We start from the raw sequence: 220,181 nt of genomic DNA, 5'->3' as shown, positions 1-220,181 counted from the left end.
TATCTAGTCATCTATTTTGTCTCGAAAAAAATTGTTTCATGTAAACGAAGGAAAGCTACATCCGTCCATGTAGTTAGTTTCTCATTACAACTTATACTTTGCGTGTAAAAAATTAAAAACCACTGTTTTGGAATTCGTCTGTGTTCTGCGCTACGCAATCTCTCTCATTCGATTGTGAGGAAACTATTCGACGAAAAAAAAATATTTTTACACATGTTATAGCCTGATATCACAGCTTGATAATGAACCGGTTTTCTTTTCGCTGCTGCCCATGGTTATCGTAATACTTCATAATTAAGTAAAATACAGCGCATATTTTGAAAACTTTGGAGTAAAAAATGTCGTCAATGGCTAATTTGCGTTTGGTGCATTTGAGGTCTTATAACGCTGCGTACGAATTATAGCTAAGATATCGAAATTGCTTTTAACACTGGAATGAGAGCCATATCTCTTTCCAGTCTCTAGTAATCGAGTGATATATATTGGAGCTTGGCCGCAGCTGCCTACGGCGCGCCACGCTCGAGGCTGTTCTCGCTCACAATGCAGAGTTGTGCCGTGTTTATTTTCCGCATGTCGTGTATGAAGGCATTTACAGTCACACTTTATGTTAACGTTGCATCTTTAAGAGGTGCATCATACTTAAAGTAGTAAAAGACATTTGCAGATTCAGGTGCAGAGTTAGCTATTTGCTGTATGTGTCATTTTTTCTTGTCTACACTGTTTCTTTCATGAAACATTAAATAACTATTATCAACACAATTTTTTAAAAAGTAAGTGAAGTCGACCTGGTAACTGTTTACCTTGCGATTAAATGACAATAGAGACGAGAAAAAAAATACACTTTTCATTCTAGTACAGCGCAAAATGTTCCTAGAATGAAGATAGTTCGCTTCGTAGCCGCGAAGAGGCCAAGCAAATAGACGGAATTATTCTCTCCTTCTATTTTTTAAGCTGGTAGTCGCGATGGATGCTCGACATTGTGCAGTAGTGGCATACGTAGGGTTAAAAATACTGAAAAAGAGAAAAATACACCGAACGTACTGGGTGCATCCAGTAGTGAGTAGTCGGTTGTTGCAAGAAGCGTTTTACGTTATATTTAACGAGCTACGAGAGGATGAAATGAAAATTTTCAACTATTTCCGAATGTCTTTCTCAAGCTTCAATGAATTATACCACATGTTTAGAAACGCTTTACAGAAGCAAGACACGAAAATGAGACTCGCTATAGCTTCCATGGAAATGCTGGCTATAACTTTAAGGTAAGTGAATTCTAATGTGTAAGTATCCTGTCTCAGCCAAAAATTATCTCAGCTAAAATTAAAGACACCCAGTAATGTCTATCATTAGTTTTAACAACACTTTCATTTCAATTTTTTTAAAAAAGATAATGATTAGGTCAATAAACAAACAAGTTCAATTCTCTTTTCTTTATTGATATTGAATGAAATGTTACATGTAAATCTGTCTTTTGAGGATAAGAAACATCAATTAACTGTAAATGAAATTAACAGAATGGACATGCAAAAAGGGAAAGTAACTCCTTTTAATTCACTTTTCTGCAAAAACCCTCTACTCAAGAGTCAGACTCAATAAACTCTGGTGAAATAGAAGGCGATTGGTCTCTAGACGTCAGAATTCTTTCAGCTCGATACTGTTGAGACTGCATCTGCACTAATTGAGGAGCTGCACGCTGGTTGTACATATTTCTTCGTGTATGTAATGTTTGGAAAGGTCCTGGGCTTACTGCATGCGTTGGTGCATGTTGCATAGGTTGCTGACACGCTGCATAACAGCCATGAAATGGTTGCGATTTTGCGTTTCGGATGCGCTGAAGTAGGCGTAAAACTTCCATACGGAATTCTAGTTTTTGATCTAAATCAAACTTACGCAGCGTGGGCAACATGGAATCAAAAAACGATTTGTCTTCGTCCTCAGCGGACGGAGAACGAATTGGAGGACTATCCAGAAATTTGCATAATTTAGCTTCAAGATCTGTTTTCACGCTTCTCACTTTCGTTTTCTTTTTTGGAACTGATGAGCCTACTGAAATCTGCTCAGGTGTTGAGGCGTCAACTGATGTTACTGGATTGCCGGTGTCTTCTTCTGCCACGGAAAATTCCAAAGGATGTTCCAAGTGCTGAATTTCGTCTTCCTGTGGACTTGAAACTGAATCTCTTGTTTCTAAAACAGGTGCCAAGAACCCCAGCTGGTCAGCGTACACGTATTTTAATATTCTTACTGCTTCTGAACCAGATTTCTTCACTTTCCTTACATATTTCCGATAATAGTCCCTAATGTAACGCCACTTTTGTTGTGCCTTCTGGCCTACAAAGGAGAAAAAAATAAACGGAAATTTGATGTAACTTTAAAATCTTTAACATCTTTAAATAGTGACTAAATATTGAACGTAATTTTTATACATTTATATCTTCGGTTTTAGGTATTCGGCTACTGGTTGTCACTTAGTTGATCTGCACTATACATACAGAATAGGCAAGGCAACAGCCACTAACATAGTGAGGAAAGTGTGCTGTGCTGTGCGACAACTACCGTTTGTCACGGGCTCGTAGGTACGTTGAATGTTCCTTCGGCATATTGTCGAACAAATGGCGAGTGTTCCAGCGACCCATGAATGTGAAATTGGATTTTGCTGTTGACATAACAAAAGCATGTTGTGTTCTGCATAATTATGTGCGCGAGAGAGATGGACACCAAATTGAAGACACATTTATTGTGAATGGATTTAAGACTGCAACAAACTTGGATGAAAGAAGAAGAAACGTGTCAGCAATAAGAAACAGAGATCTAATGGCAAATTATTTTGTAAGTGAGGCTGGTAAAGTGCCTTGGCAGGACAGCAAAATCTGAGGTGTTACATAGAGCAGAAAATGAACTTTATTATGCATTTTTCTTAATATTTACAGTTTTATTGATCTAGCTTGTTATTATCGGTAATTACACCTGTAAATTCACCTGAGACTTAATAAAACTAACTAATCAGCTATTGTTGACTCTTTCATACACTATCCAGAAACTCGTTTGAGAGCACTGCTTACTGAATCTGGTTTGTTATATTTTTAGTGATTTATCACTCTATCCGATACTGTAATTTTCCAAGGCGATCATGTGGCTTAATTCATGCGATGCAAAAGAATCGATACCATTATTGCCACTTCTTATATATTACTGCCCAAATATGCTGTTCTGTTCTATTGTTATATTTCTGCATTGTTGTTACATTATCATTGTGTAACATGTCAACAATAATAGAAATAAAGGGCTTTCTCAACACTTATCATTGTTCAGCAATCTCTAAACAAAAATACTTAACGAGTTCCAGAAAACTAATTCGCTAACTATGTTGCAATTCAGAGTGATCTTTTAACCAATTGTATTATTCTAATAGTGGACGAAAAACTTACCAACGGATTTTTTCTCTGTGCTTGAATGATCTGCGAAATCATCGAATAATGCACAGCAGATTTCATGCCATGCTGCATCCTTCTTATTTCTGTGCTTCTATTCCTTGGTCCTTACATCTCAAATACAAGGCCTTTTTTCCACTTCCATTATCAGAATCTCCATATCTATTTTCTCAATGTCTAGTGGGCACATGGTGGAAGTCACTTTGTAGTCACACGGAACGGAGCACGCAACTGCCTGCTGCAAATGGCCACTCTACTCCGCTCCCAGCACTGACTGCTGTCAGGTGTCCCTTCTCCGCACACCTTTCGCACCGCCCGTGTGAAATGCCCAATTGATTCTCACGACCCATAGCGCTGCGCGTGCCGCAGCGGGTTTTCCGTCTCGCTATGGGCGATGCGGCTGGCAAGCGGCAAAATTCCGCGGCCGCAGACGTTCCGCCCCGTGTGGACTGCAGCGTATACCCCATGCGCCATAGCGGTGTGGTCATTTACCGCGCGTCTGACGTAGTCGTGTGAAGTTGGCACCCCTTTTTCGAGAAATATACATTTTTTTCACAGTTCTTGATAGATGTAGCGTAGTTCTAGAGTTCTTCGTACAAAATTTCAATAGTTCTGCAGAATTTAGCAACGAAAACACTACTCGAAAAAATATTCGTATCCAAAACGTTCTTTGGCAATTTCCGCAAAATGTAAATAAGTACAAGAGTTCTGAGCACAGTTCTGAACAAAGCTCCAAGAGTTCTTTCGAAAATACAAGTTACATTTTTTTGTGCAGCTAATAGTTTACGAGATAATTGCAGTTTAATGAGAAAATCTTTTCACTTACTGTGAAGTTGGCACCCTTTTTTTCAGAAATATATATATTTTTTTCAGAGCTCTTGATAGATAAATCATAGTTATAGAGTTCTCTGTACAAAATTTCAATAGTTCTGCAGAATTTAGCGATGAAAACAACAATACTCGAAAAATTTTCGTATCGAAAACATTCTTTGGCAATTTCCGCAAAATGTAAATAAGTACAAGAGTTCTGAGCACAGTTCTGAACAGAGCCTCAAGAGTTCTTTCGAAAATCCCAGTAACATTTATTACTGCAGCTAATATTTTACGAGATAATTGCATTTTAATGAGAAAATCTTTTCACTTACTGTGAAGTTGGCACCATTTTTTTCAGAAATATATATTTTTTGCAGAGTTCTTGATAGATATGCCATAGTTCTACAGTTCTTTGTACAAAATTTGAATAGTTCTGCAGAATTTAACGAAGAAAACAACAATACTCGAAAAAAAATTCGTATAGCAAACATTCGTTATTAATTTTCGCAAAAAGTAAATTCGGACAACAGTTCTGAGGGCAGTTCTGAACAGAACCCCAATAATTCTATCGAATATCCTAATTACAATTTTTTGTGCAGCTAACACGTTACGAGATAATTGCAATTTAAGGAGGGAACCTCTTCACTTACTGTGAAGTTGGAATCCTTTTCTTCAGAAATATATATTTTTTTAGAGTTATTGATAGAAATGTCATAGTTCTAGAGTTATTTGTACAAAATTTGAATAGTCCTGCAGAATTTAGCGAAAAAAACAACAATACTCGAAAATTTTTTCGTATCGAATACATTCTTTGTCAATTTTCGCAAAAAGTAAATTCGTACAACAGTTCTGAACAGAACACCAAGAGCTCTATCGAAAATCCTAATAATATCTTTTTGTGGCGATGATAGTTTATACGGTAACTGCTTTGATGTTAGACCCACTTTCTCCATAGAAACAGTAAATTCGTTCAACAGTTTTGATGAACAGTTCTGGTTAACACCTCAAGACTTCTATCGATAATCATAATAACATTTTTTGTGGTTATAATAGTTTGTATGGTAATTGATTAATTGTGGGGCACACTTACTCAAAAAAAAAAAAAATATGTCTGTTCGTATGCTCTGATGCCAGCTCTGGATAGCATTGTAAGAGTTCTATCGAAAATACTAGTAACATATTCTGTGCAGGTAATTGCTTACGTAGTAACTGCCTTTATTAAGGAATGCTTACGAGCGTTTCCCGTGAAGTTTGAACCCCTTTTACGATAAATATAAATTTTTTTCACAGTTCTTGATATATATGCAATAGTTCTAGATTTCCCTGCTCAAAACACGAATAGTTCTACAGAATTTCGGGAAGAAAACAATAACTCGGCAAAATTTTGGTATGGTAAAAAATTATTTGTCAGTTTGGAAAAAATAAATTTGTATAACAGTTCTGTTGGCAGTTCTGGATAGCACCGGAAGAGTTGCATTGAAAATGATAAGAACATTTTTGTGGCGATAATAGTTTATACAATAATTGTTTTAATCTGATACTCACTTTATTTAATATAGCAAAATTCGTAGAATAGTTCTGATGACAGTTCTGAATATCACCCACAGAGTTCTACCAAAAACTGTAATAACATTATTTGTGACGATGACATTATATGAGATAATTAATGTGGGACTCACTTTTGTCATGTAAAAGTAATAAATTCGTACAAAAGATCTGATGGCATTTCTTAATACGACCCCAAGAGTTCTACCGACAACTGCAATAACATTTTTTGTGGGGATAACAGTTAATGAGATAGTAGCATTTTCGAGAGACCCACTTGGTCTACATTATAATAAATTGGCAAAACCCTATTGCTGACAGTTCTGGATAGCACCGAAAGAGTTCTTTTAAAAACCCTCATAACATTTTTATGGTGACAGTAGATTATGAAATAGATTGTGTGTTCACTCTGCAGTGGGTGTGCGCCGATGTGAAACTTACTGGCAGATAAAAACTGTGTGCCGGGCCGGGTCTCTAACCCCAGGCTGTGACGAAAGAATATCTTCACAATATCCTTTCGTCCAGGAGTGCTTCTTCTGCAATTTTCGTAGGACAACTTCTACGAAATTGGGAACGCAGGAGATGAAGTACTGCTGGAAGTACAGCTATGAGTACGATCGTAAACTCTCACTTTTATTTTGGAAAACCGAAAATCGAAAACCCGGATGCATATTCTACTAAATACAAAAAGTCTAAATGTTCAGCACTGTACAAATGCCAGTATACCTTCTTAAGACTGACTGTAGTAACTGTAGGTGGAAGCGTGGGATGTGCACGCTTAGATGTTTCAAGGAGAGAAGGCTCGTCAGTGCAAAACAAACAGATGGCTGAGAGAGCAGATACATCCACACGCGCCACTAACCAGATGGTGTCACACCTGTCGAGAAGCGCACCAGAGGTACAATGAGCTGTGGTGGAGTGCTGTTGGCGTGGTTACTATGCAACTTACTTGATGGGCATCAATACACCGTTATATTAATGTACAATACTTGAGAAACAATGTCATTCACACACTCCGAGTTCCTTATCACTCAATATTAGACTAAATTACCGGCCTAGTGATAAGCAGCCTATGTACCTCACCGACTACACATCTTCGTGTTATAAGAAAAAATGAGAAAAATACCAAGGGACACAAAATATGAATCCGGATAAACCGGAAATCCGGATTACTGAAGACCAAATAAACGAGGTTCTTACTTACAAATTTCGAACTTCTTATTAACTTTAATACTGTATCCCCTCAACATTATAACACCTCTATCAGTCATGTATTGAATTAGGATTTAAACATACTACTTAGTTCGTTTGTACGATATATTCAGTAAATATACTTACATTTCTATACATTGTAAAGACTTTTAACTCTCGCTGTAGTGTAACTCATCAAACTTCCACACTTCCTTTCTAACTAGAACAAATGTTTGCAACAATATTAACGACAGCAATTTCAAATTTATTCGTTACACACAGCACATGTCTTTATGTATCCTAGCGCCTGGTGATGTTGCCACATAACTTTCATCCATGAGGGTCCTGGGCATATTTTTAGCTGTTAGTGGGTCCTGGATGTCATGAGAGCTCAAAACAATTACTTTTTTACGTAATAAAATTCATCTGGTTCTTCCTGATTGTAAAAATATACACTTCATGTGTGCCTTTCATTGTTGTATGATTCAGTATCGACGCTAATGCTCTCTTGATGAGATATGAGCCGATTGCTCGTTTTTATCCACTGTGCCCTTTCGTATTTCATTTCAGCGATTAATTTATTTGTTTATCAACGTAGTAAGTAGTACAAAGCTAATCCAGAATGTAAACTGCACTTAAATTCTGTTTGAACTGTTTAATAGTCAGTGTCCGCTGTCTGAATGTCAAATTTCAGATTAATACATTGCGCCTGGTTGCGTTATGTTATAGGAATTTTATTATTGTAAGTGGGAAGTACTAGATAATGTTGAAGAAATCCAAAGCATATTGTTCGAAGAGCATAATATTATTCGAAATTTACCTGTACCAATAGGTGCAGCCAAAGCAGCATTTGTGATGCTGTAATTACCTCATAGATAATGATATTTGTCTATTGTAGTTTTGTATTCCAATCAGAATTTTGAGAGCATCAATAAATGATATTGAATTGAAAGCCTTCATCAGTCTCTTGTTTTTAATTGTTGTTAACAAAAGTAACAGATAAAGCCTGGACGATCTGTGTGGAACTGATGGTGATGGCATTGAAAAATTTCACCTCGCAAATGAACATAAAACGTTTCAAATTTACTCTGAACAGCCTTAGATTTTACAGTCGCGCTATTCGTGATGAAAGGAGACAATTAGACAAGATAACAGCTATTCGGGAAATATTTACTGTGTTTGTACGCAACTACCACAAATCTTACACCCTTGGAGAAAATGTTACAGTAGACAAGAAGCTGGAAGGATTCTGTGGAAGGTACAGTTTTCGCCAATATGTATCAATCAAAACAAACGAGTGTGGATTCTTAAGTGTGGATTCTTAAGTATTTTACCTGTACTATTTGGAAATATACGCTGTGTTGCAACCAGAAGGATTTACCAACTGAGCAATAAACATTTTGATGTTGTTCTGTGACTGTGTAAACCCATATATCAGTCAGGTCGAAATGTGAAAGCGGACAACTGGTTTACTAGTACTGGAATGATAATAGAGCTATGAAGGGAGAATTTTTCTTTTGTTGGCATGATGAAGAAAAACAAGCGTGGAGATTTCTCTAGAGTTTGCTATCAGTAAAAGAAGGGCTGCCCACATTTGCTTTTTTGGCATCCACAAGACTGAACTCTAGTTTCCCCCGTACCTAAAAAGGGGAAGTGAGTGATCCAGGCATCACGTTTGCATGAAGATAATTCGATAGATGCTGACATTGTAGATAAACGGAAGCCATCCACCGTAAATTTTAAAATAACGTTAAGTGTGGTATTTTCACAGTGGATAAGCCGAATGCTTTGTACAACGCTGCAAGAAATGTGCGCCGCTGGTCAATGGTTGTATTTTTGTAATGATCAGTACAGTTGGAATCTATGCACAAGTGATTTATTGTGGCAACAGTAAGAATTGTATCAGAAGGAAAGGGTTCCTGAATCAGCTATGTTATACAATGTTGTTTTCTTCGCTAAATTCTGCATAACTACTGACATTTTGTACAGATAACTCTATAACTATGACTTATCTATCAAGAACTCTGAAAACAATATATATTTCTGAAAAAAAGGGTGCCAGCTTCACAGTAGGAGCACTTACGGGGTTCTTAATTAAGCTGCAATTACCTCTTAAACTATTACCTTCACTAAAAAATTCTACTAGGAATTTCGATAGAACTCTTCACGTGGTGTCCAGAACTGTCATCAGAACTGTTGTACGAATATATTTATATTTTCTATAGAGAAAGTGTGTCCCACATTAAATCAATTTATCACAAACTATTATCGCCATAGAAAAATGTTATTAGGATTTTCGATAGAGCTCTTGGGGTTTGGTTCAGAACTGTCCTCAGAACTGTTGTACAAGTTTAATTTTTGCGAAAATTGACAAAAAATGTTTTCGATAGAAAATTTTTTTCGAGTATTGTTATTTTCTTCGCTAAATTCTGCAGAACTATTGAAATTTTGTACAAAGAACTCTAGAACTATGGCACATCTATCAAGAAATCTGAAGAAAGTATACATTTCTGAAAAAAAAGGTGCCAACTTCACAGTAAGTGAAAAGGTTTTCTCCTTAAATTGCAATTATCTCGTAAACTATTAGCTGCACAAAAAAATGTTACTTGGATTTTCGAAAGAACTCTTGGCGCTCTGTTCAGAACTGTGCTCAGAACTCTTGTACTTATTTTCATTTTGCGGAAATTGTCAGAGAATGTTTACGATACGAAAATTTTTTCGAGTATTGTTGTTTTCTTCGTTACATTTTGCAGAACTATTGAAATTTTATGCAAAGAACTCTAGAACTATGGCACATCTAACAAGAACTGTGAAAAAAATGTATATTTCTCGAGAAAGGGGTGCTAACTTCACACGACTGTCTGACGTTCCGCAGCTATTCCGCTCGTGTGACCTCGGCCTAACGGGGCGGAGGGTTTCCGTCGAGCAGTGCGGCGGCAGTTAGACCGTTGGTGCTACCTAACCGCTGTATAATCGCTTCTCTACAACAATGCCGTTCATTGTGTTCACAGAGGAACAAACTCTTTTTCGGGCGATTCTGAACGGTTTAAACTACCTCATTATTCCGTAACTTGTAGCTTTGTACTGACACTTGACTTTGGACTGGTTACTGTTGTTGTGTGTTCAGTCTGAAGCGAGATTCGACGCAGCTCTCCCAGGCTAATCTTTCTGTCCAAGCTTCTTCATTACTGTGTATCTACTACAACCTACATCTATTTGAATGAACATGGGTAATGTAATCTAACCTTCTTCTTCCTCTGCAGATTTAACTGACCACACTTGCTTTCATTAACAAACAGACTGTACCTTAAAGCATTAAGTGCCATAATCCCAGTTTTGAGATTTGTGTTTCTAACCGAAATTCTTTTATTTGTAATTATGTTGGCAGCAATTGTTACTATTCTGCATTGTTATGTAGATCTTTTTCAAGCTTGTTCATTAATTGTTAGTCAGTGGTTGTTAAATTAGTGTACTTTACACGGCTACTTGTGTGAAGAAGCAACATTTTTCAGAGTTACAGAAATTGAACATTTTAAAAGTAGCATAGTTATGTTGTTATGTAAATAACTTCTAGTAGCTGTGTACTGGAATCTTCTGTAATGGTTTTAGAAGATGTTTATAGTTTGCTTATTTCCAAGACTTTTTTATTTCCACATGAGGGCTCTCTGAATTTCTATCTCCATTCGGGGCGCATAGCAGATTCTGCTTAAAATCGTATTTTGTTTTTCTTTCTCGCTAGGCACAATGAATCGCTGAAAAACACTTTATATAAAGGAAACTGAAGAGACTGTAAATTACCCCAATTTAGTGCAGTCTTCTGGTGATGAGGTGAAGTGAATAAGCCCACTGACATCATCAAGGTCCTTCCACATCGCGTGGATGAGATGCCTGTCTGTCATGGTCTCGAAGAAAATATATTGGGCGAAACTCTTCCAGTCGATGTTCCAGATGTCTTCGAAGTTCGTACCAATGAATAAAGGGAGGACGAGGAAAATGCACACCATCGCAAGAAGAGAATGAAAACTAATGTCACTTCTAATTTAACAGCTGAGGAAACAAGTTATAGTGAAACTTATGCTGACCTAGCAGAAACTGAACAGCGCTAAAAGGAAAGCCTGCAATTGATTGCTTTGAAGAACTTTTTGATGAACAAGTACCGAATTTGACTGCCAGTGAAAGTGTTCAATATGTTACACACAACAATGATCACAACATTGTTCCAATGAGTGCTTAAAAACATTCTTAGATATATTGCTCTTCAGTGGATACTAGGCTCTCCCAAAGGTACAGTTACATTGGAATGAAAATGAGGATTTTGATATACGGTGCTACGATAGTGTATGAGCCGCAGTAGATATCTGGAAATCTAGCGCCATATTCACTTCAATGATAATACACATCTGAACAGATTCCCAGCTAACGACAGGGATAAACTTCTCAAAATTCTCCCTGTGACAAACGCCCTGAATAAGAAATTCACGAAATTTAAAGTTTTTTATGATTGCCTAGGCATTGACGAGTAAATGGTTCGATATTATGGACACCATTATCTAAAACACTTCATTCGCGGGAAACCGGTGAGATTAGGATTCAACCAGCGGGCGATCATAAGCTGTTCCTGTCACACACTGTCTCACGAATGAAAATATCCCACTGTTCCAATTCAGAAGAATGGTGGCAACGTGATATCGTGCACAGTCATCCGCTACTTCTGATCCAAAAATGGAAGGACGTCCATCATACCCGAAGGCATCCACCTCTTGTGTTCCATTTGAACTCAAGACTTCTTTAACCCTACACGTGATTGAACTCATAAGATTGAGAGAAGAAATAAAGTGAGGAATTTGCAAGAAAAATACAAGAAAGCAGTGCTCCGTGCACAATGTGGGCACCATATCGAATGCTTTGTTGTCTTCCTCAGAAAATAAAAGGAAATATAAAAAGATTGTAGCAAGTGCCACGATCCCCATTTGGGGATCCACTAAAATATAGTGTTTACTTCAAGACTATTTCAGTTTTTATTTTACATTGCTTTTCCCAGTCTCTCAATTAGGCAACACAGAAACAAATGCAGACTGAAGAAAAAAAAATTGACAGTTAATTGGTTAAAGGCTTAAGATGTGTTCTGTCATTCGACCTCTTCTTACATTTAACTCACCAGCATTCTTCTGTAGCATCACATTTCAAAAGCTGCAATCCCCTTCTTGTCTAAACTGTTTACAATCCACATTTAACATGTAATCAAGGCTACATTTCACGAAAACATCCTTCAGAAAAGACTTCCTAACACTTAAATTTACATTCAGTGTTAGGAAACTTTCTACTACTAGTCTGCATTTTATATCCTCTCATCTGTCGTCATCTTGAGTTACTTTGCTACCTAAATAGGTAAACTCATCTACCACCTTTAGTGTCTCGATTTCTAATCTAATTCTTCCACCTTCGCCTGATTTGATTCAACTGCATTACAATAGACATGTTTTGCTTTTGTTGTTCCTCCTGCAACGTCTTTTCAGGACATGATTCATTGCTCTCGCAATTTCTTTGCCATTTCTGATAGAACTGCAATGTCAGCCGGACACTGTGGCCGAGCGGTTCTAGGGGCTTCGGTCCGACCCCGCACTACTGCTACGGTCGCAAGTTCGAATCCTGCCTCGTGCATGGATGTGTCTTATGTCCTTAGGACTGTTAGGTTTAAGTAGTTCTAAGTCTAGGGGACTGATGACCTCAGATGTTAAGTCCCATAGTGTTTAGAGCCATTTGAGGCACTACAATGTCATCGGCGAAACTTCTCAGTTTCCGTTCAATGAACTTTAATACCGTTTCAAAGTTTCCCGTTGGTTTACTCTTTACCCAATGTACAGATTTAATAACATCGGGGAATGGCTACATCCAGACAGTAGTTATAGGTGTTATACCCTTTGACCCTCAGCAGTCTGGTTTCTGAACACACTGAAGATAACTTTTCGCGCACTGTATTTTATCCTTGCTACCTCCAGAATTTTAGAGTGTAGACCAGTGAAAATCAGTAAAAATTTCTCTAAATCTAAAAATGATGTAAACGTCTTTTTGCCTTTCTCCAACATATCTTGTAAGGTACGTCGTCCGACCAGTATTACCTTGCATGTTACTACATTTCCCCAAAACCTAAAATGATCTTCCGCGTCGTTGTCTACTACCAGTTTTTCCATTCTTTTGTAAATAGTCCGTGGCAGTATTTTGCAACCATTACTTATGAAACTGATGGATCAATGGTCATAGTTAGTAGTACTGTGTTTCAAATTTAAGTAATCAATTCATGTATATTTTACTGAAGAATGTCGTTCTGGTATATTATGCCAGATGTATTTTATGCCTCAGAGTGCTGAGTAAGAAATATTCCCTCCCCCCTCACATCCCCCTTCCAACGTGCGTATCTTAGCGCTGTCCCAACCCCCTTTACTGGGATGTCTGTTAAACCTGTATGTGCTGTGTTCTATAATAGTATGTAATGATTAAGTACGAGAAAAATGTCGGTTTAACGAACTATTGCCATTTCTTCTCAGCTACTGCTGTAACTTTTGCACGTTAGGGGTTTCGCATGCGTCTGCACTAACCACACGTTTTCACTTGGTCCCTATACCGACGCACGCTGGGGATGGAAGCTTACGATCGGTTCGTAGGGCATTGGCTGCCCGGACAAACTCCCCAGCCAGAGACACAAATATTTAATGGGTTAATGCGTCACTGCAGTGATATGAAAGTTCATGACGAGTCGCCAGAACGACCAGGTACCGGTAATCATTACTTAATCATTTTTCCAAATAATGTTGACAATCACTATGTACAACACAACACACGAATCAACACTAATCACACAAAGGCTAATTACTGCTGCGGTGCACAATAGTGTTAGATGGCTGATGTTGCCAGCGTGTAGTATCACCCTTCTTCTCTCAAATGGTTCACATGGCTCTGAGCACTATGGGACTGAGGTCATTAGTCCCCTAGAACTTAGAACTACTTAAACCTAACTAACCTAAGGACATCTCACACATCCATGCCCGAGGCAGGATTCGAACCTGCGACCATAGCGGTCGCGCGGTTCCAGACTGTAGCGCCTAGAGCCGGTCGTCCATCCCGGCCAGCGTAAAAATCAGATCCTGCACTAAAATAAGAATCGAATGACTGGCCTACTATGATATCTTTTTCATTCAAAGTGTGGGACAGGCACATCACATTTCTACAAACAATTTTTCGTTGAGCACACGAATAGGTACTGTACACAAGCATCTTTCTGCTTCCGAAGTTTTCCTCACTGATTCGTGACTACTGATGGTGTGCTAATGACAGTTCTTAATCGCCATTATTATTCACGACGGTTCTCACAGTTTTCATACCAATGAAAAGAAATTTAAGAAATAATGGTTGCAAATGGAATGAAAGTTTATGTTTAAGCTGTGGAAACTCGTAGGTAACAAGTTTGTTAACAAAACGATTCAAATGGCTCTGAGTACTATAAGACTTAACTTCTGAGGTCATCAGTCCCCTAGAACTTAGAACTACTTAAACCTAACTAACCTAAGGACATCACATACATTCATGCCCGAGGCAGAATTCGAGCCTGCGACCGTAGCGGTCGCGCGGTTCCAGACTGTAGCGCCTAGAACCTCTCGGCCACTCCAGCCGGCTTTTCTCTCACTTTTTCTCTTCTAGTGCAAATGTTTATGTACAACTGCGCCAGTGATCTATGTGGATCAAGGACTAATCATGACTGCGATAGAGACAGAGATTATCTCCATCTCGTGATGTAGAAGCTCTGTGGATAAAATGTGGAACATTATGTGTACTGCGGATTTCTTTACTTCTGATTTACAATTGCGGGGAGTAGGATCGCAATGGAACTATAATTAGCGGCATTGTTGTAAGCAGGCATTTTGAATACTGAATGTAATTGGATTAATTATGCCAACGTTTCATCTCATACAATAGGATGATGTATCCTGAAATGTGGTTATGAAGATCATTTATGGAAAAATATACTTTCATGAATGGAAAAGTTACGTTTGATTCTTTGGTTATTTTAACTTGTCCCTTGTCTGTGGCTCTGGACATTATTTGGTGTTTCTTCGGGAAATCAGTAGAGGCTGCACCACGGTCGTTTATCCTCTGAGAGATTAATTTTTCGACTTTTATACAGATTAATACAGAACTTGGACACTGATTCCCATGCTGGAAAGTGAGTACGTCGTAGGATCCAAAGACAGCCTCCCCACGGCGTACGGCTGGGCCTCTGCCTATTTTAAGAATTTCCAGAGTCGACGAACGCCGAAATTCTGCAGAGCCACTGGAATTTTATTCCAGGTGCTGACTTAGACATCCAGAGGCAGACACATTAAGATTATAAAATATAACTGTCTAATCATTTTGTTTTATAGTCTTGAGAATTCCATTAGGAATTATATATATACCTGGATCGTGGGAGACATTTGTGTTAAAATGCCGGCCGGGGTGGCCGTGCGGTTCCAGGCGCTACAGTCTGGAGACGAGCGACCGCTATGGTCGCAGGTTCGAATCCTGCCTCGGGCATGGATGTGTGTGATGTCCTTAGGTTAGTTAGGTTTAATTAGTTCTAAGTTCTAAGCGACTGATGACCTCAGAAGTTAAGCCGCATAGTGCTCAGAGCCATTTTTTGTGTTAAAATATTGGGGACGTGACTTCTCTCGTCCAGAAGTTTCCATTCATGAAACTAGATTTCATTCAGTCACGATAATTTAACTTCAGTTTCATAGGGGGATAAGTTAAACGCGGCCGTAAACATTCTGAAGCAGCGCGAAGTTAGCCAACTTTCAGCAGTCGGAGGGGAACAAAGTGGAAGTGTCCGATTAGTAGTTCATCTCCAAACCTCTTATCGTCTGGGCCGTGTGCACTAACGCCCCGCACAGTGGCCAGCGTCACTCGTAAGTTAGTGTCACTGTGAGCCGGCCGAATTATTAACCAGTCTTTCTTCAGGGGCCGCTGATAGGAGTTTCTCCGCTCTGGGCGGGAATTGAAACGTGACGATTTTAACAACCTCGGTCTCCCCGATGTCCCCCAACGCCCCTTCGTCAACATCCAACGATAGACCGGTGCAGGTCTCCTGTTATACTTCTAAACATTAGGCAGGTTGGTTGGTTGGTTGGTTGGTTGACTTGGGAGGAGGGGACCAAAAAGCGAGGTCATCGGTCCCATCGAGTTAGGGAGGGATGATGAAGGAAGGCTGTGCCCTTGCAAAGGAGCCATCCTTGCATTTGCCTGAAGCGATTTAGGGAAATCACGAAAAACCTAAGTGAAGATGTCTGCACGCGGGTTTGAACTGTCGTCCTCCCGAATGCGAGTCCAGTGTGCTAACCACTGCCTCACCTCGCTCGGTTTTTAAACATTGCAAATGTGACCACATGTCCTCATTTTTGGAGACAGTCCTCAAATTTCGTGCTTTGCCTTCAGTTCCCCAAAAAGTGTTTCAGGACAGCAAATGTTCTCAATTTATTATTTTTGTCTTCAATTTTTGAAATTTCTTAATATAATTTAAATAAGTAGAATGTGGTGAACATTATAAACTATAAACCAACTGAATAAACCTGTGCAACCAAAGTTGGCATCAATTATTTATTTTATTTAATTGCGAGATAATACACTAATACCGGTGTGGAACTATTTTGTGGTGCAAATTAATTTTTTCTTGAATTAATAAATAGTGCCATACTGATGAGAGACATGTTATAGCATCGAAATAGATCTAGATAATCGTGGTGTTAGTCCGTCTCTGTTTTAATTGAAATATTTCTAGAATGAGGACTAAATTTCATCTTTTTCAGGATGCACATTCTTCCGATTAAATAAATAAATGCCGCCATGTTTGTATTTTCTATTGAGGGTTCTAAAATACTTTATTAGTCGTCCCGGCGACGGAATGGTCCAAGCGATTGGCGTCTGGTCATTTGTCAGAGATGGGTCCGCATTCGAATCCTGGCGAGGTATGGATGTTGTGTTTGTCTAAATGCACTGGTTCTTTCCCTTCCCTGGAGTCATTGGTCCCAAATTAGGGACAGGCGACTGCTTATAGCCCATGCAGTCGTTAACGATGGTCGTTAAACCCTGAGTTGTTGTTGTTGTTGTGGTCTTCAGTCCTGAGACTGGTTTGATGCAGCTCTCCATGCTACTCTATCCTGTGCAAGCTTCTTCATCTCCCAGTACCTACTGCAACATACATCCCTCTGAATCTGCTTAGTGTATTCATCTCTTGGTCTCCCTCTACGATTTTTACCCTCCACGCTGCCCTCCAATGCTAAATTTGTAATCCCTTCATGGCTCAAAACATGTCCTACCAACCGATCCTTTCTTCTAGTCAAGTTGTGCCACAATCTTTTCTTCTCCCCAATCCTATTCAATACCTCCTCATTAGTTACGTGATCTACCCACCTAATCTTCAACATTCTTCTGTAGCACCACATTTCGAAAGCTTTTATTCTCTTCTTGTCCAAGCTATTTATTGTCCATGTTTCACTTCCATACATGGCTACACTCCATACAAATACTTGCAGAAACGACTTCCTGACACTTAAATCTATACTCGATGTTAACAAATTTCTCTTCTTCAGAAACGCTTTCCTTGCCATTGCCAGTCTACATTTTATATCCTCTCTACTTCGACCATCATCAGTTATTTTACTCCCCAAATAGCAAAACTCCTTTCCTACTTTAAGTGTCTCATTTCCTGATCTAATTCCCTCAGCATCACCCGACTTAATTTGACTACATTCCATTATCCTCGTTTTGCTTTTGTTGATGTTCATCTTATATCCTCCTTTCAAGACACTGTCCATTCCGTTCAACTTCTCTTCCATGTCCTTTGCTGTCTCTGACAGATTTACAATGTCATCGGTGAACCTCAAAGTTTTTACTTCTTCTCCATGAATTTTACTACCTACTCCGAATTTTTCTTTTGTTTCCTTTACTGCTTGCTCAATATACAGATTGAATAACATCGGGGAGAGGCTACAACCCTGTCTCACTCCTTTCCCAACCACTGCTTCCCTTTCATGCCCCTCGACTCTTATAACTGCCATCTGGTTTCTGTACAAATTGTAAACAGCCTTTCGCTCTGTTGTGTCACTGCCAGACACCACACTTGCTAGGTGGTAGCCTTTAAATCGGCCGCGGTCCGTTAGTATACGTCGGACCCGCGTGTCGCCACTGTCAGTGATTGCAGACCGAGCGCCGCCACACGGCAGGTCTAGAGAGACTTCCTAGCACTCGCCCTAGTTGTACAGCCGACTTTGCTAGTGATGCTACACTGACAAATACGCTCTCATTTGCCGTGACGATAGTTAGCATAGCCTTCAGCTACGTCATTGGCTACGACCTAGCAAGGCGCCATTACCAGTTTATATTGAGATTGTACTTCATGTATAAACAAGAGCGATGTTCTCCAATTATGGATTAAAGTTAAGTATTCCAGCATTTACGTTCTTTTCTTGATAGAATAACTCCTTTAACTGTTCCAGACCTCACGTCAGTCTGCGTGAGCTTAAACGCGTGCATTTCGGCCTCCTCTAGCAACACGGTGTTGGCTCTTCTGCCAACACAGCACGCTCCCTGTATTTTACCCCTGCCACCTTCAGAATTTGAAATAGAGTATTCCAGTTAACATTGTCAAAAGCTTTCTCTAAGTCTACAAATGCTAGAAACGTAGGTTTGCCTTTTCTTAATCTTTCTTCTAAGATAAGTCGTAAGGTTAGTATTGCCTCACGTGTTCCAACACTTCTACGGAATCCAAACTGATCTTCCCAGAGGTCCGCTTCTACCAGTTTTTCCATTCGTCTGTAAAGAATTCGCGTTAGTATTTTGCAGCTGTGACTTATTAAACTGATAGTTTGGTAATTTTGACATCTGTCAACACCAGATTTCTTTGGGATAGGAATTATTATATTCTTCTTGAAGTCTGAGGGTATTTCGCCTGTCTCATACATCTTGCTCACCAGATGGTAGAGTTTTGTCATGACTGGCTCTCCCAAGGCCATCAGTAGTTCTAATGGAATGTTGTCTACTCCCGGGGCCTCGTTTCGACTCAGGTCTTTCAGTGCTCTGTCAAACTCTTCACGCAGTATCTTATCTCCCACTTCGTCTTCGTCTACATCCTCTTCCATTTCCATAATATTGTCCTCAAGTACATCGCTCTTGTATAAACCCTCTATATACTCCTTCCACCTTTCTGCCTTCCCTTCTTTGCTTAGAACTGGGTTGCCATATGAGCTCTTTATATTCATACAAGTGGTTCTCTTTTCTCCAAAGGTCTCTTTAATTTTCCTGTAGGCAGTATCTATCTTACCCCTAGTGAGACAAGCCTCTACATCCTTACATTTGTCCTCTAGCCATCCCTGCTTAGCCATTTTGCACTTCCTGTCGATTTCATTTTTGAGACGTTTGTATTCCTTTTTGCCTGCTTCATTTACTGCATTTTTATATTTTCTACTTTCATCAATTAAATTCAATATTTCTTCTGTTACCCAAGGATTTCTATTAGCCCTCGTCTTTTTACCTACTTGATCGTCTGCTGCCTTCACTATTTCATCTCTCAGAGCTACCCATTCTTCTTCTACTGTATTTCTTTCCCCCATTCCTGTCAATTGTTCCCTTATGCTCTCCCTGAAACTCTCTACAACCTCTGGTTCTTTCAGTTTATCCAGGCCCATCTCCTTAAATTCCCACCTTTTTGCAGTTTCTTGACTTTCAATCTGCAGTTCATAACCAATAGATTGTGGTCATAATCTACATCTGCCTCTGGAAATGTCTTACAATTTAAAACCTCGTTCCTAAATCTCTGTCTTACCATTATATAATCTATCTGATACCTTTTAGTATCTCCATGATTCTTCCAGGTATAAAACCTTCTTTTATGATTCTTGAACCAAGTGTTAGCTATGATTAAGTTATGCTTTGTGCAAAATTCTACAAGGCGGCTTCCTCTTTCATTTCTTCCCCCCAATCCATATTCACCTACTATGTTTCCTTCTCTCCCTTTTCCTACTGACGAATTCCAATCACCCATAACTATTAAATTTTCGTCTCCCTTCACTACCTGAATAATTTCTTTTATCTGGTCATACATTTCATCTATTTCTTCATCATCTGCAGAGCTAGTTGGCATGTAAACTTGTACTACTGTAGTAGGCATGGGCTTTGTGTCTATCTTGGCCACAATAATGCGTTCACTATGCTGTTTGTAGTAGCTATTCCGCACTCCTATCTTTTTATTCATTATTAAACCTACTCCTGCATTACCCCTATTTGATTTTGTATTTATAACCCTGTAATCACCTGACAAAAAGTCTTGTTCCTCCTGCCACTGTACCCTGAGTAACAATAAATGGTTCAAATGGCTCTGAGCACTATGGGCTCAACTGCTGCGGTCATTAGTCCCCTAGAACTTAGAACTAGTTAAACCTAACTAACCTAAGGACATCACAAACATCCATGCCCGAGGCAGGATTCGAACCTGCGACCGTAGCGGTCTTGCGGTTCCAGAGTAACAATAAAGAAAGACTTCTGTTAACTACAGTGTTTTCATTAAACTGTTGCTTCAAACTAAGTTACTGGACTTGGAATATTCCTTCTTCTGTGCAGCAAATGTTTGGCTTCAGATTTTTTTCTTGTACAGAACCACAATCAAATTTCAAAATGCACCTTTCTTTTTATGTGCTACAAACAAGAAGTGACAGTTAAAATTTATCAGAAGTAATACTGTGAATTACAGTACCTTATTTTATGCTTATTTCACATGATTCATCACACGTGTACTGGACAATCATGATGAAGTCCATAAATTCTTTGTTAACGCACGTGTCCCACAGCAGCGCTCGACGGACATCAGTCTAGGTCATGTTTGCTTCTGCTTGGTACTCACAAGGGACACTCCCTCTTGCACGCCCCTCAGAGTTAGTGGTAAGATGACCCAGTGGACAGCCCGCCAGAAAGTGAACACGGATCAAGCATGGAAACAGGAAGAAGCTGTACTGAACTGTGAAGAAAAAATAACTAAGTGTAAACAGTGAACGGTCCAAGCTTAATAAGTGCCACACTGAGCAACAGTCAAATAGCCGTGGCGCTGTGGTTCAGTGGCGATCTTGGTTCGATCCTGCCTACCTGCTGGTACGGTTTTATTTTATTTTATTTTTTTAATTGTTTCGAAAATTGTAACAACTGTTAAATAAAGTTAATGACCTAAAGTACTATCAATTAAATTATAAATAATTTTATTTTGTTTGTGAAACTGCTGTCACAGCTACGTAAACTGTGAATTACACTCATCAATATTTTCTTCTTAAATGTTGAATAATTTCAAATCCATTTTTAATGCAGGTAGATAAATGGTCAGTCTACATTCAGTTTCCTGATTTAAAAAAAGAGAAAAAAAGAATAAAAGTGGTCATAGTGTTGGACTGTGGAGCGGACGAGCCGAGTTCAATACTCAAGCGTGCCATTTTTTTTTCGCAACATTATGAACTGTCCGTCCGGTTATTGGAATGTTTATTCTTTTTCTGTAGTCTTGGCAGTTGACATACTACATAATGCTTATAGAATATGACTCACGTGGTAGCAGTACGTTACCGTCGCAAGTAAACGTGATGAACAATGAGAGCAGGCGAGATAGCACATAGACGGCTCACAAAAATGAAAACAAGAAACGGGTGTGATTTATATTACAACAAAGCAATTAAAGAGTCAAAACTTCCAAAACGGGAAACAACTCCAAGAACATTATAAACATCTTGTCATGTCCTGACATAGGTGGGAGAGGGAGAAAAGGGGTTACTGGTCAGTCTGCGGTCCTGAACGGTACAGAGCAAAAGGCAGTAGGACAATTCACAGTGAAGGCATTTGTTTTCTTCTATCTGGGCTAACACTGGTACAGGCGTTTACTAGAAATGCAGGTGGTGAGACTTGGTAGGGAACTCGTTGTGGAGACTCTTGGACAAACATGGTTTTCAAATCGTTTTTTATTCCAGACAGGACTAACTAATACACTGGAGGCTAGTTCTAGGGTTATAAAAAGCATGAATAACACTGTTACAACAGAAGCCAGTGCAGAAGTCCCAGGAGTGGATGCTAACCGCAGTAGCAAACACTAGCACCTCTTAAGGCAACAACTTAGTTGCAAAACAAAACATACGAATGTGACACTGTTCAATGAGGCACTCCAAGTGAGAGAGCAGACTTACGCGGAGCTGGACCGAGGCTGGAGTCGTCGGACGCGGATTCGACGCCCAGATCGTCTGACTGAGAACTCCGCCAAAATGCGGAATCTAGGGGTTTTAAAGAGTCGCGTGGGGGCACTGTTTTTCCCAGCTAATCCCGTAGGTTTCTTGCAGGTGCCTACCAATCGAGGTTTAGTTAGGTCCCCTCTACTGCTCCTAAGGCGGGCATGTTAATGCAGTTCCACTAAGTCCGTATTTGGTATCAACATTGTTCAGCTGAAAGTTAAACGTAACTGCTCTGCCAAATAAGGCTTGCAACATTATTGCTATACGTCATTTAGCCCCGCCCCTCGGGCGGCCCGGTTTTTGGCGTTTTCACTCTCTTTCTAACCCTTGTGAGTCTACTGACGTTGCTGTTCTCGGGGCTGGTATCAAGATGGCTTTATACGCTAGTACGTGCCTGTTGGTTACAAAGTTCTACGGTGGCAACCTACCACCGCGTACAGACGACATATGATGTTACATGTTAAATCCTTGAAGAGTAACAGACGCCATGGGACCGCGTCTGGGGGAGTCTGCATTTTCGCAAGGCTCTCCTCTTACTGTTTTTTTCATGTAACAATATATCTCCTAGTTTCGTCTGCCCTCAGCATCGTCTCTGCTTCCGCGCCTTGGAACGCCTGTCCTCCTTTCTCACAGCTTCAAGATAACACTACAGTAGCAAGGAATAATCAGTATATTTGTTTTGATAGAGCACAAAGAAATTATGTGATAGAGAAACTTGCGTTCATTTGGTGCAGCCTCTGTAACAAATTACTATGTTTTCATCATTTCCTTCAGTGTGATCACATTCACATTCATGCGAACACCTGCAAGGAGGCATATCTCACTCACTCACCAGGCGTACAAATTAGATGGGTCGGTAAGAGACACACGCACTGTCTCTAATGCCGTGTATGGCTTACCAGAGGTGTTTTCCGTTGGAGGAGTCGATTGACTTGTCGCCTTGTCATCAAACGTTTGCGGTTTCCATTCCAAATCCAAATCCTTTTGGCAGCTAATAGAGTAGTTGGGCAGAATCAACGGTCATAATAGGTCCCTTCCTTCAACTCGCTGTTGCAAACAGACGTTTCACCACGACACAGATACAAATCTGAATACAAAGAACAGCGAAAAAAAGAAAAGTAATACACCAGGGCGGTTTGCTCATGACTCGCCCGCGATGCATCCAACAAGCGAACACTTATCCACGATGCCACTTCTGTTCATGGCTGCGCTGTATTGCACTTCTTGGACCGTTCAGTGTTTCGATTTTAATTTTTTCACAGTTCAGTGCACCTTCTTCATGCTTGATCTGTGATCACTTCTTGACAGGCTATCGACTTGGCCTCTTAGGGCCATGCCGTACTGGGATACCACGGCATCTGTGCTGCCCGCCGTGGTGGCCGAGCGGTTCTAGGCTCTTCAGTCCGGAACCGCGCGACTGCTACGGTCGCAGGTTCGAATCCTGCCTCGGGCATGGATGTGTGTGATGTCCTTAGGTTACTTAGGTTTAAGTAGTTCTAAGTTCTAGGGGACTGATTACCTCAGATGTTAAGTCCCATAGTGCTCAGAGCCATTTGAACCATTTTTGAGCATCTGTGCTGGCAGCACGCGGACGCGGTCTGCCGGTGCGGCCTCAGCAGGGACGCCACAGGGGGGACTCCTTCAGTCTGCGCTCGGTGTCGGAATGGACGTAGGGGAGCTAGTAGCTGTGCTTTGTGTGCGTCGTCGACAGAGAAAGAGGATGCAGAGAAAGTAGAATTTCTGGACACACCCCTTCATTGCTGATCGTGATGTAAACGGATTATTTCATACACTAGACAATGATTTAAGAAATTACAGTGATAAATTTTTTAATTACGTGAGAATGTCAGTACGTGCATTCTACAAATTAGTGGAGATCTGCCGAGATGAACTGAAGAAAAAGGACACTGTTTTAAGGAAAGCCATCTCACCAGAAGAAAAGGTTTCGTGACATTAAGGTACCTAACTACCTTTCTACTCAGTAGCTAATTATTTGTTTTATGCAGTGATACTTCCAATTTCAGTTGTAACTGTATCATATACATAGAAGCGTTTATCAGTTTTAATCTGAAAAGTACTTTATTACAAAATAAAATTCAATATTACAAATAAAACTTGAAACAATATTACAATTAAACTTAAACCAATACTACAAATGAGACAAAGCAATATCAGAAAAAAAAACTTAAAACAAATCACCAACGTCTGCCGACTCTGACCCATTAACATCACTTGCTTCAGCTGGAGACGTAACTGTGTAATTTTGTTCTGGAGGTGCGTGTTGTGGATAGTAATTTACTGTGTTAGTAGTTTGCGGCTGCAGTGGAGCATCAAGTACAGGGTGACAGGAAACTGTAGGACGATAATTTCCTATTGGCCAGTGTCCTGAATGAACATTACTCTGTAAATAGCGTGGTCCGTACTAAGCTTCATTTATCACACTCATTATTTTAATTTTCGTCTCCATTTTCCTTTCCTTGTGAATACCACGAAGGGGTTTTAACAGAGACAACAAAAACATTCTGTCTTCATCATCTTCTGCTTGCCGCTCCCGTAATTCTCTTTGCTGAATACTCGCATTAAGCAGCTTAATCAGTTGGTCTTCGTCATTTTCTTTCCTCCTTTTTCTATTTCTTCTTAAAGGAACCGCACCTGCACGAGATGCAGCTTCTTCTTCTTCATTTTCGTGCGGATCCTCAGCTTGTTCAGATTCCCTTATGCTGACAACGGTCTGAAGGAACGACAGTTGGTTAAAGTAAATGTATAGGCTCTTCCTTGTGGCACCCGATGCTGACTTTAAGGATTTCCTGCGTTGTAGCTCACGCGCAAAAGAGCCTCTGAGATTCTTCCACCTCTTCTGCAACGCCAAGCCTGCAACAAAATATATGCACGTTTTGTCACCATTACTAATAATTGATTTAAAAAAAGGGGAGAAACTGGTCTTGAGTTAGTCGATAAGTACGATGTACAGTAGGTACTTTTCTACGATAAGCGACACTAAGATGAATACCTATTCAATTTTGATGTACACATGCAAACTTGATAATGTAGACGCGAGTAAAGATCGAAAAGTGATGAATACAGAAAAATTAACTTTTGCAAGAGGCTTTGTATTGTTGGTTTTTGCGTCCATTATAGCACAGCTTTTAATATTTCACAGAAAAGTCGTTTACTTTAATGTGGCATTTTGCCTTATATAAAAAGAAAACTAGTCATACGAATCACTTGTCGCACTCATTGTTGCCTAATTTATTACAGGTATCTGGCGACTGGCTGTTCTTTCGTGGAACTGCATTACGGATACCGTCTCGGGCACACAACAAACACAGAAATTTTTCAAGAAGTGTGTATCCTGTTATGGCAGAAACTGTATGCAAGTAAAGCTATGCCGACCACAGAAGAATGGTTAAAAATAGCAAATACCTTCGAAAAGAATGCCAACTTTCCTCACTGCATTGGAGGAATTGATGGCAAACATGTACGAGTGATTAAGCCCGCTCACTCAGGTTCCTTGTACTACAACTACAAAAATTACATTTCCATTGTTTTGCTCGCTGTGTGCAATGCTAACTATAACTTTACTTTCGTAGACGTCGGAGCTTATGGAAAAAGTAATGACTTGGCAATTTTCAAAGACAGTTTGTTTTACAAGAAACTAATGAACAATTCCCTAAAGATACCTAAAGCTTCACCAATGACAGAAAACACATTCAGCTGTTTTTCCTTATGTGTTGGTAGGAGATCAGGTTTTTGGCACGAGTGAAAATTTGATGCGTCCATACGGTGGAAATAATCTTAGTTACGAGAAGAAGATCTTCAATTACAGATTATCCAGGGCTAGGCGTTATGTGGAATGTGCCTTTGGTATCCTCTCCAACAAGTGGAGAATCTTTCATCGTCCACTAAATGTGGGCATTGATTTTGCGCAAGATATAGTTAAAGCTTGTTGTGCTTTGCATAATTTTGTACGTGCAAGAGATGGATTCGTCCATGAAGACTCGCTTGAAGTAACTGGTTTTGATAACAATGAATGTGCAGGCCATTCAGGCAGAAGCGGTCCATCTGCACTTGCAGTGAGAGACAAATTTTCAGAGTATTTTGTTAATCATGATCCCCTCAAGTGGCAAAGTACTTCGGTTCAGAAAACCTCAGTAATGAAACATAAAATGTTTTTGAAGCACTTATCGGGTTCATCCTTCACTTGCAAAGACGATTCTTTTCCTCCGAAAATCTCAACAACTTGTTGCCAACACGTTCCTTTCAGTTCGCGGTTCGAATAATCGACGGATGATGTGTCCCAAATTACTGGTCTAGCCTGAATTTCACATATAAAAGCTTCCGTATCGAAAGTATCCGTGGTGGCTCACATGCAAAACTGCAACAAAACTGAGCACAGGTGAGCGGCAGGTAGCACGTGGCAGGTCTGCTGGCGGGGGCTCCCATAAGCCGCCTTGTGTTTCATTGGCAGAGGCTTGTAGCGGCGGGTTTGCTGGCAGCGCTGCCAGCGTCACGTGGATATCAGGTGCGGGAGGCCCCACTGAGCCCAGTGTATTGTATCGGGCGTCTCTGCCAGCAGAGATGCCGTGGCATCCCAGTGCGGCAGGACCCTTACCACCAAATCTGAGCGGCGTGCAACGGGGAGTTTCCATTGTCAGTGACGGCTGATTTAGTTTTCAGGTAGATGTGCTTAAGTTCTGCAAAGTAAGTAAAGACATATTAAGCAACTGTTCCGTATGCGTTTCAATTTTTCCTCTTTTCCATTTTTCTTTCTCTTCATTTGCTTAATTTTTCTGCTGTCTGATTTGAAATTAATGTTTCCGTTTCTTGCCACCCCTAAAATTTTGTCGCCTTAGGCGGCCGCCTAGTCTTGCTTAATGCTAGAAACTGACCAGTTCAAAGTGGACAAATGAGAAAAAAAATTGCTAGTCGACAGTTGTTAGTGACAATGAACCTACACGTAGTGTCAGTGGTACTGTGTGTGAAAGGATAAAAGTATTGACGAAAGTGTGGCAGTAACAAAAGAACATTGTTCCAGGAAAAAAACAACGCAGTTGTCAGCTACCATGAAACCAGGAATTTGCATGGATTGATTACAATAAGGTAAAAGATATTTTTTCTGCAAAATTGGAAAAAATTTCGTGGGAGCTGGTTTTTCGAAGAAAGAGTCAGAAAAGTTGAACGTCCATGAAACATCAGGCTGGCACAGAGAAGATGTACTGAAATTCAAAACCTTAAAATTGAATGTCAATGTCCTTACAGAGATTTTTAAAAAAGCTGATACAAATGAAAGGAAACAGAGCTTATCAGTACATAGGCTTGCAATACGAAATACTGATGAAACAAATTCCTTTTCCTATGTATTATGCCTTCAGTGAGAAGATTGCCAACAAGTTTTAATGTGGCTACAGCGCAAAACTTATAAATCGACATCACAAAATGCACAAAATGAAATTTTGCCTCTTTTAAATCATTTGCTTCCTAGAAATTTGTTGGATGTTGTCAAAAGTGAATAGTATTTTGCAATCACAGCAGGCGAAGCAATTGACGTAGCCACCAAAGAACAATTGGTATATAGTATTTGTTAATTCTGTGTTCCTCATACAGGAATGTTCTTCAGCGATATACTGTACACAAACTACTACAGTTAAGGCTTGCTATTTTAAGACAGTTTGATATTCCTGCGTCTAATTGTACAGGTCAATGCTATGACGGTTCTGCTAACATGGCCAGATTATATAATGGTGTCCAGGCTAAGTTTGTGGAAACTGAGAAGAGAGCTGCATTTGTGAACAACCTTGCACACTCCTTAACTTTAACCCTACAAGAAACTGTGAAAGCAATCCTGGAACGCCATAATGCATTGAATGCTATGAAGGATTTAATAAATTTTGTTAGAGATTGACCGAAAAGGTTAGATCTTTTTGTTCACTTAAAGGCAGATGCCTCTACAAATTTGCAACCATATTGTCCTACAAGGTGGTCCGTATGGTACTTGACAAAGTCTTCATTTTGTCAAACTACACACAACTTGAAGAACTTTTTCTAAGTGTTCCAGAAAATGACAGTTCAATCACTGGGATTTTTAATTAATATGCAGACTTTTGGTATCTTTTTAGTGTTATCAGTTCTTATAAAACTGCTTGGTCACATTCATACGATCAACATAGCACTACAGAGGAAGTCCCTGGCCAATAAGATGATGTGCACCCTTGTAACTTGGATTAAATTTATGAGAAATTGTTTTGAATCATTCTGGGCTGAAACGACTTAAAAATGTAAGGACGTAGATGTTGATTCTCCAAAATTACCATTAAAGAAAAATCCCTAACAAACACGGTGACTCTGACAAATCATCTGCAGGTACATCCACTGAAGTGTGTGGTAAATATGGAAGATTTTATTGTCAAACAATGGATTCGTCCATCAACTTGTTGGAATCAGGCTTTGACACTCAATCATTTATGTTTGAAATCAATCTGAACATGTTTTCTTCCTCATAACAAACATTCATATCACCTTTTATCTTTCTACGAATTAGTTACAGTAGAACCTCACTAATCGGAACTCAGATGGTCCGACTCTCCGCTTAGTCCGGCCATCCCATTTACCTCGTTTGTATACGTGCACAGGCCGCTGCTACAGTCAGGACTGGACTTTTATCGGCAACTCATCGTCTACGATCTGGATCAGTAGGCAGTTGACCGTTGTTAGTTGCGAAAGTCCGATCAGTTTTCGTATGAAATATTTTGTTTCTGACTCTACCAGTAAGTGTTATTGTCCATGTATTTGTGTTATAAATTAGAGGTAATGTACTTCTTACATATTAAAGTGTGTAAAACTAAACGTAAACATATATTCACAACCGAAGTTAAGCGCAATGGCGTGAGTGACTGGATCAGCTTAACTGTCGTTGACTGCACAACGAAAGCATAATTAACTGGTCACCAAACTGTTGACGCTGTAATTCGAACAACTGATAAGAACAGCAAAGATGACGAAGACAATCACACTATCGAATACAGGGGTTAAAAATGCATTTGATATAGGCACTCAGTACATCGAACAAAGCTCTACTTCTACCCCAATAGACATTGATCCTTGCCCAATACTGCCGCATCCTCTGCCGACGTAACTCCTTCCTTTCTTCTGTCCAGGGGGTACCTTTCCTTCGGGGCTTTTCCCGAAATCCTCAGACTTCCTTCGAAGTGTGTCTCACAGACTGTCTTTTCCGGAGATCAGTTATTCCCCGCTCTTTAATGTCCTTTTCAGTTTCTGTCAGAACCTTCTTGTTTTGGCAGAAGGTGAACAGACAGTTTATCAATTTGGTTGGAGGCAATCTTGCAACATAGGTATAGAAAGCTACACTTATTTCTCTTACACACTCAGATAACCTCTGTATATGTTCGTAGTGCTCCGAGGTATGTCACTAGTGCTCCGAGTTACGTCACCTTCTGAATTCCCCTCTTCTTCTAACGGGCCTAGGATCTTCCTGAGGATTCTCCTCTCTCTGACTTCCAGTTTCTCCATCAGACCTCTCCGATTCATGGAAAAACGCAGGGCTTCTGGTCGTACGACTAATGTGTAGTGCTTGAGTTTCAGGTTACGTGACAGGCATTTCTTGTTGTAGGTGTTCATAGTCAGTCGGTAGGCTAGTTCCAGTTTGTTGTCTCTCACGGATAATGACGTTTTTTCTGATAAGTTGGGTTTAATCCATTCGACGAGATACTTAAACTTCTCAGTACTTTTGATGTTTCCCTGGTCTAGTAACATCTCTCTGTTCGCTTCTTTGATGCTAATGAATATCTCTGATTTCTCCAGCGACACTTGAAGATCTGCTTTGGCTGCCTATTTTCTGAGGCAGTTTACCTGCATTATTGCCATTTCAATAAAATCAGCAATTAGTGTCCTGTCATCTGCAAAAGCCAGGCAATCTACAATCAGTCCTTCGTTCTTTGGCCCAGGTAGACACCACTCTGAACACCCAAATAGGTCAGTTCCTTGCGCCATTCTCTCACAACATTTTCAAGAACACAGTTGAAGGCAAGTGGGGAGCGTCCATCACCTTGCCTCACTCCACTTTTTTTTATCTCGAAGTTTTCTGAGATCTCACCTCTAAATTTGACCATGGAATGGATGTTGGTCAAGCTTTCTAGAATAAGTCTGCGGGCTTTGTTGTGTAGTCCTAGTTCCTGGAGTACATTGCTAAGCATTTATCTGTCAACAGAATCATAGACTTTCCTGAAATCAACAAAGGTGACGAACATCTTGCAGTTTATCGGAGTATGCCTGTACAGTTTTAAGGCTGAGGATCTGTTCATCACAGGATCGGGTCTTTCTGAAGTCTCCCTGATATTCTCCCAGTTGACTGTCCAGCTGATGTTCTGCCCTTGTTAGTAACGCCTTGGAGAGAATCTTGTATGTTACCGGGACAAGAGAAATTCCACAGTAGTTGTTCAGATCAGCAAAATCTCCCTTTTCATGAAGCGGATGGATCAGAGCCGTATTCCAATCAGGTGGTAATTTCTCTGTTTCCCAGATTTCCTGGATGATCTTGATTAACTTGCCCACATCATTGCTTCCAGCACATTTCCAGAGTTCCAAGCTGTCTTATTAGTCCTTAGAAGTTGAATGATTTGTCCAACTTCTTCCAATAACGGAGACAGTGAGTCCAGGTTTGGTGTGGTTTGTTTGTAGTTGAACTCTTCGTTGGGTGTATCACAGTTCAGTAGGTTTTTAAAGTACTGAGCTAAGAGGTGTCATTGTCGTTAAGAAAGTTTGCCTTGTGAGTCTATGAAGTGGAGGCTTGGAGGATTGCATTTTCTGAGTGTCTACTTGAAGGTTATGTAGAAATCTGTGGAGTTAGTGAAGTTCTCTTAGATTTGAGTTAGTTGGTTTTGTGTGAAGGTCCATTTAGTTCCTCGAATTATCTTCACTGTAAGCCTTTTTTGTTCCAAAAAGTTCGCCCAATTTTTTTTGGTTTTCTTACAGTTCCATTTCACACAGTGTCTGCCTTTGGGCTATTGCATTGTCACAGTCTTCATTCCACCACCGATACTTCCTTCTTCTCGTGAAGAGACGAGTTCATTGGCTGTCTTCACAAGTCTCCTTCAGTTGGTTCCAGTTGTTGAAATCTGTACTGTACAGTCTCTGGCTTACTTCTTGTTTGTTCTTAAGTCGTCCAACGTCAAATATTACCATCTTGGAGGTTCTGTGTACTCTAGTGTTTCCCAGGCTGCGGTCTCATTTTGATCTTAGAGAGGTAGTGGTCTGAGTCCAGATTGGTACTTCTTAATACCTTCACATTTTGTATTTCCTTTTGAGATTTTCTTGAAATGGCCACGTGATCTATCTAGAATTCACTCAAGTTGGTGTTAGGTGAAATCCAAGTCTTCTGTTTCCTTGGCAGGTGTTTGATTGCTGTAGACTTCATAACCAACCAAAAAGTCCTGCACAGATCCACCAATCGTTCCCCATTGCGGTTGGTTCTCAAATGTGCCCACTATATTTCTGTACTTTTTCTCTCTTCCCAGTTGGGCATTGAAGTCACCAAGTAGTATGACAGTGCGTGCCTCTCGAACTTTAGAGAGAATATCTTCTTAGTTTTCCCAGAATTTCTCAGTTCTCTCTGTCGTCCTGGTTCATTGGAGCATGTACGTTGACTACATTGTAGCCTTTCTTAGTAATACGACTTCTTGGAGAGGTGAAGCCAATCACTGAATCCAGTATCTTGTGACTGATTATAAATCCCGTAGCTAAGTGTACGTTCTTCATTAGCCGCTGACCCACTTTTCCTTTGAGGATTCTGTATCCTTGGGTCTCGAAGGCACGATCATCCGTGAATCTGGTTTTCTGTACTGCTGTCAGTACTATGTTGTGTTGTGTTAGGGAATCTGTCAGATGTTTCAATTTACACTGAGCAGTGAATTAGTCTTAAATGTTGCGAAGAAGCTTTGCGTCTCGGTCTGAGTTTACATCCGGTGATTTGAGGATGCTCTGACTAATCTCAAAGCATGTTGATTCGGAGTCCTCAGAATCCGAAGCTCCTCTAACGAAATCTTGGGTGACAGTGAACTCGCTATCACCTGGGGTAGTGCATTCAACGCCTCCATGCTCAGTTGAAGATAATTCTTCGTGGGACAGATACTGCCCAACTTGTTAGTCTGACTTATTTTTCGGGGTTGTCACCACTGGACAGGTTTTCTTCACTATGGCTAAGGAGCACTGTCCACCCCAGTCTTTACTTATGACAAGGGATGGTAGGAAACAGGACAAGGCAGGTACAGGATGAGAATAGGAAAATGGGGACAGGTAGGCCGTTGTGTGACACACTTTGTCCGGCTCCTCCCCTTCGACCTGTTCGGCTAGGGTGATCCTCCTGGTAGCTAAGCTACCGCAGGCATAACCCTTCGCATAAAGAGCATGCAAACCTTCTCGCCCGGATGGACAGGACTTCGTTAAGGCAGTGTCCCCTGAGGAGGACTTTTTTCGTTCTGCTTAAGAACAGAATATATTTTACCGTGTGATTACTCATACTTCAAACTGTTAAGTGCAAGTCAGTTGTGTGTCAATTCAGTACTGTAGTAAGGTATGTACAAAAGTTAGAACTTTCACTCACAGTAACAATATCGCTCTGTACAATAAAGATGTATTTTACAGTACCGGCACTACTGCACATAACGCTTCGTTTTGTTACTGTTTCAAAATGGAACAATTTTTCAGACAGTATTTCCAACTGAAAATTTAAGTTACTCTGTGCTGTGTCAATAAAAGTATTCCTCTTATAATCCGATCTTTTTTGCGTTTCGACCATGCTCCTGGTGCAACAGCAGACGGATTAGCGAGGTTCCACTGTACAGGCAAGGAATGCTTGCTTGCTTCTCCACCAGAGCATGAGAAATTCTGCAAAACATTACATCATTGGATGAAATAGTGAAATTCCTAAAAATGGAAAGACCCATACTTTATTTACTGCCAGAGATAGCTGCCAGAGATTGTGAAATAGTGCTGATGATTCCAGTATCGTTCTGTACCACAGAACGATCGTTACTTGCTTGCAAAGTGTGGAAACATATCTTCGGGCCGTAATGAGGCAGGATTCTCTTAACACCATTACTCAGCTCAACATCCATAGAGATGAATCGATGAACCTTGACCCTGATGCCATACATGACGTGCTCATATACAGGCATGAGAGGTGTACATTTGCCGCCAAAAAATAAGGTATGTTTCTTCTAATTAATTTATTTATTTGACTTGTAGAAAACTGCTGGCCTACTTCATGGGACAGAAATAATAGCTAACGTCTTTACATGCAGCTGGCTGGTTGGGAAAGCCAAACCGATAGCTGCGGTACCACATCTCGTCTTGATGTAGCTATGTTGTGTGACGTCATGGTGACACGGGACTTTTGAGTCGGATCTTGTTTGTGTATGGCGTTTTGTAGTATTCAGCAGCCCTCTCTTGTGTTGGTTGTTAATGTTGGTAAGTGGTGGTTAGTCGTTTCATGTTGTTAGCTCGGTATGTAAGGATGTGGTAGGGATTGTTTTCGCGGGCTCGCTAGTGAATTACGTTGATTCTACATACAATCACTCCAGGCAAATGCCTGGTTGGTTCCTTTGAAAGGGCACGGCCGACTTCCTTCCCCGTCTTTCATTAATCCGATGAGACCGATGACCTCGCAGTTTGGTCTCTTCCCCCAAACAATCCAATCCAATCCATACTGTGGCTAGTGGATTTGTGCTTGCTTTCGGAATTATTAGCGCCATGTTCTTCTTTTTTGCCGGTGATTTAATATAATTTTCCTTTTTTGTCTGTTACGAATATGATAAATACATTTATTAGGAGGTCATTACACACCGAGGTGACAGAAATCATAGGGTACCTCCTAACACCGTATGGGACTTTTGCCTAACATAGCAACAGTTGACGTCGAGTAGACTCAACACGTCATTGGAAGTCCCCAGCAGAAACATCGAGTGAAGCTGCCTCTATAGCTTTGGCCATTGCAGCGGCGTCTCCTCGGCATTAGTCAGCCTATCTGGGCGTGACCAGCAAGCGACCGGCGCCATGCAAACGTGTTTGCACAACGAGACCGTGGAACTCAGGAGTCCGGAAATGTTTTCATCCAGGTTCCGCAGAAAAAACGCGCTTCCCTCAGAGCTCAGTTGCCGTAAGCTTTCACTGCTGTCGTTTAAATCGGCACTAGAGCACACAAGCAAGAGCGTTAACTACTTCCCACCATTTCATCATGATGTATGAAGTCAGATCGTAATAAAGATCATCATAGAACATTAAGTGGCATGACAGCAAATTGGAAGTGAGAGTGCCCTGCAGTCTCTCAAATAACTTTCTTCAGGATAGCGACATCGCTTGTCTAGAGTGTCCAGCATGTTCTCCAGACATGAACCCTATCAAAAATGCCTGAGATAGAGTGAAAAGGGCTGCTTATGGACGATGTAACCCAGCAATCACTCTGAGGGATCAACACTGAATTGCCATTGAGGAGTGGAAAAATGTGGACCAACAGTGCCTTGATGAACTTGTGGATAGTATGCCACGACGAATACAGGTATGCATCAATGCAAGAAGACATGCTACTGGGTATAAGAGGTCCTGGTGTGTACAGCAATCTGGACCACCACCTCTGAAGGTCTCGCTGTATGGTGGTACAACACGCAATGTGTGATTTTCAGGAGCAATAAAAAGTGCAGAAATGATGATATGTTCATTTGTATTCCAATTTTCTGTACAGGTTCCAGAACTCTCGAAACCGAGGTGATGCAAAACTTTTTTTAATGTGTGTATATGGATTTAGTCCCTTTTGCTTTTTCCTGAGCATACTGCGTAATAGTTCGCTTTATTTGGGACTCTACATATCCTGTCCACCAATATGAATGGTTCTGATAACGTGTTTGCTTGATGAGATACTTTTTGCAAACTCCTAAAATTCCCATTTCAGCAGTGGTTCATACAGATTGGGGATGTTCATATTGCAATTACTACGCCCTCTAAAGGTTGTTTGGAGAGAAAATTTGACCAAAATGTGATCTGTCTAATCTACTTGCGCTGTTGTTCGCTACAAAGGTGCAGATCATGACGTTTCTCACTGGTGTCGTCCAAGTGTGTAGAGTGTATTCTATTGCACTCTTTAAAGTTTGCAGTTCTTGACAGTAACTTCTTTATGTAACCTGACTCCGCTTATGCGGTACACATTTGAAACGAGCACTGTGCGGTACAATCCAGCTAACAGCGTTGCTATCTCGTCACTACGAAAACTGACTTCTGTGCGCTCTGTTATTCGCTCCCGATAGAGCATAAGCACTGACCAGTACATGTCTTGTAGCTGAACAGTTATGCCCCTTCCGTTACTCAGAAGTGCCTTTATCGTATACTTAATACCTTCCTTCAATAAAGCGGCAGTGCCGCAGGAAGCGTCAACATTAATAACTGGCTGAAGATTATGTATATGTTTTATTTTATTAGTTGTGACTTCATGGAGTAAAATATGAGGGTCCTTCAGTAAGTGATGGAACACATTTTTTTTTTTTCTGAAAGTAGGTTGCTTTTCTTCAGGGTTGGGGTTAGGTATGTTTGGGGGAAGAGACCAAACAGCGAGGTCATCGGTCTCATCGGATTAAGGAAGGACGGGGAAGGAAGTCGGCCGTGCCCTTTCAAAGGAACCATCCCGGCATTTACCTGGAGCGATTTAGGGAAATCACGGAAAACCTAAATCAGGATGGCCGGACGCGAGGTTGAACCGTCGTCCTCCCGAATGCGAGTCCAGTGTGTTAACCACTGCGCCACCTCGCTCGGTCTTCAGGATTCCAGTAAACCGTATTATTCCCTATTCCTCTGGCTACAAAACCCTATTTCTCAGCATAATATCCGTTCAATGCGACGGCCTTGCGCCACCTTACAGGCAGGGCGTGTTCGCCTGCACAGTGCAGCTCTGCTGGTCAGCGTCGTAGCCGACGTCTCACTGGATCAATATAGCCTCCCCATCATCCACGCACTGCTTCCCACGGAGTGCATTCATCACTGGGCCAAATAGATCGCAGTCGAAACATGCGAGGTCCAGGTTGTAGGGTGGAAGAGCAAAAGCAGCCCAATGACGTTTCGTGAGCTTCCTCAGGTGTGCAGATTTGTTTGAGGCTTTGCTTTGCCATGGAGAAGGAGATGTTCATTTGCATTTTTGTGCGACGAACGCGCTGAAGTCGTTTGTTCAGTTACCTGGTGGTAGCACAATACGTTTAATAGCTCATAATGGCACCATAGGTGGGACACCAAACGGAATAACCCCTTCAGAGTCCCAGAAAACCATCGCCATGACCTTACTGGCTGAGGGTTCGTCTTTGATCTTTTTCTCCGAAGGATAAGTGGTGTGGCGCCACTCCATGGCTTGCCGTTTCGTTTCTGGGTCGAAGTGATGAACCAATTTTTTATCGCCTGTCATGATGTTTGATAAAAAAATTTTCACCATCACCCTAGTAATGAGCACGTGATTCCGCACAGAGGGTCCTTTGTTGCTCTTTACGGTCGTCTGTTCGGCGGCGAGGAACCCAACTGGTGGACGAGTGCGTCATCGCTAGGAACAGAGACGTCCGGTTGAGCAACGATGTGTGTGACTGTGATCCGTCCATCGTCTCGAATGAGAGTGTCTCCAAGTTCCATTTCAGGAGTCAGAACTGTGTGCCACCAGCCGGCACACAGGAGATCAGAAAAGTTTTGTTACGATGATGACAGACACCTCCCCCAGCGACTCACCGAGCTTTTGTTCAAAGCCAGGTCCTCACATTCTGCAAGTACATAGGAATATCTGCGACGTTCTGCTTTTCCGCCGAAACAAACTCAATGACAGCTCTCTTCTTGGAACGCACCTTGGTTACAGACGCCATTTTGAAGGCTACGTACAGTCCCGCCAACTGCCGGAACTTCGTGATACTATGGAAGCTGAAGCGGGTGTAAGGCGCTGCAGTCATGGACTGTGCAGCTGGTCCCGGTGGGGGTTCGAGTCCTCCCTCGGGCATGGGTGTGTGTGTTTGACCTTAGGGTAATTTAGGTTAAGTAGTGTGTAAGATTAGGGACTGATGACCTTAGCAGTTAAGTCCCATAAGATTTCACACACATTTGAACATTTTTTTTTTTAGTCCGTGTATGTATTACTTCGAGAGAGGTTTGTCTCCTCATGAGACCGCGCCAGCTGTTTACGAGAACTGAGGCAGCATATGTTAGGCCGACGATCATCAGGTGAGGGGCTTCACATTCGCGCCCTTTAGTTCAAATGGTTAAAATGGCTCTGAGCACTATGATACTTAACATCTGAGGTCATCAGTCCTCTAGAACTTTGAACTACTTAAACCTAACTAACCTAAGGACATCACACACGTCCATGCCCGAGGCAGGATTCGAACCTGCGACCGTAGCGGTCGCGCGGTTCCAGACTGAAGCACCTAGAACCGCTCGTCCACACCGGCTTGCCCCGCGCTCTTTAGTGCCGCCGTCTTACCACCAAGGTTGATTTGCGTTCTGGGTGACTCCTGGTCCGTTTCCATATCTACGTCATTAGTATCTAAAGCTTGCGATTGCACATCAGCTTTTTCTTCACCTTCTCAGCTTTCGGTTTCAATATCTTTTTTTTCCGACGACAATGCTCTCTTGGGGATATCCATTTGCTCTTTGTGGCAGTTTTTGACTTTCTGGGAGTTTTGTGTATGTTATTCCCGTTTCATTTTCAGTTGAGGCTCGTCGTGTGGGAAGGCCATTTTCAGTATATGTTTATTCTGTGATTGTAGTGGGGGCGATGCTGTGCTAACAGCAGCCACAGGCTGCGGAGCAATGTTATCATTCTCGGCGACTGGAGACAACAGAATATCTGTACACAGTTGAGGTGCTTGCCAACAACACCAGACGGAAGTTGCGCTGGCCGCCTGCGTGTACATACTGCCCTGAGGCGATCGGGGGAATTACAGACTGAATACGTTCTGAGTCGTCCTTCGTACACTGTTTGAGTTATGAAAGCTCTCACAGTAATGAATGAGCAGATTTGTCAGTTCGGACGCCACGAACACCATTACCCACTTTATCATGCGTATACCCCGACGGTCGTATTCAGGTACTTGAAGTTTGATATGCAGGGTGATTATAATTGAAGTTACTTTCAAACCGCTGTAGAAATAGCACCACTGGGCACAATGTTGCCTTGTCACGGTCCGCGTGGCTCCCTCCGTCGGAGGTTGGAGTCCTCCCTCAGGCATGGGTGTGTGTGTTGTTCTTAGGGTAAGTTAGTTTACGTTTGATTAAATGGTGTGTAAGCTTAGGGACCGATGACCTCAGCAGTTTGGTCCCATAAGACCTTACCGCAAATTTCCAATTTCCACAATAACGTCAAATTGCAACGGAATATTTTCGGAGAGGGGGAAAACGTATGGCAGAAGAAAAATAAATAGTTACAAAATGTAGCAAGAGATGGCGCTGTAAGCATCATAATTTAATAGTAGTCGACTACAAATGAAGTATGAATCAAACAACAATGCCTAAGTTGTACGTTTGACGTTAAACAAATTGTACCAGTCAGTGTGCATGGGTGTACAGGTGTTAGTTACGTAAGCCCGTTCACCAAGGCAAGGTCATATCACATCGAATGGAAAAAATCGGTTTATAATTGTCCTGAGGCCAAAAACCGCATAAAAAGCATCAATTAAAATCAAATCGGATTCTTAATTTCAGTGTGACTGGCGCAAAACATGTTCAATATGCTGTCCACCGTTTTCTGCAACAAGTTCAAATTGAGGCACAGCATATTCCACAACTGATCGAAGTGTTTCCGGGGTCACGTTCAGAATGTCTTACGCAATGCGTACCTTCAATGCAGCGAAGTTTACAATCGGAACACTGGACAGAACATCATTCAGATAGCCCCACAGCCTGAAGTTACACGGATTAAGATCAGATGATCGGGACTGCCAGTCTGTAGGAAATGTCGGGTGATAATTCTAGCATTTCCGAAATGGCGCCTCAGCAGCTGCTTAACCTGATTTTCAATGTGCGTAGGTACGCCATCTTGCATAAAAATTATCACATTCACGCTGTTGGAGAGCTATAATGACGTGGTTGCGCAAAAGACACTTATAGCGCTTACCAGGTAACAGGACCGGAAGCACCTGTCTCTTCGAAAATATATGGCCCTGTGATAAATGCTGCCGTAAACCTGCACCACACAGTGACCCTTTCAGGATGAAGTGGTACTGGTTGACTTGCGTGTGGATTTTCCGTTGCCCATATTCGACAATACTGTGTATTGACATATCCTGTCGCACTGTAGTTTACACCTGGGACAAGAAGTCGACACAGCAGTAGGTGCAAGCGCAGAGGCGCGTCTGCTCGATACGGCCATCAAGCCACCACTCCCACACTAAGTAAGCTGCATAGGGACGAAATATTAGCTTTCCTTGATGACGTTTTCTACTGAATAACGGATGGGGCGATATTTTGCCAGACAGCTTTTTAATCGGTCCGCGCACGACAGAGGACGGTACCAATATGTTCCAATAAGCCCCGAGAGAAAACGCGAATTTTCGGAAAGTCGTATCTCGGGTTTTGTTGATCACAATCAAATATTACGGATAGCCCTTGGCCTAAGCACCATTTGTACACCTACTGGAAGAATGGTACCCTACAGCACAGCATCAAAATTTACATATTACACGCTTCTTCTAGCTCAGGAAAATTGAGTACATCTTTGGTTCTTTTGCGTTTGATGTGGTCCAGGGTGTACTTTAGAGGCGGTTTATAACAGCAACATTTCTTCATTGTCGGTTCCTCAGAAAACTCCGAAAAACCATTATTTTTCGGTTCGAAAACTACCAGTTGTCCAGAGGACATCTATAATTTATATTCACGGCCGACCGTCGAAATGTTTACCATATGTTCTTAAGATTCGTGGAACATCGAAATTTTTTTCGCTTTCATGTGCCGTTTCCGAGATCTAGAGATTCAGATTTACCATACTTACGCAAAAACCATTTTTCCGTTTTCGAAAATCTGCATCCATTATCAAAGTACACAGGAAAAACTAATCTTTGTGTACAAATTGCGCCATTTGGGGACTTAGACACTTCAATGATTTCTGTTCGTGACATATCGTAAAAATTTTGATCTTCCTACGGTTATGTTCTCGGGGAATCTTGAAACATTTTTGATATCTCCAGAATGAGATTTTCACTGTGCAGCGGAGTGTGCGCTGGTATGAAACTTCTTGGCAGATTAAAACTGTGTACCGCCCCGAGACTCGAACTCGGGACCTTTGCCTTTCACAGGCAAGTGCTCTTGCCCGCGAAAGGCAAAGGTCCCGAGTTCCAGTCTCGGTCCGGCAAGCAGTTTTCCTCTGCCAGGAAGTATCATTTTTGATATCGTTATCTGTTACCGAGATCAAGAGGTTCAGAGTTACCGCACTAATTCATGTAAATGGGCATATAGTGTCCGGTCCGAGGTTAAAATGTAGTTTCAACTGACGTAGTGAAAACACGGCAAGGATTCTAGGGTTATCGCAAGGGTTCTGGTGCCACCAGATTGTGGTTTTAGTCAGCATTGTTTCGCCAATAAAACTTTATGACGCGCTGCCCAATGGACTCTTCACGCCAATACAAATATGCCCAAATTGGTACCGCAGCGGCAAAAAATTAGCTAAAAATGGTCTTAACACGCCTGAAATGCGAAATGTTATATAAATCTGGAAAGATTAAAATTGCAGTAAAATATTTCGAAAAGCAATTTTAGCTTTTTAAGATTAAAATGCAGTTCGGTGAATCGCGATAGACGAACAAAAATCCAGAAAAAATGTAAAGCATAAGATTTTGTGTTAACCTTTAATTATGTGCACTTATTTGTTGTGTATTCATGCAGTGGCGGGTATGGTGTAAGAGCGTGTAAACACCCCAGATTTTGACAGCATTCGGAATTACTGGTTATTTCTCTTTGAACGCCGTTAAACGTAATGTAGTTGCAGTAATCTGAAACGAAAGACACTAAATCTACTGCGCTTTGCTACATTGCTCCTCTAGATTCGGTGAAACTTGGCATCAGCTTAGCGAGCACACCTTTATTTGCGCACGTTTTAAGGAGCTCTTGCGCATGCGAAGCTGGCGTGACGTAATCGCCTTATGGGCCAAATACATAGCGATTTGAAAAACAATGTGCACAGTTCATGGCGTGCACTGCGATCCCTTAGCACTCAGCCAGCTACAAGTATACATCAATGCCAGCAGGTGGTAGCACACTGCAGCAGACTTTTATCCAGATTCGCTTGGCATAAATCCTACTACGCGATAGCACACTCCACAGCTATGCCAAATCACTCACTATGTAGTAAAGTTAGATAAGTCATAAGTATATGTTATCATTTGATAGAAACAGCTGTTTTGTTGGGTTCTGAATGAGATATAGTACATTAAGTTTTGGATTTTATCATGCAGTAATCCATTTGAGGGGCCAAGAACCATAAAGCACATCATCGTCGATTCTGAGACTATAGCATTCATTGATGCTTCTGACATCTGTTGATATTCTGGTGGGTCATGTTTACCTGTACTGTAGGCCCACATTGTACGTATATCTAAACATTCATGAAAATGCTGTCTCACTGGTTTCTCTGATATTCACTTAAATGTAGGTGTCGAAGACGGAGTGCCTTTGGCAAACGGCAATATGTGTTTGGAATTAGCTGTTTACTGTGCAGGTATCGGCTTTCCTGTGCAGTGTCGACATGAGCTCTATTGAAACTATATTCAGCGCTAACAGAAAAGAAAACTAAAAGGAAAAGTTAGCCACCAAGGAAATAGGGCCTCCAAGACTAGATCCGTTGTCTGAGGAAGTGACGAAAGCAAATAGGCGTGACTACAAGCGAACATTTAACGTTGTGTGGGTGCAACGTAAGAATGCCTGATTTTAAGCCCGGAAGTTAATTCGTTAACTAATTCCAGCTTACTCAAAAATGCGAAACGCAGAGTAGCGAAAGCTTAAACATTATTTCGTCCTAGCCATAAACTGTACTTAATTATGTACAAAACAACAAAATTCCACAAAACCAATTCTCCTTTTTTCAGACACGTTAGCATATGATTATTATTATTATTATTATTATTTCTTTCCTTTGTCAGACGTTATGTCTGGTTAAAAATGGAAAGTGACGCGGACCTTGATCAAGCGTGACTTCCTTTTAACTGTATGGTATATGTTACATTGCATTTAGGAACTTTTGGGTAATTGAACAAGTGTCAATAATTACAGATTTCTGTAGCTGTATTGCACTGATGTACTGGTGGATATTGTGCGGTATGACTCCTGTAGTTGATAGTATAATTGGTATAATGTCAACTTTATCCTGATGCCACATGTCCTTGACTTCCGCAGCCAGTTGGATGCATTTTTTAATTTTTTCTCCTGCTTTCTTCTGTATATTTGTTGTATTGGGTATGGATATTTCGATTAGTTGTGTTAATTTCTTCTTTTTATTGGTGAGTATGATGTCAGGTTTGTTATGTGGTGTTGTTTTATCTGTTATAATGGTTCTGTTCCAGTATAATATGTATTCATCATTCTCCAGTACATTTTGTGGTGCATACTTGTTTGTGGGAATGTGTTGTTTTATTAGTTTATGTTGTATGGCAAGTTGTTGATGTATTATTTTTGCTACATTGTCATGTCTTCTGCAGTATTCTGTATTTGCTAGTATTGTACATCCGCCTATGATGTGATTTACTGTTTCTATTTGTTGTTTGCAAAGTCTGCATTTATCTGTTGTGGTATTGGATCTTTAATAATATACTTGCTGTAATATCTGGTGTTTATTGTTTGATCCTGTATTGCAATCACGAATCCTTCCGTCTCACCGTATATATTGCCTTTTCTTAGCCATGTGTCTTGATCGTTTTGTGGCTGTGTTAGATGATACGGGTGCTTGCCAAGTAGTATTTTCTTTTTCCAATTTACTTTCTTCGTATCTGTTGATGTTATGTGATCTAAAGGGTTGTAGAAGTGGTTATGAAATTGCAATGGTGTAGCTGATGTATTTATATGAGTGACTGCTTTGTGTATTTTGCTAGTTTCTGCTCGTTCTAGAAAGAATTTTCTTAAATTGTCTACCTGTCCATAATGTAGGTTTTTTATGTCAATAAATCCCCTTCCTCCTTCCTTTCTGTGAAAGGAATCTTTCTGTTGCTGAATGTATGTGATGTATTCTATATTTGTGGCATTGTGATCATGTAAGTGTACTGAGTGCTTCTAGGTCTGTGTTACTCCATTTCACTACTCCAAATGAGTAGGTCAATATTGGTGTGGCATAGGTATTTATAGCTTTTGTCTTGTTTCTTGCTGTCAATTCTGTTTTCAGTATTTTTGTTAGTCTTTGTCTATATTTTTCTTTTAGTTCTTCTTTAATATTTGTATTATCTATGCCTATTTTTTGTCTGTATCCAAGATATTTATAGGCATCTGTTCTTTCCATCGCTTCTATGCAGTCACTGTGGTTATCCAATATGTAATCTTCTTGTTTAGTGTGTTTTCCCTTGACAATGCTATTTTTCTTACATTTGTCTGTTCCAGAAGCCATATTTATATCATTGCTGAATACTTCTGTTATCTTTAGTAATTGGTTGAGTTGTTGATTTGTTGCTGCCAGTAGTTTTAGATCATCCATGTATAGCAAATGTGTGATTTTGTGTGGGTATGTTTCAGTAATATTATATCCATAATTTGTATTATTTAGCATGTTGGATAGTGGGTTCAGAGCAAGGCAGAACCAGAAAGGACTTAATGAGTCTCCTTGGTATATTCCACGCTTAATCTGTATTGGCTGTGATGTGATATTATTTGAATTTGTTTGGATATTAAGTGTGGTTTTCAAAAAATGGTTCAAATGGCTCTGAGCACTATGGGACTGAACATCTTAGGTCATAAGTCCCCTAGAACTTAGAACTACTTAAACCTAACTAACCTAAGGACATCACACACACCCATGCCCGAGGCAGGATTCGAACCTGCGACCGTAGCAATCCCGCGGTTCCGGACTGCAGCGCCAGAACCGCTAGACCACCGCGGCCGGCTGTGGTTTTCCAATGATTCATTATTATGTTTAGGAACTGCATCAATTTAGGATATACTTTGTGTATTTCCAATATCTGTAGTAACCATGAGTGGGGTACACTATCAAAAGCTTTTTGGTAATCGATGTATGCGTAGTGTAGCGACCTTTGTTTAGTTTTAGGTTTATATGTCACCTCTGTATCTACTATCAGTTGCTCTTTACATCCTCGTGCTCCTTTGCAGCAGCCTTTTTGTTCTCCAATTATAATTTTGTTCTGTGTTGTATGTGTCATTAATTTCTGTGTAATGACTGAAGTTAATATTTTTGTGTATTGTTGGTAGGCATGTTATGGGGCGATATTTTGCTGGGTTTGCTATGTCTGCTATATGTTTAGATTTCAGAAAAGTTGTTCCTTGTGTAAGTGTATCATGGAATGTGTATGGCTCTGCAATGTAACTGTTAAATCATTTAGTTTGATGTGAATGAGTTGAGGTGAACTTCTTTAGGCAGAAATTTGCTATTTTATCTTTTCCAGGGGCTTTCCAATTGTGCGTAGAATTAATTGCTCGGGTGACTTCATGTTGCAAAATTATCACTTTAGGCATTTGTGGTATCATCTCGTATGTGTCTGTTTCTGCTTGCATCCACCGTGCATGTCTGTTATGTCGTGCCGGGTTTGACCATATGTTGCTCCAGAAGAGTTCCATGTCTGTTATGTTTGGTCGATTGTCTATTTTAATGTGTGTGTTATCTATTGTCTGGTAAAATTTCTTTTGGTTTGTGTTGAATGTTTGGTTTTGTTTCCTTCTGTTTTCACTTTTTTTTGTATCTTCTAAGTCGTTTGGCCAATGCTTGTAATTTCTGCTTCTTTTCATCTTAGTGCTCTATCGCTTCTTGTTGTGAGATTTTACCTAACGTTTTTCGTTTTTTGTCTGATATTTCATTTCTTATAAATTGTGTTAGCTGTCCAATGTCTTTTTTCAGTTTTTCTATTCTGATCTGTAGCCTGTCCTGTCATGCTGGTTTGTGGGTTTCTTCTGTGTGTTGGCTGGTTCTGATCTCTGCCTAGTGTGTATATTTAGTGTAGTGAGTGCTCCTATATATACCAGTAGTTGTTACTCTTCCATAGTTGTATTTTCATTTATTTTGTTGTGTATCATTGTGTTGATAGTTGTTATTGTTGTTTCGACTTCTGAGTTATTTGGTGGTCTATGCAAGAATGGTGTAATGTCTGTATTTGTGTCTTTGTATTCTATATATGTCAGCTGAAATTTTTCTTCTATATCTAACATGTGTGTCACTTCGTGTTCTATTTGTGCTTGTTCTGGTGGCTATCTTAAGATTTCGTTTTCCTCTGATTGTTTAATTGATGCGTGTTGTTCTTTGTTTATTTGCGCTGGGATGTTTCAGTCCATTACTGTATTTTCTTCTTTTGATTGCACATTATTTTGTTCCAGTATTTGTTGTACTTGTTGTCTGATGTTTTCTAATTCTGACTGGGGTATCCTATTATTTTTGATTATTACACGTATCTGATCAGCTAGTCGTTGTTGTGTTAAAAATTTTAATTCTGAGTATCTGGTAATAAATGTTGTGTATACTTGTGATCTGTATCCAGTTGTGTTGGTTCCTAAGTTTGTTGCTTGGTAATAACAGAACATGAGGTGTCGGTTAACTTCCTCTGACCATCTCATCCTCTGTCTTTGTTTTCCTTCTAGAATGGTTGCAGGAAGCATATCCTGCAAAACACCTCTATTTGGATTTAAATAATTTTCCGTGTGGCTAGCAGTGGTGTTACCATTGTGGACAGGCATAGGGTTGAAGCCTCGTCCTCGACCATGACAGTGCTTGTCCGAGGCTTCATTAGTTCTGTTCTGAACCAACTGATCACACTAAAAGGGGGGTTAGCCCTACTATTGGCTTGATCTTTTCGTCGCCTTTTACGACTGGCAGAACATACCGGAGGCCTATTTTTTTCCCGGGCCTCCACGGGGTTTATTATTATTATTACTATTGACAGCAGCTGAAGTTGTATAAATATGTTGATAAGCGTAACTGTTATACAGCAGATCCTATCAATTTCGCACGGTGATATTTATATGAATTTAATAATTTGGGAACACCCAGATTGTATACCTGGGAGCCGCCACTGTATCTATATCAAATTATAAAACTAAGAAAGTAAACTGTCAAAACGTTACTGACTTCAGAATTCGTTATATATAAAGGGTGGACCAGCGAATAAATGCTCTTGTCAGAGCTCAAAAGAGGCGAATATGTTCCTTTGTGCTAGAAAATCGGGGAATCAGCTGGCAGACTCTTTATCACACCTTTCTCACCAAAAATGTTGGCATGCGAACGTATTAGCGCTTTTCTTGTGTTGAAAAGAGACAGTGACAATGGGACACGAAGAGGGAGAAAGGGAGGTGGATGAAGGCAGTGCCAGTGGGAGCCAAAAAGAGGGAAAATACTAATGGTCACAGAGACTGTGGCAGTAAAAGATAAAGAGAATGGATTGAAGTAGAAGCAGTGGCAGCAATGGAGAGAGTACAAATGAAAATCAAAGGGGAATGTGGAACATATATAGGCTTGGAGGCTCTGATGCCTCCCAGACCAGCGAACTTTAACACCTAGGTGTAGGGAAGGGTGCATTTTGAATGGGAATTTTAAACATGTGGGTGTAGGGGAAAGAGTTGACATGTGTGAGTATTATCGCACAATCGCCCATGCATCCAAGTTGCTAACAAGAATAGTATACAGAAGAATGGAAAATAAAATTGAGAAAGTGTTAGGTTATTATCAGTTTGTCTTTAGGAAATTCTGACGTTGTGGTTGATAATGGAAGGTAGACTAAAGAAAAATCAAGACACGTTCATAGGATTTGTCGACCTGGAAAAAGCGTTCGACAGTTTAAAATGGTGCAACATGTTCGGATTTCTGAGAAAAATAGGGGTAAGCTACGGGGAGAGATTGGTAATGTACAATACGTACACGAGCCAAGAGGAGTAATAAGAGTGCTCGGATTAAAAAGGGTGTGAGACAGGGATGTAGTCTTCCTGTTCAATCTTTTCATCGAAGAAGCAATGATGGAAATAAAAGGAAGATTCAAGAGTGGGATTAACATACAAGGTGAAAAGATACCAATGATGACATTGTTATTCTGAGTGAAAGTGAAGACGAATTGCATTATCTACCAAATGGAATGAACTGTCTGCCGGCCGAAGTGGCCGTGCGGTTAAAGGCGCTGCAGTCTGGAACTGCAAGACCGCTACGGTCGCAGGTTCGAATCCTGCCTCGGGCATGGATGTTTGTGATGTCCTTAGGTTAGTTATGTTTAACTAGTTCTAAGTTCTAGGGGACTAATGACCTCAGCAGTTGAGTCGCATAGTGCTCAGAGCCATTTTTGAATGAACTGCCTAATGAGTACACAATATGGATTGAGAGTAAATCGAAGAAAGACGAAAGTAATGAGAAGTAGCAGAAATGAGAACAGCGAGAAACTTATCATCAAGATTGATGGTTACAAAGTAGAAGAAGTTAAAGAATTCTGTTATCTAGGCAGCAAAATAACCAGTGACAGACGGATCAAAGAGGACATCAAAAGCGGACCACCACTGGCGAAAAGGGCATTCCTGGCCAAGAGAAGTCTACTAGTATCGAACATAGCCCTTAATTTGAGGAAGAAATTTATGAGAATGTACATCTAGAGCACAGCATTCTATCTTAGTGAAACATGGACTGTCAGATAACTGGAACAGAAGACTATCCAAGTATTTGAGAAGTGCTGCTATAGACTAATGTTGAAAATTTGGTGGACTGAGAAGGTGAGGAATGAGGAGGTTCTGCACAGAATTAGAGAGGGAAGGAATATGTGGAAAACACTGATAGGGAGAAGGGAGAGGAGGATAGGGCATCTGTTAAGACATAACTTTCGTGGTACTAGAAGAAGCTGTAGAGAGCAAAAATTCCAGATGAAGACTGAGACTGAAATGCATCCAGCAAATAATTGAGGATGAAGGTTGCAAGTGCTGCCCTGAAATGAAGAGGTTGGCACATTTTTTTTCTTTTATTGAATTTTAGTTCTCCATCTGGGGCAGTCCAGCAACAGCATAGGCGCCACTCTTCAGTTGAGAGACAGTAAGTGCATAACAGGGAGACATTTAAAACAACATAAAGGAGAAAATATGGCAAAACAGAGATACAAAAAAGGAGAAACATAATGGAAGAAAGCATTCCAAAAGGGGAGATTGTAAAAAAAGAGATAAGAATCTAAAAAAAGTAGTGCACACAAAAAACCACACACTGTGATGATTAAAAGAACACTAGGTGAAGTACGGCCAGAGCAATAAAGTTGAGACCGGTGGCGTATCACAGAACAGTCATGGACAGCAACACTATGTACAAGTCCAGCACACAGTGAAAATCACAGCAGTTGACGTCACTGTAGCACATCACAACACTGATAACGAAGAACAAACTGGGAGGATGTGGCAGCGGTACGAATACCAGGGAGGAGGGAAGAAAGGGGGCAATTGGAGGTACTAGCGAGGGGGGGAGGGAAGGAGTGGGGGGCACGCCGAAAGGAGCTGGGGAGGGAAGGACGGGAGAGGGAAACAGCGGAGGATGGGGTGCAGATGTGGGGGGGGGGGGGGGTGGCACAAAAAAAAGAAAGGGAGAGAAGTATGTTGGAGCCTTCAGAATTTTTGAGCGACTGAGGTATGGTGGCAGTATGAGAGAAAGACAAAAGGATATAGTGTGAGGGGGAAACAGTGGCCGTGGGATATACTGTAAATGGGTGGGAGAGAAAGGAGGTGGTGGAAAAGAGATGTACAGGTTGAACATTAATAAAACCACAGGAACGGATTCCTGACTGGAAGTGTAGGAAAGAATGTCCTATGAAAATGTGTTCAGAAATGCTTCATTGTCACAGTAGATGGTGCCGAAAAATGACAGTTCCTCTATGTGCTGTGTGTTCGTTCTGACTTGCAAGCTGTTTTGTTATCGCAACATACTGTAAGCAGTAGAATGGTTCAATATTCGCGCCGGGACAAGTTGAGATGGTGTTTGTGTTTGACGAAGCAGATAGAAACGTCAGAGAGGCAGCATGGCTATACCAAAACAAGTACACCGTATCCTCACAGATACCTACCACATCACACAACATTTTAAGCCGCTTTTGGGCGGTTATATGATCATGATTCCTTTCAGACAGACGGACATGAAGGATGTTGAAACGTTCTACAAACGTACATCAGAATTTTGACACCAAACCACGCAGAAATGCGCATCTCTCTTCTAGGAGGTGGATGGTGGATGAACTCCTCGGTGATAGTATCATATTCACTGACGAATTCGAGACTAAAGGGACTGCCCTTCTTCCGGTACTCTCTATGTCCTTCATCGATCCCAACCAGCAAAGTTCCTAAACCGAGAAGCAGTATTCAGGAACTGATTGGAAAAGGGTTTGGTAAGCTGCAATCTTTGTAAATGGACTACACTTCCAGAGGATTCTTCCACTATTGTATTTTTTTTCCTACAGATGTAATCTACATCTAAATATTTCTCCCTCCCCGTCAGCCAAGGGCCTTGTGCAGTGCTAAAACCGGTTCCTGTCAGATCACCAAGTTAAGCGCTGCTGGGCATGGTTAGCACTTCGATGGGTGACTGTCCGGTCTGCAGAGCACTGTTGGCAAGTGGGCTGATCTCAGACATTGTTAGACGTATTGAGGAGCTATTTGACTGGGAAGTGGCGGCCCTGGTCCAAAAAACTGACATGCGGCTGGGAGAGCAGTGTGCTGACCACATGACCCTCCATATCCACATCCAGTGACGCCTGTGGGCTGAAGGTGACATGGCGCTCGGTCGTTACCGTTGGGCCTTCAAGGCGTTTTCGGTTAGGGTTATTTCCCTCCAATGAGAACGAAAATCTATGTTGCATTTGCTAGAAATTATGACTCAGATCCCACTGCTGGTCTGCACTTCCATACACCAGTATTTTGTCCTTTAGGCGACAGTGAGTAAGTGCGTGCAACGGCTTCCGTACGCCAAGGTACACGGCATCGACATAATGGCGCCGGCATTTACCGTTTTCCATCGAGTAAAATGGCGAAGTGGTTAACGAATTGGATTCGCATTCGGGAGGACGGCGATTCAAATCTCACGCAGCTTTAGGTTTTCTGTCATTTCCCTAAATCGCTCCAGGCAAATGCCGCCATGGTTAATTTGTAAAAGGCACAGCCTGTTTCCTTCTGCACCTGTACATAGTCAGACGTTGTGCTCCGTTTCTAATGATCGCACCATCAACTTCCTTCCTTTTCCTTCTACTGCTTTCTCTGTCTTGCAAACGAATAGAGCGAGATGGTCTTCACTAAACTATGAATCTATGTTCATTTCTACAAAAAATTTATATTTTTTGACACAGTCACTAGCAGAGGGCTCAGTACATACCATTAACTTGATCTGTATTATTATTATAACTTTTCCTTTTTTATTTATCTATTTTTTAACAGTGATTTAGAGACTACACAGTAGAGGAAAAATCATAGGTACAACTTTTCGGTAAAGAAGAAAAAACATCATCTTTATACGTGAAATGAAGACGATTATGATACGAAGTTGGAGTTCATAAAACGAAGATGACTTTACAAAATGATTCAAATGGCTCTGAGCACTATGGGACTTAACATCTATGGTCATCAGTCCCCTAGAACTTAGAACTACTTAAATCTAACTAACCTAAGGACATCATACAACACCCAGTCATCACGAGGCACAGAAAATCCCTGACCCCGCTGGGAATCGAACCCGGGAACACGGGCGCGGGAAGCGAGAACGCTACCGCACGACCACGAGCTGCGGACCCTTACAAAAAGTAGTGAAGTTATGGGATGGATGAGTGTACAGAAGGAAAGAGTTGTGAAAGTCTGTCTTAAGTGAGAACCGCAACTGTTTGATTAGTAAACATGATGTGGTGAATACGTGGCAGAGCGAGTAAGGTGCAAGCAATGGATGGCTTGTCAGATCTGGGGCTCTCGACCTCTCGTGGCATATCTCTCGCTCATATCCGTTTGGTGTCGTGCTAGCAAATTCCCGCGATGTTATCTCACAAGGGGAGGCCATGACGTTGAGTTCACAGATTAACTTCAAACTTTGTCCATCTTTAGTAGGCAGTTAAAATAACATAATGGGAAAACAGTCAGGTGCACTAATCTGGCAACTCCGAGAAAATTGCAAGATAAGTTTCATCTTATGTTATGTACCAGATGTGTCTGCGCGTAGTACCAGCTATCGGAGTTCATGGTGGTCAAGTGGAATGTCGCCATGGTAGCTAAGCGTGTTTGGTCATACAGTAAGCTGCCCTGTGTAATAAAAAAACTGATTGACTGGATCAACGATGAACTTGAATGAGTGCCATGGGACGTCCGCGACGAATAAATGCAAGGAACAAAATAAGACCAACAAAACAAAAAGTGGTTAGTGTTCGAGTTACAGAAGAGAAAAGCGCATAGGGCGACGGTTCGATTCCCAATCGAAAATAATTTTAAATCTACATTTTTTCATCACTGGTCATATTATTTAATTTATATGACAACTGAGAGGTAGTATAATCAAAAACACCAATTCTATTTGCATGAAGTTTTAGTTAATTTCATGGTATTTGGCTATTTACTATTTTTAATTAAACTTAACTTAAAAAATTAACTCCGCCAAAGCTGGTCCCAAGCCCAGTTGAAAAAGGAGGAGGGGGAGGAGTAATAAAAATCCTTGGTTTACCTGGTCCGGGTGCTAGTACCTCGCGAGAGTCTCTTGCCAGGGGAACGGAGAATACCTCAACGGCAGTGAAGGCTACGATGAAGATCATCAGAACGGCGGAACTAGTGGAGGAGACAGACTTTTGTATAAAAACACAAGACTGTGGCGTCTGTTCCCGCAGTGGGCCGCTACAAAAGGCGTCTGTCCCACATGTTAGTGGCGGCCTCACTTGTAATTCTAAGCTAACAAAAATTTACGGAATCAATAACTAATTTTAGCTCCCCATCAGAGCGATTTGCATATCTGATGTTCAAGTCAGGCAATAAACGTTACACCATTATAAATGCACATGCACCTATCAGCCAACATAACAGAACAAATACTGACAAAGTGGAAGATTTTTTGGAAAATGCTAGAAAACAAAATATCCAGATTACCAAAAGAACATATCAAAATTTTAGTAGGCTACTTTAATGCACAATTGGCAAAGAAATAAAATTTAAATCAGTATTTGGAGATTATCCAGCACATGAAAGGACCAACAGAAATGGGGAAAGACTCATAGATTTTTGTAAACAGTTTAACCTAAAACTAATATCGACATTTTTCAGGAAACTTGCAAGAAAGAAAAAAAGGTGGATATCACCTAATACAAATCAAGGTATCAATTAGACCATGTGGCAGTAACGACTCGTAACTACAAGGAAATCTTGGATGCCAGAGTGAGGAAGTGCCTAAACATAGGCTCAGACCATTATCTGACTGAAATAAAGACCATGTTCCAACCGAATAAACATAAATCAAAACTAAAAAAGTTTCGAAGAGTAAACATCAAATTTCTCGTGCAAAATCAGGACAAATTCTGTGACATATTAAACACAAGAAAAATGGATGATTGGGAAGAAATTAAAGAAGCAATGCTAGAGTCAGTTAAAGAAATAGGACAACAACGAAAAATACCAAGAAATATATGGTGGAACGAGCTGTGCGATGAAGCAATTGGCAATCGATTAAAGGCATGGAAAAATGGAACAGTAATAAGAAACATGAATACTGAGAAGAGTTTAAAGAAGAAAGGAAAAAGACAGCAAAAATCATCAGATCACTGAAAATAAAATATGACAAAGACAGGTTAGAAGAAATGGATTCAGACTTTAAAAGGAACAACACTTGAGACATCTATAAGATTTTCAAAGACGTTTTAACAGGATTCCAGCCACCAAGTTTACATTTTAAAGATAAAAATTGGAAAAATGGTTTTAAGCAGTAAAAATAATGCATTGAGAAGCTATTAAATTGTGAAGAGCCTACTGACAGGTTACAATTTCAAAAGCCAAAACATGAAAATTCACCATCGGAATCACCTACAGCAAAAGAAACAGAAAAGATTATCAAAGCATTGAAGAATAACAAAGCACCAGGAGAGGATGGGATGGTAGCAGAAATGTGGAAACTAGGGGTCTTATCCATATGGCAGAAAATTCACAAAGTAATTAAAGACATTTGGACAAAAGGAAGCATACTCAGTAACTGGAAACAAGCATTGATCCATCCTCTCCATAAAGTAGGAGATAAAAAGGACACCAACAACTACAGGGGTATATCCTTGTTACCAGTAACATACAAAATACTAAAGCACTTTTAAATAGAATAGAGGAACAAGCAGGATCTAATATAGGAGATTATCAAGCAGGATTTAGAAAAGGTAGATCATGTGCAGAACAGATCCTTAATTTAAAAACAATTTTGAGAGTGAGAGCTATACAAAATAAAAATACAGTAGTTTCTTTCGTATACTTCAAGAAGGCCTATCTCAGTTGACAGACAAACACTATTCTAGATACTTTATGAATCAGGGATAGACGAAATCACCAGAAGACTTGTTGAACAAACGCTCACAGATACAACATCAAGGATTAAGTTCCAAGGCGAAATTTCTGAACCATTCAGAATCAGAACAGGAGTTCGACAAGGAGATAGACTATCCCCAATTCTCTTTAACGTGGTTTTAGATAAAATAGTAAAAACATTGGAAAGCACATTAAAAAACAGAGGCACAAAGGGTATAAGCATGGGACAAGAAAAGAACAAATCTGAAACCTTCAGGGATGATATAGTGTTGATAACCTATAACCGAACAGACGCAACAGTTATGCTTGATCTGTTGCTGAAAAGACTGGGATAAAAATATCCCATGAAAAAGGAGTATATATAACACAAACATAATAGAGAAAAGTTTCTGAAAACAAAGTGTGGAAAAATTAAAAGAGAGGGAGTGGACCCAAGCCAAAGGACTGGATAACACAACAAATAAAGAAAGAATAAAAAAGTTAGAACTTGCATGTAAATGAACACAAAACTACTACGATAAGAAATCAGTATCCATACAAGCGAAGATTAGACATTATAATTCAGTTATTAGGACACAAGCAACATATGGATCAGAGTGCATAACACGAATAAGAAACGTGAATTAAGAGAACTAGAAAAAAGAGAGAAAAATACTAACAAAAATTCTGGGTCCTGAGAAAAACAATAAAAAAGTCGGATTAAAAGAGAAATGAAGACTTATGAAAAAAAGCAGAAAAGATCACAGATACAATGAGGAAGAGATGGCTAAAATTTTATGGAAATTTAAAAAGAATGGAAGAAACACGGATTACAAAGAAAATTTTTAATTACGTTAGTAAGCTGAAAAAACTCTAGGATGGATAGAAGCAGTAAAGAAAGATGCCAACAAAACAGGTGTTACAGAACAAATAATACGTGACAGGAATCACTTCAGGCTTCTGATAGCTTCTGATAGAAAATGCAAACTATGAAGAAGACGAGGTAAAACCTCGACCCAAGAGAGTGTGGACATATGAGCAGAGACGAACAGTTGGAGAGAAAATGAAGAAGTACTGGGAAGAGAGGATGAAAAAGAAACACCATATGTCTTAAGTTGTATGCGGTCCATAGCTGGTCAAATTCATAAACAAAAAATATTAAATTTAATTATTTGGACACATAGTGTGACGTTTATGTGTAAAGCAGGGTGTGATGTTTATATCCAACAAAGAACAGTTTTATCGAGTGGTGTGTTGACTGCGTATCTGATTACGTGTGTATGTATGTGTACCTGACCCTGTTTTAAACAATCTCTCTACTAGTAAGAAAGCAATACCAGTAAACACAAACTAATTAAAACCTGTGCGTGATAATTACACATTAGAAGTAAGTACATTCAAGTACAAAAGTGGTCAATAAACCATAAACTGAGTGAAATAAATTTCTTACCTCGTGTTGGTGTCGCCTTGGATAGCGCGTTGTTCTCCTCTCAGCTCTACTAAACTAACTACAGTTACAAAAGCCAAAGTGAAAGATATTTGACTGAGACACATTTAGAATTTGTTTAAATAAAGACTTGGAATTGGGATGCGGAACATGACTGAGGAGAATTACTGTAATATCTTACTTCAAAATCTTACTATATTGTGAAACTGACTTGAAACTCTTAAGCCATATCATAAAAATTACATTTACGCAAAGAAATAAACTTCACAAAAAATACAGTAAGCAAAGTTGAGGCTACATACAAAACAGGTCTCATTCAAATTCGTTCTACACCAAAAGCGCACAAATGCATGAATACTGATTACCTTATTGTAGATCGATGTAACGATATATAGAAAGGTTCTTCATCAAAATTTCATAATATTGGAAGCATTTTCTTAATTAACTTTAGTTCAAATCTTAATTCTTTCATAAATCATTAATACACAACGCTGAATTATTACACTGAATACTTAACACTAAGCGACTGCCCACTCCGAAGCATCGAAACAGGCACTGCTAGGCTCTCGCGCGCTACACCTGTTACACCCGAGCAACAACTGCCTATTACTGTGCAACCCAACATAAGCTCTTTGTTACACATACTCTGCCCAGCGATTACTGCCTCGCAGCGTTCTCTCACATGTACAGCTTTGTAACCGATATATTGCTTATGCTCTTGAATAATATGCTAAAATTTACAGTTTTCGTTATTTATATGAGAAAATGAACAGCTTACATCAGGACGTTGGCTTGATTAAGAATTTCGCGACGTTCAGTCAAAGGAACAGTAACCCACAGCCAGTTCAAAATGTTTATAACTATCAACAAGTAAATGAAAAAACGTATAGAGTTTTTCTGAAAATGTATGGCTGTCGTGATTTGCGAAATTCCTCATTCATGCAATCTGGTAAGGTACCCGGAACTACTTTGCACCTCAACGCTTCGATCTGCAGACACAGTGGCAGGCCCCATTTGGCAGTAAACCTTCGTAGCGGTGAGATACTGCTAATGTAGGTAGTATGGTAGTGAGAGGCGCAGATTTTTTGAATATCACAGGATTTACACTTGTTCTACAAAAATTAAGTTGTGGGGAGGAGTGAAACCGTCCCCTCATACATGTTCGTCTCATGAAGATCGCTAACCACTTGATCACCATGAGCTCTTACGTGCAGCATCTACGCATAGATACATAGGCACAAAATAGGCGCGTAAAACTTCTCTTGCGATTTTCTCGGAATTGCCAGAGTAGTACACCTTACTACTTGCACACCATGTTCTTTTAATGGCCTGGTGATTTGAAGTAAATCCGTGATCCCAACACCGTGGCTTCCCTTGTCAGTAGAAGACAGCAGATCAGGGGCGGCTGTTATGTAAGAACGGAGTAGCACACCCTTTGACACCTTGCGGATTAATTGGTCATTTTTCTCTGGATGCTTTTAAACGAAATATACATATGGTAATCTGAAATACACGGCTCTTAGTCTACCGCGATGTGCTACATTGCTCCCCTAGACTAGGTGAAACTTGGCATCAGGGTTCAGGGTTGTGAGCACAGCTTCACTTGCACACGTTTTAAGGAGCTCCTGCGGCCGGCCGCTTTGGCCGTACGGTTCTAGGCGCGTCAGTCTGGAACCGCGCGACCGCTACGGTCGCAGGTTCGAATCCTGCCTCGGGCATGGATGTGTGTGGTGTCCTTAGGTTAGTTAGGTTTAAGTAGATCTAAGTTCTAGGGGACTGATGACCTCAGATGTTAAGTCCCATAGTGCTCAAAGCCATTTGAAACATTTTTTGAGCTCCTGCGCATGCGGAACTTGCGTGAAGTAATCGCCTTACAGGGCAAATACATAGGTATTTGATAAACAATGTGCAAGGTCCATAGTGTGTACTGCTAACCTTTACCACTCAGCTACAAGTTTATGTCATGCCACCAGGTGGTAGCACACTGCAGCTGACTTTTGTTTATGTTCGGTTGGCATAAATACCCCTAGGCGGTAGCATTCACGCACTATATAGTAAAATAGGATCGGACACATCAGTATATGTTGTAGTTATACTGGCAAAAAAACCTATTTTGTGGGATTCTAAATGAGATATAGTACTTTAAGTTATGGATTTTGTCTTAGGGTAATCCATTTGAGGCACTGGGAACCATAAAGCACATTATCTTCGACTGTGAGACTGTAGCATTTATTCATGCTTCTGGCATCTTGACCTTACGGTGCGTCAGGTTTAACTGTACTCTAGGTCCACGTTGTACGTATATCTGAACATTCATGAAAAGCTGTCTCGCTGGTTTCTCTAATATCACTTAAAAATGGGCAGTCGAAGAGGGTATGCTTTTGTCCCTTATGGCTCTCAGCACCTCATTTGTATTCTAGTCATGTGATCTTGTTAGTAGACAGTACTATGTAAGTTTAATAATTGCCACAAACAGCTGTTTGGAGCTGGTTGTCTTCTGTGCAGGTATCGGCTTTCCTGTGGAGTGTCAACGTAAACTCGGTTGAACCTGAAGTAAGTGCTAACAGAAAGGAATACCAGGCAAACTGAGGCACAAAGAAACTAGGGCATTCCAGACCATTTCCGTTGTCTGAGAAAGTGATGAAACCATATAAGCGTGACTACAAGCGAACATTTAACAAAGAGCCAGCCGCGGTTGTCTCGCGGTTCTAGGCGCTCAGTCCGGAGCCGCGCGACTGCTACGGTCGCAGGTTCGAATCCTGCCACAGGCATGGATGTGTGTGATGTCCTTAGGTTAGTTAGGTTTAATTAGTTCTAAGTTCTAGCGGACTGATGACCACAGATGTTAAGCCCCATAGTGCTCAGAGCCATTTGAACCATTTAACAAAGAGGTATATAATAAGTGTTAGTAGTTGTGAGTGTGTGAGAATGCCTGATTTCGAGCCCAGAAGTTAATTCGTTAATTAATACATGAAAATGTTCAAATGTGTGTGAAGTCTTAAGGGACCAAACTGCTGAGGTCATCGGTCCCTAACCCTATACACTACTGTTGTGTACATAGTTCCGCGTAGTCAGCGCGTACACAACTTTCCCACTACAGCGCGCCCCGCTAAGGACAACAGCGCAGGCGCAGCGCTCGTCCGTCTCCGCACTACGAGATGGCGCTGTCTTAGAGACAGACCAAATTCTGCTTCCGCCGATCCGCGTATAAATATGTAACGTAGCCAATGAGTTTGCTGCTAACGTAGAACCTTTTCTCCTCGTGGATCACACTCGCGCAGTGATACCTGAACGCATGAGGTATTATAACGAGTGTACAGACCTCCACATCAAATGGTTCAAATGGCTCTGAGCACTAGGGGACTTAACATCTGAGGTCATCAGTCCCCTAGAACTTAGAACTAATTGAACCTAACTAACCTAAGGACATCACACACAGTCATACCCGAGGCAGGATTCGAACCTGCGACCGTAGCAGTCGCTCAGCTCCAGACTGTAGCGCCTAGAACTGCACGGCCACTCCAGGCGGCTTACCCTCTGCATTAGTCTGCACCAGTCTATAGTCAAGTTTCAGTATGCGCCTAATAAGATTATCATATTCCTGTACATAGCCATGAAGAGAAATGTATAGACACTTTGTCAAGTATCAGAGATATGTGAGAATAAGATTAATGTACCAAGACCAAAGGAACTTCAGATTGTCAATTGTAAATAGCATCCAGAATCAAGTTATGTAATGTCTATGATTTTTATTATTTTAATAAATGTGTGTGAAAATTAATCAAGTTCTGTTTAAAGTTGGTCAATCTGCTACTCTGAGCGTGCAAGTGGCATTTCTATCGTTTGACCTAACGGCAGAAGATAAACACGCCACGATAAGACCACGAGACATATTGCTGACACTCGCCTACTTCGTTAGAGCGACAAGTCAAATAATCCAATTTAAACCAACTTAGGCTAAGGACAACACACACGGCAGAGGGAGGACTCGAACCTCAGACGGGGGCAGCGGCCCGGACCGTGGCAAGACGCCCAAGACCGCGCGGCTACACCGCGCGGTAATTAATACTTGAATTAGGAATGTTGTACATTTGTCCGAAAAAATGATAAGCACGAAACCTCCCACTTACACAAAAAACGGGAAACGGAGAGTAGCGAAATCTTAAACATTATTTCGTTGTTGCCATAAACTGTACTGAATTATGTGCAAAACAACAAAATTCCACAAAACCAATTCTTCCTTTTTTCAGAGAAGTTATGCATATTATGATTATTATTATTATTATTTATTATTGCTACTGCCAGCAACTGAAGTTGTATAAGTATGCTGATAAGCATATCTGTTATATAGCAGATGGTATTAATTTCGCGCTCGCAATTTATTTGAATTAAAAAATTTGTGAACACCCAAAATTTATACCTACGATCCCCCACTGCAACAGATTTCCGTGCTTGAGGGTACACGGCAAGGTATCGACTTCCAACGGTCTCCCCTAGTATTAATTTTACGTCATCGTCCCATTTCATATCGCTTGTTGGTATTATTTCTACGTGCTTATACGATGCGACGTGCTCAAAATGTTTTATGAATAAAACCGTCTAGACTGTTCAAGGTGGCGCTTCTGGTGGAGAGGCACAAAGATAAGCTGACGTTTAGAACTTTTTTTCATACCAGAATCGCTTTTATTAAAATGTGAGTTTTACCACTTTACCATACATGCATCTAGGTATGAATTTTTTTTATCACATAGCAAAATAAAAGTAGTGGCTGCAGCCCTTGTCAAAGTTTGCGCCTAAGCGGCGCCTCTTGGTTTGTGCAAAGGTTTTGTTTTTAAAACCCATAAAAATATAAATTAGGGTGAATTTGAAGGCCAACACGATGGAGTTTGGTAAAATACATCAAAAAATACAGCTATTTGAAAACCTTGTCAAATCCTTGGATGTTTTTCTAAGTTCTAACGTTTAAAAAAGTATTTAAAATTGGAATAACGCTCTCTGTGAGGCCTCCAAAATTTAAATATCTTTCATTTAAGAAAAAATCGTATAAATCGGTTAATCTGTTAAAGCTCCAGATCGTTCCCCAATCTGAAATACACGGTTTCGAGAAAAACGCGTTTAAAGTGTGAAGGAACAAAAAATAAAGTTGTTTCAAAACTTACGGTTAATTTCGATCCCGGTACCAAAGAGGCAACTTTCCTCTACCTCAGACATGTTCTGGATCTGAATTTGGCGATTTATTTTTTCAATCTGGGCACTTATCACAAAATGAGACTTTCTTCGCTTCACGGTGGTTACGCATTAGATATGAGATAAATCTACGAAGTGTTTGCTGTTCGTCCCTATGATTCCCAATGCGTTCGCAGCGTTCAGAGTAGATGAATAACCTTTGTCAATATGCCTGGAGCTGTATCCTCGTTCGACAGAAATTCGTGTATTGGTCGAATCTATTCTTGAACTTATTCGTCTAGAGCCTACAGATGCCTAAATTTCGATCGGTACAATGTTCCATTCAGCACACACTAACTTCTACTTTTACAATCAAAAAGTTCTATTGCAGGCATAATATACAGGGTGATAATTATAGAACTATACGAAAAAAACATAAATTAGTTATAAACTACGGCGTGCACACACTTTATTCAACATGTAAACATCACTACAGATATTCGAATTCAGGTTATGACATATATGCCAGCCATAATTGGCGATGATGTGCCGCAAACGAATAACGGAAGGCGGCATGACCCGCTGAAGTGTCGGAACATCGATGCTGTCGATCACCTCCTGAGTGGGTGTTTTCAGCTCAGCAATGGTTTTGGGGTTATTGCTTTACACTTTAATATAGCCCCACAAGAAGGATTCCCTTGTCTTCAGGTCCACAGAATATGGTGGCCAAGCGAGACCCATGCCAGGTGCCTCTGTGAATCACAGAGCCAGAATGTGGCCCTCAAAGTGCTCCTCCAGGACATCAAACACTCTCCTACTTCGATGAGGTGGAGCCACACCTTGTCGAAATCAGTGTCACTTTGGAGCATGGGGATGAAATCATCTTCCAAAACCTTCACGTACCTTTCGGTAGTCACCGTGCCATCAAGGAATATCGCACCGATTATTCCGTGAGTGGACAATGCACACCACACAGTCAATCGTTAAGTGTGAAGAGATTTCTCGATCTTGAAACACGGCTTTTCTTTTCCTCGAACGCGCCAATTTTGCTTATTGACGAACCCAACGAAATGAAAGAGGGCTGCGTCGCTAAACCATATCAAGCATGCGCATACTAATTACCATCACGATCCGCGACCAACCGTGCAGTTTGAACGTCGTAACACAAACCGTTCAGGAATTATCACAATTTTATTTCATATAGTTCAATAATTGTCACCCTGTATATACTTCAGAGATATAAGTTGCGTAAAAAAAAAGGTGATATACTCATTGTCGGTCTCGACCAGAACCTTCCCTTTAATTACGATATCGTTTTTGGCCACAGTCGTAATCAGATACGTAATTAACATTAAAGGGAAGTAAAAGTGAGAGATTCTTGTTATCCATTACTAAGACACAAAACAAGAATATTTGTTGTCCTTTTTTCACGTACTATACACCAACGTTCGATTTAAATGAAGCGCCTAAGGGGGGCGGCCAGTTGACAGTGGTTACCTCGTTATGGATATAGCCGAAACGACTTCACAAACATTGTTATATATTACGTGATCTAGACACCTTCAACCCCAAATATCAACACTGATCACAGACATCCAGGAATTTTATTTCCTTTATGACCATTAGTCTTGTAACCTCTTAGTTACCGTATTTACTTCACAATTACCCACATGTAAAGACAGTTACCATTTATTGCACTATGTCGTAGTCTATGAGTATTTCCTTGCGATCGTCGAACTACGGTACTTTGCTGAACGCAACAGCTTCATCGGCGAACATTGTAACAGCAGTGCAGATCCTAATTAATAAATCTTTTACTTATACTGTCAAAGGGGCCATCAAACCAGTTAACCACAGATCTTGGTCAGTCTCATGTATGTTGTACAGACAAGTCACCTGAGAATCTGGTGAGCGGCTTATAATGCGATGACCACCAGATTCCTAGAAAATAGATGTTGTAGTTTTATACATACCTCCCATATCCGTAACATTATGTACGTTAGCCAGAAGCTGTCTGAAAGGTTGTAACGGTTCGCAGGTGCTGCGGCCACATGTAGTAAGCGTTGCTTCATGCAGTGGAGAATGGCAAAACAGAGGCACGCCGCCGACCGAGGTGTTGCGAAGTAAGCACGCACAGATAGCCTTGCTGACAGCAGCAGTCTACCAACAGGCTGATGCAAGGACACACACAGACCGAGCGCCGAGCGAAGCCTGTGGTAAGCTGAGTAAGGTGACGATTCCGGAAGTCTGTTCCAGCTCGCAGGAGTCATCCGTTCGCCGCCAGATGTCAACCTCAGCTCTGGAGGTCGGCCTGAGTTCAGTCGGCACCATGGCTGACTAAATACAGTGAGAACTTCGAGCAGGACCGGCCGCAGCGCGGTCTCGGTCACAGGCGCCGCCGGGGACTGACGAACGGACTTCACGGTAATCCGGCCCCACGGCGCGTGGCAGCTGACCTCATGGCGACGCGGCTCCGTGGGCGTGCCCATACTGGGGCGCAGAGCGGCGACGAGTTCATCTCAACCACAGGGCACCCTGGCTTCAGGAGAGCACTGGTGGCCTGAGGCTCCCCAGTGCGATCAGGGGCGGCCGTTTCACGCATTGTCGGAGAATCTACACAGCAGCAGCCAGGCAGAGGGATCCGCAGGGCTGGGCAGCGACGACGAGGGAGAAATTGTAAAGAAACTTCAATAAATAATTGTAAAACTCCACGCCGTCTCAGTCTCTGGCGCAGCCACTGTGGCTGTTGTAACAAGTGGTGCAGAAGTCATAATACAGGTTAGGCTGTATTGAGGAATAATTCTTAAGGAAAAAATTGATACCTTGTGCCGTTTCGGAGTCGATTGGCACTGAAGTTAGCCAATCACGCAATTGTGCGCACAAATTCAAACGGCCCGCTAGATGGAGTTGCTGCCAGTTGTTCTCATACGGGAGACGACAGCGCAGAAGACAGCTGAGCCTTTGCCGCGGGTTCGACCCTCACTACCGTCCCGTGTCCAATTTTTCCATCACTTTCTTTTTCTGTTTTACGAAACTAAATGAAGTTCACGTGTGGCGGCAACATCTATGGCGGGCCGTTTTAATTTACAAACGTAACATCCTGATTGGTTGATTGGTGAATTTCAAAGCTAATTTACTTGGGAAAGGCGCAAAATATCGAATGTTTGTCTCAATAATTTCTCTCGAGCACGCTTGCCTGCAACACGTTTATTAGCTCTCCAGATCGTTTCTGACCACCTTGTTCATGATCTAACTGAGCGAGTGAAGTGCAGGAACCAAGTTCCTCGACTACAATGCTGGCGGTACAGGTTCAAACTCTGTCCATTTACTATTATTTGTTTTTCAGTTTCATTGTACAGAATATCGTTAAATAGTACACGTAACGCTAAGTTACTCAAAAGTAGTCATTGTCGCCATATTAATTTCATTGATATATCAATCATTACAGCTAGCTGTCTCCAAATGCGTCTTCCATTAATTATAGAACAGATTACCTTTTTTTGCTTACGAGTCAAGTCGTCAACTGATGTTTGAACTATCCGACAAAATCGAGGGACGGTTTTTGCATACATGGAAAATGTAAGGTAAGTACTGTGAAGGAATGACTAATCTACTTGAAATAGCTTTTCGGCCCTTTTTCCACAAGCGACATATTGGACGTCGATTGGTACCGGTAGCTGGTTTGAATCAGTGATAATTACATAATTGATGTCGGCAGAAATCATACCTGCATTTGGATCGGACTTCCTAAACTATTGTCAAGAAAGGTGTGCAGTATAATGCCGCATCCATTTTCAATAAGTTACCACTAGAATTCAAAAATCTTATCAGTAATCCACGTGCTTTCAAATCGAAACTGAAGAGTTTCCTCATGGGTCACTCCTATTCTGTCGAGGAGTTCCTTGAAAAATTAAGCTGATTCTTGTTGTATTCTTGATTGCGCGTACTTATACTTATGGCTTGACTTTTTTCCGGTTCACAAATATTTTTATCTGTTATTACCTTTATGTTGTAATATCATCTACTGACACATTACATACTCTTGAGATTTGCTCCTAAATTTGGTCCTACAGAACATGACGTGTAAGTAAAATTGCTATACCAAGAAGAAATGCAGATGATAAACGTGTATTCATTGGACAAATATATTATACTAGAACTGACATGTGAATACATTTTCACGAATTTGGGTGCATAGATCCTGAGAAATCAGTACACAGAACAACCAACTCTGGCCGTAATAACGGCCATGATACGCCTGGGCATTGAGTCAAGCAGAGCTTGGATTGCGTATAAAGGTACAGCTGCCCAAGCAGCTTCAACACGATACCACAGTTCATCAAGATTAGTGACTGGCGTATTGTGAAGAGCCAATTGCTCTGCCACCATTGATCAGACGTTTTCAATTGGTGAGAGATCTGGAGAACGTGCTGGCCAGGGCAGCAGTCGAACATTTTCTGTATCCAGAAAGGCCCGTACAGGACCTGAAACATGCGGCCGTGCATTATCCTGATGGAATGTAGGGTATCGCAGGGATCGAATGAAAGGTATAGCCACGGGTCGTAACACATCTGAAATGTAACGTCCACTGTTCAAAGTGCTGTCATCACAAAAGGTGACCGAGACGTGTAACCAATGGCACCCCATACTATCACGCCGGGTGATACGCCAGTATGGAGATGACGAATACACGCTTCCAATGTGCGTTCACCGCGATGTCGCCAAACACGGATGCGACCATAATGTTGCTGCAAACAGAACCTGGATTCATCCGAAAAAAATACGTTTTCCCATTCGTGCACCCAGGTTCGTCGTTGAGTACACAATCGCAGGCGCTTCTGTCTGTGATGCAGCGTCAAGGGTAACTGCAGCCTCGGGCTCCGAGCTGATAGTCCATGCTGCTGCAAACGTCGTCGATCTGTTTGTTGTTGTCTTGCAAACGACCCCATCTGTTGGCTTAGGGATCGAGACATGGCTGCACAATCCGTTACAGCCGTGCGGATAAGATGCCTGTCATTTCGACTGCTAGTGATACGAAGCCGTTGCGATCCAGCACGGCGCTCCTTATTACCCTCCTGAACCCACCGATTCCATATTCTGCTAACAGTCATTGAATCTCGACCAACGCGAGCAGCAATGTCGCGATACGATAAACCGCAATCGCGATAGGCTACAATCCGACCTTTATCAAAGTCGGAAACGTGATGGTACGCATTTCTCCTCCTCACAAGAGGCATCACAACAACGTTTCAGCAGGCAACGCTGGTCAACTGCTGTTTGTGTATGAGAAATCTGTTGGAAACTTTCTTCATGTCAGCACGTTGTAGATGTCGCCACCGTCGCCAACCTTGTGTGAATGCTCTGAAAAGCTGATCATTTGCATATCACAGCATCTTCTTTCTGTCGGTTAAATTTCGCTTCTGTAGCAAGTCATCTTCGTGGTTTAGCAAATTTTAATGACCAGTAGTGTAACTTCACGATGTCCCGCAACAAATTTCGCAGATTTTCAAGCGAAAATGGCCGAGAAAGGAATGTATTGTATTACTTAGTGAACAACCCATCGTATTTGGACTGACAGAGAAACATGTAATTATTGCAGCCTTCGAACTCTCCATGATAAATCAACACATCTGTATAACGTGGGCGAAACAATGTTGCCATTGTAAAACAGACCTCCGAAGGTCGTTGCTGAGTAAGTAACAAAACAGATCCTTTCTTTGACCAGCGTTAAAAGAGTTGAGAACTTTACTGCTTTCGTTAGTTTCAAAGCAGCAGGAGCATATCTGCTACCGCTTCTTATCTTTAAGGGAAAAAGACACACGTCGGAAATGACTGTTAACTTGCCCAGTAGACCTATTTCATCCATAAGTAAAACTGATGGGTAAATGAAGAACTATTTTGAAATGGATGAGAGTCTTTAAGAAAATAGAGTGCCAGAAAAATTACTTCTTATTTTGGATGGGCACCTCTCACATTTTTCACTTGCAGCGTTGGCATTTTTCCAGGAGAGTAAGATCCAAATGTTCTGACACACACTACCCATATACTACAGCCCTTAGACAGATCTATTTTCAAGACACAATACTCTGAGACAACAATCATTTCAGTCGCCTTTTCGGCGAAGTATGGATGTAAACTGCGTCATATTGGCTGTAAGTGATTTTCCTGTACAGGGATGTGAGAAGGAAACTGACAATCCTCAGTTGTATCTGCGTTAGGATGCATCTGAGGATTGTCGGTTTTCTCCTTGTGAAGCCCTTACGTAACCACTGAAAACAACCACAGAATATGGCGCAACAGCGGTAAGCCGACAACAGCTACCCCAGGATTCTCCTCTCCGGACGTCCTTCCTTCTCCACAGAAGCAGTCTGTAAGGCAAATCTCCAAAGTTGTACCAAACACTCGCCACATATCTCCAGAAACGTTTGCTCTAATAAGGGAAAAACAAGAGTTATCGATGCAGAAAGAAGCAGAAAAGAGAGCTTCTGAGCCAAATGGTGACGGGAAAGAAAGGTATTGGTACTAGAAAGAGAGCCAGTGTAAGCCTATTCAACAAACCTGCTACCGAAATTAAAAGAAAAAAAAATAGACACCGATTTATATATTTTCGACAATGCTGTACCCATAAATGATTCTGAAGGAGTGGCGATGGAATGTAAATGTGGATTGGACTATAGAAAATTGTCAAGTGTTGTAGATGTATATACCACGCCAAAAGTGTGCCACATGGTACTATGAACACTGTATCGGTGCGAGGAGCCACAAGTAATTACTCTGTGGTCACTGCATGTGATTTATACAAGAACAGGAGCATTATGTGAAGGTAAATTTCTATTAATGTAAATTATTACTGTGCCGTAATATGTATTAAACTGAAATTACAATTGTTTTCAGCTAAATATGAATGTAATTTAATTGCATATCTCCCCATATTTAATCTTACTGAAATAGCTCCAAGCTCTATCCGAATAGCCCCACTCCATTGCATATTTGCCCAATGGACAGGGTAAATAGAATAACAGCATAACGCAAATGTCTGAAGTTCTGTACAATCACATTACATAGACAGAACAGGTATAGTTACACATATATTAGGTGTGTACTGCCGGAATTTCACATTACCGTTGTTGATAAAATACTCATTGCATTTCCTAGAGATAGGTGTATTTCAACCAGAAGCTTCTGTCGTTACAAACGAAACGTGGGTAATGTCCATGCCATGAGAAGGTTTCCGCGGTTTCTTCTGATGCAGCTGGATTGTAAACTGCTGCTAGCTGTCGTATCGGTCGTATAGTTTGTCCCAGAAGGCCACCCGCTCCTCGAACGGCCGCCTAGCTATGTTCAGCCCGTCGCTGGTGATGTGCAGGAAGCATTGATCCTTCTCTGTGAAAGGCGGCCATGACACCTCCTCCTCGGGGTCTGCTACTTGGCTGCACAAACAGAATGAAAGGTACCTCAGAAACAGCAAATAACATATAGGTAGGTAGGTGGTTAGTGTTTAACGACCCGTCGACAACGAGGTCATTAGAGACGGAGCTCAAGCTCGGGTTAGGGAAGGATTGGGAAGGAAATCAGCCGTGCCCTTTCAAAGGAACCATCCCGGCATTTGCCTGAAACGATTTAGGGAAATCACAATAACATATAACTCTACAAAATATAGTTATATAGTTAAAATGTGAAAGTGCTTCAAGAGATACACTATGTGATCAAAAGTTCAAGACACCCCAAAAAACATACGTTTCTCATATTACGTGCACTGTGCTGCCACTTACTGCCAGGTACTCCATATGGGCGAGAGAGCAGAAAGGGGCATTCTGCGGAACTCACAGACTTCGAACGTGGTCAGGTGATTGGATGTCACTTGTGTCATACGTCTGTATGCGAGATTTGCACACTCCTAAACATCGCTATGTCCACTGTTTACGAAGTGATAGTGAAGCGGAAACGTGAAGGGACATATACATCACAAGAGCGTACAGGCCCACATCGTCTGTTGACTGACAGAGACCGCCGACAGTTGAAGAGGGTCGTAATGTGTAATACGCAGACATCTATCCAGACCGTTGTTGTTGTTGTGGTCTTCAGTCCTGAGACTGGTTTGATGCAGCTCTCCATGCTACTCTATCCCGTGCAAGCTTCTTCATCTCCCAGTACCTACCGCAACCTACATCCTTCTGAATCTGCTTAGTGTATTCATCTCTTCGTCTCCCTCTCCGATTTTTACCCTCCACGCTGCCCTCCAATACTAAATTGGTGATCCCTTGATGCCTCCACATTTCAAAAGCTTCTATTCTTTTCTTGTCCAAACTATTTATAGCCCATGTTTCACTTCCATACATAGCTACACTCCATACAAATGCTTTCAAAAATGACTTCCTGACACTTAAATCTATACTCTTTTCTTCAGAAACGCTTTCCTTGCCATTGCCAGTCTACATTTTATTTCCTCTCTACTTCGACCATCATCAGTTATTTTGCTCCCCAAATAGCAAAACTCCTTTACTACTTTAAGTGTCTCATTAACTAATCTAATTCCCTCAGCATCACCCGACTTAATTCGACTACGTTCCATTATCCTCGTTTTGCTTTTGTTGATGTTCATCTTATATCCTCCTTTCAAGACACTATCCATTCCGTTCAACTGCTCTTCCAAGTCCTTTGCTGTCTCTGACAGAATTACAATGTCACCTCAAAGTTTTTATTTCTTCTCCATGGATTTTAATACCTACTCCGAATTTTTCTTTTGTTTCCTTCACTGCTTGCTCAATATACAGATTGAATAACATCGGGGAGAGGCCACAACTCTGTCTCACTCCCTTCCCAACCACTGCTTCCCTTTCATGCCCCTCAACTCTTATAACTGCCATCTGGTTTCTGTACAAATTGTACATAGCCTTTCGCTCCCTGTATTTTACCCCTGCCACCTTCAGAATTTGAAAGAGAGTATTCCAGTCAACATTGTCAAAAGCTTCCTCTAAGTCTGCAAATGCTAGAAACGTAGATTTGCCCTTCCTTAATCTAGCTTCTAAGATAAGTCGTAGGGTCAGTATTGCCTCACGTGTTCCAACATTTCTACGGAATCCAAACTGACCTTCCCCGAGATCGGCTTCTACTAGTTTTTCCATTCGTCTGTAAATAATTCGCGTTAGTATTTTGCAGCTGTGTCTTATGAAACTGATAGTTCGGTAATTTTCACATCTGTCAACACCTGTTTTCTTTGGGATTGGAATTATTACATTCTTCTTGAAGTCTGAGGGTATTTTGCCTGTTTCATACATCATGCTCACCAGATGGTAGAGTTTTGTCAGGATTGGCACTTCCAAGGCCGTCAGTAGTTCTAATGGAATGTTGCCTACTCCGGGGGCCTTGTTTCGACTCAGGTCTTTCAGTGCTCTGTCAAACTCTTCACGCAGTATCGTATCTCCCATTTCATCTTCATCTACATCCTCTTCCATTTCCATAATACTGTCCTCAAGTACATCGCCCTTGTATTGACCCTCTATATACCCCTTCCACCCTTCTGCTTTCCATTCTTTGCTTAGAACTGGGTTTCCATCTGAGCTCTTGATGTTCATGCAAGTGGTTCTCTTATCTCCAAAGGTCTCTTTAATTTTCCTGTAGGCAGTATCTATCTTACCCCTAGTGAGATAAGCCTCTACATCCTTACATTTGTCCTCTAGCCATCCCTGCTTAGCAATTTTGCACTTCCTGTCGATCTCCTTTTTGAGACGTTTGTATTCCTTTTTGCCTGCTTCATTTACTGCATTTTTATATTTTCTCCGTTCATCAATTAAATTCAATATATCTTCTGTTACCCAAGGATTTCTACTAGCCCTCGTCTTTTTACCTACTTGATCCTCTGCTGCCTTCACTACTTCATCCCTCAGAGCTACACATTCTTCTTCTATTGTATTTCTTTCCCACATTCCTGTGAATTGTTCCCTTATGCTCTCCCTGAAACTCTGTACAACCTCTGGTTTAGTCAGTTTATCCCGGTCCCATCTCCTTAGATTCCCACCTTTTTGCAGTTTCTTCAGTTTTAATCTACAGATCATAACCAATAGATTGTGGTGAGAGTCCACATCTGCTCCTGGAAATGTCTTACAATTTAAAACCTGGGTCCTAAATCTCTGTCTTACCATTATGTAATCTATCTGATACCTTTTAGTATCTCCAGGATTCTTCCATATATATATAACCGAGCGAGGTGGCGCAGTGGTTAGCACACTGGACTCGCATTCGGGAGGACGACGGTTCAATCCCGTCTCCGGCCATCCTGATTTAGGTTTTCCGTGATTTCCCTAAATCGCTTCAGGCAAATGCCGAGATGGTTCCTTTGAAAGGGCACGGCCGATTTCCTTCCCCATCCTTCCCTCACCCGAGCTTGCGCTCCGTCTCAAATGACCTCGTTGTCGACGGGACGTTAAACACTAATCTCCTTCCTTCTTCCATATATACAACCTTCTTTTATGATTCTTGAACCAAGTGTTAGCTATGATTAACTTATGCTCTGTGCAAAATTCTACCAGGCGGCTTCCTACTGCATTTCCTTCTCTCCCTTTTCCTACTACCGAATTCCAGTCACCCATGACTATTAAATTTTCGTCACCCTTCACTATCTGAATAATTTCTTTTATTTCATCATACATTTCTTCAATTTCTTCGCCATCTGCAGAGCTAGTTGGCATATAAACTTGTATTACTGTAGTAGGCGTGGGCTTCGTATCTATCTTTGCCACAATAATGCGTTCACTATGCTTTTTGTAGTAGTTTACCCGCATTCCTATTTTCCTATTCATTATTAAACCTACTCCTGCAGTACCCCTTTTTGATTTTGTGTTTATAACCCTGTAGTCACCTGACCAGAAGTCTTGTTCCTCCTGCCACCGAACTTCACTAATTCCCACTATATCTAACTTTAACCTATCTATTTCCGTTTTTAAATTTTCTAACCTACCTGCTCGATTAAGGGATCTGACATTCCACGCTCCGATCCGTAGAACGCCAGTTTTCTTTCTCCTGATAACGACATCCTCTTGAGTAGTCCCCGCCCGGAGATCCGCAGACCATCACACAGGAATTCCAGACTGCAACAGGATGCACTGCAAGTATTATGACATTTAGGCGGGAGGGGAGAAAATTTGGATTTCATGGTCGAGAGGCTGCTCATAAGCCACTCATCACGCCGGTAAATGCCAAACGACGCTTCGCTTGGTGTAAGGAGCGTAAACACAGGACGATTGAAAAGTGGAGAAACGTTGCGTGGAGTGGCGAATCACGGTACAATGAGGCGATCCGATGGCGAATGCCCAGTGAACGTCATCTTCCAGCGTGTGCAGTGCCAAAAGTAAAATTTGGAGACGGTGGCGTTATAGTGTGGTGGTGGTTTTCACGGAGGGGGCTTGAACACCTTGTTGTTTTGTGTGGCACTATCACAGCATTGGCCTTCATTAATGTTTTAAGCACCTTCTTGCTTCCCACTCTTAAAGAGCAATTTGGACATGGTGATTGCGTCTTTCAACACGATCGAGCACCTGTTCATAATGCAAGGCCTGTGTCGGAGTGGTTACACGGTAATAACAACCCTGTAATGGACTGACCTGCACAGAGACCTGACCTGAATCCTGTAGAAACCTTTGGGATGTTTTGGAACGCCGACTTCGTGCCAGTCCTCACCGACTTACTTCGATACCTCTCCTAATTGCAGCACTCGGTGAAGAATGGGCTGTCACTCACCGATTCACATCCTTACCTCTCCTCATTGCAGCACTCGGTGAAGAATGGGCTGTCATTCCTCAAGAAACCTTCCAGCACCTGACTGAACGTATGCCTGCGAGAGTGGAAGCTGTCATCGAGGCTAAGGGTGGGCCAACACCATATTCCAGCGTTACCGATGGAGGGCGCCACGAACTAGTAAGTCATTTTCAGCCAGGTATCCGGATACTTTTGATCACATAGTGTACGTCTGGACAAATCTCCTATTTAGCTTCAAGACTACATTTTTCTTCACAGGGCTACCACAGGGAAATTCCAGGGTATTAGTACACAGTCACTTTGACAGAGTGACAGTGAAACTGTTTCTACATTCCGTCACCACCACCTACTTACATTGTGGTGGATAGCTCTGCGAACAAATAATGAAATCGGCATGGGATTCTCTCTAGCGCCAGACATCACTAACATATACAAGGCGAAGAAAACATGGCGTACTTGGAGGTCAGCAAGCGAAATGTCATGAAGTCTCAAGAAAAAAGCTTATCACGCAAAATTAGATGGGGAGTATTTTGAGAAATCATGTATGAAAACGGGGAGCTGGCAACACTGTCTCATCGTGCAGCACATTGGAATGTAGAGGGGGCACAATCCTCGGAGCTACAGGTTCATACCGAGCGAGGTGGCGCAGTGGTTAGCACACTGGACTCGCATTCGGGAGGACGACGGTTCAATCCCGCGTCCGGCCATCCTGATTTAGGTTTTCCGTGATTTCCCTAAATCGCTCTAGGCAAATACCGGGATGGTTCCTTTGAAAGGGCACGGCCGGCTTCCTTCCAAGTCCTTCCCTAATCCGATGAGACCGATGACCTCGCTGTCTGGTCTCTTCCCTCAAACAACCCAACCGAACCTACAGGTTCAGCGGTGAGGTGTGGTAGCTCAACCCCTTGCCGCCTACTCGTGGTTTCATCGTCCTTCAGCCACCTTCCACAGATGCTCACGAGAGTAGCATGCGAACAGCCGACCGACATCGCCATCTCTAAACTGTCCTCTACAGGACGAAATCATAAGAAGCTCATTCTGACTCGAGAAGTGGGTAATCCATACTCATATGACTGACGTTCGTTCAAAGTTTTCCCACGTGCCCCGTGTAAATCAGCTATTATTAATAGACCAAAGAATACCTGTAGTTCTTTGGAGTCACGTTCTATCCAACATTCAAGATACGGGTGTGGAGCTTTTCTGTTTTCTGCATGATTATTGGTATGCATTATTATTACACTTTGCATGTGATTGGTGATAGAAAATATGAGACACTCTGTCCTTGTCTGTATTTGTGGTCAAAGGAGAGGGGGAATATGTGCAGTTTCATGTGTTACAATACTGGTAGCCTACTTACACACATCATGTGGTATTGCCATATGTTATCTATCCACTTGTAGATAAAAGAGTAGTCGCACTAGTCTCCCAATACCATTATCATCTTCTTCGCATTCATTAACATTCCTCTCGTTTCCCGCCTGTCTCTCCTCCTCTATCATATCTACACCAGTGTCACTCTCATCCCCATTTCCAAAAATTGATTCATTATTAGTATCACTCTTATGCCCATCTACTGCAACTTGCCAGAGTCTGTAAGCCCTTTCAAAAGCGTATATCATAATCCACTATCAATAAAGTGTAATAGCACCTCTTACTTCTACAAAATGTAATTTCTGATGATGCAACTGTTCCAGTTATGCACATGTGTGTATTTTCTACGAGTTGGTTACAATAAAGGTGGTATAAATGTTGGTTGATAAGGTCCATTGATTCCAAGCTTTTATTTTCATAATGGAATTGAAATATAGCATTGAAAATCACATATCATGTACCTGGGGTATTTTCTGGCCCCGTTGGAAAAATTTCAAATTATTGTACAACCGTAAGTACAAATGGCGTTCAAAAAGTTTGGCACAGTCGTCTCTAGATTTTTATTTTTCGCGGGAGGAGAATGAAACTTTTGTGAACATACTTGGAACATTTAGCTATAAGTTGGTATATAAAAGTATTTTCTTTTATTTACAGGCGAGCCATAATGGACCGTGAAGTAGAAGTCAGGTTGCGAAAACGGTGATGGAGTTCCTCTACAAGACCGGCGATGACTCTGCCACATAGATTCACAGGAAGTTGCTCCCTGTTTATGGGGAGGACACAGTGGATCGCAGCAGTATCCAGCAGTGGTTGCAGAGGTTTAAAGATGGTGATTTATCTCTACTGGACAATCCACGATGCGGTAGACCATCGACGGCAGTGAGTGATGTGAATAAGGAGACCATTGATCAAATCATCCAAAATGACAGACGTGTGACGATATGCACCTTGCTGAAATGTCACTGGACAAGCAGCGACATACCATCAAGATCCACAGACCACAGTTTCAGGGGCAGCTCATCATACTACACCATGACAATGCCAAACCCAATACAGCACTTATGACGCAGGAGAAAATCAGGAAAATGCGTTGGAAAAATTTTTCCTCATCCTCCCTACAGTACGGACTTGGCACCGTCTGATTTTTACCTCTTTGGTCGTCTGAAGGGCCATCTGCGCGGTAAATATTTGGTGGTGAGAAAGACCTTGACTCTAAGCACTATGGGACTTAACATCTGAGGCCATCAGTTCCCTAGACTTAGAACTATTTAAACCTAACCAACCTAAGGACATCACACATCCATGCCCGAGGCAGGTTTCGAACCTACGACCGTAGCAGCAGCGCGGTTCCGGACTGGAAAAAGACCTTATTTCCTGTGTCAAGCGATGGTGTAAAGTCTACCCCAGAATTTTACGAAAGTGCATTTACATCATGGAAAGAACGATGGGCCAGATGCGTCACAGATGACGGAGGCTATATTGAGGACGCTCAATGCATAGCTAAATGTTCAAAGTATGTTCACAAGAAATTTCATTCTCCTCCTGCAAAAAATAAAAAAATTTAGAGAGAACTGTGCGAAACTTTTTGAACGCCCTTTGTATTTTAGCCAGTTGTAATAAAAAGGCCATAAAAACGACATCTATAGGGAACCTTTAACATTGCAGCCCTCAGCAATCGTGAATTATTTAATGATTATAAAGAATGCGCCTCAATTACAAATCGAGGCGGATTCTTTATAATCATCATATCTATAGAACTCTTCGTCCACTTTAAAACTATTTCTTTGTAGCTAAGAGAGCCTTGGAGTCTCAAAAATTCCAGACATTAAGCAACAGGAATCTCTTTTGTTACATATGATACTACGTTTCTCATTTTGTGAAATGCATAATTTTGCATATCGGGTCAGTTAAAGCTAGTTGCTAATAATTGAGAAATGTCTGAGGTTACTATTAAAATGTGTTCAAGATCATTGACATATAGTGTGAGCAGCAATAAACCCAACACATTTCAATGAGGCACACTCACATATACTTCTACATCTGTCGATGAATCTCCAGCCGCGAGATTCTGCGTCCTCCCTGTCAAGAAATCCTCGATCAAGTCACAAATTTCGCTTGAAGTTCCATACAGTCGCACTTTCCATAATAAGCATAGGTGGGATACGGATTCAAACAATTGTCGGAAATCAACAAATAGTACACATACCTGACTGCACTGAACCTTCGCTTTCAGGACGTCACTTGAGAAATGTGTGAATTCAGCTTCACATGATCAGTGTTTTCGGAATTCATGCTGGTTGGCATGATGGATGTTATTCTGCTCGAGATACCTCATTGCTATGTATATATGAAGACTGAAGCGACGAATGGAAATTTTTACGAAGAGCAGTATTCGAACCAGGGTCTCCTTCTCAATAGAAAGGTGCGCTAACCACTACGCCACCCTGGCACAGTGGCTTTGCACAACTGCACCGACTACCCCAGTACGCCTCCTTCCTCAATCCAGATTCCCATCCACCCCTCAGCCCACTGGTATTCTCCCTAAATTCTGACAACAATGCTGGAGCTCTCCAGCTGTATTGGAAAGGCACTTCATCTGATGAAAGCACTTATTTCTGGGTTTCAGGCGGGCTCTGTCGTTTTATTCCATGCTGAAGTGCTATTCCAGTACAGTTGGAGAGCCTCTGCAATGATGTTCCAGTTTCGAGGGAACACCAGTGTGCTGAGGTGCGAACAGAAATTTGGACTGCGAAGGGGTGTGTGATAAAGTTGTTTGCACAATTGTGCAAAGCCAATTTGTCAGGTTGAAACAATGGTAGCCTAGGACACCCGGGTTCGAATCCCAATCCGGCATTTGCTTTAATCGATTTAGGAAAATCACCAACTTTTGGTACAAATTTTTATTTTTCACTTCCATCTGCATATATGCAAACGTTGTTTGAGACGTTGAAAGGTCTCTGGAACCAGTTTCACACCTTATTACTTTGAACTCAGAATATGTTGTAAAATTCAGCAACAAGCGGGTGACAAGGACACTGCACAGTACTTTTGTGTATCATTTCTGCCAGCTTTCTTGTAGACATGTGCGTCCAGCCCTTTCTTCCACAGACCGCGCAGTTTTGTTCGGGGCCTCTTTGGTACATTATGGTTAAAATAGGGACCAGCCCATCCACAAATTTGACACAGAATCTTATAGGGACTCAGAACTTGATTTCGTCATATCGCTGTACGAGCCCCGTACATCACACGTTGGAGAATACACGGCACTCACCCTGTTTTGGCGAAGTTGGTCCAGAGGCGCGTCAGTTGATCGGCGAGTTTCCCTTCGAAGGTATCTTTTGGCGGTGGATCTCCGTAAATGGTGCCGCGGCAGAAATACGGGAAGTCTTGTCCATGACCAGCGCCTGAAACATGGTACAGCAACATCACTTGGCATTGCAACGCGCACGGTTCTCCTTAAAGTGCTGCATATCACGGTAGAAAAGTCGCAATCGAGGGGAAGCGTTCTGGAAGCTGAAACTGTCAGTCTGGAATAGTGGTGCCAGGTCCAGGTTGCAGAAAATCGGGAATTATCGACCGATATTTTATTTTAAAAACTACACGAGAGTAGGATCCAGCAGTCGGACATGACAAGAAAAGAATTTATGAAAAAAACTCCTTTGAAGAGTAAAAAGTAAGAGAAAGGTTCTGTATAAAGAATTGTATGGTTTGTGTTTGTAAGAATGCTAACGAAAGCTTAAAACGTAAGACGGACTGGTATTTGCTGTAGATAACAGTCTGTGTCACGATTTATTCAATCGTTATTATCAATTTTGGTGGAATTATGCAACAGCAAGAGAATAAAATCTGAGATATTTGTACTATGCTACGACAAGACAGAAATAAGGGGACGTACTGAAAAGTAATACCTCCGAATTTCTTATGTGAAAGCAGTAAAAGATTTTTAAATAAAACATACATTACTAACATTTTACATCCTTTATTTTTCATATCTACACTACTGGACATTCAAATTCCTACACCACGAAGATGACGTGCTATAGACGCGAAATTTAACCGACAGGAACAAGATGCTGTGATATGCAAATGATTAGCTTTTCAGAGCATTCACACAAGGTTGGCGCCAGTGGCGACACCTACAACGTGCTGACATGAAGAAAGTTTCCAACCGATTTCTCATACACAAACAGCAGTTGACCGGCATTGCCTGTTGAAACGTTGTTGTGATGCTTCGTGTAAGGAGGAGAAATGCGTACCTTCACATTTCCGACTTTGATAAAGGTCGGATAGTAGCCTATCGCGATTGCGGTTTATCGTATCGCGACATTGCCGCTCGCGTTGGTCGAGATCCAATGACTGTAAGCAGAATATGGAATCGGTGGGTTCAGGAGGGTAATACGCAACGCCGTGCTGGATCCCAACGGCCTCGTATCACTAGCAGTCGTGATGACAGGTATTTTATCCGCATGGCTGTAACGGACCGTGCAGCCACGTCTCGATCCCTGAGTCAACGGTTGGGGACGTTTGCAAGACAACAACCATCTGCACGAACAGTTCGACAACGTTTGCTTCAGCATGAACTATCAGCTCGGAGACCGTGGCTGCGGTTACCCTTGACACTGCATCACTGACAGGAGCGCCTGTGATGGTGTACACAACGACGAACGTGGGTGCACGAATGGCAAAACGTAATTTTTTCGGATGAATCCAGGTTCTGTTTACAGCATCATGATGGTCGCATCTGTGTTTGGCGACATCGCGGTGAACGCACATCGGAAGCGCCATACTGGCGTATCACCCGGCGTGATAGTATGGGATGCCATTGGTTACACGTCTCCGTCACATCATTTTCGCATTGACGGCACTTTGAACCGGAGACGTAACATTTGAGATGTGTTACGACCCGTGGCTCTACCCTTCATTCGATCCCAGCGAAACCTTACATTCTTGCAGGTTAATGCACGAGCGCATATTGCAGGTTATGTACGGCCTTTCTGGATACAGAAAATGTTCGACTGCTGCCCTGGCCAGAATATTCTCCAGATCTCTCACCAATTGAAAACGTCTGGTCAATGGTGGCCGAGCAACTGGCTTATCACAATACGCCAGTCACTACTCTTGATGAACTGTGGTATCGTGTTGAAGCTACTGTACCTGTACACGCCATCTCTGTTTGACTCAATGCCCACCAGGGAAGACGAATGGAATATTCCAGAATTTGAAACACGAACAGCTGCTAGCGTGAGTTTCCTAGAAGTAGGTACCTTAGGGGTTGCGAAGCAACTCAAATCGCTTGATACGGGCAAGTCTTCAGGTCGAGATTGTATACCGATTAGGCTCCTTTCAGATTACGTTGATACAATAGCTCCCTACTTAGGAATCATACACAACCGCTCGCTCACTGATAGATCTGTACCTGCAGGTTGGAAAATTGCGCAGGTCGCACCAGTGTTTAGTGGGTAGTAGGAGTAATCCATCGAACTACAGACCTATATCATTGCCGTTGGTTTGCAGTAGGATTTTGGAGCATATAATGTATTCAAACATTATGAATTACCTCGAAGGGAACGATCTATTGATACGTAATCAGCATGGTTTCAGAAAACATCGTTCTTGTGCAACGCAGCTAGCTCTTTATTCGCACGAAGTAATGGCCGCTATCGACAGGGGATCTCAAGTTGATTCCGTATTTCTAGATTTCCGGAAAGCTTTTGACACCGTTCCTCACAAGCGACTTCTAATCAAGCTGCGGGCCTATGGGGTATCGTCTCAGTTGTGCGGCTGGATTCGTGATTTCCTGTCAGGAAGGTCGCAGTTCGTAATAATAGACGGGAAATCATCGAGTAAAACTGAAGTGATATCAGGTGTTCCCCAGGGAAGCGTCCTGGGACCTCTGCTGTTCCTGATCTATATAAATGACCTGGGTGACAATCTGAGCAATTCTCTTAGGTTGTTCGCAGATGATGCTGTAATTTACCGTCTAGTAAGGTCATCCGAAGACCAGTACCAGTTGCAACGCGATTTAGAAAAGATTGCTGAATGGTGTGGCAGGTGGCACTTGACGCTAAATAACGAAAAGTGTGAGGTGATCCACATGGTTTCCAAAAGAAATCCGTTGGAATTCGATTACTCGATAAATAGTACAATTCTCAAGGCTGTCAATTCAACTAAGTACCTGGATGTAAAAATTAGCAACAACTTCAGTTGGAAAGACCACATAGATAATATTGTGGGGAAGGCGAGCCAAAGGTTGCGTTTCATTGGCAGGACACTTAAAAGATGCAACAAGTCCACTAAAGAGACAGCTTACACTCGTTAGTCCTCTGTTAGAATATTACTGCGCGGTGTGGGATCCTTACCAGGTGGGATTGACGGAGGACATCGAAAGGGTCCAAAAAAAAGGGCAGCTCGTTTTGCATTATCACGTAATAGGGGAGAGAGTGTGGCAGATATGATACGCGATTTGGGATGGATGTCATTAAAGCAAAGACGTTTTTCGCCGCGGCGAGATCTATTTACGAAATTTCAGTCACCAAATTTCTCTTCCGAATGCGAAAATATTTTGTTGAGCCCAACCTACATAGGTAGGGATGATCATCAAAATAAAATAAGAGAAATCAGAGCTCGAACAGAAAGGTTTAGGTGATCGTTTTTCCCGCGCGCTGTTCTGGAGTGGAATGGTAGAGAGATAGTATGATTGTGGTTCGATGAACCCACTGCCAAGCACTTAAATGTGAATTGCAAAGTAATAATGTAGATGTAGATGTAGGTTTAAGTAGTTCTAAGTTCTAGGGGACTGATGACCTCTGATGTTAAGTCCCATAGTGCTCAGAGCCATTTGAACCATAAGAATGCTAACGAAAGTTTAAAACGTAAGACGTACTGTTATTTGCTGAAGATAACAGTCTGTGTCACGATTTATTCAATCGTTATTATCGGTTTCGGTCGAATTATGCAACAGCAAGAGAACAAAATCTGAGTTATTTGTACTATGCTACGACAAGACAGAAATAAGAGGGCGTACTGAAAAGTAATACCTCCGAATTTCTTATGTGGAAGCTATTAAAGATTTTTAAATAAAACATACATTATTAACATTTTACATCCTTTATTTTTCATGTCTACATATCTGCAGCCGTCTGCAGCTAGAGGGATACGAACTGTTGTGTGTAACATAGCGGCACGTAACGATACTATGTCGGCGAGTGACGCACAGCGTGCTGTAATCGAGTTACGAATCCGAAGATTTCGTCGACACGCGCAGCATGGGGATGCCAGACCACACACGAGCGCTGCAACTATCCGGCGTCTTGGGTTCACTGTCATCGATCGTCCTCCACGCAGCACCGGCTTGGCCCCATCTGACTTTCATCTGTACCAAAAACTTAAAAAACACGCTCGAGGTCTTCATTTTGAGAGTGATGACTGCGTGCAAAGCAGAGGTGAGGTTTTGGCTGTCTGAACAGAATCAAACATTCTGCAGTGACATTATTAACAAACTGGTCTCTCGTTGGGAGAAATGTGTCCGTCATATTGACTATGTTCAGTAATAAATATGTAGAATGAGAAGTACAGATGTAAATGTTAATAAAGTTTGATTTGTTTGGAAAGCTTCAAAAAACTCGGAGGGATTAGTTTTCAGCACGTTGTCGAAAATAAGACCCATAATTGCAGACGCTGTTGGTATCAACAGTCCTCGTGCATATTAGATATCCTGATACATTTGCGAAAGTATTTTTGTCGCGAATTGTTAGAAATAGTTTACCTATAAAATTAATTTCTTTTGATCTCACATTTGTAAAACAGTTCCGACTTACATTGGAACGATCACATGCGCAGAGCTGCAGGGATGGTAGTGCATAGTCTGAGGGGCAGTTGCAAGATGCTTAGGGACTACCTAAAACCATGTTGGAATTTTACTACAGCAGATAGGTTCGAGAAAGGTGACTCGTTTCGAGATATGAGAGGCTAGAAATGTGATTCACTTGTGGCTGTAACCATTAAAGGACTTCTCCATCGGATACAATACGGGTATGTAGCTGAACGGTAAGACTTTATTCAAAATCATAGACATCATTTCTACCAAAAGCGTAGCACTAGAGATCTGAAACGCTAGTGTACATTTATTATGACCTCAATCAGCACACCATCGACTACTGTTTGTGATCCTTGTCAATCAACCATCGCCTATAACTCAGTGGATGTATCGCAGAATCTCTGAGATGGCATCGAGACAGAATGCGCTACAAGTACTGTAGAAATGTCTAGCGGCGGCATGAAGGTGTTGTAAATACCAGTTTCATACCACGCTTCTCAGCCGAATCACTTTCAAAGTTCGGTAATTTTATTATGAGGGTGCACCGTCGGTGACGTGTAACTGCGCGATTGGTCTGATAATATACACGCCTACGATCACCGTCTATATCCAGTGTCGCAGTATTTGTCTGGAAAAAACACATCATATGAAGGTAATGCCATATCTCGATTTATAAAGCCAGTATAGCTTTTAACATGGATACTTGTGTGCACCTGTAGAACCAAGACTGCTTGTGATAGTAACATACAGTAGTTAATGCGATCGGGTTTTTTAAGATCTGGCGGTTTGTAAGACGATTACACCTCTCTTTCTAACAAGGGAACCTCCCCATCGCACCCCGCTCAGATTTAGTTATAAGTTAGCACAGTGGATAGGCCTTGAAAAACTGAACACAGATCAATCAAGAAAACAGGAAGAAGTTGTGTGGAACTATGAAAAAATAAGCAAAATATACAAACTGAGTAGTCCATGTGCAAGATAGGCAACATCAAGGATACTGTAAGCATAGGTGCGCCGTGGTCTCGTGGTTAGCGTGAGCAGCTGCGGAGCGAGAGATCCTTGGTTCAAGTCTGCCGTCGAGTGGTAAGTTTACTTTCTTTATTTTCTTAAAGTTATGATGTCCGTTCGTTCATTGACGTCTCTGTTCACTGTAATAAGTTTAGTGTCTGTGCTTTGCGACCGCGCCGCAAAACCGTGCGATTAGTCGACGAAAGGACGTGCCTCTTCAATGGGGACCGAAAACATTTGATCGCAAGGTCATAGGTCAACCGATTCCTCCACAGGAAAACACGTCTGATATATTCTATACGACACTGGTCACGGCATGTGCGTCACATGACAGGAATATGTTGTCGACCCACCTAACTTGTACACTTGGCGAGTGGGTAAAAACATTCTTCTATCTTTCTCGATTTAGGTTTTCTTGTGGATGTGATAATCACTCCCAAAAAGTGATGAAAACATAAGAGTTTGTGACATAAACTGAAAACAAAAAATCAAAATTTCCACTCGAAGGAAGACTTGAACCAAGGACCTCTCGTACAGCATCTGCTCACGCTAACCACAGGACCACGGCGCTTCTGAGTTCGCTCTGTCCTTGATTTTGCTTATGCTGCGCATGGACTACTAAGTTTGTATATTTTGCTTATTTTTTCATAGTTCCACACAACTTCTTCCTGATTTCTCGATTGATCTGTGTACAGTTTTTCAAGGTCTATCCACTGTACCAACTTAGAATGAAATCTGAGGGGGGTGCGATGGGGAGGTTCCCTTGTAAGACACAGTGGTAGCACTGGCAAGAAAAACTTATGAGACATGTCCACCCATCGCTGATTTTCTCTCAGTATTATTTCGTATCGTCAGTAATCATTTATTGGCAAAGTGTTATACTTAGTACTAGGGGATGCGTGATACGTGTGACTTGAGCATCAGGCAGTATGTGTTTGTGTTCTGACATGTACAAAGGAAATGACTATGTCCAGTTGTAAGGAAGGTATGGATTTGACGTGGAATACTGTGATAGCGAAGGGAAGAATATCTCAGGTCATAAGAATGGTACAGATATTTCCAGAGCCACAGCTGTCAGCAGGGTGTATTTCCGATAGTTCGCTCATTGTCGACTGTCGTTCAACTGAGGCCATGATCGTAACATTTAATTGCAAGTATAGCGATCAAATGTGTTTGTGACCGATTTCCTAGGATAATTCTGTATAGGGGTGTGTGGCATGCCGGCAGTGGCCTGTGGTGGGAATGATTCACGTTTCCTATTAACGGCAGGATCCGTCGAAAGGAAAGGCCTGTTGGGATGCAGGAATGTGGCTGACTTAACCGTGTCGTCCTCTAGATGGCTGAATAGTGAACTAATACTTAGCATGTGTTAGACAGATTTCATGATCGCGTGGAAATTTGAGAAGATTCAAAATGGGCGTGTGTTTGCACTGGACCATTATTCCCTTCCATGTAAATTGTGTGGTTGACTGCTTCTGCACATTTCACACGTTTATTTAGCTGAGGGAACAGCCATTCTGGTGTATGTATCTAGCAGGTCAAGGACAAGTGGATGATATGTTTGCTGATTCTCTAGACATGAGAAACATCGTAGTTGACTTCATAAATTATAGGGATAATCTGGAATTTGTTACATCGCTGTCATCGGTATTCACGAGTAGAATTATCTGTTTCCTGTAATTTTTTTTTCTAGTTTTGACGTAAAGGTCTTCCCAGACGGGCTAACTTCGTAGTTACTCAGTGGTTTACAGCACGCTGCACATCGCCAAAGCTTCAGATTTCTTGAGAAATAATTTCCAGTCTATATCTACGGAATTACATTGCACTGGTGATACTGTTATGCATGTGATATTGGTATTTGTTTGATATCGAGAAGTATCGACAAAATGGTATGATATTGTGGCAAACCATGCGAAAATACGTATGTTCTTGTAACACCATAGTCTGGAGATGGGTGTAGAAAAGCAAGCAAGCAGGCAGGTTAGGACCAGAAAGAGTAATGTCTTTGTTCCGAGATGGGGCTTGCCCATCCTTTGTACATTGGATCAGAGAATTCGAGAAAGCTTATGGCTTATGACAATTTGGCTCATGGCTGCCCCCTGTGTGGGTGAATTGTGAACTAATACGCAGTGTGCATTGAGCTGCCTCTGAGACCGCATGGGTCACATGTACACTCTGTGGAAATTTGAGAAGATTCAGTACAACAAATATTTGTACTGGGCATATTGATAGCATTCTCCAGGGATGTGGGGTCGTCCATGGCCGGCTGGTCTCACTCCCTGGTTGACACGCTCTTCCGCATCTGCTGTCATGGGCGACGTTTACGGTGGTAGTTTCCTCTGTCACGCATTGCACAGCATGACGTGCGTTGTATTTGACGATCTGTAGATCACTTTTGCAGAGTTTAACTGTCAGTGCAATATGGCGATTTGTACAAAATAGTTTTTTGCTGCTGAAAGTCTCGTCTGCATAAAAAAAGGCGGGCAGTGCTTCCACACCGGCAGCATCAGTAATTTGGTGGGTTGCATTCACAAGACATCCTTTGTGAGGGGGCAAAAGAGCCTCTACATAGCAGTGAGAGCGTTTGCGTTTTGGAGGTGTTTGTTGAAAGCAGGATTTTCCGGGAAGGGTAACACGTGATTGGATGGGGTGACTTGTTAGGATCATCAGGAAGAATGCAATGGGTGTTATTGTGGGCTATTTTCGTGAACAGGCCCTGTTAGGACAAGAGTTTCCACTCAGACAAGATGGGACATCACAAAGCTTCAACAAAAGCGATTGTTATCTATTTCTGCTGTACTTTACAATTTTTGAGAGGTTAGCTTGGCTCTTAATTTACATAGGCATGTGACGTCCATATAACATAACCTTTTAAATGGTGAGCCACCACTCAAACATCTCACAGTGATGCATCAGTCACGCTGTGCAGATATACATGCGTGCACGGCTAGACACAGCTCACATGTCCCATTAGACTCTCTAGGAACAATGCAGCCTGTGCTATTCTTGGAAGCACTGGAACAGATTTCCATAGTGCGACCTGTGATGTCAGTATCCACAGGTTTTGCACCAGCAATGGCAAACATCTGCACGCAGCCCAGAGGGTTTGGCTCTCATTTACTTGGATATGTGACTTTAGTATAACACCAGAAGAATGTTAACTGTATACCTGAAAATAGATGCGACTTTCACCTGCTGGCTGTAGGCGATAGCAGTGTGAGGGCAGATACTCGCACCCCAGCATTTGCCACTTTGTGGGGGCTGCTGTTGCTTCCCAACTCCTGGTAGTGTGTGCGGAGCCAGCACCATCAGTGTCCGGCATCGAGTGGCGGGATGTGCTTTTTTATTAGGCATCTTTTGTTAAAACTATATTCCATCGATTTCTCCTATCAATACGCTGCTGGTAATTAAAAAAAATCCCCATACATGTGAGGGATATCGATTTAATTAATTTCCATAATTTTTTTATATCAAGATGGTGTTAGTGGTACAATAGTCAAGGGGAGGGTGTGGGTGGGTGGGTGACATGGAGCAGAGCAGCAGGTTAAGTGCACAACACTAGGTTAATTTGCATAATTTTTATGTAAAACGCGGTACCTACAATAGTTTAAGAGGGTGGGGGTGGGTGGCAATGAAGAGTGCGACAGAAATGGCGTTGAAAATCGTGTGGAATTCGAAAAGTGTCCCAGAAAATGGTGGGAGAACATAACTAATAGCTTAATATGGTTTCAAAAGCGGTACAAAAGTTTAAGGTGATGGAGGTGACATGGAAACCCGCTTAACAGAACAATAGGTTAAGTGCTGACAGAGGGCGAAACATTTGATTAAGACATCCAGAGTGCAAACTTTAGGTTATGCAACATGTTCACCCCATGTAATTACTTCTTAAAAGACCTACATCTTTCAAACAGCTGAGGATGATGAGCGAGAGATTTCCAGCCCCTGCAAACTAATTTTTTTATAAATAAACAATAGACCCTTGAATTTCTTGCTATGAGTTCCTTCCTCTCCACCATAGACCCACCAGTTTCCATATATTCCATACATTGCCTTGAATCCCATAAATGTTTAAATAAACAATATGCCACACATTGCCTAAATTGCTTAAACAATATTCCATACACTACAATCGAATTCCCTCCAATGACCGATCAACTGAGTCTTTTTCCCACCAGTTTCTGGGAGGGAGTGTGGGAGACAAGGGAGTTTACCAGAAGGGGAGACGTTAATTAACTGATGAATTTAATTAAACATTCGATCAAATTGATAAGAGTGAGGCTATTCCAATAACTCAGACCTGAAAATGTACCTGTAGCAGCGAGGGGGGGGGGGGGGGAGGTTTCAGAGGTGGGAGGGAAGTGGGGGGAGGGTGGTGGGGAACAATAGGTTAAGTGCCTGTCAATCAAAAGGAAGGAATCTTTTAGCAGAACAATAGTTTAAGGACCTGTCAATCACAGGAGAATAATAGGTTAAGTATCTGTCAATCAAAGGAGAACAATAGGTTTGCCCCTGAGTGCATACCTGCCCCTGACAGAGGCAACCCGCACTAATAAAATGTGCTCATACATTGTTCCACTACTGATAACTATTCTGTAGATTATGCAGCCTCTTATACAATACACCCTCACTCAGTTTCCAGACGGTTCACCACTTTCAGTTTCTGGGGTAATTTAGTGACACATTGATCACGTACATAAACAAAGCTACCGATATGAGGAAAACACTGATATGTATGCAACTCACACCTAACATACAGGTAACGTGGGTATGGTCTTAACTGACAAAGGGTACCAGGAAAACTACTGTAGTTGTAGTAATCTACAACAAGCCTATCGTAGTTTTACAACTCTGTCAACAAGAGATGAGCATCTGTAGACAACAAGAAGTTATAGCACACCTGAGGGAAACGACCGAATCAAGTACTTGGCTGTCAAACATTTCGTCTCTGGTCTTTTATACCTTTCATTTATTTGTGAAATTACTTCGTATTTTACGATTATCAGTTGTGGAGTTCTTTTACTACCCTCAGTTAAACATTCTTTGCCTGTGTGCTTTGTTAATTTTGTTGTTACATGATAAATTTAACCACGTAATTGCGCACGTGGTCGTGCTCTCTACCAGGTGTACATTTGAATCTCCAAACTTCACAATAGTTCTCCTACACACCTCACGAAAAGTTTGAAAGATAGAATAGTATGTACTGCCATAATTGGAGATGTGATTAGCGGCTCGCATGTCATGCTGGGTAGCTCAGTCGGTTCATCACTTTTCAGCGAAAGGCGAAAGTCCGACGTTCAGGTACCAGTTCCGCCCACAGTTTTCATCTGGCAGGCAGTTTCACCTTTCAAAACCTCTGTGAACCTATTTGTCTCAAGGGAATTAATTTGAAACTGAAAATTTCGTCATTTCTCAGTCGACATTATTAACGGTAGAGATAACATATTTTCGAATTTGACTACCTTTCAGACCTTTGTGAAACTATTACTTCCGAATGGATGAAGATACTCACGAAAAAATGCGCCGTTTTCGATCTGACACATCATTCTTTCAGAAAAATCATCAAATTAATAATCAGTGACATCAAAACCACTACATACCAAATTTTTGTTTCAATCTGAGTTATTTATTTTTTATTTTCGTTCGCCCATTTAACAAAATGGGTCACTTTGTTACATCCTGTGTCTCACTAATGCCGTAAGCACCTTGCTCGATTGAAAAAGAGATATCATATTAACGCTACATATATGCTTATGGGTTACGAAATCCTCCATAAAAGTTTTTGTCTTTAATGTAGCACCGTATAGAAGTAAAATGTCGACAAGAAACAATACAGACCAGATAAGAACACAAGCTTTTCAAATATGGGGCTACAGCAGAACGCTGAAGACTAAATGGATAGATCAGTTTTCCGATGAACACGTACTCCATCGAACTGTAGAAGAAAGAACTTCGTGGCAAACGGCCACTAACAGAAGAGATGGATTGATAGAACGTAAAGGAATAGCTAACTGATGTCTGAAGGAAGTTGAAGGACTTAAAAAGCAGTAGCTGAGAAGGGTATAAGATGGGCTGCACCCTATCCCCAGGCCCGGATCTCGGGGAGGACAAACTGCGGTATCTGCTCCGCCAAGGGGCGCGAAATTCACACTCTTGAAGAGAAGCACCTTGTTTCACAAAGCGCTTAGCATGCAGTGTACAGTGGTCTATCGATTATTCATACTATTTTGAAACCCATCCCTTTTTGTTTTTGACTATTTTTCAACACATTCTAAGTTGGTTTCTTAACGAATCGTAAGTTGATTTTTGAATGCTTGCATATAGTACGTCCTGTCTCTGCCAGGGGAATCTCCGTCTCATCTGGAAATAAAAAACTTTCGTGCAGACAAAACGGGATTGGACTGTACGAACTGAGCAGAATAAACCGGAATGGATGGATGCCAATCGGACAGTTTATGCGGTTGACTGTGTGTGCGAATAATAAGCGTTGTTATAATTATTTGCGAAATCCGTCGTTGCAGAATACCACCCTAGAAGTAAACGACCAACAGGAACAACGGGTAAGAATGATTAGATATTATGTTCTCCGTGTATCCAAGAATATCAAATTTTGACAGAAAATTTTTGCCATGTCGCTACACTACAAGGGGCCAGTTGTACAGTCCCGGGTTAGCAGCCGCTTAATTCTACTCTCGGAACAGCGCGGAGAACGGGTTGTGCGAATACGTAACAACACGTAACCGGAGAATAAACGCGAGATAACTAAACCAGTGATTCGGGCAGGGTAAGTGAAGTTAACCGGGGAATAAGTTTTAAGAATGGCAGTGATAGTTGAGGAGTTAGTGACAACAACGTTGTTTTCTTGGAACGAGTAAGCATAAAAAACGAGGACATCGCACAAATTATGTGGAAGAATATGACGATTCCAAATTTATATAACAATTTCTTGTTACTACATCTACTTTTGGATCTAATGCTTGAGAAACTGGACAATACGAGTGAAATGGAAAACTATTTCCTAACCTAAAACTTTTTGCTCATAGTAGGCGTAATACGCATTTGATATTGGTACTTCATGAATTACATTCTTTCGTGTAATTTATGTAAATGAGGTAGATAAAAATGACCATTTGTGCTAAAGGGAGTTCCGCTTATTTCACATGTGTTGCAATTGTTGCAATATTAGAAACCGCTACTTCGTTTTATCTATCGGACAGTGACAAAACAGACGTAATCAAATCGAGAAATTACACCAGTCTTTCAGTATTAGACAAATATATTTCGATTTTTCATGTTGCAAAACGTTTGACGAACTATTATGAGGTAATAGATTCTTTCGCAGAAAGGAAATTACTTCGTGTAAAGGAGTAGCATGATTAGAGAGGGAAAAACTCTCGGACCTCAGGATTAAAAAAATGTGTACTGTCTAGCTTGCCTCTGTCTTTACTGGTTCTACGGTTTCTATATAGAATTTTTGTCAGGCAAAAGATATACTAGCTAATAATCAATAAGAAGAGCATATTTTTTGAAGAGTTCTTATTGTCCCGGTCACAAATAATCACACGCAGTACAAATTGTGAGTCTGTTTAAGGGGGATTGGGTGTCAAACCGGCCGATTGGGAGCAGCAGAGACAACGCAGGACATAAGGCTGTTGGCTTCTCTTATAAAATACACACGCTCGAATTTCACAGAGCCAAATACAGTGACGTATGGTAGAGAATTCTGTGAGAAGAGGCGTGGCACTACAATTTGGCATCCTTAAAACCAAATAACGTCTTACATTTTCTCGAACATGGAAGTTTTGTATATCAAACTCTTCAGAAAGATGTGCGCTACAAAATGAACACTTTTTAAAAAATCGATTTTTTTTAAAATTTTTACGTCCCATCTCAAACGCTCAAGGGTAAGGGGGGCGGGTCGCCACTATCAAGTTTTTGCCCCGATTGGGAAACATCGTAGATCCGGGGCTGCCTATCCCCGATGATATTCAGTGTCTGTGAAGGAAACCAAGGATAGTTTTGTGAGGGGAATTAAATGACAGCGAGAAGAAATAAAAATCTTGAGTTTTTATGAGTATAGACTGGGACGATCGTGAGGATTTGGATCGAGGAGGGAAGAGTGCCAGGGTAATCCGTGCAGTTGCGTGAAGCGCTGTTTCAAGGTGGCGTAGAGGCTAACGCACCTGCCTGATAGGCAGAAGACCTGGGTTGGAGTCCCAGCCTTGGGAAAAATTTTCGCTCGCTGCTTCAGACTGTATACATAAAGTCATATCTGTATGAGACCAGTAAAATCTCTGAAATTGTGTCAGTTCATTTGAAGAACCTTGTGTGTGTATTAATAGTTACCTGTCTTCACAGCACTTGGTTCAATTACAATTCACAATGCTACCAGTTTCCCGTTCTTCCATCATTAGATCTCGTAAAACAAAAGGATTATATAATAAAGTGCGAATAAGACGGAAAATTACTAATGAGGTGCTGAAGCTGATCTGCGACTCGTATAAAGACTTCATGTCTTCGATTTTAAATTTGTGTGGTTTGTAGGTGGAATTGTAATTCCGTTTCAGATGTCAAAGTACTTGGAAGAACAGCTGAACGGAATGAACAGTCTCTTGAAAATAGATTGTAAGTGATGAGACACTACATAAAAGTATTTTATGTGTTATTTGGGCATCAAGATAAATGACCAGGTGCGGTTGCGCGGTTCCTTTTGTCCTTTTACCTGCACCTACCTGTGAACTCGTAGCAGCGGATCGCCGGTAGGAAAGCCGAGCAGGAACCTACCGTACTGCTACTCGCACCAGGCTGCACACAACGGAACTATTCTAAGATTCGGGAAAAGGTCTTAATTTTGAACGAAAGGTGGAAATAGTGGCAAAAATTCGGTATATTCTGAACTCGAGAATTACAGGTTCACTGCCAAGCCCGTGCTAATCCTAACACAGTCATGCACAAACCCTTTCATCCACGTTAGCAAGTTTGTGGTAACGTATTTCCCGAAATCTAAACAGCTACTAAGCACGGATTGTTGTTAAAGAAAAATGCTCGCCATACTATTACGTTTATCAGTGCCTAATGCACTCAAGTTTTTAGTCACCGATCTGATTAAAATGCCAAGCGACTATACTGTCTTTTCTCACATACAAAACTACTTAAAAAATTCGTACTTTCTAAAAAACACACCGGAATAAATATGCCTTCGCTTTAAAGCAATTTTGGAATATGTAGCACAACTAAAACTGGCAAGTTATAACTTCCTTCGGAGCTCATACTACACACGACCGTACCATTGAAAGACTGGTATCCGACTCCCTTAGACTGCTGTAAGCATTCTGTATCTCCAAGAGATAGACGCGCGAAGAACACTCCTTTCTGATTGGTCGGTTTCCTTTACGGCTAATAGAAAAACGTTAGTCTCCCGCGTTAATTCGCGCTTTTCATGACTAACCAACCAACAAATAACACACTTTCGAACTGTACTTTCTCCCGAAGTAAATATTTAACATTCTGATATTTTGTTTACACTTTACGTTATTAATTGTTTTCGTTTGCAATCGAATTAGCTTTCCTTTTACCAAAAACTTACTTAGCATATTATGATACAAAGTTTCTCGCGGTAGTTCGTACAGCGTTTATCAATAGAACAACGATCTACATATTTACCTTACACCACATTCACTAATCATTCACACGACTAAAAGCATACACAAAACTGTACAAACATAAATAAAGAAAAAATCCTTCCAAAAATAAACAGAACAATCCACAAAAACGTTCTCTTGACCTGTTTTCTGTATGTCTCTGTGCACTACTGTACTCTGGTAGATGAAAATTAGAACTACGTACTCGATTGAACCTGCTTCAGGCCACCTGTCACTGTGCACGCATGGGTCACTCTGCTGATACACAGGCTCTACACAGGAGCGATATAAGGCACCACGCCTCACAGGGCCAAATTCGAGATGACATAAAATGTAGATTGGTTACAAGACGGAAAATATTTATGAAGAAAGGAGAATTGTGAACATGTTAAATTATATCACAGGATGATAGGTATTTCTGTTAAAGAAAAACGAAACATGAACGATAAAAACCGGAGACAAGAACAGAGTACAAACTTTTGAAATGTGGCGCTGGAGGAGTTTGCTGAAGACTGGATGGGTAGATCTGATTATCAGTAAGCAATTATTGAATCGAATTTGGGAGCAAAAGTTGACTAAAATGTGAGATCTGCTGATAGGATACGTCGCGTGGCGTCACGGAATCCTCAGTTTTGTAACGGAGGGAAGTGTATGGGGTGACATTTCTAGAGGGGGACCAGTGTCGCTGTGAAGAAATTTGCAAAGAACTATCTATTATGGAGAGCGACCGCTTCGTTGTGCAGACCACAACAACATAGTAGAACTAAACTTAGGAAAAACTGGCGACAGTTACACACGCTAACGTCAGAGTAGAGGTTACTGTGAGAGCAATGAAGATAACAAATATGACTAGAGACACAGTACCGTTAAATTTCTCCCTGAGCTTTCGGGCCACCTCTCCTAGTGGCCCTTCGGGAAGATGCTCATTCGTGTAGTGGAAAACGAAGAAGTGGGCTGGGGCTGTCGGCTTGGAGCTGTGTATTTTGGCCACTCGCACAGCGTGGTATATGAACATCAGGTCCCCTAGAAGCTGAAAAAAAGAAACCTTAAATTAACATGAAGCTGAAAGCGAGAGAAAATGTTCTATTGACCGTTTTGAACAATTATGATCTGTAAAAACAGCTTAGTTCTCGAAGAAATTTGGATTCTACCGCCAGAAGCTTTAGGATAGCTGATGCCGCTACTACGGTTGCAATTTACCATCGGCGGTTCCCCAGGTATCAGCTCTAGGTCCACCACTCTTCTCATTGTACCTTACTGATTTGCCTAGAGTCTTTTCCCGCTCTGACGATCACTGTTTATTTCTTAAAGCTCAGTGGCTGAGTGTTCAAGTACCAGGCTATGGATCCAAAGACACGTTCATTCCCTGCCAATCCTTATCACTTCTTTCTCCTCTGGAACTGTTTGTTGAAGTGAAAAATGCCCAGGTACATTCTGATTCAGAGTCGACTGCAAACAAGAGATTCACCTACAGCTCGCTGGGTAAGTCAGTTCACTGGTCGGAGTAAGATAATGGCATAACACCTCCAATAGAATCGTACCTAGTAACACACTGTGGTATTCGTTATGCCCAGGCGAAGTTACTTTCATCCAGATACAACTATGGGTTCATTGATTGCTCTGGGAGAAGAATCATCAAACTAGAACACATCAAATATTAGCTCACTTAGTAACATTAATGAACAAACGATTTACTAAATTTAAAGATTGCAGGAGCAGAGGATAATTTACAACTGTCATGGACCAGCAAGCTTTTCTCTACAAGTTTCTCGGAAACTTAAACTACTGTTCGGTCCTAGACAAAGCTGTATACTGCTGTAGCTGAGGTCTCCAACTGGGCAGAGTTCTGCACAGCTCGGTTCCATGTTAGCCTAAGTGCAAGAGCGCTGCAGTTCTGAGGAAGAGGCGTGACCTCCAGGAGCGCATCCTATAGGTCGGTGTGGGTTGCAATGAGCCCTCGCTAATGTCTACGGTATCGACTCATGTTGCTCACTTTAGTGTGGCACCAGTAAAAGCAAATAAAGACATTTTACTTCTTGCGGGTATGTAGTTCAGTAGTAGGTACACATAATAAAATTATTCGCTGATATAGAGGTGTACAGGATGTGTGATTCAGTACACAGAGCAGCAACCTCTCTTGGAAATAATGGCTCTAACTCGTCGGAAGAAGTTTGGATGATGAGTAGGGGTACGTCATTTTTTGCTGATCCTGTGGTGTCACCGCCAGACACCACACTTGCTAGGTGGTAGCCTTTAAATCGGCCGCGGCCCGTTAGTATACGTCGGACCCGCGTGTCGCCACTATCAGTGATTGCAGACCGAGCGCCGCCACACGGCAGGTCTAGAGAGACTTCCTAGCACTCGCCCCAGTTGTACAGCCGACTTTGCTAGCGATGGTTCACTGACAAAATACGCTCTCATTTGCCGAGACAGTTTAGCATAGCCTTCAGCTACGTCATTTGCTACGACCTAGCAAGACGCCATATTCAGTCACCATTGATATTGTGAATCATGTACCGTCAAGAGCGACGTTCATCATTAATGGATTAAAGTTAAGTATTCCACCAGCTACGTCCGTTTTTCTAAATTCCAATTTCCTTGTCATGTTACAGACCTCACGCCAGCCTGCGTGAGCTAACGCGTGCATTTCGGCCTCCTTTCGTAAAACGGTGTTGGCTCTCTTGCCAACCACAACAGATCCAACTCTATGCCTGAGTTCAGACATCGTTGTGACTGGCTATTACCGTGCCAGACTCACAGCGCCACACGACCAGATGTTTTCAAAGGTTGGCGGATTTGCAGAACATGCTGGCCAATGTGATAATCCAAATCCTCTATTTCGATGAAGGTCAGGGTAGCACAACCAGCAAGCAGTCTTCCTATGAGACAGAGGACATCTCCAAAACGGAGCACAGTTACCAGGCTTCACACATCAGGAATGTATGCACTTTTTCCCGAATCACTCTCTAACAAACTGGTGGTGATCCTGTTTAGTACCAGTAGCACCACATACCATTATATCCAGGTGTTGGGCCCCTATGACGATGACTAGTGTAACATGGTATTGTTCATGCTCCTCGCAGCCTGCACCTGTGGATCTGTGTATCATGATGCTGTACGTAGATGCACGGCGCTCCAGACAGCGTCACACTGTCTGTGCGGAGACTTGTCTTATTGGCAGCAAGCCAATTTCGTGACTCATGGTCACTCTAATCCTGTATGACCGAGTGAACATCATGCCCGCCCTCTCAGGTGCCAGTCGCGTGGGGCCACTGACGTCCTGCGTCAAGTTGAGTAGGGTCTTTCTGAACCCAGTGATCCCATATCTCCTGTCATGGATTCACAGTCAACATGAACACCAATACTGTGAAATGATAAATTTCTGGGTGTGACTATTCGAAATGATCTCAAATGGAACGATCAGATTTCACAAGTAACGGGCAAGGCGAACTCAAAACTGCGGTTTACTGGTAGAATCCTGAAGCAATCCAGTCCTTCAACAAAGAAAATTGCTTACAATAGTTCGTCCACTCTTAGAGTATTGTTTGTCTGTATGGGACTCTTACCAGTTGGGTCTGATTCAAGAGATTGAGAAGATCCAAAGAAGAGCCGCAAGATTCGTGACTGGTTCATTTAGCCATCGCGAGAGCGTTACAAATCTCATAGAAAGTTTGAAGTGGGACACAATTAGGCGACGCGGTAAGCGGAAGGGGCTGCTCACTAAATTCCAAAATCCGATCTTCGCCGAGAATGCAGAGCATATATTATTACCACCAACTATCAAATCACGCAATGATTACCATTCAAAGATAAGGGAAATTAGAACTCGCACTGAGGCGTTCAGTTGTTTTTCCCTCGTGCGACCCGTGAGTGGAACAGAAGGGGGGGTGGGGGGAATATGACTTGGCGCGAATAGTGCACTCCGCCACACACCGATTGGTGGCTAGCGAAGTATATATGTAGATAAATTTCAATCACAATAGGTTACAATAATGCTGCTGTCGAATTGGAATACGTGCTAGTAGACATTTTTCCCTTGTGCATGAGGCATACCACAATCTGCTCCAAAAGAATCAACATTCAAATAAAGATTCTGAAGAAAAGTCCATTGGGTACTGTTACCTTATACAAGTGGCATTCAATGAGTAATGCAACACAATTACTCCTGAATGCAGGGTGGTTTGGTTGAGGATTCCTACACACTACATTATTTATTACTCTTCTAGTTAAAAAATCTCCATTCAGCGTGACGGCGTCACGACACCTTACTGGGCCTCTATGGCCGCATGGTAACACTCTACGGGTCGACGCAGAAGCCAATGTCTTCCTGCATCAGTGACGTCCCCATCATTCACGTAGTGCATTCCGTGGAGTGCATTCTTCATTGAGCCAGACAGATGGAAGTCGAAAGTAGCGAGATCTGGGTAGGAGGTTGGATGAGGAAGAAGAGTCCAATAAAGTTTTGTGAGCACTAGTAACAGAGACATCTAGTTGAGCAGCGAGATGTTTGATTATGATTGCAGGAGTTACAGCTGTGTGTGTGACAGGCCAGCACGAGGAAGATCGCTACCTTGCTGCGATGATGACAGACGCTTCGCCCAACAACTCACCATGGTTTCGTTCACTGCCAGGTCTCCATAGACATTCTGCGAGCGCCTCTGTGTATCTGCCCAATGACAGTTCCTGCTTGGGACGCTCCTTTGTTACAGACGTCATTTTGAAGGCTACGTATGGCGCCGCCACCAGTCACCACTTCTTGAACCTATAAGGGCTGAAGCGGGAATATTCCACGATGTGGCACAAAAAATTCCGCATTTTATTCAATCGGAATTGGACGAGAAAAAAAGTGTTGCATTACGTATTGATCGCTCCTCGAACATACAGTCTAGATGGCATTAGTTCCATCTATTTTGTGCAGTCGCGTAGAAGTGCTAATTCTTTGCAAGCGTGTATTCCATTTCCTGCAGTTTGAGGCCTGTTGCATCTCACCTTAATAATGTTGCAAAGCTAATGGTCAGCAGTGGACTTAGCACGGCACTAAATCAAGCCATGTAAAAATAGTAAAACCTGGAGCTTCTCTAATCTCTAATGATACACGTCATACTGTTACATTATCCGAGGTACACTTGATTATAATAGTGGGTGATCTCTTGATGGCTCAGATGCCTCTAAGCACTATGGGACTTAACATCTGAGGTCATCAGTCCCCTAGACTTAGAACTACTTAAACCTAACCTAAGGACATCACACACCTCCATGCCCGAGGCAGGATTCGAAACTGCGACCGCAGCAACCGCGTGTTTCCTGACTGAGGCGCCTAGAACCGCTCGGTTACAAAGGCCGGCAATCTCTTGAAAATTATATAAATGCAGCTTGTAACAAATTGTCAGTGTATCTCGATACAGAACAGAAATCTTTACAATTGTGGAACTCTCCTGCCCCTAATTCTCTCCAGTGAGTGGAAAAGAGGGAGATGGCATACCACGCACTGTTGGAGACATCTCACCTGAGCCTACTTACAATTATGCATCATGAGACATCGATTAAACAAAGCTCATCATGCAGCTGTAGAACAGGATGGGCTATACTACAAACATTACAACAGGAGGCAAATTTTAACACATAAACTGAATTAACACATTCTGCATTTAAGATTATAACGCAACAGGGTGTTAATATTAACAGCTGGTTCACATGAGATCAAGTATAAATTAAAAATAAAAGTTACAAACTGCTAACAAGAAGCTACCATGGTGTAGAGACGAGCTAGAGAGTGTGCCATCCCTGCCACAAACTTTTCTTCATAAGTGGCGGAATAAAGACTGCAAATAAGTTAAAGAGACTGTCAAAGGCAGTATTGACAAACAAAATTGAAATATAAGTGTGGTGAAACATTAGTCGTTAAAAGAACCAACGTGTTTATATGTAATTGAAATAAAAGCACTGACAGTGTAAAATTATTATTGTGATTGTTCTTGTCCGTCTGATGAAGAAGTACACTTCTTTTGTCTCGTTTCATGGAAGTAGGTCTCAATCGCCGCCATTGGTGACGAAATCTGTATAAACGCTGCCTGTGTGCTCTCGTCTGAGAATGTAAGTGCAATTCTGCGGAATATAGATTATAAAATTTATGTTACCTTTCATTTACCCACAAAGTCATTTTCTGCTTTCCCATCCCATCATATCAATTGATTATCGGATTGGCCGTTTGCTTGCAGTATTGATTAGTCAGTGGTGGTTAGACGCCTAACAGTAAATATAAATTCGTATTAAACTGCCGTAATAACCTTGAGAGCTGAGTATAAATATTTTTTATATCTGCAAGATTAAAGTGTACGTAATTAAAAGTATTCTTTTGTTCAGAGAGAGAAAACTAGAGCATTGCTCGAAGTCACTGACAAGGATTAACTTTCTTGGCGGCCTACGGTCGCATTTCCATTCATTACGTAAAGCTTATCATTAGCAAATGCAAATTAGTGACCGTGAATGTTTATATCAGCCACTGCCAAAGATACGTTCAAAATAGCCGGGACACAAAAATTAATATCATATCCAAGTGTGCTTGCTTGTGATTTATCTTTTCGCTTCGTTAGAAGCCACTTCGAGCTCACGGTCGATTACTGCCTTATCGCAAGCGCAGCGACTGCCAAATTATCAGCAATAACAATTTCTATCGCGATCGCCATAATTTGAAGCGAGCGCGAATTTCAGTTCTGCTAATGCGCTACACGCACAAAAAATCAAATACACTACTGGCCATTAAAATTGCTGTAACACGAAGAAGCTGTGATATGCAAATGATTCGCTTTTCAGAACTTTCACACAAGGTTGGCGCCGGTGGCGACACCTAAAACGTGCTGACATGAGGAAAGCTTCCAACCGATTTCTCATAAACAGCAGTTGACCGGCGTTGCCTGGTGAAACGTTGTTGTGATGCCTCGTGTAAGGAGGAGAAATGCGTACCATCACGTTTCCGACTTTGATAAAGGTCGAATTGTAGCCTATCGCAATTGTGGTTTCTCGTATCGCGACATTGCTGCTCGCGTTGGTCGAGATCCAATGACTGTTAGCAGAATATGGAATCGGTGGGTTCAAGAGGGTAATACGGAACGCCGTGCTGGATACCAACGGCCTCGTATCTCTAGCAGTCGAGAAGACAGGCATCTTATCGGCATGGCTCTAACGGACCGTGCAGCCACGTCTCGACCCCTGAGTCAACAGATGGGGACATTCGCAAGACAACAACCATCTGCACGAACAGTTGGACGACGTTTGCAGCAGCATGGAATATCAGCTCGGAGACCATGGCTGCGGTTACCCTTGACGCTGCATTACAGACACGAGAGCCTGCGATTGTGCACTCAACGACGAACCTGGGTGCACGAATGGCAAAACGTCAGTTTTACGGATGAATCCAGGTTCTGTTTACTGCATCATGATGGTCGCATCCGAGTTTGGCGACAACACGGTGAACGCACATTAGAAGCGTGTATTCGTCATCGCCATACTGGCGTATCACCCGGCGTGATGGTATAGGGTGGCATTGGTTACACGTCTCGCTCACCTCTTGTTCGCATTGACGGCACTCTGAACAGCGGACGTTACATTTCAGATGTGTTACGACCCGTGGCTCTACCCTTCATTCGATCCCTGCGAAACCATACATTTCAGCAGGATAATGCGCGACCGCATGTTGCAGGTCCTGTACGGGCCTTTCTGGATTCAGAAAATGTTCGACTGCTGCCCTGGCCAGCAGATTCTCCAGATCTCTCACCAACTGAAAACGTCTGATCAATGGTGTCCGAGCAACTGGCTCGTCACAATACGCCAGTCACTACTCTTGTTCTCGCTTCCAACGCCCGGGTTCCCGGGTTCGATTCCCGGTGGGGTCAGGGATATTCTCTGCCTCGTGATGACTGGGTGTTGTGTGATGTCCTTAGGTTAGTTAGGTTTAAGTAGTTCTAAGTTCTAGGGGACTGATGACCATAGATGTTAAGTCCCATAGTGCTCAGAGCCATTTGAACCATTTGAACTTTTCTTGTGGTATCTTGTTGAAACTGCATGGGCAGCTGTTCCTGTACACGCCATCCAAGCTCTGTTTGACTCAATGCCCGGCAAATCATAGCCGTTATTACGGCCAGAGGTGGTTGTTCTGGGTACTGATTTCTCAGGTTGTGGTATCGTGTTGAAACTGCATGGGCAGCTGTTCCTGTACACGCCATCCAAGCTCTGTTTGACTCAATGCCCGGCAAATCATAGCCGTTATTACGGCCAGAGGTGATTGTTCTGGGTACTGATTTCTCAGGATCTGTGCACCCAAATTGCGTGAAAATGTAATCACATGTCATTTTTAGTATAATATATTTGTCCAATGAATACCCGTTTATCATCTGCATTTCTTCTTGGTGCAGCAATTTTAATGGCCAGTAGTGTAAAAGGTAGGGAGAGGCTGGTGTAAGAGAGAGAGGGAAATACTAGCGATGTGGAGCAACAGTGGAGCGTGAAGGTGTGTTATCAATCAACCACAATATTATTGCATCTAGAAGGGAGAGCGCATTGGTCGTCTTATCATGACTTTTTATCGCGATAGGAAACACTTGATAGTGTATGCACCGTTGTCTTGATATCTTCCACACTGTGATTCGTTTTCCTTAACCATCGCTGTATTTGTTTGCTGTATCGTCACGGCATGTTTCTGCTAACCGCCACGCCAGACCAAGTGCAGTAATATCGTGGTCGGGCAGTACGTACAGCCAGGGCCGGTCATGGCATGCCGTAATTCGCACGTGCAGTGTGTGCGGGCGGCGTTCGGGCAAAGATCTGGCGTGCCACTCGGCTTTGCTCGGTCTTTCTCGGAAGTAACTAGGACGTTTCAGTTATCATTGTGGTGTGGCATTTCTCGATTGACATAGCTCTCCAAGGTCGAGAGAATCGTAGTATCAGCGCTGTTCATCCTTCACTATTTATTAGTGGTATGAAGCACATTCACAGGTCCAGTGGCCGTTTGCACCAAAAGAGGCAATGAAGTTATCTGTCGTCTCAATCCTGTAAAATGAATGGGCCTGACAGAAGAGAGGAATGAAAATTCTCAATTATCATAATTGACAGGTACTACATATTTGCTATCTAAAACACTATAATATCATGCAGAAGAAAGATGTAGTTGAAAATGAAATGCCAAAAAATTACAAAGATCGAGAGACGGGTTTCATTGTTCTGTACATCAAGAAGCACTTTAGCTAAATTTTAAGGCTTGGATCAAATGAAGAAATTGATGGTACGCACAGTAAAATTTCTGAAGTCGGATACATGATTCCATTGTCAGTTGCAATAATTTTCAGTGGAACGAGTTTCCGATTTCGAACTCGCTGTTGTTCAATTTATGAAGGAAGGTAGACTGCAGGAATGGTTCAAATGGCTCTGAGCACTATGGCACTTAACATGTATGGTCATCAGTCCCCTAGAACTTAGAACTGCTTAAACCTATTACGGTATATTGTTAATTTTTACTTATGGACCGTCTGACAGCAACTGATTGCAAAACATTGCATTAAAACAAGCGTTCAGTTCACAGTGCTGTCGAATGTGGAAAAAAACCGCAAATTGGCGTTCATAAGAAGAAGAACAACACATAAAATGCAACAGGAGCGTAATATGTAAGAAATTGTCCACGCAACCTGTAAGTACAATTCAAAACATTACTACTTAATAGGAAATACCAACCACCAGAACTGTTTATAAACTATAGGCACAGTGACAAAAACGCAAATTAAACAGCTAACATATGTACATTTTCCAGGCCACTGATGATGCCTTGCAGAAAATAAAGGCGAAACGCGTATGGCACTAAAATTGTGTTTTATTCAGTTGCTGTCGGACGGTCCATAAGTAAAAATTATCAATATACCGTAACATTACATGCAACTGAGGAAGACAGAACTACAAAAAGTTGAAGATACTTAAACCTAACTAACCAAAGGACATCACACAACACCCAGTCATCACGAGGCAGAGAAAATCCCTGACCCCGCCGGGAATCGAACCCGGGAACCCGGGCGCAGGAGAGACTGCAGGAATGAAAATTACAACATCCCGAATGGATTGCACAGACTTCGCATCTTATGTGGAGTTGAGTGCACACTACCCACAGTAAGACACTTAAAGGTAATTTGTTTCTGATTTGATGAGGATGCATTTAAAAAGAAAATCGCGTTGTAGGAGAGACACGTCTGACAAAGGCAGTTAAGTCTAGTTCCCTAACTTCAGTGGGGTTAAAGGAAAGGTGATGTTTGAGGAATTCACTATGACCTTGAAAGAAATATAAGGATAGGTTTCTAAACATTTTGAAGACACTGTCAATCTGCTTTCAAGATGTTTTCGGGACGGTTTGCCATTTCAGTTGAAAGCGGCCCTGTGCATGTGCAAATGTACCTGTTTGATGTGCAAGTAATTCCTATTTAAAAGACAAATATCTTTAAGGTTAAAACTGTCTAGGATGTGTACACTTCTTTCCTCAGGTAGAATTTCTGCGTTTCCATAATGAGGTTGCAAAAATGCTACAATATTTTGATCAACGTTTGTGTGGGAAAGATGTTTCTTCGATTGTGGAACTAAATAAGTCACGATTGCGTGGCAACATTAGTGTGACAATCTTTGAAATTGTTTGTGTATGTTCGTATGCCGACATTTTCTATCAGAAAATTATTTTATGTCTAGTAACTAAATAACACTGAAAATTTGTTTTGTTTTTGAATATGTTGTTGAGAAATGTGAAATATGAAACCAAGTACTGTGCAGTGCAACTGCACTGCTATACAAATGTAAAGGATGTTGTGTGCAACATTGGCTCGGTTTCAGATAGTGCTGTCATGACCTAAGTTCATAACTTGCACATAATAAACTAAAGCTAAATCACAGTAAGACTCAGTTTTTACAGTTTCTAACACACAATTCAACAAAACCTGACGCTTTCAAAATGGTTCAAATGGCTCTGAGCACTATGGTCATCAGTCCCCTAGAACTTAGAACTACTTAAACCTAACTAACCTACGGACATCACACCCAGTCATCACGAGGCAGGGACCTGACGTTTTAATTTCACAGAATGGGCATATGATTAGTGAAACTGAACAGTTCCAATTTTGTATGTGTAATCGCCCGACACAAAAATTAGTGTACTTTGCTTATTTTCATTCGCTTATGTCGTGTGGTTTTATGTTTTGGGGTAACTCTTCCCATTCTAAAAGGATATATTTGGTTCAGAAATGGGCGGTTCAGAGAATAAGTGGTGTAAGTTCATGAACTTCTTGTCGAAGTCTGTTCAAGAGTCTGGGTATTTTCACATTGGCCTCTCACTATATATATATTCCTTACTGCCATTTCTTGTTAACAGTATTACCTTATTCCCAAGAATAAGCAGCTTTCACTTTGTTAATACTTTGCAGAAATCAAATATGCATTTGGATCGAACTTCCTTAACTCTTGTGCTGAAATATGTGCAATATACTGCTGCATCCATTTTCAATAAGCTACCACTAGAATTTAAATCGAAACTGAAGTGTTTACTCATGGGTCACTCCTTCTATTCTATCGAGGAGTTCCTTCAAAAATTAAGCTGATTCCTATTGATTGCGTTTACTTAAGCTTATGGCTCGACTTTTTTTTGGGTTCATAAAAATTTTATTTTTATTTGTTATTACTTTAATGTTGTAATTTCATGTACTGACACGTTCCATGACCTTGGAGATTTTCTTCTCAATTTGGTCTACGGAACTTGACGTGTAAATAAACAAATAAATAAAAGAACAGACGTCAGGGTCTGCCTAAGTTCAAACATCGATGTACAGTCCCCATTTTTGGGTCTCTGCCATTTATTAAGATTTACAGACTTTCATAGCGGTCAGGGCCCGTCGTCTACAAAATAGTCGCTGTACAAACTCGAGCGATCGATCGATGAGAGGATATGGAACAAAACAGTCTAGTGAACTTATGTCCGGAAATGCATAGTTTCCATGCTAAAGACCATTTTTTAATCTTACTTCGCTAGAGAGACTGCCGTCTAATACATGCTGTACCATGCAGCCACAGTTACGGTATGCATGTTTTCATCCTACAGGGTTGTACTGTTCCTCATACGTCATGCCATAGCGCCCTCTCCTGGCATAGTAATTGCTAATGTTGTGTCCGATTCACATCTCTTGCTGACTCACCTTGTAGTGGATGTGATACAGCGTTGTACACTGTGCTCCTTATTCGAAATGAGAGCTTGCCGATATGGTGTTTACTTATGGAAATGGTCGGCGGGTAGCAAGGTTGTATCAGGAGACCTATGCCCGCCGACAACAACCACAGCGTTCTGAATTTGCAACAGTGTTTCGCTGTTTGTCCGGGTCAGGGTCGTTTCGGGAAGAAGGAAATCACGAAGGACATACCAGAAATGTTGGACAGCAGACTTGGAGGAAAGTTTGATTAACACTGTGGAAGGCGACCGCCATATAAGTACCAGACAGTTGGCTCGCCAGTACAGGGTAAGCCAGGCGACCGTGTCCAACACTCCATGACAATTGTTGCTACCTTCATCATTAGTAAGGTGTGCAGGGTTTACTAAGAACAGACTTTCCACATTCTGTAACTGGTTTCTTCACCAGGCAATCGCGATTCCGGGACTTGCGTCATCCATCCTATTCACAGATGAGGGTACTTTTACGTGGAGTGCTATCGTCAACTTTCATAATAGCCATCTGTGGGATAGTATGCAGAGTCTCCATGGTATGATGACAGCGAATCATCAACATAGGTGGAGTCTTAATGATAACTGGTGACCTTATTTTGGGGCTAGCCTGCCTCAAAATGGTTCAAATAGCTCTGAGCAAATGGCTCTGAGCACTATGGGACTTAACTTCTGAGGTCATCAGTCCCTTAGAACTTAGAATTACTTAAACGTAGCTAACCTAAGGACATCACACACATCCATGCCCGAGGCAGGATTCGAACCTGCGACCGTAGCGGTCGCGCGGCTCCAGACTGTAGCGCCTAGAATCGCTCGGTCACCTCGGCCGGCCCAGCCTTCCTTTCATGTCGCCTAACATCCCGGAACTATCAGCGTTTCTTGCGGGTGCCTTAACTGCTGGAAGAAGTGCCATTGATGATACGAAGGGATATATGGCTGGTATAAGATGATGCTGCAGCCCACTTCGCCGTTAACGTCCGGACGCATCTCAATCGTGTCTTCACTGGTCGCTGTATCAGACGAGGGGGTCCAGTTGCATGCCCTGCTCGTTCATCTACATCTACATCCATACTCCGCAAGCCACCTGACGGCGTGTGGCGGAGGGTACCTTGAGTACCTCTATCGGTTCTCCCTTCTATTCCATTCTCGTATTGTTCGTGGAAAGAAGGATTGTCGGTATGCCTCTGTGTGGGCTCTAATCTCTCTGATTTTATCCTCATGGTCTCTTCGCAAGATATACGTAGGAGGGAGCAATATACTGCTTGACTCTTCGGTGAAGGTATGTTCTCGAAACTTTGACAAAAGCCCGTACCGAGCTACTGAGCGTCTCTCCTGAAGAGTCTTCCACTGGAATTTATCAATCATCTCCGTAACGCTTTCGCGATTACTAAATGATCCTGTAACGAAGCGCGCTGCTCTCCGTTGGATCTTCTCTATATCTTCTATCAACCCTATCTGGTACGGATCCCACACTGCTGAGCAGTATTCAAGCAGTGGGCGAACAAGCGTACTGTAACCTACTTCCTTTGTTTTCGGATTGCATTTCCTTAGGATTCTTCCAATGAATCTCAGTCTGGCATCTGCTTTACCGACGATCAACATTATATGATCATTCCATTTTAAATCACTCCTAATGCGTACTCCCAGATAATTTATGGTATTAACTGCTTCCAGTTGCTGACCTGCTATTTTGTAGCTAAATGATAAAGGATCTATCTTTCTGTGTATTCGCAGCACATTACACTTGTCTACATTGAGATTCAATTGCCATTCCCTGCACCATGCGTCAATTCGCTGCAGATCCTCCTGCATTTCAGTACAATTTTCCATTGTTACAACCTCTCGATACACCACAGCATCATCCGCAAAAAGCCTCAGTGAACTTCCGATGTCATCCACAAGGTCATTTATGTATATTGTGAATAGCAACGGTCCTATGACACTCCCCTGCGGCACACCTGAAATCACTCTTACTTCGGAAGACTTCTCTCCATTGAGAATGACATGCTGCGTCCTGTTATCTAGGAACTCCTCAATCCAATCACACAATTTGTCTGATAGTCCATATGCTCTTACTTTGTTCATTAAATGACTGTGGGGAACTGTATCGAACGCCTTGCGGAAGTCAAGAAACACGGCATCTACCTGTGAACCCGCATCTATGGCCCTCTGAGTCTCGTGGACGAATAGCGCGAGCTGGGTTTCACATGACCGTCTTTTTCGAAACCCATACTGATTCCTACAGAGTAGATTTCTTGTCTCCAGAAAAGTCATTATACTCGAACACAATACGTGTTCCAAAATTCTACAACGGATCAACGTTAGAGATATAGGTCTATAGTTCTGCACATCTGCTCGACGTCCCTTCTTGAAAACGGGGATGACCTGTGCCCTCTTCCAATCCTTTGGAACGCTACGCTCTTCTAGAGACCTACGGTACACCGCTGCAAGAAGGGGGGCAAGTTCCTTCGCGTTCTCTGTGTAAAATTGAACTGGTTTTTGAGCGATTTTAATTGTTTCTCTATCCCTCTGTCGTCTATTTCGATATCTACCATTTTATCATCTGTGCGACAATCCAGAGAAGGAGCTACAGTGCAATCTTCCTCTGTGAAACAACTTTGGAAAAAGACATTTAGTATTTCGGCCTTTAGTCTGCCATCCTCTGTTTCAGTACCATTGGATCTCAACCCGTGCGATTTCTGCTTATGGGGCCATCTCATGAGTACCGTGTATGCAGAGCCCATTGCAGATGTGGACACACTGGAGCAGCGTATTCATGCTACTTTTGACACTGTTCGGATGCAGCCTGGCGGATGTGAAGGTGCGAGACAGAACACGCTGCGGCGCACACACGCATGACTTGAGGCACATGGAAACAATTTTCAACACGTACTGTAAGTATGGCTGCACGGTACAGCGCGCGTTAGACCGCGAGCGCAGTCTCTGTAACGATGAATCAATGGTCTCTAGCATGGACACGATGCATTTCCGGACATAAGTTCATTAGAGCTTTTTTGTTGTGTATCCTCTTATCATGGATCAATTCCTAGAGTTTGTACACAGTGGAAAAAAAAATCACCCTGTCTATTTCAACATTCTAATCTATTGTTAGTATCTAATGATGCACCTACAGGAAACATAGTTATGTAGTACTTCTACTATTTGATATTAGATGTATTACAAATTAAAATATGAATTCTCCGTCCACGAACGGCACCTGTTCCTCGTTCCTCTATCCACTAAAGAACCATAAAGAATGCAAAGGAAGTTACAACAGCCGGTAGATTCAGTCAATAAGCGTGTGAAATGAAGGTAGTTCCTGAACACAAATGGAAATTCCTGGTGGGAGGGGGGAATGGTACATCATTTCCGCGAAACACTATTGTGGATATTTAGAGAAATGACATTTTCAGCTTACTGCAGAATGATCCTACTGCCGCCAATGTTCATTTCGTATAACGGTCGTGGATACAAGATAAGAGAAATTAGGGCTCATGGGGACATAAGGACAGTCGTTTTCTAAGACGCTCCATTTTCAGATGGAACAGGAAAGGAAATAACTAGTTATGACACAGGGTACATTCTGCCATACACCATTTCGTAGATGTAGAATAATTAGTGTTGGAAAGGCATCATATGATAATTAATCTGGCTCAAAGTTACTCCTGTACTGAGGGGCTTATGATATTTAATTGATATCTCATTGTTGCCTCGTGGGGTCATAGAAAGTATATATGTGTGTGTGTGTGAAATTTTATGGGACTTAACTGCAAAGGCCATCAGTCCCTAAGCTTACACACTACTTAACCTAAATTATCCTAAGGACAAACACACACACACCCATGCCCGAGGATGGACTCGAACCTCCGCCGGGACCAGCCTCACAGTCCATGACTGCAGCGCCCCAGACAGCTCGGCTAATCCCGCGCGGTAAGGAAAGTTTATTTGTTTTAATACCAGCGAACGTGACAATGTTTTGCAATTGCTAAATATAAACTTCTCCCCCTCCGTTTGTCCATATCTCTTCCTCCTCCTTCTCCCTGTCCCTATCGCCTGTCATCACCCTCCACCCACTCCCTGTACAACCCACACTCTCTCTATTCATCTCCTCCTCATTTTTCTGTCCATACGCTCCTTTCCTTTCCTTAAATTCATTGCCTCACTCCTTCACTGTCCATCTCCCGTATGCATTCTTCTAGACTTATAAATGACAGTAATTGAGAAATTCTTATTCGTTTTACTTCCAAACGCTGTTTACACTCGTCGAGTATGTAGCTGGCCTACAATACGCTTACGCCGACGCCTCACTGGTGGCATTTTTTTTGCCAAAGAAGTGTAACACACCGTATTATCACGAACTGACATCAATTCAGTCTTTGCAACATACGAAAGATATGATCAGCGCTGATAACACATTGAAATATCGCTTTCAATATTCAACGTGGAACTTGGTGTTGTTATGAAACCATGCGACAGTAGAACTGGAACCAGAACGTGACCTGTTTTTTGAAGACATGCGATAGCAGAACTGTCAACTCGACCGTCACATTCATTGAGATTTTCATAGAAAAATATCTTCCAGATTTACGACTTTTCAGATGGCTTTTACAAAACAAAAAAAAAAAAAAAAAAAAGGAAAAATCAAATCGGTGGAGCCATTCTCAAGTTATGATCTTTCATAAACGCGGCAACTGATTTTTGCACAGTTATGGTGACTTTATTCCTTAAGGACGTTCACATGTGAGCTAACGTTAGCTTGAGCTGGTAATGAAAGTTAGAGTGCAAGAGGTACTTGACGTTCATATTTCGTAACACATAGCTCCATCTTACATGTGGCCACATAGGCTGCCATACTCTTGTATACATTACGATTCGCCGTCATCGTCTGTTCCCAATCTTATTACTTCTGTCTGAATAGTACTGAAAAAATACCGGTTCCCGTGGAAGGAAAATCCTCTCTGTTACGCGCACTACTACATAATCTTTTTCTACATCGGGAACGCTTCCGCGCAACCAACTCGTTAATGCTACACCTCCTATAATAAACAGTAATGTTCTTCATGGACTTGTTTGCAGCACTGAAGCAACCATCGACTATGACTCAGAACTCACTCCTAGTTCAGCAATCTTTTCTCTGTTATTATCCGATATTTCACTACTATTAATGCCGTATCAAAACTGTTTTCCATGGCGCAGTTACTGTACAGGGTTATTACAAATGATTGAAGCGATTTCACAGCTCTACAATAACTTTATTATTTGAGATATTTTCACAATGCTTTGCACACACATGCAAAAACTCAAAAAGTTTTTTTAGGCATTCACAAATGTTCGATATGTACCCCTTTAGTGATTCGGCAGACATCAAGTCGATAATCAAGTTCCTCCCACACTCGGCGCAGCATGTCCCCATCAATGAGCTCGAAAGCATCGTTGATGCGAGCTCGCAGTTCTGGCACGTTTCTTGGTAGAGGAGGTTTAAACACTTCACCATTAAGAAAAAATGTTGCTTCATCACTGAAAACAAGTTTCGCACTGAACGCATCCTCTTCCATGAGCTGTTGCAACCGCGCCGAAAATTCAAAGCGTTTGACTTTGTCATCGGGTGTCAGGGCTTGTAGCAATTGTAAACGGTAAGGCTTCTGCTTTAGCCTTTTCCGCAAGATTTTCCAAACCGTCGGCTGTGGTACGTTTAGCTCCCTGCTTGCTTTATTCGTCGACCTCCGCGGGCTACGCGTGAAACTTGCCCGCACGCGTTCAACCGTTTCTTCGCTCACTGCAGGCCGACCCGTTGATTTCCCCTTACAGAGGCATCCAGAAGCTTTAAACTGCGCATACCATCGCCGAATGGAGTTAGCAGTTGGTGGATCTTTGTTGAACTTCGTCCTGAAGTGTCGTTGCACTGTTATGACTGACTGATGTGAGTGAATTTCAAGCACGACATACGCTTTCTCGGCTCCTGTCGCCATTTTGTCTCACTGCACTCTCGAGCGCTCTGGCAGCAGAAACCTGAAGTGCGGCTTCAGCCGAACAAAACTTTATGAGTTTTTCTACGTATCTGTAGTGTGTCGTGACCATATGTCAATGGATGGAGCTACAGTGAATTTATGAAATCGCTTCAATCATTTGTAATAGCCCTGTACTTCTTGCTAAGCATTATTGTTGGTATTATTATTGTCTCATTGAGATACTGTAAGGAGCACGTGCTAATTACAGTACTTCGCTTCCTGTCCTTTCTCTACTTCTTCCTCCAGTGTATTCTACACCCTCATCTACATCTTTAATCTGCAAGCCACCTTACGGTGTTTAGCGGAGGGTACTTTGTGAACCACTGTCATTGCCCTAACCCTGATCCAGTCGCGGACGGTTCGTGGGATGAACGGTTGCTGGTAAGCCCCGGCGTAAGCTGGGATTCTTCTTTAGGTTCACGTTCATCGTCTTTGCTCGGAATATACGAGCACTAGATGCGTATGATAAGTAATACCACAAATTTTTTTCTGATAACAGGCTGGTTTTGTTCTGGACTCCGAAACATCATTTATATCTCACTCTTCTGGCTACGAAACCTAGCATACTCTCCGTTGTATTCGTCGGCGCTACGTCTTATTACTGATAGGGAGCCCGCCCCGATAGCCGTGAGGTCTAACGCACTGCTTTCTGGGCGGGAAGGAGCGCCTGGTCCCCGGCACGAATCCGCCCGGCAGATTAGTGTCGAGGTCCGGTGTGCCGGCCAGTCTGTGGATGGTTTCTAAGGCGGTTTTCCATCTGCCTCGGCGAATGCGGGCTGGTTCTCCTTATTCCGCCTTGGTTGCACTATGTCGGCGATTGCTGCCCAAACACTAGCCCCACGTACTCGTTCACCATAATTGCTCTACCACGCAAACATTGGGGTTACACTCGTCTGGTGTGAGACGTTCCCGGGGGCTGGGAGGGGGGGGGAGGGGGGTGTCCACTGGGGACCGAACCGCTCAATAACCCTGGGTTCGGTGTGGGGTGGCGGGGATAGGAGGGGTGGGTGGACTGCTGTGTCCTGTTGTGGGATTGTGAACCACTGAGGGCTACAGCGGGGACGAAGCCTCTCTGTAGTTTCTAGGTCCCCACTTCCATACAATACAATACTGGTAAGGCTTATATGCTAGCAGTGTATTACTCTACCGGTCGACGTTGTAGCCAGTTACTTGCTGGATCAATAACCTCCCCATCATCTACGGAGCGCAGCTTTCATTGCACCAAACAGATGGAAGTCAGAAGGGAGATCCGGGCTGTAGTTGTGAATGAGGAAGACCAGTGCAATGGAGTTTTGTGACCGTCTCTCGGGGGGACAGACTTGTGCGAGGCCCCACGTTGTCATGGAGCAGGAGAAGTTCGTTTGCATTTTCTGGCGACGAACACGCTAAAATAGTTTGTACAGTTTCCTGAGCGTAGCACAATACACATGTTGATCGTTGCACCACGAGGGAGGGCCTCAAACAGAGTAACCCCTACAGAGTCCCAGAATGCCGTCACGATGATTTTACTCACTGAGGCTGTGCCTTTGAACTTTTTCTTCGAAGGAGAGGTGGTGAGGCACCATATCACGAACTGCCGTTTCTTACCGGCTTGATGTGATGAACCCGTTTCATCGACTGTCAATATGTACGATGTTCCAGTCTTCTGCCAAAAGATACCCAGTGACAGCTGTCTGGTTGTAGCTCACGTCTGTTACAGATGCATTTTGAAGGCCACATATAGAATCGACACATACCGGACGTTTAAAAAGTCTGAAGCAAGAATTTTTCACCATTTTCCATTGTAAATTCCGCATTTCTCCAAACGAGACTGGCTGAAAGAATGTGTGGTGTCACCGCCAGACACCACACTTGCTAGGTGGTAGCCTTTAAATCGGCCGCGGTCCGCTAGTATACGACGGACCCGCGTGTCGCCACTGTCAGTGATTGCAGACCGAGCGCCGCCACACGGCAGGTCTAGAGAGACGTCCTAGCACTCGCCCCAGTTGTACAGCCGACTTTGCTAGCGAAGCTACACTGACAAATGCGCTCTCGTTTGCCGAGACGATAGTTAGCATAGCCTTCAGCTACGTCATTTGCTACGACCTAGCAAGGCGCCATTACCAGTTTATATTGAGATTATAAATCATGTATCACCAAGAGCGATGTTCTCCAATTATGGATTAAAGTTAAGTATTATATCAACTACGTACTTTATTTGCTACTATACATTCCCTTAACTGTTCCAGAGCTCACGCCAGTCTGCGTGAGCTTTAACGCGGGCATTTCGGCCTCCTCTAGCAACACGGTGTTGGCTCTTCTGCCAACACATCAGAATGTGTTGCATTACTTATTGAATGGCGGTCGTATATCTGCAGCACCTGAGGGTATATAATGATAACGTTTCAAATCAATGCACTAGACGATGAAATACTGTCGTACGAGACATCCGTTAAGAGCAGGATGCAAAGTACACATTCGTCGTGGAATGAGGCGATTACACGTGAGATAGCACCCCGTTTTCAGGCCATAAGTGGCCCATCGGGGCCATCCGACTGCCGTCTCATCCACAGTTGAGGATGCGGTGAGCACACCGCTCTCCCGGTCCTTATGACGGTTTTCTTTGACCGGAGCCGCTATTATTCGGTCGAGTAGCTCCTCAATTGGCATCACGAGGCTGAGTGCATCCCGAAAAATGGCAACAGCGCATGGCAGCTGGATGGTCACCCATCCAAGTGCCGGCCACGCCCGACAGCGCTTAACTTCGATGATCTCACGGGAACCGGTGCAGCCACTGTGGCAACGCCGTTGCCACATGTGAGATAGGTTACCTATAATCTTAGTCTGCCATCTGCGTCACGGTGATTAGTTTCGTTTGGTCGTTCCACACTAAATCATTCCGTCTGCACATTCGCTGTGTATCGTGGATGGGACTGCTACCAATCGCTTACTCATGCAATAATGGATGTGTCTGCCTCGTTATGGATTAATACGGTACACCTGTTTACGTTGGACGTCAACAGTCGGTTCCTGGACTAGGCGTGGATCTTCTGCACGTCTTCTTGTAATTCACTACAAATTTTCTAGCATTGCAACTTCACTGTATTAGTCATCCGAATATCTCCAACGCTCGTATTTCCTTCAGTAAGTGACACAACGAGTCTGTGCCTACCGCCTTCTGGAAGTCAAGTGAGGAGGCGTCAACCTGGGTACAGCTGGACGAACGGAGTGAGGTTCGTACCACGCGATCGTCGTGTTTGGAATCCACGTTGATTCCTGCAAACGAGATTACGCATTCATAACATGTGTTGCAAAATCTTACAGCAGAGTGACGTCAGCGATATAGGCCTACAGTTGCGTGTGGCCGTTCCACGACCTTCCGTGAAAACAAGAATGAGCTGCGCATTTATGTAGTCACTCCCCTTCTTCCCCTTGCTCGAACACGTTGACAGATGTGTAGGTGGTGCACATATGTTTTGGGTAGTGAGCCATTTATCGACTCGTGCTACACCTTGTGTTTGGATTGCATTGGTTTTCCTTTTCTTCCCCTGACATGTTTGTTTGATATGTTGTCTGTCATTAAGTGGCTGCTTGGTTGTCTTTTCCCTCTGCTATCGATATCTGCCTTTTTGCTTCCGGGCAACTGCTATGGAGGAAGTGAGATCTTTGACCGGTTGTAACCTCGTGTGGTGGCGCGGAAGTAGGGGCGTTGCGGGCAGAGAGTGTGGTGGACACGGGAGAGTGTGTGTGGCTCTCCAGCGCGAAGCAGGCGTGGTCGGTTGTACCGAGTCGCCACGTGATGTATGTCGGTTGTGTGTAACGAGCGGATCGAGTTGACGGAAGACCTCCCCGCGTGTTGGTTGTATACGGAGTCGCCCCACGAGTAGTTGCTGTTCATTTCGCCTTGGTGGGACGTTAACAAGCTTCTTTAAGTCCTACGTTTCAACACTGGGGTTTAAAAGGAGACACCTAACATGAAGGAGCGGTCACTACCCGTCAACGTTGCAGAGAAGACGTGAACTCCGGTGACAGAGCGTGTTGTCACGTCACCGTGGCGTGTTGGGTACGCTGGCGACGCGTGCGCGGTCGGATGTGTGGATCCTTGCCATCGGAGGTCGTGTACTGCCTGTTCGAGCATAATTGCAAGTTAAGTTCGTGGAAGGTTTAATCATTAAGTAATAAATTTGTGTAACCAGCGTCTTGTCTGCCTTGTGGCCTCCGGCGACCGCGTGTCCTCTCCCTGGCACCAGTATAAGTGAAGACAGTGATCTTTCCTCCTCCTCTCGTTACTGGCCGATGGGAGGCTTAGTTTTGGCAGTTTAATTGTTTCGCTATTCTGTCGTGGGTTATGAGTAAATTCATGCTTCTTGTTGGTTGATCATGTGGTCGCTCATTCAGGACTGTGTGGTGTAATGTTTCCTTGCACGAGGTTATCTCTAATTCTGTCAGCAAGTTAAGCCATCTTATAACAAGTTTTCGCTGGCTAAGAGTCGGTGCAGTGACCAGCCTGAGAGTGGCAATTGTGTTTACGGGCGTATGTAAATTGATCAGTATTCTGTCTAGCCTGAGCATCCCTGAGTGGGTGATTTGTGGCCGCCTTACACGGGTCCGTCTTGTCTGTTACGTTCCGATGATATTCCAGGACATTTTTGTTTCAATTTTCTTTAAATTCCTCCAAGTTTGTAAATTCCTTTTATTGCCATTAATCATGTGTTTGCTGAGACCTATTTAATTTTTTTTTAATGGCGGTGTTGGTAGTTTCACTACTTCACCGTACTTTATTAACAAAGTTCTGTATTTACTTGGGTAGCCTGTTTACTAATGTTATTTAAATTTTTTTAATTGTTGTATTGCTATACATTACTTTGATTGCCATAAGGGGCGTGTTTTAAGAGGTTGTTTATTGCCGTACTGCTAGCTTCTGTGTGTTTTTTTTTTTAATTTTAAATTGTTGTATTGCTATAAATTACTTGATTGCCGTTAGCGGCGTGTTTAAAAGGCTGTTTATTGCCGTACTGCTAGTTTCTGTAAGATACGAATAAAACATTTGTGAAAGTCGCAACTCGACACTAAACTACTAGAAATTTAGCCCCGTTTCCCAAATTGTGGTATGGCTTTTAGTAACCGTAACTACTGTGTGTGTCAGGTAGTTGATGAGGTTACTCACTGTGAAGAGCTCCAGTTGCGTGTCGGGTCCGATGTCGCGGTCTCCAAAGTAGAAGCACTGAATCTCCTCGGCCACGTCGTCCCTGTCCGCTTCAGGACAGCGCAGGTTGGTGGGGATCAGCAGGCGGGGGTTCTTAGCGTAGCTGGATTCGCGGACCGTGTCAGGTACGACCTCTGTACGCAGAAACGCATGTTAATCGGAGCAGAAACAACACTTACTCGTCAGACAGAAGGGCATTTTTCAGTACTGCCGATAGACGTACAGCGGGTGGAGAAAAATATGAAAATACAAAAGCAAGACACATTACCGTTTCTAATAAGGTATGGTCACGCCAAAAATTTTGAAACCACTTATAAACTGTTCTAATAAAAGGTGCAGAGCCACGGTAATGTTTATCAAGCTTCTCTTTAGTCTCCTGAGGCGTTTTGCCTTTCATAAAGTAATGTTTAACCACCACACGAAATTATTTTTCGTCAATTTTTTGACAGTCACTCGACTTCCTTGATTCACACGAATCCCAAACACAAAGAAATAGACCAATATGGCTGAAACTTGGTGTGCGTTCTTTCCAAAGATGCTACTAACTAAACATTACTTTGCACGGACTTTTCAAACGCCCCTCGTAGTTATATTCTTACTTCATTGTGCTTACAGTGTCGGACCATACGGCCTAGAAGAAAATTGTACTTACAGAGGAAATGTGTGTTGACATCCCCGAGCAAGGACGTAACCAAACGGGGGTTCAGGGGGTCCAGACCCCCTATCACCTAAATGAAATTACACACAATCTAGTTGGTATGTGTGGTGTCACCGCCAGACACCACACTTGCTAGGTGGTAGCCTTTAAATCGGCCGCGGTCCGTTAGTATACGTCGGACCCGCGTGTCGCCACTATCAGTGATTGCAGACAGAGCACCGCCACACGGCAGGTCTAGAGAGACTTCCTAGCACTCGCCCCAGTTGTACAGCCGACTTTGCTAGCGATGGTTCACTGACAAAGTACGCTCTCATTTGCCGAGACGATAGTTAGCATAGCCTTCAGCTACGTCATTTGCTACGACCTAGCAAGGCACCATTACCAGTTACTATTGATATTATGAATAATGTACCGTCAAGAGCGACGTTCACCATTTATGGATTAAAGTTAAGTATTCCAACAGCTATGATCTTTTTTGCTAAAGTCTAACTTACTTGTCCAGTTCCAGACCTGACGCCAGCCTGCGTGCCTTTCAGCGTGCCTTTCAGCTTCCTGTCGTAGTGGGTTGGCTGTCCTGCCAATCCACAACAGTTGGCGACGAGGCCAATTCACATTCGTAACTATACTGCCCTGATTTACTTGTGTAATGGCTTCGCCACAATGTCCAGAAGTACTGTCCGAATTTTATCGCTTACAGAACCAGCAGACGCAGGCCTTACTGGATGCCCTTGGACAGCTCGTCCAGGGTCAACGTGCAATGCAAAACGATGCGGCAGCGGCCGCTCCACTGCTCACGCAGCCACAACACGCAGTTGCACCAACTTTTCGTCCTTTTGATGATGCACTGGAAAGCTGGACAGAGAGGTCACGCCAATTTGGATTCCATCTCACCGCCTACAGAATTCAAGGTAAGAAGCGGCAGCCTTTCTTATTATGTTCTGTCGGCGTGTACATGTACCGTGTGATAGTCAAATTGTTTCCCCGACGCGACGTAGCAAATCTGTCCTACAAAGAAATTTTGTCTGCATTAGATGCGTATTTCAAAGAATCAGTCAATGTAGTTGCAAAACGGTATACCTTCTTTCGTACAAAACGTACAGCCGGACAGACTAATCGGGAGTGGGTTTCAACCATGAAAGGCCTTGCTCGGGATTGTGCTTTTGAGTGTCAATGTGGACTCCCTTATTCAGATACTATGGTACGTGATGCAATTGCACAGAACGTTTCTGATGTTCGTATACGGGAACAGATTTTGAAACTAGTCAATCCCTCCCTTCAACAAGTGATGGACATATTGGATCGGCAGAACACGCTTGACTTTGCTCAGGAATCATTTGAAACTTCGCCACCCGTGTGTCAGGTTAACCGGCCCGCCGGGCGAGCTGCACGGAACAGTAAACAGTCCTCGCACCCGGCCACGCCAAAGCCGCCTGGCTCTCAGCCACGTGTACTGCACCAGCAAGCAACTGCAGTGAAATCATGCCTGCGGTGTGCTACTAGACATTCGCTTGAGAATTGCCCGTCACACCAAGCTATTTGCTTTTTCTATAATAAAAAAGGACATGTTCAAAGTGTTCGCCAGAAAAAGCTCCGATCGGAAGCTCAAAACCATTCCAGGCCCTTTGCTTCATGCCGGAATCGGAATCGAACCAAGGATACTCAGGCTCGTGATGCTTTGCCCATTGACATTCATATAGTTCATGCCACTCCGCTCAGTGCCACTCTCTCTAACAGTGACAGTGTTCGTCCCACAAATAGTGTGCGTCGACGTCGCCGGAAATCCCGTCAATCGCAAGTGATTCTGTACCAGTCTCAGTTCACGTTGCACGAGACAGTCGCTCTTGTCGTCAGCAGGACAATAAACTTTTTGTGGAGTTGGACATTAACGGCAAAGTGATACCATTCCAGCTCGATACCGGACCTGCAGTCTCACTGATCAATCACGACACGTACAAACAGTTGGGCAGCCCTCCGTTGCGTGCCGCAAATGTTAAGTTAAGCAGTTATTCAGGACAAGCGATCCCTGTGTTAGGACAGTGCAGCCTTCTTGCAACATACAAGGGACAAACAAAACTTGTGTAATTTTACGTCCTTCATTCTTCTTCTGCAGTGAACTTGTTTGGTTTCGATTTATTTCAGTTGTTTAACTTGTCTATCGTAAATGAGGTCCTATCAGTGAACCAGACTGTGCCTTCAGCCAGTGTTTCTCGTCTATGTGAAGATTTTGCAGACAGTTTTGCACCGGGCCTCGGTTGCGCTAAGAACTATAAAGCACGTTTGGAACTGCAAGTAAACGCTCAACCGAAATTTTTCAAAGCGTGCAATGTTCCCCACGCATTGCGTGATGAGGTCGCAAAAACATTACACGATTTGGAATCCCAAGGTGTAATTGAACGTGTGCAGGCTTCTCTCTGGGCATCACCCTTAGCAATTTTGTACAAACCTTCCGGACAATAGAGACTTTGCATGGACATCAAGGCAACAGTGAATCCACAATTAGTGACTGCAACTTTTCCTTTACCCAGCCCGGAATATCTTTTTGAAAAACTGTGCCCGGGTAAATATTTTTCGAAGTTGGACCTAGCAGATGCGTATTTTCAAATACCGGTGGATGTAGAATCCCAGCGCGTTTTGGTGGTTAACACGCATCTTGGTTTGTATCGATTCAAACGACTGCCATTCGGGTGTGCATCCGCCCCTGCATTGTTTCAGCAATATCTGCAAACTGTTTGTGCGTCGGGCCCTACTGCAGCAAACTATCTGGACGATATTGTGATCTCCGGAAAGACGGAAGAAGAACATTTAGCCCATCTCCGAACATTATTTCAGGTCTTGCGACACACTAGTCTTCGCTTGCGGAAGGACAAATGTGTGTTTTTTGCTCGTGATTTGCCATATCTGGGACATGTACTCAATGCCCAAGGCATACATCCCAGTCCCGAGCACCTCCGTGCCATACAAGACTTGCCTTCGCCGCAGAATTTGAAGCACCTACAGAGAGTGCTGGGAAAAATTAATTATTATCGTCGCTATGTGCACCACGCCTCTTCCATTTCAGCTCCGCTTCATCGCTTACGCCGTAAAGGTGTTCAGTTCGTCTGGACGACGGAATGCGAACGCGCTTTTCGCCAGTTGAAATCGGCGTTGCTTTCCAATACTTGCCTTACGCCATTCGATCCCCAGAAACCCCTTTTGTTGATGGTGGATGCATCGGATTTCGGTATCGGTGCTGTGCTTGCGCACAAAGATGGATCGCACGATCGACCTATTGCCTTTGCGTCCAAATTGCTCTCGTCTGCGCAAAGACATTATTCACAGATCGAGAAAGAAGCTTTGGCTCTCGTATTTGGTGTTACAAAGTTTCATGATTTCTTGTATGGTCGTCACTTTACCATCATCACAGACCACAACCCTTTGACATCGCTTTTTCATCCGACCAAGCCTGTACCTCCACGTACAGCGCAGAAATTCATTCGCTGGTCTATTTTCCTCTCGCAGTACCGCTACGATATCTTGTATCGGTCCGCTGCTTAGCACAGAAACGCCGATGCATTGTCCCGTTTGCCTGTTGCTGAGGATAGAGCATTCGATTCCTCCGAACTTGCTTGCATATTTATTGATTCGGAAACCGATGACGTGGTCGAATCGTTTCCGATTGATTTTCGTCGTGTAGCTACAGCCACAGCTGCCGACCCTTTCCTTGCTACCATTCTGCGTTTTGTTGCTACGCAATGGCCCTTGTCAAAGTCACGGATCGGGGATCCGTTGGTTCGCCGATTTTTTACTTTTTGTATGACGTGGTGTTTTGCTGTTGCGTTCTGATAATGATCAGTCCAGGGTCGTGGTCCCACGTTCGTTACAGTCCTCTGTCTTACAGCTTCTCCACCAAGGACATTGGGGTATAGTGATAAGGAAACAACTTGCTCGGCAGCACTGTACTTGGTTCGGAAACGGTGCCGCTGAACGATTGGTCAGGATTTTCAAGTCACAGATGTTGAAGTTGAAAGAGTCGCATTCTCGGGAGGACGCGTTATTGCTCTTTTTGTCCTCGTATCGCTCTCAGCCCCGAGATGGTCGCTCGCCGGCTGAGTTGCTCCACGGTCGTCCTCATCGAACCTTGATGTCTTTGCTCTATCCGCCGCATCAGGTTCCTGTGCAGCGGCAGACACCTGCTTTTGCCCCAGGCGACGTTGTCTACTACCGCAACTATCGAGGTTCACGGCGTTGGCTCGCAGGGCGCATTCTTCGCTGCCTCGGCCGCGCGATGTATCTGGTTTTGGGGGCCTCTGGTGAGGTGCGTCGGCATCTCAATCAGCTGTGCCTCTGTCGTCGCACGGGATCTGCCGCTCCCCGTCTGCTTTCAGCGACGGTGCCGTCCAGTCTGCGCCCTGGGGACCCATCTACCGGCTCGCCTCAGCCCCAGGTGTTACCGACGCTGCTTTCCATTTTGCCGCCGCCGCCTTTTCTCCCACCGGCGACGCCCGCAGTGGACGCGTCGCTGCAACCGCCGGGCGCCTCCCTGGGTCACGCGCCGCCGATCGCTTCCCGTGACCAGTTGTCCTCCGCCATGGAACTCTTGCCCGCTCCGGACCATATGTCGTCTTCGCCCGTCGGGTGCCCTGGCCCGATGGATGTCGACCCTTCGGCCCCTCCTGTCTCTCTACGCATGTTGGCGTGCACCCTGAAGCAGGTTTTCAGGCGTTCCTAGCTCCCCTCGGGCCGAATGGCACGGTGCGGGTGGCACAGCCTCGCCTGTTGTTAGGCTCCCCACCTCGTCGCATACACCAACATGGGGTCCTCTCCACGGGGGGCGGAAGCCTTATGCCACAACCGTCCGCCGATTTGCGGGGGAGGAATGTGGTGTCACCGCCAGACACCACACTTGCTAGGCGGTAGCCTTTAAATCGGCCGCGCTCCGTTAGTATACTTCAGACCCGCGTGTCGCCACTATCAGCGATTGCAGACCGAGCGCCGCCACAAGGCAGGTCTAGAGAGACTTCCTAGCACTCGTCCCCAGTTGTACAGCCGACTTTGCTAGCGATGGTTCACTGACAAAGTACGCTCTCATTTGCCGAGACGATAGTTAGCATAGCCTTCAGCTACGTCATTTGCTACGACCTAGCAAGGCGCCATTATCAGTTACTATTGATGCTGTAAAACATGTACCGTCAAGAGCTATGTTCACCAATTATGGATTAAAGTTAAGTATTCCAACAGCTACGATCTTTTTTGCTAAAGTCTAACTCCCTTGTCCAGTTCCAGACCTCACGCCAGCCTGCGTGAGCTTAAACGCATGCCTTTCGGCTTCCTGTCACAGTGAGTTGGCTGTCTTGCCAATCCACAACAGTATGTAGAGAAATTAAAAGATATTTTAACTTTTAATCACACGACAGAAAAGAGATACACACTATCGACAGTCAGCAAGGCCATCGACAGATTTAAACTATCCATGTATCGATACCACTATCGACTATCACCCACGCCCATCCCTACTTTAGCTTAGACCAACTACTCTACATCGTTGGCCTTATCTGAGCTTAGTTGTTGTTTTGTTGATCAGTTCATTTCTTATTTGCAGTTGAATTTAATGAACCGCCGTTCACGGTTTTTGTGCTGAGCGCTGTTGTCACAGTTTCTAATTATTGATACGTTTGTAACGAAGAGGAAAATCTCTACTAGCGTCATGGTATGTTAAAAATAAAAAGCCTAATTACCTATCTACATCAGTTTGATGTTAGCGATGGAATCATTATTTGGAAGCTAACAGAATTTTAGGGTTGTAATATTTCACAAGGTAAATATGATTAAGAATTATATTAAACTACAGGATGTTACAAAAAGGTACGGCTAAACTTTCAGGAAACATTCCTCACACACAAAGAAAGAAAATATGTTATGTGGGCATGTGTCCGGAAACGCTTACTTTCCATGTTAGAGCTCATTTTATTACTTCTCTTCAAATCACATTAATCATGGAATGGAAACACACAGCAACAGAACGTACCAGCGTGACTTCAAACACTTTCTTACAGGAAATGTTCAAAATGTCCTCCGTTAGCGAGGATACATGCATCCACCCTCCATCGCATAGAATCCCTGATGCGCTGATGAAGCCCTGGAGAATGGCGTATTGTATCACAGCCGTCCACAATACGAGCACGAAGAGTCTCTACATTTGGTACCGGGGTTGCGTAGACATGAGCTTTCAAATGCCCCCATAAATGAAAGTCAAGAGGGTTGAGGTCAGGAGAGCGTGGAGGCCATGGAATTGGTCCGCCTCTACCAATCCATCGGTCACCGAATCTGTTGTTGAGAAGCGTACGAACACTTCGACTGAAAAGTGCAGGAGCTCCATCGTGCATGAACCACATGTTGTGCCGTACTTGTAAAGGCACATGTTCTAGCAGCACAGGTGGAGTATCCCGTATGAAATCATGGTGGTGAATCGAGGAAGTACAGTACATACTGACGAAACTAAAATGAGCTCTAACATGGAAATTAAGCGTTTCTGGGCACATGTCCACATAACATCTTTCCTTTATTCGTGTGTGAGGAATATTTCCTGAAAGATTGGCCGTACCTTTTTGTAACACCCTGTACAACCAGTGCACAAAAATACATTTGGATTTGCCATTGTCGCCGAAATTCGTACTGACCATTAAAAAATTGTTCAATATTATCTCATTAGTAGCCCAAATGGCAAAATTTTTCTCAATCTGATCATCCATACAGCGTTCAATTATGAAAACCACATACGGAGCGATGTTCAGGGGTTTGTGGATAGTGGAAGAGGTATGTCATGGCAGCACAGCCTATAGCACATTCTAAAACATTTTTTTAACGGGTGATTTGAATTCGTCCCCAAGCCGACTGCACCCTGCCCTCACCCCCTCAGTCCCAGCCTCACTTCTGTCAAAAATCTATTTACGTTCTTGTAATACTATAACAACTGAAGATAGCAATTATATGCACAAATAAATCTTAAAATTTACATGCATTTGTGCACTGCCAAATGACCACACAAGCAAAGTTAAAAACTTCCGTCTTTTGTTCTGATGCATTTTATTTTTCAAAGCAAAATACAACAACCACTGTTTCCAAATTCGCACCGATTGGGGTAGCTCTGTGCGTTGAGCTGCTAACCTACAAATCCCTGGATTCAGAAAGCAAGGTGGTACGAATCCATCTTCTGGCAACCTTGTAAATGGTTTCATGTAGTTTCCCAGTTTTGGACACAGCCAGTTTCTTACTTTCCTGACAGATTCTAATTTCCCTAAAGATGCAGCCTCTGTTCTTAAATCAGATTAGTTGCATCGAAGGCGGGCCAAAGATTTCTTAACTACCTGCAGTAAAAGCTATAAGATGAATAAATAATAATCTACGTTCTCCTCATTTAGGCTCATACGTAAGTCTGCCAGGACATTCTTTTACTCAGAAAATGATCCTTCTACATTGCAAGAAGTAGACAGTGGAAAACTGTAGTGTTTAATAATTCCAGATTCCTTCGCATTTTCACCACTATAAATTATTTCGGCTTCTATGTGGAACAGATATCTCTTAATTACAACAGCTCTGGCTGCTTCTTAGTGGTTTGGCAAAATACAGCAGTCCTAAGTAACGATATTATGCATATGCGTGGAGGAAACTCTGGGATCATTGTCCATTTGGAAAATTTGTCCATTTGTGGAAAATTTCAGAATAAATGACAAAATCCTGGCTACACTTTGCCCCGAGGCTGTCTAAAAAGTGACATAGTGAGACCTACTGTTCTCCTTGTGTGCTATTTAAAACTGCGGTTCTCAATGGAAACAGTTAACTGTCCAAACTGGCACTGTGTCTTTTGCAGCAGTTCTCGGAGAACCACACTGGGACGCAAAGTTTCCAGGAAATGATGTTTCCCACCGACCAGCTTCACTGTGCAGCCGTATATCTGCAGGTAAAAGCGCTCAAACTCTGACGAAAGACCCATCTTGGTGACCATTAGCACATTTCAATTAAATAATTTATCGATTCGCAAAAATCAGGGTAAATGGCATTTTGGCTGCAGGGTTTGTCACAGAACATTCGAGAAAAAATTTTTCCAAACGAAAAGAAGGACTAGAGCGATGCAGGTTCGATGGTGGACGGTCTTGGCTAACAAACGCTCAGTCGCATCTGAGTGGTGACGCAGTGAGAAGAGCGTTTCACCTGTTGCGTGTTTTGGTAACCCATCGAGATTCGAGATGCAGCGGTTAATCGAGCAGAGAAACATAGTAAAAATTTTGCGCCAAATTAAAAAAGAGTTCTCTGAGACGGTGGACCTGATTTGAGAAGCCATCAGGGAGGTAGCCATGTCCCAACCGAGAGTTGGCGAGTGGCATAACGTGGCCTGAAACGGCTCAGAAAATGCTGATGACAACCAGCGCTTTGAGCATCTGTCAATGAACCAAATGCACGAGAACTGGGAGAAAGTGCGAAAAGTTTGAACAGAGATCTACGCCTGAATATATGAATGAGTATACGAGATGATTGAAATTTGCCAAATAGAATGTTATCGCTATTTGAGGGATGAGAAAGGTGTGTGGAAAGATGGCCCCAGAAAGTAGTGACTGACGAACATAAGTGAGTGTTTCGAGTTGTTTGAATGCAATGAAAGTGACCTTACTTTTTGGACATTACAAATCCAAATCTAAAAGACAAAGCAGCGAGCAGTTACAAAAAATTCGTCTCACCCAAAGAAGGCCCACATGAGAAAATCCTATGCTAAGAGAATGTTAATCGTCTTTTTCCTTTTACTCCAAAGGAGTGATTCACAGTGAATTTGCGCATCAAGGACAACCAATGATTGGCCAGTTTTACAGTAAAGTTCTCACTCGATTGCGAAATATGGCGAAAAGTGCCAGGAAAGACGACGCGAACAACTCGATTTTGCATTGTAACAACACATTGGTGCAGACTACCTTCCTTGTGCAAGTATTTCTCACTATAAATGGTGTGGCAACGCTGCCTCATACACTGCTCAGCCCTTACTTGGCATAACCGCCACTTTTCTTGCTTCTTAGTACAAAGAGAAGCTCGAAAGATCATCACAGGCCGTTGCAGCCAGTAAAAGGGCTTCGACACACTGCCTTAAGAATGTTCCCAATTACAACTTCCAGGATGCCTATGTGGTCTGGATGAGGGAGTGGCAGTGTTGCGTGGATGCAGAAGGAATGTAAACTCCTGTTCAGAAGAAAAACACACCACCCTTGAACGACTACAGATAGGACATTCATATTAACAGTATGTGTATATTAATGTGTTCTGGAGAAATTATCAGCATTTGAACCATGTCGGTGAATGGGTTTATGGAAAACAGCAGTATTGAGGCGCAACACCACCTACCAGTAAAATGAGCCTGCGGCTCTTGTTGTCGCTATGAACCGAAAATAATGGATCATCGTTACTTACGCAGACATGCAGGTTGCCTTGCAGACGTATGCACAAATCACACTGTCAAGTCAGTGACTTTAAAAGAGGGCGCATTATTGGCATGAATGAATGTGATGCATCCATCTGGGAAATTGCTGCTCATGTGGGATGAAGTGTTGCGACATTGCAACAGGTGTGTGTAGAATGGGTCACGCAAGGCTGTAGAACACGATGAGGTGGGTCAGGTCGCATCACCCAGGTCAACCCTCCACCCCTGTCCCACTGCGAAGATTGACACCTCATCCTAATGGCATTCCAGAACAGATCTGCGTTGTCATAGGCTCTAGCGCAACAGTGGGACAGTGTAAAACATCATAAACTGTCACAGATGGCTTGGTACACGTCTATGTTGCCCACTTCTCCTCCTACCTTTGACGAATGTGCATAAACATGCTAGATGGCAGTGGCTTACGGCACGATGTCATTGGAGACGGAAATAAACCAATACACGTTCTGTTTGTTTCAAAATAATGGCCATATTTTGGTTCGCCACAGACAAGTAGGGTGGTATCACAGTGACTGCATTCATACAAGACATACAGCTCCATCTCAAAGCCTTATGGTGTGGTGTGCTATTGGGTACAAGCACATATCACAGTTGGTGTTTGTCCAGGGCATTATGACCAGTGAGACCTACGTGAATGACTTCCTGCTACTCATAGCCATACCCTTTCTGCACAACCCCCTGACGTCATTTTTCAGCATGACATGTTGCTGGACGACATGTACCTTCTTGCGGTGTCATAGTATGTCAGCCTTTTGGCATGGCCTCCCAGATCACCAGACTTGTCACCATTCGAAAAAGTGTGGGATATGCAGAAACGACAGGTGCAGCGCTGTAACCCAGTGCTAACCGACCCAGATGAACTTTGGAACCAGGTGAATGCAGGATGGACGCTTATAACACAGTATGCCACTCCCATCTTATACGTGTCGACGCCATCATAGATGGAACAAGTTATCAGGGCCAATGGCGGACTCTGTGCCTACTAGGCGGCAGGACAATTTCTGCAGAACATACTGATGTATATGTCCTGTGAATATGAGCGTCCTATCTCTAGTTGTTCAAGGTGTTCTGATTTTTCTGAACATGAGTGTAGTTCGAAGAATTGTAAGGTTCCGTACATTGGAAAGGAATAAATCTCTTGAAAATAATTATTCTTGAAACTCTTGGGACAGTCCCTCTATTTATCACCTCTGGGCCCTGATTCATACAGGATACTGGTATTCAAATTTGTTAGTCATTAAAGTATATGAATTACTTAACATTATTACTTTCTTTCATCTAAGCAATTATAAATTTGTATTTTTTAACTGTAATAACATCAAGGTATGGAATTACAGTACTACATTTGTACATTGTGAGCAATCGGCTGGTGGTAGGTTAGCATATAACAGAACAAACGCTAAGGTAAAAATGCAGGTTACCACACAGAAATCTTTACAGGGGTCAAATAGTGGAACTGCATCATGCTTATTTTTACTTTTGCTAGAGATTTCCAGGGCAATTCTAATACAAAAAAAGTCTTACAGCTTATCACATATCTGGGAACATATTCCTTATGCTTCAACCTTTGTTAAAAGAGTTTCAGCTTCGATGCACAAGTTAAAATTCTCCCCAAGTTTCTAAAAAATGGCTCTAATCACTATGGGATTTCACATCTGAGGCCATCAGTCTGCTAGAACTTAGAAATACTCAAACCTACCTAAGGACATCACAAACATCCATGCCTGAGTCAGGATTCGAACCTGCGACAGTAGCAGTCACGCGGTTCCGGACTGAAGTGCCTAGAACCATTCAGCCACAACGGCTGGCCCCACGTTTCTACAGCAATAGATGTAGGAGATGTACTTTCATGAAACGAGGTGAATGTTTATGAAAAACGATGTAAATTCATCACGTTGCACCACAGCCAAGCCGGCTGGTGTGGCCGAGCGGTTCTAGGCGCTTCAGTCTGGAACGGTGCTAGTGCGACGGTCGCAGGTTCGAATCCTGCCTCAGGTATGGATGTGTGTGATGTCCTTGGGTTAGTTAGGTTTAAGTAGTTCTAAGTTCTAGGGGACTGTTGGCCTCAGATGTTAAGTCCCACAGTGCTCAGAGCCATTTGAACCATTTTTTGAACCACAGCCAATGCAGTACTTTTCTCATAGAATGAGAACTCAACTGTAAGAGATAGACATTTTTGGTTCTGGTTGGTTTACTGATGCACAGTGCGTCATTAGTCTGGCTCAGTAGGTTGTGGGTCACCACTCCAGGCACTGACCTGCAGCAAAGACGGAGCCCTCATTGGTGCAGACACCCGTGATCAGTGGCACATGCTGGAAGTCCCCAGAGCGCAGCAGCTGCGTGGGGTCCCGCGGGAAGAAGGCCCCGCCCTCAGCATCAGCTGGTTCCACTGTGCCCACGAACGGGAACAGCACACCGCGGGCCTTATCCTATAACGATAGATATGTCTCAGGCAATGTAAGTGTTCCAAATGTCTCAAAACCTCCATCTCTGGAGAAAGTAATCCGTGATCAGAGCAGGACATACCTCTTCAGTGCGGCCGAACATGGCGTTCTCAACGAGCAGCTGCGGCGGCTGTTTCCTCAGGAAGTCCACCAGCTGCTTGGCGTCGCCTGTCTTGAGGCCCAGGTGGGCGCCAAGCGCGAAGGAGCGATCCCGCATGCGGTCAGAGCACACACCGTCCCCCACAGCCACGCCACTGTGCGCAATGGCCCTCCGAAAAAGGCCTGCCGGAATGGATAACACATAAAACTGCGCCATTTGATTATATTACTTCTCATAAGCTCTACATCTGCATGTACGTCCATAAAGTGCATGGCTGATGATGCTTCCTATTGTTCCAGTTACAGTATAGAGTGCAGGAAGAATAACTGCTTGAATTGCTGTCTGCACACTGTAATTAGTCGTATGTGAGCGATATGTAGAGAGCTCATCTACATCTATGTGGATACTCTGAAAATCTCATTCAAGTGCCTGGCAGAGGGTTCATGGAACTACCTTCACAATTGTCTATTATTCCAATCTCGTATAGATGCGGAAAGAACGAACACCTACATTTTTCCGTACGAGATCTGATTTCCCTTATTTTATCGTGGCGATTGTTCCTATCTAAGTAGGTCGGTGTCAACAAAATATTTTCGCATTCGGAGCAGAAAGTTGATGATTAGAATCTCGTGAAAAGATCCCGTCGCAACGGAAAACGCCTTTCTTTTAATAGTGTCCAGCCAAATTCCTGTATCATTTCTGTGACACTCTCTTCCATATACAAATAGTGCTGCCCTTCTTTGAACTTTTTCGATGTACTCCGTCAGTCCTATCTGGTAAGGATCCTACACCGCGCAGCAGTATTCTAAAAGTGGACGGATAAGCGTAGTGTAGGCAGTCTCCTTAGAACGTCTGTTACATTTTCAAAGTGTCCTGCCAATAAAACGCAGTCTTTGGTTACTCCCCCATAACATTTTCCATGTGCTCCTTCCAATTTAAGTTGTTCGTAATTCTAATACCTAGGTATTTAGTTGAATTTACGGCTGTTAGATTAGACTGATTTATCGTGTAAGCGAAGTTTAACGAGTTCCTTTTAGCACTCATGTGTACGACCTCACACTTTCTATTATTTAGGGTCAACTGCCACTTATCGCACCATTCAGATATTTTTCTGCAGTTTGTTTTGATCTTCTGATGACTTTATTAGTCGATAAACGACAGCGTCATCTGCAAACAACCGAAGAGGGCTGCTCAGATTGTCTCCCAAATCGTTTATATAGATAAGAAAGAGCAAAGGGCCTATAACACTACCTTGGGGAACGCAAGAAATCACTTCTGTTTTACTCGATGACTTTCCGTCAGTTACTACGAACTGTGACCTCTCTGACAGGAAATCACAAATCCAGTCACATAACTGAGACGATATTCCATAAGCACGCAGTTTCTCTACGAGCCGCTTGTGTGGTACAGAGTCAAAAGCCTTCCGAAAATCCAGAAACAAGGAATCGCTCTGAAATCCCTAGTCAATAGCACTCAACACGTCATGTAAATAAAGAGTTAGTTGCGTTTCACAGGAACGATGTTTTTTAAACCCATGTTGACTGCGTGTCAATAGACCGTTTACTTCGAGGTAATTCATAATGTTCGAACACAATATACACTACTGGCAATTAAAATTGCTACACCAAGAAGAAATGCAGATGATAAACGGGTATTCATTGGACAAATGTATTATACTAGAACTGACATATGATTACATTTTCACGCAATTTTGGTGTATAGATCCTGAGAAATCAGTACCCAGAACAACCACCTCTGGCCATAATAACGGCCTTGATACGCCTGGGTATTGAATTAAACAGAGCTTGGATGGCGTGTACAGGTACACATGCCCATGCAGCTTCAACACGATACCACAGTTCATCAAAAGTAGTGACTGGCGTATTGTGACGAGCCAGTTGCTCGGCTACCATTGACCAGACGTTTTCAATTTGTGAGAGATCTGGAGAACGTGCTGGCCAAGGCAGCAGTCGAACATTTTCTGTATCCAGAAAGGCCCGTACGGAACCTGAAACATGCGGTCGTGTATTATCCTGCTGAAATGTAGGGTTTCGCAGGGATCGAATGAAGGGTAGAGCCACGGGTCGTAACACATCTGAAATGTAACGTCCACTGTTCAAAGTGTCGTCAATGTGAACAAGAGGTGACCGAGACGTGTAACCAATGGCACCCCATACCATCGCGCCAGGTGATACGACAGTATGGCGATGACGAATACGCGCTTCCAATGTGTGTTCACCGCGATGTCACCAAAAACGGATGCGACCATCATGATACAGTAAACAGAACCTGGATTCATCCGAAAAAATGACGATTTGCCATTCGTGCACCCAGGTTTGTCGTTGAGTACACCATCGCAGGCGCTCCTGTCTGTGATGCAGCGTCAAGAGTAACCGCAGCCATGGTCTCCGAGCCGATAGTCCTTGCTGCTGCAAACGTCGTCCAACTGTTCGTGCAGATGGTTGTTGTCTTGCAAACGTGGCTGCACGATCAGTTACAGCCATGCGGATAAGATGCCTCTCATCTCGACTGCCGGTGATACGAGGCCGTTGGGATCCAGCACGGCGTTCCGTATTACCTTCCTGAACCTACCGATTCCATATTCTGATAACAGTCACTGGATCTCGACCAACGCGAGCAGCGATGTCGCGATACGATAAACAGCAATTGCGATAGGTTACAAGCCGACGTTCATCAAAGTCGGAAACGTGATGGTACGCATTTCTCCTCCTTACACGAGGTATCACAACAACGTTTCACCAGGCAACGTCGGTCAACTGCTGTTTGTGTATGAGAAATCGGTTTGAAACTTTCCTCATGTCAGTACGTTGTAGGTGTCGCCACCGGCGCCAACCTTGTGTGAATGCTCTGAAAAGCTACTCATTTGCATATCACAGCATCTTCTTCTGTCGGTTAAATTTCGCGTCTGTAGCGCGTCATCTTCGTGTTGTAGCAATTTTATTGGCCAGTAGTGTATGTTCTAAAATCCTGCTGAATGTCGACGTTACTGATATGGGCCTGTAATTTGGTGGATTACTCCTACTACCTTTCTTGAATATTGGTGTGACCTGTGCAACTTTCCAGTCTTTGGGTACGGATCTTTCGTCGAGCGAACGGTTGTATATGATTGTTAAGCATGGAGCTAATGCATCAGCATACTTCAAAAGGAACCTAATTGGTATACAGTATGGACCAGAAGACTTGCTTTTATTAAGTGATTTAAGTTGCTTCACTGCTCCGAGGATATTTACTTCTACGTTGCTCATGTTGGCAGGTTCTCGATTCGAATTCTGGAATATTTACTTCGTCTTCTTTTGTGAAGGCATTTCAGAAGGCTGTGTTTAATAACTCTGCTTTGGCAGCACTGTCTTCGATAGTATGTCTATTGCTATCGCGCAGAGAAGGCATTGATTCATTCTTGCCGTTAACATACTTCACATACGACCAGAATCTCTTTAGATTATCTGCCAGGTTCCGAGACAAAGTTTCTTTGTGGAAACTGTTATAGGCATTTCGGATTGAGGTATGCGATACATTTCGAGCTTCTGTAAAAGATCGCGTCTGTTTAAATTTGGCATGTTTGTTTCGTTGTTTCTGCAACAGTGTTCTAACCCGTTTTGTGTACCAAGGAGAATCAGCTCCGTCGTTTGTTAATTTATTTGGTATAAATCTCTCAATTGCTGCCGATACTATTTCTTAGAATTTAAGCCACATCTGGTCTACACTTACGTTATTAATTTAGAATGAGTGGAGTTTGTCTTTTAGGAAGGCGGCAACTGAATTTTTATCTGCTTTTTTGAATAGGTATATTTTTCGTTTATTTTTCGAGGTTTTGGGGATGTTGTTGTGTATGTCTAGATTCATCGACTATAGTAGGTTTTTGAAAAGTGGTCTATCACAGGATAGTTTGCATCAATTTTCAAGCATCTGCCAGTTCACTTTTTTCAGCATGTCCGTGTCACTCTCCCATTAGTTAAACAAACCTGTGCTTCCCTTCTTTGTATGTGTTGAACATCCTGTGCTAGTTCTAATTCATAATGGCCCAACATACTTCAGCAATATTCTAGGATGGGTTTTGTAAGAAATCTGCTTTGTAGACACCTTGAATTTCCCTGGTATTCCGCCTATGAACAGAATTCTGCCACATGCTTTGCAGTATTTACAACTCAGCCATTGTGATCATTTCATTTCATATCCGTGAAATCAATACATCCTGGTATTTTTATGATTACAATTGCACAAAACTCCTCCAAAACTTAACGTAATTCTGCAGTCCAAGTTTAACGCAGTAGCAATATTAATTTGAAGTAGTACAGACAAAGCCCTTACGTTGCTGGAATCCTGAGACAATAGAAGTGTTCACTGGCTGCGGAAACACTAGATCACAGAGTAAACACAAGAAATCAGACCGCCTAAAACAAGACTAGCAATGATGTAACACTCGCAAGGGGCAAAGTGAACATACAACTCCCCAGTATAGAGGCGTATTTCGAGACAGCACTTCAACCCATTGCAGCACTGTGACTTATACATATAGCTGAGTGGGCAGCGCGACAGAATGTCAGTACTAAGGACACGGGTTCGATTCCCGACTGGGTAGGAGATTTTCTCCGGTCAGGGGCTGGGCGTTGTGTTGTCCTAATCATCATTTCATCCCCATATGCGCGCAAGTCACCTAAGTGGCGTCAAATAGAAAGAACTGCACCTGGCGAATGGTCTACCCGACGGGAGACCCTAGTCACACGACATTTACATTTACTTATACATAGTACAATGTTGAATGATATACACCCTGGTACAACATTAAAGAGAATCATAGCACACAACCAAATATTATGTCAAACACTACCAGGACATTTCTCTCTCTCTCTCTCAGTGTGTCTGCATGCAGGGACCGACACCAAATATAGGATTCACTTGCATACACCCAATCCACTCTTCACCGTTCTGTAATAATGATTGGCTCAGGAGGACACTAGAAGCAGATCCTGATTATCTATTCAGCAGATGATAGATCTTCAGCTGATTATTGTATGCATTGCTAAATAAAAGCCAACTAATAAATTTGCTTCTGATGTATTAATCACAAGAACAAATAATTGGTAGATTGAAGATAGGTGTACCAACTACAATTGTTCAATTGTTTAACTAATACAAATTATTGTACATCAAGTCACATAATAATTCATAAGCCTGTGATAAGCTACTACGTGATTAAGTGAACTGAAATTAAATCAAACCGTGTATATATTGGTCACTGAGCTCAACATATAAAATAAATAAGTAAAACGTCTGATATATACAGGAATTGCTCACAGCGAAAATCAATTGAAGTTCACACAAAGGCAACTAAATATGAGCCTAATTGACACACAATGCAACTGTGTTGAAGTTCAGACTCAAGGTAACAAATTAACAGTGAAAATCAACTTCATACTCAAAAATGGACGTACTGATAAAGTACAGCAGAAATAAAACAAAGTACTGAATACTGCAGAGAAACTCCGTCCCCTATGAACTCACACAAAATATTTCAAAGTGTCGTAACCGACGAAAAAAATTTGTAGAACCGAACACGTGCGTGGTTGGAGCACTATTCAGACGAGTACAGATTTTACCTCTTCAATCTTATAGCCAACTGTAAGTGACTACAAGATGGCCTCGCCTTTTTAAGGCCTTGGACCTCCCTCCATTGAAACACCTTGCATCTATGTCACATATTGACTTTCTGCTGTCAACAGCCTGATGAACTTCTTTTTATACATAAATGATGTCCAAAATGCGACTGCGGGATTAATATATGTTAAAAAAGATTAATACCTTACACTTAAGTCTACGTGCAGGAGTTCACCTAAAATTTAAAATAAATGCAAAGTTTTTGTTACAGTGCTAAAAATCAGTTCATAAACTCTGTGTCATCATTTGGTACAGTAAATATGGATATGATACCACTTCCCTCTTGAAGTAATTAGAATAATGACATTTAATAGTTTTTAAGTTATGGTCGAAAGTATGCAAATTGATACACAGTTAATTAAAAACAGAATAACAATATAAATCCTGTGAATTAAATGTTGCATGTACTGTGTCATTCGTCTGCCCACACACACTGGCTTGCTAATTCTGTAGGTTTCTTGTATTAAACATGTGTTGATTTTTAATTAAAGTTGAATTAAAATTTAATTATGTTACAAAATAGCAGTCGATGCACGTAAATGAACACTACAATTTTATAGCTTGATCTCTTTCGTACCTCAAATAAAATAAAGATTATTAATTATTTACTAAATTTCAGTTATACAAATCTTTTAGTACTGTAACTCAGAACACACACTAATTACAAAGCATATATGTATACTAACAGAATCATACTCCTCTCCTCTTTAATTTGACGTACCGTAGTCCTCCGTATTTATCATAGCTTGTGCAGTAGGCGTGCAATTGCAAACAATATAAAACTTGTTTCTGTGATCGCTGACAGCGGAATTGACATCATGTCTGCTAGTTTCGAGGCCCACAAGAAGGCAAACTATGGTACGTCGTCACAGCTCGTGACACTGTAGGTCTTACGAGTGCCAGGAGAAGACTCAGGCATGGAGCGAGAACTATTTTAGATGAGCTTAATCATTCATGGCTACGATTAAATACATGCAAGAATACGTATTGATTCTCCATGGGGCCTACACAGAGCCGAGAATTCCTTAAGTGTGGCAGACAATCCAACAACTGTGACGTCATAAGTTCGTTGTAAGGGCCTGTATTTCTCAGGGGCCCAAAGCTAGCCTGAATCTGATGGGTGCATGTGGCTCGCCAGTGTGGACCACACATCATCCACGTCAGCTCTGCCCGGCTCTACCATGCCCACCATAGCCTTACCTTGAACCGTGCATGCCTGGTGTTCATTTCATGGAGCACATGCGAACCCAACGCCATTCACGACAACACGAAGAAAGATGCCAGGCACCGACACTCTCAGCACAGGAACTGATGTCGGCATATTGACAACAAATTGTCACTATGAAATTACAATGAATGACAGCTCTGCCAGGCTCTACCATGCCCACCATAGCCTTACCTGGAGCCATGGATGCCTGATGACCATGCCATGGATCACATGCGAACAGAGCGCTAATCGTGACAACAGGAAGAACGATGCAGGCAACAGCACTCTGAGCATAGGAACTGATGTCAGCATATTGAAAAGAAATTCTCACTATGACATAATAATGAACATCAGCTCTGCCAGGTTCTACCATGACTGCCATATCTTTAATTGAAGCTGTGCATGCCTGGTCTCCATGTCCCAGAGCACATGTGAACCAAACGCCATTCGTGACAAGAGGAAGAACGATGCCAGGCACCTGCAATCTCAGCACAGGAACTGATGTCAACATATTGACAGCAAATTGTCACTATGAAATTACAATGGATGTCAGCTCTGCCAGGCTCTACCATGCCACCATAGCCTTACCTTCAGCTGTGCATGCCTGGTGTACATGTGATGGAGCACATGCAAACTGAACGCCATTCGTAACAACAAGAAGAACAATGCCACACACCTGCACAGTCATCACAGGAACTGATGTTGGCATATTGACAAGGAATTGTCACTATGAAATTACAATGAACGTCAGCTCCGCCAGCCTATACCATTCACACCATAGCTGTACTGAAAGTGTGCATGCCTGGTGTCCTTGTCATGGAGCACATGCCAACCGAACGCCATTCATGAAAAAACGAAGAACGATATAAGGATTCTGCACTGTCAGCACAGGATTTGGTGTCGGCATATTGAAAACAAATTGTCACTCTGAAATTACAATGAACATCAGCTCTGCCAGGCTATACCAAGCCCATCATAGACTTACCTCGAGCCGTGCATGCTTGCTGTCCATGCCATGGGGCACATGCGAACCGAACGCCATCCGCGACAACAGGAAGATCGATGCCAGGCACCTTCACTCTGAGCATAGGAACTGATGTCATCATATTGAGAGCAAATTGTCACTATGAAATGACAATGAACGTCAGTTCTGCCAAGCTCCACCATGTCCACCAGAGCCTTACTGGAGGTTTGCATGTCTAGTATCCATGTCACACGGCACATGCGACTGAATGCCATTCGTGACAACAGGAAGAACGATGCCAGGCACCTGCACTCTCAGCAAGGGAACTGTTGGCGTATTGACAACAAATTGTTACTATGATATTACAATGAACATCAGCTGTGCCAGGCTCTACCGTGCCCACCATGGCTTCCCTTGGAATCGTGCATGCCTGGTGTCCATGTCATGGAGCACATGCGAACCGAACGCCATTCATGACAACAGGAAGAACGATGACAGGCACCTGACCTTTCAGCACAGGAACTGGCGTCAGTATATTGACAACAAATTGTCACTATGAAACTACAATGAACGTCAGCTGTACCAGGCTCTATCATTTAAACAGTAGCCTTACCTGGAGCAATGCATGCCTGGTGTCCATGTCATGGAGCAAATGCGAACCGAATGCCATTCGTGACAACAGGAAGAATGGTGCGAGCCACCAACACTCTCGACGTAGGAATTGATGTTGGCATATTGACACCAATTTTCACTTTTGAAATTACAATGAACGTCAGCTCTCCTATTCTCTACCATGCCTACCATAGCCTTACTGGAGGTGTGCATTCATGGTGTCCATGTCACAGAGCAAATACGAACTGAACGCCATTCGAGACAACAGGAAGAACGATGGCATTCACCTGTATTCTAAGCACAGGAACTGGTGTCAGCATATTGACAAAAAAATGTCACTATGAAATTACAATGAACGTGAGCTCCCCAGGCCCTACCATGCCCACCATAGCCTTATCTCGAGCCGCGCATGCCTGGTGTCCATGCCATGGAGCACATGCAAACCGAACGCCATTCATGACAACAGGAAGAACGTTGACAGTCATCTGCACCCTTAGCACAGGAACTGATGTTGGCATATTGCCAACAAATTGTCACTATGAAATTACAATGAACTTCAGCTCTGCCAGTCTCTACCATGCCACCATAGCTTTACCTGGAGCCGTGCATGCCTGGTGTACATGTCATGGAGCAAATGCAAACCGAACGCCATTGGTGACAACAAGAAGAACAATGCCACACCTGCACATAGAAACTGATGATGGCATATTGACAACAAATTGTCACTATGAAATTAGAATGAATGTCAGCTCTGCCAGTCTGTATCATTCCAACCGGAGCTTTACCTGGAGCCATGCATGCCTGGTGTCCATGTCATGGATCACATGCGAACTGAACGCCATACGTGACAACAGGAAGAATGATGCCAGGCACCTGCTCTCTCAGCACAGGAACTGATGTCAACATTTTCACAATCAATTGTCAGAATGAAATTGCAATGAGTATCATCTCTTCCATTCTCTACCATGCCCAGAATAGCCATACTGGAGGTGTGCATGCCTGGTGTTCATGTCACAGAGCACATGTAAACCGAACGCCAGTTGTGACAATAGGAAGAACGATGCTAAGCACCTTGCACTCTCAGCACAGGAACTGATGTCAGCATATTGACAACAAGTTTTCACTATGCAATTACAATGAACGTCAGCTCTTCCAGGCACTACCATACTCAGCATAGCCTTATCTCGAGCCGTGCATGCCTGGTGTCCATGTCATGGAGCACATGCTAAATAAAAATGTCATTCGTGACAACAGGAAGAACGAAGCCAGGCTGCTGCACTCTCAGCACAGGAACTGATGTCCTCGACAACAAATTGTCACTACGAAATTACAATGAACGTCAGCTCTGCCAGTCTGTATCATGCCAACCAGAGCCTTACCTGGAGCCGTGCATGCCTGGTGTCCATGTCATGGAGCACATGCGAACTGATCGCCATTCGTGGCAACAGGAAGAATGATCCAGGCACCTGCACTCTCAGCACAGGAACTGATGTCAGCATATTGACAACAAATTGTCACTATGAAATTACAATGAACGTCAGCTCTGCCAGGCTCTACCATGCCCATAGCTTTACCTGGAGCCATGCATACCTTGTGTCCATGTCATGGAGCACATGCGAACCAAACACCATTCGTGACAAACAGGAAGAATGATCCAGGCACCTGCACTCTCAGCACAGCATATGATGTCGGCATATTGACAACAAATTTCACTATGAAGTTACAATGAACGTCAGCTCTGCCAATCTCTACCATGCCCACCATAGCTTTACCTGGAGCCGTGCATGCCTTGTGTCCATGTCACGGAGCACATCCGAACCGATCGCCATTCGTGACAACAGGAAGAACGATGCCAGGCACCTGCACTCTCAGCAAAGGAACTGATGACGGCATATTTACAACAAATTGTCACTATGAAATTACAATGAAATGAATACCCCTAGCGGCAAACAGGCTCTATGCATCTTCAAAAACAGGGACTTATCTCTGGCACGTTTCCCTTGAAACCCACATGCCCAATTTACTGTCCCACACTATGTTCATAGTGCTTCTGCCCATTATACTCATTACTCGCTGCTTTTCGCCGATTCCCGTATGAGTTTGGGCACTGTGTGTGTATCCCACAGAAGAGTATAATGGGCAAGGCACTATGAATATAGTGCGCGACAATAAGTCGGGAATGTGGGTCTCACGGGAGATAAGTCCCTGCAGTTGTACTATCCTCTGTGTCCTCGGTGGCTCATGTGGATAGAGCATCTGCCATGTAAGCTCGAGATCGTGGGTTCGAGTCACGGTCGGGATACACTTTTTCAACTGTTCCCGTTGACTTATATCAACGCCTGTATGCAGCTAGGCGTATATATTTCATAGTAATTTCATTCTAACGAGCTGCATGGTCACCGATGGTATCAGTTCTTTCGGACATGTCCGACAGAACAGATACTATCTTCATATATACAAATTGTCACTAGGTCGGGCCTAGCTCGCACACCTTCCACTCTCACTACTGGCCATATAACCAGCAGTTACTTCTTGCCATGTAACCGCCATAACTGCTTTCCCTGCTCGCTTCCCCTCTCGCTGGCCCTCCACCGTCTTCCAGATGGTAGGAAGCCAGCATGGATGGCATTTGCAGCATGCACAGGAACAGCCTCTGTTGTCACAAAGACAACCACTGGCTGCCATCCCTTGTCGCCAGAGGAATGAAGTCTGTGGCTCAGATGACTGTAGATTGACCATGGTGCGCCGCACGCTGCACACATCACTACAAACGAAAACTCTACCACATTTTTGACTGCCGTATCCCTTGTTAAAATTTGAACACGATCAATTTGTTACTCAGGATAAACAGAAAAAAACAAATCCATAATATTCAAGTACAGCATCAGTTGTGAGATGCTTGGCAGTCACGTCGATTACATATCTAGGTATAACACTGCAGAGTGACGTGACATGGAATGAGCATGTAGGGATTGTATAGGAAGGTAGTGTCAGTTCCCAAAAGAACAGATACCATTGATGACCGTGCAGCCTTCTCTAGAATGAAATGATAATTAAATCGACACCCTGGCTGCAAACAGACGTTGATAAACATCACTGGGGACATGTTGAAAGTGTGTGTCCCTAGCGGGACTCGAACCCGGGATCTGCTTACATGACAAACGCTCTATTTTATTTTATTTTTATTATGTTCGGTATTGTTCGTTGTGTTTGGTCTGGGTGGAAGTCACGAGACATCCGTTCAAGTTGATCGTTGATTCCTTTACTCATTTTTTTAGTACAGAGGGCGAGCAGCCCTCTGACCGAACACGCTGAGCTACCGTGCTGGCATTTCTATTTTTTTCGTTGTATATGTTCGGGGCGGACGTCTCATGATACCCATTCAGGCTGTTAGTTGAGCCGTTCACTCAGTTTTTTTTTTTTTTTTTTTCATTACAGAGGGTAGCTAACCCGTCTGACCGAATACGCTGAGCTACCGTGACGGCATCCATCTGTGCCACGGAGTGCACAGAGGGTACAGCGCCAGCAGTGACTTATCCCTTTCACGCTCCCCGTGAGACTCACACTCCCAACATGTCCACACCACTACATTCGTTGTGCACGTAACAGATGTTTGTCCTTCACACGAGTCCCGGTCGGGGCACACATTTTCAACTGTCCCCGTTGACGTATATCAACGCCTTTAGGCAGCTAGGGGTATTTATTTCATTATAACGAGCTGCATGGTTATCGATGTATCTGTTCTTTCGGACATGTACGAAAACCAGATACCATCTTCATATATAGTCAAGGCTCAGCGGCCATTTGGCCATCTTCTTCTGTGCGGATGCACAAACAGTGCCCGAACTCTTACGGGAATCGGCAAAAAGTCGTGAGTAATGAGTATAATGGGCGGGGGCACTACGAATATAGTGCGGGACAATAAGCTGGGAATGTGCGTCTCACGGGAGGCGCGCTAGAGATAAGTCCTGCAGTCGCAGTGTCCTCAGTATCCTCGGTGGCTCAGATTGATAGACCATGTACCCTGTAAGCAGGAGATCCTAGGTTCGAGTCCTGGTCGGGGCACACATTTTCAATTGTTCTCGTTGACTTATATCAACGCGTGTATGCAACTAAGGGTATTCATTTCAATGTAATTTCATTCTAATGAGCTGCATGGTCACCGATGGTGTCCGAAAGAACAGATAACATCTTTATATATATATATATATATATATATATATATATATATATATATATATATATATAGTAGATGATTGCCCATCGCACGAGTCCCGGTCGGGGCACACATTTTCAACATGTTCCCAATGATGTATATCAACGCCTGTTTGCAGCTAGGACGTCGATTTAACTATCATTTCATGTAAGGATTGTAGTAGGGAAGGCGAATGGTCAACTTTGGTTTATTGGGAGAATTTTAGGAAAGTGTGGGTCATCTGTAAAGGAGATCACATATAGGACACTAGTGCGACCCACTGTTGAGTACTGGTGGAGTATTTGGACTCCGTACCAGGTCGGATTAAAGGGAGACATCGAAGCATTTCAGAGGCTGACTGCTAGATTTGTTCGCAGTAGATTTGAACAACACGGAAGTATTACGGAGATACTTCGCGGAATCAAATGGGAATCACTGGAGGGAAGGTCACGTTGTTTATGAAGAGCGATATAAAAAAAAAATTTAGAGAACCGGCGTTTGAGGCTGGCTGCAGAACGATTCTACTGCCTCTAACGTACATTTTGAGTAAGGGGAACGGGGATAAGATTAGAGAGGCATAGAGGCAGTCGTTTCCGCCTCCGTCTGCGAGTAGAACAGGAAGGGAAACGGCTAACCTCCGTCACGCACCATACAGTCGCTTGCGGAGTATGCATGTAGATGTAGATGAAGTTGTCTGATCACTACAAGAACAGAGGATTATCTGATGGGTTTCAAGGTCAAGGCAAAAGTGCGAGCCACACCTAAGTTACGTGTTTGCTTAAGCTACAATGGGGCAGGCGTTCGTGGAATCTCTTCTGCTGACACCGGGACAATGGTTATTTTGTTAATACTTGACCATGTTCCACACAAATCATGTCGTCGACGTCATCTTCAAAGGCTCTGCCTAATGTTTTTGCAATCTGCTTAGTCTCTTTCAGAAAGTTACTACTCCAACACAAATGAGCCTATCGTGTGTTGATCAACTTTTTGAAAGCAATAGAACAGCAATCCTATGCAGCATGAGTCAGGCAACTCCTTGGTAGGTTTCCAGAGGTACGTATCAGCAGACATCTACACAGAGATCGAGTAAATTCCCGTAAATTACGGTACGGTGGTTTGTGGGCACAAACGTGGCGACCAACAGCATTCGAGATGTGATCCATCGGGTTCAGATCAGGCGAATTTGGTGGCCAATGCGCCAACAGGTAAAGCATTTTCGTACTAAGGACTAATATGAGACACGTTTCCAAGAAATTTATTAACAAAATGAAACTCAAGTATATTATCCATGCATGAATATCTACTCAAATACTACAAAACTGCCTTTCCTGCGACGTTGTCTGTGATGTACCTACATGACGAATCCTAGACTCATGGTAGGCGGTGGCGTGAAGACCTGGGACGCTATCGGGCTCATGCTGCTGGCGTGGAGTGCTGAAACGAAACAGCTGGTACTGCCAACTTATAGCGCTGAGACTGAACTGCTGATACTGATGTCATCAGTCTCGTGTTGAGGCAATAACGCCCATTCTTCCTGCACAGGAGCACGCAATCTTGGAAAGTGTGTGCTGGATGCTGAGATAATGCAAGCCATCTCCCTAGTGCATCCCAGACATGCTGTATAGTATTCAAATCAGGAGAACGAGAAGGCCACGCCATGCTTGAATTATCTTCTGCTTCCAAGAAAACATCAACCGCCTATGATCTATGAGGTCAAGCATTATCGCCCATCAATACCAAGCCTAGGCACACAGCATTTCGTCACAACCGCAGATCACCATCCTCGATGCTGAGTGTTCATCGGAGGTGAGGGTATCATCTGGAGTGCCCCAGAGAAGTGTGGTAGGTCTTCTGTTGTTTTCTATCTACATAAATGATCTTTTGGATAGGGTGGATAGCAATGTGCGGCTGTTTGCTGATGATGCTGTGGTGTACTGGAAGGTGTCGTCGTTGAGTGACTGTAGGAGGATACAAGATGACTTGGACAGGATTTGTGATTGGTGTAAAGAATGGCAGCTAATTCTAAATATAGATAAATGTAAATTAATGCGGATGAATAGGAAAAAGAATCCTGTAATGATTGAATACTCCATTAGTGGTGTAGCGCTTGACACAGTCACATCGATTAAATATTTGGGCGTAACATTGCAGAGCGATATGAAGTGGGACAAGCATGTAATGGCAGTTGTAGGGAAGGCGGATAGTCGTCTTCGGTTCATTGGTAGAATTTTGGGAAGATGTGGTTCATCTGTAAAGGAGACCGCTTTAAAACACGAATACGACCTATTCTTGAGTACTGCTCGAGCGTTTGGAATCCCTATCAGGTCGGATTGAGGGAGGACATAGAAGCAATTCAGAGGCGGGCTGCTAGATTTGTTACTGGTAGGTTTGATCATCATGCGAGTGTTACGGAAATGCTTCAGGAACTTGGGTGTAAGTCTCTAGAGGAAAGGAGGCGTTCTTTTCGTGAACCGCTACTGAGGAAATTTAGAGAACCAGCATTTGAGGCTGACTGCAGTATCGCAGTACATCGGGAATTAGACACAGGACAAGATTATTATATCGCCGATTAGACACAGGAAGAGAAAATAGCGGTTTGTTGCTTTAATTTTGGACACCAGTGTGGATTTATCTGTGTTGCATATCGGTCACCAAGACGAAAAGTGCACTGAACACAGCATGTGGCAGTTGTACGCGGAGTGTGGGAATTACGACTACGAGAGTATGAGAATCTACGGATCTGATGTTTGCTATGTACGCGTAGGGAGAGAAAGAAGAACAAAGATGAATTTCGGAAGGATGACGATTGGATCTGGGGGAATATAGACGTATTAGTAGTAAAATTAAACTCTCGTAGAGACATTGTTGAGCAGCTATTGGCGAAATCTTGTAGCATTCGGAAAGTAGGGGCTTACTAACTCAGACAATATTGTCAGTGTTACTGCTTTTATACGTTAATAGTTTCCAAATATAGACCACCAGTTATCAAAGGTACGTCGTGTCAGTTTTCATTTAATGAAATCCATGTACTTTCTAGTGTGTAGCCGTAAATCGTGTAGATCGATGGTTTCTGGATATCAATAAGCAGCCTGCTTTACACGGTCCTGTTCTAATATTCAGAAAACGTCCCCTTAGAAAAATTTATGAATGACTGTGCTGATAAACCTCTTACATTATTTGATTTTCAAACAGCTGAGCAGAACTGAACGTACTGAGACATTTCTCTCTTTACCTATTCTGATTAACACTAAACTGACACACAATATTTTTAGTGCAACTCAATCTGACTTTCAAAAATCCCTCCAAAAGAATGGCCCTGACTAACAATAACCTATACCTTTCATGAATCATTTACCTCACAAAAATCTTCGTTACTCGAACTACTGCAATACAGCGAGCGCCACTACTGCCAGCTAAATAAAAGATTCTAACTACTGAAGGTACTAACTATTGATAGGCATAGTCAGTAAATGAAAGATTTTGATAGAGAGCAAACAATGTATTTACCTTAATAACGTTCCAAAGTCATCATATATATATATATATATATATATATATCAGTTCATGATGTCCAATATTACAAATTTACTCTTTCTGATGGACACACGTCCAGATCGTCCACTCTCAAAATTCTGCCCTTTCTCTCCACACATCCACCACTGCTGGCGGCTCACCTCCAACTGCGCAACGTTACGCGCTGTTAACATCCAGCTGCCCAACACTACAATGGCCAACAACAATGCAAACCAGCCACAGACTGCACACAGCACAGCCAGTGATTTTCATACAAAGCGCTACGTGGCGTTACCAACATAAAAATCTAAACAGCCTACTTACAGCTGTTCTGTTCTATATAACTCACTGTTTTATTGGATGACTTTAGCCCATCGACATACGTATTTATCATCGCACACAGACCTTTCCACATGGTGTTTGAAAGTAAGATATAATTTCAGAGACAATTTTAGATACGCCGTTGCACCATCATTACCGAGCTTATGCCAGACACGGGCAAGAAGATGAGCAGTGGAATTATTCTGACTGGCTTGAGTGGAGACAGGTTTATTATTATATACATATGCCTACCTAATACGCAACTGCTACACTTCACGGAGAGAATGAGTAGATAATATGATGCTCAGTATTTATTTTCCTAAATAAGCTTTTTTTCGGTTTCATCACCTCCATCAGTACATCTGCAAACAATTGCGTTTATTTATATTTTACGTAAAATATAATTTATAATGTGTCTTTTATTTTTTTATGTTGTACTCACTTTCAGATGCCGTAGATGGATGTATGTCATCTTTGAGCAAACTGTAGTTCTTGGACGTAATATTTTATCAGTAATGTTTTAAAGATGTTCGATGATCAGATCTTGCACGTATATTATAAAAGTTATTTATTATTCTGACAGTCCCTTGACAGTTGTAGAAATTAAGCTTTGACGGCTGGTTGTTCACTCTCAGGTATTTATTTCTAGGTCGTGTTTGTAATTCGGGTCCATTCCAGTGTCCGCTTCCACTCGTCGAGTTGAGTAATGACGTCATACCTAAAGCAGAGACGCAACATAGAGGCAATCTTTGAAGGCAACTGTTCACATTTGTAAACAAAGGAATTTAACATACGATAAAATTGCATTCACAGTTCACGTGGTCAGTTTCTTAGACACAGATTATATCGAAAAGAACTCAAGGTAACGAAAACAAACAGGAACAGAAAAGAGAAGTATACATGTCTTAAATAAATTATCGTAATTTATGCGAGAAAGAAAAGCACAGAGAACCTCTAAATCCATTAGTGTGTAGAGCATGATACTGCGAAATAACGTTAATTTTTAATAATAATTATTGAATATAACGGGACTAGTACACAAGTAACGAAAATTCACCAAAAGGATGGTCTAGCAAACATTTGATTCGATAACTAGAATTAAGCTAGATAATTAAATACTCTTTACCGATTTCAGCCATTCCACGGTAATTATTTAGTCTAACAAACATTTGAATCGATAAGAAGAATTAAGCTAGGTAAGTAAATACTCTTTACCGATTCCAGCCATTCCACGGTAACTATTTAGTTCGTTTTTCTCAGCAGGTGTGTTCACTGAAGTGTTATAAGATTTCTGCATTTGTAATTGCTCTCTGAACTTCTGCGGAAAAATGACTAATATTAGAGTTGGTAACTAGAACTGACCTATATAGGTTAATTCTAATTACCGATTCCAACCATTCCGCGGCTCGTTATTTAGGCAGTTTTAACAACAAGTGTGTGCACTGAAGTGTTACATGATTTCTCCATTTGGTATTACTCTCTTCACTGCTATGTGAAAGAGAAAAGTTTGAGATCTGTACCTATAATATTTGTTACTTTCCCGTTGTAGTTCTGAGACGAATAAGAAATCTAGAAATCCGATCAAAATCTAATTCCCTGATTAACTGCAAGAATTTCCAAAATTATGAACCATCGAGTAGTTGGAATCGGTAGCTAGAATTGACCTCCTATGTAGGTCAGCTCTAGTTATCGATTACAGCCGTTCGATTGTTCTTAATTGGATCGTTTTTTCAGCAGGTGTGTGCACTAAAATGTAGGCTAATAGGATTTCTGCACTTGCAATTGCCCTCTGAACTGCGAGAAAGTTACTAATATTGGAATAGGTAACTAGAACTGATCTATACAGAACGTCAATTCTAGTTACCCCTTCCAGTTTCATTATTTCACCGCAGTAGTTTTAGAGAGAAATTACAAGTGTAGAAATGCTATTACGTTTCAGTGTATAAAACTACTGCAAAAATAATTTATTTATGAATCATGGGACGGTAGGAATCGGTTACTGGAATTTGCCTATACAGGTTGGATCTAGTTATTCCACTATTCATACCTTTTTGTGGCTTTTCGTTTGATGTGATCTGGCTTTTCTTTTAGAATTCAATGTGTCGGTTTCTTCACATTTCATACTACTAGTTCGTATTTGTTGTCATTCATTTCATTATTCCGTTTTTCTGTTATAGTTTAGTTTCTCCCCGCACTTCTCCCGTTAAATTAAATAATTAATAGTAAAATTAACGCTATTTTATAATAGTATGACTTTACCATGCGCTTTACTGTAAGGCAGTTTAAAGGTTCTCTGTGCTTTTCTACTCTCATAAATTACGAGAATAATTCTTGTTCTTAATTATTTTCATTATCTTCAATTCGTTTCGACATAATTATGACTGAGTAAATAACTGCGTGGAAACAACCAACCTACTTTCTTTCAACACCTCAAAAATGAAAAACACGAAACTGACAACAACGAAAACGCAGATAATTTCTAGTGTCCGATTCCACTCAGCAGGTTTGGGCAAAAATGCTACGTATAGGCGATCTATGAAAGCAACGGAGCATACTCGTAAACAAACGAATGCGGCATGTGATAAAGTTACAATCACATTTCCCGCAGTTATTTACTACTAACGAAAAACCACAAAAAATAACGAATATTGGAATCGACAACTAGAATTAACCTATAATGGTAAATTTCAGTCACCGATTCCTACCATTCCATGATTCATACGTAAATTATATTTGTAAGAGTTGTAGGAAGTGAACTGTAATAGCATTTCTACATTTGTAATTGCTCTCTAAAAATACTGCGCTGAAATAACAAAAATTTGTATCGGTATCTAGATTGATCCTTCTGCATAGTTCAATTCCTGTAACTGATTCCAATATTAGTAACTTTCTTGTAGTAGTCCAGAGAGCAATTAAAAGTTCAGAAATCATGTTAGCCTACATTATAGTGCACACGCTTGCTGGAAAAACGATCTAAGTAATGAACTATCGAATGGTTCTAATCCGTAACTATAATTGACGTATATAAGAGGTCAGTTCTAGTTACTAATTTCAGCTATTCGATAGTTCATAATTTTGGATATTTTTGCAGTCTGTGGTCTATGTTTTTGAAGGATTTCTATATTTCTTATTGATCTCAGAACTACCACGGTAAAGTAACAAATATCCTAGGTACAGGTTCCAAATTTTTCTCTTTTTCGTAGTAAAGAAGAGACCAATGCCAAATGTAGAAATCCTGTAACACTTTGAAATGTGGCTACACTGACTCACAGCGCCAGAGATTGCGCCAAAGATTATTATTCCGCCGCCTCCACTGGGGCAGTAGTAGTTCAGAGGATGTCGAGGGCAGTTGTTGTTCTGTTGGGCAAGAGAGTAGATGCTGTTCGGTTGGTGTAATGTATAGATGGAAGAAGTTGCAATTGTCAGAATATATTTGAGATAGGAGATGGGCTTTTGATTTATGATGCTAGTGTAATGGAAAATTATCGTCAATATATAATGAGGTAAAAAGGTATTACAGTTTTCTTTAATGACAATGTCTCTTGCTCACAGGTACAGTCAACAAAGCATCTGGCACGTGTTCATTTATTAGACTTGTAATTCTGGTTTCTATGTGCAATTATAGTAATTCTGGTATTTCAATTAGTTCATTGTAAATGGTGTTTAATATATTTTGTCGTATTGAGAAAGAACCGAGCCAGATACATGTACGTTGAGTCACACTACCACACACAGAACAGTTACACTTGTGCTTTGTTGTTTCGTAGCTTTTATAGCTGCAGGGGACTTAATTAATCTATTGTGTTATGGAAATTCCTTGTCACTCTTTATTTTTATTTTATGCAGTCAGACTGCGTGCTAATACTAGTCAGGGCCACCCAGTTATGAGACTTCGTAACCGGTCACACAGCTACTAAGATTATTGCATTGATTCACTAATCTTTATAATTAAGCCCCCATGCAACTTCAGTGTACACACTTTTCGTTCAAACGGTCTAAATAACGAACGGTGAAACGATTGGAATCGGTAACTAGAATTAACTTATATAGGTCAGTTCAAGCTACCGATTCCAATATTAACCTTTTTCTACAGAAGTTCAGGAAGTAATTACAAATGCAGTAATCCTGTTACATTTTAGTGTACACTCCGGCTGGTAAAACGAGCTGAACCCTGGAAAAGTTGGAATCGGTAACTAGAATTGACCTATATAGCTTAATTCTAGTTACCGATTCCAATATTTGTTAGACCCTACTTCTTGTGAATTTTCGTAGCTTTTGTACTAGTCCAGTTAGATTTAATAATAATTACTAAAAATTAACGCTATTTCACAATATTATGACTTCATCATGCGCCAAACAGTGGATTTAAAAGTTCTCTGTCTTTTCCTTATTCGTATATGTTGTTGTGATCTTCAGTCCTGAGACTGGTTTGATGCAGCTCTCCATGCTACTCTATCCTGTGCTAGCTTCTTCATCTCCCAGTACCTACTGCAACCTACATCCTTCTGAATCTGCTTAATGTATTCATCTCTTGGTCTTCCTCTACGATTTTTACCCTCCACGCTGCCCTCCAATGCTAAATTTGTGATCCCCCGATGCCTCAGAACATGTCCTACCAACCTGTCCCTTCTTCTTGTCAGGTTGTGCCATAAACTCCTCTTCTCCCCAATTCTATTCAATACCTCCTCATTAGTTATGTGATCTACCCATCTAATCTTCAGCATTCTTCTGTAGCACCACATTTCGAAAGCTTCTATTCTCTTCTTGTCCAGACTACTTATCGTCCATGTTTCACTTCCATACATGGCTACACTCCATACAAATACTTTCAGAAACGACTTCCTGACACTTAAATCTATACTCGATGTCAACAAATTTCTCTTCTTCAGAAACGCTTTCCTTGCCATTGTCAGTCTACATTTTATATCCTCTCTACTTCGGCCATCATCAGTTATTTTGCTCCCCAAATAGCAAAACTCCTTTACTACTTTAAGTGTCTCATTTCCTAATCTAATTCCCTCAACATCACCCGACTTAATTCGACCACATTCCATTATCCTTGTTTTGCTTTTGTTGATGTTCATCTTATATGCTTCTTTCAAGACACTGTCCATTCCGTTCAACTGCTCTTCCAAGTCCTTTGCTGTCCCTGACAGAATTATAATGTCATCGGCGAACCTCCAAGTTTTTATTTCTTCTCCATGGATTTTAATACCTATTCCGAATTTTTCTTTTGTTTCCTTTACTGCTTGCTCAATATACAGATTGAATAACATCGGGGAGAGGCTACAACCCTGTCTCACTCCCTTCCCAACCACTACTTCCCTTTCGTGCCCCTCGACTCTTATAACTGCCATCTGGTTTCTGTACAAATTGTAAATAGCCTTTCGCTCACCGTATTTTACCCCTGCCACCTTCAGAATTTGAAAGAGAATATTCCAGTCAATATTGTCAAAAGCTTTCTCTAAGTCTACAAATGCTAGAAACGTAGGTTTGCCTTTCCTTAATCTTTCTTCTAAGATGAGTCGTAAGGCCAGTATTGCCTCACGTGTTCCAACATTTCTACGTAATCCAAACTGATCTTCCCCGAGGTCGGCTTCTACCAATTTTTCCATTCGCCTGTAAAGAATTCGCGTTAGTATTTTGCAGCTGTGACTTATTAAACTGATAGTTCGGTAATTTTCACATCTGTCAACACCTGCTTTCTTATTCGCCTAAATCACTATAATAATGTATTGCAGACATGTGTACTTACCTTTTTCTGTTATTTATTTTCGGTACCTTCACTTCTTTTCTACATAATCTGTGGCTAAGGAACTAACCACGTGAACTGTGACTGTAATTTTGTCTTATGCTACCATCGTTTGCTTACGAATACTGTTGCTTTCAATGATTGCCGCTATGTAGTGTCTCTGCCTTAGGTATGACGTCGTTGGTCAATGCCGACGAGTGGAATAGGACACTAGGATTTTGTGCAATTATTGCAGTTAAGTTTTTAAGTACCAGAGATTATTGTTTTGGGAGTGTAGCATTTCCCGAACGTAGTTTTGTGCTAATATTATTGACTTATGAAGGCTAATTTCACGTTTGTGATTTTTAGTAGGGCGTTTATTTTATCAGACAGTTTTTCCATATAGTTCGTAGATATGTAGATGGTTTTCTTTTTTAATGAAGTTTCACTCTTTAGCGTTTTATTAATAATTGATGGGGTCTTTCTTAGGTGTGTTTTGTGTTGTATAGCTGTAGAACCATATTAGGATTATAATTGTTCTCGTATGTGATGCAGTGTAGTTACTTCTTTATGTTTCACTGGCAGATTTAGGATTCTGTTAATCATGGAATGAAAGAAGGCATATGATAGTCGTTACTCACAAGTTTTCTGTAGCTAGGTGTTTTAACTGATTTCTGACTCCTCTAGAAGGATTGCTAAAGTTTAGATATCCCTTCAATGTTAATGAATGACTACTGCTTAATTGCACCACTTGTTAATTCTCAGATATGAACAAAATTTACATGCTGCACCTTTGCGAGTAGCAGCTAGTTAAATACACGAATTCTCAGATACGGTTTATTAGGGCTCAGTTGCTGGATAGGTAAAGGTAGCTATAGTTTACCTGCTATAATATGCACAGCCTGAGTCACAAACGCGATATCTCGAGCCATCATAACAGCAGAGGACACGATATCTCGAGGCTGACGGTTTATGATAAGTTCTATTGTATACAGAAATTTCACAATCACCTGAAAGATCTGGCATCTTTATGTAGTATGGGTTGCATTCATAAGTCTCATTTTATCTGCAATCGATTTCGTTGTTACATTACACCACCTTCCGCTCCATGTATGACATGTCGTGGTCATGTGGTTCAAATGCTTCAAATGGTTCCGAGAACTATGGGAGTTAACATCTGAGGTCATCAGTCCCCTAGACATAGAACTACTACTTAAACCTAACTAACCCAATGACATCACACACATCCATGCCCGAGGCAGCATTCGAAACTGCGACCGTAGCAGCAGCGCGGTTCAGGACTGAACCGTCTAGAACCGCTCGGTCACAGGTGCAGGCTCATTCACTATCTCCAAATGACAAAATGATAGTATAGCAACAGTGAACTACAAATAAAAAATCAGAATCGATAAATAAACCTGTAGCAGCCGAAATACCGACATGCAAAACAAAAACACTGTCAACTTATGCACCAATGTAATATATGAACTTCTGTTGTTGGCACACACAAAAAAGCTTTAGTGACTATATCATCTGTCCTTTGGGGGTGCCTGGGATGGTTTCTGTGGTGGAAAGGCATCCTTCCTGCCTTATTCCGAACCATGAACTTCATTCTTCTGAGGGAGCAAGTTGCACGTTGTACCTGTTGTGTCACCGACAGACACCACACTTGCTAGGTGGTAGCCTTTAAATCGGCCGCGGTCCGTTAGTATACGTCGGACCCGCGTGTCGCCACTGTCAGTGATTGCAGACCGAGCGCCGCCACACGGCAGCTCTAGTCTAGAGAGACTCCCTAGCACTCGTCCAGTTGTACAGCCGACTTTGCTAGCGATGGTTCACTGTCTACATTCGCTCTCATTTGCCGAGACGACAGTTTAGCATGGCCTTCAGCTACGTCATTTGCTACGACCTAGCAAGGCGCCATATTCAGTTACTATTCTGAGCAGATAATATTGTGAATCATATACCGTCAAGAGCGACGTTCATCATAAATGGATTAAAGTTAAGTATCAACTAGCTACGTCCGCTTTCTGAGTTCTAATTCCTTTTCATGTTCAAGACCTCACGTCAGTATAGTCCTTCCCTCCTCACGCCAATGTGCGTGAGCTAAACGCGTGCATTTCGGCCTCTATTAGTAACAAGGTGTTGGCTCTTCAGCCAGCACAACACTACCAGTAGCAGATTTTCTCTCATCGGTTTTCTTCCCACTATTATCTTCACACATTATTGTCCCTGTCATTCAGTTAAAGTACGTGGTCAGATGCATTGAAAAATAGGATATGTAAGCGTCTGCTCTACATTGCATCCTATACTTGAGAACTGTCCCAAAACGTCTTACATTGAACTATGACATGTTATACTGTAGCACTGTCGCACATCATACTTGCTGCTTTGAAAATTAATGCCTGCAGTAAAATAAGAAATGAAACAAAGAACTACAACAACAAATTCTTCATGCATTGTTTGGGTCACGTACGTGACATTTCTACATACAATTTTTCATGGAGTAATGTATCTTCTTAATCAAATTGGAACTTGAACATCTTTTTTCGAAGATAATTATTGGTGCTGCAAATGACAAGCACTAACATACCCTTGGCCAGTGGAGAGAGGACGAGGGCATGGCAGGACCACGCCCCTGCACTGCAGCCAAAGATGGTGACGTTGTCGGGGTCGCCGCCGAAGTTGGCGATGTTGTCCTTGACCCAGCGCAGCGCCATCACCTGGTCCTTGAAGCCCATGTTCCCCGGCACCACACGGTCACCCGCACACAAGAAGCCTGCAGCACCACACGCAGGAATCACCACAGCCGCTACCAACATCGTCTGTATTGTTTAATGAACTCTCGGAACAGCTGCCGTATGTCAGTAACTTTCCGTCACAATATTTCGCTACAGATGGACTAACTCCATCTCATTAACAAAAGGTTTGGGACTGACATAACAGCGTTGTTTTGAACACACTCTCTGCTCAACATACAATTTATTTAATGTGTTTTTTCAACATCCTTGTCTTCCTGGGGGCCCAACTCTTTATGGAAGATTTTTAGGGGTGAGCGCTTTACTCAGCGGCTTTAAGACTATGATACTTTGGTGACATACTGATGGTACTTCTACACTTTGGTCTCATGGGTTAGAGAGTCCCTGAAAGCTTCTGGAACGTCTAAACTACATACATGAAAACGTAAAATTTTGTGTGGTTAAGAATAAGTTTACTATCTTTGGTCCGAAAAAAGCATGTTCTTTGAGAATATGTTTCTCAGGATGTGTTATAGATATCAATGTCAAATTTGGTCAAAATATTTATTGATATCTCCTCTACAAAATGGAATTTTTTCGACCGGAAATGTCGAAGACCAAAGGCGGAAATGCCGTCAGAACGAAACAAAATTTCGATGTAGACCTCCACGTGCGGTATGTCACAGGTCACCTGGCTCGGCTGAAATCAAAATTGAGTTGATGTAAGCGAAGTACATAAGATTTCTTAGGAGTTGTACCTCGCTTAAGTTATTTGGACCATAGGAAACAAAATGGCGGCCATTTGTAAACAAAATTGGTTTTTTCATCGATTTTTCGATTTCATCGGCCAAGTAAAAATATTTATAGTTGATGGATCGGAATAAAAGCTCCTAGTCAATTTAGTTAGTTTCGTCGGAAACAAAGAATCATGCCAAACGATTCAGTAGATTTGAAGTTAGCATACCGCGCGATAAAAAAAAAGTCATTTCGAGAAAAACGCGTTTGAAGTTTTGACTACATATAAATACAATATTATGCAACTTACGTTCAATTTGCTATTCCGGGTCCATAAACTAGTCATTCCTCTTTCTCATAGAGGGCGTTCTGCTCGATCTGGGCCATCCTGCGCTTCTCCAGAGCCGTTCCTACGGCCGGTAACAAGCGGTTTTCGGCCGCTTGAATCCGGTGGTCGTCCGAATGCTTGGCGAACTGCGTCGAATAGAGTCCCAGGGTGTCGTCCATCGCTGTCTTCAGCATTGCTAAATACCCTTCGTTGAAGCTGCTCACTGCCAGAAAAGTCGCAATCTCCACTGCCTTTGCACCAGAATGGAAATGCTTGAGGGCTATCAAACACACACGTTCAAACTTTCATTTGAATGTTGTGTGTTTCCCCCCAAGCACCGGTACAATAACTCGTCCTCCAAAAGGAAGAAACTGGTGGGTGAAAAAGGCCGATTTCAGGCAGGTGCATTTTTTGTTCAACCGCGAATAACAAACATGTCCGTTCCGTATTCGAAAAAACCGTTTCAGGTGTAGATTTTAAACACTTTTATGGATCCAAAAGTGCAATTTTTTGAAAAATCGATTTTTTGAACCAACAGACAGTAAACCTCGCCTTAAGAAAAAAGAAACCTGTTTGCCGCATTTAGGAGCGCATTTTGGGACACCAGCGGCACGCTCGCCTCCGCTGAGCTTAATATCCGCTATCGCAGAACACTGTTTTTCTACCGCCAGTGCGATGAAATTTAGTGAAAGAACAATTGTAGCCTGTACTTCAAATTTTTGGAGCTCCGTTATCAATGAATAAGTGGAAAAATGGCTGTCTGAGGCCGTTATCAATCGGGCAATCGGGATGGTAGAGCAGTGTGTGGATTCGTATGACAGAAAAATTTCGAGCTCTGCGTAAGCGGATTCGTCCTGCGATAGATCTGATGTCGATGAAGCTATTTTTCACCTCGGAGGACGCTCCATGCACCACTCAGACTTGCAGCAGAACTGCACACACAAGCTATGCACAGGTCCACCTGAGTGCACAACGCATGCACCAGTAGCGCCTTAGATATACGAGATCTGGGTACTGTCACTAATATACAATCGACGATGGCCAGAAGACTCTGTCTCTAAATATTGTGGCAGCAGTTTACTGTCATCCAGCATTTCGGCTGAAATGTCATAGAAGAATTATATGAATGTGTGGTGTCTGTTCTTTTCGACATGTCCGAAAGAACAGAAATCAGGCAGAACCCGCATTTGTGGAACATTATACGGAAATTGGAGGGGACCACTGCAGTCTGCTGCCGACACTGCTCTCTGGTCTGCGATTCTATTGTAGCTTACATATCGCAGGCAGCGCGTGAGCAATTCATCGAAGTTACATCTGCTCAAGTGCGCTAGCAACAAATTCCTCAGCCGTGGACCTCTTACAGCATAGCTCATAACAGGCAAAAGGGTGACGGAAAAACACATAACAAACATTCATTCAAAAACAGATTCACAATTTAAGTTATTATGCACTGGATGCGTATGAGATCTGTGAGGAAGCCATATATTTTTCGACAAATGAAAGCTATTTCGGAGCCGGACGGGTTTTGCCAAATTAGAACAGTTCTCACCTTAGAACCAACATAAAAGAAGATTCCAGGAATAAAAAAAGGAAAGACTAGTATTCTGCTTCTAATCAATAAAACTGCCCACCTCTTTGTAGCCCACAAAAAGCAATAGATAAAAAAATTGAAACCATTCCTTATATTTGTTATTCTTCTTCAGCTTAAAATGTTCTTCTGCAATGCAAAACATGTACCCTTTTAAGTTCGAAGTTTTATTTGTTAACACGTAAAAAACGAACTGTCTTAGAAGCTACGAAACTGTTATTCTTTTCGGACGGGTAACATTTCCAGTCGGGTATTAGAGCTTCAGTTACCAGTATATGACTTTCTGCGGTTGTGTTGATAAGTGCTAATTTCTTCCTAGTCGTTCCAAATTCTGATTCTGCTTTCACGTAATAACATGTGCGCTACAGATTCTACAAGCTGACATTTGTCGCAGTATGGAGATGGTCTCAATTTGATTTTCCGTGCCGTCCGATGTGGTCGAGCGGTTCTAGGCGCTTCAATCTGGAACCGCGCGACCGCTACGCTCGTAGGTTCGAATCCTGCCTCGGGCATGGATGTGTGTGATGTGCTTAGATTAGTTAGGTTTAAGTAGTTCTAAGTTCTACGGGACTGATGACCTCAGATGTTAAGTCCCATACTGCTCAGAACCATTTTTTTTGATTTTCCGTAATCGTTCCGCTGTGGGTATGGTTTCGTTTACATCGTCTATCTCGACACGCTTCACAGCTTACTGCCTCGTAAACAGGAGATCCCAGGTTCGAATCTCAGTCCGGTACACATTTTCACTTGTCGCCGCTGATTCCGCGTAATATGCCGCTGCACTTAAAAACAGCGATCCCCTTCAATTTACATGTCATGGAACAAACTGTAAGCAACAAAAGTTTTAATTTATCGCCTAGTCTATATTTCTTGTTTCTCACAATGGCCCCAGCTCCCATTAACGTGTATGACGTTTGTTTTATGTACTCACCCAGCACTCCGAGGCGATAGTTGAAGGACACATACACGACGCCCTTTTCTATGAGGAAGTCTGGACGGAAGAAGTCCTCGTTGCCCGACAGAGCGGCCAGGCCTCCTCCGTGGATCATGAACATCACTGGCAGCTGACCACCAGAGCACTCTGACGGCAGCTGGTGGACAAACCGTCAAGCAGTTCAGGCCGCAGGTCATTTCAGGAAAGAAAGAAATAACTAATATACATTGTCCTGCTTTATATAAAAACAATATCTTTATAAAAAACAACATACACGCTTATAGAAAGATTGCCGGAGTATGGATGAAAATCAATAGAAACAAAACTAAGTGGCTGAGAGTATAAGGTAAGTAAGATATGAAAATGAAAACAACAAAAGTTTAGCAGTCCGCACAGAACAGATATTTTGGGGGCATATTTACTGATAACTGGAGCGAGAAAAAAAGAAGTAATGTCAAGAACTGCGGCAAATCAAAATTTCCACGAAAAATAAACGCTAATTGTTCACCAGATTGGCGATAGAATTAAAAAAAATTTGTGAAATTCATCTTCTGGAGTTTTTTCTATATAGCTGTGAAAGCTTGACAATGGAATAAAATAGGTAGAGAGAAAATTAAAGTATACGTGATGTGGGCTTAGAGGAGACTGAAGAAAATAAAATGGGCGGATAAAGTGAAGAATGTTGAAGTACTGGAAAGGGCAATGGAAAAAAATCACCTAAACGTGATTAAGGAAGGGGAGCAGACTGGGTACGTCATATTGTCTGAAAGAAAGGAAAGCTAACAAATGCTGGCCTGAAACAGGATGAGACGGCGACAGAATCGGTGTGTAGACTTTGCCAATAGATAGAACGCCTTGCGATGACGGAAGTGTCCTAATAGGTTCCTGCCGAATGCTGGCAAAGGAAAAGTATGCTGAGAATGAAGCTCGGTCGAGTCAAGCGTGCACCAAGTAGAAGCCCAGGAAACACAATACAGACAACTTCAGACAAAATTACTGAAGTCAAAACTGTAATATTTTAACGAGTCATGAATTCTGCTGTCAAATACCGCACAGCGTACGAGCCACTCTCGACTATGCTAGTACCAACTTAAAATCACTTGAATTTTCGTTAAATGTCGCGCAAAATACCAGGGACCCGACTGACAAAATTCAGAAAATAATGACACTCATCACGCTCTAGACCAGTCACTGCACTCTTAAAACTTTGCATTTTAAACACAGCTCAGTTCAAGTCACTACACTCTGCATTTTAAACATAGCTCAGTCCAAGAACTGCTTGTTATGCTTTTTAAATAAAATCATGAAAAATTTGACACTGACAAAATAATCTATGCAATTTTGCTGCAGGTGTGTATCAATCACGAAACTTGTAAACGTGTCCTAACTAACGTGCAGTAATACATACGTCGTACTACCAACTCAAGCACATTATCTCCTCAGATCCTCAATAATCACTGACTCAAAACCCCTTCAGTAGTGTAGTTGAACAATTAATTCGGACAAATGCAGGGCGCTACATTATTTCTCAAAACTTAAAATAGACTCTTTTGCCAGCCAAGGATGATACCTGGTGCTCTCAGTTTCTGCTGTCTGCAAACGATGCATGGGTGATTTTTGCAGTCTCTGTACGTATATTTGCTTGGCTGGATACAGTACGCATTTTTCTAAAATATATGCATCAACACAGACTGTTTTACAATGAAATGATAAATATCGCAAACTTCTCCTTGATATATCTTTCTTCTTCGTTGCTGTTGCAATGGACTGAAGTGATGAAATTATATCGTGACGACAAGAAACCGCTAAAACAATTTTGATCCGTCACAAGGATATGTTGAAAAATGGGGTATTGTAATCAAAAGTGCGGAGAATAATATGGTGTATTGGAATCCTGGATAAAACCAACCTTCTTTCAGAAAAATATGCGTTACATTACTTACTGAATGCCCCTCATACAAGACGAATGACCAATGTCATCTACTACTGATCAAAGTAGGATCACACAGAATATCGCCGACAAATATGTGATTGGCTCGATGGATATTTCACCAGTAGATCCCTTTCTGCTATACTGGACTGCGAATGTTTCACAGACCCAAAAGTAACATCAGTTGTGTCCAAAGGAAGTGTAAGACCTCTAATGTTCTGATTATACATAAATGACTTCCACATATTATCAGCAGAACTGCTGAGGGAGGTGGCTCCGCGGTTAGCATGATGGACTCGCATTCAGCGAGATAGCAATCAGCGATCCAGATTTAGCTTTTCCCTGATTTCCCTGAATCGCCGAAGTCAAGTGCTCGGAAGGTTTATTTGAATGGCCACAGCCAATTTCCTTCCCCATCCCAATCTGAGGCCGCGTGGGGTAGCCGCGTGGTCAGGGGCGCCTTGCCACGGCTCGCTAGGCTGCCCCCGTCGGACGTTCGAGTCCTCCCTCGGGCATGGGGGTGTGTATTGCCCTTGGCGTAAGTTAGTTAGGTTAAGTAGTGTGTGAGCCTAGGGTCAGATGGCCTCAGCAGTTTGGTCCCATAGGGACTTACCACCACATAATCTGAGTCTGTACTCTGTCTCTAATTACCTCGTTGTCGATGGGAAACGGCCGTTGTGGCCGAGCGGTTCTAGGCGCTTCAGTCCGGAACCGCGCTGCTGCTACGGTCGAAGGTTCGAATCCTGCCTCGGGTATGGATGTGTGTGATGTCCTTACGTTAGTTAGATTTAAGTAGTTCTAAGGCTGATGACCTCAGATGTTAAGTCCCATAGTACTTCGAGCCATTTGATTTGTCGATGGGAAGCTAAATTATAATCTTCATTTTCCTTCAGCAGAACGATAAAGTTATAGCAAAGAAAAAATTATTAAATCTCATTCACATTGCCACATGCAAACTCAAATCATGGTGGAGACAGGGGTGGAAGCAGAAATCAAGTCAACATGTCACAGGTGGTTCAGGTTGACAACACATTACGACACCATCTGTCGAATGAGTATACATATTCAGCAGAAAGAGAACTGCAACAGATAACCAAAGGCAGTGAGACCAGCATTATTGTTAGCTTGTAAGGTATGTTTCAAGAAATTCTGTCTCTTTCACAAGAGCACATAGCAAGGAACTGAAAAACAGCCTGTTAAGTGAATACAGTAGAATAAGGATGACACATGCGGTCATTACAGACTGAGCTTTGCATCGTAGCCTATCAGCTCCCTTTAAATACTCCAGCTCTCATCATGAGTTGATCCTTGGAACTGATGACACTCATAGTAATAGAACTCTATTCCGTGATTACGATACTGTAATGAATCTCTGTCCTAGATGCTCCAGCACACTCTCTGGACTACGTGAAGATGTATTATTTATTTTATTTTCTAGTTCCGTAGGACCAAATCGAGAAGCAAATCTCCAAGGTCATGGATTGCGTCAGTATATGGAATTACAACATAAAAGTAATAACAGATAAAATAAAATGTTTATAAACCAAAAAAAGGTCAAGACATAAGTTTAAGTAAACGCAACCAACAATACAACATAAGAATCAATTTTTCAAGAAACTCCTAAACAGAATAGGAGTGACCCATGAGGAAACCCTTCAGTTTACATGTGAAAGCGCGTGGATTACTGCTAAGATTTTTGTATTCTTGCGGTAACGTATTGAAAATGGATGTAGCAGTATGCTGCACACCTTCCTGCACAAGAGTTATGCCGAGTATTAACTGAGTGAAAGCAGCTAATTCTCGGGAATAAGCTGATACTGTCAGCAAGAAACGACAGTAAAGGATATATATATTGAGAGGGCAATGTCAAAACACCCAGACTAGTCAACAGGGGTCGACAACAGGTTCGTGAACTTTCACCACTTATTGCTCGAACTGCCTGTTTCTGAGCCAAACGTATCCTTTTAGAATGGGAAGAGTTACCCAAAAATGGCTCTGAGCACTATGGGACTCAACTGCTGTGGTCATAAGTCCCCTAGAACTTAGAACTACTTAAACCTAACTAACCTAAGGACAGCACACAACACCCAGCCATCACGAGGCAGAGAAAATCCCTGACCCCGCCGGGAATCGAACCCGGGAACCCGGGCGTGGGAAGCGAGAACGCTACCGCACGACCACGAGATGCGGGCAAGAGTTACCCCAAAATGTAATACCATACGATAGAAGCGAATGAAAATAAGCCAAGCAGACCAATTTTCGTGGCGATCACTTAGTTCAGATACCGTAAAAATGGCAGCATTAGGTCTTTGAACAATATCCTCCACCCCCCCCCCCTCCTCAAACCCTACATCACAGCCATTGTTAACACTGTGAATAATAACCGTTTGCTGTCTGTTGTTACAGTTAGAGGTGAACCAATTGTGAGCTATTCCCATCATTCTGTAGTGGCCCAATTCTGGAGCAATATTTTGTGATCAACACAATCCAACGCCTTAGTTAAATAAAAAAATATGCCTAGCGTTCGAAACGTTTTGTTTAATCCATCCAGTACCTCACAGAGAAAATACAATATAGCATTTTCAGTTGTTGAACGACTTCTAAAAACGAACTATACATTTGACAGCAAATTATGTGATATAAAATGATCAATTATCGTTACATACACTGCCTTTTCAGTAACTTTAGCAAACACTGATGGCATGAAAATACGTCTAAAATTGTCTACATTGACTCTTTCTCCCTTTTTATAAAGCGGCTTTGCTATTGAAATTCAGGAAATTGATAATTCTTAAAGGAAAAATTACAAATATGGCTAAGTACAGGGCTAACATGTGCAGCTCAGTACTTTAATATTCTGCTAGGCACTCCATCATAGCCATGAGAGTCCTTAGTCTTCCCTAAATCGCTCCAGGGTAATGCCGGGATGGTTCCTTTGAAAGGGCACGGCCGACTTCCTTCACCGTCCTTACCTAATCCGATGAGACCTTTGACGTCGCTGTTTGGTCTCTTGCCCAAAACGACCCAACCCCAACGTTAGTCTTCAGTGATTTAGTTATTGACTGTATCTCCCCCTTGCCAGTATCACAGAGGAGTATTTCAGACATCAATCTCGGAAAGACATTTTCCAATAGAGACTAAGTTTTAATTTAATTCGCCACCAATGTTCAGAAAATGATTGTTAAATTTTGTCCATATATCTTACTTATCAGTAACAGAAATATTTTTATTGCGAACCGATTTCACGTCGTCGACCTTCTGCTGCTGACCAGACATTTTCTTCAGAATTGACCATATGGTTTTAATTTTGTGTTGTGATTTAGCTATTCTATTTGCGTACCACATACTCTTCGCCTTCCTAACATTTTTAAGCATCTTAGAATACTGTTTGTAATGGCGTACTGTAGCTTGATTGTGACTACTAACATTTTGACATAATTCCCACTTCGTTATAATCCTTATCCCACTAGTCGGCCAACCAGGCTGCCTATTACTGCCAGCACCCAGTTTAGAACGGTCTGATGGTAAGGAACTCTCAAAGAGCATGAGAAATGTGTTACGGAAAGTATTATATTTGTCATCCCTGTTATCGGCACTATAAAAATCATGCCACTCTTGTTCCTTAACGAGGTTTAAAAGAAGTCTCTATTGCCATTGGATTAGCTTTCCTACATAGTTGATAATTGTATGAGACAATTGTTTGAGTACAAAAGACTTTTAGCGTTAAAATTGGTGCAGCATAGTCTGAAAGGCCATTTACCCTTTTACTAACAGAGTTCCATCTAGTGATGAAGAATAAACAAAATATTGACTTTGGCTGTGCTACTGTTCCCCTGCACCCTGCGTGGAAAAAACACAGTCTGCATCAGATCATACGAGTTTAGAAGATCCACCAACATCCTTTTCCTTCCACTAACATATTCAAAATTAATACTGGAGTCACCACATACAACTGATTTCTGATACTTCCTGTAAAGTGAACCAAGAACCCTCTCTAGCTTGAGCAGAAATGCTCTGAAGTCAGAATTAGGGGACCTGTAAACAACAACAATTAGTTCAGTTTCACCAAATCCATCTGCCCCTGCACAATATTCAAATATCTGTTCAGTGCAGTGCCGTGGTACGTCTATGTACTCAAATGGAATACTGTTTTCACGTACATGACCACTCTCGCACTCAGCAAAGAACTCCTTGAAAAACAGCCAGCTAATCTTATCCTGATAAAGGAAGCCTCTGTATTGTCAAATTATTTGAGTCGCGCTCTGACATGAAAATTTTACTGAAATATTTCTCTGGAAACAGTAAGAAACGTGAGCTGAAAACTACCACACGAAATTTACTAAACGACTTCAACGCACAGGAAACTCTAAAAAAACACAGAGAGCGAACGCTTCCAAAAGTTTATTAAACGGTTATTTCGCCACAAATAGCACGAGACACCGTTGATAACTACTAAATTTAGTAACTGTTTAACACTGCACAAACAACTTTGTCAGAAATTAAGAACCGCTACAGCTGCAACTGCACTCCGCGAAGTGCACTGCTAATATTTGGATAAACGATTGAAAACTACTAAATTTCATATTCCAGTACATTGTACAAACAACTTTGACCGTAAGGTTTATAACCGCTACAGCTGGACCGTACGCCGCGAAATGTAAACACACTGACGAGGCGTGAGACTTGGATGGACGACGCACACTTACGAATAACAGACCACTCGAGTCAATAACATATAAATAAAGCCTGAGATGAATGAAAATCCACTAATAAGTTACTTTCACAGCGTATATAAATACAAATAAACTTTGAAATACCGGAGGCGATGGCCTTCACCTGACGAACTTCATGCCGCTCACCCTCTACCATTTACTGATCAAGTAGCTGACTGTCTTCTGAGAACACCACATTTCAGGGTGCTGTCAGCACTGAACTTTAGTGTGGAAGACAGCAACATGGCCTCCTGGGATTCGCATTCATGTCGGTTGCCTCCAGGTGCTGAAACCTACCAACCGGTAGGGAGGAGATGAACGGACCACACAACTATCAACACCAGGTTCATCATGGATGGGTCATCAAGGGCCATTGTAGAACTCGGAGTGGGGCTGAGCACACTCCAGTAGCCAGATGGGACCACTTGACACTGGGCAACAGCCACGCCTGGTCGCCGGCAACCTGCCTTGACAACAGGGTCGCTAAACCTCGCCTGGGCGTGCAACTGAGGAGCCGAATGGACAGATGTTAGCTAGAATCCATGACGTAGCTGAACGAACAACAGCAAAGGCTGGCGTGGAAGAACGGCGACATGTGAACACTGCGTCGTGTCGGCATTTCCCGAGCATCACGAACATTTCAGCTTACTTGTTGCACGCGTATGCCTTGTTAGTTCCACGTCGTGGCAGTCCGAACCTCCTTTGTTTGTGTATTCTGCCCTGGCTTGTATACGGCAGAGTAAGGAAGCATTCTGTAATCTAACCGAACACGACTGCAAACAGCGCATCGAGGAATCTTGTCACTGCGTGATACCAACCAATTTACAAAAATGGTTCAAATGGCTCTAAACGCTATGGAACTTCACATCTGAGGTCATCAGTCCCCTAGACCTTAGAACTACTTAAACCCAATTAACCTAAGGACCACTTTCATGCCCGAGGCAGGATTCGAACCCGAGACCGTAGCGGTCCCGCGGCTCCAAACTGAAGCGCCTAAAACCGCTCGGCTAGCAAATTTACATCTCGTTCACAGATCGTTAGAAGGCGAACTATGTTCCTCATCCACTTAAATAAAGTTCCGCCATCATAGCATTCATCTGCACACAAACAGTTATGAACAATATATTGCACGCACCCTGAAACATAGAATGCATGTAGCTCCCTCACTAAAATTGATAGAAATTCGGGTTAAAACGTTTTGCAGGCAATTTCTTTAAATAAATAAACTACATGACAGAAAAAATAATGTCCTACTTAAAAAATTGTAGCTTGTTGCTATAACTCTGGAAAATATCTAACTAAACTATGTTCATAACTTTGAAGAAAGAGTAAAGTGTGTTGTGCTTGCCAATCCAAATACTCTATAGTTACAGAAGAAATCACCTTACTTGAACACCTTCTATATGTAGATCCACACTGATGAAGCAGTCAACGCCAGAAAGCGGGTAGAGTCTCCACATTTGCACTTATTGGCCACTTCTCATGGCAGCTACGGCACACGTCAACATAAACTGAAACCCTGCCTTACCCCATTCTCTACACAAACGTAAGTCACCTGAGCTTCCATTTTGCTGTCTGTAGCATGTTTGTTGGTGAGGAGAATAGCTGTAGCTATGGCTGGGGTCTCAGTCACATCTCCTCTTAAGAGTCTCAATTAGCTGTACCAACTACCACTTTCCCCTAGCGGATCATTCACCTGTTGATCGTATGTCTCAGGTGTTGACAGCAGGGAAGCTACAGACCAATCAAAGTCAGTATCGTCTGACATTACAACTATTCTGAGCTGGAGTCATAAACGAGAAGTGGCCCTGTCACAAACTGAGACAGTAACGTTCATATTTTAGGTCATGACCTCAGTGTTCCCCAGCACTACGTTCTGTATGTGTGATTTATGACCTTTTTACACGAGGAAATTGGTAGCAGTATTTTCTTATAACTTCATGTGTAACATGTAAAGAACTTGTATCCGAGGCTCTGTAGTGGAGGTGACGGAGAACAGGGAGAGAGTTGGATTTGGGGACACAAATTCTGAGTGCAGTGACCAGACTGTGTGAGACATTCTGGGAAGCAGCTCTCAGTGGATCGTACCTGCAGAGGGACTTCTAGCCGTAGCACTCTCGTACTTCCGCCTAGGGTCAGACAGGAGAGCTGTGGAAAGGACAGATGCGGACAGACTGGCTGGTCTATGTGTTTAATGGAGGCAAGACTGTAACTGCCCTGATGCCAGTGAGTCGCCAGGTTCTCTTCGCAAGCGGTAAAAAACATATGTATTTCTGGGAGGATCAACAGGACTCTTTCAGAAACTGGAAATGGTCAGCCTGCAAAGATTAGGTCTCTCCATAAATGGTCCAGCTATAGGGTTATTTTCTCCCAAATATGACCATGCTCACCTTGAGAACGACACCTCCCTAGACTAAAATCATCTGTTTTCAGACAAGACAGATTTGGAATCACTGGTTGGATGATCTCGGGATATGCAAATTGGAGGCTCGCTCCCCCAGAATGGATAACCCGATTCTGTGTCTGTACTCGCTACCAGGCCAACAGAACAGTCGAGAGGGGAGATTCAATCAGTAGAGGATAGTTTCATTGGTTTGCGCAATGTGGGGGCGGTTTTGTTTTTGCTAATACGGCTCCCGTACCGAGGGTTGGTGGAAAGTGGTTGTGATTCTTCGCCTTCTTCGTCTTCTGGTGCTACCCTGGTGGGTAACTTCAGGTCTTTCCCTAGCGGAAGAGACTTCTGTTTTTTTTGTGGTGGACTAAGAGCTAGTGACAGTTCCCAACTGTCCCGACAGTGGAACTCCATATCGTCTGGGGCATACTGTGTGTCATTAGGGGTAAACTTATTCGTCCTGCGTCTTTCATCTGGCGTTTGACAATTCCAGCATGCAATGTCATTAGTGTGAGTAATATTGGTTTGGACAGATATAACTAACAGGTCCCCGTGGTCTAGGGGTAGCGTCTTTGATTCATAATCAAAAAAACGTTTTCGGTCCCGGGTTCGATCCGCGCCACTGCCTGAATTTTGATAAATAATCAGCATTGGCGGCCGAAGACTTCCGGCATAAGAAGTCAGCCTCATTCTGCCAACGGCCTTGTCAAAGAGGGCGGAGGAGCGGATAGAGGTTCAGGGCACTCTCTTGTCCTAGGAGTGGGAAATTGCCCTTAAGGCGGAAGAATCAGCAATGATCAACGACATGAGGATGCAGAAGCCAATGGAAACCACTGCATTAAAGACACGTAACGTGCATCCACAGGACATGTGGCCTGTAATTGAAGAAGTGTCATGATGATCTCTCCTTTGGCAAAAGATTCCGGAATAGTCCCCCATTCGGATCTCCGGGAGGGGACTGCCAAGGGGGAGGTTACCATGAGAAAAAGATTGAATAATCAACGAAATGATAACGTTCTACGAGTCGGGGCGTGGAATGTCAGCTTGAAAGTGGTAGGGAAACTAGAAAATCTGAAAAGGGAAATGCAAAGGCTCAATCTAGATATAGTAGGGGTCAGTGAAGTGAAGTGGAAGGAAGACAAGGATTTCTGGTCAGATGAGTATCGGGTAATATCAACAGCAGCAGAAACTGGTATAACAGGTGTAGGATTCGTTATGAATAGGAAGGTAGGGCAGAGGGTGTGTTACTGTGAACAGTTCAGTGACCGGGTTGTTCTAATCAGAATCGACAGCAGACCAACACCGACAACGATAGTTCAGCTATACATGCCGACGTCGCAAGCTGAAGATGAACAGATAGAGAAATTGTATGAGGATATTGAAAGGGTAAAGCAGTATGTAAAGGGGGACGAAAATCTAATAGTCATGGGCGACTGGAATGCAGTTGTAGGGGAAGGAGTAGAAGAAAAGGTTACAGGAGAATATGGGCTTGGGACAAGGAATGAAAGAGGAGAAAGACTAATTGAGTTCTGTAACAAGTTTCAGCTAGTAATAGCGAATACCCTGTTCAAGAATCACAAGACGAGAAGGTATACTTGAAAACGCCGGGAGATACGGGAAGATTTCAATTAGATTACATCATGGTCAGACAGAGATTCCGAAATCAGATATTTGATTGTAAGTCGTACCCAGGAGCAGATATAGACTCAGATCACAATATAGTAGTGATGAAGAGTAGGCTGAAGCTCATGACATTAGTCAGGAAGAATCAATGTGCAAAGAAGTGGGATACGGAAGTACTAAGGAATGACGAGATACGTTTGAAGTTCTCTAACGCTATAGATACAGCAATAAGGAATAGCACAGTAGGCAGTACAGTTGAAGAGGAATGGACATCTCTAAAAAGGGCCATCGCAGAAGTTGGGAAGGAAAACATAGGTACAAAGAAGGTAGCTGCGAAGAAACCATGGGTAACAGAAGAAATACTTCAGTTGATTGATGAAAGGAGGAAGTACAAACATGTTCCGGGAAAATCAGGAATACAGAAATACAAGTCGCTGAGGAATGAAATAAATAGGAAGTGCAGGGAAGCTAAGACGAAATGGCTGCAGGAAAAAAGTGAAGACATCGAAAAAGACATGATTGTCGGAAGGACAGACTCAGCATACAGGAAAGTCAAAACAACCTTTGGTGACATTAAAAGCAGCGGTGGTAACATTAAGAGTGCAACGGGAATTCCACTGTTAAATGCAGAGGAGAGAGCAGATAGGTGGAAAGAATACATTGAAAGCCTCTATGAGTGTGAAGATTTGTCTGATGTGATAGAAGAAGAAACAGGAGTCGATTTAGATGAGATAGGGGATCCAGTATTAGAATCGGAATTTAAAAGAGCTTTGGAGGACTTACGGTCAAATAAGGCAGAAGGGATAGATAACATTCCATCAGAATTTCTAAAATCATTGGGGGAAGTGGCAACAAAACGACTATTCACGTTGGTGTGTAGAATATATGAGTCTGGCTATATACCATCTGACTTTCGGAAAAGCATCATCCACACAATCCCGAAGACAGCAAGAGCTGACAAGTTCGAGAATTATCGCACAATCAGCTTAACAGCTCATGCATCGAAGCTGCTTACAAGAATAATATACAGAAGAATGGAAAAGGAAATTGAGAATGCGTTAGGTGACGATCAGTATGGCTTTAGGAAAAGTAAAGGGACGAGAGAGGCAATTCTGACGTTACGGCTAATAATGGAAGCAAGGCTAAAGAAAAATCAAGACACTTTCATAGGATTTGTCGACCTGGAAAAAGCGTTCGACAGTATAAAATGGTGCAAGCCGTTCGAGATTCTGAAAAAAGTAAGGGTAAGCTATAGGGAGAGACGGGTCATATACCATATGTACAACAACCAAAAGGGAATAATAAGAGTGGACGATCAAGAACGAAGTGCTCGTATTAAGAAGGGTGTAAGACAAGGCTGTAGCCTTTCGCCCCTACTCTTCAATTTGTACATCGAGGAAGCAATGATGGATATAAAAGAAAGGTTCAGGAGTGGAATTAAAATACAAGGTGAAAGGATATCCATGATACGATTCGCAGATGACATTGCTATCCTGAGTAAAGTGAATAAGAATTAAATGATCTGCTGAACGGAATGAACAGTCTAATGAGTACACAGTATGGTCTGAGAGTAAATCGGAGAAAGACGAAGGTAATGAGAAGTAGTAGAAATGAGAACAGCGAGAAACTTAACATCAAGATTGATGGTCACGAAGTCAATGAAGTTAAGGAATTCTGCTACCTAGGCAGTAAAATAACCAATGACGGACGGAGCAAGGAGGATATCAAAAGCAGACTCGCTATGGCAAAAAAGGCATTTCTGGCCAAGAGAAGTCTACTAATATCAAATACCGGCCTTAATTTGAGGAAGAAATTTCTGAAGATGTACGTCTGGAGTACAGCATTGTATGATAGTGGAACATGGACTGTGGGAAAACCGGATCAGAAGAGAATCGTAGCATTTGAGATGTGGTGCTATAGACGAATGTTGAAAATTAGGTGGACTGATAAGGTAAGGAATGAGGAGGTTCTATGCAGAATCGGAGAGGAAAGGAATATGTGGAAAACACTGATAAGGAGAAGGGACAGAATGATGGGACATCTGCTAAGACATGAGGGAATGACTTCTATGGTACTAGAGGGAGCTGTAGAGGGCAGAAACGGTAGAGGAAGACAGAGATTGGAATACGTCAAGCAAATAATTGAGGACGTAGGTTGCAAGTGCTACTCTGAGATGAAGAGGTTAGCACAGGAAAGGAATTCGTGGCGGGCCGCATCAAATCAAACCACTCAGTAGACTGATGACCAAAAAAAAAAAAAAAAAAAAAAAAAAAACGAACAGGTGCACCTCACGCTGAAATCTGCCGGGATTTCAGCGGTCTGATAGGAAAGTTTCCCGTGTTCGGATAATCAGAATGACAGACCGTGTAGTTTGCATATATTCGTGGATGCGCCAGAACATTACAGCTTTCACAGTGCCTGCTCCTCACGCACAGCGCGCCGTCTCTGCTGCCGCCTGAATCAAGGCGAAAGGGTAGAATACTACTGCACTGCCGTAGGTTTGTTAAATGGTACAGCTCCCTGTTCTCAGGTGAACCATAGTTTGAGGTATACTTGGTCGTAGCTGATTCCACTTGAATAGAGTTGGGTCTCACATTGGGTTCATGTAAACAAAGTCGGATTGCGTTGTATAATGGTCTGACGCTTCCTGTCGGAAGATTCAAGTGGCATCCTGAAGACATTTTCGCTGGTGGCCTAGAAGTCCGATGCGAGAGCCGACTTGGTGCCCACAAGCGAGGCAAATATGAATCGCTCCGGCAAGAGGGTTCGTCATAAGTTCATGTCTGCGCGATCTTTTTGCAGCTAGGTTGCTTAGCCATACTTAGCCGTGCATCTTGCTTCCATCTGCAGTCCGTTTCCTCCATTTGCTGCGATCGTCAGTGAGTTGCACCCACTTGTCACTGTCAGTACTAAATGCGCACATACGTATCACGCTTGACACAATCCCTAAAGCGTAGTGAACGTCTTCCACGAGGTCTCTTTGATCCTGCTATTTCACTGAGTAATGGGCGGCGGGGCAGACGGGAGTGGTCCATACGAGGCTGATGCCCTAACCACCGCAGGCGACATTGCCTGAGCGTGGTAGTGATACTCGGTTGTTTTGCAGTTTTCAGAACCATATCATTTGTCACATGATGCTTCCACGATATTCCCAAGACGCTCCGTAAGCACCGCAGGTGAAAGTCGTTGAGCTTTCGTTCCTGTTTGGCATCCGACGTCCAAGTCTCAGCTCCATACAGGAGAGGTCTCAGTACACATGGTTGATACACAAGTATATTTGTCGACAATGAAAGATGTTTGTTGTCCCATGCTCGTGCGCGGAACTTTCCAAAAGTGCTGGCAGCCTTTCCTCTCCTTGCATTTATCTCTTCATCCAGGGAGAGATCTTCTGTTATTATTGAGCCAAAATAGAAGAGTTTATCGACTAGCTTCAACAAGGAGCCGTTCAGTTGGATGACAGGCGGATCTATATATCCTTGTGCCATGACAACCGTCTTCTTTACGTTTGTAGACGTGGAGAAGAGCTTACATGCAGTAGAGAATTTATCCACAAGCTCTTGCAGATCGTCTTTAGTATGCGCTACACATTCAGCATCGTCAGCAAATAAAAGGCTATTTACAAGCAAGTCTTCTCGGAAGCGCTTGAGGTCTGAATAGAGAAAGGTTGTAGAGCTCTGGTATACACGTGAATGCCCAGCTTAGTTTCACCAAAAGCGACTTTGAGGAGTGTTGAGAAAAAAATATTGAACAGAGTGGGAGTCAATACGCAGCCTTGACGAACCACTCTTTTCACAGCAAACGGGTCAGATGTGATTCCGTCGAAGACCACAGCACCTTCCATATCTTTATGAAAAGATGTGTTCATCTTCAAGAGCTTGAAGGACACCCTGTCTTCAAAAGTACTGCATACAGTCCTTCCCTGCTAACTGTTTAGGTCGATAAAGGCAATGAACAGAGGGGTTTTCTGCTCGCGGAACTTTTCCTGAATTTGAAGGAGTGTGAAGACCATAGCAACTGTAGATAGTTGGGGACGAAACCCACATTGTTCCTCAGGGTATGCGAGCTCGGCAAGCTTCTGAAGTCTGCCCAACACCTCACGGGCAAATGTTTTCCAGGTATACTCAGAAGTGAGATTCCACGGTGACCGTTCCACCTTTATCTTTGTATAAAGTAACAATATTGGCATCGCGCATGTCTTGCGGCACAGTACCCTCAGCCCAACATTTCATTAAGAGGTTAGAAAGCAGCGGAAAAACTGGCTTAAGTTTTCCAATTTCTGTGGAGATGTTATCTTTGCCAGGGCACTTCCCATAACTGAGCTGTGCAATTGCTCTTTCAAGCTCCTCCAGAGTAGGCGTGGCATCCAAGTCATGGTAAGGTGTCATCTGAGGAATTTCATCCATTGTGTTTGGAGTAATGGCGATGGGATGTGGAGTAATGTTGTACCCAACGGTGCAATTGACGATTTCGATCTGTGCTGACTTTTCCATCTTTTTCCTTGATTGGTACGCTCTTTTTTGAAATGGGTCCAATGGCCCGTTTGATGCCCGAGTGCACACCACCAATGTTGCCAGCATTGAAACACTCCTGTATGCCAGTGCAAAGTTGCTCCCAATAGGAATTGATGCAGTCGTGGACAATGTGTTGAACAGCTGCCTTTGCTTTGCTTAGCTGCCTGCGTGTAGAATTGCATGCGTTTTTATGCCAGATGACAGTGGCCTGACGCTTAGCCTCAAGGAGAGGTTTCAGGACATCTACGTTCTTGAGGAACCAATATTGGGATTTTGCTTACAGTTATCGATTTCCAGCCGTAACGATAAGAAGCGATTTTATTTTATGCCAGTCTTCAGAAATAGTAGCGGCTGGGTCCCATCTCTTTTTCGTATCTCGTCACTAAATACGTCTACCGCAGCAGTGTTTCTTTTTTGGTTAACATTAACTTTTATGTTGCAAGGTGTTCTGGCCGAGTGATATTTCAGAGCTCTGATAGGGAAGTTTCCCGTGTTCTCATAATCAGAATGCCACCCCACCTAGTTTAGAAATTTTCGTGGACTCGTCAGAACATTACAGCTTTCACAGCGCACCGCTCCTCGCCCACAGCGCACCGTTTTCTGCTGCCACCTGAATCAAGGTGAGAGGGTAGAATACTACTGCACTGGCTTCAACGACGGTTCGAGATAACAGCCTAGGAACCAAGCAAGATTTTGTTATCTTGAGCGTTTATATGTTGATTAAATTTTCCTCAAGACATTTGAGCCTCGTCTTTATCTAAGATACTGACGGAAAATGAAGAAATGAATTACAATTTGTGTGATGGCTCGGACTTGCACCCCAGTACATGCCTGCTTAGTACGCAGGCATGCTAGCCCTTACACCACCACAGCACTGCAGATAACATAACAGCACGACTACCCTAGTCCAACGCCCTCCCTCACAAAAACTTCTTGAGATTATTTTCCCTTGTTTTAATTCATTTCTTCACCTTCCATCATTATTGTAGATACAGATGACAGACGTCTCAAGGAATTTTAATTATATCAGATCTATAGGTCACCTATGCATAGGGTACAGGTACAGGTAGGATATCCGCATTACGTCCAACCATGGGATGCTATTCTAATACCGGAGAGCCTCAGTGATAGTGACGATCTAACTAGGGGAAAATAAGCTCAAGCTGTTAGGGATGGTATTGGACTAGGGTAGTTCGTGCAGGTCTATTAGCTTCAGTGCTGTGGTGGTGTTACGGGTAGCACACCTCCCTAGTAAGCAGGGGGACCTGAGTTTAAGCCCTGGGCAAGGCACGAATTTTATTTCGGGTCTTCAGCTTCATGCAATTTTTTGTATTAAATAAACTGGGATGTCAAAATATCCTGACACTGCCAACTGATAATTCCTCAATGTGGACAATACCATGGCAGTGTCTGCGGAACTGGGAAAATTAGTTTAGTAATATTAACTGTACAATTCAGATTGACGACATAATCACTAATTGACTGAGCAGTCTCTCTTTGGTATCAATTTACTCGGAATTTTATTGGGAGCTCGAATATGTGATCAGACTTAAAGGATTTATTCTATTACTGTCTCTTCGTTTGTGGTGGGGACCGGTCTGGACAGACGCTGTGCGTTATATGCTCGAAAAAGTCATTACATATTCCCACTTGAGTATATTGGTTCTATCTTTCTGAAATGTAGCCCAAACCTTCAACATGTGTGAACATCTTAATGCACCGACATTGTCCTTACAATGCTCTGTTTTCGTGTAGGTGAAGGTAGCTGTGACGGAGACGTACCTTGGGCGTGCTGACGTTGATGAAGAGGCAGTTCTCGTCGCCGGTGTACTTCCCCAACAGCATGTCCATCTGTGGCGCGACGTTGCCCTCTTTGGTCGCATCTCGGAGTATACTCCAAGCGGCAGCCGGCTGAGGCGGCTGGAACATTCAACATACACGTACACTGTGAAAGAACTGCACTCTGACACTTTCTCGTAGAGATAGTGACTGAATTTTTATTTGACACTTACTACTGTCTTTGATACATTTCCAGACAACACAGCAATAACCAAAAATTATCGAATAGGGGAAAAATTGTGTATTTGAAAATTTTTGTTCAGTGCTAGGAGGGACTGTCATGAACAACATAGTAAAAATGCCCTCCGTTGGGGGTCAGCGTGAGGGTTGAGGAGAGTTTAAAAGTTATTTTTTTAGTTTTTGCTGAATAACTCGAAAACCGCTGCTTCTAGTGAAACTGGTACCCAGACCAAAACTAAACTACATTAAATTTTATACAAATAAGCCTTTACTCATTTCTTTTTCTCTAGGACTAATAGCTTCCGCGTTGGAGAGGCAAATAGCAGGTTATTAAAAATAGTGTTTTAATAGTTTAATACTGTAAAGTGAAGTCCGTAAAGAATAAATATTAAATGTTTTTACCATGTCTAAGTGCAGCAGAGATGTATAAAGGGATAAATTGTGTTCCAGGGTTGTAACAGGGTCTAGGGAGCGGAAGTGCTGGGTAGAAGCGCGAGAAAGGTCGATCGCCGGATTGCCGTCGTGCAGTTCCATTCTTCATGTGTCTCCAAACTCAAGAGCAAACATATAATTCGACGATTTATTTGGTAATAAATATGAAACAAGTAGCTTTTTTAGTTTTTTTACACGACTTATTGAACCATAAACATGTTTTCCGGCCACTGCAGGTTTATCAGCAGATGGAGGTGTTACAAGAATATTAGGATGTGGACTAAGTGTTGCTAGATGCAGTGCTGATGCCGCTGGCCGAAATGACGGAAATTTAGAGATCGGTGACGAAACGTTTACGAAACCGAAAGTTGCTGATGTTTTAGATACTTACATAAATATACACAGTATTTAGCTGCAGTTGGTTTTACACAGATTAACAGAAAGTAAACACTGGAAGCTTTTGCAAAGAGTATGGATATGACAGATATTACACTTCAGTACCTCATGGTCTTTGGCATGAGATACATTGCATTACAGTACATATATTACTAGTATAGATATTATATTTCATTAAATTTTGCTAGCTGCAGGAGCTTTTTAATATTGGCAACATAACCTTAATATGGGTTAACAGTTATTCAAAAGGTAAACAAATATATTGCAATATTTATTAAGTAATTAAAAACTTTTCATAAAAAATGCATAATTAAAAAGTTTTTATAAGTTACAGAATGCCATAGCTGGTGCATGTGAAGAAGAACAAAATTTATGCAGGAAGATGAATGTGTGTTATTGGCATTTTGGTGCCAGGATGTTTTGGAATGTTTTGTGTTGATTCAGCTTGTTCAGTTAGGATTTTTTCAGGTGATTTAAGCTTGTGGATGTAAATCTCTAATTGTTCAACGAGGTCCATCTCTGTTCCTTTATCAGCAATGTGTAGCACAGAAAAATTATCGTTAATATCACCAACAGAGTGTTCATGATAAGCAATATGTGATACAAAACTGGACTTATTTAAATCGTCAATTTAAATTAGAATCAGAGTTCGTCACCCACAATGGATATTCTGAAAATAAACATATAATTCTTCTTGTATTCGATGTAGATTTAATTCACTTGGGTAGAAAGTAAACTCACTTCGGCCATGTCTGCACACTGCGTGGCCAGTGACTCATAAGGTGTGCTCCGGAGGGTCGGTATGACTTTGTCAGACACCTTCTTATGACGTAGTAAGGTAACAGTCGAGGATCACATGCTTTGTCCTCAGTCCTGGCGCCCTACCTTCCCCCGCATTTCCACACAGCACTCGCGTCCTCACCACATCCACGATGAGGTTATCCCTTAATATGGTTCAACTGCACTTAGGCGTGTACAAATGTTTAATGTTTTTTACCCACTTCACTTAAGAGTAAAAAGTAATTTTATACTATGAAAACATTATTAAAAATAATATACGACTTTCCCATCCTCCGTATCGCGAAAACTATTAGTCTTAGGCGAAAAAAATGAGAAGGGCCTTTTTCGTAAGAAATTTACCCTAGTTTAATTCTGTACCGGAAACCATATTCTCTAGAAGCCGCGGTTTTCCAGTTATTGAAGAAAGTGACCTCAAACGCCCATCCGCCCTTATGCTCACACCCCAACCATGGGGATTTTTAGTACTTCGTTCATCAGCACACGCCGTCCTATCACTGTACAAAAATTGGCAACTACATGATTTTTCCCCTAATTTTCCTTCATCGACTGGACTAATTAGCCGTCATCAGTCACCATTTTTCTATCTCTACATCTACGTGACTACTCTGCAGTTCACACCGAAGTGCTTGGAAGAGAGTTCTTCGAGCCGTCTTCAGACTGTTTCTCTACCGTTACACTAAGTAACACTGTGTGTGAAAAATGATTTAAATCTTTCTGCACGAGCTATGATTTCTCTTATTTTATTACGATGATTATTTTACTCTATGTAGGTGACACATTGTCGAACCCAGAGGAGAAAGTTGGTTACTGAAATTTTGTGAAAACGTCTCGTCGCAATGAAACAGTCCTTGGTTTCAATGATTGTGAACACTACTCGCTTTCCTATCCGTAGCACCCCCTTCCCTGTTTCACGTTCATACAAAACGAGCTGACCCGCTTTGAACTTTTTGCATCTTCTAAGTCTTTGCCAGTACACCGTAGTCTTTGGCTTTCCTTCCCCACAACATTATCTATATGACGATTTCAACGTAAATCGAAATTTAGTGGATTTCTTTTAGTACTCATGTAGAAAGACCTCACGCTTTTCCTAGTTGAGAGAAACTGCCATTTTTCTCACCATTGAGATATCTTGTCTCAGTCATTTTGCAGTTGGTTTTTATTTTCTGATGACCTTACAACACAGTAAATGACAGCATCATCTGCAAACAATGTAAGAAGGTTGCTCAGATTATCTCGTAAATCGTTTATGTAGATTAGGATCAGCAGAGGACCCGTAATACTTCCCTGTGGAACGCCGGGTATCACTTCTGTTTTACTCGATGATTTTGCTTCGATTACTTCGAACTGTGACCTCTCTGAAACGTTTCAGTCGTTCTGGTAATGGCCAGTCGTGATCGATACGGTTCACAATATCAAATATTTTCTGTGACTTCGTCGAAGAAAATATAAATTTCCACATAAGCATTCTGGTTCTTAGCGGCACTTCATCCACAAGAAGAGGAAGAATTCGTCTGAGGAAGTTGGCATACGCTGTGCCGTTTAGACTACCATTGATGAAATAAGGGCCAATAATTGTAGCACCAAGCATCCCACACCAGGCGTTAACTCTCCATTGACACTGATGTTCCACCTGTCTAAGCCATTGTGTGTTGTCGTGGGACCAAAATGCATATTCCTTGTGTTTACCTGTTCTTTGTTTGAGAAGGAACATTCATACGTAAATAGAAAATTGGAGAAGAAGTTCGGGTTGGCGAGGATTTGCTGCTGTGCCCACTGACAGAAATGTACACGAACCTGGAAATCATTCCCATGCAATTCTTGATGTAGTTGTACATGGTATGGACGAAACCGGTGACGTGTAAGAATACGATGTACACTGATTTTAGGAATGCCAATCGCATGTTCAGGCTGTCGTGTGCTCACATGTGGATTCATAGCAACGGAAGCGAGAACAGTAACTTCGGTAGCCTCGTCTGTGTGAGTGCTGCGACAATTGCGTTGTCGTGCGTGGACACTTCCCGTTTCTCGAAGCGTCGCAACAAGACGATGGGGGAGGTGGGTTCTTGTCAGGATATCGCTCTGTGTACAGTTCCACTACCTGCGTAGCATTTTCCCAACTTTCAACAACAACAACAATAATAAATGAAACGTTATGTCGATGCTATTTGTAGGAAGGACAGCCTTTACTGTATACCTACTCTACACAACAGTATTTAAAAGGATTAAACTACTGTCCTCCATGTAACCGTGCATAAGAAAACAGTATTGCAATTAATGTTCTGCTAACTTCCATTCCACATAGATGAGCAGCATTTCTACCTTCTCTCCGTTGGTGTACATTCTACTCACGCAACTGTTCAACTAACGATGGTTGTCGGAATGACGGGTGTGCATTCTACTTATGTTTTCATTTGTCCTCTGTCAACGTCAGCACGTGGATGGGTTCCATTACCCCGAGTATCTGCACTAAGCGCTGGGTGCGTGTTATGTAATTAATAACGTTGTGTTTCAGTGAATTGAACACTGTGATACATTTTTGAATAGGTCTTTAGGAGAGGAAATGAATTACCGAATGAAACATAAAGAGTGCCATTTAAAACAGTCATATCGCTGTTCATATCTTTGTAAAAAAACCACAGGTACAACAAAACAGTCATGCTGATTGATTTCCCCCTGACGGCTAAATAACATTTGCTTGAAACATTTTGTAATTTGCATCTGAAGAAACAGTTATTTAGGGTGGTCAAGATAAATGGGACACCCTGTATAGCAGAAATCTGAATATGCAAAAATAATGAAAAGCCAGTGGGACTGTGACTGATAGCTGTGTTTCCAGCATTCCTTAAACAAATATGCGGATGCTATGCACAACGGTTCGTTATGGAATCAAAAGTGCACCTCAGAACTTGCGTCGTGACGCCGATCGTGATACCGTATGCAAGACCTGGACACGTCTACAAGACGACCTGATGGCTCCCCACGTCCCGTGTTGTCATCGAATACATCGCTGCCGCCCTCTCTGACTGCGTCGCAGGTATTCGAGCTGACGCTCAGTGGAGATAAAGATGTCTGTCTACGCGCTGTTTGTGTGGACACTTACCTCTCTGGAAACATGCCCAGCTCGTGAATCAAGGTACCTGTCGTGGCTGCATGATGCTGCGCAACTGAGCGAATATTATGGCTGTCCTCTAGAGCGCGGGGCGCGTGATAGCCAGCGTTGGGTACGGCCCTCCGGAAGGCATAGATTCTATGTTCGCACTGTAGTCGTAGGATCCCGACCAACACTAGCAGCAGCATACCGTAACAACGAACCGGTGTCGGGACAGGACAAGATTCTGCCATTGCTGAATTCCGACACTTGCCGGTAAGAGGTTTGCCATTCTCATACGAGGTGTAGTAAGATGTTTTAACAAACAAATAACATGAAAATGACATTTCCGAATAACAAAAATCTCCGAAAAACTTCATAAATAGGTTCCTTTATAGAAATAAGTAAAAATGTCTAATAAACATGGGCTCTAAAATGCGTACCATAAGAGTTGTGACCACTTACTCATTCGCGCTAGTATGAAACATCTCTTCTACCGAAGAAGTGCTCATAACTTTTCGCCGGCCGGGGTGGCCGAGCGGTTCTAGGGGCTACAGTCTGGAACCGCGTGACCGCGACGGTCGAAGGTTCGAATCTCGCCTCGGGCATGGGTGTGTGTGATGTCCTTAGGATTGTTCGGTTAAAGTAGTTCTAAGTTCTAGGGGACTGATGACCTCAGAAGTTAAGTCCCATAGTGCTCAGAGCCATTTGAACCATAACTTTTTAGGTATGCATCTTAGAGACCATGTTTACTGGACATTTTTTTCTTGTTTTGGTCCATACTACCTCCTCCCAAAATAGGAAAAGCAGAGAAATTGCAGCAGAAGAGATGTGTTTCATAGTATCGAAGATAAGGTTTGCAGTTCATAGCTCTCGTTTACTAGATTTTTTTTTTTTTGTTTAGTGTGAGGAACTAGTCCCAATAGTTAACTGGCGTTTTTCGTGTCACCTTGTTGACGGCGTTACTGTTTACCTGCTTTGTACGCTTGCCCTGAATTCCCTGTTGATATGCACAAAAAAAATTAGGCACCCAAAAGACATGATCCACCGGCAATATCTTCGCACACGTAAACTCCAATGGGCAGGTATCTAAACGACTAGAATTAATATTTTCTGAGTGAAGTAGAACGTTCACCACACGCCAGTAGCTTTGTTCATGTTCAGTGTTGTCAGCTGGGCTAGTAGGGCATACAGGGTGTTTCCGTAAGAGCGTGCAAAAGTTTAACAGGACATAGAGGATGCTCCACTGAACAATTTGAGGTACGGAACGTGGGATCGGAGAATCCAGCTTAGGGAGGTAATAGGAATAAAATCACTGTATACTTTTTTATTTACACGAGTTCCAAAAGAAATCCGTTGGAATTCGATTACTCGATAAATAGTACAATTCTCAAGGCTGTCAATTCAACTAAGTACCTGGGTGTTAAAATTACGAACAACTTCAGTTGGAAAGACCACATAGATAATATTGTGGGGAAGGCGAGCCAAAGGGTGCGTTTCATTGGCAGGACACTTAGAAGATGCAACAAATCCACTAAAGAGACAGCTTACACTACACTCGTTCGTCCTCTGTTAGAATATTGCTGCGCGGTGTGGGATCCTTACCAGGTGGGATTGACGGAGGACATCGAAAGGGTGCAAAAAAGGGCAGGTCGTTTTGTATTATCACGTAATAGGGGAGAGAGTGTGGCAGATATGATATGCGTGTTGAGATGGAAGACATTAAAGCAAAGACGTTTTTCGTCGCGGCGAGATCTATTTACGAAATTTCAGTCACCAACTTTCTCTTCCGAATGCGAAAATATTTTGTTGAGCCCAACCTGCATAGGTAGGAATGACCATCAAAATAAAATAAGAGAAATCAGAGCTCGAACAGAAAGGTTTAGGTGTTCGTTTTTCCCGCGCGCTGTTCGGGAGTGGAATGGTAGGGAGATAGTATGATTGTGGTTCGATGAACCCTCTGCCAAGCACTTAAATGTGAACTGCAGAGTAATCATGTAGATGTAGATGTAGTTAACTGCAAATAGCATCACTGACACAATCAAGTAGCATTTGTACTCTATCTTAAAAAATGTGCTGAAACTGACGGTCATCCACCTCAATGCAAGCACGACAAAGGCGAACATGATTGTGGTGCACCCTGAAGAAAATGCATGGTGTGTTTCGAATCACATCAGAGACTTCTACAATTCTGGCAACTAATTCCATCTCCGTATCTACTGTGGTCTCATACGCAGGTGACCTTAGATATCCCCATAGGAAATAATCAAAGGGATTCAGGTCAGGTGACTTCGCAGGCTATGGAGTAGGACCTCCCCATCCAATTCACCGGCCAGGAAATGTAGCACTGAGATGGTTGCGGACATCCACACTGAAGTGTGGCGGAGCACAGTCATGTTATCTCCACATCCTCTCACCAACAGCCAAGGGTACGTTCTCCAACAACTCTGGCACAACTCTTTGCACGAACCTCAAGTACAGGTGGGCATACAGACGGCCAGGTAGAAGAAATGGCGCAATGAGACAGTGCCGTCCCCGATATTCACAGCAAAACGTACTTGATGGTGTGACTCTACTATAGTGTGAGGGTTTTCGTCATCCCACCAGCGGCTATTCCTGCTGCTCGAAGCACCACCACGATCAAATTAGGCCTCGTCTGTAAACATCAGGATTCGAAGGAAATCTGTTCGATCAATCCACTGTCGATGCAACCACTGACGCAATGAAACCCCTTGATACATGATACAAAGTCAGTCACAAGCATTCCGTGGACTCGTTGTGGGTGATATGGGTGTAACTGTTGTTCGTCGAGTACTCGCCACGCGCTGGTATGTACTGCCCCCATTTCACGTGCTACACTGCGAGCAGTCGTAGTGGGGTTCGCTACATCTTCAAAATCGGTACAGCCTTTCAGCAGAAAGAGCGTTGCAACGTACTTCTTAATACTGAAGGTGCACGTCAGTGAGCTCTGAGAAACTGTACCAATTCTACTCCATCGTATTGTGCTGTGTGGTGTCACCGCCAGACACCACACTTTCTAGGTGGTAGTTTTAAATCGGCCGCGGTCCATTAGTACATGTCGGACCCGCGTGTCGCCACTGTGTGATCGCAGACCGAGCGCCACCACAAGGCAGGTCTCGAGATACGGACTAGCACTCGCCCCAGTTGTACGGACGACTTTGCTAGCGACTATACTGACGAAGCCTCGCTCCTTTGCCGAGCAGAAAGTTAGAATAGCCTTAAGCTAAGTCCATGGCTCCGACCTAGCAAGGCGCCATTAGCCTTACATAGCAATTGATACTTATCGTATAAAGCATGTCTCATCAAGAACGATATACAACAAGGATGGATTAAAGTTAAGTTTTCCAAAAGCTACGTACTTTTCTTTATAGCATTCATTACGTATCCTGATTCAGACCTCACGCCATCCTTCGTGTGTTTATAGCGTGCATTGCGGTCCCCTCAAATCACACTGTGTCGGCACTTCTGTCGACACATCATGCTGTACGTCACTAAATAGCAATGAGTAATGAATGGGTCTGTCGATGATTCATATAGCACGTTCTGTCATGTAACAACGTAAATACGATACAACAGAGCCACCTTACGGTTAAGTAAAGTAAACAAAACCTGCATCATGACTTCCTAGTAGTAGGGTCAACTTCGTTGAAGGAGATAAAGAATGCACATGTAAATAAACAGCACAGTACGGGTAAACTTGTACACTTAGCGTTCCAAAAGATTGGAAAAAGGCACAGGTCAAGAAGGGACGTCGAACAGACGTGCAGAACTGTACACCTATATCTCTAACGTCGATCAATTGTTCGAGTATAATGACTTATCTGGAGACCAGAAATCTACTCTGTAGGAATCAGCATAGGTTTCGAAAAAGACGATCGTGTGAAACCCAACTCGCGCTATTCGTCCACGGGACTCAGAGGGCCATAGACACGGGTTCCCAGGTAGATGCCGTATTTCTTGACGTCCACAAGGCGTTCGATACAGTTCCCCACAGTCGTTTAATGAACAAAGTAAGAGCATATGGACTGCCAGATCAATTGTGTGATTGGATTGAAGAGTTCCTAGATAACAGAACGCAGCATGTCATTCTCAATGGAGAGAAGTCTTCCGAAGTAAGAATGACTTCAGGTGTGCCGCAGGGGAGTGTCGTAGGACCGTTGTTGTTTTTCACAATACATATAAATGACCTTGTGGATAACATCGAAAGTTCACTGAGGCTTTTTGCGGATGATGCTGTGGTATATCGAGAGGTTGTAACAATGGAAAACTGTACTGAAATGCAGGAGGATCAGCAACGAATTGACGAATGGTGCAGGGAATGGCAATTGAATCTCAATGTACACAAGTGTAATGCGCTGCGAGTACATAGAAAGAAAGATCCCTTATCATTTAGCTACGAGACTCAGAGGGCCATAGACACGGGTTCCCAGGTAGATGCCGTATTTATTGACTTCCACAAGGCGTTCGATACAGTTCCCCACAGTCGTTTAATGAACAAAGTAAGAGCATATGGACTACCAGATCAATTGTGTGATTGGATTGAAGAGTTCCTAGATAACAGAACGCAGCATGTCATTCTCAATGGAGAGAAGTCTTCCGAAATAAGAGTGACTTCAGGTGTGCCGCAGGGGAGTGTTGTAGGACCGTTGTTGTTCACAATACATATAAATGACCTTGTGGATAACATCGAAAGTTCACTGAGGCTTTTTGCGGATGACGCTGTGGTATATCGAGAGGTTGTAACAATGGAAAACTGTACTGAAATGCAGGAGGATCTGCAACGAATTGACGAATGGTGCAGGGAATGGCAATTGAATCTCAATGTACACAAGTGTAATGTGCTGCGAATACATAGAAAGAAAGATCCCTTATCATTTAGCTACAATATAGCAGGTCGGCAACTGGAAGCACTTAATTGCTTAAATTATCTCGGAGTACGCATTAGGAGTGATTTAAAATGGAATGACTATATAAAATTAATCGTCGGTAAAGCAGATGCCAGACTGAGATTCATTGGAAGAATCCTAAGGAAATGCAGTCCGAAAACTATGGAAGTAGGTTACAGTACAGTTGTTCGCTCACTGTTTGGATGATGCTCACCGGTGTGGGATCCGTACCAGATAGCGTTGATAGAAGAGATACAGAAGATCCAACGAAGAGCAGCGCGCTTCGTTACAGGATCATTCAGTAATCGCGAAAACGTTACGGAGATGAAAGTTCAACTCCAGTGGAAGACTCTGCAAGAGAGACGCTCAGTAGCTCGTTACGGGCTTTTGTTGAAGTTTCGAGTACATACCTTCACCGAGGAGTCAAGCAGTATATTGCTCCCTCCTACGTATATCTCGCGAAGAGAACATGAGAATAAAATCAGAGAGATTAGAGCCCACACAGAGGCATACCGACAACCTTTCTTTCCACGAACAATACGGCACTGGAATAGAAGGGAGAACCGATAGAGGTACTCAAGGTACTCTCCGCCGCACACCGTCGGGTGGCTTGCGGACTATGGATGTACATGTAGATATATATAAGCTGTAGACAAGTTTGCTTCCATATCTCCTTAAGCTGCCTTCTCCGACCCGTGGGCCCCTCCTCAAATTGCTCAATGGGGCATTCTCCATGTCCTCTTACTTTTTGCACGCTCTTACGGAAACACCGTGTATAAGGGGCGAAAATAGCGTCAAATTTTGCGTGGTCACTGTGGAGGACATTGAGATGCTGCGTACTCGTGTGAGACAAGGGTGTCAGTACGAGATAAGAAAAGTGCTTCACTCTGGTTCTCCATTTCATCGGCTGGTGAAATCGAGCAATATACAGATTTGTGGGAAATTCGGGTGTGACAGTGGCTCGATGTTAGACTGTATGGGAATGTGAAGGCAGGCGCTCATGTCATCAACGCTCCGGTCGACCACGCGTCACAACCACAAGAGAGGGTCGCCGTATTCTCCACCAGGCACATCATGACTCCTTAACGACTGCACCAACCATCCAAGAACAAGTAATGACATTTACAAGTACTTTATAACAGAGAACGTTCTGTAACTGAAGGTTTCCTTCGTAGTATTATGACCACTAATGGTCTTTTTAAAGCAGTTCTTAATCGAAAATACGATGGTTGGAACTTAAACAGTCGCAACCAAGTACTGTACCATTCACCATACTCCCCAGAATCAAGTCCTTGCGACTTTGATTTGATTCTGAATATGGAAGAACCACTTCGTGGCATTCGCTTCGGAACTGTTTCAGAGATTCGACAGGGAGCAGACCGCTCCATTCGCGCCAGAACAGGCTCTGCTAACAGTATACTATGCTTTCCACATCGCTGGCAACGGGTTCTACACAACGCTGGTGGCTACTTTGAAGGACAGTAACTGGTGCACACATATTTTTGCATCGGTGGTGGATAAATAGTTGCCACTATTTAATTTCCAACACATGTTTCTCATGTGTTACCAAAATCATACAATGAAGGCTTTCACGACCGGATGGTACTGTTATTGATAATTCTTTCGGGTTATATGGCCGTGGTCCATGGAATTCTTGTATTGCAAACGTTTCGTCCAATACTACGTTGGACATCTTCAGAGGTATGGCTGGTCCTGCTGAGTCTTGCCGACTTGCAAGACTCAGCAGGACCAGCCATACCTCCAAAGATGTCTAACGTAGTATTGGACGAAACGTTAGGAATAGAAGAATTCCATGGACCACGGCCATCTAACCCGGAAGAATTATCAATAACTGTTACCAAAATGTTGAATCTCTGACTCTTTCTGCTTTCTCACTAACCCTGTTTGTCACGTCTCCTAACACATTACTATCGCCGGCCGCTGTGGCCGAGCGGTTCTAGGCGCTTCAGTCCGTAACCGCGCTGCTGCTGCACTCACACAGTTCGAATCCTGTCTCGAGCATGGATACGTGTGCTGTCCTCAGGTTACTTGGGTTTAAGTAGTTCTAAGTCTGGGGGACTTATGACCTTCAATTTACATAGAAGGAACTAGATCACGAATCTCTCAGACGATCGATTGGGAACCTCTCCTGATTCCATAGCATGCGAGCTTTCTCCTTTCTGGCTGCCTACAATACAAAGCTTTAAATGATGGACGCATTTTCAAATATTCGTATGTATTCAAGTACAAATCGAAAACAAACAAGATTTATAACTATGAAGAGAGTAAGTTTCAAAGTTTTTGACGGCGTACCGGGTTTTGATAATCCACATTCACCATTGCAACGTGAAAGATACTCTCTGAAGATCAACGTGTTCTGTGCCGTATCCCATACAAAGGTTTATGGACAATTTTTCTTTGCGGAAAGAACTGTAACGAGAATCACGTACCTGTACATGTTGGAACAATGGCTGTTCCCTCAAGTTTAGGAAGATTCCCAGGACTTCATTTTCCAAGAGAATGGAGCTCCGCCCCATTGGCAGTGTGATGTACGAGGCTTTTTGAATGACTCTCTTTCTCAGTGCTGGATCGGTCGCAGGGGACTTGAGGACCTGGCTCTGTACTTCTGGCCACCGAGATCTCCTGATCTCACACCCTGTGAGTTTCTTACGGGGTTATGTGGAGGAAGCTGTTTACGTCCCGCCTCTACCAACCACTCTGAACGACCTGTGGAACCGGATCACTGCTGCCGTGCACTCAGTAACAGCAGATACGCTTTCGCGTGGGTGGGACGAATTTGGCTACCGCGTCGATGTTTGCAGTGCAGCCAACGGTGGCCACACTGAACATTTATAACATTTATCACATTTCTTATTATTAAATAATTTTTTAAACTAATTAATTACAAATCATTAAATTTATTAAATTAATATCAAAAATTACGAGAAAAGTTGAAACTTCCTCTTTTCATCGGTATAAAGCTAGGACATTTTGGATTAGTACTTGAATAAATACGAAGTTTTGAAATGGGTCCATCATTTAGTATAACCCTGTATAATGTAGACAAACAACTTCATAGCTCTACATATGTAGCACATTAATTCCCCTCTTGAGCACTACTCAACTCCGAATTTCATTTATTTTTCGAACTTCGTATCTTTCCAAATGGAAATAAAGTCTAAACAGTGCCATCCCTACTTGTGCTAAGGCCAGAATTGAACATTTTGTTTTACAATCCTCAAACCAGGTACCTTACAATCAACATTTCATAACTTGTATGTGGTTCACGGCACGTTCCCACAACATGATTCATACGCTCATTCATCCACAGTTATTAAAAACTTTCATGATCCATACATCATACACATGCGAGATTCACCCTCCTACTCACTCTAATAGAACAGTGAATGGAAACAATAATATCAAACAACTAAAAGTAATAATTACTGTTTGAAAACTGAACATATTACTTAATTTTACTGTTTTGAGTAAAATAATGTTTAATTAGCTACTTAGTGACAAATTGTTTAATTTAATTCATCGTCTGAGAAATGCAGAAAACATTTTTTCGTGCGAAATGGTGCCTCTAATGAGATGTTATAAACTCTCTGAAGTTGTTTCAGGTATAGAACTGAAACTTACAGTTAAATAAAATTTTTCTGAAAGGCTAAATAATATTCCCCAGAAATTGGTATACGGGGAATGACTTTACTCACCAGTTGGTGCGCGAATTGAAATGATCTGCAAAACGTACAAACACGTGACTAGGCCTGCAGCATGCGATCATGGGGATGACAGACCACAACTTTCTAATGTGAAAAGGCGTTCTGTAGGGCACTGGACAACGGAGAAGAAATGATGTTTGGTTTTTGGTGTGTGGGGGGGGGGGGGGGGGGCTGAACTGCGCGGTCACCAGCGCCTATACAAATTCCCAATTTTTACACAGTCCAGTCTTTTTTCGTAATTCAGTCTACCCACTGTCATGAATGATGATGATGATGATGATGATGATGATGATGATGATGATGATGACGAAATGATAAGGACAACGCAAACACCCAGTCCCCGCGCAGAGAAAATCTCTAACCTGGCCGGAAATCGAAAGCGGGACCGCGTGATCCAGAGGCAGCAACGCTAGCCAACCGATAAGAAATTAGCATCTTTCTAATTTCCAGGGCATGTCGCTGCGCCACACGCTACTGTCGCTGGTGGACGTGTGTTCCAGTTCATCGAGTTAACCGTGAGCGGCGCGGAAGAAAGAGTACACTTGCTCTAAACGCGTGTGCCACATTCTTGCGAGTGTTGTAACTTAAAATTTTGTTTGTGAATTATGTGTTTCGTGCAACGAATTCGGTGTTGTGATTGAGATGAAAATGAAGTGGATGGGAGAGACACAGTTACGTATACTGAATTTGATGTACGGAACAATGTTTCGTTGGCAATACTTTTATCTACTGAGCCACCAAGCCACGACTCATGACATGCTAGCACACGTCCATTACTGATAATGCCTATCCCCTACTTTCTAAACTACACAGTTCCCTTGACTACCTTGTGCCTCTGGCATTTTGAAAGGAAAGGGCCCTGTTGAAAAACGTTCGTTCTAGCCTGCGGCTTCACCATTTCTCTGCAATATCCTTTCATCGAGGAGTGCCCACACAACATGTTGTACGCCCCTGTGTATGGGCCCTACCTACACGATGACAATTTTTGAACTATATGAAAAAAAACGTAAGTTAGTTACAAACTATGACGTGCACACACTTTATTCAACATGTAGAACCGGCCGATGTGGCCGAGCGGTTCTAGACGCTTCAGTCCGGAAGGGCGCTGCTGCTACGGTCGCAGGTTCGAATCCTGCCTCGGGCATGGATGTGTGTGATCTCCTTAGGTTACTTAGGTTTAAGTAGTTCTATGTCTAGGGGACTGATGATCTCAAATGTTAAGTCCCATAGCACTTAGAACCAACATGTAGACGTCACAACAGATAGTCGGATTTAGGTTATGACAGGATCCATATGCCTGCCATAATTGGTGACGATGTGGTGCTGACGAATTGCGAAATTCTACATGACCCGCTCATGTGTCAGAAATCGATACCCCAATGACCTCCTGAATGAGTGTTTTTAGCTCATCAATGATATTGCGGTTATTGCTGTATACCTTGTCTTTCATATAGCCCCACAAAAAGGAGTCGCATGTGTTCACTTCCGGAGAATAGGACGGCCAATCGAGGCCCATAGCCTCTGGGTACCCCAGAGGAAGAATTATGTCCCCAAAGTGCTCCTCCAGGACATCACTCTCCTACTACGATTGGGTAGAGATCTGTCTTGCGTGAACCACATCTTGTCGAAATCAGGGTCACTTTGGATAATGAGGCTGACATCATCTTCCAAAATGTTCATGTACCGTTCGGTAGTCACTGTGACATCAAGGAATATCACACCTATTATTCCGTGACTGGACATTGCAAACCACACGGTCACCCACTGACGATGAAGAGACATCTCGATCGCGAAATACGGATTCTCTCTCCCAAATGCGACAATTTTGCTTATTGAGGAATCCATCCAAATGAAAGTGGGCTTCGTCGCTGGACTGAATCATACAGCGCATACTGATTCCCAACATGCACCTCGGCCAACCGTGCAGTTTTAACGTCGTAACGCAAACCGTTAAGAAGTTATGACGATTTTATTTGATATACACTCATGCTCATAAATTAAGGATAATTGCAGAATGTGGTGCCACACAACGTGGCACTACACAAAACTGGCGCTAATAGCATAGGCACATATGGAACACACACGACACAGATCTGTAAGTCCACGATATTGGTGATAAGTTGAGAAAACCGTCCCGAAACGCATGTGTTCCAAAACGCCATTGTTTCGTGCGCATGTACCCCGACATCAATATGGGACATGATAAAAATGCACATGTACACAGGCCGCACAACGGTTTGGCATAGTCTGGATCAGGTGGTCGAGCAGCTGCTGGGGTATAGCATCCCATTCTTGCACCAGTGCCTGTCGGAGCTCCTGAAGTATCCTTGGGGTTTGAAGGCGTGCAGTGATACGTCAACAGAGGGCATCCCAGATGTGCTAGATGGGGGTTTAGGTCTGTAGAACAAGCAGGCAACTCCATTCACCTGATATCTTCTGTTTCAAGGTACGCCTCCAGGATGGCAGCTCAGTGGGGTCGTGCGTTATCATCCATCAGGAAGAGGGTGGGACCCACTGCACCCGTGAAAAGGCGGACATACTGGTGCAGAATGACGTCCCGATACACCTGACCTATTACAGTTCCTCTGTCAAAGACATGTAGGGGTATACATGCACCATTCATAATCCCACCCCACACCAAACCACGATCTCGATACAGGTTCCTTTCAAGGACATTAAAGGGTTGGTATCTGGCATCATGCCAGATGAAAACCCGGCGAAAATCACTGTTCAGACTATACCTGGACTCGTCCGTGAACATAACCTGGGACCACTGTTCCAATGACCGTGTTCTTGACACTATGCTTTACGGGGCCTCCTGTGACCAGGGGTCAGTGGAATGCACCTTGCACGTCTCCGGGCGAATAAACCATGTCTGTTTAGTCGTCTGAAGACTAGGTGTCTGGAGATAACTCTTCCATTGGCTGCGGTGGTGTAAACTGTGGGCGTCCCGTACTGTTGCGCCTGGACACGTTTCCTGTGGTGTCACCGCCAGACACCACACTTGCTAGGTGGTAGCTTTAAATCGGCCGCGGTCCATTAGTACATGTCGGACCCGCGTGTCGCCACTGTCAGGGATCGCAGACCGAGCGCCACCACAAGGCAGGTCTCGAGAGACTGACTAGCACTCGCCCCAGTTGTACGGACGACTTTGTTAGCGACTACATGGACGAAGCATTGCTCCTTAGCGGAGCCAATAGTTAGAATAGCCTTCAGCTAAGTCAATGGCTACGACCTAGCAAGGCGCCATAGCAATTGATAGTTATCATATGAATTGTCTCATCAAGAACGCTGTATACAAATGATGGATTAAAGTTAAGTATTCCAGCAGCTACGTACTTTTCTTTATAGCATTCATTACTTCTCCTGTTTCAGACCTCAATCGCCTGCTTGCTTAATGGCCGCCTCCCTTAAAAAATGTGCGTAGTGATGGCAAACTGCTAACACTACACTTCCTGTCTGCTGGAATCGTTTCCATAATCTTGAGATCACACTTGCTGGCACACAGAGGGCCCATGCCACGACCTGCTGTGTTTGACCAGCCTCCAGTCGCCCTAGTACTCTACCCCTCGTAACGGCATCAATATGTGTTCTTTGAGCCATTTTCAACACACGGTCACCATTAGCAAATCTGAAAACGTCTGCACACTTACTCGCTGCACCGTACTCTGACATGCACCAACACACCTCTGCGTATGTGGACTGCTGCCAGCGCCACCGTGCGACGACCGCAGGTCAAAAGTGCCGCATAGTCATACGTGGAAGTGATTTAAACCCGCAAACCGCCCACCAGAGCGTTGTTTCACCACGTATCAGCATTTTCCTTAATTTATGAGCATGAGTGTAGTTCAATGATTATCACCTGGTATGTGGCAGTTGCCTCATGGCTATTCTGCAGGGTGTTTCACAATGCTTTGACGATATTATACACAAGGTACAACGTTCATTCAAGTTAACTTATGAAATGCTACATCGGAAAAATGACGAACATTCGCGGCTGCACAATACTCGGAGCGTTTCACCAAGTGTCTGAACACACCTTTCATAACTGCTGAAGAAATTCTGGAAACTTCATCGTGAATCAGATCTTTTAATCATTTCAAGCTTCTCGGCCTGTCGGAGTACACTGCCCTCCTCAAATATGTGCATAGGTAACAGGTTGGCGTGATTAAATCAGGCGAGCGAGGCGGCCATCCGACACAAGCACGTTTGGATGACAATGCAGATCACACTGTATCACGAGATGAGTGAACGCCGACGAAATAGTCAGAGCTTGGCACGTCTTCGTTACGAACGATGAGGGACTGGCTGTAAACTGTTACGCACACGTTTCGATGTACTTTGGAGTTCGTGCGGATTTCCAAGAGCCGGTTGACTTTCGATTTGACGAACTGGCAGTTTCATGGACGTTTCTTACCCAATTCCATGGTGTTCCACGAGTTGGAATTAGGTATCGCGGCTAACTATTAAAATGCTGAACATTCCATTTGCTATTGCCCGGTCTCCCGGACCGAGAGCTATGTTGCTGATTTGGAACACTATACTCATGCTGTATTGCGTGCACATTCTTATCTTTCACTGTTGTGAAATTATATTGTTGAATGTGGGTTGAAGTCCATTGTCTAGGAGTGCATTTGCCAGAACCACCGGTAACAAGCAGATAAGTACTATTTGGGTCTGCAGGACCATTATACCACTTGTGATGTCTTTTTTGTAGCACAAGAACGATTTCACACGCGTTCAACATGCTGAACTACTTTGTTTATTTCGGAAGAGAGCTGAAATGGATGAGAGAGAAGATCTGTGTAACTATACATCGCTAAATTAAATATATAGTGAAGAATCAAGTGAAGGAGGACTCAGATTCCGAACTATATTGCGAACACGATACAGAAAATCAAGAAAGTGAGGATAAGAGGATACAAACCAAAATATTAATAATTTTTTTTTTTGTAAGGGCAGTCATGCTAAATTGATGAAAGACAGTTCCAATCCCTGTTTCAGGACTAGGTTACTTAATATTTTTCATCGCACATTTCAGGTGTGAGGGGAATTGCGAAGGATAAAAAGACAGAAATTGAAATATGACGGTTGTTTTTCACTGATGAAATAATGGATGAGGTAGTGACATGTACTGACCTAAATATCGTGTCTGCTAATTCTAGATACTCTTCTTCTCAGTCCTTTATTAATGAGACAGAGAAACTGAAGCCTTTATTCGTCTGAAGTATTTGGGTGGAAGTTACAGGGCTTTTAGAGTAAATTTGGAAGCACCGCGGACAGAGAAGGTAGATGATGAAGAATATTCTATTCTAAAATGACTCTAAAGAGGTTCAGGGTTTTGGTATAGTGTCTAGAGTTTGATAATAAATCAACTAGGTCCGACAGAGGAAAAAAGGACGAACTGGCTCCTATACGAAATATCTTTGATTTACTCACCAAAAAGTGCTCTTGGAGAATATGTGACTGTGGATGAAATGCTTGTAAAATTTCGAAGATGACGAAGTTTTCGAATGTACATTCGTTTCAAACCTGGCAACAATGGAATGAAAGTGTTCAGTCTGGGTGCCGCAAGAACAGCTTACACCTCAAATTCGGAAGTTTATAGAGCACAGCAACCAAATGGAGATTTTGTAAGCTGAGTAACCGTGCAGCTGATGTCGTGAAAATTTTGTGTAATCGTATTTCCAAAACACAAGAAACATAACTGGTTTACGAGTTACGAACTGGCCCGTCACTTCTGAAATACTATCAACCAGCTGAAAAAAAAAAATCCAAATCAAGACGTGATTGCTTCTTTAGATATGCAAGTCAATGTCAGGCCTTTTTGTATCCCCGGTCATTAAAAAATTGAAAAGTGAACTGGCTCTGAGAGACCCATCATAGGAAAGATGATACGAAAGAACAGAGTATCAATGCAAGGTGAAGAAAGGCACGTTGCAAGCGCATCTCAAATTCGCTGTAGTGAAAACAGCACTGCACCGCGAACATACAATATTTTTTCGAGCAGTACAACACGATTACTGATCTGTATATGGGATGAAATTTTACACATCGCACTACTATCAGACGGCGCCATTGTCTCTGTATCTTGTTTTTAGTGCGCGTTACTCAAATATGAAATCGCCAAAACATTGTGAAACACCCTGCAGCGCGAATGACAGTGAGGTACGCTAAATCACTGAAAGTCTTCCCCAAGACTGGCAATCAACATATTTTCTTATTTTCACGATATCATCTTGCTTTTAGTTGTTAGTGTAGTATCCTGCCGACTCGTCTGATATATGGTGCCTGGGGAGCTGTTTCCTCGAATCGCTAGATAGCAATTCAAGCAAATCCTATTAATGGAGTTTATTACAGTAAGTTGAATTGACAATACTTAAATTTGCGTGTTCACAAAGGTATATCGCAAGCAAAAGGTGACATGCAAATAATCAGTGTTCTACGGTATATACTAGTTCAATACAAGCCACACAATTCAGTTCACAAGTCACTGCTGTAGCGTTTGTATGAATGCTATTCATCCACTGCGGCCGTGGCTATTTTTTTTTTTTTCCTTTATTGTCATTTCCATTCCTCATCAAGGGCGGGCTGGCATCTGCATAAGCGCTGCTCTTCAACCAAGAGACATAAATAGACAGGAAAACATTTAAAAATGATAAAAGACATAACATGACAGAATATAGAAACAAAACAGGCAGAACAGAAGCAAATTAGATGTACAAAGCTGTGACTGTAAATCAGAGATAAAAATCTAAAAAAGTATGTTACACACAAAAAAACTACACACTAGATTAAAAGGCCTCAGGCAAAGTACAGCTGGAACATAAAAGTCCATAAAACAAGTAAAACAGCCACATGACGGACTGCGTACCAAGGAACTGTCATGGACAATAAAACAGGAGGAGCACATAATTAAAACCCACATCACTAAATGACACTGTAGAACGGCACCGAAACACAACGCTAAGGTAGCACACTGATACCAAATAAAAACCTGTGAGGGGGGGACAAGGGAAATGGGAAGAAGGGTAAGGAGGCGAGGAGGAGGGCAGAGAAAGGGGGATGAGGTGGGGGGGTGCGCCGAAGGAGGGCTGGGAAGGAAAGGGATGAGAGAGGAAAACAGCCAAGGAGGGGGTGCAGGGAATCATGGAGGGATGGAGGAAAATCCGCTCTGGGAGAAGGAGGGGTGAGTAAAAAGGGGGCCCTGCGGAGGGGGGGGGGGCAAGGCCAGGTTAGAGTTGGAAGGAAGGGTAGATGTCACGGCGAAGTTGCCCTGATGAAGGAGATGGAGGGTGTGGAGAGATAGGATAGAGGTGCAATGGGCGAGGGGTGGAGAGGAAGGAGGAAACCAGGGGGATCAAGCCTGCAGACAGTGTAAAGGATATGGAGATGTTGGAGGAACAGGAGATGGGGGAAGGGGATGAGTTCATACAGGAGCCGTGTGGAGGAAGGAAGGCGGATACGGAAAGCAAGGCGGAGCACATGGCGTTTGAGGATTTGGGCCACGGCTAGGTGGCGCAGCGATTATATCCTTTTCGTGTAGATGCCACTCCAGTCGTGGTGTCGTCATAGTCAGCGCACCATTGGGTGACGTCGTCTCACAGCCTTCTCCGCTCTTCCCTGTCCTGCCGACGCTTATCGTTACGCCAGAACAGTTATTGTTTTATTTTACGAATGCAATTTCGGCATTAAGCCATTTTCAATGCAGTCGTGTGCATTATCAGTTGCAATCGTTAAATAAAATACTAACAGGTGAAGGCAAGATGACGTAACTTTAAAAATTTATAGAAGCTTCAGACCCATATTACAGGAATTTGACCACAGTTCTCTTTTTCATATACCACACGACAGTCATTTTCTCAGCGGGACTGCAGAGCAGGCGTACGTTTACATTAAGCTTAGTTTAAAAGGAGACACTGAATAGCGAAACCCGTTTGTCTAAGCTGGCTTTTCAAAACTAGTTTCATAAATGGCAGCATCAATACATCAGTGTACAGCTGGATTTGGATATTTCGTGTGTAGATTCTTGTACCACAGGAAGCAAGGGAGAGGGTGCTATTTTGGGTGGCCTGTATCCTCTTTCTCCAACACAAATGCACGTGTGAATTAACATGGTTCTTTATTTACATGAACAGATAGCTGGTACTTGACCTTAACAGAGTCCATGTGTTGTGGTACAAGCCCATCCATAATATCCTCATGCTGACAATATCGATAATCTTGCTATTACAAACTTGAGCCTCACTGCTCGTCTCGATCTGGCCGCTATGCACTGTTGTAGCCTGAGTGAGTCTTTGTGACAGTGAGTTAGTGAGGGCCTCCAGTCAACGACTGCATAAATGCTTGCTTTTGAGAGGGTGTTGGCGGCGTGTTGCTTGTCGGTGTGCCTCTGACCTCTCTCATGATAGGTGCACTTGCTCCAGCACCTACTATAGGTCTTAGTGCTACGTCTTTGCCGACTGGTGTGTTGGCGACAGCTTACACCAATACAGATTGTGAGTATCGAAGTGTCGCCTTCGCCTCTGAAGTGAAAGCTGTTGCAAAAAAAAAAAATGGCTCTGAGCACTATGGGACGTAACATCCGAGGTTATCAGTCCCCTAGAACTTAGAACTTCTTAAACCTAACTAACCTAAGGACATGACAAACGTCCATGCCCGAGGCAGGATTCGAACCTGCGACCGTAGCGGTCACGCGATTCCAGACTGAAGCGCCTAGAACCGCTCGGCCACACCGGCCGGCAAAGCTGTTGCAGTTGCACGGGTATTTTCGAACTTTAGACTTGTCTGCTTGAAACCAGTAAAAAAGAAAAAGAATAAACGTGTCTGAATTTGTGGCTGCGTAAAGATAGGATGGCAAATCGAGTGGTCAGCGAAGAAATTCAGGTGGATCATTCCATAGGCTACTTCAGTCATCTGAGAATGATGTCAAAGCATTCACCAATCTTACCAGAGATCAAGATGCTAAAGGTATCAAGATACATTAATACGAGAAACGTTAAAACTGGAGAACACATCGCGTTTTTATGGCAAGTGGAAATTTTTATTCCTCGATCCTGTGATCCCCACAAGACATTCCAAAGACCACAACTGTCCGCTCCAGATGGTTGTACTGTCACTTGTTTCAGAAGTTTCTTATCTCCATCTTTCGGACACCAAGCTTTTCGCTTGGTACATATTAAATTTTCTGTTTCCACCGTTAGCTCCAAATTGTGTTCTACATTTGCGCACCTGTGCTTTAAGAGAAGTTGGTCTCTTCAGTTATCATTGGGTTTTCCGTCTTAAACTTACTACAAACAATTAAAGAGTATTTTTCACCAGATGTTTTTTTTATTTATTTATAAAGCATCTTTCGGGGCCAATGACAGTCCAGACCACTTCAACTGGGAATCAAAATTCGTTCCTAGAAATTTTGCATTTGTTGCACAGTCTATAGAGGTGTCATCTACATTTAATTTAACATTGTCATTTTCCCTCTTCAAACTGAAATTAATGGCATTAGTTTTCTTTATGTTCAATGTCACTTTATTGCTTATTGACCGATCGTAAGCTTCCTAAGAGCTTGATTTGCTTTCTTTGCAATGATTTTTGTTTTCTCAGTGACTATAATATTGCTGTCATCAGCGAAGAGAATTTTTTCACCAAGTGTAACACTACAGAGAAAGTCATTGAAGTAAATCAGGAATAGCAATGGTCCTTATATGCTACGTTGCGGAACCCCTATATTGATGTATTTTGGTTCTGATAAGTGTTTTACTAAATGTTTGGATCTATTTGAAGTATGTGTTATCTCTACTCTTTGTACCCTATCTGCTAGGTATGATCGAAACCAGTCATTAGCTACCCCTCTCATTCCTAATGCTTCTAACTTATTTAATAGAATCTTATTTGGCAAGATCCAAAAATATGCCTGTGACACACTCATATTTGTCAAGAGCATCAAGTACAACCTTTTGCTCAGTAGCCACGACATCTTCATTTATTTGATGTTTTACCACAAAGAATTGCTTCAAGTGTAGCACTGTAACAACTGCATTCCTTGTAATAATTCTGATTCTCGCCCGACAACCATTTATGATTAGGATAGCTGCCCAAAATCCAACAACTTATTGTGTTCCCCACTCTGTCACGTTTATAGAAATGGCACTTAACCAAAATACATACAAAATTGATAGTTTTGGCTGCTGAAAGCTGGAACGCAACGATACTAAAAAGTTTTGTCAATGCATGTGCAGTTGCTGTCACGATAATTTCAAAACTCACAATGGAAACTATGGAAAAATAGAAAAAGGCCTTGCCACTGTCTTTGCTTTAAAAAAATCTACAAGTATGTCCATGGTCATCATTCTACCCTGCTGATCAACCACAAACGATTGGTGCCACTACTTCACACTGATGCCAACACCTCTCACAAAACCAACTCACGGCCTTCAATGATGAGCTCTGTTTCTTGCCAGTTATTGATATGAAATTCAGTACCAATCTATGACTCTTCGTGCCAATGCTGACCTACTTTCTTGGTTGCTGGTGGGTCCAGACTCCTCCTTTGATTCCAGTCCAGAAGTCTGTGGCCACTTAGATACTGAAGACGAAGCAGCTCTGACCTCACTACATATCGATGCTAAGCCCGTGGCCCAGCGTTCTGTGGAAGACCCAGTTCTTCACAAACTTCTGCTTTTAGTATGTTGGGGAGGGTCATTGGAACAACAGCAGATGGTTGAGAAAATGGCCACCCTCGATTGGTCATTCCATCTTCTCTTCAATGCCAGGTTCAACACCTGCTTACCAACGTTATTGAGGCATCGTACTGACAAAACACCTGTCACAACCACATGTTTATTCGAAAGGGATAGACAGCAACATTGCTGGCTTGGTGGCCACCTGTATATCTCGTAAAAGGAAACAAGCAGCCCGACTAAGTCGCCATTTTCCCATGGCCGCAGATATCGACACTTTGCAGGCTCTTTTCTCGGCCAACTGCGGTTCACCGTGGTCGATGCTGGATCTGGTTTTCCATAAATCTCCTGGATCTCTTCTACGTCATTTCAGGACGTGATTCAAGCCTTGAACTGTATCTTTGAGGCTGACTGTGTGCCAGAAACAATTGTCACCGCTAATAGCTATGGCCGCAGATATCGACACTGTGGTCATGACTTTGCAGGCTCTTTTCTTGGCCAACTGTGGTTCACCGTGGTCGATGCTGGATCTGGTTTTCCATAAATCTCCTGGATGTCTTCTACGTCATTTCAGGATGTGATTCAAGCCTTGAACTGTATCTTTGAGGCTGACTGTGTGCCAGAAACAATTGTCACCGCTAATAGGTCTCAGTTTACATCCACAGAGTTCACATCCAGTGGAATTGCTCTCGTCCACACAGTGCCTTTCCACCCAGTGTCCGGTGGTCTGGTGGAGAGGCTTGTTCGAACATTTAAGGATCAGCTATCAAAGCTTCACCAGCGTCACCCTCTGGACGATGCACTCTCCACCTTTTTGGGCTCCCATCAACAGGTGGGGACCAGAATGAGATTTTCACTCTGCAGCAGAGTGTGCGCTGATATAAAACTTCCTGGCAGATTAAAACTGTGTGCCGGTCCGAGACTCGATTTCGGGACCTTAAAGTTTGGAAGTTAGGAGACGAGGTACTGGCAGAAGTAAAGCTGTGAGGACGGGGCGTGAGTCGTGCTTGGGTAGCTCAGACGGTAGAGCACTTGCCCGCGAAACCCAAAGGTCCCGAGTTCGAGTATCGGTCCGGCACACAGTTTTAATTTGCCAGGAAGTTTCAGGAGGGGACCAATCCAGGTAACACCCCCTCACATTTAGTGGACAGCCAGTCAAAAACTGAATACTGATCAAGCATGAAAACAGGAACAAGGCATACTGAACTGTGAAAAAGGAAGCAAAATAGAAACAGTGAACGGTACAAGAAGTGCAATACAGAGGGGGTAGGAAAGGAAATGGCGTTGTGACTGGGTGGTCACGGTGTTGGACTGGCAAGCGGGCGAGCCGTGTTGAAACCTCTCTCTCATGACAATTTTTTTTCTTCGCAGTTCGCTTTATTCAGTTTTGTATCTTTGTCGTGGTGTAACGTCCGTTTGTAACAGCGAGGTGTAAAGTAGGGACCTATAATGATTTTGCGCAACTACTCTATTAGCAGCTTTCGAATGGAAAGCGCAAACGTTTGATGACAAGGCGACATGTCAATCGAATCCTCCACTGGAAAATAAGTCTGGTGTGTCGTGCACGGCGTAAGTGACAGTACGTGTGTCATATGTTAGGAATCTCTTATCGATACAGATAATTTGTATGCCTGGTAAGTGACTGATACATGCCTCCTTGCCTGATATAGGTGTTCATATGAATATGAACGTAGTCACTCCCAAGAAAATGACGAGAACATAATAGTTTGTCCCATAAGCTGCAACAAATGAACGCAAGAGTTCCACATACACACAGTTTCTTCGTGTTCTGATAAAACATATGCTTTTAAAATTTTTGGAGTTCCGTTCCGTTTCGGAAGTTTCGACTCTTGAATTCCTTTGTTGTAACGTAATTCACACCCGTTTATTTGATGTTCTCATTTCTGTGAGATGTCTGCGTTGTATCTCGCCTGCTCTCACTATTCATCAGATTTATTTGCGACGGTAACGTATTCTTACCATACGACTCATGTTCTATAACCAGTGTGTAGCATGACAACTGCCAACACTACAGAATGAGAGGTAACATCTCAGTGACCAGACGGACAGTTCACAATGTGGTGCGAAAAAAGAAAACGAACGGACGAGTTTTGAACAAGGCTTGCCCACTCGCCATTCCAACACAATTGCCAGTCGTGCAATTATGCACGACGCCGCTGTTGTCTGAGGCTGCTCCATATTTCACTTTTTGTTCTTGAACCGTTCACTCATTCTGTGTTGCTTTTTTTTCACAGTTCAGTACACCTTCGTTCTGTTTTCATGTTTGATCTGTGTTCAGTTTTTGATAGGCCATCCACTGGGTCATCTTACCACCAAATCTGACGGGATGCGATGGTTGTTTTCCTTGTCAGTACCCCCTGTAAAGTAGACTTCTTGGCTGAAATCAGCCAATATATATATATATATATATATATATATATATATATATATATATATATATATATATATATATAACTAGGGCCTCTCGTCGGGTAGACCGTTCAATGGGTGAAAATCCTTCGATTTGACCCAACTTCGGCGACTTGCGCGTCGATAGGGATGAGATGATGATGATTAAGACAATACCCAGTCCCTGAGCGGAGAAAACGTACTTCCCAGCCGGGAATCGAATCCAGGCCCTTAGGATTGACATTCTGTCACGCTGACCGCTCAGCTACTGGGGACGGACAACTCATACAATGAACGAAGTACAATGGAGAAATCATTACGTTCGCTCCACCCACGCCACACTCGTCGAGCCTGCGTAAGGAGGGCACTCACCTTGAAACGGAGTGGTCCGACCGGTGGCGCCGCGTAGGGGATTCCCTGGAAGCAGCAGTAGGGGAACCCCCACACTGTGCGCCGGCGGCGGCCGAGCAGCTCGCCCTGCGAGATGCGAACTTTCACCATCGCCTGCTCTGCGCCCGCCATGCTTGCTGCAGCGCCTGCCACCGCTACAGAGTCCGCAGTATACGCTACGGCGGACTGACTTGCTCCTACGGGTTACGTAAGTGGCAGATGGCACGTCGGAGGCGGGAGATAATAGCGCCGCTTCATGAGTCATCCGGTGGCGCGTGAATCGCTGTGTGGAGAGCCTAAGCTTAGGGGCCACACGAACGGCCTGGCCCAGTGTGTGGGAAGCAGCAGGAATTCAGCGCTCATAGCTACATAGCTACATATCAGTATTTAACACCAGGTAGTGCTGCAGCGAGGAGACGCTTAAAAAAAAAAAAAAAAAGGTTCAAATGTGTGTGAAATCTTATGGGACTTAACTGCTAAGGTCGTCAGTCCCTAAGCTTACACACTACTTAACCCAAATTATCCTAAGGACAAACACACACACCCATGCCCAAGGGAGGACTCGAACCTCTGCAGGGATCAGCCGCACAGTCCGTGACTGCAGCGCCCTAGACTGCTCGGCTAATCCCGCGTGGCTTTCTGCCTCCTGGTTGCTTTTTCCATTGCACTGTTGCCCAGTGGATCTATTCATCAGCCGGCCGCTGTGACCGAGCGGTTCTAGGCGCTTCAGTCCGGAACCACGCGGCTGATATAGTCGCAGGTTTGAATCCTGCCTCGGGCATGCATGTGTGTGATGTCTTTAGGTTAGTTAGGTTTAGGTAGTTCTAAGTCTAGGGGACTGATGACCTCAGATGTTAAGTCTCATAGTGGTTAGAGCCATTTGAACCATTTGAACCATCTATTCATCAAGTCTACAGACGAACTTAGTCTTCCCAAAACGATTCTGCAGAACCTGTTCGATTAGAGAGTCTTGTAATTCCACATGTTGTAGTCCAACATTGACGCCTGACAGTAAGTTCGTTTTCTGCTGTCACAGTCTTCAATCCGAAGAGTGGTTTGCTGCAGAACTACACTCTATTCTGTGAAATGCCCTTGATTTCTGCATAACTACAACAACCTACATCCATTACAACTTGCTCATTGTGCCCCTCTACAATTTTTAACCACCATATTTCCTTCAATTACCAAATTGACTGTTCCTTGATGACTCAGTATATGTCACACCAACCGATCGCTTATTTTATTCACGTTATGCCATACAGTTGTTTTCTCTTCTGTTCGATTCAGTACCTCTTCATAAGGTATTCGACCTGTCGACCTATCCACCAGCATTCTTCTGTAGTAAAATATTTCAAAAGCGTATACTCTCTTCTTGACGACCTGCTTAGCATCATATTTCGCTTGTGCAATGCCACACTCCAAATCAAATGGCTCTGAGCGCAGTGGGACTTAACTTCTGAGGTCATCAGTCCCCTAGAACTTTGAACAACTTAAACCTAGCTAACCTAAGGACATCACACACATCCATGCCAGAGGCAGGATTCGAACCTGCGACCGTAGCGGTGTCGCGGTTCCAGACTGTAGCGCCTAGAACCGCTCGGCCACCTCGGCCGGCAACACTCCAGATCAATTCATGAAAAACTGCCCAATACTTGAATCTGTGTAATTGATGTTAGAAAACTCGTCTCGCTCAGAAATGCTTTTCCTGATATAGACAGAATGCATGTTACGCTGATTAGCCAGAACATTAGGACCATCGACCTACTACCGATATAAAGCCCTTCAGGCACTAGCTGTGTCATCTGATGAGGAATAACTGGTTGTCAGACACAAGCACGGTGTTGTCCGTGTGTATAATGGGGAAGGTGCTCGGTCTGTCTGAGATTGACCGTGGGCCGGAGGGTCGATGTGAGCATTACGAAAAATGAGCTACTTGTCGAGTGTTCGAGGCGTGCAGCGTGGAGTGTCTTCAACACGTGGTAAAACCAAGACGAAACCACCCCTCATTGCTTGTACTGGACGTCATAGGCATGATTCCCGATACGTTCTCCATCATGTTGATGGGATGTCGCGAATTCTTCGACTTCCAAGGGAACATTTCCTCGACATCTATAGTGCTGGATGGAGACAAGCTGGCGGCGGCTCCATTATACTCTGGGGAAAACTCACACGGGCATCCATGGGTCCAGTGGAGCTCATGCAAGGCACCACGACAGCCAGGGAATATCGTAAACTGGTTGCAAGTCACGTGCACCGCTTCGTGGTGATCATGTTTCCTGACAGCTGTAGGGAATTTCAGCAAGATAATGCGCCATCTCACAAGGCGAGGAGTGTGATGAAGTTGTTCGAAGAACATAGTGGTGAGTTCCAGTTGACGTGCTGGACCCCCAGTACTCTAAACGAACACATCTGGAATGTGACTCCAATGAGGTGTCGGAGGTCATCGCCCCCTCCTCAGAAATTTATGGTAACTGGTGACTTGGGTGTGGAGATATGATTCCAACTCCCTCCAGCGGCCTACCAGGGCCTCACTGCTTCCATAGCGCGACGCATTGCCGCTGTTAATCCGTGCCAAAGGTGGACATTCCGGCTACTAGGTAGGTGGTCAGAATGTTCTCGCTGATCAGTGTATATCATCTCAACTTTAGATAATATCAATTATTTTGCTGCCCAGATAGCAAAACTCGACTTTTACTTCCAGTGCCTCATTTCCTAAATCGCCCGATTTAATTCGATTACATTCCAGCTAACAAACTACCTTACCACAATCGAACTACTAGACGAACACCTATTAAGTTTCCGCAGCACAGCATCTGCTTTAATAAAGGTAACAGATGATCTGGAGCTTGCCACGGTTGCGAAAGAGCCGACTGTCATGTTCTTCTTAGACTTCAGCAAAGTCTTTGACCATGACGACGTCGACATTTTACCTGCCAAAATTAGCAGCCTAAATTGCTTGCCAAGAGTTTCGCTCATACGTAACGACTTGCCGGCACTTCGTCATGTCATAATGGAGGCGGGCAGTATCAGGCGGGATACCGGGTTTGGTATTCAGTCCTATGCTCTTTTCTTTGTACGTAAATGATGTCCCACCAAAACACCAGCAACACAAAGACATGTACAAGCATAACTTCCTATGTACTACATACTAGGGATAGACAATTACTCTATGATTTTTTCCACCATGTACAAACTCTAAGGATTGATCGATGAGAGGATATGGAACAAAAAAGGTCTAATGAAGGTATATCCGGAAATTATTGGTTTGCGTGCTAGGGACCATGTATTCACTCGTACTTCGTTAAAGAGACTGCGTCGAATACGCGCTGTACCATGCAGCCACAGTTATAAGATGTGCGGCTTCCTCCTAGATGGTGGTACTGTTCCTCGTACGGCATGTCCTAGCGCCCTCCCCTGCCATAGTAATTGGTAACGTTGTGTCCAATTCGCCTCTCTTGCTGACTCACCTTGTAGTGGTGGTGATTGTAAAAAATTGTTCCGTAACCGAATCGAGATCTAGCCGACATGGTGTTTACTTACGGAAAGGCAAATGGCAATGGGTGGCTGGCAGCAAGGTTGTTTCAAGAGGCCTATTCCCACCAACAACAACCACAGCATTAAATGTCTGCAAGAGTGTTTTGCCGTTGGTCTGAGACAGGGTAGTTTCAGGAAGTGGGAAATCTTGAAGGACGTACCCGAAATTTTCGGGCACCAGACTAGGAGTAAAATGTGATGTGATTAACACTGTGGAAGGCGACCGTCATGTCAGTACCAGGCAGCTGGCCCGCTAGTACATGGTAAGCTAGAAGAAAGTGTAGAACATCCTCCCTGACAATTGATACTACCCTTGCCACTTACAGCGTGTGTGCAGGGGTCCGTAGCGACAGACGTTCCACATCAGGAGCAGTTTTGTTTCTTCACCAGGCAAGCTATTCACAGATGAGGCCTCCTTTAATCTGAGTGGTATCTTCAACCTTCCTAACAGTCATCTGTGGAACAGTATACAGAAGCGCCATGGTGTGGAAACAGCGTATTATTAACATCGGTGCAGCAGGAATGTGTGGGCTGGGATAATTGGCTGTCGTATTTTGGGTCTAATCTTCCTTCCACGTCTCCTAACAGGCCAAAACTATCGGCGTTTCTTGCTGGTGACTTCGTCTCACCTGCCATTCATCATTCGAAGAGTTATGTGGCTGCTACATTATGCTGCCTCAGCATTATGCTGCCAGGCCAAAACTATCGGCGTTTCTTGCTGGTGACTTGGTCTCACCTGCCATTGATGATTCCAAGAGTTATGTGGCTGCTACATAATGCCGCTCCAGCCCACTTCGCCGTTAACGTCAGCACACAATCGTGCCTTCCCTGCCAGATGGATCAGACGAGGCGCCACAGTTACCCATTTCAGATGTGGAGACACTGTAGCAGCGTATTCACGCCACCTTTGACACTGTTCGAATGCAGACCGGTCGATGTGAATGTGTGAGACAGAATATGCTACGGCGCACGCATGCATGAAAACCATTTTCAAGACGTACTGCAACTGTGCCTGCATGGCACAGCGCGTGTTAGACCGCTGAGTAACAATGTATGTCTCTAGTATGGAAACCATGTGTTTCCCAACTTAAGTTCATTACACCTTTTTTGTTCTGTATTCTATCATCGATGAGTCCCGAGAGTTTGTACACGGTGGAAAAAAATCACCCCATATACCTGAGCCGTAGTTGTGTCCGGCTCTTCGTAAAGCGAGCTAGGCGGAATGCTTTCTCTTCGCGTCTAGTGTTAGCGGTGGCGCTTTCGGTTTGGCGCGCTGTTCGGATCGCTACCGCCCTCTGGCGGGAGGTGGAGCAAGTGTGCGGTCGCGTGACGATCGAGGAGTAGGTACTGGGCTGTGACCGAGAGAGGTACTGGCACGAGCAGGGCCCTGTTGTTGGGGGTCGTCAGCTGCTCGCCACGTGCTTTGGCCGACCTCTTGGCTGTCAGGGGCTGAGTCTGCCTTACCCGCATGTACGTGGCTTATGAAGCTTAGAAGCCGTTGTGCAGGAGATCAGCGCGTGGGACCGTATGTCTTCTTATCGGCCGTTGAAACCACTGGCAGCGTTTGGCTCTGACGAGCATTTGGAAGTGCATCGTGTTCCCGGTGCTGTGGTGGAGTGTGAGAAGTTGAGAACTGTTTTTATGTAACAGTGAACCGTGGATTTAATTTCAAAAAATATTCTTAAGAATTTATTTTATTTACTAGCGATTCATCAAGAACATTAACACATTTAATCACACTATGTAAACGCGGAAGTAGTTGGCAGGGAGTAACTGATGAAATCATAAACAAATTCCTTTTCAACAAATGGTAATTTATTCACTTCAATGGCGTCTAAAGCTTTTCTTTAAAAGAAACAGATTTAAAATTATAATCAGAAAGCACCTCTATATATCAAGTTACAATTTATTCAGAAGCAGAAAGAAACAAATGTTTGAGTGTATGAGCTTTCGGGCTGAGAACCTTGCGGCTCCCTTTTGACACGGCTGTAGTTACGACTGCTCACAACAGCCTCTGAAAGACTACACTGGTGCAAATCTGCAACACACCAGATAATTTTAAACTAAGAGTTTTAACAATTTACACAAGCTCACAAACTAAGCACCCCCTGTAGGAGGGATGAAAATGGTACAAAACACTGACAATTAAAATTTTAACCTTGGCACCGAAGGTGCAACTTGATTTTAACTTCTAAGAGAAGTCTTTCGGTGAAAAACTGACAACTTTATATACTAAAATGATCATTTAAATAAAAGCACATGAAATGCAATCTTGTATAAAATTATACAAGGTTGGCCAAACAATAAGTTAAAATGCTCTACAGTCCACAGATACCGCCTCTCAAGATCATAGGCAACAATATCAAAGTTTCCAAAGATCAAAACATATTTCAGGTATTAGGCCGTTACACTCCAAGCAATAAATTCGCTAACACGCCGAATCCAACCAACATGACAGAGGCAGCTCCGAACGACAGACAAACACTAACTGCCTAACAAATACGGACGAGAGACAGACGATCAAGCTGCGGACGAGAGACTGACCGCGGACTGACCGATTGGCGAGCTCATAGCGCTCCTTAAATGCACGTGAACTGGCAACCTTACCCCTTTCCCTCCAGAGGGAGACACCAAAGCTGCGATTGCCACAGCGGCGCCACCGCCAGAAACGAAGGGCGACTGCTTCAAACAACGCGCTGCGGCGCGCTCTTCAAAACAGCTATTTTTACCACGGCTCAAACAGTTATCGTTTTTTTCTCAGGCAGAGCGTTTTAATCACGTTTACAGTATTTTTTTACCTTTTCGAAACGGAACTTACACATACTGAATAAGGAAACAAATTCTTCAATTAAAGTGCGTCCAGGAGAAACGGCACTGTTAAGTCAGAGGAGTATCTGTTTCATGAGTTTTAAAATTGATTTAATACGTTACATAGCAGATAAAGCACATCCTCGTAGAACGAATGAGTTCTGGCGCCTGGGAACACTTAGATAAAAGTGTATCACGGATATGGCGCGTTCATTTGCTGCCTGAGTCACACACGCGATATCTCGAGCTATCATAACAGTAGAAGACACGATATATCCAGGCTGACGGCTTATGATAAGTTCTATTGTATACAGCAATCACCTACAAGATCCGGCATCTTTATGTAATATAGATACACCGTTAGTTGCATTCATAAGTCTTATATTATCTGCAATCGGTTTCGTTGTTACGTTGCACCACCTTCCGCTCCATGTATACACGTCATGGTCATGTCGAGAGTGTTTAATCACACTTATACATCTTCTACATGCTATCATAGAGGGACCTGAAGATGGCGTATATTTACACCTTAATTCTGTTACAAACAAAATAAGACTGTTACGGCGTAACGAAAAGCGCTGGCACAAAGATGAATAACGCAAGAGAAGGCTGTGAGACGACGTCAGCTGATAGTACGCTGGCCAGGAGCGCACCACGGCAGGAGCGGCCTCTATCCAAGGAGAATATAACCGCCCCTCGTGCCAGCCGCGGCTGTCAATCCTAAGGGCCCAGGTTCTATTCCCGGCGGGGTCGGAGATTTTCTCCGCACAGGGACTGGGTGTTGTGTTGTCCTAAAAAGAAACTTGCGCTCCCCCTCGCCTATCGCATCCGCTTCCCATCCCCCACGTGGCTCCTCTACGACTTAATTCCTTTCCCACACCTTCTCCTCTTCTTTGGACGGATACGGATCCTTTACACCTCCCGTAAACTTGATCCCCCTCACAAGCTTGTCTCTCATGTCCTTTCCCACCTCAATCCGCTGCTGCGCCTGTACCCCTGCATCCCACCTGCTCTCCATCTTCACACCCTCCATACCCTTGCCCAAGGTGGCTTCCGCAAACTCCCCCTCCAGGATGATCCCCTTGTTCCCTCCATCTACCCCTCCTACCCAATTTGATCCTCCTCTTCCTCCTCATGAGTGTTTCCTCCAGCGCTCCCTCTTTCCCTTCTCTCCATCTTAACTTCCTTCCCCCTCCTTCTCCCTACCCAATTTGATCCCCCTCTTCCTCCTCATGAGTGTTTCCTCCAGGGCTCCCTCTTTCCCTTCTCTCTGTCCTAACTTCCTTCCCCCTCCTCTCTCCCTCACCTCCTCCACCCCCCCCCCCTTGGGCTTACACACCCAACCCCACCCTCTCCCCTTCTTCTTTCCCACTAGTGTCCTCCCCACCTCCTTCCTACCCTCCCCTAATTCCTGTCGCAGTCCCCCCTTTTTCTCGTGCAGTAGTGTGTTCAGTGTGTCGAAAATCATCGTCAGTGTTTCCTGTGCAGTGTTTCTCCGTTCCAGTGCAATTGTATCTCTTCAGTGTCCTCCATCGCTTGACAGTGTATACTCATTGTGCCTTCGTGTACGGTTGCTCTTGCTTATGCAATTCAGTGTCTTCAGTTCGAACGTCTTCGTTATCATCATTATGTGTGCCACATGTATTTTCACATTCATATTTTCTGTGTATCTGTTTACATGTTATCTGTTCTCTGGTTTTCTATGGCCAAAGAGCGGCGTAGATAGGTCGTTGCTGGTCTGCCTTTTGTACAGGGTTTTAAAATAACAATAAACGGAAAGAAACCGGCCTCGGACACACAGTATTGGCACAGTACTACACGGGGAGTAGCAGACCGACGCAGTATTTGAAGAGCACTACGATAGCAGTGATGCGTGGTCCATATCAACTGAAGGGGACCAGAAGAAGCTGCAGCTGTCCTGTCGTGATCTATCGGAAGATAACAGCAAAGCACTTTGGTTGTCTGCATGTCACTCATCGCTTGTGGCGCCATTGTGAACTCAAAGTATTATCAGTATTCTTTATTTGTAATAAAAACAATGTGATGTGCATGAATTGTTGTACAACATTCCGAGAACGCAGCATCCTTCAAGAACCCTGTACGAGACGAGTGGGCAGGACCGCACAAGAGCTATAAGCTGAAGTATAGTTGATTGTGTCATCACCACTACACAAAGATGGTGCTACAGCTGTCGTGTCGTGATCCATCGGAAGATGGACTAGCGTAGACTGCATAATCTGAGTTCGACTGCATTAATGTTAGGATGACAATATTCTGGTGCAGAATATTCCCTGACCACAAGAGCAAGACACCAATTAACAACGTATCTCATGTCCGTTGTGAAATGAATCACCACTTGACCTTTACACGCAATGGATGCACATCAACAAACTGGAAGGACACATTCAAACCAATTATCAAAGAAAGGGTCGCCCCTAAGTGCAGACGCATAGAATTGCGTCTTGTCTGCCCTTGTCGGTTTTCGAATTATAACCAGCATCAGAGACGCTGACCAATAAAAACACTGCAAAGTAAAAGTGTTGGACCGTTATTGAGACACACACTGAGGGAGATTACGGAACCATCACGTGGGGTTTCTTTTTCTCTGTCCGCACAATTGCATGCGGCAAGACCTATAGGCCGAGGCATGAAAAAACGTATTTCCTCTTGACTAAGAGACGACTTTGTACGAGACAGGTTCTGGGGCGGCTACTGTGATTGTAAGTGAAGTGGTATGTTAACAGCGTATAAGAAGATACTAACGAAATCGATTTCAAATACGTGTATACCATAGTTGACACGCACATAATTATGTTGTTTGTACAACTGTAAAATTAAGAAAGACGGTGCTGGTAAACCACTACGTTATTTGATTTTCAAACAGCTGAGCAAAACTGAACGTACTCAGACATTTTTGTCTTTACTATTCTGATCAACACTAAACTGACACACAATATTTTTAGCGCAACGCAGTCTGACTGTCAGTAATCCCTACAAAAGAATGGCCCTGACTAACAATAACCTATACCTTTCATGAATGACTTACAAAAATGTTCGTTACTCTAACTACTGCAATAAAGCGAGCGCCAATACTGCCAGCTAAATAAAAGATTCTAACTAATAAAGGCACTAACTACTGATGGCCATAGTTCGCAAATGAAAGATTTTGGTAGAGAAAAAACAATGTACTTACCTTAATAATGTTCAAAAGTCATTATATATATATATATATATATATATATATTTGTGTGTGTGTGTGTGTGTGTGTGTGTGTGTTCATGACATCCAGTCTTATAAATTTCCTTTTTTCTGACGGACACACATCCAGATCGTCCGCTCTCAAGATTCTGCCATCTTTCTCCCCACATCCACCACTGATGGCGGCTCACCTCCAACTGCACAACACTACGTGCTGTTCACATCCAACTACACGACACTGCCATAGCAAATATTCCAACAATGCCAACCAGCCACAGACTGACACAGCACATTCAGTGACTTACATACAGAGCGCTACGTGGCGTTGCCAACATAAAAACCTAAACAGCCTACTTACATAATCACTTATCTTTCATTATCACGTACACCATTTGTCATTTTTTGTGGTGGGGGAGTGCAACAGCCTGCCTCAATAACTGCTTAATTAATCTTATGGCCAGAATGTTAGGGTGTAGCGGAGCGTGCATTGCCGTCTATGGTGATCACACACCCTAGTAAGAACCATTTGCAATGTCCGGGGGACCATCACGAATGTCAATGTTTTAGCGTAATTATTGCCTTTGTGTTCAAAACTATCCGGACACCTGGCTGAAAATTAATTACAAGTTCGTGGCGCCCTCCATTGGTAATGATGGAATTCAATATAGTGCTGGCCCACCCTTAGACTTGATGACAGCTTCAATTCTCGCAGGCAAACGTTCAATCAGCTGCTGGAAGGTTTCTTGGGGAATGACAGTCCATTCTTGACGGAGTGCTGCACTGAGGAGAGGTATCGATGTCGTTCGGTGAGGCGTGGCACGAAGTCGGCATTCCAAAACATCCCAAAGGTGTTTTATAGGATTCAGGTCAGGACCCTGTGCAGGCCACTCCATTACACGGATGTTATTGTGTAACCACTCCGACACGGGCCGTGCATTATGAACAGGTGCTCGATCGTGTTGAAAGATGCAGTCGCCATCCACGATTTGCTCTTCAACAGTGGGAAGCAAGAAGGTGCTTAAAACATCAATGTAGGCCTGTGCTGTGATAGTGCCACGCAAAGCAACAAGCGGTGCAAGCCCCCTACAAGAAAAGCACGACCACACCATAACACCACCGCTTCCGAATATTACTGTTGGCACTCCACACGGTGGGAGATGACGTTCACCGGGCATTCGCCATACCCACACCCTGCCATCGGATCTCCACACAACGTTTTTCCACTGTTCAATCGTCCAGTGTTTACGCTCCTTACAACAAGCGCGTCGTTTGGCATTTACTGGCGTGATGTGTGGCTTATGAGCAGCCGCTCGACCATGAAATCCAAGTTTTGTCACCTACCATCTGATGCAATTCCTGTATGATGGTCTGGATAGATGTCTGGCACCCATTCACATGACCACGTTCGAAGTCCGTGAGTTCTGCGGAGCGCCCCATTCTGCTCTCTCACGATGCCTAATGCCTACTGAGGAGGCTGATGTGGAGTACCTGGCAGTAGGTGGCAACACAATGCACCTAATATGAAAAACGTACTTTTTTGGGGGTGTCTGGATACTTTTGATCACATAGTGTACGTTGATAGCAATAAACCAGCGCATATAAACGTTGTTATATGGTTGTCTAACAACAAAAGAACTCGCATTTTATAATTTACAAAAGTAACGTCATGATTAAATCAGTCAGCAAGTTCTACCATTTCGGTATGTTTTACTAAAACAGTCACTGATGCAGTGCTCGACATGCGTGTGCTTGCCGTTTCGAGGCTCAAATGCAAGTACGTTCAAAGGCTCAGGTGTAATTTACGCCTATGCGGGATGGTGCACCTTCATTTTAAGCTTTATTCTGGGCTGGTGGGAAGGCATCTGGAGTGAGCACGAGGTAAGGAAAGAAACACTGGTAGGTCGCCGTTGGCTGCTGGTGCGGCTAGGAGAAGCAGCCTATTCGGAAAGAGTGCTCTTCCTGCGCACGCAGTGGCCCTTCTCCTCGAGATGTGTGGGAGTTGGGTCGTAAATGTATCTGATGAAAGCACGTGAGCGTAATGGGCGTGTGTGTAGTGCGCCATCGTGTTTGTGTTGTGTGACTGTTAGAGAAGGGAGAAGGAACCCAATGGCGGAACTGCAGCCTACTGCTGCCGAAGAGTACAGAGACACCGTGTGGGATTGGCGACTACATCCGGCGGACGCATCACCGTCAACAGTGTCCCATGATGCCACTTCACGAGGAACTGCGGACGGGTTTGGAATGTAATCCGGGAACGAGAATTTGCTGTATCACCGTGAGCCGACGTTGCAGTAACAGGATGTTATCTACATCGCAAGCAGTTTTCTTTAGGTTACAATTGACTAAGGTTAAGATCAACTGAGTCACGATGAACTGCTGATCAGGTAAGTCTAGATATGTTCTGTCATACTTGGTGTGACTGAAATTGTAGGTATTTTCCCTGTATAGAGTGGAAAATGTATCGTGAGGAGATTTAAAAGTCAGTGTTATGTGTACTGTCATCATTTCGCATTCTCGATTCTCGTTTGCTCACCAATTTTCACGGGTGTATGTGATCATTGTTTTGTTTAGTTCAGTTAATTACGTGTATATACATAAATTCACGGTCAGCGTGAGATGGAGGAACGTGGTAAATGAACAAAAGGTACAAGCGTAATAGAAGTAGTATCATTTCCTTAATTTATTGTCATGCAGTAAACAAACACATTATTGTGCAGCAGCGCGGTACATTCCAGCTCATTGCTCACTTTCCTCAGTAAACTATGGCGGCAAACAGTGTAACTCAGTCAAGAAAAGCTGCTGCAGAGAGTTCAATGAACCATCTTCAAGTTGTCTCTCTACCGTTCCACTCTTGAACTGCACGCGGGAAAAACGAGCGCTTAAATTTTTCTGTGCGCGCCCCGATTTCTCTTATTTTATCGTGATGATCATTTCTCCCTGTGTAGGTGAGAGCCAACAGAATTTTTTCGCAATCGGAGGAGAGAACTGGTGATTGGAATTTCATGAGAAGATCCCGTCGCAACTAAAAACGCCTTTGTTTTAATAACTGTCACTCCAATTCACGTATCATGTCTGTGACACTATCTTCCCTATTTCGCGATAATACAAAGCGACCTGCGCTTCTTTGTACTTTTTCGATGTCATCCGTCAGTCTCACCTGATGTGTATTCCACACCGCACAGCAATACTCCATGGACAAGCGTGGTGTAAGCAGTCTCTTTAGTAGACCTGTTGCACCTTCTAAGTGTTCTCCCAATGAATCGCAGTCTTTCGTTTGCTCCACCCACAATATTATCTATGTGATAGTTCCAATTTAGGTTATTTGTAATTGTAATGCCTAAGTATTTGGTTGAATTTACAGCCTTCAGATTTGTGTGACATAGTACAAAACCTAATATTTATTTCGTCTTTCGCTCTTCGGCTTAGTCAAACTAATAGTCGTGTGTCCATACCGGACCAACGACCTTCCGAACAGAAAACAGGATAAAGTCACTGCTTTCCATCGTTCAAATTTTCTTCTACTTGTTTGTTTCTGCCCTTTATCCCACGTCTTCACTGGGCCTGAGAATTAATCTGGATTTGGCAGTGTCCGTCGTGGTAGACGTCGTGTTTCTTGACTTCCGCAAGGCGTTCGATACAGTTCCCCACAGTCGTTTAATGAACAAAGTAAGAGCATATGGACTATCAGACCAATTGTGTGTGATTGGATTGAAGAGTTCCTAGATAACAGAACGCAGCATGTCATTCTCAATGGAGAGAAGTCTTCCGAAGCAAGAGTGATTTCAGGTGTGCCGCAGGGGAGTGTCATAGGACCGTTGCTATTCACAATATATATAAATGACCTTGTGGATGACATCGGAAGTTCACTGAGGCTTTTTGCGGATGATGCTGTGGTGTATCGAGAGGTTGTAACAATGGAAAATTGTACTGAAATGCAGGAGGATCTGCAGCGAATTGACGCATGGTGCAGGGAATGGCAATTGAATCTCAATGTAGACAAGTCTAATGTGCTGCGAATACATAGAAAGATAGATCCCTTATCATTTAGCTACAAGATAGCAGGTCAGCAACTGGAAGCAGTTAATTGTTCAAAAATGGTTCAAATGGCTCTGAGCACTATGAGACTTAACATCTGAGGTCATCAGTCCCCTAGAGCTTAGAACTACTTAAACCTAACTAACCTAAGGACATCACACACATCCATGCCTGAGGCAGGATTCGAACCTGCGACCATGGCGGTCGCGCGGTTGCAGACTGAAGCGCCTAGAACCGCTCGGGAAGCAGTTAATTCCATAAATTATCTGGGAGTACGCATTAGGAGTGATTTAAAATGGAATGATCATATAAAGTTGATTGTCGGTAAACCAGATGCCAGACAGAGATTCATTGGAAGAATCCTAAGGAAATGCAATCCGAAAACAAAGGAAGTAGGTTACAGTACGCTTGTTCGCACACTGCTTGAATACTGCTCAGCATTGTGGGATCCGTACCAGATAGGGTTGATAGAAGAGATAGAGAAGATCCAACGGAGAGCAGCGCGCTTCGTTACAGGATCATTTAGTAACCGCGAAAGCGTTACGGATAGATAAACTCCAGTGGAAGACTCTGCAGGAGAGACGCTCAGTAGCTCGGTACGGGATTTTGTTAAAGTTTCGAGAACATACATCCACCGAAGAGTCAAGCAGTATATTGCTCCCTCCTACGTATATCTTGCGAAGAGACCATGAGGATAAAATCAGAGAGATTAGAGCCCACAGAGAAGCATACCGACAATCCTTCTTTCCACGAACAATACGAGACTGGAATAGAAGGGAGAACCGATAGAGGTACTCAAGGTACCCTCCGCCACACACCGTCAGGTGGCTTGCGGAGTATGGATGTAGATGTAAATGTAGATGTAGAAGTGGACAGAAATTATGTACCTCCTATGTCTTCATCTAGTGGTATCGACATGAGACTGTGAGAACGTGTTTGAAATGATTGCGAATCGTGTAAGTGGGGTGGGGCGTGTCTACCAGCCACATATTCACCTACTCGAACGTGAGACAACGCGTGAAACTCTGTCCTCACACGAGACGTGTTTCTGTCTCGAAGCCCGCCAGCCGTGGTATTCGGCGTCGTTGCTGCAGCCTCTGACACGACCTGTCTACATTTCGTGATCTGCTATTGGAGCGCTCTCTAGCACCAGTTCCCGGTTGCATCTGGCGTGTAGACCGCACGGTTTCTTCACGAAATTGGAAGCGCGTAAAATAGCTGCTGTAACTGTCTTAGGGACTGTCGAAGAAGAGCGGAGAAAAAAGCGTCAAGAAGTTCCTGGACTCGTAATGGTTCGAAAAGTAAATTTTTGGGAGAGGAACACTAGATAATGCTTTGAAGGATTTGAGATACATCATAGTACAAGTTATTGATTAACTCAGTTGTCTGTCCATCTCATTTTCGCTTTTAAATTATACATTATTAGATTTTCTAATATCAGACTGCGCGTGCATACTGTCCACATTCTCGATGTCGCATTGATCACCATCACTACTTCATGACGTAGATTTCAAGATCGGGATTCGTATAGTAATTTTATTTGAGTGGAAGAGAAGATATCTTCGAAGCTGCTCACGATTTTTTCGAAAAGATATTTATCAGAACGAAAGAAACATGAGGCAGTCCATAAAGCAAGAGATAGGCAGGCATCTACATAAAATGTAAATGTTCGCTTGTTCAAAATCGTGTATCTTCGAAACATTCAGACCGATTGCTTTGAAATTTCAACACAACTTTCATTCTAATACAGGCGCGTTTTTAAGCGTCTATTTCTGTAATACAATACGTGACATATGTATACTTGACTTCTTGATATTTTTTGTAACAACATTTCTCTGTTATTAAATGTGTAAAAATTATATGTTACATGTATTAAAAACAGCTACATAAACGCGCACGTATACGAATGCAACTTTGTGTCAAAATTTGAGAGTAATCGGCCAAAAACTTTCGAAGATCTGCAATTAGGTATATTTACAGTTTTCTGCAAGCCTAAACGTAAGTTTTCGTTTCTTGAAAATCGCAAATATCCGAAGGTTCTTCAAGGATTGCTTTGAAATTTTGTGACAATTCATGTGTTTTTATATACCTACTAAAGGACCATCAGTGTATATGTAATCCAAGAGGAAATGCTATAAAATATAGATTTGTTCGAAATCGCTAATCTGCGTTAGATCTTGAGCGATACCTTTGAAATTTTAGCACTACCTGTATTTATTTACCTATTTTTTAAATTATATGTAATACGCAAATTTATATTAACTGAATAACACGGGAACGTTATAAAAGATATAATAGTGTAACTTTTTAGCAAACAGGAAATTTGTATTTATGTCTTATTGATTCGTGATTAGAACACCACTACAGCGTCTGAATTTGCAATAACAATAAAGAAGACACAAGCTCAGATAGACAGGGGACAGAGATGTGGAAGGAAGTGGACACAGAAAACTGGAAGGAGACGATGGACAGAGAGAGGGCGGAGCAGAGAGGGGTAGGAGAAGATGGAGGGAGGGGGAGGGAAGAAGAAGATGGACAGAGTGAGGGCAAAAGAGTAGCAGATGGACTGAGAGACGGAGAAAGAGGTTGAGGTGGACAAAGGAAGGGTGGGAACGAGATGCACAGAGAGGGGAGAGGGAAGGAGATCAAGACGTGTATCCAGTTGCCATACATACACTACTGGCCATTAAAATTGCTACACCAATAAGAAATGCAGATGATAAACGGGTATTCATTGGACAAATATATTATACTAGAACTGACATGTGATTAGATTTTCACGCAATTTGGGTGCATAGATCCTGAGAAATCAGTACCCAGAACAACCACCTCTGGCCCTAATAACCGCCATGAAACGCGTGGGCATTGAGTCAAACAGAGCTTGGATGACGTGTACAGGTACAGCTGCCCATGCAGCTTCAACACGATACCCCGGTTCATCAAAAGTAGTGACTGGCGTATTGTGACGAGCCAGTTGTTCGGCCACCATTAACCAGACGTTTTCAACTGCTGAGATATCTGGAGAATGTGCTGGCCAGGGCAGCGGTCGAATATTTGCTGTATCCAGAAAGGCCCGTATGGGACCTGCAACACGCGGTCGTGCATTACCCTGCTGAAATGTAGGGTTTCGCAGGGATCGAATGAACGGTGGAGCCACGATGTAGTAACACATCTGAAATGTAACGTCCACTGTTCAAAGCGCCGTCAATGTGATCGAGACGTGTAACCAATGGTACCCCATCCATCACGTCGGTTGATACGCCAGCATGGCGCTGACGAATACACGCTTCCAATGTGTGTTCACCGCGATGTCGCCAAACACGAATGCGGCCATCATGATGCTGTAAATAGAACCCGGATTCATCCGAAAAAATGACGTTTTGCCATTCGTGCACCCAGGTTCGTCGTTCAGTTCACCATCGCAGGCGCTCCTGTCTGTGATGCAGCGCCAAGGGTAACCGCAGCCACGGTCTCCGAGCTCATAGTTCATGCTGCTGCAAACGTCGTCGAACTGTTCGTGCAGATGGTTGTTGTCTTGCAAACGTCCCCATCTGTTGACTCAGGGATCGAGACGTGGCTGCACGATCCGTTACAGCCATACGGATAAGATGCCAGTCACCTCGACTGCTAGTGATACGAGGCCGTTAGGATGCAGCACGGCGTTCCGTATTACCCTCCTGAACCCACCGATTCCATATTCTGCTAATAGTCATTGGATCTCGACCAACGCGAGCAGCAATGTCGTGATACGATGAACCGCAATCGCGATAGGCTACAATCCGACCTTTACCAAAGTCGGAAACGTGATGGTACGCATTTCTCCTCCTTACACGAGGCATCACAACAACGTTTCACCAGGCAACGCCGATCAACTGCTGTTTGTGTACGAGAAATCAGTTGGAAACTTCTCTCACGTCAGCACGTTGTAGGTGTCGCCACCGGCGCCAACTTTGTGTGAATGCTCTGAAAAGCTAATCATTTGCATATCACAGCATCTTCTTCCTGTCGGTTAAATTTCGCGTCTGTAGCACGTCATCTTCGTGGTGTAGCAGTTTTAATGGCCAGTAGTGTATTAGAAACGTATGCTTCCTCTTTTCTTTCTTTTCCATTTAAGCGGACTGAGCAACAACAAAACATGGCTGGGTACAACTACTATTTTTAATCAAAATTTCATAATAGAATAAACTTTCAGTTAAGAATTTGTGTTCACTTTGTGTCATAGACTGGCCGTCACGTTAAGATTTTTGGCTACAGGAGAAACATTCAGACTTTGTCTACAAATGTTTGTTATTTAACTGAGACAAATTGTAACAAAACGAAGGTTTTTGATAGATCATCACTCTGCGATACCATTGAAAATGTGTACTTTCAAAGTTACACACTGAAGCGACAAAAGCCATGGGATTCCTCGTAATACCGCGTCAGACCTCCTTCTGCCCAGCGTGGTGCAGCAGCTCGACGTGCCATGGACTCAACAAGTCGTTGGAAGTCCTCTGCAGAAATATTGGCCCATGTTGCCTCTATGATCGTTCATAATTGCGAAAGTATTGCAGGAGCAGGAAGTTGTGCTCGAACTGACCTCTCGATTTTGCTCCATGAATGTTCGACGGGATTCACGTCGGGCGATCTGCGTGGCCAAATCATTCACTCGAATTGTCCAAATTGTCCTTCACACCAATCGTGAAAATTTGTGGCCCTTTCACATGGCATCATTTTTTGGGAACATGAAGCCCATGAAATGCTGCAAAACTTCTCCAAGTAGCCGAAAACACCATTTAGACCATTTAGATGATCACCGCAGCTGGACCAGAGGATCTAGCCCATTCCGCGTGAAAACAGCCCACACCATTATGGAGCCACCTCCAGCTTTAACAGTGTCTTGTTTTGAACTTGGGTCCATGGCTTCGTGGGGCCTGTACCACACAGTAACTCTTACCAATTGAAATTGGGACTCATCTGACCAGGTCACGGTTTTCGTCTAGGACCAACGTATATGGTCACGAGCCTAGAAGAGGCCGTTAGGAAAGATTCTCACGTACATCGTCTCCCGCCACGGCCCATTAATTTCCCCATTCTGTCCTAACGGATACGTTTTTCGTACGTCCCACGTTCATTTCTGCGACTGTTTCATGCACTGTTGCTTGTCTATTATCACTGACAACTCTACGCAAACGACGCTACTCGCGGTCGTTAAGTGAATGTCATCGACCACTGCATTATCCGTGGGGAGAGATAATGCTTGAAATGTGGTATTCTTGGCACATTTTTCACACTGTGGATCTAGTAAAATTGAATTTTGTGACGATTTCCGAAATGGAATGTCCCATGACTGTAGCTCCAATTACCGCTACGTGTTCAAAATCTCCGTCGGGCGGCCGCAATGGCGTCGGAAACCTTTTCACATGCATCACCAGAGTACACATGGCAGTTCTGACAATGCACTGCTCTTTTATGCGTTGAGTACGCGATACTGCTGCCATCTATATATGTGCATATTACTAACCCATTAGCTTCGTCACCTCAGTGTATATGCAATAACGCTAATGAAGGCTATGGCAACGGGAAGGATGGAAGGTTAGTGTTCAACGCCCCGTCAACATTGAGGTCATTGGGCAGGGAGGACAAACTCGGTTTCTAGTATAGGGAAAGTAATAGGACATGCCCTTTAGGAGGACCCATCAAGCATTTGCCTGGTGCGATCTAGGGATCGGGGTTTAAACCACCACCCTCTAGAATAAGAGTCCACTGTGTAAACTGCCGAGTCACGTCTCTGGGTATAACAACAGTGTTTATTAAACTTGCAAAAAATTCATACAATGATGGCTTGCAAAACATTGCTGAACATTCGGCATTCTTTG

General features: G+C 42.9%; 1 protein-coding gene across 1 annotated transcript; it reads right to left on the bottom strand.

The window, feature by feature from the left end:
• Nucleotides 1-67,464: 67,464 nt before the first annotated feature.
• On the bottom strand, nt 67,465-200,880 carry LOC124550728 (esterase FE4-like). The gene is made up of 10 exons (XM_047125448.1): nt 200,731-200,880; nt 173,688-173,825; nt 156,735-156,894; nt 153,008-153,193; nt 128,178-128,377; nt 127,909-128,080; nt 115,498-115,670; nt 92,979-93,144; nt 76,924-77,056; nt 67,465-67,957 (listed from the first exon to the last, which is right to left on the bottom strand). Exons 1-10 carry the CDS (start codon nt 200,878-200,880, stop codon nt 67,798-67,800), a joined length of 1,638 nt encoding a protein of 545 aa, XP_046981404.1. The 3' UTR covers nt 67,465-67,797.
• Between the last annotated feature and the right edge of the window lie 19,301 nt (nt 200,881-220,181).

The sequence above is a fragment of the Schistocerca americana genome, chromosome 9 (genome assembly GCF_021461395.2).
Source record: "Schistocerca americana isolate TAMUIC-IGC-003095 chromosome 9, iqSchAmer2.1, whole genome shotgun sequence".
Classification (NCBI taxonomy): Eukaryota; Metazoa; Arthropoda; class Insecta; order Orthoptera; family Acrididae; genus Schistocerca; species Schistocerca americana.
This window is presented reverse-complemented; position numbering and strand designations above follow the sequence as displayed.

What these genes read in the sequence shown, in the direction of transcription:
- LOC124550728 (XM_047125448.1), bottom strand. Translation starts at nt 200,880, where the DNA reads ATGGCGGGCGCAGAGCAGGCGATGGTGAAAGTTCGCATCTCGCAGGGC. An exon ending in TGTTCGGCCGCACTGAAGAG is followed by an intron (nt 128,081 to 128,177) that starts GTATGTCCTGCT and finishes CTATCGTTATAG; the next exon opens with GATAAGGCCCGCGGTGTGCT. An exon ending in CGCAACTGGAGCTCTTCACA is followed by an intron (nt 93,145 to 115,497) that starts GTGAGTAACCTC and finishes TCTTTTTTTCAG; the next exon opens with CTTCTAGGGGACCTGATGTT.